General features: G+C 41.0%; 6 protein-coding genes across 15 annotated transcripts; 2 read left to right on the top strand and 4 right to left on the bottom strand.

Annotated features, from left to right (window-relative positions):
• Nucleotides 1–22,512: 22,512 nt before the first annotated feature.
• SOCS5 (suppressor of cytokine signaling 5) lies at nt 22,513–149,265 on the bottom strand. 6 transcript variants are annotated; one of them, XM_031466945.2, is made up of 4 exons: nt 149,237–149,265; nt 148,445–148,499; nt 124,974–125,097; nt 22,513–26,769 (listed from the first exon to the last, which is right to left on the bottom strand). In XM_031466945.2, the coding sequence occupies exon 4, from the start codon at nt 26,755–26,757 to the stop codon at nt 25,147–25,149; it is 1,611 nt and encodes a 536-aa protein (XP_031322805.1). In that variant the 5' UTR covers nt 26,758–26,769; nt 124,974–125,097; nt 148,445–148,499; nt 149,237–149,265; the 3' UTR covers nt 22,513–25,146. The 6 variants fall into 6 exon arrangements, with proteins under 6 accessions (XP_031322805.1, XP_064350593.1, XP_064350592.1 ...); XM_064494523.1 differs by lacking the exon at nt 124,974–125,097 and having other exon boundaries at nt 149,237–149,256; XM_064494522.1 differs by lacking the exons at nt 124,974–125,097; nt 148,445–148,499; nt 149,237–149,265 and adding exons at nt 59,389–59,553; nt 78,801–78,968.
• On the bottom strand, nt 140,224–151,397 carry CRIPT (CXXC repeat containing interactor of PDZ3 domain). The gene is made up of 5 exons (XM_010997174.3): nt 151,268–151,397; nt 149,237–149,302; nt 148,445–148,499; nt 143,446–143,549; nt 140,224–143,179 (listed from the first exon to the last, which is right to left on the bottom strand). Exons 1-5 carry the CDS (start codon nt 151,281–151,283, stop codon nt 143,115–143,117), a joined length of 306 nt encoding a protein of 101 aa, XP_010995476.1. The 5' UTR covers nt 151,284–151,397; the 3' UTR covers nt 140,224–143,114.
• A 58-nt stretch (nt 151,398–151,455) lies between these two features.
• PIGF (phosphatidylinositol glycan anchor biosynthesis class F) lies at nt 151,456–177,656 on the top strand. Its single transcript, XM_010997170.3, has 6 exons — nt 151,456–151,606; nt 153,454–153,702; nt 154,847–154,938; nt 156,192–156,308; nt 165,814–165,922; nt 177,345–177,656. The coding sequence occupies exons 2-6, from the start codon at nt 153,475–153,477 to the stop codon at nt 177,456–177,458; spliced, it is 660 nt and encodes a 219-aa protein (XP_010995472.1). The 5' UTR covers nt 151,456–151,606; nt 153,454–153,474; the 3' UTR covers nt 177,459–177,656.
• Nucleotides 174,698–210,107, bottom strand: RHOQ (ras homolog family member Q). Its single transcript, XM_031466949.2, has 5 exons — nt 209,627–210,107; nt 209,017–209,075; nt 181,832–181,996; nt 181,423–181,518; nt 174,698–178,028 (listed from the first exon to the last, which is right to left on the bottom strand). The coding sequence occupies exons 1-5, from the start codon at nt 209,766–209,768 to the stop codon at nt 177,873–177,875; spliced, it is 618 nt and encodes a 205-aa protein (XP_031322809.2). The 5' UTR covers nt 209,769–210,107; the 3' UTR covers nt 174,698–177,872.
• A 121-nt stretch (nt 210,108–210,228) lies between these two features.
• ATP6V1E2 (ATPase H+ transporting V1 subunit E2) lies at nt 210,229–229,890 on the top strand. Of its 5 annotated transcripts, none has more exons than XM_031466955.2 (4): nt 210,229–210,387; nt 211,251–211,326; nt 223,091–224,348; nt 228,931–229,890. In XM_031466955.2, exon 4 carries the CDS (start codon nt 229,034–229,036, stop codon nt 229,709–229,711), a length of 678 nt encoding a protein of 225 aa, XP_031322815.1. In that variant the 5' UTR covers nt 210,229–210,387; nt 211,251–211,326; nt 223,091–224,348; nt 228,931–229,033; the 3' UTR covers nt 229,712–229,890. The 5 variants fall into 5 exon arrangements, with proteins under 5 accessions (XP_031322815.1, XP_031322812.1, XP_031322813.1 ...); XM_031466952.2 differs by having other exon boundaries at nt 211,251–211,322; XM_031466953.2 differs by having other exon boundaries at nt 210,234–210,391; nt 211,251–211,322.
• A 23,679-nt stretch (nt 229,891–253,569) lies between these two features.
• Nucleotides 253,570–258,224, bottom strand: TMEM247 (transmembrane protein 247). The gene is made up of 3 exons (XM_031466950.2): nt 257,848–258,224; nt 256,790–257,146; nt 253,570–254,054 (listed from the first exon to the last, which is right to left on the bottom strand). Exons 1-3 carry the CDS (start codon nt 257,962–257,964, stop codon nt 253,791–253,793), a joined length of 738 nt encoding a protein of 245 aa, XP_031322810.2. The 5' UTR covers nt 257,965–258,224; the 3' UTR covers nt 253,570–253,790.
• Nucleotides 258,225–288,358: the final 30,134 nt, after the last annotated feature.

Here is a 288,358-nt window from a genome sequence, read left to right on the forward strand (position 1 = left end):
ACTCAGCTGGCTCTCATGGGAGTGGGGACTGAGATGGGAAAGCCATCCCATGCTAAGGCCACACTCCCCATCTTTTCAGGAACCCATGACCTCTAGTTGTTGCTGTTGTCAGAATGTCTCCCTCATGCCCTCATCTCGCATGTGACCACCATGCTGATCTCTTGCTGTGTCCTCTTTCTGTACCACAACCTTCTGCTTTCTGTTTCCATTTCCCAAACGTCACCTCTCGGTTTCCCACACTGACGGCCTGAAAGAGGAATCTTAGTGGCCCAGACTGTCTTTTTCACCAGGCCACAACTCAGCGGTCTTGGGAGAGGTCCCTTAGGACAGAGGCCCACCTGGTCTAGATAGTTGTACCTGGGATGGGTGAGGAGGCAGGTTCTTATGGGAGTTGGGTGTGGAGGGTGAAGCAGTTTTGGCCTCCCAGCTGACAGCTTTTTCCTTAATGGAAACAGAGGAGACAAAAGCCATTCTTTTGAGCATTCTGAGATGGGCTTCTCATAATACTCTCCAAAGAGAAGAAAAAGTCCTCTATAAAATCCAGGTTAATTCTGTGGTGATGGGAATGTTAGAGAATTCACAGAGAAAAAGCTTCTGAGAGGCAATGGCTAGACTGAGACCCCAAAGGTTTGAAAAGGAGCTGAGAGAGCATGAGTTCTTACTGTCATCTTTGCCCTCCTGGAGAATTAGGCCTAACACTGAAACATTCATTCATAATTGATTCTCTTATTAAAGATCTTTCTTTTTGTCTGATTCCAGCAGAGGAGTTTCATAATTTGCTTTGTTAAATCGTCACTTTTCTGGGAGAAAGCTGAGAAGGTTAGAGTGAAATGTTGGTCAGGACAGGTTGTGATTCCCTGAAGTTGTTGGACATGACAAGCAGGCAGGTGTTTGAGCAGAAGGGGCATTGATCCACCCTGACCCCCGGATCCTCACTGCCCCAAGGGGGAGACCTCAGGCCACCCCTGGGATTCTGAGTCTCACGTCCATAAGTCAGGCTTCACTCCACGTGGCCATGCCCGGAAGGATTTGGAGTCAGCAGGGATGGAGAAGGGCCCCTGCTTCCAGCTCCACAGCCAGTCCTGCCAGGAAGGCTTGGAGCTGTTCCTTGGCCTGGACCACCCCTGGGAAGCAACAGGCTAAGGGCTCTGAGCCAGGGCACCAGAATGGCTGGAAGGGTCACCGAATTCTGCCAGAGCTGAAGTTAACATGGCCACAGAGCAGCCACCTCACCAAGGTTAGGAGAGCAGGAAGCCCAGCCCTGTTCACACAGTATCTGAGAGACCAACCACACTTTATTATTATTGCTTTCTTCATATTAACACAAGCCTTTTCAACATCCTAAACACTTATTTGGAAGCTGCATCAGGCCATAAAAATACAAAACCTACAAAGAGTTTGCCTTTTGTCTGGGCTTTGAGAGATTCAGATGGACTTGAGACTGGTCACGCTTGATCCTGAGCTGGGCCCTGAGTCACCAGGTTGCCCACCCTTGGCACGGCCAGACAACGGCCAGGTGCCAATGTTCTGCCCAAACGCTGCCATCTCCAGAACCACTTGCAAGAATGAGGTCTTGGAAATCTGGTTGATAAAGAGAGCTTTCTGTTAGAAGGTCCAGCCAGCTGTGGTGGGGGCCTGAGAGGACAGGTGCCAAGGAATCGAGGGGGAAGCACTGGCTGGGCCTCACATGTCTGCATCCAGGTGCTGGTTTTCTGCCCCCAGGGGGCAAGCCCTGCCCACTCTTGTCTTGTGCTAACTGGCCCGAGCGGAGGAGCTGCACCCTCCAGGGTCTTGCTGCTCGGAGTGAAGCCCCGTCCCACTCTTCTAGGTGCCGCCACATATGGCTGGGTCACCTCCGGCATGGTAACCAGCAACTCAGAAATGGAAACACTAGCCCCTGCCTTTCTGCAAGAGGCTATTTTATCAGCACAAAATGAAAGAGCTATGTAGATGGCCAGGCACCGAAAAATGTGACAGCGGCTCTTGTTGAAATGACATTTAACCCAGAGGGTATATTTTATTACCCACAAAAGTCTGGTCTCCTCTAAGGAGTAAGGACAATGGACATTCCAGAGGAAAAATGTAAAACAAGTAATACTGGCCCAACAGCAAGCCAGAAAATGGCATTTCCAGTTCCAGCCCTTAAAAGCCTTGAATGAGCTGACTGGGTGACTGTGGCCTCCCTGGCGTTCACTTGGCGGCCCACTGGCACAGTCCCCTTTGCTGGCAGAGGCAGGTCTCACTCCCGATTCCTTCCCCACACACCAGGTATAGCACCACTGGATTCACCCTGAGCCCCCTTTCATCAGAGAAACGCCTAATGTTCCGCTGCCCCTCGGCTTCCCACTTCCTCACGCCTACCTTCCAGACGAGAATCATGCCAGGCCCCCGGCCTGAAATGCCATCCGCTGACTTCAAATCCCAATCCCATTCCTCCTCAAGCCACCCCCAGGGGTCTCCCGACTCCTCCAGGCAGAGGGATCCACTGGCTCAGATGCCCAGCACCTTTGGATGGGGGATTGCCGTCTGTCCCAGCGTGGATGCCCCCTAGAGCAGACTCTAGACAAGGATTTGGGTGCAAGTTGTTCATTTGGGAGATGATTCCCAGGAGCATGGAAAGGGACTGAGGGAGAGAGACAGGGGAGGGAGGAGACCACTCAGGGTGACATCGGTCAGCTCTGGGCCCTGAGCTCAGGCAACTGAGAGGCCATCCTGCCGAGAACCCACCAAGGGTCAGTGTATGATGTGCCTCAGAGTCCAAGGCGAGGAGGCTAGAGCAGTGAGGAAGCTGGGGTATTTCCACCCATTCTGGTCCCTTGTGGTTTGAGGGGTGCCTCTGAAAGGCATTAACTCCCCCAGACTTTCAATTTGACCTGCCCACAGCCAGATTGTGCTCCGGGGGCCAGACAAAGCCTGGGGATAGAGTCTCTGCTTGAGGCAGGAAGTCACCTGCATATGTTATCCTCTGAGCCCATAGGTGGCTTCCCAGTGGGCTGAGGAAATGTGCGTGGGACACAGTGTCACAGCGACCAAGGCCCCCATGCGGGCTCTCACTGAAGGTGCTGATGTCATCGCTGGTGACTCAAAAGCTGGCCCTGCCCTCAGAGCCAACCCTCAGCAGCTACCTCTACCTCTAAGCCTCGCCCTCCTTTTCCGTTGAAAATGGGGTCCTTGTACGTTCTGTTTCAAGAATGTTGTGAGCCCCGGGGGAAATGGAGGAGAACACTGGAGAGGACTCTAGAAATGCAAGTGAACAGCAAGATGTCTGCCAACCCTCCAAGTGGTACTCCTACCCTAGCTCTGAACTCCACTACACAAACCAGAAAGTATTCTGAAGTGGCGTTGCTGTGTGCTTTTTGAGATAAATGAAATGTGCCAAAACTTATATTATTATTTAATTCATTGACTACATGCTGCAGTTACTGTTATACTCTTGATCAACCATTATGGAAGTTTCAACATTAATAACTGGTGTGCCTGCAGTGGCGTATTCTTGCTGATTATCCCTGCCGATATCTTATATGCCTGATTCCAAATGTTTTCCCAGCTTCCAGCTCCTCCTGTTCCTTCCCTTTTCCCTCTTTCCTACCAGCACACGCTGCATTCTCCCAACGAGGAGACTCTCCTAGGACGTGGTTTCACCCTAGCCTTTGTGGAATGCTATCCCACTAACTCATTGTGGAATATCCCATTCAACTTTGTGGAGACTGCCTCCCACCAACTCATTGGTAAAAGCAGTTTGTCCTGATAGCTATTTGTGCAATAATGCATGGTTAATTGTTTCAGAGGTGGGTCAATTGGCTAGAAATTTAGAATAGGGACTTAGCAAGAGAGAAGTCAGACTGTCTCCAGGTGGCTGGGTATGTAACATAGACTCAAGAGCTAGAGAGAAACCAGGGGCCAGTCTTTGCCACCCCACTCTCCATTCTAAATTGGGGTGCTAGACCACCAAAGTGGAACTTGCAGAGAAGGTGGACCAAATGTGCTCCACCAATATGGTCTCCTCTTTTATTCCCCAGCAATGTTTTGTAGTAACATTTTTTGGTTAAATTTATTCCTAGGTACTTGATTTTTTTTTTTAATCCTACTGTAAATGGTATTTAGTTTTAACAGAATGATGTGGATTGTTTGGAAACCTGGCAATCTTGTCTCTGACTTTTGAGGCTAGTGGAGGGGTTTGGGCCAAAAGAGAGAAAGCAGGCTCTAATGCCACCTAGTCAGTACTTTTGCTTCATTCCTTTGTGATGATTTGTTTCATTCTGATATCATTTCCTTCTGTCTGAAAAACTTCCATTAGCATTTCTTTGTGCAGGTCTGCTGGTGTCAAATTCTCATAGTTTTCTTTTATCTGAAAATGTCCATATTTTGCCTTGACTCTTGAAGGATATTTTTGCTAGATAAAGGATTTGAGGCTGACAGATTTCCTTTTAGTACTTCAGCAATATTGTTCCACTCTCTCCTGGCCTTCATAGTTTCAGATAAGAAGTCATCCATTTATTGAATTGTTGTTTCTTGAATGTGATATGCTATTCTTTTCTTGCTACCTCAGCAAGTTTTTCTCTTTTTGTTTGGCTTTCAATACTTTGACTATAATATGCTTTAGCACAGCCTGCTTGGTGTTCTTTGAATACTTAGAATCCATAGATTTATGTTTTCAACAAATTGGAGAAATTTCCAGTCATTATTTCTTCAACTATGGTTTTTTAATCCTGCCCTATTTTCTTTCTATTCCCCTTCTGGAATTTCAATTACATATATTTTCAACTGACATTATCTAAAATATATCTGAGATGCTGTTTATTTTTTCAATCTTAAAAAAAAATCTGTTCTTCATATTGGATAGTTTCTATTGATCAACTTCAAGTTAACTTACTTTTTCCTTTGTTGTCTCCATTCTGCTGTTAAATTTATAGAGTAGATTTTCTATTTTTTTTCTTCTTTTCTTTTTAAAGCAGGCAGTTATCTCTGTTGAACTCAAACTTCAACAGACCCTGTTTTTGGGCCACCACATCCAACCTCAATTCAGATCTTTTGTCCTCAGCAGAGCTGCATTGAGTTTGTTCCACATAAGTGTGATTCAGACAGAGGTCAATAGAGACGTGGGCAGGCAGAATTTGGGGATCCCCTCTCCAGCTCCTTCTCTTCTGGGAGTCCCCCTCCAGCAGCTCTTGTTCTCCCATAGTCAGTCTTCCGGTTCCCCAGAAAGACAGCAGTTATTCCACCAGCACACCCACTGTCCCACGTGCCACACTGACTGTGCCTGGTTCTAGTCTAAAAGCTGTGGAAATGACCATTTGTTCCATATGACTCCCCTTCTCCAAGCATGGACTTCTCACCAGTATCTGCCTGCTTTCGTTCCCTCTCCAGTGCCTTCAGTGGCTGTGTTTTACTTTAATTATCGTTTGCATTCTGTACAGAGTTTATAGTTATTATCTGCAGGAGGGTTGGTCTGGTAGGGTCTTTCTCAGGCAGTATCAGAAGTGTGAGTTCTTGAGTTTAAAATTTAGCCTCACCAACCTCTAGCTTTGTGACCTCAGGCTAGCTGATTAACTTCTCCAAACCTCAGTGTACACATCTATAAACTGGGATAATAATAAGCACTTACCATATAGGATGGTTATGAGGATTAAAAGAGATGACACTTATATCTGGTGCAGAGCAGTGAAGGACAGCTATTTTTGGACTTTCCATGCTGCCACATGGTGGCAATTCAGCTTCGGCAATGTTAACATCTTCCAGTCATGTTAGATGCTCATCTACTGAGCAGCTACTATGTGCCCAGCATGAGAGAGGGAGATGATAGTAAGAACTTGTTCTCAAGGAACTCACATCCTAGTTGAAACCCATGGGGCAGAGAGCAGCCCAGGGTCTTAGGAAGCATAGATACTAAGTACTGAGGAGAAGAGGAGGCAGGGAGCACATTCCCTCCCTTAAGAGGTGCACAAACTCCTTTTTCTGCTTCAGCAGCAGTTTTACCATGATGTTTTCAACAACAGGCTTGTGCAGTAGGAATTTAACAATTTCATAGTTTGGCAGCAAATGTGTTTGTGCTGGATGAGCTTCTCAGACACATTTCCCACACCTCTTCTGTTTCCTAGTCCTAGTGAAAGGCCCCCGTTGGAACCTGCATCCCCACTTGACAATAGTCAAACATCAGTCACACCTGTGAAAGTGTAGATGCGGGAGACTCCAACTTCAGCCTCACACCAGCACCTAACCCCCGCTTCCCAGGGTTTACCAACACCTTTTACTTTGGTTTACTAAACTAATACTGATACTCTCAGGGCCAGAGCATGCCTTGTCCTGGAAAAGTGCTGAAGTAATCCCCTTTTTTAGCTTCTGGGAGTCATACTTAACCAGGTGTATGAGCAGGTGGCCCCTGTCAGTCCATTCAGGCTTCTCTAACGAGATGCCAGAGAATGGGTAGCTTTACAAACAGCACAGACACACTGCTCACTGTTCTGGAGGCTGGATGTCTGCGATCAAGGTGCCAGCACAGTCGGGTGAGGGCCCTTGTATGGGTCGCAGACTTCTTGTTTCCTCACCCGGTGGCAGGCGCTAGGGATCTGTCTGGAGTCTGTTTCTTAAGGGTATGAATCCCATTCATGAGGATTCCACTCTCAGGCCTTAAGCACTTCCTAAAGGCCCCATCTCCTAATACCCTCAACTTGTGGGTTAGATTTCAACACAGGAATTTTGGGGGGACACAAGCATTTAGACCACAGCTCCCCCATATGCCATGACTTCAGGGCATTAAGAGGCCTACTTCTCCCTGGGCCACATCTCTTCCTGCCTGAAATTGATTTACTAATGGGTTAGAAAAGAAAGGCATAAAGTCGCCTATTGATAGGGGCTCTACTCATTAATTCAGCAAAGTTTTAGTACTTGCGTATGAGATGCTGGGCGTCGTGGTGGGCACACGATTTGTTTGGAACTCACTCTTTAGACTTCTCCCATTTGTTGGAGATGCTTTGGCCGTTTGAAAAGACATTAAAATAAGGGAACAAAACAAGCCAAAACAGTTCTCTCAGCAGAGTTGGGAGAGGGGGGCAGTAGCAGGAAGCCCTTCATTCAACTTTCTACGTGCGACACTGAGTGTTGCTTGTGTGTCAGGCGCTGTGGCAGCGCCGGAGATGCAGAAGTGGATGAGATGCTGCTCTTGCTCCTCAGGCAACTACCACCAGGTGAGGTGTCTGGTGTGAAAAAACAAATGGGCTCCAGTGCAGAGATCCTGGTTATAATGGAGGTATGAGCAGAGTACAAAGGGGACCCAGAGCGGGTGGGAAGAGCAAGAGGAAACAACAGAGGGAGGTGAGGGGGTCAGGGTTTAAGCAGCGCTTTGCCAGGAAATGGGGGTGACTGGACAGAGGGAAGGGCAGTGCGAGGAGAAAGACCAGCAGGCACAAAGGCAGAGCTGAGCGGTGTGTTCGGGGACTGAGATCAGAGTGCGTGGCATGAGAGGGGTTCGAGGCAGTTGGCAGGGTGGTCAGTGGTCAGACCACAGAGGCCCTGGTGTCCGCCTATGGGATCTGTATTGCATGTTGTGGCCCTGGGGAGTCAGTGGAGCAGTGACCACACAAGTGATGTTCGGGGGCTGTGGTGAGAGGGGCAGGCCTGAGTCACCAGGCAGGGCACAGAGAGGAGACTTGGGAAGAGCCCTGACGATGCCCTCTGCTGGGCTACGCTCCAGCCCAGGGCCGTCCTCCCACCTGGGCGTCATGGAAGGAACGCCTGTTTCTCGTGATGAATTTTAGGAGGGTCACATTTGCTTGTTGTTGCTTTATATAAAAGCCTTGCCTAAAACATAAATTTAAAACCATAGTTTAATCTAGTTCTCAGGACCTGGTATCACCTATGTGGTAACACAGCCCAGAACATGGGACATGGGATGTTAGGAGAAGGGACCTTAGGGATCGCCTAGTCCGGCTCCTTCTTTGATAGAAGGTCTTTTGGAAAAGCCCAAACAGATCCAAGGCGATCAGACCACGGTCCTCTGCTTGGCACAAGAGGCTGAAGGACCGAGTGTGCTGCTAAATAGGGGGCATCAAAATGAAGATGTACACCAGGTGCTGTTGAGAATGTGCCTGTCAACTTTCCAGATACATTTTTGAAGTTACAACTGGAATGCTTACCAGGAATTACTCATACTTATGACTAACATTACTGAGGCCAAAACAATACTGCTGGGTGCAGCGGTCTGAGGCTGGGTACACGGCTGCAGGTACTGTTCTGGCTAGGCAGTATCCCGTCTCCCAGTCAGGTCTCGAGAGCCTGGTACCAATGTTCATAGCTGTGTCATTCGAAGGTTGCAGCTACTGCCTACAGTTATCAGGAAATTAGCTGATTATATCTGTTTGTATCTCACTCTGCTGTTCTGAACAAATGGTGTGTATTTGGGATCCTAGCATTTCCAAAATGGGCAAAAATTACATAAGGATTTGTGGGAAAAATAAATAAGTTTGCCATTATAAAAATTCTGGCAACCAAGATTTTCGTTTGGGGAAAATAATAGCTATATTTAGAATAAATAAGCCAACAGATTGAAGACATAATTTGCTGATAATTGGTAGACAGTGTACTATTGAATGGAGGAAAGTAATGTGAGAATATACACATATACATAAACATATGTATATATATACACATATACACATATATGCATTCAGCTCTGGATGAGAGAATGATATAGGTTTGATTCTTCAGAATCAGATATTGAGTCAGACAGAATTTGGGGTGCAGGCTATTTTGGGGGATCCTCAACTATAAAGAAAAGAAGGAGAAAGTAGGATGGGACAGGGAAGAAATGGAATTGCAGTGAGGCTTTGGCCAATCCAGCAGGGAGTTTGGAGCAAATAGTGTCGTTCAGAGTTATTTGGAATGTCTGTGCCTTTAGGTCCCTGCTCTGTGTTACTGGATGCAGATTGCCCTGGGAAGGGCATGACCTTGAGCATGGCAGCTTTATGCAGCCAGGTAGCTCTTTGCAGCTGACGCTGACCCTGAAGAAGCTGACCTACAGCTGGAGGCTGTAGATGGGGAGCAGGTCCTTTCTGGGAGAGGGATCTAGGCAGTGCATCTTGTCTACCGCAGGCGGTGGTGCCCTGATACTCTCGGTCACTTTATTTTGACAACCTCTTTTGTCTCTGACTCATTCTGGAGTTGCCTCCCCCTCTTCTCTTGGTTTACTCTCTAGCCTCCTTGCTCAGCTAAAGGCAATTTGAGGGTAGGAGGACAAAGAAAGAAAAAAGTATTCCAGCTCTTTCCCTTCACCTCTCCAGCTTTGGATGTGGCCATGCGCAAATATTTACAGTCCCGATGACCTCCAATCCCTCAGGCTTGGCTCCAGCTTCCAGCTTCAGTGCCTTTGTCCAAGTCATTAATCCCCTGGAATAGGCCTCCACCTGTTTCTGCCCATCACCTTTTCTGCAAAACCCCAAATCCCTACTGCCACTGCTCACAAACTACATCTGAGGAGACACTTAACTATCCATCCTTTGTTTCATGCAGAAAGTTTTTGCAAAAACTAATACTTGAAGAAATAGGAGTATACCCCTATTTTATTCCCCAGAGGACCTAGTAGTATTGGGTGCATGGTATGTCCTCAGGTATTTTTGTATTGAATTGAAGGACATTTCTTTTAGAAGGAATGTTCAAAATGTAAACTGATTAAATTCCTACCATATACAAACACTTCTGGCTGCTGCAGTCTCCTATTTGAAGGGAAATTAGTGATTATGAAGGGATCTGGGAGAGCAGCACGTGGGAATTTATATTCGTTCATTCATCAAACAGCAAAACAACTATTTCTAGGTTCTTAACCAGGACTGACTGGGCTTTCAGAGTCATACTGCACAGGGAGAAGGAGTTACTGCGTCCAAATTCAGATCCATGGCTCTTGGACTGATAACTTTGGGGGACACCAATTATTTCATTTGAGCCATCAGCAACTCCTGCAATCTAATCTTAGACTTTTTAAAGGTTCATCAGATAAATAAAAAGTAGAATAGTCCCCTTGACATATTTAAGATAATTTAAATGTGTTCAAAATTTATGGCTCCCTCGAGTATCGACTGGAGGGTCCGGGGGCTCTGAGATCTTTTCAGGAGGTCTGTGAGGTCAAAAGTATTTTATAACAATACTAAGACACTATATGCTTTTTTCACTTTCATTCTGTCACAAGTATAAGTGTTTTCCAGAAGGCACATGGTATAAATTTGACATTGCTCTGGCAACTAATGGAATGTGTGCTTTGTGTATTCTTGTGTTTTCTAGAACTTTCTAGGTTGGTAGGTTAAGGGTATAAATGTGTGCATTTTCAGAGATTAATTCAGTTTTTTCACAATACTTGGACTATATTCGATGTTTCCTTATATCTGTTATAATTTCTATAACTTAATTATTGCCCAGTGACTTGTTTTAAATCTCAAAGTTTTCCCTGCATCTATTTGGAAATTCAACAAGAAATAAATATATTTTGTTGTTTTCTGCAATAATATGAAATTTAAAAAAAGCTTTTCAAATTAATTTTTAATCTAAAATCGTTTCTTTAGAATTCATTATTTTATTCTAAAATCAAAAGAAGTATTTATGGGGAGGGTATAGTTCAAGTGGTAGAGCACATGCTTAGCATGCACAAGGTCTTGGGTTCAATCCCCAGTTACTCCTCTGTAAACAAACAAACAAACAAACAAATAAACAAACCTAATTACCCCCCCACCAAAAAAAGGAAAAATAAATATTTAAAGGACATTTTCACTATATTTAAGAATGGGTCATTGGCTTAAAAAAAAAAAACAGATAAGATGACACACGTTCTCAATCCACACCTGCAGTGTAGCATCTGCGTCCAAAGACACTGAAGAAGGTGAGAGTGAGACGTCAGAGTTTCCTGCCCCAGGGAGTTTCCATCAACTTCAAAGCAACTGGATAAAAACATTAATAAGAAATGAAAATCTTTCCTTGTAAGGAAAGATACCTTCCTCTCACCTTTATGGATGCTAATAATTCACCTCATTATGTCTTATACAATAAAAAATTTCAAATTGTCACTTTGAGACTAATTTGAGTTTAAAGAAAAAGGAATAGTTTACATGTAGACATGATATGCTCTTTAAAATCTAAAATTGTTTCAGGTTTTCAAACTAATGCTGGAAAAGATAATGAATCATCCTATAGGGTGAGTTATATTGCATTGGCTGCAGAAGTACACACAACAGTTGAAAGAATAATAAAGTCTTGCATAATTGACATTGCTGAATGCCTCCTGGATGAGAAGTCAGTCAGAGAAATCAGTGCCACTTCCCAGAAACACAAGGACTTGTCATATAAGATTTCACTGCAAACGTGAAGACTAAGTTAATATCTCCCCTACAGGATTGCGTTTGTGCCTTAAAAATGAGTGTATCTGCAGATGTGACTGACTCTGCTGTTTTGCTTGTATCTGTCTATATCAGCCCCCATCAGTCATTGAAGATCTCTTATGTGAATGCTGGGCAAAAACAGATGTGCTGAAATGGTCAAAGTGTTGAATAACTTTTTCAAATCTCATGGTTTATCGTACACAGCTGTGTTGAAATTTGCATTGATGGAGCAAAAGCAATGTTCTGCAAAAGGGGTGCCCCGGCATCAATCAAGTTGGCGGCACCAAACTGTAGTTGGAGTTACTGTATTCTTTCCTGCCATGCACTGGCAAAACAGAAGGAGCCAGCTTCACCTCTGGAAGCTCTGGATGAAGCAGTGAAAATAGTTAGTTTTACTCAGTTTCAACTCTTGAGTACACATCTTTTTAATATTCTGCATGACAAAATAGGAAGTGCACAGAAGCATTCTGCTGCATCTCAGAGTAAATGGTTGTCTCCAAGAAAAGCACTTGCGTGACTGAGTTTCAAGCTGAACTGGCCACTTTTTAATGGAAAACCATGTTTACCTGAAAGAATGACAAACTATGGTTATTCAGACTTGAGTATCTGGCAGACATTTTCTTGAAAATGTCACTTCAGAGAAAATAATTGGAAGTATTTGTTGCTGATGATAAAATTTGAGCCTTCAATCAAAAATTAGAATTTTGGAAAACTTGAGTTGCCCAATATTTATTTACAGATGAGATCAGGGGTGCTCTTACCAAATGTGCTTTTTTTGATATTGTATATTGAAAGGAGTAAATATTTGGAAGAACTGCCTAACTCAGTGAACTAATATTTTCCAGATGACCAATGTACAGTGCTACAAAACTCATTCAGAGTGCAAGATAGATCATTGGGTTTTAATGTAATAAATTTTAAAAGTTCATTGATATGGTTTCAGACTCTACTTTGCAACTAGCCATTAAGAAACTACCATGTGCTGAGTTTTACTCTAGTATCATTGAAGAATATCCACAATTATTTGAACAGGCTGTTAAAATACTCCTCTCCTTTTCCAACTACACATCTATGTGAGGCCAGTTTCTGTGCTTTAACCAAAGCAGCATCCTGCCACAGATTGAATGCAGAGGCACATAAGAATATCCAGTTGTCTTCTACTAAGCCAGATGTTAAAGACTTTCAAAAATTAAAACAATATGCTGCTCTTATCACTAAACTTCTACAAAATATATTATTTTTCAGAAAGTATTATTTATGTTAATATAATGGATTTATTTAAAAAATAACAAAGATCTTAATTTGTTTTAATTTCTAAAATGATAAACATTGACAGATAAATCAACAAATAAAAGTTTTTTGGGGAGTCATCAAAACTTTTATAGTGTAAACTGGAATCTTGAGACCAAATAGTTTGACGACTGCTGCCCTAAACTGATAGAACTTAGGATGTTTAGGGAAATGGGCTCAGGTGACCAGAGGTGTGCATCAGTTAGGAGGGAAGTGGTTCTAACTAATCCCAGAAAGAGACAAGAGAACAGAGACACAGGTAAAAGACCCCACAACTGCCACACCTGAGGGTCTGGTGCGGATTAAAGCAGTGCTTTTGTAAGGGTGGGGCCATATCATTTCCTGAAGGAATCATTCACTGGACATCGAGACTCCTGGTAAGCTTGGAGAGATTCTTTTTCCAAGGTGTGAGGCTGGGAGACCCAGACAATTACTGTTTTTAACTACTTAATGTATTTAACCAAAATATTCACATTAAGTATATTTTGGGTCATTCAATGTTATCCTTTCATTTAATTACAGAATAAAATATTTGATCTTGGGTCAACTACTATAAAGTCTTTAAACCTAAAAGAACTAGAATGACCCAAAGAGATTAGAACTATTCTCTCCTCAAAAATTTCCTGGTTTGATTATGTAAAAACAAACAAAAAACCCCACGGTATTATTAGCTTTCTTGAACTCAGAGAAGAATCAAATGAGTTAAGTAGAATTGAGCTTCAGCTGAGCCAAAGTGGTTTGTTTTGGAATACCTTCCCTTCACCTTGACCTTCCTTCCCACGCTGACATACCTGGAGAACAGGACCCTCTGCACTGCAGAACACACACACTGAGGCAGCAGCCAGGACCCAAGGACAGGACACGCACTAGAAGTCACAAACCATTAAAATCAAAACACCGCTTTCTTTGGCTTGATCTGTATAATGGTGGTCAGAGACATTCCTTAAAGAGTCATACAGTTTTCAGAGCATTCCATTAGAAACTGCTCCAGTGTAGGTCCCAAGATTCTAAACATTTTGCCTTAGAGAATGAAAGCACCACTCTGATGTCCACCCAGCATAAACTGGCACATTCAGGAGGGACAACTCTGTGGCTTTTATCTATGTCCCACTGTCTCTTGTCTCTCAGGAAAAATTTGATTAGGTAGAAGCACTTAATCAGGTAGAAGCACGTTCCTCCTATCCATGATTGATGTACACTGCAGGTCCTCTGAGCCTCACCTCTCAACAGATGGCAGGCACTTCAGCATCAAAGCAAAACCGACATCTAAACTGCCAGCAGTTCTAGAGTCAAACGCTGTGAATGCAGTCTCTCTATGGTTTAAAGGGGTTATATAACCAGCAAAATGATGCAATAAAACCTAAAAAGGTTAAATCTCAATTTCAAAATTAAGAGACTTTTAACTCTAAGTCAGTCAGCCAATTAAACCATAAAGTTAGAATAAAGTACGAGTATTTTATTAATGTTTTTGTCACAAGGTGAGGTAAAACAAGCAGTTACACGATGCCGCCTTGTTCTTTAACTCCTTCATATGGAAGAGATAGACGTTTTAGGGCAAAACATCACGTTTTATGCTTTTTAAATGTAGGCACAATAGATACTTCAGTTCCTTTATTTTTGAAAATTAATCTGTTCTTTGAACAATATTTACTGAGCGCTTGCCACGGGCCAAGCAGTGGGCTGGGCAGTAGAGATCCAGCTGGGAACTTAGTGGTGAGGTCTCTGCCCTCCCGAAGCAGTGATTCTGCCTGTAAAATGGGGAGGTGGCAAACAAATTTGATGAAAAGGGACACTAGTAAATTTTTCCAAAGATGTCAGTCATGAAAGGAGCCACACTTGTTTTCAAAGCCTCAGGCAGCTGTTGTTAACAGTGTGGATTTCCCACAGGATGACACAGTTGTGAGCACTCGTGCTGGTGGTACAAGAGAGCCTCTACGGGTCTGACAGCAGCCTGTAGCCAAGCCCGTGCTGTGCGTGTGTTTCCCAGGCCCACATTCAAAGCCAAGGTTGTAAAATAAAATGATGCACTTGGAGAAAAATAATTCATGAAACTTTTCTATGCTTATTGTCATGTTTCTACCCAGATGTAAAAACAGGAACTAAATTCATAATAACTATACTTCTGTTGATTCCAAAGATAAATTCTTTTGCTTTATGGAAAACTAAAACATCTTATGAGCACCGAAATGAAAATCTGAATAGAATTATGGTTCGCTTTATTCTATCTGCTTCCCAGTAATTTTCTGAGATTTAGAGATAATGTTTAACAGTTTATATCCTTCAGTAAAACTCCACAGTGGACCAGCAGTATATAGGAGGACTCCTGGCTGAATTCACATTTTAGTCAAGCCTCCCACAGAAAAAAGGGAAGGCCAGTTTTGATCAGGAGCTCGAGATTCCAGTTCTGCGTTTCTACTAATGGAATCATAGTGATGGATGTAAGGATAAAGAAAATGACACTTACTGACCACTGATGATGTGCCAGGCCCCGTGCTGTGTGGGTCTGAGGGATTATTCAGCCTACTTCCCCAGCACAGCGAGGCAGACAGGTGAGCCTGAGAAGAGCGGAGAAACTTACGTTAGCAGGTCGCGGAGCTGAGCACAACCCGAGCGGTCTGACAGCAGTCACGCAGCCGTGAAGTAAACCGGAGTTCTTCACAAGGAGAATGTGATGGGAAGGACTTCTTTCTTAGTTTAAAAATTATGTTAGGTAAATCTTCTCAGTCTTATATTAACTCACATATTACAAAATATCCATTTTTCCAAATGCCACAAAGTTCTGAAAATCAGTGATTGGTGCTTTATCTGTCATTTCTTATCTGAGATGATTTCCAAAATACGATTCCACAAAATGGGCTGATATTTTCTTCGCGATAAGAAGACACAAAAGCCAGGAGAAACTGTGATTTGACCAAGATGAGATGAGTGGTGACTTCGAAGCCCAAACCCAAATCTTCTAAACCTATCACATCTCAACTCCCTAAAATCTCACAAAACTTCGTCCAGTCTTTCTTCAAGGGTATTGTTTTCTATTTTTAAAAAAGATGACTTTCAGTACCGTATACCTCAGGGCCTGTAGTTTCACAGATACAGTTACCTCCAAGTGCATGAGATGAGTGCCTTCGTGTTTCCAGCACTCATTGCTTTGTTCTGTGTATTATCCATGGATTTCCCCATTCACCACAGGAGGGCTGTCAGACTGGTTATCTCCGTGTCTCTTTTTTAGAGCTATCTGGATGGACAGCCTGGTGCCCATACCACAGGAGAGAACAGTCTCCATACCTACACTTCATCCATTCAAACATGACCCCTTGAGTCTCTTCACCCCTGTAGTAAGACCAGCAACCTGTCCTTTAGAGGTTCTGTGAACTGACTCTGTGATCACAATCCATTTGAAAGCACCCTACCATACACGGGATATTTTGCCATTTCTACAGTGACATTCCTTCATGGGTTTACTGAAGTTCTAAATAGCTTTAAGGTGTTAGTGTAAAGGCAATTACCTTTATCTTTTGTGCTTATTATATGTGTGTGTGTGTGTGTGTGTGTGTGTATACATACACATTTTCTTCTTTGTGTTGGAACTCTCTAGAAGCTACCAAAGAATTCTGGGAAAAAATGCATGCTTCTTAAAAATCTCTTAACATAAAAAGGAGGATGATTTGGACACTATGTATGAAAACAATGTTAGGGAAACAGATAAGGGGGGCAGAAAGTAAAGATGTGTCCATTTGATTTTATCATCCACAAGGCCCTGTATTCTGGATTTTCAAGCAGAAAACACAATCTATATTATTTTTTTGGTATGAAATCTACTCTGAAACACTTTTTAGTTTCAGATATGGTATATTTCCAATTTCCTGCTTTTAGTGAAAGATCTTACTATGCATGCTTTTAAATATCTAGTTGTACTTTTAGCATATACAACAGTGTATTTTGTCTTATAGAGTCACCTGTTTTTGCTAGATAGCTGTGGAATGTTTAAAGAGGGTCCAAATATATTGAAAAAGATATCCACTCTTAATACTAGGAAAGCACTTCAATTTACACACACACACAGTTTTAGTTACATGTGAGGTAAGTGGATGACGATGCAGAAACAGTCAGTGGTATAGTGTTAGTGGATGATGGGAAATTTCCCTTTTCTGAAAAATGCTGACAAGAAGGAATCAATGGTGCAACTGGGTGAAGAGATTCTAGAAAAGACATAGCTGCTGGAAATATAGTCAAATATTCTGGCCTGGATTATTTTTTTCCAGAGAACTAAGAGTCTCCAAATAAGGTCTCTGAAGGCTGAGTCATCAGAGGTGTTGAGGAAAATGGAAAGCTTGCTGGAAGACCAGAGAGAGGTTTAGCTTTGAAAAGGGTAGGCAGGTGGTTTACAAACTGCAGATCAATGAACTTGACATAATCCTAGGCAACATTCTGGGATGGAATTATCAAAGATAGGGCCTGGGACAATGAGAAAGTAGTACTCTCCAGGAACCAGTGTGGGCTCACCAAGAACAATCCATGTCAGATTAACCTCACATTTTTTCATATAGGACAAAACAACTTAATAGGGGATTACAGAAACAGGTAGAGCAATCTAGATTTAAGGACATGCAACAAGGTTTTTGTGATATTTTTGTTAGTAAAGTGGAGAAATAAATAAAGAGGATTATTAATTCATTCACTAGTTTAACAAATATTAAGTATCTACTATATGTTAAGCCTTTGGCTGGGCACTGAGGATAAAATAGCAAACAAGACAGATGTGGGCTCTGTTCTGAGTTTCTCCAGAGGTAAAGTCAAAATCCAAAGCCAAATTAATAAAACATTTGCAAGTTTTGTAATAAATACTATGAAGAAAGCAAAAGCAGGGCAGAGATGGAGAATAAATAATATGAGGGAAGTCTCCTTTAAATGGCATGATCAGGTCTCTGAGCAGGTGATGAAGATGAAAAGATCCTTTCTGGCTATGTGGGAGTGAGAGAATTTCAGTCAGGAGGGGGCAACAGGCGCAAAAGCCCGGAGGTGGGAAAGACACTGAGGTGGTGTAGCCAGAGTAAGAAGGCCAGTGACAAGCAGAGAAGTGAGCAAGGTGGAGAACAGTGCTAGAAAAGCTGGAGAAATGAGTGGAGGACTCCCCAGATACCAAACTAGAGACTATGAATTAAGGACACTCTAGTGGCCTGTTGTTTCAACACTTTTATCAATGGCTTAGAATCTGTTTTTATCAGTTGTTGAAGAATCTATTGTCCTCTGGAAATGAAAACAGTAGGACAAAGTTTTAGAAAAAATACGAATTTGTCTGACAAAATTAGGATCCCAAAAGTGAAGTATCATGGGTAAGAGCTTAGGTTCTGGTCTCAACTCATCTTTGAAACCTTGCTCCAATATTCACTCTCTCCATGACCTTGGACAAGTACTTCACCCCTCTAAGTCAGGTATCAAAGACAAGAAGAGGATTAGATGCAGCAGCTCAGGTAAATCTTATGTATTACATAATAATCTGTCTGCTGCATCAGGTTATGTGTGGTTTGTTTGCGGAGCCAGGAAGCTATTCTGGCAGCTTTCCCTCTGGAATTATTTTAGGTACATCACTCAGACTCTGAAAGAATTTATAGATCAAATGTAGGCCCATAATGTTTATTTTGTTCACATCACCAACAGACTATACCGCCTCTCAGGTTATCTGTTTGAAGGATAAGAAATTTAGTGCACCCAAATTTTAGAAATTTTAGTTTTCTAACCCTATTATTATTATTCAGATGGAAATTGTTAAGACAGTAAAGATATGATTTACAAATTTCTATCATTCACAGTGTTGTAACTACTGGTGTATACCAATTTTTTTCTTTATTCCTATAATGTCATTAAAATCCAATACTGGTCCTTTATTACACCCAAGAGCACCTAAAAATTTTATAAAATTAGATGACAAAGCTTTAAATTATTCCAGTTCAATTTTTAAAATGTGAAAGTGTTTCTAAAAGTACTATAAACTTAAAATAATTCATCTTAAAAAATAGAAGCAAATAAAAAGTTAAGTAGGGTTAAGTGCATAATTGAATGTATTTTAAGAAAGATGAGAAAAGATTAAGCCAGTGTAATAACAGATTATATTAAGTTAAAAAAAATACCATAAAATCTTAGGTTCCCATTTAGAAAGGGATGTTTAGTAAATACTTAGGAATACCAGGCAGTAGTGCATTTCTGAATGTAATGCTGACTACTAAGTTAAAATTCAATGCAGTTTTCACTTACTAAAATTAAGAAATGAGAAAAACTACATCCATCACAATAGCACTTTGAGGGTTAAATTTAGTAATTCCTTACATCTTATTTTGCCGTCTTTTCTCAGCATTTTTGCCAGGTAAAAATTTTTTCTGATGTTGCTTTAGATTTTATGTAATTTTCCTATTTTCTCTATATAAATATACCTGGTGGCGATGAAGTTTTATTTGATCAAATGCTTATTAGTGTTTTTTTTTTTTGCATTAAAAATATGCCTTTCAAAAATACACTGTCCACATTTAGTTTTACTTAAAAACAGGATACATACTCATATTAAATGGGAGGTACTAGCTTGGCTTTCTTATAATTTGCTTGAACTTGGAGAAATTATTTAACTGAAACATATTTAACTGAAAATCTTCCATGCAAGCCAACTGCATTCTTTTCCTTACACAAAATGGTGGTGATTTTTTCCCCTTTGCAGTTTCTTTCATACTCCTCAGCGTAATTCCAGTGCTACTGATCTGATCCAGGCAAATTTCCCAGGGCTTCCTTCCTCCACTGTCTCCTGGCTGTAACCCGTCTTACAGCGGCTGGCATACTTGCTACTTCTACCTTGCTCAAGAACCTAGATAAATTTAGGGTCTTTAATCCAGCGTATTCAACTGCTACCATCACCAGGCTCTTCCACCTCAACCCTGCCCTCATCAGTTGCTACTTAGCACTACACTTCCACACCTGACTTCACCATCTGCTAAAGCCAATTTCTTGACATTTTTGTGATGAAGCAAATCTAAGACACCAAATCACATTGCTTCCAGGTGGGTCACTTTTCTGTTTTTCCTCACCAAGCAGGCAGTTTTTCCTTTTTGCTTAGTCTATGTCCACGTATTCTCATCATTATGTATTTATAAATTTGCCTGTGTCCCCATTAGTTTGACAGTTACATAAGGTGAGGGTTCTCATCTTCTACTGAAATTTAATTTTAAAAAATGATTAGTAATTGGGCCTTAGCAGTGTCAGTTCCTCTAGCTACTGAATGACATGCTTCAAAAGTCTGAAGAAACCTAGGTCCGCGCTGAATCAGTGAAGCGCAGAATTTGAAGCACATCTGAGCACACTCTCTAAGTGGTTCGAGGCCTAATACTGTCTTCTTTCTGTGTGTTATCATCCATCTGTATCTGTATTTCATAAACTTTCATCCTTCAACTGTTAAAAATATGAAAAATAGTGGAAGGGGATATAATGTTAATAGCAGTTACCTCTGATGATTACAAAACGGAAGTTAGAAGGGTCAGGGTTGGGGTTGGTGATGGTAGAGAAAATGATTATCTGGACTTTTTTGAGGCAGTGATTCTTTATAATCTTTAGTACTTTCTATATATTCCATAATGTACCTGAATTTCCCATATAAAAATCTGTACTAAAAAACATACACAAGTAAACTTGACACAGAAAGCATGACACCTAATTTGACATGGATAAAGTTTTAAAACTGAGTGCAAGGCTTCTGATTCTAGTATTTAAACAATTTTTGAAAGGCAAGTCCTCTATTGAAAGTAGATGACTTAAAAAAAAAAAAAAACTAATGATACAGAATCTTGAATTGGCACACTAGGGTAAAACTTCCCCCGAAGAAATACCTTACCTTACCCCCTGCAGAATCCCTAGCTGTTGCCTACCTGTCCTATAGTTTCAAATATTATCCATATAGCAACTCTCCACATTTTTTCCCCTTAACTCTACATTCATACATCCAACTGCCCAGTGTCTCAGCATATCCAAGGCAAGATCTGATTTACACCCTCCAATTTGCTCCTCCATTGTTTTCCTGAAGTCTCAGCTCATGGCATCATCATTCTTGCTCAAAATCGGTCATCTTTGATTTTTCTTCTTCATACCTAACCCATCACCAAATTCTCTCAGCTTCACCACCAACACTCCTCCCATGACTACCACTCCAGACCAGGCTCTCACCATCTCACCCAAATGACTGCGACAGCTGCCCTAATTTTGCCCCACTATGACTTGCTCTCCATCCACTAGAGGAATATAAAGCAGACCATGTCACTCCCCTACTTACCATCAGACTCAGAATAAAGTTCAGGTTGCTTACTTTGGGCCCATAGTCCTAAGTGGTGAGACCCTTGCCAATCTCTATAACCTTATTACCTACCATTCCTGACACTCAATGGACTCATCCTACTGGCATCCTCTTTCTCAGCATATAAGCTCGTTCCTGCTTTTAGACCTTCAGGTTTACTGTTCATCAAAATGCTCTTTTCTTTAACCTTGGTGATTTTCTTATCATTCAAGGTCACTATTCCCCAAAGACCCTATTACTTTGTCTTGTAACCCACTGTAAACCCATTATCTAAAATGGTGACTAGCAAATGGGTCTTCAATGAATATTTGTTGAATGAATGGCTGAAAAGAGTCTGAATATTCAGTCAAGCTTCCTGGGCATGAAAAAGTTACTCCAACTGATTGCTACTTTGCAAGGACAGTTTCTCCATACCCCCTTCCCCTCCAACAACCACCCCACTTCCCACAAACATTCCACTCCAAACCTCTTTAGAAATGTATTACATTCTAAAGGTCTATGTTCTGCACTGGCTGTTGCAAAACTATGAAACAAAACCTGAGCCTCATAAGATTTGTAGTTTTTATGTATACATCAAATATATGTCCCCTTTGGAAACTTACCTTTAAGTCAGCCTTTGTATGTATGTTTATCTAATTTCACTTGTAAAACTGTGTGTCGGGGTAAGAATAAGTGAAGGAACTGGGGTGATGTGCTGTGTTGTACTCCCAGAGGCAGATACAGGCTCTGAATCTTTCCTAGGAGGGTTCTGACTCACTCTAGACTCTTTGCTTCTACCAAAAAGCAACTTTATGGCTTTCTTTGCTACAAAAATAAGGGATCTAATATGAGCCTCAATAGGACTTACCAAACTAGTATTTGGTGCCACAGAGCAAAGGAAGCTTAGGATGAAAAGGAGTAACAACCAGATCACATCTCAAATAAAAATGTTCATAAACTTTAAATTTTGTCAAAATGAAGCTTAGAATTCAAGTATCAATTTTTATGGTTCAAACCACTATAAATCTTATATAAACCTTCTAATGGACCATAAGAACATATGTCAAGTTTGTGGAGTATGATTAATTGGGCTCAATTTTTATCTAGGAAATATAAATTTAATTATGACTCTTAATTACTGTATTTAAACTAAGCTGTTTCTCCTTTTAAATTTTTTTTTTTTTACTGTGTTTGGAAATACACAGTAAAGAAAATACTAATGAATGCTTTTTCTTTGTTAGGTGATTGTATTACAAACAAGATTATAGTTGCAAGACTATTTTAGGTGCAGATAATCAAATCTGAGTGGTACGAGGATAGTATATATATAGAATAAGGCCTCTAAATGATTTTGAATCAGATGTCAGTTTTACTGTCTAAAGTAATATTAACATTGTAAATGTATATATGTATACATATGTGCATATATAGAGTGTGAGTGAATGAATGAATGAGAATGGATATAAATCAGAGCAACTTTTCCTTGGGTTAATTGCTTCACTATGAAGAGGTGTCTAAACTTCTAAAGAACTTCCTGGTTTGTATTAAAATGCACTTCAAAAAGACCATGAAAACACAAATTTAGTTGACAGGCTACAATGGGATTCAGAAAAAGACACAGTGAATATAGACTTAGGTGCAATTTCATGCTGGTGATTTTTCTTTTTTAAAATGTAAGCCACTAATTTTTTAAGAAAAAAATTTAAACCAAAAGTTGCATATTAATATTACACACAAACTGAAACATAAGTGACTTTTAGCACAGTGTATACATGCTTACATAAACTCAAATATTTACACATTTAAAACAATTTCCATTTAACATATGAAATTTCTGAAATACATAAATGCATTAATACTTTCTATAAAACTACAATTAAAACATCAGTTTGCTACAAGCATATAAAACATCAAGTGCTTTCTTGGAGTTTCAAGTTACCTCTTTAAAACAAGACCTTGCTTGCATATATAGTCTTTCTCCAATAATCAGTATGGACTTTTTTTTTTTCCAAGAGGTTTATTTTCCAGGTACATTATAAGCTCAAGAAAACGGACCCAACAATTATGCAATATAATTATGTCATAACAACTTAATTGCACATAATGCTTTAAAGTAGGTTTGGATGAAGTTCTCAAACACTTTGGTATATGTTCTTCAGGGACTTCTATTAGAAATAACAGGAATTATAAGTCCCTTCAATCCCCATTTTGCTTTAAAATGGACAAGTCTTTGGTTAAATGGTTAAAGTTTTACATTTTGGGCATTTATTATTAATTAAAATGGTCCCCAAACCAATAAATAACGCTGACATATTAGTTCACAAGACTTCATTTAACTTGTTTCTGATGCAGTGGGAGGCTATTTAGATATTCATTTATTATAACATGTCAGTGATAGTTTCAATCTTTCACTTATAAACAGAGAAATCAATAGGTTTAAGTCAGTATTTCTCTGTTCATTTTCAGTTATAATCTAAACTATACAGTATTTTGTAGTGACTATAGACACTGTTCCACAGTATATGTGATTACGATTGGAAAGATGTACAGAATTAAATTTAGAGTCAGCTTACTTGGAATAAGTCAGTACTAGACTGTTCAGTAATTCTGCATTAACTATAACAGGTTGTCAGGCTGTCAGGTAATGCCTATTTAAAAACCCCAAACCGTTCCATTTATAAGAGAAATTGTTGCAAATGTATAAAACAGCAGATATACAAGGAGAACACCAAACATACTTTATTAGCACAAAAAAGCAGCCATAACAAGGCACAGCAAGCAGAAACATACATTAGCAGTCAAAGGGTTAGTGTTGCATACAAATATAGCTTTCCTTTTTTGTAGCCTTGGCGCTAGCCGTTGGGATATAAATAACTTTCTGTAGCAGCAGGTAAGGAAACTAAGGAGCACTCACCAGTGGTACAGAGCACGCTAACAAAAAAGACACAAGAATGGATTCGACTACTTTAGTGCAAAACGTCTAAGACGGAACTGTAAATTCAGTTAAATACTAAGAAGCAAACACTAGAACTTGGTATTACTTCCAAAATAGCTCACTCAAGTAGTATTGCATACTAGTCTAAGTGACAAAAAGGTGCTAAGTAAAGTTATTTACAGATACAACAGTTGTACAGTACCTTTTAAATCAGCAATTTAGGTTTCAGATTTTCCATTAAAAAATTAACTGCACTGAAATTCTATAACTCGTACTTAAGCAATTTAGCTATGAGAGTTTACAACAAAGAGATAAATACTGCCCTCCAAATTATGAATTACAGTTTAACAATAATCTCAACAACCAGCAAGCACTGTAGTTAGTATTATCTGACTTGTTTGAGTATCTTCTAGTCTCATTTTCTTCATGGTTCACAAACTCATCACGGGCATAGAAAAAGGTCCACCTTTTATGAATCAGCGATTAGACTGCATGTGTCAACTTACAAAATCACATGCAGGCCTGCCTTGCAGCAGCTATTCCCAGTATGTTTTACGTTAAAGCACTCATTAAAAAAAAATTAATACCTAAGGCCTTAAATAAAATTCTACCACCAACTTTTAAGTCTGAAATTTTAAGAACTACTATTTAGAAAACCTGGTTTACTTAACAGTACCTTTTGCAGAAGAGAAAAGGAGACTGACTATAAACGACGTCCACACTTCAGTGAGCTGCACTATGCCCTTGTGGCCAGAAAATTGCATTTTTTTTTTTCCTAAAAGGGAGGCAGTCTTTATTTTTTGGACTTCCAAAGCTTGATTTATAGTAACTACAAACATCACTACTTTTGGAAGGTTATAGAAAAATTCTTAGAAAAAATAATTTCAAACATTAGTCACACTGTTGAAATACTCATCCAATATTAATAATTTGTTCTTCAGTAAGAAATAGAATTCTTCATAGCAAATGCCCCAGAGTTGCTTCACTCAATTACTACAGCCATTGAAAACCAAACTGTCAGCTAAATCGGTAAAATGTTTCTGCAGTCTTACTGAACGCCTGTAGCTCTATCCTCCGTTGTCTCAATAGGCACCACGATTATCTGAGTAACAGCAGATCGCATCTGACAGATACTAACACTAAGCTTATATACTGTACTGAAGAAACCTAACAACCTAACACTGATATGTGTGCTTGCTATAGGTGTACTGCCTGATGCATGTAAAAGCAGATCTAGTTAATGCCCCTTGGGGACAGAGAGTTTACTTTGCCTTGACTGGTTCTCGTTCTAACCAGCGAACTCTGACTTTTTGTTTGTAATGATACTCTTTTAAAAAATCCTGTAACATTGACGGTAAAGGGAGCCCATCAATTCCATCATACGTAGTGCATCTGCAGATGACTGCCCGGCAGATATATTGCAGGCTAAAAGGGAAAGTCCTATTTAGTGATATAGTAAGCAATGGTTCAAAAAACATGCAAGAACTGGGATCTTTATAATGTTCCAAAAGTCCTGTTACAGTGGAGGAGTGAAACACACACGGGTCGTGAGCATCGAAACTGAAGTTGTGATTCCATTGTTCAATTCGGGCATGCAGGGATCTGTTGTAGCGACGGAAGCTCACAGAGAAGAGGTAGTCCTCCTGTGCAGAGTCCCTGAGCAAAAATGTACCTTCAGGTTTCCCTTCAAGAAGGGCTTCTGCTTCATAACGGTCCATCACTCCCCAGTAACAGGGATTACCTGTAATCTGGAGCAAATCTGGCACCAGGCAGTGTATGTAATCAATCTGTGTATGGACTTTCCAAGCTCCCTGTCTGCTAATGTGGGCATGGCTGTCTCCAGATACCTGACGTTGCTTCTGCCTCCGTGACTGCAAGCACAGCGTGGTGGTGTCCTCTTCTGAGTCACAGTTAGCTTGTGGAATTGCAGAACTGTCCCCATTTATTTCAGTCATTCCAGGAGCTAACTTTGGTCCCAGTTTATATAACGGGTTAACCTGTGCAGTGGCTTCAAATGTATGTATTTGTGCATTGGGAGGGGGGTCGACCCCTTCTTCAATACTAAGCCGCCTTCTCTCTCTAAGCCTATCTTCCTCATCTTCTGTAGACACCAAGGATGGATCAAATGTGTCAAAAAATGTCGAATGTGGGCTCACAGGGGCTGTATGCTGTTTAATCAAATGCCATTTTTGGGCCAAATCTGAGCCAGCAGGAAAAGGGCATTTCTCAAGCATTAATTCAGAAAGGTGTATTTTTCTTTTATTAGAAAAGAGGGGCTTTGACTGCTTGTTGTAAGTTCTCATGGGAAAACACAAGCCCACAGTATCCTGCAACCTCTGTCTCAGGGAGCGACTTCCTACGGTTCTGCTGGAAATGCTGTCCATGTCGTGCACGGAGCTCACGCCGTATCGCCTCTCTCTCCTCTGCAGTCCACTTCGAGTTCTACCAAACTTTTTATCAGTATCCAGTGAACTCTGCGTCTTTGTAGAACAGGAATGTTTCTTCTTCCCACCCCATGGAGCATGTCGAGAGTAGGAATCTCTTCTTGCAAGTCTTGTTCCTGGGGTGATACATGAGTCATTATCCTTTTCAATGCTTATTTCAACAATCTGAGGAATTTCAGTGGCACAGTTTTGGTTTCTCCTTGAAGAATTCTTTGCAGGGCTTAACCCCAGTTGTAAGGCAACATTTTCTCTTAAGGGGCTGCTTTGTTGCTGAGGAGCGGAGTCTCCCACACTGATGTTTTTCTCTTTGACAGACAAACATCTGTTGGTGTTCATGTCCATATTTTCACTACGGCTTCCTCCCTCATGACTGAAGAGATTCTGACACCTGTATTTGAAGTTATTCCACATTTTCCCCACTTTATCCATTGATTATAAGACCTAAAGACAAAAGCAGAAAAGGGACAGTACGTTAATCAAAGTGATGTGTGAAAATAGAAAAGGCAGTGTCCACCCCTCTTGTCCTCATCGGAATTGTCAGTGGTTCTGGGCAGAAATTCACCTTACGCTGCCCTGCCAAGGTGATGGATACAGTGTCTGGCAGCTGTCAGGTCATCCGGCACTTTTGTGGCACCGCGCATTATTTAAGCTAGATCTCATTGCCCGTTTCCTTTCAGATAGAAAATTCAGGACTCAGGCGAAAGGAAACAAACCCTCTTAAGTAAACTCTGGTGGCTTTATCCCATGCATCAACCTAATTTCATTATAACACTGATTTCTATCCTTACTTTGAATAATTTAGGTATTGCCTCAAGTATTACAAAGGGAAAATACGTTCTGTACTGTTGAAACATATCTGCATTCAACTTGTCAAAGCTTATAATCAGGGCCACATTTGTGTAATGTATTAATTAGTTCAAAAACCTTTAAGTACTAATCCCCCCAGTTTCACTTACCAAGAGTGCCCCACTCATTTAGCAATCTAAAGCTTATAGGCTGGGGGGAGGGTACGGCTCAGTGGGAGAGCACATGCTTACCATGCACGAGGTACTAGGTTCAATCCCCAGTACCTCTAGTAAATAAACAAAAAAACACCCCCCCCCAATCTCTCATCTGCACATTAAAAAAAAAAATTTTAAAGCTTATAGATAACCACTGGTAAAAATTCCATATCTAATCTCCTCACCCTGTAACATAACAAATTTTACCCATGATTTGAAAATGAGAGTAATAGAAAAAAATTATGATACTGTAGTAATGAAAAAATAAAAACAAAAAGTATGAAATTTGGCATCTTTATTCTTAATCCTTTAAAAAAATCTAAAGCAGCACTTTACAAATAAATTAAGACTACAACATTTACAGGCACACTGTCTCATTCAGTAACCTAAAAGTCAACATTAGATGACATGGAAAAACCTAAACTTAAAATTCAACTAGTTCTGTCACAATATGACACTGAAGTTTTATTTATTTTTTATTTTAATTTACAATTTTAACCATTTTATTATTAATTTATTTTATTTTGGGGGTGAAAGGTAATTAAGTTTGTTTTATTTTTAGAGGAGGTACTGGGGATTGAACCCAGGGCCTCATGCATGCTAAGCATGCACTCTACCACTGAACTACACCCACCCTCCTGACACAGAAATTTTAAAAAGTGTTTCTTTTTCTATTTTGCTGTCTAAGTATGGCACTTTTCCTCTAGAATTTTTTATTCATGTTTATTATCTCATTATGCACATTGTGCACAGTTTAGACTCAGTATTGGAAAACTACTTGAGTTTTTTTGTTTTTGTTTTTTACAGAGGTGAGAGCCATTAGAGCTGATCCTTGCGTAACTTTGAGTAATCCCCTTTGTCATAAATACTTGTAATTTCAAGAAGTTTACTAGGATCAAGAGAAATAAAGAATAAACTTTCTTAAATTATCTATCTTCCCTTTAGTTTCCTACAGAAAGGGCTCTCGACTAACAGTGTTCTTGGAGCAATGGCAGTGCCAACATAGAGAATTTGTCTATGAATCTCTATTACGTACACTGTTAAGTACATAGGCATTTGCATGGTAGGTGGTATATATATTCTAATAAAGTCTATTAGATGGAACTGTTAAATATTATTAAACTCTGTCAGAGCATTTTGCTTCCTTGCAAAAAAATTTTCTTGTTAAGTTCACCATTTGAACATATCTTGTTATCACTCATTCTTTTTTTTTTGCCTTAAGATTTCTGTTCTTTGTGCATGGCCCTGTTATATGCAGAACTAATTCCTGCTAAATTCTTGTTGACTCCAAAATTTGTACATGTAGTCTTCCAATATCCTAGCCTCTTCTAGCATGGCTTCCTTCTCACTTCTTTATTTTTAAGTTGCTTTTTATTTTTATCTAGTTCATACATTAATAGTTTCAACAGTCAAACACTATGATAAGGCTTATTTCAAAAAATATCACTGCCTGCCTCACCCTCTCCGTTGTTGATTCCCACTCCCAGGGAGTAAAGGAAATTTACTTTTAATTCTGTTAGCTGTTTTTGCTGGTATTTTCATCATTTCTAGGAAAGCTGTTCATATTGATACTGACTGATAAAATTTGAGGATGGAAATAATTTACCCTCAGAATTTTGAGGACATTACTCCAATGTTCTAATGGCTTCGTTGTGGCTGTTGAAAGTCTAATATCACACCAATTCCCAGTTTTCTGTATGTGAATCTGTTTTTATTTCATGAAAAACTGCAGCTTCTCTTTATCCTTAGTGTGGGCCTTTTGTGCATTCTTTGTGCTGGGCCCTTTCAATGTCCTTTTACTTCCCACCCTCCCTCCTGAAGGCCCTTTTGATTAGACACTAGATCACTTAAGTTCATCTTTTGATTATCGTATTTTTCCTTTTAAAGATTGCATTTCTTTTCATTTTCTACTGTCGGGTAGATTTCTTTGGCATCACCTTCCAACAGTCCTACTGCAGTTACAATTCTTCCTATCACAGTTTTAACTTCCAAGACCGTTTTCTTGTTCTCTGAATGCTCTTTTTAATAGCATCCTAGTCTAGCTTCTTGGATGTAATATCTGATTTCTTTAAGGATCCAAAGTTTTAAAGTGTCTTCTTTTTATTTTTCTTTTAACATTTTAAATACTTTTATCTGTTTCTTCTTAGTACCTTATTTTTTCTCCTTAAATCTTTAGGTCTCTGTTTTTTTTACTTTAGAGCCTTCCACAAGTGTCTGATGATCCCTAGCTGTCTGTCCATCAGCACTAACATGCTGATCAGAAGCTCTGTTTGCTTGGGGAGGTAGGGGGCAGGTGGGCGGTGCCTGTCAACTGGTTGGCTTTACAAGGTGATGAGAGAAAGAGAGAGAGACAGAGACAGAGACAGACAGCGCGCGCTGAATCCTAACCACTAGAACAGGGCAAGGGGAATGGAGAGGTCTTAACCTCAATATTCAGACTTGCGCTCTGTCCCTGTTTTTCAAAATTTGTCCTTACCTTCAAAAGATATCAGAACTTCAGTTATGACTAAACTTCTTAGATTAAATTTCTCCCAGCTCTAACCTCTAGTTTTATCCAGGGTAAGGGAACAATTGCTTCCGGACTGCTCAGGGTAGAGGAGGACACGTGCAAGACTGACACGCACACACTTCAAACCTTCCCTGCTTTCAGCTCCAAATTCTACCCTTATCTTCTGAGGTAACTGGTTCCTTTAATTTCTGAGCCAGCAGAAACCAGAAATAAACTGGTTTGCTTCTTTTTAACATCCTCCCTTGCAGGCACTCAGATAGCTTTCTCAGTTCTGCTGATTTCTACCTATGTGCTTCTGTCGAAAACCTGTTGACCAATCAACTCTACTTCTATCTCCTCTCATTTGCTTTCTCCTTGTGGATGTGTATGCCTTCTACCTTTTTTATTCCTTTAATTTCAGTGAGGTTCTAGGAGGGAGTAAAGCTAACATGCCAGTGTTCAACCTGACATATTTAACTGGCGACTCCCCTTTGCACTGTTAAAGGAGTGAATGGTACCACACAGAAAATCCCCCACCCAGATCAATAATTTCTTCCAAATGGAGAAACAGTAAATTATGGGGGGATGAGGGAGCCATACAATAGTGCTAGCTGTACAATATAATCACCAGAACAGAATTTGGATACAACTGGTAAAATATGCAGCTTTTTAGACTGTCCACAGGCCCCCTCACAAGAGATTCTGATTAAACTGGTCTGGAGTTGAGCCTGGACACTGCTATTTTTTAATAAGCTGAGTGATTCTAGGGTAGAGTAAGAAAACCACTGTCCTAGGGTACCCTCGTCATAGGCTCCAATGGTAGCTCTGAAAGAGACAAGTAAAAGGACCCTGCTCTGTAGTGGTTGGTGGCATGTAAATAGTATAATATAAACTACCTACCACACTCTCATCACCATTTCACTTTATTTTTGCCAGGTATACAAGAGGCCTGCAGAATCTTAGAAAATGTCTAGAACAGTGCTTCTTAAACTATCCATAATGAAGAGCCAGTTTTATTTTTAATTTCACAATTGATTCTTTTTTAAGATATAAAAATAAATTACTAGAAAAATGAAATTAAATAAAAGACATGAAATACAAGTGCCAATTTTCTTATTAGATTGAACAGATATAAAATAACTGAAATTGCTATAAAATATTTTAAGTGCTTGCTTTCAATTTCTATTCTTACTTGTCACAGGCTGGTAACAGACTGCAGACCGGCACCAGTTCCTGGTCCACGCTTGGACCAGCTAGGGTGGTGCTCGCCGGTGCACATGGTTATTGGGTTCTTGAAATGGGCAAGTGCCACATATTGAACTAATAATAATTTGAATATAAGTAAAATACATTATTGAAATTAATTTCATTTGCTTTTGACTTTTTAAATGTGGCTACTAGGAAATTTAAAATTACATAGATGGATCAAATGATATTTCTTTGGGACAGTACTGATCTGGAGCAGGGGTTTGCAAACTTAGCCCAAAGACCAAATCTGGTCTGTGGCCTGTTTCTGTACGGACTCAAGCTAAGAATGGTTTTTACATTTTTAAAGGAACAAAAACAAAAAACCTACAAAGAACATTCGACAGAGATCACATGTAGCCTGCAGAGCTTGAGGTATTGTCTAGCTGGCTCTTTACAGAAGTTTGTTGACCTTAGTCTAGAGTATGTAAGATGATAAACCACACCACCGCAGACACTAGAAGGGCAGTGTTCAAGAAGTCCAGCAGTCTCTCTTCTCCATGTTTATAAGATGAAGTTTGTAGCTATCTAAAGATACTTCTTTGACAAGCAAAAATTATACCTGAAAAATGACTGTCCATTTTTGAAAGCGGCCAAACTTAAAACCACTTATTTCCATATACAGTTCTTTGTAAGTTGTATAAACAAGTGGGACATGCAGAAAACATTTATAGTTGCCAGGTTACAGCAGGCAATTTCTAACACTGAACCTTTGTTCAGTTTTATACACAGAGCATGAAATTGAGTGTTTTTTTTTATTCCTAATCTGGAAATGGTTGCTAGATTGCATCGTGACAGAATATTCTAATTTAAAGAAAGACTATTATGGTTCCACACCCCCCGGGGACAGAAAGTGGATTTTTCTTGACATGGGGAATGCTATGTGGGCAGCTGTAGTACTGGGAAGCAAAAAATACCAATAATGATTCATAGAAGAATCCACGTAAGAATCAGGAAGGCATTTAGATAATCTTAATATTTACAAAGTCAGTGTTGAGGTTCTTTAATTTGTCTTGTTAAATTTTTGGAAATGTGTTGAGCTGAAACCCTTTGAGAACTAAATTACAACTCTATTACTTTATGGTTTTATATAAAGTTACACAGGGCTCTAAAAAAAGTGTTAAATGTCAATTGTATTGATTCTAGATTGAAAGTTCATTATCCATTACAATCTTTCACATCTCTGCATCTGCATAGCTATCCTTAAAACTATCCAAAGCAAATTTCTAAAGTCATTCCTTCCCTGAAGGACATTATGATTATAATTTAAAACTGGTTTTATAATACTGTAGTGAGTTAAATAGCATTTGTTGAAAAATGATATTTAACAGGATAAGCTATAAATCAGAATTTGGAAAAATTAGAGTTCAAATTCCATTCCTATAAAAATTTACATATATTAAAAAATTAAAGACTACAGTCAATGGCCCTCTTATTGCCATAGGTATCTATTACAAAATTTCCACAAAACAAAATAACTGAAATAGTTCCTAGGAGTTCATTTCAGTGGGACTTAATCCACACTTCATTAGAAATAAATTTAACAAGTTTTAAGACTACATGGCATGCCATAGTGGGTAAAGAGGAAGAATATGACCCAACTAAAATCCTTCCTCTACTGTTTAGTCTGTCTAGACTCCTTACTCAGTCATGGTAACACTTTTCCAACAGGAAGCCCTTCAGTTTCAGTACAAAAATTGGGACACATAGACTGATTAAAGTAAAGTATTTCTGTGCCAAACTCAGGTACAAGAGGCGGCTTAGGAGATTCAATTTTTGATGGATATTTTGGTGACATTTCAATAAGTTTTAGAAAAAATACAGTATCTACTATTGAAGATTGACCTTGAAATGCAGGGATGCATGGCTGTCAGAGCTATAGTCCCTTAAAAGAATCTGAGAACCACTTGGGTTTTTAAAAAAATTATTTTCAAATTGTTATTTATACACTTTACTGTGACATGATCTAGGTTATGTAACTGGATGCCTATTTCTTTTATACTGCTATTTAATATTATATTCAACCATATAAAATTGCTGTTTTGTGGGTAGTGGTCATATAATTCAACCTCCAAGTTACAGTATTAACACTATACATAATATGTTAACACAGCAGACCACGTACATGTGCACTCAAAAAATGTGGAGCCCCTGACCTACTACACTCAGATATTTCTTTCCTATCAGTAGAGTTATACTTTTACTGAGTTAGCTATGTTAGCTTCCAGACCTGTTCACGCCACTTGTATTTATCATTGTAATTAGGTGCTTTGTTAATTAATCTAATAAAATGTGGGGGAGTGGGGAAGACTGAGTTGAATGACTGAAATTCTCAATAAGAGTGAGATACTTATGCTGTTGAATTAGGTACAGGCAAGAAAATAGTCTTAAAAATTGGAAAAAAATATTGCAAAAATTTACAAAGATTCTAAACTCAGAATGCATCAAATGCATTAAAACCCTCAAACTGGAAATCTTAGATGGTATATTATAGGTATGGTTTCTGAAAGATAAATATGGAACTGCAACTAATGGACCTACTCACAAAGAAAAGGCCTTTGACCCTTAGTAAAAAGACTGACGAATGAACATGCAGTCATATTCTTAGAGTGAAATATTTAAGGTATGCAGCCCTTTTTATGATTTCTGGCTTTATTAGGTTTTGTAAACTAATAAAACTGGTCCTGATTGAGTCAAAGAGGCCTTCCTTAATAACCATTTAATTAAAACTTATAGTAGTGCCAAGTGGGAGTAGTACAAAGTCCTAATGATAACAGACATGATCTAGATTAAGAGATGGTGAGCAAGGAAGACTTCTCCCTGAGGAGGGGGTATTTCAAAATTTTGTCCTGAAGGATGAGTAAGGATGAATTAGGACGGTGTTCTACGGGCAGAGGGAACAGCATTGGCAAAGGTCCTGAAGCAGGAATGATCAGGGCATGAACAATGGCTGAAATGAATATGGACCAGCAAATGAGAGAAAGAGTGCCAAGATGAAGCAGAAGAGGTAGGCCTGTAATCCACGATCAGAGAACAAGGAAGGATGTCAGTACTGCACAAAGACTACTACAGAGGTCCAGTAAGAACTAGAGTAGTGATAGTGGAGATAGATTTGAAATGTTTAGAAGTCAAACCTACAGGATTAATGATTGATTTCAAATAAGGAATGAGGAAGAGGGAGGTATGAAAAATGAATGCCCCAAGATTAACATACAGAAATCAGTTGAAGGTCTTTACACTAACAATGAAATATCAGAAAAAGATAGTTTAAAAAAATCCCTTTTAAAATCGCATCCAAAACAATAAAATACTTATGAATAAATCTGACCAAGAAGGTGAAAGACTTATACGTGGAGAACTACAAAACATTAAGGAAATTAAAGATGACTTAAAGCAAAGGAGAGACAGCCTATGCTCTTGGATTGGAAGAACCAGTATCATTAAAATGGCCATACTGCCCAAGGCAATCTACAGATTTAATGTGATCCCTATCAAATTACCCAGGACATTTTTCACAGAACTAGAACAAATAATCCTAAAATTTAGATGGAGTCACAAAATATCCAGAATTGCAAAAGCAATACTGAAGAAACAGAATGCAGCTGGAGGAATAGCCCTCCCAGACTTCATACAATACTACAGAGCTACAGTAATCAAAACAGTGTGTTATTGGCACAAAAATAGACATATGGATCAATGGAACAGAACAGAGAACACAGAAATAAACCCAGACTTTTGGTCAACTAATTTTCGACAAAGGAGGCAAGAACATATAATGGAGGAAAGACAGTCTCTCCAGTAAATAGTGTTGGAAAAACTGGGCAGCAGCATGTAAACCAATGAACTGGAACACTCCCTGACACCATACACAAAAATAAACTCAAAATGGCTTAAAGACTTAAACATGAGACAAGACACTATAAACCTCCTAGAAAAAAACATAGGCAAAACATTCGCTGACATAAATCTTAGTAGTGTTCTCCTAGGGCAGTTTACCCAGGCAACAGAAATAAAAGCAAAAATAAACAAATGGAACCTAATTAAACTTACAAGCTTTTTTGCACAGTAAAGGAAACCATAAGCAAAACAAAATGACAACCTACGGAATGGGTGAAAATATTTGCAAATGATGTTACTGACAAAGGCTTAATTTTCAGAATATATGAAAGCTCATATAACTTAATAATAAAAAAAACCAATCCAAAAATGGGCAGAATACCTAAACAAGTAATTCTCTAGTGAAAACATACAGGTGGCCAACAGGCACATGAAAAGATGCTCGATATCGCTAATTATCAGAGAAATGCAAATCAAAACTACAACGAGGTATCACCTAACACCAATCAGAATGGCCATCATTAAAAAGTCCATGAATGATAAATGCTGGGGAAGGTGTGGAGAAAAGGGAACCCTCCTACACTGCTGGTGGGAATGTAGTTTGGTGCAGCCATTATGGAATACAGTATGGAGATCCCTCAAAAAATTAAAAACAGACTTATCATATAATCCAGCAATTCCACTCCTCGGCATATATCCGGAGGGAACTCTAATTTGAAAAGATACAGGCACACCAGTGTTCATAGCAGCACTATACACAATAGCCAAGACATGGAAGCAACCTAAATGTCCATCAACAGATGACTGGATAAAGAAGTTGTGGTATATTTACACAACGAAATACTACTCAGCAATGAAAAAAAGAATGAAATAATGTCATCTGCAGCAACATGGATGGACGTGGAGATTGTCATTCTAAGTGAAGTAAGCCAGAAAGAGAAAGAAAAATACCATATGATGTCACTCATATGTGGAATCTGAAAAAAAAAAAAAAAGAAAGAAAAAAGAGGACAACTCTACAAAGAAAGACACACAGACATAGTAAACAATGTTATGGTTACCAGGGAAAGGGGATGGGAAGGGATAAATTTGGGAATTTGAGATTTGCAAATGTTAACCATTATATGCAAAAATAGATAAAAAAGCAAATTTCTTCTGTATAGCACAGGGAACTATATTCAATATCTTGTAATAACCTTTAATGAAAAAGAATATGAAAACAAGTATATGTATATATATGCATGACCAGGACATTATGCTGTACACCAGAAATTGATACATTGTAACTGACTATACTTCAATTTAAAAAGAAAAAAAAAAATGAATGCCAAGTTTCTGGCTTGGGCAAATGGATGGAAAGAGATGCTATTTCAGAGATAGAAAACACAGTAGACAGAACAGTTCTGGCAAGTGAGGGGTTGAAGAGAGTTAACAAATTCAATTTAGAAAACGCTGCAGTTGAGACTGTCATTGAGACGTCCAGATGAAGCCTCATTAGTCCATTAGTGTATATTCATATAATGGATTACTATACAGCAGGGATCAATCTATACCCGTGAATCTCAAAGGCATAATGCTCAGATAAAGATATGATACAGATGACATGTAATACATTATGAATCAATTTATTTTTTAAATAGGCCAACCTCAAACTGTGCTGCTCAGATATGCATATGTATCTAATAAGAATATAAAATGCAGGTAAATGGTTACCTATTGTAGGGCAGGATAAAGAATTAGGGAGAGATATGCAGGAGGCTTCTAAAACACTTAATTTCCTATTTGTCTGCCTGCGTAATGGGTACATGGTTTTTACTTATGAAATATTCTTCAGACTGCACTTACAATGTTATGCACTCTTTCCTGTATACAATAACACTGCATAATAAAATTTAAAAAATCATACAGCCACATTTTGACCACAATGGGAAAAATCAAGTATTAATCAAAAAAGCCACAAGGAAAATAAAAAGCTCTCACAACGCTTAGGTAAAAGAGGAATTCAAAACTGAAAATTATAGGCTATTCAGAAAATAGCGTATTAATATTTGGGAGATTTTTTTTTCTGTATGGCGATTTATCAAAATGCTCTTAAAGGATGGAACTGATATTAAAGTTTGACCAAGCTAGCACATGCACACGCAGAAGAAAACTAGTGGCTTGTTCCATTTTGACTGCAATGTGTGAAACAACATTCTGACCAAAAGAACCCAGAGTGAAAGGCAGGTATCCACAGGCCCGGGAATGTTTTGGTGTCTATACTCTATGCCCACCTACTATAAAAGTCATAACCCTTTGTGGAGGCTTGTATACTACTCAGAAATGTTCTGATTTCTAGTGGGTCTATATGACTAAATTCTACTTCTTTTCTGGAATACTACTTAAACCAGTTAGTCAGTTAGGAATGTATTTGGAACCACATGTCTAATTTCAAGGAATGAAGTTTAAGGAGTTCTTGTATTTCTTTCTGCATATTAAGAGAAATACAGTAGTACATTTTAAAAAAGAAAAAAAAAGAACATAAAATCAAATTAAGTCACAGTGTTATAGAGGCTTTGCATTAACCTTACCCCCACAAAAAAGACAACTTAAGAGCGATTTCTTTTTCTAATTAAAAAAACCCCAAGTATTTAAAATTTGTATTTCCATTCTAATTTCCACTGTCATGCAGGAGGGTGCTCCAGGCCATAAAAATCCCAGACTCCTAAACGCAGATTACTGGTAATGACGCTGCCCATGCTTTGCTTAGGGCAACATAATGAAAAGGGCACTGGCCTGAGATAGTCAGTTGAGGGGGTGGGGTGAGGAGGAGGCTGAATTCCAGCTTTACTGCTTAAGAATGCTGTGAACTTCGATGTTTTCCTTCGCATTTCTGAACCTAAATTTCCCTCTTGGTAAAATGAGGATACCAATACCTACCTCACCTCTTGGGTTGGATGTGAGGATTAGAAACCATATCTTTAGACTTTCAACTCATAGGAGACACTCAAAAGACAACTGCTTTAAAAAGTTACCAGCACTATCTAGCATAAAGCTTTAGCTTTTCTTTCTTTTAAAAAATAATTCTCCCTTTCACTTCTGGTTCATGCCACAAATGTCAGTCTCTTCCTATGTACAACATCGGCCAGACTGCAAGTTCTATTAGTTCTATTAATCATTTAAACTGTATTATTTCCTAGGAAACAATATGGGAATTTCAGTGTTCCCAGCAGCCGAAGCTACAGCTCATCTGCAGCCTAAACCAAGCATAGCTGATCTGTATCATACTGGGCAAGGCCCAGGAACATAGTCCTCATTCATTTTTCTGCTTCAAAATTCCTTTCTAGTCTGTAACACTGCCACAATTTAAATTTTACCACGTAGATACTGCACACCAGGGAGGCATAAAATCCTGGTAAGTTATGCTCCATTTTCTATGGAGAAAGTATCTTACATAATATACTAACAAATATACCATTCACTGAAATGTTTCTTACCTGGCCAGCATTATTGGCACACCGTGGTGGAACACAAGGAACCTGTGCTTTCGCTTCAGAGAGCCCAAAAATCAAATTCAAATACTCCCTGTGTGAAATGTAAGTTTCAGGCTTCCCATCTTTAAAAAAGGAACAACTATCCCTCTCTTGTAAGGGTTTTTAAGAGGACAACATGACATAAAGGTAAGTATAGTGGAATGTATAAAAGGGGCTCAAAAGTGGTAGCTTCTGTCATACAACCCTTCCAAGGCAGGAAAAGGTACAGTTGGTGGTAGCAGCGAAAAGCAAAGCTGTTTTACGTCTAGAGGGAGATTATTGATAAATTAGCCTTGCCTTTATCTCCTGCCTCAGGGGAGGCTACCGCAGTCAGGCAAATCAAGCAACTTTACTAAGCACTGTAACTGTATGTGATCAGGGCTGTCTTGGCACTACCCCTACAGATAATGTTTCCTAGAGCCCAGGGCATCATCCCCCAGCACCTGCCTCCTGCCCCCCAGAAATCTCCCTTAACACCAAATGGTAAGTTAGAAACAAAAACCAACAAAGCCAAACAACTTTCAGTTGAGGAACTTAGTGGATCAAGCTACTACACTGGCTAGCCTTAATCCAGAAAAGAATCTCTGATTTGGGACTGCTTAACAATGAGCTCATTGTGATCCTGCTAATAATTTACAAAGAATATTCAGTTATCAGTGGTAAGTGAGCAATTGTAATCTGGACGATTTCCTGCTCTAGGAAGGATAACTATTTGTAACCATAGTAGTTTAGAAGAATCACAAGAAATACAAAGACTCTAAGGACTAAAATAAAATGATTTTTTAACAACAACACTTTCCTTCTACTTTTATCTAAAACTACTCAGAATACATTTATCACGCTTTTACAAACTAAAGGATACTTTAGGAGAGTACTCTTCAATGCCAAATTACAAGCTTGAAGAAAACCAAGAGGGGAAGGAGGGAAGAAAGAAGGAAGGAAAATATAATCAGGACAACTTCCTTTTTTAAGAAGGAAGGAAAATATAATCAGGACAACTTCCTTTTTTAAAAATTTAGATTCTCTACCAGCCTGAGTAAATAGAAAATTTAAATATCTCAAAATTAGTCTATACTTCAGGAAGATATCTAGGAGTAGTACTGGGAGAAGTGAAGACAAACAGGATACCTTATAACCATTTAAGAAAACTAATTTCAAGAGAAGCACATTGATGAAAATTATAGACAGAAACTCCAAGTAATACACCCCAGTTTTGTGTTATATATTACCCTGTAACACACAATTTTATTTTTAAAAAATAGGACAATCAAAAAACCTTCACCGTAACAACTGAAATAAAACAAGTAATATTAGAAGTTGAGAAACAAGTAATATGAAAAGATAATAAAATATATATTCACTTTAACATTTACTGATACTACATGCAGAAGTGCACTGGAGTTTAGAAACTGCAAATGAGAAAGGGGGCGTGGTTATAGAGATGAAAGGCAATGAGCAAGTATATTAACCAGAGCAAGAGAAGACCAAAAAGCATAGAAAGCCTAGTAGCCTGGAGTCACAAACTATATGGATGCATAATGTCAGACATAAAAAAAGGAACGAACAGAGATATAAAACAAAGATTTAAAAGAGACCATCATGACAAACCTTAAGCCAATAAATTAAAAAGCTTTTTAAAAAGAGATGGCTAGATTTTTAAAAAATATATAAATTTTCAAAACTGACTCAACAAGAAATAAGAAAGCAATAGCCCATAACTCTAAAAGACTTTGAATCAGTAATTAAAAATCTTTGCATAAGGAAAGCACTACCCCAGGCAAGTGTTCCAGGCAGAAGTCCATCTGTCCAGCAACAATGATTTCTAATCACCAGTGATCAGAGCAAGAGGTTAGGGTCAAAAGAGAAGTGACCATCCAGCACAATAATGCAAGAAAAAGAAATAAACGCATAATTAAATGGAAAGGAAGAAATAAAACTGTCCATTTTCAGATGACATTGCCCACAAAGAAAATCCTAAGGAATCTTAAACAAACTCCCCCTCCCACCACAAAAAGGAAAAGGAAACCCAGCAGGGTTACAGGATACAAGATCTATTTGCTAAAAACAAACATGTAGAAACTGAAATTAAAAGAGATGCAACAAAGAATTTGACCTTAAAGGGCAAATAAACAGACTAATAGGACATTTCCTTAAAATAATGCCTTTACCCAAAGCACTAACTTCTGTATGCTCCAGAAGGATGAGGTTGAAATTGTAGGGAGAGAAATATGCTAGGTATCCTAGTTACCACCACCTTTCTACTTCCCCTAGGGAGCGGTGAATGCGGTCTGCAGTCCACTCCAGAGCCACAGCAGGTCCATCCCTCCTCTCTATCTCCACTGCCCTTCTCCCAGGATCTATTTTCCTCATTATTTGCATGTATTACTTCTAACAGTTGCTTAAATAATACACTTTCCTCCACCTTCACTCTCCTCTAGAACATCGTGCATACTGAACCCAGGATTTCAAGCAGCTAAGAAAAAGTCAAGGGATTCTATGTCTGGCTACTTCTTCTACATTTTAAGAAGTCAACACAAAAACAGTAACAAAACAACAGTTAGTATTATAATTTAGGAATATAAAGGTAACAGCTGAAATCGTGTCACCTGGAGAAACAAGGCAACCAAATGGTTATTTTTATGTATACAGTCTTTCTCTAAAAAGAAGAATTCTGAGTGGGTCACTCTTCAATCATTCTAAAGACAAAAAACAAAGAAACCCTGAGGGAAAAAAATTAATATTTCAAATAGTTAAAAATGTAAATAAACAACCAAAAGAGATTTGTGAAGAGTCTTTCATGGGAGATGTTAAAGGGGATAAGCAACCCTCTGTCTCCAGCCAGCCCCGGTAGTCTTTCCTCTGCAAGCAACTGCATTAACTAACCTCAGGGATCTGTGACTTTTTTAAAGATATTAGAATTTAAAAAATAAGCATAGCATTCCAGAGACTCAAGTTATTTAAGGTCTACCAGTAGCACATCAGTTACAACTTGATTCCTAACCATACTACTGTCCAATTAAACTAAAGTACAATCCTCATGTCCAACATGCTGAGTTATCTACATCTTCTCATACTCTAGAACTAGTCATGTTTCAGCCAGGTGCTAATTTAATGTTCAGTTTAAACACTGCAAGTTTAGTGTCAGCTTCAAAAAAACCCAAAAAACAAAAAACCCTAATAAAAGCAATATATTCTGTCAACACAAACTTTCCTATGCAGTTTAAGATATATTTACTTCCATAAATACAGCTTAAAAAGATGGTTATTTTACAGATAACAAAAAAGCAAGTTTAAGCAGTTTTAAAGATGAATCGAACAGTTTAAAGAACAGTTAGTTAATTCTCAATATTCTTTGATAATGAAGGAAGCAGTACTTCATGACAACAAAAAATTCTTAAGATATTCAGTCAGATCTGAAATGAAGTAAGATTTCCTATTTACTTAAACTGTTCGCATTACAATTGTTTGAAGTGTAGCAAGTAAAAATAGTCTGTTATTGCTTGCAGGTAGTCCTGGGAAACACACAAGATAATTCATCTTGTCAAATAACAATAGACTAATTCTCACAATAAAATGTCAAACCTTCCAATTAAACGCTTGGATCTAATGTGAATGAACCATTCCACAACTGCTATTTCTAACTAGAAATCACAAATATACATAAATCAAAAAATCTTAAATCTCAGTTATTATGTTGAAAGAGCTAGTTTAAGGAGTATCTAACCAACCAGAGATTTTCTGTGCTCTGTTTCTTATCAGATTACTTCACCAGAAAGATACATATGTGGTTTGTATTATTTTTGACTCCCTACAGATAGAGTACTTTACCAGAATTACAACTTAACAGTATGCCCTCAACTTTCATCAAGAGTTTACAAAATAAATGGCCTTTACATTATTCCATATTCTATAAAAATAGTATCAAAGACATCATTCCTCATATAAAGACCCACACACAAAAATTCCCCTTTGACTCTAATGCCAAGATTTCTCTCTTAAGAAAACTGATAAGCTTCCTTTAAGCAGAGAATGAGAAACAGATACTGCATAGTTCCTCCTCTTTTCTGTTACTGCTAACAGGAATTTCTGACAGATTTGAAGATGCCCCTCCCACTCACTTGCGTAAGTCTAAATCAATTATTTTACTAAATGTCCATGTGTGGGTTCATTATCTTTTTCTTCTTTTTGGAAGTAGATGGGAATAAAAGTTAACAGATTTTCTGAAACTAGAAAACTCTATACACTTCTGGGTCTAAAATTTAATAATCTCAAATGTTCCTGTATAAAAGGAATGAGTGAGCATTTCAATGGATTGTAAAAACAGACTCACCATAAGTAAAGTAGTAAATATAAGAAACCATTTGACCTCTCAAAGAAGAGATGGGAAAGCTTATTTAAACAAAATGCTGAAGAAAAACAAAAGGAAATTATCAAAATGCTAAATGACTTAACATTTTAAATTTCTACATGTCAAAAACATGCCATAAACAAAATTAAAGAGCAAATGATAAACTGGATAAAAAATTTTCAACATATAACAAAGTGTTAATACATTTATAAGACGATAAAAAAACAACACCTCAATGGAAAATAGGAAAGGGCATGTCTAGAAAAAAAAAAAATCACAAAATCAGATACATACTTCGCCAATAAACATGAAAAAAAGTCATTCTTAGAATTTATCAAACATCCAAACTGAAGTGTGGTCATAGCTGAGTTTTTCAATGTCATGAAACAGAACAGAATACATATATTATGGCATATTTATATGGTGGAAGAGTATACATACAATGCATCAGAGAAATAAAAATGTTACACTCACATGGATGAGTAGCACAAAAATAAGTCAGACACAAAAGACTATGTATTGACGTATATGCATATGTCTATATATGTATACAGAAGAGGCATAAGTAAACTACATTATTTAGGGATACACACATGGGTGGTGGAGACAAGTGGGGTTGGATGGGAAGGGGCATCTAGCAGGCTTCTGGTATACTGGCAATGTTCTGTTTCTTAATCTGGGTGGTGATTATGCTTTATTTCTCATAAAAGTATACCTTTACGTTTTACTCACTATGCTATATATATATATATGTTGTATTTCACCATAAGAAGAAATAAAGAGCAAAAAAAGAAGTGTAGACAAGAGAAAGAAAGCAGAAAGCAGTACTTGTTGCAGGCACTAGGAAGGTACTACCCCCTCAGTTATCTTCAGTGAAACTCAAATCATCTCTATACTAAACTATTATTTCTCTCATTACACTACCTTTATCATTACTATATCATACTGTATCTTAAGATAATTTCTAATTATAAGAGAAACACTCTTTTGCAAAGTTTTCCTTCTACTTGACTCCATATGGTTATAAATGTTTTGCTATATACACAAAGAGCCATTCTGAGAGAAAGCCATAAATGTTTGGCACAGCAACTCCAACTAAATGTTCCACTAAAGGAAAACATGAAACATTCAATTACACACTACTAGATTACTTCAAATGTTATAAATTAAACTACAACTTAAATAGTTAATTCAATAAGTTAAGATATTTAAGAACACAATGCTCCTTGGTATGACATTATTCTGCCACAATATCTATTTGTACTAAAGATGTTGTTCTTTATGAAAGAATATAAGTTCTTGCCCCTGTTTTGCATCTTACTAGCTACGTAAGGCAATCTGGATTCTGCTTTCTTACTTAAGTATGGGAGAAGAACTTCAGTTTCCTGGATGTAATTTATGAGTTACATCTATTTAACTAACCTAGTCCCTTCAGTTGAAATGAGGCTAATGGGCAAAAACTTATTTGATTTTAAGGGTTTTTCAGGTATGTGGAAACTATGAGAACATATGTTCTTGCCTTTACAGTTATAATCAGGTATTTTCTAGGACCATTTCTCACCTTCTCAAGCACAGCTGGCTGTGTAGGAGAAGCACACATCTGACCCACGTTCCACCCACTTTTCGGTCCACTAGTACCCTACAAAGTGTCTCAACTTGGCTATTCCTCATCACACCTCACATTCACCATATCTTAAGTTAAATCAAGAATTCTCCCCAGAAAGTGAATATTTCTGTATGTGCATGTATGACTGCAGCATTATTCTGTACACCAGAAATGGACACAACACTGTAAACTGTATTTCTCTCTCTCTCCCTCTCTCTCTCTCTATATATATATACATATATATACACACATTTTTAAAAAATTCTCCTCAAATTAGGATAGCAGTACACAGTTCTATGGAATTTCTTAGAAAATTTTTATTTTACTTTTCCTCCACTTGACACCATTATATTTAATGTTACCTAGTTCAACAGTTTCTTTTTCCAGAATGGCTCTCAAATTTACCTTTTTTCCTGCACTTTCACTGTCAGTAACCTTGTCCAGATTTCTGTTGCCACATTCCTAGATTTCTGCAACACCTTAGTTTCTCCTCACTTCCTACTCGTAACACCATCAGACTCACTTCCTTTCAGGAACATTAAACAGTCACACACAGCTTCTTGTGCCTGACTTTCTATTCACTGTTATCCATAATTATGCCCCATTTCATCCAAACTTAATTCTCCTTACTCTAAAACACCTCCATTACTTTGTCCTTCACCATGCAATTCTATTTTTAATATATGCATCAAGTTCTAATTTCTCTAAAAGAGTCTACTGCTAACACCACAATGTGTTCTTTTCTCAGATCCTTTCAGGCATGTCAATTTTATCTCTACAACTATACCAAAAGATTTAAAAGACAAGGAGGTCTTATACTGCTTCCTGTAACTCGAAACACCTAGGGGAAGAAAAGAAATTTACATCCAGATTTTGAGAGAGAAGACAAAACAGTGTCAGAGCCAAGGTGCTCTATTCTATTCTGCTGCTTTGGTCTCGGCTCAGTTAATTGAGTAAATCAACAGCTGGTCTGTAAGTTGGCTAGAGAAGTATGACTCACCAAACTTCCAAACTGACCAATCAGCGGCAATGGGAAAGTATGAGATTCTATTTAAACCATGGGACATGTATTCTATTTAAGCAATTATCTGAAAACTTAATCAGAATTTTAATAAAAGAATTTAATTGCTAATCTGCACTGTGTGTTTAATGGGAGAGAGGCCAAAAGCCATAATTTTCTAGGCATCAGTCATATTACTGGCAGTCAAACATCCAGTAATAATTACTGTCACTAAAACAACTTCCATCTGATAACAAAGGAAGTCAGGTGATAGGAATGGAGCTAATTTTCCTCACTCCAACCATATATCACCTTTTTCAATGCTAAAGAAACTTCATAAAAGCAAAACCAGCAGGCCACAGCTGTAACAATGTCTTTCTCATTGTCTAGTCCTGGTACAACCTCCACATTGCACAAGGATCGGGATTCACAGCTTGTACCCTCCTGTGTCTTTAACACATCATCAAGAGACTCTTCATTACAACAAAATCTATATTTTTCTTGTGAAAAGCTACTATATTTCTTTCTAATTCCACTCTTGTAACTATTTTCTGAATTTGACACCAGGATAATGTTTTTCACATTTATTTTTCATAATTTATATTTCAGTTTATACTTCAGAAACTGGGGTTGGGAGGGGGCATTACCTCCTACGAAAATAAGTTTCCAATATAGGTGATTGTTTTTATCTTTGCACTTGTGTTAAATTTCCTTTCAAAAGGTAAGTAATTATGTGATTTGTGTCTGGGGGCAGTTGTGACGAAATTACAATACAGTAATACACTATTTGTGCTAAGAATATCTGTAGAAAACAGAAATCTCACAGAAAACCATGTAACACAGCAACTCAAGCATCCACTGATAGATAAAAGGACAAACAACGTGAGATTCTATATATATAACATTCGGCCTTAAAAGGAAAGAAATTCTGACACATGCTACAACACGGATAAACCTTAAAGACCTTAAGCTAAGCGAAGCAAGCCAGTCACAAAAGGGCAAATATTGTCTGATTCCTTTATATAAAATTCCTAGAGTAGTCAAATTCATAGAAAGTAGAATGGTGGTTGCCAGGGGCTTGGGGGAGGGAGTGACGGGGCATTAGGGTTTAGTAAGTACAGAGATTCTGTTGGGGAAGATAGAAAAGTTCTGGTAATGGATGGTGGGGAATGACTGCACAACAATGTGAATGTACTTAATGCCACACTTAAAAATGGTTAAAATGGTAACTTTTATGTATATTTGACCACAATTTTAAAATACAGCATAACACAGAGAATATACAACCTTTTAAATAACTGCATTCTATCTGGGTGGTCAGTTTTGAGGCATTACTGGAAAGAAGCCATACCCTCTACTATTGGCAGTGTTCACTTCTCTACACAAAGTGGAGAAAAAAGAAAAAAAGTTAAGTCTAAGAAGTGTTTATATAAGCAGTTTCCCTGTTCACATGCATATTTAAATAGTCACCTGCTTATGTCTGATAATTTTGCTATAATTTTCCTGAATACCTTTAGAAGTCCACGATCTGGTGGAGAGAGCAAATGAATTATAATACAACCCAAACGCTAATTAGAGTGCTGTCGAGAACACAAAGCACAAAGCAACGACCTTTCGCTAGGGAAGTGTGGCATGCTGCTGGGTGTACCTTTCTCCCTTTCTTCCATAATAATACAATTAGCTGGTACAGAGCCATCAAGAATAAAGACTATTTCCAGACCTTCCTTGGGACCAGTGACATGTAAGCAGATATGCAGTGCTGGGGCTTTAGGGAAATTTTAAAGAGACAGCTCACAAATGCTCTTAGACCCTTTTTTGTTCTTTGTACACCACACTGTGTAAAACAGTGTGGACAGGCAGGACAAGGGTTAAATCTGAGAGATTCTGAAGCTGTGAGGTAGAAATTACTTCCCTCATGACTTAATGGAGCAGAGCTGTCACTTCAGCCCTACACTGCAAATTCCACTTTTACAGGAGAGAAATAAATTCTCTCTTGTTTTTAGACCATTGTTATTTTGAAGGTTCTGTTCCTTGTCACAGTTCCTGATCCTAACAATGCGAGGGGTTAGGGAAGGCTTCACAGAAGAGGTGATTCTGAGCTAGGTTCTAAAAAATGAGTAATTTTGTGCCAAGTAGAGAAAGGCATTTCAGGCAGAGAGAGTGCAACAGACTCAGGAAAGGGTCTGGCTTTCAAAAGGTGAGGAGTAGTTCAGATGGCTAGAGTACAGGGTAGGTGGAGTGAAGTAAAAGAAAAAGCAACCTGAAAAGCTGGGAAGAAAGACTAAATGGTCTTACATGCCATGCTAAAAAAAAGTGCTTTTTATTCCTGAACTTGGTTGTATTAAATGACTATGACATCACAGATGATTCTCTGCATAGTCTAGAAGCGCCAAATGGCTCAGTCAGAAAACAAAAAAATGTAGATTAAGGTATGGTGAGGACAGGGTCAGGGAGAAAAAGGAAACCTCGTTTCTATTAAAGGCACACTATTATTTCCGTAAATGCTGAGGGCTAGAAGAAATAATACCTGGCACAAAGAAAAGACTGAGAGAGTTAAGGGAGAGGAATATAAACAACACAGAAAAAAGGGAATATTCATATAATTTGGCAATGACTGGTTGAGGTAAAGATTAGAATCTGCCTTTTAAAGTGAACTGAGGTCAGTGAATTAGACTATAATTATGACCACCTGATAATAACACATTTTTATTATATGCATATACCTATGGTTTCTTTTCACAAGTGGCTGTCAAAAGTTATTAAGTAACAACTGAACGTCATCTAGTCTATAGTCAGAACTTGGTATTTGATAATCAAATATCCTACCCTATCAAAGAAGAGTTATAAAAATGATGAGAGATGAAAACAACCAGCACTCTTTAAGGTTATTAAGAGCTTTAATTTTTATTTATGCAAGTAGTATTCTTTTATTTTTCTGCAATAATCATGTATTATTTTTGTAAATTTTTAGTTTTAGAATTAAAAAAAACCCACCAATGCCCCATCAAAAAAATAAAAAACAGCACCAAACTATTACCTCATAAAAGTATCAAAGACAAATTACTGAGAAGGAATATAGTCTGTAAATCCAGAATCCATTAATTATAGTCTCCAAAGTTTCGAAGATCAGAAAAATTTTTTAAAAGTCTCTTAATGTTTCCATTATTTTTGTCACTAGCTCTTCCTAAACGTTAAGTACTGCATTTTAGCCTTTTAACAAGTATTTACTACATGTTGATCAGGTTTATTAACTAGAAAACTGTAGGATGTGTTTTTTTATGTTTTATCCTGATATTCCTGTTTTCAATTGGTTTTAGAGTATCTTTGATATCTTCGACCAGATTATAGGGTTTATCAGTACCCTCTGGTAACAAGCATCAAATAAGCTAAGGAACCCTGTGAGAAAAGATTAAAGTTTTTAAAGGGTGAGCTAGATGGCTTTCCTAATTTAGACTTAAATTTAAACCTGTAATTCAAATCATCTGTATCTAACTTTGCTTGAAAGACTGTAGTTATATCATATTTTAACCCTTGAATTTCATATGATATCCCTTACAATAGTTATTCTTTATAAAATAATTTAGGCAAAAATAGGACTCCAACAGGCAGAGAACTTTGACCCATGTAATTCTTTCTCAGTGAATGCACATTGCAACGATAAGACTTCTCCAGTAACGATTCACCACATCATTTCTAAACACTATAAATAAAGCTAACAGTGAAACCACCTACTGTGAAAGCTGGTTATAGGTTCACCTGACGCATCACCCTATAGAAGACTGTCATGGGCCTAGCCCTTGAAACCAAGAAAGAGGATTACGGTAATTGTGACTTCTAGGAACACAGAAAGGACACAGATGCTGGCAAGCATCTACAGCTGTTAGAATATTCTCAAAGGGGTCAAGCCTACGAAAGAGCCGCGCTAGTTCCTCCTTATCCCACTAGGTTCCCAGACTCTGGCTGGATCTCTTTCCATTCACCCTCCATACTGTTACAGTGAGCGCTCTAAATATAATTCACTGTTGAAAAATCTTCAGTGTTCTCTACCCTCCGAGAGATAAAATATAAATTCTTTCAAGTGGCATAAAGCGTCATTGAGAATTTGGCCCCTGCCTGTATGTTTTATTAGCAGTGTTTTTCCTTTTCCTTCTTTCCTTCCAAGTTCTAATCCTGTAACACTGAACTACATAGGCGTTTCCCCGAACATACCAGGCTTCCATCTGCATGCTTTTTCAGGTGCTGCTGTTCCCCCTGCCTGGAATGCCCTCCTTCTATTTTGCCATAACTGGCAAAAATTTGTCAAGTCTCAGTTCAACAGTCATCTTCTCTGTCAAGTCTTCTGAGACTCTACCAGGCTCACTAAAGAGCTGCATCTCCAGAGGTGTGTTGGTAAACTAGTCTCAGAAGGAGGGAAAAGCCCTGTTACAGTCAGTGCTGCTATAATATTTGTTTGGAAAACTCAAATTTGTTTCACTGTGCTTGTTGTACTAGGGAGCAACATAAGCACTACACGAATTTCATTTGCTTCTGTGCCCTTAAACCCTAGATGAATGCGGAAACCTGCACCCAGCTGCTCTGAGCAGGAATGCGCAGCACACACAGACCTCAAACACCTCCGGGCTACCTCAGCTCACCTTCTGCCCGGAGCCACACCCAGCCACCTCTGCCGTTAACTCCTCCTCAGGTTTCAGACACCTTCCTTCCACCACTGCACAGTAACTCACAAGAGGCAGCCTCTCCCATGCCCACTTCATAAGCAACCCTTGGGTCATTTTCAAGGCAAAGCACCATACTTATTATAGTATCTATTTTTTCTTAACCATTTCCATTTTAACATGCAAAACATTTTAACTAGGTCCCCACTTTTTTTAAAAAAATGTGTTTCCGAGGAAGTTTTTAAGTGTTGGGCCCAATCCTATTTTCCGCTAGAGTTGATGATTCTCAGGAGTGTGCATGTCCTGTCCCAGCAGAACTGACTGTATGTATGCAGCAGTCACGAATTTCTGTGCTGTACTTACCATCACAGATGATTTCAGACATTAACAGGTTCTCCAGTCTAGCCTATCTCCAAAACACTATAACCACAATACTCTGTACATATCTTTTTCACAGTAATTTTTTTGGAATAACAACTGTTTCCTTGTTTATTTCAGTAGGTAGTAGGCTCCTTGAGGGTAGGGGCCTCTTCACCTTAATATTGACATTTCCTCAGCAGTACTCAGCAATCAGTATGTGTCTCACTAATGCAGATATCACAGAGTAACAGACTTAAAAGTTAATATAAATAACGATAACTATAAAGCCAAATTCCATAATGGAGAATATTTGCTCTGCCCCACCCCCAGCCACCCTATCAGTAAAAGGAGAGATGGGATTTAAACAGTCTTTTTTTTTTTTGAACAGCGTTTCTAACTCCAAAGTTTATCACAAAAGATAATACTCCAAAACTAACCTACAGATACCCACTAATCTAATGTACTAATAAACTTCATATACTTCAAGGAATGTGTGGATTATGGACTAATTAAAAAAACAGATACTGGAGATGTGTTCTAATAGATTTTTTTTTTGATTGGTAAGTTTATATAAAATGTCTTACAGGGGTATGCAAATTAAACTGAGTGATACATTTCACATTTTTATTGTGAAAAAAATAAAATTATACAAAATAGGACCTATTTGCCAAATATGGGCCATTTTATCCAACCAAACCTCAATCTAAGCCTGTATCAAAAGTTATGCTTAAGTCTAGGGCAATTAGCATTAATATCCTAAAATTTAAAATACAGAGTATTATATAAATAGTAATTACCAGAGGATAAGTGATTTATTGGCTGAAAACCACATCTAAATTGATTTCTTTGCACACACACACACTTAAACTTTTAAAATTCATAGTATTTATATTTTAACTAATGTTACCTTGAATATAGGAAAGTGTGACTTTAAAGCTAAATGTTAGTGACTTTAGTAAGAAAATTAGTTCTTACTCAGCATACTGCTATATGTCTCAATGGTGAAAAGTTTCTTACATTAAAGCTTTGCTGAGAAACTAAAACATACCTAGTTCTTGTGAAGTCCTACAGCACAGAGAAGTGGTGCTCAAATTTAGCATACATCAGGTTAACAGAGGCTCATCAAAACAAATGACTGGGCTCCATTCCCAGAATTCTGATTTAACTGATCTGAGGTGGGGCTAGAGATTTTGCATTTCTAGCAAGTGAGTCTGCTGATGCTGGTCCCAGGATCACACCTTGGGTCTCTGTTCAAATCCCAGCCTGTCACTTATTATCTGTGTTCTCTGGACCTAATTTAAGAGTTTTACTCCTCAATTTCCTCATGTCTACAAGGGGGCAATTGTCAGAGAATTAAACAAATAATATATTTAAAGTGCTCAGAACAGGGTGAGGACTCAAATGATAAGGACACAGGCTGGCTGAATAAATGAGTGCCATACTTAAAAGTACACAATACAGGGTTCCAGTGCCAGCTAAAATAAAGTAAAAACACTCCACCCTGTCTCTCCTACTGAATACAGCTATAAAACCTAAACAGAATGTATGAAGCAGCTATTTAAAGACTGACAAGTAAATGGTAGCAGGCAGACTATGGAAGAATTCAAAGCACCACAGAACTATGGGTAGGTTTACTTTTTTCCCTCTTGTATCCTGCCACCTGGACTGGGTAAACTTGGAAGTGGGCATGAATGTAGACACTGTTTTAGGAGAAGACCTTTGGCTCAGGCTTGGGCAGAAAAGGGATCTAGCAGTAACAGCAGGGGGCCTGTAGGTATAGAAAAGTCCTAGGGAGGGACTCCTTCCTCTCCAATCCCAGAGCTGCGGTTTCAAGAGGGCAGGGCAAACCTCTCTCCCAACTTTTTTTTTTTTCTCCTCTCTGTGCTCCCACCACTTGTCCCTTGATGTGGGCACAATCACAGGAAGTGAGCACAGCAGACAAAGCTTTCTGGCTGGAGGATTAAAAAGGGGGAGATCCCAGGGAAGCAGAAAGCATAGGGGAAACAGATGAGTGGGAAGAACTCAGAAAAGCGACTCCATAAAGTTGATTATGAATGCCTGGGCTCACTCCAGAGCTGAACACGGCATGGATCTTATCCTAACAGCAAACTAAAAACTTTGAGAACTGAACAAAGAGATAGTCACTTATCTCAAACTGTCAGTGGGCAGATCCAAACAGCAGAGCACTGCAGGCTTTGAAAACTGAACTAATATTGAAATCACAATGCACAGAAAGCTAGCTGCATCCTGCAGACTAAACCAACAGGGTCAACTGCTTGCTGAAACACAAAAATGAACATTCTCCATTGAATTTAAGCAAGACCTAGGGTCTCATAATACTGCAATCCAAAAATTACCTGGCATATGAAGAACCAGGAAAATCTCAACTTGCATGGGACATTAAACAGACAACAACACTGAGACAACACAGTTGTTGGAATTATCTGACAAAGGCTTTAAGCAGCCAATATAAAAATGATCCAAGAATGGCAAACACTTTTGAAATGAATAGATGGTTTTGGCAAAAAAACCAGAACCAAATGTAAATTTTAGATCTGAAAAATACAACAGCTGAAACAATTCACTGGATGGCCTCAATAAGCAAAATGGAGATGACAAAAGAAAGTCAGTACATTTGAAGACTGATTGATAGAAATGATCAAATCTGAACAATAAGAAGGAAAAAAAAAATGAACAGAGGCTCAAGGACCTTTGTGACACCAAAAGGTCTAACACTGGTGTCACTGGCATCCTAAAAGGAGAGTCAAAGAGTGCAGTGCAGAAAAGCATTTGAAGAAATAATGGCTGAAAACTTCCCAAACTTAGCAAAAGATACATGTACATATAGATTTGAGAAGCTCAGAGAACCCAAATAGAATAACCCCCTAAGAAATCCATGCCTAGACACATCATAGTCAAACTGATAAAAACTAAAAGCGAAGAAAAAATTTGAAAGCCAGGAAAAAAAAGTGATGCATTTCTTGCTTTGTTTCTTTTTGCCATATAATTCTACATGTAATTTGTGGGGTTCACATATCTCTAAAGTTTATTCTTGGGCCCAGGGGTTCAAGGATCACAGATTATAACTATTGCCTGGATGGCCTTCCTAGACCTAATGACTGCAAGTCCTCATTTCACAGCTGCCTGACATAGTACGGGAATTTTTTACTTTCACATTGTAATAGTTACATTGCTGCACAAACCTTAACTATTCCAAAAGTCAGCAGCTAAAAATACCAAAATGTAGTATCTCAGGGATGCATGTCTTCTAGGGGAACAGTGATTTGAATGAATGTGAATTTCTCACCAGAACATTAAGTCCAGAAGAAAATGGCATATTTTTAAAAGACTGAAAGAAAAGAAATGTCAACACAGAATTTCTACATCCAGGGAAAATATCCTTCAGGAATGAACGCAAAACAAAGACACTCTCAGGTGAAGGTAAAACGAAGAAAATTCAATGCCAGCAAATCAGCTCTAAAAGAACTGCTAAATGGCAGAAGGGAAATGGAACATTGGAAATGAAAAAGAACAAAGAAATAATAACCATCTAGGTAAATACAATATAGTATCTTTTTCTTCTTGCATTCTTTTAAATATGTTTGGTGGTTGAAAGCAAAAGCTGTAACATTATCTGATGGGGTTTTCTATGTATGTAGATATAACATATAAGACAATACAACAAAAGAAGAGGAGGGTAAAGAAATATATAGTGTTAAGATTTTTACCTCCCACTTAACTGGGAAAATACTTATCCTAGGTAGACTATAAAAATTTAGATATTATAATCCCTAGAGCAGCCACACATACCCACACTAATACTACAATGAGATATGTAAAAAACACAACAGATATATTTAAGTGGAATACTAAAAGTTCTTCAAATAACCCAAAAGACCAGAAGAGGGGAAAAAAAACAAACACCAAAGTGAACAAAGAGAAAGCAAATAAAATGGTGGCACTAAATCCAAACACATAAGTGATGATATTAAATGAAAAGCAACTAAACATACCAATTAAAAGACAAAGATTATGAGAATGGATTAAAAAAATATGGACCAATAATAATAATATGCCACTTACAAAAAGTTTACTTCAAATATGATGATATAAATAGGTTAGAAGTAAAAGGATGGAAAAAGAAGTATCATGGAAATACTAATTTTTAAAAAAACTACATTAGTATCAAATAAACTTCAAAACAAAGAAAATTACCTGGCATAAAAAGGGACATTTATATGATGATAAAAGGATCAATTCACCAAGAAGACACAATAATCCTACATGTGTGTACACCTAACAACAGGGCTTCAAAATACATGAAGCAGTAACTGACGGAACTGGAAGGAGAAATACATAAATCTCCAATTATAGTTGGAGACTTCAACACTCTGATTTCAGTAATCTATATAATTAGTAGACATAAAATTAACAAGGATATAGAAATGAACAACACCATCAACCAACTGGATCTAACTGACATTTACAGAACACTCCACCCAACAAGAGCAGAGTTCACTTTCTCTTCAAGTACGCAGAGAATGTTCACCAAGATAGATGTTATCCTGGGTCATAATACAAATCTCAGCAAATTTAAAAGAACTTAAGCTAACACAAAATACATCCTCTGACTATAATGAACTTAAACTAGAAATCAATAACAGAAAAATCTCTAAAAATTTGGAAATTAAATGATGCACTTACAAATAATCCACAGGTCAGAGAGGAAATCTTAAGGGAAATTAGAAGATATTTTTAATTGGAAGAAAATAAAAACACATCAGAATTTGTACAATACAGTTAAGCAATGCTTGGGGACAATTTATAGCATTAAATGCTTATATTAGCAAAGAGGAAAATTCTCAAAAGAAAAACTAAGTGTCCACCTTAAATTAGAAAAAAAGAAGACCAAAATAAACTCAAAGAAGGACACGCCTGTAGCCATCACACTTAAAGGTGGAAGACTGAATATTATCCCCCTATGACTGGGAACAAGTCAGTGATATCTACTCTCACTACTTCTATTCAACACTGTACTTGAAGTCCTAGCCAGTATGAGAAGGCAGGAGGAAAGAAAAGCATACAGATTAGAAAGAAAAAGTAAGTCCTATTTGCAGACAACATGATTATCTCCATAGGTATTTCAAAGAATGTACACAAAATCTGCTAAAACTAGTAAGTAAAATTATTAGGTCATAAGATACAAAGTCACACAAAAATCAATCACGTTTCTGTACACTAGCAATGAACAGCTAGAAACTGAAAATTTTAAATGTCATTACAATAGCCCCCCAAATTTTGAAATACTGAGGTACAAATCTAACAGAATGCATACAAGAGCTATATATGCTGAGAACTACACCCCTATTAAAGAAATCAAAGAAGACCTAAATATAGGGAAAGATGTATCATATTCATGAATTGGAAGCTCAACACAGTAAAGGTATCAATCTTCCCATTTGATCTGTAGATTAAACACAATTGTATTTCTTATATATACAAACTTATTCTAAAAACAAAAGCAAAGGAACTAAAATAGTCAATTCTTAAAAAAGAGTAAAATTGAAAGACTCTTACTAACTGATATTAAAATTTACTTTAAAGCTATAGTAATTAAGACAGTATGGTATTGGGTTAAAGAACAGACATATAAAAACACATATAAATCAATGGAATAGAGCTGAGAAACAGACTCACACAAATATGGCCAACTGTGGACAAAGTTGCAAAGGCAATTTAACGGAGAAAGGGTAGTCTTTTCCAAAAATGGTGTTGGAACAACTGGATATCCATAGGCAAAGATATAACCTACACCTCATATCTTATATAAAAATTAACTGAAACTGGATCACAGATCTTAATATAAAATGCAAAGCTGTAAAACTTTTAGAATCTACAGGATAAAACTGCTGTGACATGGGGTTAGGCAAAGAATTTTTTACACATGACACCAAAAGCATGGTCCATGAAAGGAAAAAACTGTAAACTGAACTTAAAAATTAAAAACTTTTGTTTTGTGAAAGGCATTGTCAAGAAAATGAAAAGCAAGCTACAAGACTGGGAGAAAATATTTACAAATGGCGTATCTGCCAGAGGATTTGTATTCTGAGTGTGGAAAGACTCTCAAAACTCAACAGTAAGAAAGCATAGACCCCAATTAAAATCTGGGCAAAAGCCTTGAACAGAAAGTTCACCAAAGAGCTAGATAGAGAGCAACTGACTACATTAAAATATGTTCAATATTTTTAGTTAGTAGGGAAATCCAAATTAAAGGCATAATGTAGAACAGCTAAAACTTAAAAGGAAAGGTGGTAACGCCAAATGCTGGAGAACACAGAGATCAACTACAACTCATACACTACAGGTAGGAATGCAAAATGGGACAGCCATTCTGAAAAAGTTTGTCAGCTCCTTATGGAGTTAAATATATACTTAACCATACAACCCAGCAGTCTCACTCCTTGGTACTTATCTTAGAGAAATAAAAACTTGTGCTCACACAAAAACCTGTACATAAATGTTTATAACAGTTCTATTCATAATCACCCCAAACTGGAAATAACTCAAATTTTTTCAATAGTTGAATAATCAAACTGAAGGGCAGTTTATCAATGGAATATTACTGAGCAATAAAATGGAATGAATTATTGATATATGCAATAGCTTGGATGAATTTCAAAAGCATTACTGTGAGTGAAAGCAACCAGTCTCAAAAGGTTACTCATCGTATGACTCCATCTATATGACATCAGTGGTTGTCAAGAGGTTAAGACAGGATAGCCAGGGGTTTGGGGTGTGATACAAAGGGGTAGCATGACGGAGTCTGGGGTGTGGGGCTGATGGTTTTGTATCCTGATTGTGGTGGTAGTTACATGGATCTGTAGATGAGTTAAAATTTAAATAATTATATACCAAAAAAGTAAATTTTCCTGTATGTTAATCAAAAGTATTTAAACTTTAAAAAATGCATAGCATAAATTATCTTAGAACTTTCTAATTCTTTACAAATTAAAGCTCAAAATAAATGTTTTGAGTATGAAATGGGAGCATGTGGAGACATCTGGCAGGAGACTTAAATTTTTAAAAATTATACAAAGATATGGCATAGGTATAAATTCTAGACTCAGAAACAACTATATCCCTCAACCAACCATACAGGCTGTTAATACCTAATAACAACTAAACACAAATACGTAATATCACAATGTGAAAAAGATAATGTGATACAAAACAAATAGAGCATATATCAAGTCAAAAGGAAGTCTGAATGAAGATTCCACATTCATACTAAATGTTCATTTGGTCCTTGAAATAAAAATGACATTATCCATCAGCAGTATGGTATGTGCTTTGTTTTTCTAATAGCAATTATAGATTTACAATGGTTTATCCAGATTTTTCTCATCTGAATCCCCTTTTAAGAATGCTGACTGGATAAATTTTATATAAATAAATAAATAAATAAATAAATAAATAAATAAATAAATAGAGGGTAGAATGGTGGTTGCCAGGGACTTGGGGAGTGGGGGAAATAGGTAGATGTTGGTCAAAGGGTACAAACTTTCAGTTATAAAATAATTTCTGAAGATCTGATGTATGGCATGGTGACTATGGTTAATATCACTGTATTGTATACTCGACATTTGCAAGAACAGATCTTGAATATTTTCACCTCCATTAAAAAACAGGTGACTATGTGAGGTGATGGATGTGTAAATGAGCTTGACTGCAGTAATCATTTCACAATGTATAAGTGTAGCAAGTCATCACACTGTATACCTTAAATATATACAATTTTTAACTGCTGACTGGGATCAAGTACTAAGACTCGTTTTAACTGCACTACTCTGTAAACCACTCTAAGAAGGCATGAAATATTTCTTTTTCTTCCCTCCCAAGAAATAAACCCATAGCAAATGAGTCCACCAAAGCACACAAAGGATAATAATTTAAGACAGCTATCCTCTATAACCATATGTATTTTGCAATGGCTGCCATAAAAGTTAGATCTTAGACTGTAATTTAAAAAAACAAAAACACAACCAGAAGACCACAAGTCACAAATTTAAGTAAGTGACCAATCTCACCATCCATAACTTTTCCTAGCTTTTAAAGCATTAAAAGTGCTGTGGGAGCTCTCGACTTCTTTCAAATGACAATAACACTTTTATAACTTTTCAATCTTAAATCTTCTAAGGCTATGAGCTTTAAATAGCAAATCCAGATCTTTCTAAAGTTGAAAATATGTTAAAATGTAAAGGTTGATGCATAATGAAATGTTTGTCTAATTCCTGCTCTCTGAATCTTGACAGCTGGAATAAAACATCAGTCTATTTTCTTAAAAGATGTAAAGTTTGGCCCAGTCAAAAATTTGATAACAAATATTTACCTACTGATCAACAATTTACTGAATGCTTAAAATATTCCAAGCCCTAAGGGTCATACAAAAGAGATGAAAAGGAATAGGTCCTGAAGCTGAGGACACAATACATACCCGTGAGATGCAACAGCAGAACTGTAAATAAGAAAGTACTATGGAGAACAGTTAGAGAATAACATCTAAATAGATGTCAAAACATTTTCTAACAAGTCTCCTGTAGAAGTCAAATGGTAATTCAGAAGAGAAAATAAATTCGTCTAATGTAGGGAGGCACAGGGATATGGCAAAAAGAAGAGTGCGCTAGAGTTTAGAGACCTGTCTCAGCTCTGCCAACTCTTGGGTAAGTCCCAGCTGCTCCACAGTGCCTAGTTAGTAGACATGGTACCTGACACAAAAAGGACATTTGTTCATTTACTCTGATTTGGATTTGGCTAAACCAGGAAGGAGCGGCAGGCAGAGGCTCCTTCTAGAAGGGACTCACTCAGGATGTCTGCCACTCAGGACTATGGCAAGCTTGCTGCTTGAATTCAATACCGCCTTCTCACAACCATACGAAAGAAAAGGATGCTGACACCCTGAAGGAGGAGCTGGCTGCTCTCCTTGCCTCCTCCAGAGTACAAACTCTTACATCAAGGGCCTCACTGTCCTGGGCCCAGCTGCACTGGCACCTCACAATCCCAGGGATCCCCTCTGATGCATCAGCTGTTTGGCTTAGTTTCAGTCCGGTTCTCTGGGTCTCAGTAAGCTCGTCTGAAGAAAGGAAGTGGGATCAGGTCCTTTACAACATCACAATCTATGAATATAATAAAGGGGAAATATTAACAACACAAACCTTACTAAGTTGTGAGCTATGAGCAAAAACAGCTTATTAAATTTATTATCTGGGTTTTACTTGTTTGTTTCACAAGAAATATCAAGCTACTTTAGAAATGCCAAATTGAAAAGGCAGACACTACTGAATTTCTTAAAAGAACGATTTTTACCTTAGTCTCAAAATACTAAAATGGCTAGATCTCACAGTGAAAATTTAACCTATCCAAAGGTTCATCACAGTTCTTCACTAGATTGAGAAAAATTTTATGACTCAGAACAACAATATTCTCATAAATCAAGCAGCGTTAGTACCTTAACACCAAGCCCAGTAGAGTTCCCAGCAATGCCTACAGGGAGCAAGGAAAGATCAAGAATGCCTAACTTCCAGACCTCACATCTAGAAGCAGGAGAAAATGAATCGTGAACAATTCCTGAATGCAACTATGTGCTAGGCGTTGGGCTAGTCACCTTAATTACCTTAATTTAGTTCTCACAACGAGCTTAGGAGGCAAAACATGATTTTAATGATGAGAAAATTGGGGTTCAGAGGATAAGTAATTTGCCCACAGCTACGGAATCCTTCACAAAGCCTAAAAATAAGGTGCTCAAAGAAGGATGCACTGCCTTGAACCTTCAGGAAAACACTCTGATAGTAGACCCAGCTGTTCACATCCCTTTGGAAGATGTCCTAAAATGAAGATGTGGGTTATCAAAATATCATGGCTTGATATTATTTCTTAATGTATTTTCTTCTTCTTCTTCTTTTTTTTGGTGGGGGGAGGTAATTAGGTTTACTTGTTGATTTGTTAGAGGAGGTACTGGGGATTGAACCCAGGACCTCATGCATGCTAAGCATGTGCTCTACCACTTGAGCTATACCCTCCCCCTATTTCTTAATGTAAATTAAGAAATTAACTGTGCTTCCCATATGAGTCCTCAGTAAACTTGCTCAGCACAACATCAGTTCCCCTGACCAAAATGAGTTTCTGGGTCTCCAACTGCTGAGGACAGACAACAGGCTGTTCAAGTTAAGGTCGTTCTCGGAGGTCTGGTATGAACGGCGCCTCCCTGGAGGACATATCTATTTTTTCTTTGTTCACTAACCACAACATTCCTTTGTCTCTTCTTTAGAATATTAACTTTCTCCACTGGATTTCTAACATGTTCTATATATAGAAAAAAATGTGGAGCTGAGTCACTAGAGTGAGTTCCTGAAGAGCACCAGGTCCATATGCTTAAGATGCCAGGGATGGAGACAGCAAATATAATATTTTACTGAAAAAATTAAAGACTATGACTTCTCTCTTTAGCATTAAGTACATCCACATCTGCAAGGAGGTGGGCAGTAACAGTGGCTGAGAAAGCAAGAGAAAAACTTTAAAAAAAAACAGCTCTAGAAAAAAAGGAAAAAGGAAATAAAGCAATATTAAATCTCTTCAAGTGTACAAGCCGTAGTTGACAGAAACTCATAATTTTAAACTAGGAAACATGGGAGACTGCTTAAAATTGGAAAATGTTTGGGATATATATTACACATATAGTATAAGAATAAACATCTGTTTCACTAAAATCTATACTGATAATGCTCAAGCTAAAAGTATGTGCAAAAATGGAGAAGAGGCATGATTAAGATGAGAAAAACTATGGTCACTTACATAAATGTTTCTTCACTCATCTTCTCAATCATTAATTTCAGCAGAATTTAAAAAATTAAGTTGTTTTTATATGACTATGAACATAGTACGTGCTTACTGTTGATGTGAAAAATATTAAGCAGTATACAAGATAACTGAAAAATAACCCATAATCTATTCAAAGTTAACATATTTTTAGCATGTACAGTACAATTTAATTGTTTAAAAAAAAAAGACCACATATATACATACGCAAAAATAATATACTAGGAAGTAAAACATAAAACCAAAATTTAATCATATTCTAGGGCACAAGATTATGGGTGAGTTTTAAATAGTTTTTCTATATATTTTTAATATATTTTATTTTATATCCCATCTTTTTAATAAATATTTCCTGTTTAAGAAACTCAAAAGTATTATTGTACTTTTTTCATTTACCATATTGTGAATATTTTCTTTTATTTTATACCCTTAAACATCCTAAAGCTCATGACTTTTATCACCTACTGATTTTTTACATTTTAATTAGTATACCAAACCAAAATTTAAAGAACATGATTTGTAATGATTTTACAGTGTATGGCTGTAGCATAATTTAATCATTTAAGAGGCTTCTAATTTCTAAATATTATAAACAGGATTGTCATGAATAACACACACACACACACACACACACACACATACCACTCATGAATATGTACGCATCTCTTATTTCCTTATAATAAATTCCTAAAAGTGGAATTCTGGGCAAAGGATGTGAACTTTTTTTTTTTAATTAAAATGTAGTTGATTTACAATGTTAGTTTCATGTATACAGCAAAGCAGTTCAGTTATACATATACATACATATATATATATATTTTCAGACTCTTTTCCATTATAGCTTAGGAACTAAATATAGATCCTTGTAGATCCTTGTTGTTTATCTATTTTATCTATTTTATACATAGTAATGTGTATCTGTTAATCCCAAACTTCTGATTTATCCCTCCCCCTCCTTCCCCTTTGGTAACCATAAGTTTGTTTTCTATGTCAATGAGTCTGTTTCTGTTTTGTAAATAAATTCATTAATGTCACTTTTTAAACATTCCACATATAAGTGATATATATTTTTCTTTCTTTTTCTGGCTTACTTCACTTAGTATGACAGTCTCTAGGTCCATCCATATTGCTGCAAATGGCATGGTTTTATTCTTTTTTATGGCTGAGTAGTATTCCATTGTGTGTGTATGTGTACACCACAACTTCTTTATCCAGTTGTCTGTCAAGGCACATTTAGGTTGTTTCCATGTCTTGGCTATTATAAATAGTGCTGCTATGAACACTGTAATACATGTATCTTAGAAAGGGATTTCAGATAAATATTTCTAAAGGCTGCATTTTCTGTTAAGTGATTCCACTGAAACCATGTCTGAATTGTTATCTATTTAGCAAACAGTATATTTTCCAAAAGAAAATCCAAATCATTTTTCATTATAATCAGATTAAATTCCAAACAGAAGTAATTTGAAAATTTTGGGGTTTTTTAGTTTTGATTTTTAAATAAAGAAGGCTGTTCAGTTTGCTTTAAGCAGCTTTTTAAAAAACCATTTTAAAAAACTGAACTACAGTTAATTTATAATATTGTGTTAGTTTCATGTATACAGCTAAGTGATTCAGTTATACATATATATATCTATTCTTTTCAGAGTCTCATCTATTATAGGTTATTACAAGATATTGAGTATAGTTTCCTGTGCTATATAGTATGTCCTTGTTTAGCTTTTTTATATATAGTATATAAATTAGGAGTTAATCCCAAACTCCTAATTTATCCCCCTGCCCCCACTTTCCCCTTTGGTAAATGTAAATCTGTTTTCTATGTCTGTGAGTCTGTTTCTGTTTTGTAAATAAATTCATTTGTATCATTTTTTTTAGATTCCACATGTAGGAGTTATCATATAACATTTGTCTTTCTCTGACTTCACTTAATATGATAATTTCTAGGTCCATCCATGTTGCTGCATGCATTATTTCATTTTTTTTAATGGCTGAGTAATTTTCATCGTATATATATATATATATATATATATACATATATATATATATATATATATATACACATATATATATATATATATATATATATATATATATATATACACACACACCACATCTTCTTTTTCTTTATCTGTATTGATGAACATTTAGGTTGCTTCCATGTCTTGGCTATTGTAAATAGTGCTGCTAGGAATTGGGGTGCATGTGTCTTTTCAAATTAGAGTTTTCTACAGATACATGCCCAGGAGTGGGATTGCAGCATCATATGATAAGTCTATTTTTAGTCTTTTACGGCCCATACTGTTCTCCATGGTGGCTGCACTAATTTACATTCCCACCAACAGTATAGGAGGGTTCCTTTTTCCTCTACTCCTTCTCTAGCATTTATTATTTGTAGGCTTTTTAATGATGGTCATTCTGACTGGTGTGAGGTGATACCTTATTGCAGTTTTGATTTGCATTTCTCTAATAATTAGCAATATTGACCAAGGGATGTGAACATTTTTAAGGATTCTGAATATTGCCAAACTGTCACTGTAATGGACTGAATGTCTGTGTCCCCCTAAAAATTCATGTTGAAATCTAATCCCCAAATGTGATGGTACTTAGAAGGTGGGCCTTTGGGAGATGGATGGAGCCCTCATGAATGGGATTAGTGCCCTTATAAGAAGAGGCCAGAGAGCCAGCTAGCTCTCTTTCTGCCATCCGAGGATACAAGAAGTCTGCAGTCTGCAACCCTGAGGGCCCACACCAGAATTCAGCCAGGCTGGCACCCTGATCTGAGACTTCAAGCCTTCAAAACTGTGAGAAATAAATTCTTTTGTTTATAAACCACCTGTAATACTCTCAGTTTGTGGTACTTTGTTACAGCAGCTTGAGCTAAAATAGCCATTTAGAAATTTGTACCAATTTATGCCCCTACCAACAGCAGGTATTGTGCTTGAGCAATTTTTCCAGTGTTGCTTTCACTTAAGAAATTTACCTCTGGTAATTGAACTTAAATAGTATGAATTATATAAATCAATTTTAAAATAAGTTATTCTTCTCTATGCATATTTGCAATAAGAGATATGAAGTGATAAAAATAACCAGGGTAATCTCGGTTGTGGAATACTGAGCTGGCTTGCTTTTTTTCAAACTTTTTTCTTTGTATCTCTCTGTATGGCTTGAAAATTAAAATATGAGTTGGCATTATTTTTTTTAATGAAGCTATACTCTAAATAAAGTTCAACACACCAAAAATCATAAAGAGTTTTTAAAAAGAAGAAAAATTAAAATGAAATTCTACACTTCTATTTCCAGTTATGATGGCGTAACTAACTGCTCCTAGGCTAGACCTCCTGCTGTGAACGACCATCAAACTGGGCGATATGTATGAAATATTATTTTCAGATGTTGAACAACAGGCAGTGCAGGACTGTGATTCCTGAGGCTCATGAACACACTGGCTTTCTGCTTGTGCCACAAGGCAGGGAAACCCCAAAAGAACACAGACATTTCACTGATTTGTGGAAACAGAGCTCCAAGTTTGAAGCTACAGACGGAGGTCAATGGAATTTAAGGAGAATACAAGAAAGAAGGAAGCTGTGGAAAGAAAAACTTTCAACAGTCCGGAGAGAGATTTCCTAATTCTTTGCCTGGAGACTAAGCTACAAATGTACAAAGCAAGATTCCATGAGGCCAGCCAAAGAATAAAATTTGGGGAAAGAACAACTACGGAGCATGAGCTGAACAACTACCTGGGCTTGCAAAGATCTGGGTGAGATACAGTCAAATTCCTGGCAGCCAGACTGGAGAGACCTCAATGAACACAGCAGGCATTTGACAGAGATTTCAGAAAGGTTGTGCCTCAGTATGAGGGCTAAGCTAGTCCTAGAATAGATAAAATTGCTGAAAACCAAAGATAAAGAGAAAAAGAGAAAAATCTTTAAAACAGCCAGAGAGGGTAAAAAGACATTACATCAAGTGAACAATGGTAAGAATGACCACTAACTTCTCATCAGAAACAATGTAAACTAGAGGATATTGAAATGATGACTTCAAAGTGCTACAAGAAAAAAATGAAACAAAACTATCAACTTAAAATTCTACATCCAGCATAAATATCCTTCAAAAATGAAGGCAAAAGGAAGTAACAAGGTCCAGAAGTCTTCTTGACACAAACAAGTAGAAAACCTGACAAAACATGAAGCAATTATTTTCAGACACTAGGTAACAGGCAGTATGGAAATAGGACCTCTGAAAGAAGCCTCACAAACGAAGTGAGCCCAAAGATTGCCCCAGCTTTCTGTCTGGAACTACAACAAAGGAAGGGGGAACCCAAATAGAATCAACAGCTGAGGTGACAGAGCCCGGAATTTGTGGAGTCTGAGGTAGCTAGAATTTGCAGGGCGTATTACCACAAAGGAAGTGCTCAACAACCTACAGAAGGGGTCTCCTGGAGTTTCTGGCTAAATACCAATCTACATATGTGTGTTGTGTTAAATCTATGAGGCTAGACAGAGAAAAACTTCCAAGAAAATAACAAAGACTGATGAGCTCTAAGCCAAACATCTCCCAGAGTTTACACAGGGTCAGGATCGAGCGTTCAGTTTCTACCAGCTGGGGTGAATAAACCTTGATGAACACATGGGGCAATCAAGCCAGACAGAAGGGGCATTTCTCAGTAATGCGCCCAAACCAGCCCTAAAATGAAAGCTATTCTAGAACTGTCCAAAACCAAAATCCAAAAACCCTGAAAGCAAAACTCCAAAATCAAGCTGATCTACAAATTAACTGCCTGCCAAAATAAAGCTTAATACTCAAGAAAGAAAAAAAGAAAATCAAGACAAATATTCAACACCATAGCCCCATAAGAAATGACCAGATATATGAAAAATATTAAATGGTTTCCTGTAATCAGGATCCAGAAGTGGCAGGGATAAAGAGAATTTTAACACAAGGACTTCAAAATAGTTATTAGAAAAGAATTCAAAGGCTTAAAAGAAAATATGAACATAATGAAGAAAAAAGAAAAATCTTAACAGAGAAGAAGAAATCATTTTTAAATAATCAATGGTAATTCTAGAACTGAAAAAAAGACTATCTGATATAAAAATTTAACTGGATGGGTACAACAGCATATTAGACAAAGGAGAATTTTTATAAATCAGTGTGCTTGAAGACTAGACAACACAAACTTTACTAACTGAAAGAAAAGAAAAAGGGATTGGAAGAAAAATGGAGAGCTTCAATGACCTGTGAATTAATACTAAGTGGCTGAATGAACACATGTAGGTTTGGAGTCTGAGGAGAAACGAAATAACTTGGGAATTAAAAAATCTGAAGTTAGATGGCTAAAAATTTTACAAATATGATGAGAACAATATACCCACTGATACGAGAAGCTCAATAAATCCCAAGAATAAACACAGTAAAACCACACCAAGGAGCATCATAATAAAGTTGCTGAAAACCAGTGAGAAAGAGAAAAATCTCAAAAGCAACCAAAGGGAAAACACATATTACTTATAGGGAAATAAATATAAAAATCACCCGAGTTCTTGTCAGAAATCATGCAAATGAGAAGACAGTGGAATAACATTTTTCAGGTGCTGAAAGGAGGGAAAACTCCGAAAATCTGGAATTCTGTAACAATAATTTTCAAAACTGAAAGCAAAATGAGAGAGAGAGGAAAGAGGGAAAGAGAGGGAATGCTGCACTAAAAGAAATGTAAAATAAAGTTTTTCAAACAAAAGCAATATGATATTAGATACAAACTTGAATGTACACAAAGAAATGAAATTCTAAAGAAATGATTAAAATGAGATAAATATGAAAGACATTCTTCTCATTTTTAATTGTTCTAAAAGGTAACTGACTAACAAAATCAAAAAGATCAGCAACAGGGTTAAAGCACACATAAAATTAAAATGTATGACAAATAATGCACAGAAGATGGGAGGGAGAAATTGGGAGTGTATCATTATGTAAGACTCTTGCATTACTCATAAAGTGGTATAACAGTACGTGATGGCAGACTGTTATTAATTGATTAGAAGGACCACCACAAAAAAAAGTTAAGAGAAATGTTATAAACCAATAGAAGAAATAAAATGGGATCATAAAAAATAACCATCCAAAAGTAGATATAAAACCAAGGAAAAAAGAACAAATAGTAAATAAATACTAAACTGATACATTTTAATCTATCCATATCAATAATTATATTAAGTATGCATGGTCTAAACTAGCGGTTGACAGACTTTTTCTATCAACAACCAGAAAACATTTTAGGCTTTGATTTCTGTTCCAACTACTTAACCTTGCCACCTGTAGCACAAAAGCAACCATAGACAACATGTAAATGATGGACATAACTATGTCCCAACAAAACTTTATTTACATAAACAGGTGGTAGACTGTTTAGTCTGCCAGCCACAGTTTGTCAACCCGTGCCTAAAAACACCAAGTTAGAAGAGATCTTGTCAGACTGGATAAAAAAGTAAGATGCAATTATACAATTTTTACAAGAAACTCACTTTAAATATAATGATATAGATAGATTAAAAGAGAAAGAATGGAAGAAGATACGCCATGCAAATATTAATCAAAAGGATACAGAGACTGCAGAACAAGGGAAATTACTAGAAATAAAAAGAGACATTTCGTTATGACAGAAGGGTCAATTCATCAACAAGACTTAACAATCGTAAATGTGCATGCACCTAACAGCGCTGTCACAGTGCTTGAAACATGAAACAAAATCTGACAGAACTGAAAGGAGAAACAAAGAAATCCGAAATTGTAGGTAGAAACTTCAACCCTGTTCTCTCAGTAATTGGTAGAACAAGTGGACAGAAAATTAGAAAAACTGTAAGAAGATATACAAAAACCAATCTAACTTAATTGACAGTTACAGAACACCACCCAGCAACAGGAGAATATACATTCTTCTCAAGTACACATTGAACATTCAGCGAAGAAATACCATGTGTTGGGCCATAAAACAGTCAAAAAGCTTAAATGGACTGACATTATTAAGACTGTGTTCTCTGACCACAATGGCATTAAATGAAAACACAGTAACAAATACCTGGAAAATCCCTAATATATGGAAATTATTTGGCATACTCTTTGAAACAACCCATGGGTCAAAGAAAAATTGTAAGAGAAATTGGAGACTATTTTGAATGGAATGATAATGAAAATTTATAGCTTTAAATACTGATACTTAAAAAAAATTTTAAATCAATGATCTAAGCTTTCACCTTAAAAACTAGAAAAAAATAGAGCAAGTTAAAACCAAAGTAAGGAGGAGAGAAGGAATTAGTAAATGATAAGAGCTCAAATCATGAAATAGAAAGATAAACTACAGAGAAAATCAACAAAACCGAAAGCTGATTATTCGAAAGAACTGATAAAATTGATAACCCCTAGTTAGACTAATCAAGGAGAGAAAAGGAGAAAATGAATCCAATATCCAGGAATGAAAGAGGGAAACTCAGTACAGATCCTACCTACATTAAAAGGAAATACTCTTTTATAAAATATATAATTTATTTCCAAGCTAAAAAATTTGACAAGTTAGATGAAATGGACAAATTCCTTGAAAGACACAAATTACCAAAACAAGTACAAAAAGAAATAGAAAATCTGAAGTCTTAGATTCATTCTTTTAAAAACTGAATCCTTAATTAAGAACCTTTCCACAAAGAAAACTCCATGCCCAGATGAGCACATTGGTGAATTCTATCAAACATTTAACAAAGAACACCAGTTGTACCCAAACTCTTCTCTAAAAGAAAGGAAGAGGAAACACTGCTGGTAGGAGTTTAAAATGGTAAACCCACCTTGGATATTGTTCTGCTGGTTTCTCATGTTAAACATACACCTATCCCATGACCCAGCAATCTACTTCTAGGTATTCACCCACAAGTAAAGAGTGCATGTGTCACAAAAAGCTTGTTCAAGAATGTTCATAGCAGCTTTAGTCATAACAGTTGAAAACTAGAAACAACCCTTTCCACAGTAACAATAAAGAAACTACAGTATATCCATACAATGAAACACTACCCAGCAACTGAAAGGACCTAACTACTGTTACAATCAACGGTGGATAAACCTATATTTTAAACAATAGCTTCATGTAATTTTTATGCCCAGGAAGGTTTGAGAACTACAGGTAGAAAAATGCGTAATAAAACAAAAAGAGAAAATATAGGGTTTGGGTAGTACATACATTAATATCATAAACTATATATAACAGTTGTCATCTTCCATAATTGCTTAATTGCTACTTAAATAATATGGCAATACTCCTCTGTTCGTGTTCAGTTTTGTACTTATGTGCTTCAAGGGGTACTGACTCCAAGTTTTAGTCTTCATTTAACTACCCTAATTTCTCACTAACCTCAACTCAAACTATGCATTTTAGATAAGGAATCCTGTTCATCCGTTCCTTTGCTTTTTTCTTAATGTTCTACTTCCTTAGTACATACTGTTGCCCCTACCTCTTTAACAGTGTTATTCTTACTTTTTGCTGCACAGCCTTGTCTTTCTACCGCCTTTAAAACTGAACCCAAAACTCATCTTTTCCACTAAGTGCTAAACCACCTCAGATTCTTTCCAAATTCCCTCAGCACTTGAAGACCTTACTCCCAATAGATATATTTATTTTACTGAATTTGGACAACTCTTCTTAATGACTCATCAACTCCATGCCCTGGCTTAGAGACTAGAACCTTTGGGGGGAGAACTGAAAAGATTACAGTCCTCTTCAAGGTTGTTCTCTTGTACTGTTTCTACTTTTCTTTCTTGGAGTACCATCCTATTTGCCAAAGCCTTGAGCTGAAGGAATAGGAGAGAAAGAGAGGCAAAGAGGTGGTTGACTAGGGCTGCTCTGGCCTAGATTTTAAAGGAGGTGAAAAAGACTTCAGGACTTGTTCAGACTACATGACTAGCCCAAGGATGGAAGCAGGATTCCAAAAGGGGGCTTTAAGTGAGGAATAAGGAAGTGCATCTGACTACGAATTCCCCACATTATGCTGGTTGGCCAAAAAGGATGCAGTATATTGTTTCAAGGACAGTAAAATACTTCTGGCTTTCTGGCAACAAATATTTCTATATAATCTTTGTAAGGCGGGGGGGTTGACTGGAGGTGGGTGAAATTTAAAATAAATATTAAAAAATGTCTACATTCTTGAACTTCGTGGCAGTACTAGCAGTTACTTTTTGTTCTGCTAGCATTATTATTTAGGAATTATGGCCATTACTTGTCTAATTTCAAAACTTTCAACTATAAACTTTATGCCTCCCAAATCATATCTATAAACCTGACCATGTTCCTGAGCTAGACCCATATTTCCAACTGATATCTTGTTATTACTCATCTAAAAAGCGTAATTCCTTATCTGAAAGCAAATTCAGTAGTCCCCTTCTCTCAAACTTGTGCATATTATTCTAACCTTAGACTCATCTTCAACTTCTATCACCTCCAAATACCAACCAAGTCTAGAGGACTTAAACTCCTAGATATCTCTGAAATCAGTGTCCTTGTTTCTATCCCTACTCCAAATTCCCTCATTCAGACCATCATAATCTCTTTCCTGAACTAGGGCAGAGCCTTAAATGGCATCCTTGACCATGATCTACCTACCAGAGGCCAGAAAGAATGCCTCACTCACTCACCCTGCCGTATGTAATACTTGGTGAATAAATGTCTCCAGATTGTTCTCTCTACTGTGACTATAATCACTTTCTAAAGCATTAAATTATCTGTATCACTTCCTCACCTATAAAATAAAACTCCAAACTCCTAGTATGGCATTTTGTTCCCATTCTACCTTGATTCTAGTCTGATTTCCTAGTTTTCTTTTGCACTCATTTTGACAGATCAAAACTTAGCCTTCTCCTTAAACACATTTTTATGTGCCTTTCATTTTTAATAATCTACAATAAACAATAACTCAGTCCAGCTTATTTTATTTTGATGAGCACCCTTATACAATTTAATGCCATTAACCAAACCCATACAGAAGTAATGAGTGAGGAAACAATCAGACAATCAGCCAACTCTCACTTAAGCTTATTTTCATAGCCATATTAACATGGTCAGTTAAATGGAAAAGTGAATAAAATGTTTCATCTACCTGCTGAGCTTCTTCCTTACCACAAGTTAATGTTAAAGGTCTTCAGTTACAGACTTATTACCCTCCTTTTGATTGACAGGCACACGAGAACTAGAACTCAGTTCTTCACATCTATTCTCCTTTCTTTCATCAACACCTCCCTTCTCCATTTCTGCTGTTTCTCCCTCTTGTACTTTTCTCCTCCTGCTGCCTAAGCTTTCCCAGCATCCACTTTGTCTACCCTTCACAAGAACATCAGGATTCCTCTATCACTCTTATTGGTAGAACACTTAAAAATTTACAGAACACCTTCACATTTATTTACTCACCTGGTTCTTACAGCCTCATTTTTGGGTATTCCACAATGAACAAATATAAAATACATGTGTAACAGTTTATATACAATAGATGCTACCCTTTTAAGTAAAATATAAGAATTTTCTTATATTTTAACTCAAATTGGAAGAAATTTCAGTTCAAAAAGGTTCAGTGGTTCAATCTTACTGGTATTCCCTCTGCTTACAACTCTACCACCTCTCTTCACCTGCCCCTCTCTTAAGACACAGCTCAAGCCTTCCCCTCCTCCCAGAGAAAGAATGTTATACCTGCTGCAATGCTATCCTAATGTTTTCACACCACTATCTCATACCACTAGAAGGATCCAGGTCTCTGGACTCCTACTCTGGTGTCTTTTCTACCAAAAACTATTTTCTTTGTTAATGTTACCTTTATTAACACCCATTAATGATCTAGCATTTTATAAAGTCAACAGGAGAAACATTCTATTGGCAGCCAGCACTGACGGCAGGACTGTAAAAACATCTCTAGCTTTCCTTAAAAATCAGGAATTTAAGGAATGTTTCTAAATCCTCTAAAAAAATCTAGATACTAGCTTTTGTGGTAATGACATCCAAAGCTGCCACTGCAAAAGAATAAAACAACATTTCATAAATCCTAAATTAAACTATTACAAGTTTTAAGAGATACCTCCTAATATCCTGGGAAGTGTTTAGGGTTAACAATCAAAAGAGCAGGGCCTTCGTTCCAATTCTACCACATACTGGCCAACTTGGGAAAGTCACTTAACCACCCTGAATCAAATTTCCTCTTTGATAAAATTTAATAATGCCACCCACCTTTCAGAACTATTAAGAGAAGTAAATGAAAGAATAAATGCAAATCACTTGGCCTGGAACATAATAGTTAAAAAGTAGTAACCCCTCTTAAAATTATTTTCATCATTTTTGTTTTCAGAACCATGCCCCATAACCTTCAACATGTTCTTCCTTGGACTTTGTGCAAGTAGTAACTACAATAAATGCCTTCAAGGAAGTTATCTTCATGACTTCTGGATCCCCTTCCTGGGTCACAACTCAGCCTATAAATATAATTTGGAATATCTCCTCCTAAATGCATTATCTTGTTCTCTGCCACACAAAAACTCATCAAAGGATGTTCCTGTAGCTTCTCTTTTTTGGCTTGGCTTTTAACTGCCTGGAACAGCACACAAAGTCAGCTGCAAAGCTGGCAACTTTCAATGCCAGTCTTTCTTTAAATCATTTATAAAAATGTTAAATAAAATTAGTCTCAGCACTGATCACCCGAAGGGTAATAAAGATGTTCTGTTGTCTCATGTTAATAACCAAAGACCTAATAATTAGATAAATCAGCTCCCCTTTGGCTACATGCATATTTTAACCCTTAAGAAAGTGCCTGGACTTCTCCCAAAAGATTATATTTAATCTTTATTAAGTTTGTTTTTTCGCTTTACGTATACTTCAGTTTCCCTGCTACAAAGACACACTAATCTTTAGAACTCAGCATCTATGCTAGAGCTAAACACCTACCAAATCCTGGTTTTCCTCAACATTCTTCTCTATCCAACTTCCAGTTCTTTACTCTCTTCCTCTATCAACCACATACGCAGGCTTGAAGTTCAGTTCCCAAATCACTTTCATTCCATCTTTCTCTCACATTCCGTTTTAAGTGGGTGTGGGTGTGTGGATGTGATGTGTAGGTAGGTGGGTGTGTGTATATGTACATATACACACATAAAACTTAAATAAGCTTCTGTCCTTTTCAACTGCTTGAAATACAGCATATGAATACTTGATTACCACCTCTAACTAAAGAATCTTGCTCAGAATAGAAAGACTGGATATGATTCCTGTACAGTAGTCTTCAAATAAAATAAGGAAGTTATAATTTGAAGACAATCCCAGAGCAGAGAAGCCCATTTCAAAAATAATTGTTCCAAAATTATCTTCATCACTGTTTTCTCTTACTAGCTTTGATAAAGACTACTGCATGACATCTCATCAAAGGAAAGGTAAATTTAGTTTTGGTGTTAAAGAGCATACAAGTAAAATGCCTATGGACAATTAGAGAACCTGTGGAAATATATTCTCACTCTACTCTATTTGGCAACACCGTCATTATGATCTCGCTCAAGTCATTCCTCAGAATTTTTCACCTGCATGTAGAGTAAAGGCAAGCAACTAATCATTCTGATTTAAACAATTCAGGTGTAAATTTACCCAACACTAACACGAATCAACTGTCCAGCCCAGCCACTTTGACCCTTCAAGATGACTTCTGCTCTAACCAGATTCAAAAGCCCCTTTCCCCCTTTAAAAGTAGGATAGTTGACTAACTCTGATGAAAAGTTTATTAAGTTGGGCAAGGCAAATGAGTCATATTTTCCCTCTGTCATTCTGTAACATCCACAATGAAGCTAAGATTTGCATGGTCTGTATCTACTCCATCCATGTACCCATGAATTTTAAATATGAATAACAGGCGATTTGCAATGCCATAATCATTTTTAAATATATAAAGAAAATTCAACTTAATGAAAAATTGAGCAATGGCTGTTTTCATTTTTCATTATAGCATGGTATTTCTGATATCTTCTGGAACCATATTTAGCTAAACATTTAATTCACATAATTAGATTACATAACAGATCTGAAGATCTGCATGTCTAAGTTCTACAAAATTCCTAAAAGCATGTCATGAATCCAAAAGTGGCCAATAAATTGTAATAGTTTCATAATCTTTATCACAATAATTAGCCAGAAGAAGATTAGGAGCTGGTCACTCTCAAACATTAAAATTCTGTATCAAGGAAAGAAAAATATGACCTTGGAAACTTTTGATGGTTCCATGTAACTCTCTTAGCCCTGCTGGCTAGCATTATTTCAGAATAAAGGGATTACCCATGCATGTATTTATCATCTGAAGTACCACCAACAGAATGCCCACCTGAGATCTAAAACAAAATAGCAAAAATCGACCACTAGCATAATAAAAGTGCTTCTGAACTAAAACTTGTTTCTGATTTTAATCTCTAACTGTAAATGGGCTCAATTAAATGAAACTCTAAGAATAAGGGCAATTTAAAAATATTATGTGATATCCATTGAAAAATAATTTAATGTTTAAAAAGAGGTATAAAAAATGTAAGCTCATGTGTGACAGCTATTAAGTAGCTTCATGGAGGTACAGGTGGCAAAGATTTTGTGAGAAGGAAAGATCACAAAGATGCAGGAGAATCAAAGTTAAGGGGACTATAAACGGAAGACGAGATGCTATTAAACAAAAAAACCACAAAAGGTGAAGAACCTGATAAGGAAGAACTCCAGAATATCCAGAAGACATCCACCATCGTCACCATAAAAAACATTTGCTAACACACACACACACACACATTTGCTAAACCACATGTTCATGACACTAATTAGACCTGGGCTATAGTAAATCAAAAAGGACAAAATGTTACAAAATTGGAGTTACACAAATTTTATCAGGAAAACCTAACAGTTTAATGAATGAAGTCAGAAAAATATTCACTTAATAGAAAACAAGGTTCAATGGTTTTTCTCACGGTTCCATTGGCAGAAGTGGGTTACAGTTAATAATACACCTTATAAAGTCCTGGTTTCCTCATCTAAGCTTAACCTGCAGGCCTCAAGAACTCACTGTATTTCCAGCAGAATATCTACAAATCAATCATTAAAAATTTAATTCTAGAATATGAAACTGCAACAAAGGTCTCCCAATGACATTAGGAAAACGAGCCACATTCATCCTCGTTTGATATGCACACCTAATTCAAAGTCCAAGGTGAGCAGAAGAAGGACGGAAAAAATAAATACTAAGGGCATCATTTGCACTAAGTCCCCCTAGGGCAGACTCTTATTTGATCATGTATTTATCTAGGAATTTTCTGTAGCCACAAAGTGACTTCGTTAACAACAAGGAAATAAATGAGCATAAAAGTGCCTCTATATACCTAATGAACCTTGAGAATAATGCCTAATATTTTTGCACCCATATTCTGTGCTAAAGAAACACTTTTAATACTCACTAATACCCTATAAGGTGGGTACTTTTATTGATCTCACTTTACAGATGAGAAAACCTAGGTACATAATGGTTAAATCACTTGCCAGGGATCATAATGCTATTATACAAACCAGTCTTTCTCTTTTACAGCTACAATCAAAATCATGTTTTTAAAATTGTCATGTAATTCTACTACAGCTCTTTTTAAAGGTACTAAAATCCATTTTAACATAACAAAACCCACACACTTACTTAAAATAATTTTCATATAATCTACTTTGAAAATATGAGAGCCTTTTGAATTCTGAGAATTTTTAAGCAATTAACTTTTAGCATGAAAGTTATGGTACACTAGCCTACTCTAAGAAGTTCATGTTGTATTTCATCTAGATGATGGTTTGTCTCTTTCCAATGAAAGGGAAATATCAGCACTTCCGCTAACAATACAGCATATTGTTTCAAACTTTTCAATAAAGACTCATCTAGTTTTATCTTATTTCACATATAAAAGTAGTCAATTCAAACTTCCCATCCTTAGAAAGGAACAACATCACAGATAATCCAAAAACCATTTACAGCTGGCACTAGAATGCTTTAGAAATAAACAATGTGAATGTGATCAAGTAGAAAAACCCCGGCCAAGAGTCCAGAGACCTGCCCACCAATCCTGGCTCAGTGACTAACTAGAATTTTGGTTCCTTCCACTGGTCTGGACCTCAGTCTCCTGATCTGTAAAATAATCATCTCTATGGCCTACTCGTCCGGCTCTAAAAGAAATGTGACTCATACGCATACATCTTTTTTCCAAGCTTCCCATCCTCATTCTGCTTAGTTCTTACCAATACTCTGCAGGTATTGAGAATTATTTTTCCTTAGTTCTACAATAGGAGAAAACAGCCCATTCTAAACAAAGGTGATAGGGGAAGGCCTTCCAGACCACTGGTTTGCCATGGATTACTTTCAAGGTGAATAATGTAGAAGCTATTATAATGTTAAAAGGTGTTGGGTTTCAATATTTTAGGCTACTGTTTTGTGTGCCAGTACATTCTCCGAGGACGAATAGTAAAATTCAAGGACAATGGGGAGAAAAAAAAATGTAATTATCCGTTATTTATTCAAGAACTAAGAAGGTGCCAACTGAAAAGACTAATACCTTTCTGCAGAAATGTTTTCTCTGACTGCTGAATTACATTTTACATTAAAGGGGAAATATGATCTACAAGACTTTCTCAAATATGTTTAAATACCCCCTAAAAAAGAAAAAGCTTTTGTTTTGTAAATTGTGAGTAATTAGTAAGATAACATACATGATTAAGAAAACATTAAAAAGATTAAAGATCTAGCTGTTCAAATTTTAGCTTCCTCTTCTCAGTGATATGAAGAACCTCAGTGGGCAGCCACAGAGGTGGATTCTGTGGACTGCCACTGCTTAACCCTGGTATGCATTTTTTGTGTTCTTAACCTATTCTCAAGAGTGTTATGCAAATACAAGATTATTAAAATTAAACTAAGGATCTGACATTAAGATTCCCAGTTGTTAGAAAACTCAACCTGATTTTCCTATGCTTTCTAGAGCTCCTAGCTTACCAGCATCTTCCCAGTTCAACACTTAAAGGTAAAATATTTTAAACTTCTTCAGAATTTCTGGTTCAATTTTGCATGACCTTGTAAAGAAACAATTAAAAGCAAGGGAAAGTATGGGAATTACTTATTAATCTTGTAGAATAAAAGTCAGTAGCAAACTCTAATAGTACAGTCCAGTCTAAACACTAAATTGGGAGAAGTAAGCCACTGCTATGGATGGAGAGACCCAAAGAAAGGCTCTTCAGGAGATGGAGAAGCTGCTACAAGAATTTCAAGGTGCAGTCTGAAAATTTCCAGCAAAACTAATAATTGGTAAAACACCATCGAACACACACATACATTTTAAAATAAAAGATAATTGCTAAGGTCCACCTTTTGGTTGGAATGCCGAAAAAAAAGTCAAAAATCACCTCGTGACCCCAATCCCCCAGCCTCTCAAAGTTCAGAAGCAAGCCAAGACGTGTACTTAAACTGTTTCTGAGCATCCTTTTTTAAATGCAACTCCCTCTCCAGAAAGTCACTACGCTTCACCTACTTGAATGCCCAAATCCTAGCACCGAAGAATCTTCGGACGCCAAGTAGTTGCAGAGGGGTTTTACAGAGCCGACCTGCGCATCCTTTTCCATCTCGGGTTAAACTCCGGAGGTGCTCCTGTCACTTCCCTATCCAAGCTCTCCAGTTCTTTCTCTCATCTCTCTATGGACCTCTCTTCTCATCGACCTTGAGGGCCCCGGATCGCAGTATTAGAGCCCCAAGTGACTTGGCCGGTGCCCCCTTTCCTGCAGCGCACGCAAACGCCCCACAATCTCCAGTGGCCTCCCTCCGATCCACCACGACCCGGATCATGAACGCCCTCCTGCTAGCCCGGAGCGACCCCCTTCCCCTTAGGCGCCCCACGTTCCTCCAACCAGAAAAGCAATTCCATGAAATGCATCGAGAGCCCACTAAGCGCAAGCACCCACTCTGCGCCGCACGGTCTGCACGGTGCTAGCGGCCCGGGCTCGCCACCCCCCGCCCGCCGACCTCTTCCCGGCCAGAGGACCGGAGCTGCCTCCGCCCGGGCGGAGGCGGACTGCGCCGGGCGCAAGCACCGGGGGCCGGAGAGGAGGCAGCTACCGGTGGCGCGGGGACCCGGGAGCGCGCACTGGCCGAGCCGGCCGCGGGGACACTCACCAGTCGGGGCGCGCGGGGCGGCCTCATCCAGGGGCACCTGCGGCCAAGCAGGACGGGCCCGGACGGTGCAGTCACCGAGAGGGCGAGTCCGCCCGCCTGCCCACCGGCCCCGTCCTGTTCCCTCGACTGTCCGAGCGAGCGCAGTCTCGCTTCCTCCGGACGGAGTCCGGGGACCCCCAGCTCCGCCGGATGCCCCCGCCAGGCCCCCACCCCCTTCCCCGGCCGCCTCCCCCTCTTCACCCTTTTCCCCTCCCCCCTCCCCCCAACCCCCACCGGAATGGAAAATACCTCCCGGGGCGGGGGGCGGTGGGGGCACGCCTCTCTGAAGGGCAGCCTACCGTGACCAATAGCAGGCGGGACCCTGGAGGGGCGGGATTCCTAGCGGCCAATCCGGAGGCGTGTAGGTGAAGGCCGAAGGAGGGAGGCAGGGAGCGAGAGGGGGGCGGCCCGGGAGTCAGGGAGGTCCGGCCGCTCGGCTGCGCGCTTTGCGCGGCTGCCATTTTGGAGTCGGGCAGCTGCGACGGCGGCAGGGTCCGGCCCGGGGGAAAGGGAGGAGCCAGTCAGGTGGTAGAGAGGTGGTCACGTGGGCTTTAGGGGCGGGGTGAAGCGGGCTGCGGCCCGAGGGGAGGGGTCGGCAGTGGCGAGTCACGGGGACTGAGGAGGGTCACGTGGTTGGAAAAGGGGCATCGGTGGGCTTGGGGGCGGGAGGTCAACGTCGAGGTAGGAGAAGGAGGAAAGCTTTGTCCCTGGTTTCAACTCCGTTAGAGAAAAGGAAAGGAAAAATGATGAATGGAGGGCGTGAGTGGCGGGTCGGAAAATGTGAATGAGCCTCCCTGTTAACTAAATTCCAAGATCCACCGGAACCTGGGCACTTCGTTTAGTTCAGGTATTCCCATCCCCACTCCCAGCTGTCACAAACGTGACTCACATGTGGGTCGGATGGAGAGGTGTTTGTTTTCCACTTTTTGCCTGCACTTTATATGGAAGGGCCCCCGCCCTAGATATGGCTGAAAGGGTAAAAGCGTAGATGAGGCACTGTGGCGCCGCCAGGACAGGCCATCTGGCCTTTTAGAAGCCTTGCCGTCATTCACAAACTTACCGGCCACTTCTGTGTTAGACATGCCCATGATCGTATTCCAACGCCCCCAAACTTGAAACAGCAGGCAAACCACACCAAAACAAAACCTTGACTATGAGGTCCTGTCCAGCTCCCATCCTTATTTCAATTCATGCTTCGAGTACAGGCTAAATTATACTCCTTACTAGTCTACTGAAAATGCTCCTCTTAAGGCCCCAGTAACATCCATATGATCAAGCTCAAAGGTCACTTTTTAGTTCTTACATAATCTCTTTTGTGGTAAGTAGATTCTATGGACTACATCCTTCTTGAAGCTTTTTCTTTCCTCTTACACACGCTTCACCCCAGTTTCCCTGAAACCATAAACCTCAGGTTGTTTTTCTCTCCAGTTAACTTTTCTAAATCTGTTCTCTATTGGCCGTTTAAGAGAGTCCCAGGATCTGATCCTCAGTCCTCTCCTCAATAGGTACTTAGTCATTCTACTGCCCACCGCACTCTGTACTCCTACCCTAACTAATACATCCTCAGGACACATTGGGGAATGATGTTTATAATTCTGGCAGGTCAAGGATAAAGGTGAAAAGGATTTACATAACTATTTTGATGGCCAAGTGTACCTTTAATGAGGTCCCAGTCTGCAAAAATAAGTGCTTTTAGACATCTCACACTTCCACCTAATCGTGACATATCCAAATGAGAACTCAAATGCCCTAAGAAGTCCCCAAAACCTGCTCCTTCCCATCTGCTCTTTATCTTCTTTGATAACATCACCATACATTCACTTAGCCAAAGCAGAACCTGCAAGTAATCCTCCGAGCTGTTCCTCCACTGCTGTAACACTTGCCTACTCCTTGGAAATTTGTCCTGCTGATTATATTTGCTAAATGCCCTTTCGTAGTAGTTTCTATAGCCACTACCTCACCTGGGCCATTTATTCATTAGCCCAGTATTTACTAAGCATTTTACAACAGGCCAGGCATTGTTTGAGGTGCTCAGGATTTAGTGGTGAACAAAACTGACAAGGTTTCCAAATAGGGTGAGACAAAGCGTATATGAGTAAAGTAGCAAATCAGTAAGATAATTCAGCGGCTGATATGTGCTATGAAGATCTCCTTCCACCAAAAAAAGAGAAACTTGCTTCTGGCAGTTGCCCAGCTCTGCACCTCAGTCTCCACCAACCCCTTCCCGCCCACCTCCCCATGCCCACCCAATACCTTCTCATCCTTTCTTCTTACTCTGAAAGAGAATATGGCCCTGATCCTTTCATCTGGAGTGATTTTATTTCCTTTCACCCACTAGGACTTTCCTCTATCTTTATGTTACAGCTGCCTCAATACAGATTCCCCCAAGTAGAAGATAAGCTACTTTGAGGGCAGGGATCACATCTCGTACATCATGGCACCTCCATGGTGGCTTGGCTCAGAATAGGTGCTCATAAAATGAGTGTTAAAATGAACTGGTGAATCCCCTGACCCCTAAATCAGGCTGCCACAAAAGCATCTCCAGCCCAAATCAGAATAGAAGGTCAGTGAGCTCATCTATTAGAGTGCAGTCACATTGATGCCACATGGCAGGGGGGCAGGGTAATAATGAATGAGATTACCTATGTTGGTCCCTTCCAGGTCTGGGATTCCTTGATGCTGTGCCCCATGTGGGGCAGTCGTTGCTTCCCAAACACTACTTTACTTGACAGTGCCAAGTACATGTGGGCAATTGAAAAGTACTCTTTGTTTTTGATGACGAGCTTCAAACCCAGAGCACTCTGGGTGAGTTGCCAGCAGAGGCTCTGCAGGAGAAGGATGCAGTTACCACTTCACCCTGTATTTCCAGGCCCTTGGGTATTGCGTCCTAACAGGGAACAAGATGTTGCCAGCTCCGTCATAGTCATTGTAATTAAACCCGAGTTCTGGCAAAGGGCAGTGCGTAATTATGAGGTATTATTATGGTTTTTATCATTATTAGGCACCCAGCTGCCCAGCCCAGGAAACCACAGTAGTAAAACACCAAGAAGCCAAGCTCCTTTCCCAGCTGGCATGAATCAATACCAGGTGTATTGGCACACGGTCCCACAGCTCCACTCATCAAGATGAAACTTCTGTCCCTTCTTTTTGGCAAGATAAAATTTTAAATGAATGAAAAGAGGGAATGTAATGAAAGACCTTTGCCACCAACTCTAAATGGAGTTCCTTCTCCCCCATCCCTTCGTGTTCCCAGAACAATCTCTTCTCTTCTACATATTTATTGTGTAAATCTTTTTCAGCTTTATCCTTGACCTGCCAGGTTTATAAACATCATTCCCCAATGTGTCCTGAGGATGTATTAGTTAGGGTGGGAGTACACAATGCAGGAAAGATTGCTTTTACTTTCAAGAATCTTATAATACAAACTAAATAATTCAGAAAGCAATGTCAGGCTTAACAAGGCATCTGCCTTTTATTGAGCACCTACTCAATGCCATACTTGGCATTTTCACGTGTGCTGACTGACTTAATCCCCTCCACCCTGTAAGGTCGTTTTATTATCCTCATTTTCCTCAAGGTCTCAAAGACTTAGTGACAGAACTGAGCTTCCAACATAAATATACAAATCCTGGTGATTGTATACTCATGGTAGGTGTGTCCACACTGGAAGATGAAGTTAGGTATCAGACTCCACCTCCTTCTATCAAATTAAAAATGGTTTTTTGGGGCAAAGTAGATTTTAAGCTGAGCCTTGTCAGGCAATTCAGAAGTGATGCTGAGGGAATGGAGCCAAACAAGGAGGCCAAATTGGCCACAAGCCTGAAATCAATCAATAAGGAAAGATTTCTTGTTCAGCGATGAGTCATATATTCTTCAAGTACCTTTATTATCTCAGCTCTTCCAAATGCAGAAGTCAACCCAGGTGGTACAAGGGTAGGCTGAGGGTAGAGGATGGTGGTTTGGGGAGGGAATATGTTTTTGGATGGAGAACTCCCAAATGGCCCATAAACTGGCACCTTGAGTACTGGCTTCTGGAACAGCTGAAGCTATGGCAGCTGTCCCTGCAGCCTAGCAGTTGTTTTTAACTGATTTGTACAACAATTTCTCATTCTCTTCCTTTTTTCTAAAACAATTGATTAACAATTAAAAAAAAACAATTTGTTTAGCACTATGTCGTACAAGATAGTTGACTTCTAGTATTTTTAGTAGGTTTTTTAAAAGGAATTTAAGATTCAATAAAATGCATTTAAAGTGTACAGTTTGATCTGTTTTGAGACATGTATACCTTGTAACCACTATCATAATCGTGAAATAGAACACTTATATCACCAAAAAATTTCCCTTGTGCCCTTTTTTGCAGTAGGAACTTTAATACGACATGTATTTTGATTACTCCAAAATCTAGATTTCCAGCTTCAGTCTTGCTTTCAAATTCTAGGCCCATATTTTTACTTACCTACTGGACATATCTACCTGAATATTACAAACAGGCACCTCAAATCAAACAGGACTGAAAAGTAAAGCAAGCCCTTTCTTTATCTTAGCTACAAGAAAACCCCCCCTCCCACCTCCAATCCCCTCTAAAACCAGTTTTTTGTTCTTCACTTTGATTGATGTAATCATCATCTACCAAGTCACATGAGCTAGAAAAAAATTTTTAATAATCCTTATACCTCCCTCTCTTCGACCTCCCCCAAAAGTGATTCTCCTCACACAAACATTTTGTAATCAGTCCTTTCCATTTCCACTATCCTCATTCAGGCACGTATCTCACTTGCACAATCACAAAAAGCTCCTAGCTTGTTTCTTCATGATCCAATTCATCCACCCATCTGCCAATCTCATTTTCTTTTGAAAATCCAGATCTGGCAGTTTCAAAACCTCTGTATCCAGAGACTGCCCAACTGCATACAAAGTGGCACTGAAAATCTTTCACAGTATGGCCCCAATCGTCTCTCTGGACTCCTCTGCTCCTCACCATGTAAAGCATGCTATACATTTTCATCTTTCTGTGCTTTTCATCAGATCTCTGTCTGAAAATGTGACTCCTCCTCCACCAGGAAACTCCTCTCACCTTTCACAGCCCCATTTATTTGACTTTCCTCGGTAAAGCCTTTTCAGACCTCTCCAGATAAAAATAGTCTCTCTGTTACACTTGACCTCCCGTAGCATGCTGCACATACATTTATCACACTGAACAGACAGAGTGGTGAAACAGAACAGGAGAGCTGAGTCAGAAGATCTGGGTCTAACTTTAAAATCTCATTCATCACTTGCTGTGCCATCCAAGGCAAGTCACATAACCTCTCCGAGCCTCATTTATTTAATCTATAAAATTGTGATGAGAACAGTTACAATAATACTCTATGTCATAGGACCCTTCTTGTGATTAAATGAATTAATTAAAAATGTGAATGTGATTTGCACTCTGCAGATATTTGAGATTATAACTACAAAGCTGTATCTTCTGATAGATTTTGAGCTGCTTGAGTACAAAACCAACACTGGGTCATCTTTATACCTAACATAGTGCCTGGACCTGCCTGTTGCCTAGACTGGTTTATGACATAAAGTTCCCATGTCTTGTAGAATCGTATTTTCTCCATTTACTCTCTTAACCTACTTTCTACAGTGTTTTTTCAAAAGCCAATCATGACATCCTCATGTCTTTTTATAATTGTTTATTGCCTTTATAATTAAATAGTTTCATCCAAAGGGTTCTGAGGAAATGAATGTATAGTCTATCCATGATTGATTTTCAGTGCCTTTATTTTATTCAACAGAAACTTCCTAAAGCCATTAAATGCCCAGCCTTGTTCTAGGTACTGGTCACACAGAGGTGAACAAGAGACTTCATAGAACTTACATGATAGTGGGGACAATAAGCACAAACCAACAAATGAAGATGGCATTCTGTATAGTTAAAGGTGCTACAAAGAGAACAACGTGGAGGGCAGGGCTGATTTAACTGGAGTGGTCAGAGGGAGCCACCCTGAGAAAGTGGCCCTTCCGCATCAATAAGGAGACAACCCTACAAGAAAAGGGGAAATCGTCTTCCAGGCAGAGGGAAGAGCACAGACAGAGGCCCTGTGACAGGAGGAGACAGAGTAGACGTGAGGAACTGAAAGAAGGCCTAGATGGTCTGGAGGGAGTGAGGGGCAGTGGTAGGAGGTGAAATCAAAGAAGCAGATGTGGGCCAGATCACTCGTGGAGCTTGGAAGTTCCAGGTAGAGTTTAAATTGTATTCTAATTGTAAGAGAAACCACTAGAGGATTTTAAGCAGGAGTATGATATGATTTGGTTTGTTTTTAAAAAGATTGCCCTAACTATATGTGGAGAATGCATTCTAGGGGTGGTGGCAGAGAGGATCAGAAGGCAGCCTAGTGGTTTTGGTCCAGACTAGAGATGTCAGTGGTCTGGATTAGCAGGGTAGCATTGAAGAAAGTGAAGAGTGGTGGGTTTGGGGGTATGTTTGGCAGAGAGAACTGATGGATTTAATGACAGTGAGTGAGAGAAAGACATCAAAGATGACTCTTAGGATTATGATCTAAGCAATGAAGTGGGTAAAGGTTCCGTTTACTGAGTTTACAGTGCCTTCCTTGGAGGTGCTGTGCTAGGCTCTGAGAATACAAAGCTCAGTGACCACAGGACTCCTGAATGACTTCTCTCAAGCTTTTCTCTTTCTAGTATTTTCTTAATTATTTACATTTGACCAGCTGATACATTCACATGTTTCGAAAATCAAAACACAATAAAAAGGGGTATCGTGAAAAGTCTCCCTCCCACTCTGGGTCTTCCACCCCGTTCTCCACACCCACCCACCCTCACAGGTAGAAATAACTATTTATATTGGTCTTTCTATGTGTCTTGTAATGTTTCTTCATGCAAATACAAGCATTCTTCTATTTCTTGATCTCTTCCCCTCTTCTTACACAACAGGTGGCATATTATATCTCCTGATTTGCATCTTGCTTTCCCCTCTGACAATATATCTCGGAGGTTTTTTATATCAGTACTAAGAGAGCTTCCTCATTCTTTTAAACAGCTGCATAGCACTACACTGCAGGGTATGCCACAGTTTATTTAACCATTCCCCTATTAATGAACACTTGGACGGTTTCCAGTCTTTGCTACTTACTACAAACAATGCTGTAATGGATAACGTGACACATATGTCTGCAGGTATATCCTTAGGATAAAGCCCCAGAAGTCTCCCAAGCACTTTAATAAAATCTTCCAAAGGAATATTCTAAGATGGTGTGACTGGGTTTCCAAATAGAACCTCAGCTTTCCAAGAATTGACTCTTACATTCCATTAATAATAGTTCCTCATTTTGGGCCTGTAAATTATATCTTTGTATTTTTTCCAATAAGGAAATTTTAAAATATTTAATCTGCCTCTCCTGCAACCAATAATAGTTGATATAATGTTTTAAAACAGAAGAAAAAAGAGAGTAAAATTCAGTTTGATTATGCCCCAGTTAACAAATTGCAAGCTCTAGACTTGGACTCTATGCTTAGAACATAGCCAGAATTCCTTCTAAATGAGAAAGAATACTTGATAAAATTATTTGTGCATCTGGTCCCTGAGTATTTGTAGAGAACATCAGTTCTACTGACCACACTCTCCTCTCGTTCTGGGTACTCTGGTCCTCCCTTCCTCTCAGGGCTTGAAGAGAAAAGTGATATCTCTACCCCTCTGCCTCAGGGGTGAAACATGTGACCTTGGTCTAGGTCACCTAGAATATCCTATTCCCCTGGCCACAGTGATCTGTTCTATACCTACTAGAAAAGTTGGCTCTAGATTTGAACCAAGGTAAGTGGTTCTTTGAGCAGCTTGCATCTATATTGCCTATACAAGCAGAGAGCTTGCCCAAGATTGGAGCAGAGATGCTGAATTGAGAAATGGACAGAGAGATACCAAGTCCTAGCTCATACTGTTTGAGCCCTGGATCAAGCTTCACCTGAACCAGATACTCCAAATTTTTCAGTTACATGAGCCAATAAATTTACCTTTTTGATTAAGCTAATTTGGGTTGTGTTTTTCACCTCTGGGGAGCAAAGAATTTTTAGCTGATGCAATATCTTCAAATAAAATTAGGGAAATTAAACTCATGTTGTCCCCATGGTTTGTCTAATTACATGATTTCGCCAGTTAATTCCCAGATTCCTTTCTTCTTGCACTTGGAGTGACTCTCCCCTTGCAGTGTACCTGTCTAAACACCAAGCCAGAGTTCTCTTCCCCTTCCTCCAAAGACTCCTCTAGTTCTATGCTTAAGCCCAGCCCACTGGTGAAGTTAAAGAAGGAAGGGAACAGATGGCAACCTGATTCATATTCTTCTTACAGGGAATTAAGCCAATTTACTTTGGGGGTCAGTTCCAGTTCAGTTTCAGCAGTGAATGAGAGTTGTTTGAATCCATTTCTGGTTCAAGCCTGAACTCATCTGCAGTAATCCAAAGTCCTTCACAGGGGAAAAATATTTGGGGGAGTTAAAGTTTGGTTCTAGTTTGAGAGAACTCTGTAACATGGAATCAAGTTGCACCTGTCTTATTATTAGGCCTTTTATGCCAAAAGAGGTAGCATATGGGCAGGATAGGGGGGTGATTAATGATATACTTAATACTAAAATAATCAGCCTAGACTGCATTCCTAATAAGCAGTGTCATAAAATCTACTCTTTGGATTTGTTTTTTAATATTTCTAATCCACATGAGAGCACACTTTGAAACATCATATCATAGAGTGTCCACTGAATTACTAAAAGATATGATCAAAACATATTTTGAAAATTTTGCCTCTTATAGAGAAAGAAGTGCCTTATATGTGAAACATTTATGGCCTCTGTTTAAAAATTATTTCTAATTAAAGTGATAGTCTGTCAATATCTTAAGGCACTAAGACTTAGCAATTTTAGGACATGATTATTCTCTAAAATAAAAAATAAAAATCTACGTTTGGAATATCAATTGGACCTTTTAAAAATATGTATATCATATTATATATATCATATTATATAAATAATTTCAAGACACAGAATGCTTAGCTTGTTCCAGGATATTTTTTGTTAGTGAGTGGTTACACAAAGAAGAGAGAGAATGGCAGATGCCATCTATATATTTTTACAAAAACATCCCTTGCTTGTGCAGGTGTGAGCAGGCAGTCAGATTTGATAAAATGCAGAGATGCCTTACAGATGGCCCACGTGAGCAGGACAAGGTCTTCCCAGACTGATGTGGCTGTAAAAGCAGTTGTCATTTAGTCTGAGCATATTTGTCACACCTGTTCTACAAGGAAACTCCCACTTTTAAATATGAATTTTTAGAATCAGAGCCCAAGGCTAGCTGAGTTTAGCTCCATTTTCTACCAGTTCAAGAGACTATGACCACCAAAATGGATTGCATCTCTTTTTGTGACTCTTCTGAGACTTACATTTCCCCTATCTCTGTGTTATTTGAAGTTAAAGGTTAAAATCCTCTTTCTTGATCCTCAAATAATCACAATTAATCTCATAGCATTACATTCATTGGCGATGTGCTTTGAGGGGAATAAATTACTGCAAAAATAAACTGCGAAAGGACTTGGCTATACAGAATCACAATGCTTCAGATGATGTAATTTTCTATAATATTTTGCCTGCCATTTTTAGTTGGGTATTTGTATAATAGGAGATTTCGAAGAAAAAAACTATAGAGAGGCTAATTTGCTTGGTAGCGCTTCTGTTCTTTTGTTCTTTTAGAGTCTAAAATTAACGAACATCTGCAGTGTCAACAGGGACTCCATATGGCATTCAAGTTCGTACTTTTCCTAAATAATGCATTGGAGGCAATGTAATCCGAGAGGAATTCTGAGATGATAATGAGTAGAATGCCTCATATTGTATAGCACTTTATAGTTTCAGAGTGGTTTAACAACTAGGACCTGATTTGATTCCCACAACAACATTCAGTGGCAACAAGATTAGGTATTTCTTATTCCTACTGAACAGATGAGATGACAGATCTAAAGTATGGAAGAGAGATGACAGTGGTCACCAACCTGGTAAGTAGCAGAGTGAGAATGAAGCCCAGGCCAAATGGTTCCTAATCTAATGCCCTTTCTAACATACTACTAGGATCAAGTTATTGACAATTCAAGTTAAAATAGAATGTTTTCAAAATAATAGATCCCACAAACAACTCTGCAGGGAAATGGAAAGGGCTTAATACCAGAAACTAAATAATTAACATGCATGTTTGGCTTTCCAGAGTTCAATGGATTTCATTTGTTCAATTAAGTTCACAGATGATTTCCATGAAGTTTATCTAGTTACTATTGTGATTTCCCATTATACCTACAAAAAAAGTTATCACTGAAATGCCCTTTCTCCTGTGAAATCACACCTCATGAATCTTTATTTGTCATATCTAGAAAATTCAAAAACTTTCCAGTAAGAGATGTTGCAACTGAGAGTGTTTTCCTTGCAGTAATAAATTATAATTTACATCTACCTGAATTTGGAAACGTTTTGTTTCTAGTCAAACTTCTGTAAATTTCTGCATCTCAGCAACCATTTGGGATTTCTGGGGCAAGAAAGAAAGTTTAGAGTCAAAGAATATGTTAGCTTATGACTGATACCTAGGCATAAATTTAGAAGAATCCTGTTTTTGAAAGCATAAGCAACATTATTGCCAATCCACACTTTATAGAAATGTCCAGCCATGTAATATTACCATTTCTACTTTAAAATGCAGAGAAATTCAGTTACTTTCATTTCTTGAAAGTTTGAGGCTTCAAAATTATGAATGCTGGCATTCTTGAAGAGGAACACTGTGGGTTTGTACTATCAAAAAGGTACTGGCGTTTGCAAACATCGACAGGCAGATATATTCCCCAAAAGTGGAAACACAGAACTATACTGGTGAAAGGAACAGCCAGCAAGCATTTTAATCGTAATTTGGCTCAGTCTATGCTGGTTTTGACTTCACAGAAGTGCATCTTTAGGAAGCACCTTCTACCAAGTGGAAAGCTGGCAAGAAGTGACACTTGAGATTGCTGACACCAAAGCAACCAGAGCTTATTTAAAACTGAAAAAACAAAACAAAACAAAAAAAAACCCTCCATTAGTTGTTTGGATATATCTCAAGGAACCCCAAACAGAAAAACAATATTTAAATTTGATATTGTCCAAAATATTTTTGCAACTCTGATAGCCTACCTAGTCTGTGTCCAGAATTGGTAGAAATACGCTAAGCATTTTTGCAAAGTTCATCTAACCCAAGTAGAGGAATGCTATCTTTCCACAGGAGCATTCTAGGATACAGGAGTGATTAAAAAGAAGAGAGAGAGAGAGAGAGAGAAATTAAAAGAGAAAAAGGGAATGGCATAAAATGTACTATGCTAGAAGCAAGTTATTGGGAGACAGTAGGGGGTGTTGGAGAATTTGAGTAGAAAACTTTGAGAGAGAGGAGGTTTAAATCATTTGAGTAGGCAATAACTCCATTTGGCTAGACAAGGGAGTCTGTAAGGAGGGAGCCAAGGGTGAGAGAAGGGAGTGACTACGGTGGTACCATTCAGAGGTAATCTGACTACAGAGATGGTGAATGTGCAGACAGGACAAGGGAAAGTGTGAGGGAGGGAAATGTTCAAGGCATCAAGAGAACCCAGACTGCAGCTGTTTTCTCTTTGCTTATTCAGCCAAATCTAGTTCTTCTCTCCCTCTTCCCACCATCTTTACACCTCTGCACCCCATTGCAAGAAAAATCTGTGTTCACAAGCCCAAGTTTGTTTAACTTAGCCCTTATTCACCCACTGAATGATTTGTGGACCCTGGGACTGGTAATCATTATTTAGCAAGGACTTCAGTATTCATCAATCAGAATTAGAATGATACAACTTTGTTCCTGGTCAACCCATTCACAACCACAGACCTCTTTGAGCTACAGCGCAGTAATGTGTTCTCTTGGCAATTCTGCTGCTGATTAATGGGCTGAAAAGAAAAGTGTTGGAAGGGCCCATGCAATCCCCACAATAGTCCAGTGCTTTTCTGCCAGACTGGTTTAAAGCAGCTGATCGTGTCAAACCATGTTAGCCAATACCTGTATTGTTTGCCTGGATTATAAAGCACAAGTACACCCTGTTCTCTCGCAATTCATTGTTAGAAGAAAGAATATGAAGAAGAATTAGACCATTCCTATAAGATACAAGATAGCCAGACAATCCTGTGCACTCCTATACTGCCCATTGGAATATGTCATTTGCACACTGATACAGTAACGATTACTCTCAAATTTAGCTGCAATATCACTCCCTCTTCCTCTCCCTGCCTAGATGCAGTGGCTCTGAGAGGCAGAGGGAGAAGGACATGGTCTTGTCAGCTGATGCTAAGAAGGACCGAAGACTTAACTATATACATACAGCTCATTAACCTGCCTCTCCCACCCAGTCCACCTACATCATTGCCACAGGAGGAATCCATTCCCCAAGGTCGTCCTAAGGATGATTGTGAAGGGTAACTGGACCCAGGGAACTTGGCCTTCTTTTCTCCACAGACATCCTTAGGATGGCTTTTGGGGGCCTGTGCACCCTCAGGAACCTGATCTCTCCTATGAAATATGGAGAGCCTGGAAGAAGAGAACACATTGTGATTGGTTCCTGAATCCCTCACCCTGCCGGATACGCCCCAGGATGGAGTTATTCTTCCTGTCACGAAGAATTCAGCCCTAAGTGAATCAACGTGTTTAAAAGAAATTTCCAAATGTGTCTAAACCTCTAGGTGCAGAAACTAAAGTGCCAATGAACAAGGGCAATTTAGAATAGGACAGAGTTTGGAAATTAGAAAAGTGAAGAGGCACTGTGATATAGTAAAAAAAAAAAAAAAAAAAAAAAAAAAGCCAGCTCTGACAGTAACTAGTTGTATACCTTTAGTCATTATGTCCGCACCTCAGTTTCCTCAATTCTAAAATGAAAGGAATTTGGTGAGAAAAACTTTTTGAGAAATACTGATTTCTCTTCTCTCTCTGTATTTTCCCCTTGGGTTGAGTTCACCAAAGGTTTTCTTTTGTCAGCTATCCTTGTCAGACTTTTCCCTCACCAGCCCTTTCTGGCCACCAGGTTTTATCATTTGGGATACGTTACTGAGAAAGACTGGTGGCATCTTGCAAAAACATCATATGCTCTTTCCCAAATCACTAAATATTTTCTTTCATGTTGGGAAGGAGTATCTTTCATCTCCAAGTACACACATCTGATGTCTGTGTTGCCTTAAGGACCAATTTAGAGTAATCCCACATAGCTAGGGTACGGGGTCTTTGCTTAGCTTCTCTGGGGTCATGTGCTAATAAAACAAACAAAACAAGATAACACTTAGAAAATCTTTTATGCAATTGTCGTTGTTGTTGTTGCCACTGTGGTTTGATTGGTGTAATTATTTTAGGACTGTGACACTTAGAAAGGGGTAAAATACTTAGTGCAAGTCAAAAACCATCCAGAATAGGATGCCAGCTTTTTTGATTTTGGAAAGCACTTATTTGATAGGATCTCATGTGTGTTTTCATGATAGAAGACATATACTGCCATGCTCTTCTAAGGCCATTTTCCTCATATAGCATACTTCCCTCTAAATATTTTGGAAGGAAAAGTGATGTAATTTTTTGTTTTATTATTATTATTATTATTATTATAATTTAGAGGGCCTATAACCTTTCTTTTAAACTTTTTTTATTGCGTTATAGTCATTTTACAATGTTGTGTCAAATTCCAAAGTAAAGCACAATTTTTCAGTTATACATGAACATACATATATTGTCTCATTTTTTCTTGTATATATTTCCCTGTGCTATACAGTATAATCTTGTTTATCTATTCTTTATATGCCTGTCAGTATCTACAAATTTTGAAATCCCAGTCTGTCCCTTCCCACCCCTCACCCCCTTGGCAACCACAAGTTTGTATTCTATGTCTATCAGTCTGTTTCTGTTTTGTATTTATGTTCTATTTTTTTTTTATTTCCACATATGAGCGATCTCATATGGTATTTTTCTTTCTCTTTCTGGCCTACTTCACTTAGAATGACATTCTCCAAGAACATCCATGTTGCTGCAAATGGCATTATGTTGTCAGTTTTTATGGCTGAGTAGTATTCCATTGTATAAATATACCATCTCTTCTTTATCCAGTTATCTGTTGATGGACATTTAGGCTGTTTCCATATCTTGGCTATTGTAAATAGTGCTGCTATGAACACTGGGGTGCAGGTGTCTTTCTGAAGTAGGGTTCCTTCTAGATATATGCCCAGGAGCAGGATTACTGGGTCATATGGTAAATCTATTCCTAGTCTTTTGAGGAATCTCTATACTGTTTTCCACAGTGGCTGCACTGAACTGCATTCCCACCAGCAGTGTAGGAGGGTTCCCTTTTGTCCACAGCCTCTCCAGCATTTGCCATTTGTGGACTTTTGAATAATGGCCTTTCTGGCTGGTGTGAGGTGATACCTCATTGTAGTTTTGATTTGCATTTCTCTGATAATTAGTGATATTGAGCATTTTTCCATGTGCCTATTGATCATTTGTATGTCTTCCTTGGAGAATTGCTTGTTTAGGTCTTCTGTCCATTTTTGGATTGGGTTGTTTGTTTCTTTCTTATTAAGTTGTATGAGCTGCTTATATATTCTGGAGATCAAGCCTTTGTCGGTTTCATCATTGGCAAAAATTTTCTCCCATTCTGTAGGTTGTCATTTTGTTTTACTTATGGTTTCCTTTGCTGTGCAGAAGCTTGTAAGTTTAATTAGGTCCCATTTGTTTATTCTTGCTTTTATTTCTATTGCTTGTATAGACTATCGTAGGAGAATATTTTTGAGATGTATGTGAGATAATGTTTTGCCTATATTTTCTTCTAGGAGGTTTATTGTATCTTGTCTTATGTTTAAGTCTTTGATCCATTTTGAGTTTATTTTTGTGTATGGTGTAAGGGAGTGTTCTAGTTTCATTGATTTACATGCTGCTGTCCAGTTTTCCCAACACCATTTGCTGAAGAGACTGTCTTTATTCCATTGTATATTCTTGCCTCCTTTGTCGAAGATTAGTTGACCAAAAGTTTGTGGGTTCATTTCTGGGCTCTCTATTCTGTTGCATTGGTCTATATGTCTGTTTTTGTACCAATATCATGCTGTCTTGATGACTGTAGCTCTAAAGTATTGGCTGAAGTCTGGGAGAGTTATTCCTCCAGCCTCTTTCTTTTTCTTCAGTAATGCTTTGGCAATTCTAGGTCTTTTGTGGTTCCATATAAATTTTATTCTGATTTGTTCTAGTTCTGTGAAATATGTCCTGGGTAATTTGATAGGGATTGCATTAAATCTGTAGATTTCCTTGGGCAGTATGACCATTTTAACAATATTGATTCTTCCAATCCAGGAGCATGGAATATTTTTCCATTTTTTAAAGTCTTCTTTAATTTCCTTCATCAGTGGTTTATAGTTTTCTGTGTGTAAGTCTTTCACCTCCTTGGTTAGATTTATTCCTAGGTATTTTATTACTTTGGATGCTATTTTAAAGGGGATTGTTTCTTTACTTTCTTTTTCTGTTGATTCATCGTTAGTGTAAAGAAATGCAACTGAGTTTTGAACGTTAATCTTGTAACCTGCTACCTTGCTGAATTCTTCGATTAGCTCTAGTAGTTTTTGTGTGGACCTTTTAGGGTTTTCTATATATAGTATCATGTCATTGGCATATAGTGACACTTTTACCTCTTCTTTCCCAGTTTGGATCCCTTTTATTTCTGTCTCTTGCCTGATTGCTGTGGCTAGGACTTCCAAGATTATGTTGAATAGGAGTGGTGACAAGCCTTGTCTTGTCCCAGATTTTAGTGGGAAGCTTTTGAGTTTTTCATCATTGAGTACTATGCTGGCTGTAGGTTTGTCATATATAGCTTTTATTATGTTGAGATATGTTCCCTCTATGTATGTTCCCACTTTGATGAGAGTTTTTATCATAAATGGGTGTTGAATTTTATCAAATGCTTTTTCTGCATCTATTGAGATGATCATGTGGTTTTTGTCCTTTCTTTTGATGTAATGTATTACATTGATTGATTTGCATATGTTGAACCACCCTGTGTCCCTGGGATGAACCCCACTTGATCATGATTTATAATCTTTTTTATGTGCTGTTGGATTCTATTTGCTATTTTGGTGAGGATTTTGGCATCTATGTTCATCAGTGATATTGGCCTATAATTTTCTTTTTTGGTAGTGTCTTTGCCTGGTTTTGGTATCAAGGTGATGGTGGCTTCATAGAATGAGTTTGGGGGTATTCCCTCCTTTTCAATCTTCTGGAAGAGTTTGAGAAGGACTGGTATGAGTTCTTTGTATGTTTGGTAGAATTCCCCGGTGAAGCTGTCCAGTCCTGGACTTTTATTTGTAGGGAGATTTTTCATTGCTAATTCAATTTCATTTCTAGTAATTGGTTTGTTTAAGTGATCAGTTTCTTTTTGATTCAGTCTTGGTGTACTGTATGTTTCTAGAAACTTGTCCATCTCCTCTAGGTTATCCATTTTGGTTCCATATAGTTTTTCATAATATTCTCATATGATATTTTGTATTTCTATGTTATTTGTTGTAATTTCTCCATTTTCCTTTCTTATTTTGCTTATTTGTGTTCTCTCTTTTTTCTTCTTTGTGAGTTTGGCCAGAGTTTGTCGATTTTATTTACTTTTTCAAAAAACCAGCTTTGGTTTGATTGATTTTTTCTATTATTTTTTAAATCTCTATTTTATATATTTCCTCCCTGATCTTTATTATTTCCTTCCTTCTGCTGCCTTTTGGGGTTTTTTGCTCTTCTTTTCCTATTGCTTTTAGCTGGTGGGTTAGATTGTTTATTTGAGATTGTTCTACTTTTTTGAGGAAGGCCTGTATTGCTATAAACTTTCCTCTTAGCACTGCCTTTGCTGCATCCCATAAATTTTGTGTAGTTGTGCTTTCATTTGTCTTAAGGTATTTTTTAATTTCAGCTTTGATTTCCTCATTGACCCATTGGTTTTTTTAATAGCATATTGTTTAATCTCCATGCTTTCCTTTTTTTCTCCATTGTTCATGTCTAGTTTCATGGCATTGTTGTTAGTAAAGATGCTTGAGATAATTTCTATCTTCTTAAAATTGTTGAGGCTTCTTTTGTGCCCAAGTACATGATCAATCCTAGAAAACGTTCCATGTGCCCTTGAAAAGAATGTATATCCTATTTTGGGGGGGGTGTAATGCTCTGAAAATATCCACCAAATCTAATTTTTCTATTGTATTATTTAATTTCTCTGTAGCCTTATTTATTTTCTGTCTGGAAGATTTGTCTAGTGATGTTAATGCAGTGTTGAAATCTCTGACAATGATTGTATTCCCATCAATATCCCCCTTTATCTCTGTTAGTAATTGTTTTATGTACTTAGGTGCTCCTATATTGGGTGCATATATATTAATGATTGTAATATCCTCATCTTGTATTACTCCTTTAATCATTATAAAATGTCCTTCTTTATCTTTCTTTATGGCCTTTGTTTTAAAGTCTATTTTGTCTGAAATCAGTACTGCTACACCTGCTTTTTTGGCTTTTCCATTTGCATGGAATATCCTTTTCCATCCTTTCACCCTCAATCTATATGTGTCCTCCCTAAAGTGGGTCTCTTGTATGCAGCATATTGAAGATTCTTGCTTTATTATCCAGTCTGTAGAGGGCCTATAATCCTGATTCAATCAAAATAATCCTCGGGTCCCTTCACATTTCACACCGAATAGGCTTTCTCAGAACTTGGTAAACAAAGTAAAATGGTATTCAGAAATCTTCCCTTTCCTCTTATCCTTCTAAATTCTCCCACATCGCTGAGGAATTGCCATTCTGAGAGGAAGGGAGGGAGGGAAAGAGAGGAGCCTCCCTCTAATTTTAAGCCTCCTAAATCTGAGTTACTTACATTGTTCAAAGAACAAAGTATTCTGGAAAATCTTCAAAAAATAATGTAAATATTCTTTTCCTGATAGAAACTACTAAAAGTGGTTATTGGGCTACCTTTAAAGTAGAATTTATTCCTTCTTTCCTAATTAAGGGAGAAATAAAGGGAAGTAATGTACAAGCTTTCAGAGCAATGACTATAATATAAAAAATGTAGTTCCAGCCAAAAAAAGAAAAGAAAAAAATGTTAAAATGTGGAAACAATATGAGGTCTTATTCAAGTAAATCTTATGCTCCATCCAAGAGCCAAAAGAATTAAGAAAAGCTCTAAAGAAAGGTGGAAGAATGCAGACAATGGAGAAAGACAGTAAAGGACAGAAAACAATTAATAAGTGTATAAAGTAATAAACCAGAGTCTGGGATGATTCTTGACTAAATAACTTTCAAATTGAAGTTTTCAAATAAAAGAGGAGATTGAAAAAACTCATTTCCAGAAAAGAAAACAATATGAATTTGTAAAGAAAGCCCATTTTGGACCTAATTAAACGTATAAGTTTTGCACAGCAAAGGAAACCATAGACAAAATGAAAAGACAACCTAAAAACTGGGAGAAAATATTTGCAAACAATGAGACTTACAAGAGCTTAACTTCTGGAATATACAAACAGCTCATACAACTCAATACCAAAAAAACAAACAACTCAATGAAAAAAATGGGCAGAAGACCTAAACAGACAGACCTTCATTTCTCCAGTGAAGACATGCAGATGGCCAATAGGCACATGAAAAGATGCTCAATATCGCTAATTATCAGAGAAATGCAAATCAAAACTACAGTGAGGTAGTACCTCACACCAGCCAGAATGGCCATCATTAAAAAGTCCACAAATATTAAATGTGGAGAAAAGGGAACCCTCTCACGCTGTTGGTGGGAATGTAATTTGGTGCAGCCACTATGGAAAACAGTATGGAGATTCCTTAAAAAATTAAAAATAAAGTTACCATATGATCCAGCAATCCCACTCCTGGGCATATATCCAGAGAAAACTCTAATTTGAAAAGATATATGCACCCCAATGTTCATAGCAGCACTATTTATAATAGCCAAGACATGGAAGCAACCTAAATATCCATTGACAGATGACTGGATGAAGAAGATGTATACACGCACACAGTGGAATACTACTCAGCTATAAACAGAATAAAATAATACTATTTGCAGCGACATGGATGGACCTAGAGATTATCATACTAAGTGAAGTAAGTCAGACAGAGAAAGACAAATATCATATGATATACTTAAATGTGGAATCTTAAAAAATGACACAAATGAACTTATTTACAAAACAGAAAAAGACTCACAGACACAGAAAACAAATTTATGGTTACCAAAGGGGAAAGTGGAGGTGAGGAGGAGGGATAAATTAGGAGTTTGGGATTAGCAGATACAAACTACTATATACAAAATAGATAAACACTTAGGTCCTATTGTATAGTAGAGGGAATTATATTTAATATCTTGTAGTAACCTAAAATGAAAAAGAATATATATGTATAACTGAATCACTATGCTGTACACCAGAAACTAATACAACATTGTAAAGCAACTATACTTCAGTTTTTAAAAAAGCAAGCCTATTTTGAATTAAGCCTTCAGAGATAAGGTCACCTCACTGAAAAGGAGCTGAAATACAACAAAGTGGCGCTGATGAGGACATTTTCTATAAAACAAGCCATCCACCCAAAGTGCCAGATTTACTCTCAAAGGCGTGTGTCTTGCTTTACATGGCCTACTTCCAAAAGGAATGGGATTTAGTTAATTGTTTTAATTCTGTATCGTTGTGTAAAAAATATCCCCAAACTTAGAACTTACAACAGCAACACTTATTATCTTATAGTTTCCTTCTGTCAGGAATCCAAGTACAGCTTAGCTGGTTTCTCATCCCCACACCCCCGCCCAAAGGATCCAAGCACCTCCAGGACCTCTGAACGCAGCTTCTCCGTGGGTGACAAGTGCCATGGGCATCACGCCAGAGTAGCCACAAAGTATGTTACCAACCTAGGTCCTTGGACTCTTTAATCAATAGAAATTGATAAAGAGGCCAGACGAGAAACTCAGGCAAAGCTTTATTGGGACTGTGCCAAAGCACAAGGGAGCAAGAACAAGAAACAGGTGCCCTTGCTGGCTCCATTTCTATTTTTTAAAAGTAATTTTTACTCTATCTACACTGTCAGAGTATAGAGCCATTGTATGCAATACATACACCCTTTATCTTCACTTTATCTTGAGTCTACAAGTAGCTATATATTTAATGCTGACAAGTCTTCGCATTGATATGATGCTAGTCACTCTGAAGCTTGTTTTCTAGAGGATACACAGGAAGGGTTCACAGGAACCCTAGTCCCGGAGTTCTCACATGTTGATAACACTCGGTGTCCTTTGTACCTAAAAGTCAGTTTTTCTGAATATAAAATCCTCAGCTCATATTTAATTATGAATCAATTACTCCATTTTCTTCAGACAGAAGTGTTATTGTTGAAACATCTGGTGCTAACCTCATTTCCTTTTCCTTATAGTTACTGTCTTTTTAAAACTACATGCCCAAAGGACTTTTTCTATTTCTTTAAAAATCAGTAATTTATTAGACTATGTCTTGGTTCATCATTCTGAATCAATATTCTCAGGTACGTGGTGTGCTTTTCCTATATGCAGTTCTACATGTATCTTTTCTGTTTTCTAATTTCAGGAAATTGTCTTGATTATTTTAAAAGAAATATTTGTTCTGGTCCTTTGCTTTGGGTTTCCAATACTGGGACTCCCATTACTGTATGTTAGATCTTTCTTGCATGCTATTGATATTGGTCACTGTCTCTTAAATCTTTTAATTTCTTTCTTAATTCAATATAGACTTTTAAGATTTCCTCTCCTTTTAATATTCATTTATTTTAAAGTATTAATTGTTGTATTTATTTGCTTTTGTGGTCCTTGTAATTTAGTTTTTAGTTCTGAAATAAATTTTTCTTTTATTTCTAACTGTTTCTGAGTTCTGTCTCCTCATTTCTGATTTTTTTCCCCCAGTTTTGATGTATGTTATCTTTTCAAGTGTTGTATAACTTTCCTAATGTCTTTCACTTCATTTTGAAAAGGTGAGTTACCATATTGACTCTGTTTAAGGGTTTGCTTTTCTGGAGTGATTTTATTGTCTGTAGGAATGCTATTCTGCTCCTTATTCTTTTTTTTCCTAATAATGTTTGTACAGGATTTGACCTGCATCCTTTTCTGTTGTTCATTCTGATGTAAAAGCCATTTTCCTGAACTTTTAGGAGGCATAGTTTAGTTAAAAGGCATGGTTCAGAAGTTAGAAATGCTAACTTCACCGAGGTCCCTCTTGCGCTGTTTTTAGGAAGCGTACAAAAACAAGTGACTGGCTTCCTGGGATTTCCTGGCTCTGTGCTTTCCCCCATTTTTATCTGAAATTCCTCTTCCTTTGACTTTATTGTCCTAGTCCAGCTAGATCTTGGTTCTACTTCCAGAAGTTTCTTTTCTCCTCAGTGTGGACCCTGTCCTGGAAAGAGGCCCTGGCTTGTCTGTCTCAAGCATTCAAAGGCTTTAGACGGCTTCAGCCCCTTCAGTTCTCCTCACTTTGGGCTCCATGCTCTCACCCACTGCGGAGGACAGAATCCCTCCAGATTTAGCTGTTACCAGGAGCCCACTATGCTTTCCAGTGAACACCTGCTGGCTCTAGTTGAGCTTTCCCGTCTCCAGATCGTTGGGACACATTGTTTCTCTTGGATTTTTCTGCTTCCTCCTGCATAGATGTCGATAACATGCCGGTCTTCTGGCTATCCTCTCCTGCTTGTATTTTGATGTTCACGGAGACACTTTGTCACCTAGATTTACTGTAAATATTTTCAAGGGTTTTGAGTTTTGCTGTCTAGTTACTTTGTTCTTGTGAAGGGATCTGGGAAGATTCAACGCTCTGCTACCACCTCCTCCGTCTTCCCAGAGTTCCCTCTTCACTTTAAAATTTGGTAGATACGACCAAAGTACCTGGAGAATGATGTGGTTCCTGTGGATATGCACTTTAGGTTAATAGACTTCCTGTTCCTAAATAGCAAAAGGGAAATAGGGAACATTCTAGGAAGAGGCTGTACATCCTGTGCATTTTCATTCTGAACCAGAAGTCTGTAAATAGGTATCAAAGCACTTTGTAAATAAGAGCTGGTGGGATCTTCAATTCTGTAGAATCCTTACAGAATTTTTATGGACTTCTCTGAGATGACTAATGCAGCTGGAGGACAGGGGAACATATTGCATTTCAGAGGCCCAATCAGGAGGAAGGTGCACATAGATCCTTCCATAAGCCAGAACATCTTTGAAGCAAAAACTGAAGATCTCTGTGGGGTCAAGTTTGAATATAAATACATTGGAGGAGTTTATTTGGGCATCTCTCAAACCACAGGTCATATGCCTATGTTTCTTCAGCTTTCTTCAAAAATTGAGTCAGTTGGGAAGGACATTTGGTTTTTATATTTTTCTATTTCTACAGGCTTCTCATTAACAACATGTAGCTTCTGACAGGAACTCTATTTATATTCTTTAAAAACTTAGCTTTTTTCAACCTCACATTTAGTTTATGTCTATACTGTAAAAACGAGTCCAAGGCCTCTAAAATTAGCAACTGACATAGTATTATCAAGTCAATTAGTGCAAATACCTAAGGTAGAAAAAGAAAACATTCTGCATGTGACTGTCTTTCCAGACCGATGTGTGGCAGAGTGCCTAGTCATTGACTAATTACATATTTTAGACTATTAAACTCAGTGATCTTCTCCCTTATGCTTGGGTCAATGTTTGTCCCTGTGAACTTTGTGTTCACTCCCAGTTCACTGAAATATGATGCCACCTACTCAGTGGCCTAAAGGTGAAGTTCCCACACACATGTCCATGCAGCCCTGCTGGCACTGAACTTGTCACTAGAAAACGCAGGACAAAAACTCAGTAGAGGTTTCCTTTGAGAAGTTTTGAGGCCAATAATGATTCCTTAGACTAAAAGTTCTTAGACTGGACAGTTCAGTGAAAGGTTGAAGAAACCCTGGCGCACCTATACTACCAATTTTCCAATTTAATCTGCTTAAAAAAGAAAAAAAGCTTTCCTCTAACACCACATACAAAAATAAACTCACAACGGATTAAAGACCTAAATGTAAGACTGGATACTATAAAACTCCTAGAGGAAAACATAGGCAGAACACTCTTCGACATAAATTGCAACAATATTTTTTTCGAACCAGCTCATAGAGTAACGGAAATAAAAGCAAAAATAAACAAATGAAACCTAACTAAACTTAAACGCTTTGCACAGCTAAGAATACCAACAACAGAACGAAAAGAAAACCTACAGAATGGGAGAAAATATTTGCAAATGATGCAAACGACAAGGGACTAATTTCCAAAATGTACAAACAACTCATACAGCTTAGTATCAAAAAACAAACAACACAATCAAAAATGGGCAGAAGACCCAAATAGACATCTCCTCAAAGACATCCAGATGGCCAACAGGCACGTGAAAAGATGCTCATGCAAATCAAAACTTCAGTGAGGTATCACTTCACACCAGTCAGAATTGCCATCATTAAAAAGTCTACAAATAATAAATGCTGGAGAAGGTGTGGAGATAAAGGAACCCTCCTATGTTGTTGGTGGGAATGTAAATTGATGCAGCCACTATGGAGGACAGTATGGAGATTCCTTAAAAAACTAAAAATAGACTTACCATATGATCCAACAATCCCACTCTTGGGCATATATCCAGAGAAAAAAGATCATTTGAAAAGACACATGCACCCCAATGTTCACAGTAGCAATATTTACAATAGCCAAGACATGGAAGCAACCTAATGTCCATCGACAGATGACTGGATGAAGAAGTTGTGGTATATTTATGCAATGGAATACTACTCAGTTATAAAAAGAACAAGATCATGCCATTTGCAGCAATATGGATGGACCTGAAGAGCATCATTTCAAGTGAAGTAAGCCAGAAAGAGAAAGAAAAATACCATATGGTATCACTTATATGTGAAATCTTAAAAAAAAATGACACAAATGGACTTATTTATGAAATAGAAAGAGACTCACAGACATAGAGAACAAACTTATGGTTATCAGGGGGTAAAAGGGGTGGGAAGGGATAAATTGGGAGTTTGAAATTAGCATATAGTAACTACTGTATATAAAATAGATAAACAACCAGTTTTTACTATATAGCACAGGGAACTATATTCAATATCTTGTAGTAATCTATAATGAAAAAGAATATGAAAAGGAATACATGTATGTATATGTATGACTGAAACATAGTGTACACCAGAAACTTACAAGCTTTTCCTGAGGGAACAGGTATAATGCTGACTTTCAAAGATACACAAATGAAACATTAAAAAGCATGAGTTTCTAGAACTAATTAATTTACTTAAATGTATATTGCTGTCATATTTGTGTTAATTCTACCCAGTACTAGCCCACAAAGTATCCAGATGGTCCCAAAGGGTATATTACCTCCTAAAAACTTAAAAACCATATACTCCATCCATTCCTCATCAATCCACCACATGATTTCTATCCATCCATCAAAAACACTCATAGAGCTAAGTAAACTGAAACCAGACATCTGCATTAAGAAGTATAACTTCCAGGATAGTGAGGCACTTCTCATGTAGTTATCAGAGTAAAGCCTCATCAATTATTTACCATACAGCTCTTATACACAAGGCGCCATGCTAAATCATCCTCAACATTGCGGAGTATAGTTTTAAAGTTGTTAATTATTACCTAAACACAAGTTTCACAGCTGACATATGTGAAGTATGAAATGTCAAAAGCTGAATTTTTAAGTAGCACGCACAGAAGATACTGTTAATTGCTAAAATTTATTTGGCATAAGAGACCTATTTTCTCCTCGCTGCCTTGGCTACACATTAGCTGGAGAATGAGAAGTCTTTACTTTTTGTAGTGTTTTCAACACAAACTCTGCAGGAAAAAAAAGAAAAAAAAGGTGACAAAGAACCCCTACGGGCCAGAAGAGAAGATGGAGTTTAGTGAGGCAGTAGAAATAGGTTTAAGAGAAAAATGGGGATGTGTAGGGAACAAGAGAGGGTTTGTTGTTTGATGTTTTGCAGGAGGAAATGAGGGCTGTGTTGGATATTTTTGTTGTTTGTTTTGTGTATGTGTTTATTTTAAGCACACAGGTGAGTGTTTAAGTATACACAGGAAACCAAAATCAGGGAAGGGAATGCAGCAGCAGACAAGGAATTTTGAAGGAATATTCTAGACAGGTGCTTGTTGCAGTAGAGCTGTTCTGTTTCTTTTTGTGGTAAGGAAGTTTATACAGCAAGGAAATGTCTGGGTAAGAAACACGGTTTGATGACAAATGGTGTGAAATACTAACCTGTTTACTATTAAAGAACCACGTAGACATCAGCTGGGATATAAGCAAACTCACAGTAGTCTACACTTCAAGTACTTATTGCCATCTCTCTTGGAAACAATACACATCCGTACACGCATGAAGAACTAGGAAAGTTCCAGAAAGTTCTCAGAAATGACGTGAGGACTGACGACTCACTGAGTGGGTTAAAGCACTTTGGAAAGAAGACCAAACAGGAACATGATTCGATTTTGTGAAAATACAAAGTTTACATACTGTGTAATCAGGAATGATTCACCAGATTTTTCAAAGCTAAAACTCAAAGGAAGAAAGAGACTTTGAATTTTGAAAGAAGTAATTTTAGAACATGTAAGAGGAAATTCTGCTTTTTACTCTTTGAGTTATAAATTTGTCATACCAAGAAGTGGTAACTACATGAACAAAATAAATGGTAAACTGCATGGATGAAGAACTCCTGAGGAGTTTTTAAAGGAAGCCAGAGCTACTTCGGTTATGTCTATAATTTTGTAAATATGGTGTGCTGAAGATTATTTTTATCCTTCCACAAAAGCATCCCTCTGTTTGTCTATCAGAGTAGTTTTCTGAATAAACCATCCTAGATCTCACCTACTGTGAATCCAGTGCCTAGCACAGTGCCTGGTAGGAAGTAGGCTGTTGGTCTTTGCTTGATTCGTTGAACCTCTTCTGTATTTCAGAGAGATGTGGCTTTCAGAAAACTGACGTTGTTGACCTAATATCCTAATATTTAATTTGCATGAGGAAGTCATTTGAGCAATCCAGATCACTGTCATTAATAAATAAACAAATGGAATGAATTACTGTTAGCAACGGGATGTTAATGCAAAGGATGCAAGACTCCTGAGTTCCACTGTGGTTTCTGTGACTATGCAAGGAGTGGTCCACTCCCTCTGATGAGTAAAATGACAGTGATAAACAAGCCTAGACCAAGACAGACAGTTGCCTTCATGGGTCAATTTGGTATTGCTTCTTTAAACATGTATTTAATATTTATTTAAAGACAGCCTGACAGACCCAGGGGAAAGAGGATAGAATCAGTCTCTTCTCTATTGGCTTGAACAATTCAGTTCTGACCTAAACTTGTACCCTCTGCTCAGCAGAAGAAGAGCTCTACTTTTAGCCACATCCTACCTCTCTCTGAAGGCAAGTGAGTAAACTTTTGTTGTCACTTGAGGAACTCCTTTGGGAGTTTCCCACCCAAAGCAACTTTCTGAGACATTCCGAGTAAGCATGATGATCTCTCTTTTATTCCATTTCAGTATATAGATTGATTCAGTATACAGACTGAGTATACATTTCACTTCCAGAATGATGGCTGGAGCCCCACCCTTAATTCAACTCTTAAGATAAACAAAAGGAAGAGTATGAAAAATTATCCAGTAAATGTATGATTTTTTTCTTCAACTATTTGTAGTAGCTATAGATGGTCACTAGACTGGCGTTCCATGAGGGATTTTGTATTATTTCTGGGTCCACATTATCTTGTCCACTGTGGGCAGACAGAGCATGCTTAGTCAATACTGATGGAAATAGTGCATGGATGATCAAAAGAAGATAACACTGGGTTACTCTCTCATTCTCCTCTCTGTCTGGCCCATGAAGTCACCTTAATGAGCACAATACTTTCTTCCCACATTGACTCATGGTAAGAATCAATTCGTTTATGAAAGGAAGAGGCATCTTTGGGACAGGACTACTCATTTCATTCTAGCCAACAGTCCGGGAAGTTCAGTTTTTCAAGCCCAATCATTTGAACTCTTCTCTTCTTCCAGAATAGCTCAATATGCATTGCCTTAGATTGAGCTATATGAAGTAGCCTATTTTCAACCATTCAGACCTGCAAGGAGGCTAATCAGAGTGAAAACTGCATTGTTCTCAGCATGTCTTGGTGGAAAGAACATGGAGATCTGATGCTGGAATTCTAAATTCAAGTCTCAGTATTGTGAAACTTTGGAGGAGGCACTTAACCTCCCCCATGTCTCATTCGCTCATTAGATAAAATATTGAGCTTACAGTCTATGGAAGACTCTATAGGGAACAGTAAGGTGTGTGAAGCACAGTTTCTGCCTTTTTTTGACCTCACAGTTTATTTGGGGAGATAAAATTTGCCTGCAAAACAGCCATACTCCAAGGCAGTATATGATGGTATCAAAGTTGCCCCCTTTTTATTAACTGCATACCAAGGAAGAAAAATTACTTCCTGCTGCTATAATCAGGAGAGAACATAGAAGAGAGGACAGCTGTGCCTGGGCTTAAAGGGTGGCTAGGTTTCATTAAGCAGAGAATTGGGGGAGGACAGTTCGAGCAAATGAAATGCAGGAGCAAAGGTGCAAAGGCTGAAACACAAAGCTGTTTTGGTGCGGTGGACAGATGGTTTATGTGGGAGAGCTGTGGGAGGTAAGACTAGAAACCTGTTTCTTCCATGACATGTAGTAGGGATGTTTTATTTTATTTGCTACATTTAATAAATAAAATAAGGAAGATTGGTAAAAAGAACCCCAGAATGGAAATCAAGAGACCAGGCATCAGTTTTGTCACCAATTCTCTGGACTTCCTCAAACAAGTCACAATAGAGCAGCACTGTCCTCAGCGGTCAAGTGGAAGTAATTTGACTAGTCCCTATATGGTTCTAAGACTTACAAGTATGCCATGAACAATCAGATGGAAAACTCTTGGAAAAGGAAGACTACTGTGCCCTACCTCCAAACATGAATTGCTATGGATGAAAGTAGATTTAGATATTCTTGGTAACAGCAAATATGTGTACCTTCATCCTAGAGTACTTACTGCATGGTAATCTCATCTCTCAGTTACAAGTGGAAGAAACCAGGGGAAGAAAACCCAGGTTGTGATCACCTCAGTCAGCCAAGAATATAACGAAGTCTCTCAGATGGAGACATGGATAGAGGCGGTATGGAAATAGCTGCTCAGTATTAAATGAAAGGCCACTCTATATAAAATAGATAAACAGCAAGGTCCTACTGTCTGGCACAGGGAACTATATTTAATACTTTGTAATAGCCTATGGTGAAAAAGAATATGAAAAGAAATATATATATTTATATATATATTTATATATATATAAAACTGAATCACTATGCTATACACCAGAAATCAACACAACATTGTAAAGAGACTATACTTCAATTAAAAGTCAATCAATAAATGGAAGGTCCATCATGGCACCTGGAGAGAAGGGAGGAGAGGAGCCTTCCTAGAAGTAGGAAGTTGGATGGAAGAATTCACTGAGCCCCAGGAATATCATCAGATTGTAAAAGCTTCCGGGTGTCCTTCCAAATCTCCACTGTGCCCTTGCTCCAGCAGCCTATGATCCATGCACGGGTTGCTGATGCAGAGCAGGAAGAAGTATTTTTTTCTTTGCCCATGACTTACCTGGAGCCAATCTACTTTGGCAGCCAGCCACCAGGGCAGGATGGGTGCAGCTCCATCACTGCTTCTTGGATGATTCTTGCTCTTTTCAGCCAACTTTCCTCAGCCCTTACATTCCAGGATGGACTCTATCAGGTCAGAATCTAAAAACAGCCCCACATTTCCCAAATGAGATTTCGTTTGACAGATCCTCCTCTGCTGACTCAAATCAGGTCAGAGACACACTGAGGCATTCCCCAATGCAGATCCCAGGGAATGTGGCTTCTTTTGGTGTTTACACTCTGTGGGTATGAGAAGGCTACCAGGCAGAAAGACCCATCCATGTGGCACTGCCACTGAAGCCACAGGGAGGAGCAGCAATCTTCTGGGGAGTTTTTCTTGGCACTCTTGACCAAAGTCATTGCCATCTGTCAGGTCACTGACCAGATGAGCTCATTTCCCTCAGTGGGGTGAGTTATCCTAGAAAATCTAGACCAAACTTCTACGGAGCAGAGCCTCAAGGACTCCAGTTTTCATCATGGAGTAGTTCCCTAGGCATCTTCTTTCTTAGCAAGCATTGAAGCATCTATCTCAAGTAGACCTAATGGCAGGTCCAGGAAAAGTAATGAGGACTGGCTGGCTGTGGAATTGGGGCTGGGTAGGGATGCCCTGAACCTAATGCTTCTATTCCCTAGGCAACCAGTCATAGGTTTCTCTGATTGGAAGAATCCTGGGCCCATTCATCAACCTATCATGGAGAAGCAGGAGTCACAAGGGGAGAGGTCCAACCATAGTGGGAAAGTACATAACCTCGTGCAGAAGAGCAATGTTGCCGGTTACCAGGTATGAACAAGACAAGAGCTACTGTTGCTCTGTGGAAAGAATTAGAGCAACACTTGTCTGGACCTCTTGAGAAAGTTTCTCTGAAAACTCAAGTGAGCAAGAGACATTCAGTTGAGGGAAGTTCTTCATTGTATAAGTCTCCTGGTCTGGAAAACAATATCAAAACACTCCCATTTAAATCTGGAGGTAAACATACCTATCATTTCCTTCCATGCCTGTCACTTACATCAGTATTATTTCAGAAGGATTGGCTGGTGCCCACGACAATGTTTCAGCTACCACAAAGCAGATGAGTTTCAGAAGATTATTGTTTATGGCATTTTAGAGTCTGTCAATGCTCGAGTATCATAAAAGAAGATAAAGGTTAGTCCTGAGGTATAACTCCTAGAAGAAAAACGCGGAGCCTGATGGCGAGCTCTTGACAGCACTGGCATTTCACAGCAGAGCTGCCATGAGCGAGATCAACATTAATTAATAACGCCTTGGCATACAGCATGGAGTTATTTGGCAGCCTAGAAAAGCCCTGTCAAGACAGGCGAGGGTCTGAGCCTCAGGGCTGAAGATTTGCACGCCGAGGAATCCGGGAGGACCAGAGTCAAGTGAGGTCTTGGAATAATGGGGATGACAATACCTTTGACAAATTCCTAAGGACAAAGTGTGAGTAAGAGTTCGGGGGCATGTGGATACGTCGTGTAGGGGACATCACCGCAACTTTGCAGTTTATGGATCTGAGTATTTGATTATTCATGGCTTATTTTTGTATAATGATGTATATTTACAGGAGACATTTATGTATTGAATGTCATTACTTTCTCCAACGTGGACTAGGCTGAAAATTTTAGAAAAACTGTTTTTACCATCAGAGGTAGTTCACAGAGTCGGGAGATATATAGAGAAGACGTTTCCACTCCTCAAACAAGGTGACTTTTGGTGATTAATTGGATGTGTAAGATTGTAATTCTCTGACACCTCCCCTCTGGAAATGTGTCCAAAATAGTTTCACTAAAGCTCAGATGCAAAAGCAACAGAATAGACATTGGGATGGTTGGGCAGGATCAGTCCCTGGGCTTCCTCTGTGTAAGGTTATCAGACTGGAAAGAGTTTTCCTTGTGAGCAACTCTTCTCCTTCTGAACTGTTCTGTTCACCCCTTCCCTGTGTCAATATTTATGGACTCCCTTCCCTTACAACTGTTTATCCCACGCTGCTCTGTGATTACTCTTTTCTAGGAACCCAGAAGCTCCCCAGAGCTGGGACCTGCAGCCTCACTAGCCAGGATGTCCTCAGAGCAGGGACCGGTTCTCTGCCAACCAGCCTGGGAGGCTCCTGGGTAGACGCTTACTCCTCACCTCCTGTCTCTTTCCCAGGACCCTTGGGGAGGGGACTTCTCTTAGCTGCCTGTCCTCAGGTTGCCATCCAACCACGTGGTTGCAACAGAACCACGGGCAAATAGGCCTCCTTTCCTCAGTAAAAAAAACTCAGACACGGCTAGAGCTGATTCACAGACCAGGGAGACCACGGGGAATTTCCGGGTGGTTGCTCGAGTCTGCTCCCTCTCTCCATGCTCTTGCATGCTCGCCCGTCCCTGCCCTTCTACCTGTCTCATCCTTATTCTCAGTAACCTAGTCACAAAGCCTTGAGCATGAAAGAAAATCTTCCACATCTGCCTTGTACATTTTGCACAAGCTAAAATAAAACCCCCAAAGTAAAATATACTGCAAAGGCCTGGCATTGTCCCGAGTCTTGGCAGTTGGTGGTGTCATTGCCCGTGAACTGGTGAAGTTGGGAGGTGGGAGTGGGGGTGGTGGCTGGATGCCTATTAGGGGGTTTTGGAGCCCCTTCTCGGAGCTTCGTCATCTCCCCCCAAATTATTTGGATCCATTTTGGGGCAACTGCCTGGCCTGGAATTGTCCACCAAATGCTTTTTTTAAAAAAAAGAATTGGCTGCATTTAGCAGAGTAGAGTTAGTGTTTTTAATAGCCTGAAAAATGATATCCAGATGCTCACCATAAAGGAGGGGGCCCTTCCCTCTAATTTCGAACCTGCCACAGTGATTCTGAGCCTGGTCCCTCCCATCTGGACAGTTGCCTTGTGCTCTCTGGGGGTCTACCTTGGGAGACCGCCCGGGAGCTCCAACTGGCCCCAAACCCAAGGAAGGAAGGCAAACCATCTGGAATGCATCGTCCAGATTGGCTCCACACTGCCCAGGCACCCTGACAGCTTTTTGGGACTGTTAGAGGCTTGGATTTAATTCATCATGCTCTCCAGTCAGAGGCCTCCAGACCTCTCTTTGTCTCCTTCCAGAATTTAGATTCCACAGAGGCACAATTAGACCTGCTAGTCACTTCCAAGTTTGGCTTTCTCAAGAAAATGACCAAGGTGTGCTCTGAGAGACACTTTCCAGCAGCTCTTGGACTAGGAACAGATGAAGGGAAGGGAACGGTTTCAGCAAGAACCTTTTCCTTTCCTTCCTTTTTATTCCCACTGCCACATCCTGACCATCACTCCAGCCCTGATGATTGACACTTACTTGGAGGGGAGAAAGAAAATTTGTCCCATTCCAGGATGCTTCAGGGAGCCTTTAAAAATGGCAACCTGGCTTTTCATAGCATCTTATTACCGTGCAAGGTCTGCTTGGGAGAAATAAAGGAATAAACTCCAGAGGGGAGGGAGTGGCTAGGAACTATCCTCAAATCAATTTGTAAAAAAAGGATTGAGGGTTTTAAAAAATTTTTCCTAAAACCATAAACCCTCATTAACTATCAATGCATTTATTGCAGTTTTTCCCCTAGGGTGATAAACATTTTGCTAGATTGCAAAAATTATTAAATTTACAAAGGCTAAACATATTTCCTACCATCTTGTCTGTAATTCTGATTTGTTTCTTTATAAAGAAGAAAAAGATAAATTTCACCCAAACCCTTGACCATGGGAACACAGATTCCAAGTTAATTGGATCCAAATTAAGAATCTCTAGTGTGTCTCATATCAGGCTAGTTCTCTCAAATGGTTACAGTGTCATGACAATGAATCCCAGAATAACCCAGCACAGTCATCTAAGAGTTGCCTTCAAAGCCTCCAGTATGTTTGGCAAACAGGGGGGAAATTTCACGTCCCTGCCTGAATCCACCTGGCCGTTGTTTCCATGTCAAGGACTCCTCCCTGCTTTTTCCAGCCCCACTTTTAGCTTCTCCTCACCCCTCTGGTGTTGACCACCTGGAACTAGCAGATTCCAGCCTAGAACTGAGATACAATGCTGCTAGCTAACATGAGTCTCAGCTGGGGTGACTGGAACAGGCCACGTTTCTGTATATTATCCTGCTTTCTCACTCCTCCCATGCCTGCCACAAAAGCTGTACAGGTATATCCAGATTTGGAACAGGGAGGAGGTCATACTGTCCCATAGCAGACAAATTAAAATTGAACAGCAAAAGCCGTCTGGCCATGCCAGTAGGGAATCTCTTTTTTTTAACAATGTTAGTTTCAGGTGTACAGCAAAATGATTCAGTTCTACATATACAGACATGTATACGTACATATGTACAGACATGTACATGTACATACGTACATACAAACATACATGTACATATATTTTTAGATTCTTTTCCATTATAGCTTATTACAAGAAATTGAATATATTTCCTTGTGCTATACGGTAGGTCCTTGTTGTTTATTTTGTATCTGTCAATCCCGAACTCCTAATTTCACATAGGGGATCTTACTGGCTACTTTCCCCCTAGGTCCCAGCATCCTGCTGTATCATTCAAACTAATCCAATCTTCTCCAGGATCCTTCTCTCTTTTGTATTCTCTCCTTCACCTCCAGTATCTACCAATTCGTTATGCAGAATAATCTAGCCTTTGTCTCCTTTCATACCATGCCTTTGAAGCGTCACTTCCAAATGAAAACAGGCCTCTAAGGTGCCATTGTGGGTGGGTCAGTGTATCCCTTCCCCATGCTGGGGAAACCCACTGGAAGCACTTGCCCTGTTTAGGACCTCTTTGTGCTGTATCTCACTGGGCAAACCAAGGAATGTGTCAAGGGTGAGATGGGGCTGGGGAACTGATCCAACAGAGAAGCTGGCATGTGACAGGTAGACAAACATCCCAAGGCTGGATGAAAACCTCAGCTTTGACTTAAATCACATCAAGCCTGGAGTTTCCAGTCTGGCAGGCAGAATGTAGCCCCAGGAAATTCAAGAGACAGTCAGTGCTCAGAAGACCTCTGGGTGGGCAAATACCATGTAGGAGGTTTATTCATGGGCTATAGGACCCAGCTACCAGATTTTGGTACAGGCCAACACTCCAACCCAGGAAGGGGACCATCAGAAACACAGTCCGCCAACATTGGATGGTCATTCAGAGTGGAGGTCAAGCCTCAGAAGGAGACTTAGTTGCTAAGCATGATAAAGGACTGAAATGTCAGACACCAAGGTTCAAGCTCTAGTGGATATGGAGGATGTAGGAAGAGCTATAACTCAGGGCCAATATGCATGAATAGTGGCCACTGCAAAGGCCTCAGATCTCCAGCTCATTTACCAGTGAGGACAGGAGGGAAGTGGGCACTGGGCTGTGGGAACAGGACCTGATTCTCAGTCCCACTGGATGGTGGAGTGCGTGGGCTGGGCTGGGCTGGGCTATTTATGTACTGAGCCAGCAGGGCCAGTGACATTGGGCTGGGGAAGGCAGCAGAAGGGGGAAACAACGTGAAGACTGGTAATCTTCAGCCATAAAGGATAACAGGTTTATTGTTAGAATAGCACTTCCCTGACACTCTGGCCAGGCACCAGCCTGAAGCGGTGGGGCAAGCGCCAGATTAGGAGTCAGGAGTCTGTTCTCATCCGGCTTTAGCTAGCAACCAGTTGTGGGCCCTTAAACATGTACTTTTATTAATAGTTGGGCTTTGGCTTCCTCATCTGTGACCAGGAGGTTGGGCTAAATCAGTGATTCTCAAAGTGTGACCCTCAGTCTGGTAGCATCGGCGTCACCTGGTCCTTATGAGAAATGCAAATTATCAGGACCCAACCAGAATTACTGTATCAGAAACCCTGGGGGTGGGACCTAGCAATCTGTGCTTTAACAAACCTCCAGGTGATTGTGACGCACAGCAAAGTTTGAGACGCCCTGGGCTAAATAATTTCTAAGTCCCTGCATGCTCAAATGCTTTCAGATCTGGTAGGAGAGATTAAGTCAATCTCTCTTGTCTGTTTCTCTCTCTCTCTCTCTCTCACACACACCACAAACCACATATAACTTGGCCAGTAAAATACCAGTTTTTGGATCTTATAGTTAAAAGCTCCGTGAGCAGGTCTTCACTACATGTCCCAGAAACCCAGCCTACATCCTTTTTCTCCTCAGTCTGTCTCCAAAATCAGAGCCTGCCTCTGAAATGGATACATTCATTTTCTAGTCAGCAGGTAGCAAATTGTACAATAAATTCTTGTCTCCTTCACCTCCTGCCCAATTAGCCAGAGATAAGATAGGAAGATTTACTCTTTTCCACAGGCAGGGTCACAGCCTGGAGTTGTAATAGAAGCCAGTTTCCATCCTGGCTCTGCTGAGGCTGCTGCAGCGGATTGGCTAAGAGGCAGGTGGATCTGCCTGGTAGCAGGGATTTAATAGGCAAAGCGGTGCAGGGAGGAGAACCAGAAGGGAAGAATAGCTGTGCTAAGCCTGTTGCCTTCTAGTTGAAAAAAAAAAACCAATTATAGCTCTATTTATAACCCGTCTTGCTCTACAAAGGATCTGAGGTGCTGCCTTCTTGTTGTAAAGCCCTTGACGCCAATACTTGGCATGTGATACCGCGGACTTCCTGGCCCAGAGCACAGGGCCAAGTCTTATTCACACAGCCTCTGCGGAGGGTAATGGCTGCTCCGGTAGTCTGTTCTAAAATCCCCTCTTCCTGCTCATCCCCTTCCTTCTGTCTGCCTCCACAGAGAGAGTGCGGTCGCCGGGATCCTGTTTCTGTTCTTTTTTCTCAACTGCACCACCTGATACCTGGTTTTACATCTTCCCATCTGAGTCAAACAGACAAAATCCACTAGGAAATGTTCAAAAGCCTGGTTTAAGGAGTGGCTGTGGAAGGTCTATACATAGAATTTTTTTACCTTTCTCCTCAGTGACCTATTCCTTGTGGGAACTTACCAACAGATCAGTCATCAGTTGGATTGTACGGTGAGTTGATTTGGGCTGGGGTAGGTGGGACTTAAATAAATTAATACATGGTAGGTACCTGGAAGAGAGCCAGGCCCATAGTAAATGCTCAGTAAGTATTGCCTAAACAAAAAAAATACAAACAAAAATACTAGTAAATGGACATGAATTTGTACCAGAACCATCTATATCCTCTTTAGGAGAAAACAGGCTGGTGCTGTGGGCTTAGCTAGGTTTGTCTCCATGTTATTGATTGATTCCTGTGAGTCTGATCCCAACTCGGGCCTCTTTCCCCATTTTCACATTATCTCCTAAGCCTAGAATAGTACTTAACAATTAAGTCGTTCCTAGTTTTTCTCTCTTTTTTTTTAGAATAAATAATTCCAATTTCTTAATAAACCTCTCCAAAGGAGGCTTATGATAGAGGGTCAGTACCTTTATGATGTCCCTGGGCAACTGGGTTAATAAAAATAAGCAAAGAGAGCCTCATAACACCTTTTGGCTGGGCTTACCCACACCAGGTGGTCCTGTTCTGGCCCCCAGAGGCCTTGGCTTCTGGACTTTAGATATGCTCTGGTCACTGTCACCACCTTTCCTCACCTAATCTGCCTCAAGTGGCCCTCTTTGTTCTGCATGTAGATGTTTCTCCCTGCTCCTGCTTTTACCCATGACAAGTCCTTTTAGAAACTTGACAAAGCATTTAAAAATTTTTACAAGAAGAGCCAAGAGCAAACAATAGATAGGACATTTCGAAAAAAGAAAAGAGACTCACCCTACTAGAAATTGACTTATTATTAAGCCTATAGAAATCAGAATGGTGTTATTGGTACAGGGAAATATTAATAGACCAATGGAATAGAAGAGTCCAGAAACAAACCCACACACATATAAGTATATGACTGAGAAGGCACTAAAGATAGGCAAGGGAGATGAGGGTCCATTCAATAAGTGGGACTGGAAAATTCGTTTCTATTAATAGAAGGCAAAAAAGAAACTGGATCCCTACTATATACAAAAATCAATTTCTGATAGAAGAAAAATTAAATGAAAAATGCACTCTTTTAAAAAATCTTAAAAAAAAACTCTAGAATGATTTTAGGAACTCAGGATAGGAAAGAGTATCTCAAATAAGTCACAAAAGGCATAAATCATTAAGGAAATGATAAAGAGATTTTCCTACATTAAAATTTTAAACTTCTATTCGTCAGAATCCATCTTAAAGGGAGCAAGAAGACAAGCCACAGCCTGGGGAAATATTTGCAATATGTGTAACTGGTAACGGATTAGTGTCCAGAATATATGAAGGACGCCAATGAATCAACAAGAAAGAGATACACCCCAATGGAAAAAGGGACAAAAGACATAAACAGGCATTCACAGAAAAGGAAACACAAATGGCTAATGAACAAGTGAAAAGATGCTACAATGAGACACCCATTTCACACCCACCAGATGGGAAAAATTTTGAAGTCTAACAACAAATGCTGGAAAGAATGTGGAGCAACCAGAACTCCTTATTAGTGTGAGTGAACACTGGCACAGGTACAGGAAAACAACCCGGCTTTTCCTGGTCAGGGGCAAGATAGGCACACCCTACCTCTCAGCAGTTCTACACCCAGGAATGAATCCTAGGGACGCTCTCTCTACATTTATATCTATACCTATACGTATCTCCGTATCCGTATCTAAACCCAGAGGCATGTATAAGAATGTTTCATGCCACATGTTCAGAATAACCAACCCAAATATCCATCAACACTAAATGAACATAAAAATTTTGATGTGTTCCATTCAATGCAATACTATACAGCAGTGAAAATGAACAACACACATCAGTACGGATGAATCAGTATCTCACAAACGATACTGAATGAAAATAGCAAGACTGAGAAAAATACACTGTGTTGTTTCATTTATGTAAAGGTGGAAAACCAGCAAAGCTAAAAATACACTGTTTGGATACCCAGGTATGTATTTGTCAGTGCTCTGGCAAGAAAGAGATGGGACAGACAAACCGGGTGGCTAGGAAAGCTTAGTAATGGGACTCTTTATAAGAAAACATGAGTTGGGTTAGGGAATGCATTCTCAGTGAGGCAATATTACTCCTAAAGGGGTGAGAGTTCATTCTCCAGGGCAAAAAATTATTTTTCTTTTCTTGTATAAAGCACAGAGATATGTACAGTACATAAACAGACACATAGTATGTCTGTGGTATAAAAATTTCATGGTGGGGAAGATGATTAGGAAAAAATCTGAAAAGGCTACTTGTTGGTGGGGGTGATAATGAAAGGGAAAAAAAAAACCCCAATAAGAAATACTAGGTTTGGGTAACTAGCAAAGAAGGGTGTAGTGCCCTAGGGCTAGCAAAGCAGTCAGGAGTTCTCACCGTCCCTTGACCTGGAGGAGCAAGGGGAGGGCAGGGAAGGAATAGTTGAACGGACGGCTGCCTGCCTTTGGTAGGGGAATGCAACTGACTTACTCTGGGTTACAGGGTTGCAGGGGTGGGGGGAGAAGGGGGTGAGGGCAGGGGAGGGAGGGCAGGGGAGCAAACACTTCTACCTCATTCTCCTCATCTCTGATCTCTTGAAAGTGCTTCACTTTGGCCAAACCCATCAGGAAACCAGGGATCAAGGGAGGCTCCTAGTGCAGTCCACACAGGGCAGCCTTGGGGGGGGGGGGGATAGAGAAGATTGGTCCCTGGATCTGGAGGGGCAAATGGAAACGACACAGCAAATCCATGTGGTAAAATGATAAGGGACAAGGGAATCGCTGGCACGTATTTCAGGATCATGGTTACCTCTGGGGCTGGGAAGGGAGGGGTATATGGAGCTTCGATAATATTGATAATATTCTATGACTTCAGTTGAGTGGTGGGTCCATCAGCACTTATTTTAGTTTTTTTCAACAGTACATGTGTATTATTTACATTCATGTGCACATATAATCTATTTCATACAACATTTTTAGAAAATTAACACGGTAGTAACTACGTAAGTGAGGTAAAATGAAAACAAGCAACCATTGGACCTGGAGACAGAAATGGAGGATTAGTAATGGCCTAAAGTGAAAAAGAATTTGAAAAGGAATATATATATATAATATATAATATATTTTATATGTATAAAAATCTCTATGCTGTACACCAGAAATTAACATAACATTGTATATCAACTATATGTCAATTTTTAAAAATTAAAAAAAAAAGAAATGGAGGATTAAAATCTAGGTTTTACCACTAACTAGCTGTTTGAGATTTAGCAAATAAGTTAGTTTCTCTGATGAACCCTGTTAGAGGCTGAGGAACCATCATCCGCAGCCCCACCTACTCCCTCAAATGTTAGGATTAAATGAAATTATATATAGTATGAGAAATCATGCGCTACACTAATTGGTGTATAATAAACATTTTTTCCTCTTCCCGTTCTACCTGTCCAGTTCTATTGTTTCTCTCTTACTAGTTCCTGTGCTCCAGCCAACCCCATTGCCTCTCTGACCCCCAGCACTGGCCTTGCCTCCAGCAAGGTCCATGCCCTGTGTTCTTCCCCAGCCTGGTCCTTCCTCCTGTCAATCAGCCTGACTCAAGCCCCGCCCCTCCAGCCCTTCCTCACAGTCCTTACAAATTGTAGGCGTTAATAAAAAGAAGAATTAAGGTATTATTGCAGATGCTCTCATCAAATGCAATTGAGACTCCTGCTGATCAGTTACTTGAAATAATTGGTTATGGCAAATGAAACCATGGAACGCACTAGCCTTAACCATCTCACTTTAACTTAAAACACAGATGTGGGTTTGTTTGCCAGTCTTTTGATGAGAAGTCTAGGCTTTTCATTTGAGCACGAGTCCCTCATCATCATTCTTGCATCATGCCAGTTCTCTAAGGTGGAACAAGAACTCAGTCACTTAAAAAGCCCAAGGTCACAGAGCTTGCAACAGACCCGGTACCGGAATGGCTTTGGATTCCTCAGCACAGTGCCAAGTGGAGGAGTGTCCTATAAATTTAGTTGAACTGCACAGAGCAGCTTGGATGGGTGCCTGAGGAGGGCTGTGAGGGGAACAAAGAGGCTAAACTGTGAGATGCAGGCGAGTGCCAATGACAACTCGACTTAAATGATGACACTGCCTCTGGTGGTCATCCCTGGGTCACGTACTGGGCACAGCTACACCCATGCTCACATGCAAAGCTTCAACCAGTGTCTGTCTCTCTTATAATCAGTTGCTGATTCTGGAATTTAATGCTTTTTTGGTGTGTGTGTTGGGGAGTGGGTTTGGGCAGCTGGGGAGGAGAGACGGACATGGATGGTGAGAAAGGCAGGCTTTGTCTTCCCTCCTGAACTCAGCTTCTCTGGCATCTCTTGGCCCTTCTCTGTCCAGTCTATGCTCTGAGGTCAGGATCTAGTCCACAGCTTTTTAAAAGTCTTGACTTGGCCTCGGAATGCTGGCAAGCTCCAGTGGAATTAGAGTTCATAAATACGATTTCCTGGGGCTGTTGATGCTTCATATGAGAGGCTTAGCAAATCCTAAGGATACAGTCGGTAGGCACACATGCATATATATATGAACACACGTGTGTGTGTGTGACCCTTTCCCCTACCTAGGGCAGACGAGTACACATTACACAGGGGGTCAGGGAGAGCCCTTCCAGTTCATGGCTCCTAGAATTTCAAGGTGCACGTGCTGCTGTAGATTTTATTGTTTCTCATAAATATTATCTTGTTTCCCTTACCTGGGCGGTGCTCTCCCAGGGTGCAGGGGAGGCCACGCAAGTCTGGCCTGTTTGCCTTGGCAGGGCCTGCCCTGGGATAAACCATGGTGGGCACTGGCCCTTCCCATGGTGCAGGTGGCCAGCTATGGGGGAGCCCCCAGGCTGTACAGGGAACAACGGCAGGCTGGAGGCACACTGGCTGCAGTGGCTGTGGCGGGGTGGTGAGGCAGAAACCCAGGTGATGTAGAAACCCTTCAGCATTGTGTTCTTTTTACCCTCCTACCTACTCATAGGTCCTGATTTAGGGGAGTTATGTACAACTGCCATCCAGCCAGAAAGGAGGTGAATTCCTGATGCACTCCTGATGAGTACTAATCTTTATTTCCTGTTAGTGTGATGTAGATTCTTGAGAGATTTGGGCTGGGCAGGAGGAAGTCCTTTGAGAACAAGGGTAATTCAAGACTGGTCAGAAGCTCTTAGATGGTAGATCCCTCTGGGGTAGCCTCCTGGTTTTACAGATATTCAAACCATAGCCCAGAGAGATTCACTGATTTGCCGCAGGTCACACAGCTCATTGGATGCTTCATAAAGCCTTTTTTTTTTAAGGACAGAATTATTCAGAAATATTTCATTAATTTTTACACTAAAAAAAGAGCAAATTAGCAACTGGCTTCTCTGTTTACTAGCTGTGGTACTCTGTGCCACAAAGTACCTTCTGTTTCCTCCTCTGTAAAATAGAATAAATAACACCTCCCAAGATCAGTGTGAGGAAGAATAGGTAATGTGTGCGAGACGTCTATCTCAAGCACTCTATGGGCTCGATAAATGCTAGTTACCTGTTCCTTCTCTTAGTCTTCATTTTCTCCTCCCTGCCTTTCAAAAATCACAAAAAAAAAACAAAAATAAAATAAGTTCCCACTTTATTTCACAGACAGGCTCACCTCAAACCCATATGGTAATGAAATATAAATAGAAATGTCCCAGCCAGCCCAGATGAGTCAACGGCATTGTGGAAGGGATGGTGGGAAGGACACTGGGCACAAGGCTGTAGCTGGGGTGGGCTATGGTTTTTGTTTGTTTGTTTGTTTTGATTTATTGAAAAGGCTTCCCTATGTAAGGTCAGAAGAGACTCTCTTCCCAGGTTAAAAAAAAAAAAAGAAATGTGCTAAAGTGGGAGGGGGAGGTGACAGGGATCCCGAGAGAAGAGCAACGATGCTCCCTTCCCCGTGAGCACTCAGAACGCCATCCGCAGGAGATGGATCAAGCAAGGAGGCCAGTGATGACTAAGCAGCCCACAGATGCCAGGAGGGCAACAGGCAGGGCACTCACCCCAGTCCCCAGGGCAGGAATAGGAGCATCAGAAAGGTGGGGGCTGCCTGGGGATGAGGTCCCAGGAGAGACACACTCCACCTCGACAGCCTTATGAGCAAAGGAACAACATGCTCCACCTGGCTAGTCTTTGGCTGCATGGGCAGAGAGGGTCCTGCCAGCTTCGTAGACCAAGTCAGTAATTCTATAAACTGTTTCCTGTTCATTACACCTCTTCTGACAGCTCCTGGGCCAGAGATGCTTGGCAATGGATAGCAGACTACTTGATTTGTGTAATAGGTATTTTCACATACAGCAAACTTAAAAAACAGAAACAAAAGTGTCATAAAAATTTTGACCTAGTCTTTTTGTAGCGGCAATGAGAAGTGAAAAGGTGTCACTATCAGGCTGTCTCCTATGGGATATGAAGAACAAAACAGAACATCTGTGGGAAAGAGTGTGTTACTGTTACGCAAAATTGGTCTGGGGGACCACTTGGAGCAGAGATGCAGACCTGAATTTGCCATGTGGGTGGACCACCCTGCAAGCCCAGTTGAAGCCCAATTCCAGTCTCTTCTTGGAATCTTTCCTAGAGGAACCCTAGAGGCATGTGATGACTTTAGCTATGTCTCCCCAGGTGACATAAGTTTGTGGAAGATAATTCAATTGCCTTTGACCAACTGGGTTCCCAGGTGCTTCTTTCCTCCTACAAAAAAATCATTGGAAGGGATTCTCTTCATTGCTGTGGTCCCCTCTGCCATGTGGTGGCTCCTCTCTGCAACTTCCTACCCACAACCCAAGGCCACAGAAACCACGGTTGAAGTGTCAGGCACCGAGGTTGCAACAGTCATCACCCAAATCCTCCACACAGACAAGGGGCCTCCAGGCCCTGGCCTTGGGCAGGGCATAGCAACCACACAAGGGGGAGAAAGGAAATTTGCCAATCCTGGATGCCCATGATTTAAGGAGGGCAGCATCCTGGGGAGAAACAGAAATGCAAACTGGGTCTTGTAAAATCTAGCCATCTATACAAAAGGGCTTAGGAGAGATGGAGAATCCCTTTGGAGGCGAAGCAGTACAGCCAGGAAGAATTCTCTGAGCCTGAGAGCACAGCTTCAGCCACTTTTTAAGAGAAGAAGAAAGGGACGGTGGCTTGGCTGGACAAGAAACGTCCATTCAATGCTCGCTGCTGTTGTCACTCACCCCGGAGAAGGGTTCTTGTTCTCTCCCTGCTGCTAATTACAATTCTTACCAGGTTTCCAAAATGAAGTTTAACACCCCCTCTAATGGAGAACTTGGGTGAGTTCCTAGGGCTTTGCCAGGAGCCTAGAGCTATTTGTGAGTCACACTGCCACATCTCTCATCAGAGGTATTCCTCTCGCCTCACTCATCCCTGGCCAGTCCCCTCTGCCTTCAAGTTCCCCCTGCTTGGGGCAGATGGACATGTGTCTTCCCTGGAATCAGGGAGGCAAATCAAAATTAGAGCAGGTAAAGAGGAGAGGGCTGAGTTCCATGAGCCAAAGATGAGAGTCTAAATGGATAAAGCCAGGGAGATAATGCCAAGACAACAGTGGTTTCACACCAGCAAGCAGGTCACAGTAGAAACTTGGAACCATGACCCTGCCCAGGCTTTCCACAGCAGGAGGCAAGAGAAGGCTGCGTGTCCAGGTCTCCTTGGCCATCCCAGTCCCTGGCCCTGAGAGTGGGCCCCTCCGGGTACCTCAGCTCTCCTCTCTTGGGCTTTTGAGGACTTCTTCCCAGGGGTGAGGACTTGTTTATTGTCCCCCTTAGTTCAGGAAAATAAGGCCTGGATTTTGGGGGCCAATTGTCAATCCTTAAAGTCCCCTCTGCCATTTCTCCCCAAAGAAATGGGAGAATTGTCTCTCGTGCAAATAAGATCCTTAGGCCTGGACTCCTGTTCCTAAGTTCAGGGTATATTGTGTACCTGCCCCGTCCCAGACTTTATCTACTTTACTCATCTGGCCATTTTCTCAAACTACCAGTTATATTTTTGATAAATATAGCATATAATATGTGTATTGTCACTCCTCACTCCAGTTAAGTAGTAATGTACTTTAAGTATCAAGAACTTACTATGTTCTAGACTGTTTGCTAAGTACTTTACATAGATTAACTCATCTAATCCGCATAACAACTCAATGATGTAGGTATCATAATTTATGATTCTCCCTTTTCTGGGGGAACTAGGGGAGCAGAGATGTCAACAAACCTGCCCAAGGTTCTGGCTCCTTGTGTGAGTTGAACAAGTTATGACCACTCCATGCCTCAGTCTCATCGGTAAAATGGGATGAATAATGGAACCTACCTGAGAAGATTGCTATGAGAATTAAATGAACTGATAAGTGTAAGGTGCTCAGAACAGTGCCTGGCCCATTCGTGTTTGTGCAATTACAAATGAACGTCTAAGCGGCAGAGCTGGATGTAACCCAGGCAGAGCACACATTCCTAACCACTATTCATTTCCTTGTTGATTGTGGCCTGTTCCATTTCTTCTAAAAGCTTTGGTGGACTTTTGATTTCCACTTTACACAGCTGGGGAAACTGAGCTACAGAAGTGATCAGTGCAGGGTGACACAAAAGTTTCTCTTCCTGAGAATCCCATAGTGATGAGTCATGTATTCCTACGGACCAGGCACTGCCCTGAGCATTTTACACATAGTAACTCACATAGTTCACATCAGTCTTAAGAGGTAGGTACTGCTGTTCCTCTCATTTTACAGATAAGGAAACTAAGGCACAGACTAGCCTGACTCTGCTGTCATATCTGTCCTCTACCTGTGCCCTCCCTCAGGCCTGAGGCCAACCAGTTCTGCTCTCAGGCCCTAAAGGAGGCGCTCAGGGCCAGTAACCCAGGGACTCAGCATGAAGGCATCTTCCTGAGGGATCTGCAGCACCCTTTGTCCCACCTTTTCTGCCTGGTCTATGACCGAGCCCTGCACTGGACCCCAGGTTTCAATAACTGCCCCAATCTAACTTTCATGGGTATATCAGACCCTCCTAGTCTGGTCCATTTCTAGGTTAACCAACCAACAAGGTTTGCCCAGGAATGTCCCAGTTTTAAAGCTGAAAGTCCTGTGTTACAGGAAACCTCTCAGTCTTGGGCAAACCAGAACAGTTGGTCACCCTACACACCGCACAAGCCTGTGGCTATTTTCTGACCCAGTGAAGTTCTGCTTCTTCCTGTAGATCTCCAGAGAGTAACCTCTCCTCTCCAAAGAATCCCGCAAACCATTTAAATTTAGCAGCAGCTGCATCCCATTTTAAGTCACAAGAGCATAAGGAACATTAGTGAGGAGGCTTTCTTTCATGATGGAGGAGACCACTCAGGCTTACTTTTCTAAATCACACTGACTAGCCAGGCCAGCAGTTTCCTCTCTGCTCTTCACACATGACCCACCAAGCAAGTATTTTGTTTCCCCTTCACATTTTCATTCTTCCCAAACACTTCTCCTAGTGGTTCCTTTTAGCCGAAGGCTAAATAAAGAGTAGAAGGAAGAACGTGGACTTTGGCGGCAGACAGACCAGGATGTGAGTCCTGCCTCTGACATGTCATTTTACTTCTTTGTGCAAGTGACTTCACCTCTCTGAATAGTGCCTATAAAAGGATAATATGAAAAGATTAGTGATGATGCATGCAAAGTGGGTTTTGACAGATGATGAATGACTGATGAAAGAGGCCATACTCAAGGTTGGACCTCCCAGTGGACTGGCAGGATGCTGATCCTAAATGGAGTTGAGGTATCCCGAGAGATGCTGCTGGGGAACCAATACATGCCTGATGTGGTCTCTCGGCCAACTTCTCACCTTCACTGTCACTTCCCTGGGGAAGCTTTACTACAAACTCACAGGATCCTGTCCTCTTTCTTCACACTGTTTCACAACTTGAATTCAAAATATCATTGACAATAATTTACTTTCTGTCCTCCACATCTGACCACAAACTCTCTTAAGGCAGGGGCCATGTCCATCTTGTTCACTGTTGTAGATTCAGCAGCCAAATCAATGCCTGACACAATGAATGCTGCTGAATGAGATGAATGAGTGAGGGAAATGACCACCAAAAGTCCTAGGGGAAGAAATAGTTCTGTAAGGAAGCTTAGGCGGCAGGGAGCCACTAGATGGAGCTAATACCCTGCACGTAACCACCATCGGCTTTTCTCAAACTCTAGTATGGATGGCCAAGATTTGATTTCCAGGTTGAATTGGAAGCTATCCTGCCGAGATGATAACATCTTTTATGGAAAGCCACAGCAAGCAATTTATGATGCATTATCTATAGTCCTTACAACAATCACAGGAGAAAGAGATCTATTTTGCCGATGAAGAAGTAAATTCCCAGTAATGTTAGGTAACTTTTCTAAAGACACACAACCCGCAGGTGACATAATGAGGCTCTGAACCCAGCATTGTCGGCCTCTAAACCTATGTTCTTTCCAGTGCTTTTACTTTAGTAGTTTAACGCAACCAATGAACATGCTTCCTGCTGTGACAGTTCCCATCCCCAGCCCTCCCGTCCATCTGTGCCCACCCCCAGCCCCACCTCTTTTTTCCCCTCACAGCTGGTTGCTGTTTTATGACACACCCAACCAGAACTCTTCACACAGCCATTGGTTTCTAAAAAGCCAACTTAGAGGGAGGGGAAACCAGAGGCAGAATAGACTCAGTGTCTCTTAGGCCAGACGTTTAAGTCTTGAACTCACCAATGAGCTGGCTGTAGCATTCTGAGGAAGAAGGAAATGATCTTCGATTTACTAGTCACCAGTAGTTCTTCATTCAGCATCTGTGCTGCACACACAGGGCTGAGCCAACAGATAGGCTTACAGTCTAGTAGGGGATAGAAGACACACATATACAGGACACATCACACTGTAACTGAGCAGGCTCCCATGGGGCCTTCCCAGGACAGACCCCTCCACCCATCTTCTGCTGGAGCTCCTCTCTGAAATACCTAGATAACAGTATCTGATGCACAGTTGTTTGACAGAGTCCAAAACCACCACCAAATGGAAGAAATTAACTACTTGATGACCATGAGCTCCCACATCTATGGGTGTCTAAGGATTGATAATATTAACCGTGCTGTTACCTCACCATCAACCAGTCAGAGAATTGTGCACGAGTTGATCATGTACCCTGCGACCCCTCTCCCTCACCTGGTCTTTAAAAATGCTTTGCTGAAACCCTTAGGGGAGTTTAGGGGTTTAGATCACAAGCCACCTATCTGCCTTCTATTGGCACCTTTACAATAAATGCTGCATTTTCCTTCACCACAACCTGGTGTCAGTGACTGGCTCTACCACACGTGGGCGAGTGGGCCAAGTTTGTTTTGGTAACTCAGTACTGCAGTACCTCGTGGATGGTGTATATAAGAGCCCTAGGATTCAGAGGCCAGAAAGATTCCTGTAACTGAGGTGGTCACAGATCTGAAAGTCAGGGTTGATCTTCATGGAAAATGCATTTAAGGAGATGGGCAACAAGTAAACTCATCCCTTTCTTCTAAAGGTGTGGACCAAGGACCAGCTGGTTTGATACTACCTTAAGCTTGTTAGAAGTGCAGAATCTCAGGTCTCATCTCAGACCTCCTGAACCAGAATCTGCATTTTAACAAGATATCCAGATGATTCTCACGTTAAAGACTTTTGGGCGCTATTTGTATTGACGTGTCCCTTTAAAATAAAATCATACTCTAACTAAAACCCTTTTAATTTCACTGTTTAGTTTTAACTTTGGATTTTGATTTGCTTCTAGAAGAATGGTACTAAGTACTCCAAACTTCTGCCATTTCTCTCTACAAGAACTTAATGAAAATTTTTAACACCTAAATTTTCCGTGGCCTGGTAATCCATTAACTGGAACAAAAGCTCTTATCCAAAGCACCTTTGCATGTATTTATGCAACGGAAATTGTTATTCAGGAAACGTGGCCTTGAAAAATCCCAAAGGATGTTTTTTGAATCAGTAAAGGGAATTTCCCTTATGTTCAAGATAATTTGTGTACATTCTAATTTTTTGCTAACCTACGTGTGGTATATGATAGAACCATAACACTGAATCAGGTCTCCTCAGGTCACTCTCTACCTCCCAACACTGTCCTTCCGTCCATCATTCTGGCTAAAGGAAAATTGTTGGAAGGTGAAATCTGTGATAACTCTGATGGAGAAAGTTATATACTTAGACACCAGCTATATGCTAGACACCAGCATACTGATAAGACTTGATTTGATATCTCAGTAAGAAGTGATGGTGGCCCTACGTCTAATTGTGGTCCCATTTCTCTTATCCATTCACAGAAGTTGGGTGAGTGCATTCAGAAAGGCAGCATGGCATAAAGAAACGAGCACTAGAAAATTAACGGAGGAAACATGGGTTCAGGTCTGACACATGTTAGCTGTGTAGAGTCACTTCTCTAAGTATCAGTTCCCTATCTATGGACCTGGGATGTGAACTAGATAATTGCTAAGGTCCCTTCCAGGGGGGCCTAGTTAACTAGGAGTTAGAGCATGGTAGTTATTCATTAAACCTGGATTATACACTCCCAAACAGAAATGGCCCACATTGTCCTTAATTACAGATATAAAAGTTGAGAAGGTTGGTTACCATAGCAATTCACCTTCATGGAGTCATTTGTAAATTTGATTCTGTGAAGTGACAGTATTATGTACTGGCACCCGCACAACTCCCTAATGTTTCCTTTGCTTCCATTCTTGCCCCAGGCTATGGTGCCAAGAGTTGTCCTTATCTGGAGAAGCAATCGGAGTTCTCAAGCTGCCTTTCGGTCTGCTGGAACAGAAGGTGCTGACAGGGGTGGGAGTGAAGGCAGGCTTCCTTTCAGCTTACTAATTCTGTAGCCGCCCTTCACAAACTCCAGCAAATATTTTGCGATGTTGCAAGGTGTTGCGAGAAGTGAAAAGCAAGCTGTGATTCAGCTGGTATGAAGACTTTGCAAACAAAAAAGAGTGATCTGTTTTGCAACAAACTATTATTTCTGCCAGAGTCGACAGACTGGAATACTAAAAGAGATATTTCAGCGAGAAATTGCTATCATACATAGTAGGTTTTTCAAATAAGGTCAATTTCAAATTAGTTGACCTGGCAGGTCCCAACTTGTGGACCTCAGACCCCTGGGAGCAATGGAGTTACCTCCAGTGCTCTGCAAACCCACGTGCATGTTCTGTCTGTAGACTGAATGAAAATGTGCTCATCCATATGGACTACTTCTCAAATATACATAAATGTTTTTACAATGAATGAAAGAAATTATCTTACAATGTTCCTGAATATATCTTAGCTTTTTGTTATTATTTTCTTAATACACTGATACTAAAAGTAGAGTTAATATCATGCTTAAATTTAAGCAAAAAAAATTTTTTTTCAGTACTGAAATGCAGTCTTCACACTCATCAGATCATCTGACTCCATTAGTGGGTCAGAGAATATGGACACCTTACTACTAAAAGAGAACTTTCCCGCAGTTCATGGCATATGTTGGACCTATACTCATCACTGGGTTTCTAGAACCTTAAAACCTATGAAGAAGACATTTTAGTGGCTAGTTGAGCCCTGCTCCTCTATGAAAAATGTCATCCCTGAAAATAAGATAGGAGCAGTGGGTATGTGTCTTAGTCTAAAAATTTACAGAAGAAATATATCCTAATTTTTATTTCAAGCTTCCATTTCTTTTCATTGTCAGTAACTTAAAATCAGTGGATTTGTAGGTTTCAACCTCCCCTTCCCCCCCAATAGTGTCTGGGAGGAGTTTATGATGTGCAAGGTATGCAGTGGCGGAAGGGGAGTGGAGGGAGTGAGGAATCTGGTCCTCAAGGTCATTCCACCAAATATACTGGTATTTACTGAGACATCCTTTACCCTTTTTGCATGACCCCTTCATGTTCAGGAGCACCCTCCATTTCCCTCGCATCCTCTTGGGCACAAGGCAACATGGAGACATACTTCATGTCTCATCAGGGCATTGAAAATTCTGCAAGCCTGACTAAGACCCCTTCAGCAGGATGCACCATGCACCCATTTCTTCTCTAAGGTCCTACAACCTTCCTGGGGCTGTACTGAGGATGCAAGGAACACATTTTCTCTATTCCTAGACCCCATACAAACTTCTAGGATTGTGCCACCTTCCCAGGGTGAGCCTGGAGAGTAGCACATGGGACCTAGCAATATCTCTGCCCTTGGTATTTTCCTGTGAATTCAGCCCCCCAGGGATAGGGAGCTCTTTTCTACTCTTATTATCTTCCCTCCTTATATTTTGTCTATGCTGCTAGTTTTCTTCTTCTTTCTCCTAACGGCAGCTTCTGAAACCAAAAGCCAAGAAGACATTCATTTCTCTGCCTCTTGCCATCACATCACTCCTCTGTGATAAGAAGCACAAACCAGGCTAACTGTGAGTGAGGGGAAGAAAAAGGAGGGTAAATACAGGGAAAGGGATTGGCTGATAATATTTTGCCACATATACAAATTAATACAGATTTCATGGCTCCAGGGCCTGCAAGAGAGGAAGCCAGCCCCACATGAAATCAGACACTGAGCAAAAAGTGAACTTTCATAGAATAATTAAAATAAGACCCCCAGCAGTGGTGCAGGTTTTTACAGGCTCTTCCTGTTTTCTGTAGTGTTGGCATCTGGAGCTAAATGACTTTTAGACACAATGCTCAACAAAGGGGTCTTTCCTAGGGGTTGGGTGAAGGATGAAATGTCCCTTTCTGGTACATGGAGGCTCTTCGACCAGTCAGACTGTGTGTTGGGAGAGGAAGTGGGGATGGGAAGAGAGGGGAGGCCACCGTGCACTGCCAGGGTACAACCTAGAGGTTCTCATTCGCAGGTTCTCTTTGGAACTTCCCTGCCCCTGAGGCTGTTGGAAAGACAACTGCCTCTAACCCTGATGTTTCTGCCCTAGGCAGATCTGAAGTTTCTTTGGGTCATTTTCATTCATTCATTGATAACTACTGAATTCCTATGCTGGGCCCTGTACTGGGGAACAAGCAACATTATTTTGGTCGTGGCGAATTTATTTAAGAGTCTTGTTGAACAGAAAAGACATGGTCTCTGGATTTCAAGATCTTATAATTTAGTTGGGAGAGGGTGGAGCCCATGGAAAGACAGGTGAAGGAGTGATGCCAATATTATGATGGGGAAGATCCAGGTGGCAGTGGAACACTGAGGCAGGACACCTAGCCAAGCCTTGAGGTGTCAGAGGAGGCTTCCTGGGTAGGACAAGACGAACAGGTGGAACTTGAGAGAAGAAGCCCCAGGGCTCTGGGGCCAGGGCAAACTCCGACAGGCCAGGCCACAGGCTGTGGGAGAGGGCTCAGGGATCAGCTGATCTGGCTCTGAAGCAGCCCAAATTTCTGGTAGGCATACATTTCAAACTTGGTGGTATTTTTCTCATTTAAAAGAGCTAACTGCTGCATGCCTGAGCAAGAATGTTCCATTTCCTTGTTTCTCAGCCTAGGGGAGGAACAGGTTGGGGGTTGGGGTAGGCTGGGTGGAGTGGGCTGAGTCTTTCACAGTGGAAAAGCCACAAACTCTCTCCGCCTTGCCTCCTGGAGAGAGAATGGTAGTTGACTTAAAAAGATCCTTATATTTCATGTGAAGAATTTGCTGGTAAAATCATGCAGGAGGCACCAGAGTGCTAAATTAGAGCTTTTGTAAGCAACGTCTTTTTAATCATTCTCTTGGACAAAGCTCATTTGTTCCAAATGGGCTGCCTTAGCTGAGTATGCTCACCTGAGTACAGGGTGAGCTCCTTGAAAATACAGGTTTGTTGCAAATGATCCACAAAGAAACCAAATTAACATTTATTTTATAAAAGAAGGATAGTGTAAGACGGTAGGAGGGTCTATGGCCCACTAAATCATGAAAGAGTAAGATTATGTCTCTCCATCAGTGAAGAAAATGAACATCCTGTTTGGGGAACCTCAACCACATCACCTAAATGCCAACTCCATGTCGTGGACACAAATCAAAGGACTGCCTTTGGAGAGAGGCCCCAACATTCCAGATCACACAGGAAATAATTACATACTATTACCCTTGAGTGAATGTAGCAAGAAAGTAAAATCCTTGGCTAATTAATCAAAACAGAATAAAGATATTTGTGTTAAACTGTAAACAATCATCTAGATCAAATTACTTAATAGTTTAATCCATGAATGTCGAATAACATGAGTTTTAACTTAGGCCAATAAGACAATCCTGAGAGATGTCTGAGTGGCCTCTGGCCCTAAATGTGGTCCACAAAATGACTGAGGAAGTGAGAAACCATAAAAGTAGCCTAGGCAAACACTGTACTACTACTGTGTAGCCACTGATCTTTTACATCTACCCAAGGTTTTTCCAAAAATGCTGATCACTTTTAGAGCTATCTAGAACAGGGGTCAGCAAACTTTTTTTAAAGGGTCAGGCAGTAAATATTTTAGGCTTGCAACTCTGCCATTGCTTATGAAAGCAAGCATAGACAATTTATAAATGAGTGGCCACAAACGTATGCCAGTAATACTTTATATACAAAAATAGGCAACTGGCCTGTGGATCTTAGTTTGCTCATCCTTGATCTTGAACAACTGCATAGATGTAGAAAAATTATAAGCTCATGTGGAAAAATCATGAGTTCCTTGGAGCTCCACAGCAGATCAATTTCTGTGGGGCTGTGGTGAGGGTGTACTAGTCCACTGGTCAGGAAAACGTGCCCTTTATCTATTAACATTACATAAAGAAGCCTGGATGAGGGGTGTCTGGTGCTGTCAAAGAGGCCAGATGGCAGCAGGCCTGGTGCTGGATTCACAGAGTTGTTAGTTTGAGATACAGACTACTTACATGGAAGGAATAAACACACTACGCCAATCCTACAGTCTTTTCACACTTTCATCACTCATAGTGGCTTTGTGAGGTAGCATGGGGATTCTATAGCTGACACCAACTTCAAAGGGTGAGACTGTACACTGAAAAGTCCCAGTTTCCTTTCTAATACTGATTCATCAAAACAGCTCTTTCATTCGGGCAGGTCATTATGTCTGTCATATTCATGGCTGCAGTGGAATGGACATTACCGTGTAAGCACTCCCTCCCCAACCCATCCTCTGCCACAGCTGGCCACTCAGGTGTGTGTAATGTGTGCCCTGACTTGAAAGATGGAGCTGGGCCCTAATTCTCTTTCAGTAATTTGAACTGAAAGACTAGAGGGAAGAAGCAGTCGGTGGCAGATGTAGCCAGAGATGTCAAGTGGCCTCAGGGATTGGAATAGCTTTGTGGGCCTTGTACAAGATGTGCTCACTGAAAAAGCGGAAGTAAAACAGAAGACATTTCTGCTTCTCTCCAGTTCCCGAAGGCTGGTTGTTCTTCAGGAATCTTTACATTCCAATGAGACCACTCTATGGGTTTATAACAGCCTCCCTTCCCCTTTTCTTGAGTTGTCTTGATTGGGCCTTTTCTCAGTAACTAAAGCATGTGGGCTCTACCAGGCATATTTCTTGCCACAACCACCATTTTGGTTAATGCGTTTTAGATCTGAAGTCCATGAATATGATTCTATACATTAACTTCTATACCTGCTGGAGGTAACAAATGCAATCCAATTTTCCTTGTCAATGACTTTTAAATCTGTCCTCTCCATTCCCACCCCTTCCACTATGGCCTAGTTTATCACGTCTATCTGGATTTCAGCCACAGTCTCCTGGAAAGCTCTGCTGCCTCTACTCATTCCCTATACTTGTCTATCTGTTGTCGGAACCGTTAGATTAGTATTCATAAAACCTACTTTCACCACATCACTTCTCAGAGGAAAAGTCCATCATGCTTCCTTACTGCCGCCTAGATCCATTATAATCTCTTCAAATGAGTATTTTAGGCTTCAAAACCTGGTCCCACCTTATCTATTTATTGTATTCATATTTTCCATAACCCTTCAACATGAACTTTAATTTCAACCAGTTAATCTTCCATATCCTTTGCTAACATCTTACTCTTCATTCCCACTTCCATGTCCTTGCTTATTTGTGTCCCCACTTCTCCTATTAATCAGAATAGCTCCTCCCTGAGTCAAAATCTAATTATAATATTATCTATAAGTATAGAAATCTAATATTATCTATAAGAAAGAGAAAGGGTAGGAAGGAAATAAAGGCTGTATCTGTCTCCCTCCACCTGACGGTGCACATTCCAAAGGGTCAATGTCTGGTGACAATTAGAAACAGGACAACTATCAAAAGTATATGAAAGTGAAGCTTCTGGATAAAGACTGTGGAATGAAACACATATCTAATTTTTATCCTTCTCAACCTCCCCACATAGAAATGCAATAAAGGTATTTATGGGGGTGGCATAAACCTTAAAGGTAAAGAGAGTGAAAGAGGATACCAAAGGAAGCAAATTTTGGAGGGTAGAAAGCAGACAGACAAATGGTAATGGACTCGGCAAACTTGAAAGACCAAATTGTAAACTGACATTAAAAATAAAACCAAATTCAATATGCACTCCAGAATCCTCAAAAGACTCAATGATTACGGTGCCTCTAGAAGTTGAATTAAGGAAGACTGGTTAAATGCAGGCCGTTTGAGGATCAGGTAGATACCTGGATTTCTCCCCTCCCCGCACTCCACATCACTGGTTGACTGCCTTTCCCCCATTCTGGCCAAAGCCTACAAGTTTAGGCTCGAGAAATGAGAAAACAGATGGTTTCCGGATGGAGGAACACCAGGCATGGCAGAAGGTGGGTGTGAAGTACTTAAAATAGGAAAAATAAGAGAATGCATGTATATTGAATACTAAGGCTTCCTGCTTTCTTCCTCCGCTTTATCCTTCATACAAGAGAAATTGGAGGACTATTCTCTGGAGAATATGACCATCTAAAAAGAAATACCTAAAGATACTGACTTCAAACGTCCCTTCACAAACAGCCCAGATAAATCATCCTACATCAGTGATTCTCAACTTAAGGCATATGGACATTTAGGTTGTTTCCATGTCTTAGCTAGTGTAAACAGTGCTGCTATGAACATTGGGGTGCATGTATCTTTTCAAATTAGAGTTTCCTCCAGATATATGCCCAGGAGTGGGATTGGAACCTAAATGTGCATTGACAGATGACTGGATAAAGAAGATGTGGTATATATACACAGTGGAATACTACTCAGCCATAAAAAGAATGAAATTATGCCATTTGTAGCAACATGGATGGACCTAGAGATTATCACAGTAAGTAAAGTAAGTCAGACAGAGAAAGACAAATATCAAATGATATCACTTATATGTGAAATCTAAAAAAAATGACACAAGTGAACTTATTTACAAAACAGAAACAGACTGACAGAAAAAGAAAACAAACGTATGGTTACCAAAGGGGTAAGGTGGGGGGGAGGGATAAATTAGGAGTTTGGGAAGCAGATACAAACTGCTATATATAAAATAGATAAATAACAAGGTCCTACTATAGCACACAGAACTATATTCACTATCTTGTAACAAACTATAATGAAAAAGAACATGAAAAAGCATATATATATAAATGCAAAACTGAATCATTATGCTATATACCAGAAACTAACACAACATTATAAATCAACTATACCTTAATTAAAAAAAAAAAAGAAGAAGAAAAACTAAAACAAACAAAAAAGAGGCTCATGGGAATGTCTGGAGACATTTCTGATTGTCACAAATCTTCGTGGAGTGGGGGGTTCTGACATCTAGTGGGTAGAGGCTAGAAATGCTCTTAAATATCCTACAATGCACAAGAAAACCCTCCCACAACAAAGGATTATCCAATCCAAAACGTCAGTAGTATCACTGTCGGAAAACTCTGCCTTAAGTGAAACTCATGGTCAACTTGTCCACCGACACAAGCAGCATTTCTAATAGTCTCCCCACATGATTAAGAATAAGTGGGCGGGAAAAAAAAGAAAGAAAGAAAAATGACCAGACATTTGAGGAAAACTAACAAGGTAGACAGAGACCTAAAAAACAGATAAAAGCAACCTGGACGAAACAGAGACTGTGGGAAGAGCAAAACTCTATAAAACTATACTTGACTTCCACTTACTACCATGATGGACTACCAGGAACCAGATTTACCTTACTGTTCTAAACAACTAGGAAACTGAACAAAATCTAGAAAATTGTTTTCTAATATTAAACAGGACTGCCTTTCACATCTAAGTTCTGGATCTGACTTTTGTGCACAGAAATCCAGTTTAAATTTACTGAAGAATTTCCCTACGGACTTACAATGCCACTTTTATCATGTATCACCTTTCCACGTATGTATTCATCTACTCCTGGTCTCTGTTTCTGTCTTTGTGCTGAAACAATACTGTCTTAATACCTCAGTTTTATAATAAACTTTGATACTTGGTACATCAAATCCCTCCAACTTGTTATTCAAGTGTCTTTTGGCCACTTGCTCTTCCATATAAATTTTATGATCAGCTTGTTCAGTTCTATCCTATTCAACAAATTTTACAACTTTCCCCAAAGGGACTTGGACATCTTCTTTTATGTTTATTCTTATATTCTTGGTTTCCCTTATATAAGATATATATTTAAATTACATTTTCTGTTTTTGCTGATATGCTTAAGTGCATTCTAGTTTTGTGTACTGATCACCTTTGCAGTAAATTCTATAAACTGTTTATTCATCCTAATAATTTGCTGTGGATTCTTTTGGAATCCATGAAGTACTGGAATACTGCAAATAATGACACTTTGTTCCTTCTTTCTGATCTCTATACTTTTTTTCTTGTTTGTCTTGTTCTTGACCATCCTTTCTTATATTTCATTATCTTAATTTTCAAGCTCATTCTTTCTTCCTGAAGTATGTCTTCTGGAATGTCCTCCAAGTGAGGATTGGTTGGTTGTAAACTCACTTACTTGCCTAAAAATGTCTATATTTCTTTTTTTTTTCTCATTCAATAATTTTTTAATTGAAGTATAGTTAGTTTACAATGTTGTGTCAATTTCTGTTGTACAGCATGTTTCAGTCATACATATACATATATATTTGTTTTCATACCCTTTTTCATTATAGGTTACTACAAGATATTGAATATGGTTGCCTGTGCTGTACAGTATAAACTTATTGTTTATCTATTTTATATATAGTAGTTTGTATCTGCAAATCTCGAACTTCCCCAAAATGTCTATTTCATTCTTGTTCTTAAAAAACTATTTATTAAGAAAAAAAATTAAATATATCTGTTCTGAAACTTTGGATGTATGTTAGATCTTTTTCCTCTACCTTTCATGTCTCCGTTTCTTTTTTATATTTTCTATCTCTGGATCTTTGTGCTAAAGTCTCTGGAGAGATTGTAACTTTCTCCCCTGGTCCAGATAACATACCTCCAACTGCCTTTTTGTGTATATGTGGGTTATTATAGTAAATCCACTGAAACTGTTGCAGAGCTCCATGCTTTATGTATATGTCTTTGATCTAAACTTCACACCTCGCTCGAGTCCAGGGCTTTGTCTTCCATACACGTGACACCCTTTAAAACGTATGCTTTAGATACTGACGGATTGGAAGTTATAAAGCAAGCACTGGCTTTGGTGCTAGTTTACCTTTCAAGCCTATACTCTCCCTCCCTTTCTGGCCTCTGAGTATCATCATTGCTTTCTTGCCACTTAAATCAAATCTATATTTTAAAATCACATACATACATATAAATTTGATATACTTAATATGTATATGAACTTGTGTAAATGAATACTTTCCAGGATTTTTATTGTATGGTTAAGTTTCTCTATCTTGTTGACAATGCTGTTGGAAACTTAAGTCCATTTATTTGATCTTTAAGTTGCTAAAACTGCAAATCTTTTAGCATGATGGAAAACTGAAAACCAAGAAAGAACACCATTGCCCTCTGGTGGAGAAACCTACTATTACCACATCTAAATGAGACCCACGATGACTCACTTTCTCATTTCCCCATTTAGTCAACAAGTCAAAAGTTTTATCAGGTCTTTCAAATCCGTCGCTTCATTTCCATTCTCCTAGAATAACTTTAGTCTAGTTCTTCTTCTTCTTCTTCCTTTTTTGCTAGAATTGTTGCTTTTGAACCAATCTCTTTCTTTAGTCTCTATTCTTTTAATGTATTTTCTTTGTGTCTATTGTCACCCCTTACTTTTACAATTTTACATTAATTTGATGGGTTATCAAGTTCTTGTTATAAGCAAAAACCTTGGAACCAATAACAGTCGTCTGATTAGGGATGAGAACAAAGTATAGATCCAATAAACGTTAGCCGAATTGAAACAGTTTTAGAGGAGGCACTGGGGATTGAACCCAGGACTTTATGCATGCTAAGCACACACTCTACCACTTGAGCTATACCTTTCCCCCGAAATAGATTTTAGTACCACTTACTAAACGAGTATTTTAGTATCATTTGCCAATCTTATCTTGGAGGCAGCATAAGCACAGAAATTCCCAAGCTTTGTGTGTGTGTGTGTGTGTGTGTGTCTGTGATAACAGACTAATGAAAGATATTCATATGTATAATTCTTCTGTTGGCTTAGATTTTTTTTAACTTAAAATTATTTTTAATTACAAAACACATGAACACTATTAAAAATTCAGAGTTCTGTAAATGATGATGTTGGGGGCCAGGATTCTCACTGTAGAAAAAACACACAAATACAAATACGGAACAAGGAAGGGTAAAGAACTTTGGGGTTACACTGAAATTGGAGATATTAGTAAAACTTGTGATTTCTTTTTTTATTGAATATGGTCAATTTACAATGTTGTTACTTTCTTGTGTACATCATAGTGATTCAGTTACACATTTCTTTTTGTATTCTTATTCATTATGTTATTACAAGGTATTGAATATAGTTCTATATGCTATAAAATATCTATTATATATATAGTACTTAGTATCTGCAAATCCCTCCCAATTTATCCCTCCGCTACCCCCGCCCTAGTAACCATAGGTATGTTTTCTATATCTGTGAGTCTGTCTCTGTTTTGTAAATAAGTTCATTTGTGTACTTTTTTGTTAGAGTCCACATATAAGTGATATGATATGGTATTTTTCTTTCTCTTTCTGGCTTACTTCACTTAGTATGATGATCTCTAGGTCCATTCACATTGCTGCAAATGCCATTATTTTATTATTTTTTTATGGCTGAGTAGTATCCATTGTATGTATATAAACATCTTTATCCAGTCATCTGTTGATAGACATTCATGTTGCTTCCATGTCTTGGCTATTGTAAATAGTGCTATCAACATTGGGGTGCATGTATCTTTTTGAACTAGAGTTTTCTCCAGATATATGCCCAGGAGTGGAATTGCTGGATCATGTAGTAACTTCTTCAGTTTTTAAAGGGATCTCCGTACTGTTTTCTATAGCAGCCGCACCAGATTACATTCCCACCAACAGTGTAGGAGAATTCCCTTTTCTCCACACCCTCTCCAGCATTTATTGTGGACTTTTTAATGATGGCAATTCTGACTGGTGTGAGCTGGTACCTCATTGTAGTTTTGATTTGCTTTCCTCTGATAATTAGCAATACTGAGCATCTTTTAATATGCCTATTGGACATCTGTATGTCTTCACTGGAGAAATGTCTGTTTAGGTCTTCTGCCCATTTTTTGGATTGGGTTTTTTGTTGTTGTCGTTGTTATTGTTACTGAGTTGTATGAACTGTTTGTATATTCTGGAAATTAAGCCCTTGTCAGTCGCATTGTTTGCAAATATCTTCTTCCAGTCAGTAATTTGTCTTCCTGTTTTGCTTATGGTTCCCTTTGCTGTGCAAAAGCTTGTAAGTTTAATTCCGTCCCATTTGTTTATTTTTGTTTTTATTTCTATTGCCGTGGTAGACTGACCAAGAACATTGCTGAGATTTATGTCAGAGAAATGTTTTGCCTGTGTTCTCTTCTAGGAGGTTTATGGTGTCTTATCTTGTGCTTAAGTCTTTAAGCCATTTTGAGTTTATTTTTGTGTATGGTGTAAGGGAGTGTTCTAATGTCATTGATTTACATGCAGCTGTCCAGCTTTCCCAACACCACTTATCAAAGACAATGTCTTTTCTCCATGGTATGCTCTTGCTTTCTTTGTCAAAGATTAATTGACTGTAGGTGTGTGGGCTTATTTCTGGTCTCTCTATTCTGTTCCATTGATTCATGTTTGTTTTTGTGTCAATACCATTCTGTTTTGATTATAGCAGCTTTGTAGTATTGTTTGAAGTCTGGGAGGGTTGTGCCTCCAGCTTTGTTTTTCCTTCAGTATTGCTCTGGCAATTCTGGATCTTTTGTGATTCCATATAAATTTTAGGAATTCTAGTTTTGTGAAAAATGTCATGGGTAATTTGGTAGGGATTGCATTAAATCTGTAGATTGCTGTGGGTAGTATGGCCGTTTTAATATCAATTCTTTCAATCCAAGAGCGTGGGATATCTTTCCATTTCTTTAAATCATCTTTTCTTTCCTTAATCAATGCTTTATTGTTCTCTACATATAAGACTTTCATCTCCTTGATCAGGTTTATTCCTAAGTATTTTATTTGATTTTTTGATGTGATTTTAAAAAGGATTTTGTTTTTCACTTTCCTTTTCTGATATTTCATTGTTAGTGTAAAGAAATGCAACAGATTTCTGTACGTTAATCTTGTATCCTGCTAGCTTGCTGAAAATGTTGATCAGCCCTAGTAGTTTTTGTGTGGAGTCTTTAGGGTTTTCTATATATATCGTATCATGTCATCTATATATAGTGACAATTTACCTCTTCCCTTCCAATTTGGATCGTTTTTATTTCTTTTCCTTGTCTGACTGGCATGGCTAGGACTGCCAATACTATGTTGAATAGAAGTGGTAAGAGTGGGAAAACTTGTGATTTCTAATATAGTTTCCTAGTTCTTTCTGTTAAAGGGGCCTAGAGGCAATGACAATCTGGCAGGCCCACACTTTAGTTTCTAACTACCATTATCCACTAAAAAAAAACTAAGGATCTTTGGAGAAATGGCTTATTCCAGGAATGGGGTGGAGGTTAAAAAAAAAAAAACCCACCAAGATAAACTTGGAACATTTTGTGTTGGAAAGTAAGGAATTCCTCAAAGAATGATAAGAACATATCAAAAAGACCCAAGAGCCAGCCTAAAAGGTCTCCCCACTGGCCAAATATGGGACAATTTGACATCAAAACAAATGAGAGTAACAGTCTGAATAAAATAGGTATTCATGAGTTCATACTAATAAAAGTGAGAAAAAGAGAAAGCTTTTCCTTACAGTAGAATGCCTACTAATCAATGTAGAAAGTATGACAGAAGTGGAAAAGCACCATTTGGCAGCCATTAGAGTAACAATTAATCTAGCCAAGAAACATTGCTGAATGCTAGAATTAGTGTGTGAAAGTTTGCTGAGAAAAAGAATATTTAGTCTCAAAGTATCTCCCCCCAAAATGCTTATTAATTTAGAAGGAAAAAGAGAATCTTTACAGTGAGAAATCCAGCAGATACCATCTAAAACCAGTGATCAAAATTAACACCTTGTGATGGGACAACCGACACCTTGATATGGTTCACTGAAAAGGACACAGCATCACTTCTACGACATTCCTGCCAAAATGCATAAGCTCAATCTAATTGTAAAGAAACATCAGAAAATCTCAAATTAAGGGACACTCTATAAAGCAACTGGCCTATGTTTTTCATGACCCTGACATTTTTGAAAGACAGATTGAAGAACTGTTTCAGACAGAAAGAGACTAGAGACTTGACAACTAAATATAATGTGTTATCCTTGATGGGATCCTGGACTAGTTTTTCCCCCTACAAAGGCGATTACTGGAACAACTAGTGAAATATGGAAAACATTAGATAATGTATTATGTTAATGTTAATTTCCTGATTTTGATAACTGTGCTATGGTTATGTAAGAAAATATCCTTGTTCTTAGGAAATGCACACTTAAATATTTGGGGTAGAGAGGAATAATTTGTAATGAACAATTAAGTGGTCAGAAAAAAAAGCATTTATTCTATAATCATGATAAACAGACAGATAAAGGGAAACTTTTTCCTAAGAGTAGAATGACAAACTAAATACAGAAAGAATAATGTAGTTAGAAAATCACAATTTTGTAAGCATTATAGAAAAAATTTATTCAGATAAGAATTCTCAAAGGATGCTAAATCTAAGAGGGGAAGGCTTGAAGAGGAATAGAATATCAATCAAAATTGTCTCAAGGTTTCTCCTCACAAATTATTTACATATTGCAAAAGGAAAAATAGTAACTATACAGTGGAGAAACCAGACAACATCTTACCCAACTGATAAATTAATATCACCAACAAGACATTCTGTGAGTCTGGATGTGACACTGGGAGGACAGTATTATAGCCCACACTGTGTAACCTGAATCTATCCTATAAGGAAAAACCAGAAAAACCCAAACTGAAGGATATTCTATACTTTATCTGTCCTGTATTCTTCAAGCAAATCAATACTACAAAGGACAAAGACTGAAGAACTGGTCCAGATTAGAGTCATGATAATCTAACATATGATCCTGGACTAGATCCTGTAGCTGAAAATAAAATTACCAATGGAACAACAAATGAAATTGGAAAAGGGACTACGTATCAGATGAAATTCAGATTCCTGAATTTGATAACTATACTTAGCATGCTTGTTCTTATGAAGTACATATGTCGTATTAAAGGGTATGTCTGCAACGTATTCATCACATCGTAGTCAAGAAAAAAATGTATAACAAGAGATAGAGAGAAAATGGTAAAGCAAATAGGAGAAACATTGAGAAAGAATTGAAGTGCAGAGCAATGTATATATTTCTTCTACCTGAAAGTCTCAAAAATGTATATACATATATGCGCATGTAAATACACATTTCTAAAATTATTAGTACTCTCCTGCTCCCCTAGGTAAGGAAGTAGAAGCTAAAAAGTATTAGGTAGTTGGCATGAGGCTGTAAAGGGTTAAGGCTCTCTTTTCTTAACCCTTAGTTCCACTCCACAGAGAAAAACAGTACTACGAGCTTTCAGAAGTTTTCTATCTGTACACACAAACTTCTGCACAGATATGTAATTCTTGTATCATTCTGATGGTTGCATATTCTAATGAATGAGTGTACTAAAGAAGTGTTCTGTTGGTATTTGTTTGACATTTATTAAATATAATCTGAGATTTAAAAAACCATGTTATTTCAATATTTTTACATTTACTCTGATAAAAGCTATGTTTGGTCTTAATTCTCTCATCTTAATGTTACAGTTTCTGTTTTTATGTCTTCTTTTGAAAAAAATACTTTATGTTCACATTTTGTTTTGGGACTTTCCTTCTCATTTAATAACTTCTGTTCAATTTTGGCAGTCATATTATTTCAACAATATAAAGATTTATAATATTTATACTATTCTGAGGTATAATACTAATAAATATCTTCATAGAATAACCGAGTCTGGCCACTGGATCATTTATGGAAGGCTAGTCAAGGCATGAGTACGAAATATGAGCTGTGGAAGTCCAGATCCCAGCTGATACCTGAGAAAAGTGCTTTTCCCAAAGCTGATCCACCCAACTTTTAATGACTCTGGGCGACTATCTTAACCAGGTCCCATTATGGGTCACTTGTGTTGATTTTAGTTTAAAATGCCAAATTAAAGGATAAGAAGACACTTCTTGCCCTAAGAGCTATTGTTATTTGATATATTTTATGTTATCCTTGTGCTTTTTCTGGGTAAGAATAAGAATGTATCCTATAAATACTTTCCATAGTAATTAAAAAGAATTAAAATGTGATATCTATACCATGTATATCACCACGTTATCTATTCTACACATTTTATAGTGATGTGTATTTATACTGCATGCTGCACTTGGTAGTGGGGAGTACTTTTCTGGTCTCCCACAGTAAGCTGCAGGTTTCAAAAGCAGAAGTCCAATATCTCTGAAGGCAGCGTAAGAAAAATCTTTATTTGAAATCTCAAAGTAGTCTTTCAGCTGTCTATGCTATTAAAAAAAAGTCAAAATGTCTGCTTACTCTATTTATTTTTGGAGAAGGAGGGAGAAGGAAAAGAGGTAAAAAACAGTTTGGTTTCTGCTTCAACGCACTTTCCCAAAGAGTGGTGATTCATTCATTACACATCATCATGGATGCACATGGTTCTCCTGGCTTTCATGATGGCCTGAATTCAAGGTAATGTGTGTAATCTGTGTTTTTCTGAAAGCCAGTGTATTCATTTGGATATATATGGGGTGGCCCTTGTGTTCCAATTTTTGTATGAAAGGTACTGGCACTTTGGTTTCAAGAATAAATAAAAAGTATCACAAATATATCTTGTGTTTGATTTGGGTCTGGGCTAATTACTTAAGGAACTATTTAGCAATAATGGTCTCAGATATTTAAATGCCCTATGAAAATGCAATTAATTAAGGGACTGCTGATTCTAAGAACTATGCAACCAACAGGGAATGAGGGAAGAATTGCATATCTGGATGCCAAGTTCAGAACCAAATATCAGTAATCACTTTCTTACTTTTGTAATATCTATAAATAAAGTAGAGGGAAAGGATAATAAAAATTATACGAGTAATGATAAATAAAAAGTGCATACAGAACTGGGAAGATATTTTTCTGTTAAATTTGTCACTTATTCCAGTTCAATAAGTTGTTTGTAAGGAAAATAAAACTTAAGGCAGAAAACTAGTTACACTGTTGCTGTTCAGAACTTCTTGAGAGCAAAAGAATGAATGCTAATCAACTTCTCTGCTTTAAACTTGTCTCGAGACATGTTATTTTGTAATTTGAACGTCTATGTTATGCCTTGAAAATTCAAAGCAAAAAGTAAAATCATACGGAAAGCCAGAAACTTCAATACACTTAGACAGACGTTTGCTTGTAGTTTTTGGTATCCAAAACCTTTTTTCCACACATAGCACAGATGCCTAAAACAAACAAAAAAGCATGTAAGCAATCAAATGATAATAACACTAATAATACCAATCAAATATCTAACTAATATCAACAGTTTGGTTTAAGTCGCTCCTGAAGCTTAAAACATAATTTGAAACAACTAAATGTTATTTTGCCTTAGAAATAAGAGCATTTGACTAATAAGATTTATCAAAGGCTATCCCTTTACTATGCTATCCAAATCAGCACCAAAAATAGGTTTGATATGAATACAAAAACAGTATTAAAGAAAACTTACCCTTCTTGTAGGCGCAGCCCTGGCAGTAATGAGAACCCGGTTGGTGCACAGAACTTTTACAAATTCTGCAAGTGGAGAACTTATTCTTTCCATATGGATCAAATCTAGAGTTTTTTTTTTTTAAAGAAAGAAAAATGTATAATACAATAGAAATACTCTAAAAATAATCTCACTTAAGCAACAAGTGGGATTAATGAATGCTCTCTGTTCCCTCTGTCAAGCTCTACAATTGATAGGCACAACACTCTTCTGGCCAGCTACTCTCTCTTTTTTTTTTGGAGGGGGGAGGTAATTAGGTTTATCCATTTATTTATTTATTTTTATAGGAGGTACTGGGGATTGAACCCAGGACCTTGTTCATGCTAAGCATGCACTCTACTGCATGAGCTACACCCACCCACTCCCGCCCCAGCTACTCTCTTAATATGCCTGCACACCTCTGTCCCTTCCGTGTAAGCTGTATGCTTATAGTCAGTTGTACTTAATTTCAAACCTTTCTGTATCAGTTGTATTTGTTAAACTGTGTGATATAATTAAATATTATGGAAACTGATGAAATGAGGGAACAAAAAGAGTGACTGAGTCTATTAAAAACTAAGTGAATGCTTTAGGATGACCAGATAAGTGTGAATCATTAAAACTGCTACAGAATTAGGTATAGGCAAGCCAATTTAAAAATTGAGAAAAAATCCTAAGCGGAGAGCCTTGGCATTTTGCAAGTGTCAGTTCTTGTTGTGCTTTAAAGATATGGGAAATATATATTCTGGTTATGATTTATGCAAGGAAAATGATAAAGAACTGTTATTAGTAGATTTCTATTCAAAAAGGCTTGTCTCAATTCCAAATGATTGATGAATGGAGGTACAGTTATGTGCTCTGACTTAAGATATGTATATCTTTTAATGATTGCCCACTTTCACTGACATTTTCAATTAACTGGTGCAATCCCTTTGAATAAGTTTCTACTAAATAAAAATGTCATCTTACAGTGACTGGAATGCAAAATAACTTTAGAGGAAATACTTCCTGTTAAATTGGCAATAACGTTTTGTAACTGCACTCATATACTGAATACCAACAACGTCCTAGACCTGGTTTCTTTTCTTGGGTACAAACCAACAGTTCATTTTCAAAGGTTAATTTTTCCCCACACATCTAGGGTCAATTAATCTTTGACAAAGAAGGCAACAGCATACAATGGAGAAAAGCCACTCTCTTCGACAAGCGGTATTGGGAAAGCTGGACAGCCGCATGTTAATCAGTAACGTTAGAACACTTTCTCACACCACACACAAAAATAAACTCAACATGGCTTAAAGACTTAAGCACAAGATAAGACACCATAAACCTCCCAGAAGAGAACACAGGCAAAACATCCTCTGACATAAATCAAAGCAATGTTTTCCTAGGTCAGTCTACCACGGCAATAGAAATAAAAGCAAATATAAACAAATGGGACCTAATTAAACTTACAAGCTTTTGCACAGCAAAGGAAACCATAAATAAAATGAAAAGACAACCTATGGAATGCGAGGAAATATTTGCAAATGACGCGACTGACAAGGGCTTAATTTCCAGAATATACAAACAGCTCATACAACTCAATACCAAAAAAACACACAGTCCAATCCAAAAATGGGCAGAAGACCTAAACAGACATTTCTCCAAGGAAGACATACAGATGTCCAATAGACACATTAAAAGATGCTCAGAATTGCTAATTATCAGAGAAAAGCAAATCAAAACTACAATGAAGTACCACCTCACACCAGTCAGAATGGCCATCATTAAAAAATCCACAATAAATGCTGGAGAGGGTGTGGAGAAAAGGCAACCTTCCTACACTGTTGGTGGGAATGTAATCTGGTGCAGCCACCAGATTACATTGGAGATTGCTTGAAAATTGAAAATAGACTTACCCTACGATCCAGCAATCCCACTCCTGGGCATATATCTGAGAAAACTCTAATTTGGAAAGATACATTCACCCCAATGTTCATAGCAGCACTATTTACAATAGCCAAGACATGGAAGCAAACTAAATGTCCATTGACAGACAACTGGATAAAGAAGATGTACTATATTTATACAATGTAATACTACTCAGCCATAAAAATGAATGAAATAATGGCATTTACAGCAACATGGATGGACGAAGAGATTATCATACTAAATGAGTAAGTCAGACAGAGAAAACCAAATATTATGATATCAATTACATGCGGAGCCTAAAAAATGACACAAATGCACTTATTTACAACAGAAAGAGACTCATAGACGTAGAAAACAAACTTACGATTACCAAAGGGGAAAGAGGTGGGGAGGAATAAATTAGGAGTTTGAGATTTGCAGATACTAATTATTACATACAAAATAGATAACTAGTTCCTACTGTATAGCACATGGAACTATATTCAATAGCTTCTAATAACCTAGAATGAAAAACTGTATGAAAAAGAAAATATATATGTATAACTGAATCACTATGATATATACCAGAAATTAATACACTGTAAATCAACTATACTTCAATAAAAACAAAAGAAAACAAGACAAAACAAAAAGGTTAATTTTCTCAAATCCAAAAGAATGCCACTTTACTCTCCACAGAAGAGTGGACACTATGCTTCCTTTTAATAATAAGCTCAATTTGTTTGGACCTATATGTACAGAGATTACTTTTTCTTAAAAACTAAATTCTAAGATGTACATTTTAGTATCTCAGAAATCACAATTAATTGGCAGGGAGTTTTCTTCTTTAAAGTAATGATGCACCTTGTAAATGTTGGTCTCTTGGACTCAATGCAATACAGTAGTACACTTTCCAAAGTGAGATGTTTAAAATAACCAAAAGTAACAGCTACTTATTAATGATATTGAAGAAAGTTTGGGAGCATAAAGGAACTGAAGGTACCTAAAACTGTATAATCTAAAAAATGACAACTTAGTCAATAATAACTGAATGGTCTTAGAAGACATCAATAAATCAGACAATAATATATAGTATGACACAACACTGAAGATTAAGTCTATTATGCTATTTTATACCTGTTATTTAATAAGCACCTTTAAGTGTTAGGCACTTTATAGTAACAGGTTTATTATTATTATTATTTCTAATCTTTGGGACAATGTCATGAAACAGGTATGTACTCATTCAGCAAATATATACTGAGTGTCTACTCTGTGCCTGTTACTGTTCTAAATGTTCTAAATGAATCTACTGTTCAAGGATGAACATGACAAAGCCTCTGCCCTCATCAAGCTGACATTCTAGTGAGAGGAGACACAATAAGTGAATAAGTGAGACACGCTTTTAAGATAGTAATACCCACTATAGAGAAAATTCAAAGAGGATACTGTGGCAGACATGAGGGGAAGAAAGAAAGACATTAGTTTTTATGTTGGTTAGGGACCCTCTCTGAGGAGATGACAATTCAGCTGAACCCAAGTAACAAGGAGGAGCCAGCTATGAGAGCTCTTAGGGATGAGTTCTAGGAAGAGGGACCAGAAAGCACAAACCTCTGCCAATGTGAGTGCGCTTGGCATATCTGACACAGGAGTTTGTGCAACAGTCAGAGAGGCAGAAGGGGCCAGATCACGGAGGACCTTGTAAAGGGGGCCTGGATTTTATTCAATGTAAAAAGAAAACCAATCAAGGGTTTTGAGCAAAGGAGTTACATGCCCTTTAAAGGACCGCTCTGGTTATTATGATAGTGAACTACAGGAATCACAAAGGAAGCAGGGACATAAAAAGTTATTACAGTATCCAAGTAAGAAAGAATAGTGGTTTAGAAGAGAGTAATAGCAGTAGATGGACAGAAGCAGATGGATTCAGGTTATATTTTAGTAGCAGAGCCAGAGAACTCACTGATGGATATGGGAAGTGAGGGAAATGAAGAAATCAGTGAGGAATTCCAGTTTTTAGGTTTGTACAGCTAGACTGGACCAGAGAGCAATGATGAGAAAACTATGATTGGACTGAAGGAAAAGGAGATTGCCTGTTAGACATCAAATTGGAAAATTCAAGTAGGCAACTGGATATTTGTTTGGAGTTCAGAAAAGTCGGGACTGAAGCTATACATCTGGAAGTCATTAACATACAGTTTGACTTTAAAGCCTTTGGATTAAGTCACTTGAGGAGAGATTACAGAAAAAAAGTCTAGGATTGAGTCCAGAGGCACTCAATTGAGAAGGAACAGCCAATGGGTTGGGAAGAAAGGAGAGTGAGGGATCTAAAGCCAAGAGAACAAAGGGTTGCAAAAAAGAGACAGATTGTTGAAAGGTTAAGTTAGGTAAGAACAGAGAAGTTGCCATCAGTTTTTAAGGTCACATGTGATCTTGGCAAGAGCAGGCTTAGGAGTGTGGTAGAGATGAAGGCCTGACTGGAGTGGCTGAAGGAGTGAACGGAACTTAAGGACATGGAGAAATTACTATATAGATAAGGTTTTTGAAAACTTCTGCTGTAAAAGAAAGCAAGGGAATGAGATGGCAGCTGGAAGGGTTCACAAAATTTTTAAGACTGGATATAATAAAGCATGGTGTCAAAAGCTGTTTTTAAGGTGGGAGACATCTTTATCCTCATTCCTCAATGAAAAAGTAATGTTTAGAAAAGTTAAGGAACTGGTTTAACTTGGTTAAGACCACAGAACTAGACAGTAACAAAGTCTAGATTCAAATTTAGGTATGACTCCAGAATTTATGATCTGTCCACATTTCGCTGTTGACTCTGATTGGCAGGAAAATTAAGAACTAGAAAAAAATAAGTCATGTTTTCTGGTGAAACTATAAAAAGTACTAATATCTTCATATACTGATACAGTGAAAAGGAACAGGGTGAAACCAGCAGGTTGTAACAGTTTGGTTATGCATGCTAGGAACTACCTAACTCTATTTTTTTATCACAAGAGAATAATGCAAAACAAATTCATTCTAATACACTTAATATTAAAAAGAGTGGAAATTTATACGACTGCTCTATAGATGCTCTTACACCTACCTTGCTTTTTTTGAGGTCAAAGCTTTATTTTCATTCAGCTTTCTTCCACCACTTTCTGCATTAAAATATACATTATTTTAGCAAGTTATTTCTACACATTTCATATGTAACATATACATGTAAATTTAATGATTAGTTAGAAAGTTCATTTTTGACCTCCTATCAATACACTAGCCTATATCAAAATTTTAAAAAATCCTTATATAATAGCCATGTTTTAAAGATACTACTTAAAAAGAAAACAATTATTTATTAGGAAAACAATAAAAATCTGGATAAAAGGTAATCATTTTATTTCTCAGACTCAAAGTAGGACTTTAGGAATGGGTCTATACTTAATCTATCTAATGTAAAATCTAGATACTACCACTTTGGTGCCATTGAAAATGCATACATACAGTGAAAATGTTCCTTTTTCTTCCCTTTGCAAACATCTTCACTGTATTTAATGATTATGAAGGTGAAACATTTAAATGATTTGTTCAAGAATATAAAAATCAGGTGAGGAGAGGGGGACTTAAATCCTAACTCTAATTAAGCTGAATCAAATAAATTACTATGAAATACTCATTGCTTAAAAGTCATTTAATTATTTCACTCTCTCCTACCAAATTAGGAACCAGTGAGAAAACTAGAAGATTTTAAATTGTTGGAGGATCTAGTATTCTTCAACGTTTAATACATGAAATAGGTTGTACACATAACATTTCATTTTACAAATAATATAAAAGCTAAAAACATTATTCACAGGAAGTATCTGATTCAATTTCTATGTTCTAAAAGGAAAAATACCTGTAGTATTCCTTGCACCATCTTTCCATGTATCTGGAGTGATGACAGTACCAAGTTTCTTTTCACCTGTTATAACAAAACAGTAAAGGTAAGGGGGGTTAATGTTTACTATTTAAGAAATACATTGCCTTGTGCCTAAAGTTCACAATGGTCACTACAGTCATATTACTGTTAATGCTGCAGTTGGGGCCAGTGAACTGAGACTTAAGATACTAACTGCGGGCAATGGATAACTGACTCTCAGTAAAATCTGTAGATAACGGTAATGGTTTATAATAGGCTTCCTCTGTACATGTATACTTTAAACAAATCTGATAAATCTGTTTGTTCCATAAATATTTACTAAGCATCCTGGATATATTAGCCATTATACAAAGTACAAAGAAAACAATGAATTAGATAAAGCTCTGGATTTCAAGGATTTTATAGCACTCTGATTTCTCTAACAGTAGTCCTTAACCTGAGTTTCACGGGTGGACCTTAGGAGAAATGTGAACAAGATGAACCCGTACACAAACCTTTTGTATACCCATTTCTTTAAAAAAAAAATAGACTTTGTTAAGTCTACAGCTTTCATCACATTCTCAGAGGGCTCAGAGAACCAAAAAAAAAAAAAGTTACAAATTATTCAACTAACATATAAGATGGAAAGAAAATAGTATGACAACTGAGAGCTGGAGTACTAGGAGAAATTCCATGGAGGAAGAAATAACCTTGGCTTAGGGAAATCCAGGAAAGCTCTGTGGGGAAGGCAACAGAGAGGGTTTGTGGCAATTGGACTGTGAAGAAAGAGGAGAAAAAAGGATCAAGGTAAACTAGATAAAGGACACATCCTGGGGAAACGCATGGAAACTGAGGATACCCACTGGCAGGCAAAATACTTTGGTTTGGCTGAAGTGTAATGAAGGTAGGGTTAGTGAAAATGAAGTTAAAAAAATAAGCTGAGGCCTCATCGTGGAGGGTCGTCTTGAATGCCAGGTTCCAAATATAGAAATCCCAAATTATTATCTGCATCCTGAGAATTTATTAAAATAACCATCCATGGTCATTCTTTCACTTAATATAAAAACTGTGACTCAAACTCATGAGTGTCTGTGTTCAAAGTTTTATATTACGGGGATATAAACAAAATGGACCATGTTAATTAGACAATAGTCAGGATAAGAGGAATGGAAACTTTGTCACAGAAGGGCCAGACATGTTTAGCATTTGGAAAAGGGATTTGAGGGATATGACAGCGCTTTTAAAACATACAACCAGTGTTGTTAGGTCAAAACAATCATAAGATATTTTCTGGAAATATCAAGGGTTGGCATCAGAATCACTGGATGGCAACCATAAAGAGGAAAGACTTTTCGAAGAGCCAGTGAAATCTACAAAGACAGCTTCTCAGGTGGTGAGATTCTTCTACCCCTCTGCCTCAATACTCTAGGTATTTATGCAAAGAGCTTTTAAGCCATTGGATGGGATACTGACTTAGGTTTGTTGGATAAAATAGGACACTAGACAAATTTAAATTTCATTAAATTTGAATGAATTTTTTTAGTAAAAAATGTCCTAAAAGTGCGTGCTTTGGGACAAAGTACTTACAGTAGTAAGGGGCAGCAAACAGGGTCAAGTCTCAAATACTGGGTGGGACATACTTAAACTAAAAATCACTCGCTGTTTACCTGACATTCAAATTTAACTGGGCGTCCCACTTTTATTTGCTAAATCAAGCAACTCCAGACGCTGTGGAAGTGACTTTCCAACCCTGAGGGTCTGTGACGCGAGGGTGCCAGGCAAGTTGTATGGCACGAGACCCGGGGTTGAGAGGAAGCAACAGAAATAAGCGGTGCAAAACTGAGGCCACCCTGAATGCCATAAAAGGCTATACGGTCGCTGGGGAGAGGCGGGGACGGTCAAAGGGCAGACCGGGTAGAATCAGAGACCTGTGTCGGAAGGAAAAACAAAGAAAGGGCAAAGTTCCAGCAGAACTCCAGTTAGGTTCTCCCAGCCTCCTTCTCCCACAGAAGAGTCTCCTTAACTCACATTTTTCGCACACCATCCTTCCACGACGATTCCCTCAGCGGCAGGAGGAGAGGCAGTGGTAAAACATCAACGCCGCAGCCAGGGAAGAACTCCCCTTCCGGGTTAAGAAAAATCCACTTCCGGCCTCTACGCCCCATGCCCCGCCCACCCTACACCTGGTAAGCGGCGGGAGGAATAAACGCGAGCGGGAAGGCGGGGCTGCCTTCTTGGCCCGCCTCACCTTCTGCAATTGGCTATGAGGCCTTGGGTCCTGCGCCTGCGCGAGAGCCAGGGAGGCGAGTAGCACCTGATGGTAGGAGGTGGTAACCGTTCCTTCCCTTCCGCGGGCGGGAGCTTTAGGTAAGCCCAGCCGGACGTTCCCGGCACGCGAGCCTCCCGGGGCTGCAAGCCACCCCCCTCAACTGCCCAACTTGCTGGGAATCTCTGTCCCGGTCCTTCCACTCCCGCCGGCCCCTCGAGCGCCACCCTTCGGGCGAGACCCAGGGACTGCCCTGATACCTGGCACTCTTTTGGATCCGACTTTATGTGTCTGTCCCTCCGTTTCTATTGATCTCCACGCCTGTGCTCTTTGATTATGCTTCTCAACTCGTCCCTCGTTGTTCACATCCCGGCCGACTGAGGCTTGGGAAGAGTCCCTAGCGACCCAGTTTGGGATGCCTCGGCAGATTAAGGTCCCGCGACTCCTGCGAAGGCTCCTCCAGGAGCCGCCCAGAAGGGCCTTCTCTGCCGCTGCAAGTCATGAGGACCCAGGCCAGGTCAGACTGCGGACACCGGGGTCCTGGCCATCCTCGGGGGCACCTGCCGGGAGTCCTGGGCTCGCCAGGGCCTAACACAGGGCTAATTTCTCAGGAAAGGCAACGCGGGACCCAGTCTTCGTTCGTTTGTTCGTTCATTCATTCATTCAGCAAGCATTTGAGTTTGGGTACCACTCACTGTCTTGGGTCCAAATCTGCTCCTGTCAGTTGGGATTCTGAGGGTGGCCCAGAAAAATATCTAAAGGAGTGTCTATTGAGAGAATGTATTCTGGATTCCCCGCCCCGCCCCTCAGCTGAAGTTGGGACCATTTCCTTTTTCCTTTCTTGCCACTCATTCTCTTCTGGACCCCCTAGTGTGCATCTTTATATCAAAGAGGCTAGACTTTGAAATGGCTTTAGCATTTGGGAGCTTGGGACCTTGAAGTGTTTCCTAATCTGCCCTAGCTTGTTTCCTTATCGGTAAAGTATTTGCCTTTGAAAAGGATAGAGTGAATTAAACGAGAGTGTTAAGATAAGGCTTGGATTCGCCCTTTTGCCCTAGTAGGAGCCCTGTGTGTGGCTATAAAATATTTACCTTTTTTTTCTGGAATATTCACCACAGTATAACATGTGGACTATTACTTTAATAAGGTCCTTACTTAACAGTCAATACTATGTATAAGCTCTCTGTTAGGTAATTTATAAATACATACATACATAAAATACGTGTTTTGGACAGAAAGAGATAGTAAATATTTTTCCTCCTTTTATTCATGCTCTACTTTTGGACTCTAGCATCTGTAACCTTGTCATTTTGGTGTTTGTTGTTGTTGTTGTTGTTGTTGTTGTTGTTGTTGTTGTTGTTGTTGTTTTAAGCACTGGGCTCCCTTAGTTTAGCATAATGTTCTTTAAATGATCTTGATAACACTGGCCACCATTTGAGTATTCCAGTGTGCGCCTGGCATCACTTGGTGTATGCTAGAAGATGTGAACTACTGTGATGTTAGACAAGGGACCACCATGATAAAAAGTGCCAACAATTCAGCCAAAGTGTATTCATGGGGTTTCTAGAATACATAGCTTATAGTACCAACAGGACAAATCATTAACCCATGTGGTTTTTTTTTTTTTTTTTCACCTCTGATTTTGGAAAAAAAAGAAAAAAAATGAATTACTTAATTAGACCTAGCACATGACCGTTTTGCAGAAACTAGTCACAAATATTTAAGAAATTAGTAGATTTGTCCTTTTTTTAGGCTCTGAGAGCTGTTTGTACCATGTTAGTCTACATGTGTATTTACACATATGCATCTTCCTGTATTCCAAACTAAGACATTATTGCCCATAGAAAATTGACTTTGGTTCATGGCTTCTTTTTAGACACTGGAGCATTTAGGACAATGGAAAAAGTCATTATTGCCTATCGTCTTTTCTTAATTTGTTTTTCATTAGAAAGCCACTCAAGAAAACACCATGAAAGACACTGACATCAAGAGACTACTGTATGCCCATCTTTTATGCATATTTTCAATTATCCTAAGCATCTTCATTCCATCATTCTTCTTGGAGAACTTCTCAATATTGGAAACACACTTAACATGGTTGTGCATCTGTTCTGTTTTTGTAACTGCCATCAATTTAGTATTATATTTAGTAGGGAAACCAAACACATCTTCTAAAAGAAGTTCATTATCGTACAAGGTAAGGCTAATTTCTTGATAACTGATTTTTATATGTACGTGATGTTTCTTTTACTGGAAGAATAAAGTCTTAGTCAAGTACTTATTGGGTTATTTACAGTGAATAAAGGACCTGATTTTTTTCCTCCCAAAGCAGTAGCCTATTGCTTGCTGGAAGACTGCCTACAATGTATGATAAAGTCTTGCCATGCGTTAATTGGATGGATATCATAGCATTGTGAAAGTATATAGTCATATTTTTTGTTATTGTTGAAGATAAATGTAACAATCACATCTTTAAATCTTATTTTATAAGACTTTTCAGTTTATTTTCATTTATCTTTTGCATTTCTGAAAGACACAGTGGGTTTTTCAGAAATTACGAAATAAGCCTCCTTGGTAGCTTTTGTTTCAAACGTGGCCTTCCTTGACTAAGCAGTAAAGTTTTCAGAAATTGGAATCTATTTTCTGGAATATTCACTCCAGGGTAACACTTGACTTTTACTTTAAATTAATAAAGTCCCCACTTAACATTATTCAGTACTCTTGTATTCTATTAGGTAATTTAAAACACTTTTGCTACCCTGTGATTTAAAAAGCTCAACGTGTGTTTTATAATTAGATCTTATTGAGCTCCAAATCAAGTCCCACGTAATGATTTGCAGACATGCAGGTCTTTTTTCTTATGGATCATATAGTAACATGAATATGATTTGGGAGATAATTTAACATTGTGCTTTTTTTTTGGTCCAATTTTCCTAGAAGTTTTGTTTTAAAATAAAAAAATTGCTATAGTCATTATTTTCTGTAAGTATTTCATGTATTATTACAAAATAAGAACTGTTGGGGTGGGTTTGTAGCCTAGCACTCTGTTATTGGTAAATATTTCATAAATACTGGTTAACAACATAGTTCAGTATATAGTATAGAAACAGAAACGTTTTCTGACTCTACTGTTGGTTGGATGTGTGAGATATGGGGGTTATACTTGTAGGCCTTTTTACAGGGCTGTGCAAAGAATATATGATCTGACTTCAGGAGCAAATCCCAAGAGTATTCATCTATGTTATGCATTATGGGAATAACTTTTATTTGTAGACAAAATCAAAGCATTTGCTGTTCATTAGATATTCTCTTAACTCTTTAAATTATTCATTTCTTTTTAGGTAACTAGACTTTTGAAATGCTGTATCTACTTTCTTATGTCTTGTTTCTCCTTTCATGTAATTTTTGTTCTATATGGAGCACCACTAACAGAGTAAGTCTGAAACTTTTACCTTAAGGCAATTGTATTTTAAAACAGTCATTTATTAAACCAAATGCTAATTCTGTTGGTGATTAGAGAAATAAACACTGTGTGTTTAATTAATGGATCATGGAAGGATACTGACATCATTGCCCTTCCTTGGCAGTGTTATTCTTTTAAGAGACAGTGGAATAACTTAATTCATTAAATGCTCCTAATACCTAGCCTTCTATTACTCAATTACATAAAGGAGGGAGGTAGATGAGAAACTACTATGCCGATAAGTGTGTGGCCCTTAGAACCTCTAAGGAAATTTACTATAAGTTAGTTATAAGTAGCATATCAGTTCCTAGTAAATGAGATTCTGAAGTGCTTGAAAAAAGTATGTTTTCTTAAGGAAAGGGAGTTGATTCTTGTATTTAATTATGTAATGAGCTAATGTTTCTAGTTTAAAGGTAAAATTTAAGTGAACACCTTTTCAAAACTGAACAATTTTAAATCAATGAAAGCTAAATTCATGAATATGTCTTATACCATATTCATTATAGTTTGGGAAACTTTAAGTGGTTAATAATCATGGTAAAATGAGTGATGTGATACACAGCCATGTATATAGTTTTATATATATATATATACACACATATATATATATACATGGTTACATACACACACACTAAATTAACAGGTAATTATTTTCTAGAGAGGGGGAGGACAAGACCTTTGTAATGGGAAGTGGCAGTTTCTGTCCAATCCATTTTAAAGTAGAATGAATGTCTGGAGCAGTGATTCTCAAAGTGGGTTCTAAAACTGGCAGCATCAGTGTTTTATCAAAGTGCAGATTCTTAGGACTTAGAAACTCCAGGAGTAGGGTTCCTCCAACCTTCAGTTTATCCAGCTCTCCAACTGGTTCTGATGTAACCTAAATTTGAACCACTGGTTGCAGAGAAAGTTCCAGAGAATATTGAGGAAAAAGTTAGTGATCGAGAAATGGCGTTTCTTGCAATGGACAGTCTCAGTGTAAATCATAGGGCAGTTAACACTTTTGAACTCTATTGTTAAAGCCAGATATTTGCTAGGTCATTTTTTATAGCTTGCATTTCAGTAGTAACATTTTTTATAGTTATCATTTCGGTAGAACTCATATTACCTTTCAAAGTATAAGAAAATAGTTTTATATTAAATCTAGTTAAATAAAAAGGATGATACATGCATGTGTACATGCACCTTTAACACTTAAAAAGTTAATACAGTGTCTTTTTCCCTAGGTTGGTGTTGGAAACATTTTCACTTGCAGTTCTTTTATCTACTTTTACTACTGTACCTTGTTTATGTTTGTTAGGACCAAACTTCAAAGCATGGCTAAGAGTTTTCAGTAGAAATGGGTAAGTTTTAATTTTCTATCCTAGTAATGTTTGAAATTTTTAAAAACTAGTGATGTACTTTTCTACTCATGACAGCTTGCTGATTGTTCCTTGAGTGTTTCTCAGCACTGTATGGTTCTCAGAGATGCCTAAAGGGCCCGCTGCAACTGGGGACCAGGGCCAGGAAAGGGTGGTATGCACTTGAGGGGACCCAAGCAGGCGGAATATAGGCCCCTCCCTCCACTTCAGCAAGATCAACTTTGCTTTTTTTCTGTATGATAGAATTCCGCTTAGCCTTTTGCTTGAAAAGGGTTTCTGCTACCAAAAGAAAGCTTTGAAAACCACACCTCAGGGATAATTTATCACTGTGATAAAATTGCTACAGATAAAATTGCTCCCATACATCTTAAAATGTAGAATTGGGGTTCACCATCCAAAAATGTTTACTGTAACAACCATAATTTCTTGTTTGGCGTCTTTCATGGAGAGATATCCGAGTGCAAATTTTTACAGGATTTTATTCCCTTAGCAGCTGTATATATTTTCAGCGTGGCTAAGTAAAAATACAGCATCTTGAAAGGCATTGAAATTACTTGTATCAGAAATAGTTGAGGCATAACTCAGAAAACTAGAAAGTTACTTGGTGCACATGATTTTGTCCTATTTATCACCCAGCAGCAGAAACATCTTGAGCCCTTACCTCTGTGCTTTATGTTGTGCAAGCTCCGGGTAGAGTCTGAAGTACTAGCCGTGATTCTCTCCCTGAGGAGCTTGGACATTCAAGGGACAAGGATGAAATGAGCAAACAACCTAAGACTAAAATTGTGTAAATCAGACAGTAAATGTTTCAGGAACTCAGTAGGGTCCACTGAAGAGGAGACCACTGAAGAATGAGCTGAAGGAGGGGATGACCTATGAAGGATCAGGAGTAAGAGATTTGGTGAGACTTAAGGGGAAAGAGGAGACACCTGTTCTAGGGGAATGAATGAAACCTTAGAAACGGAAATGAATGTAGTATTCTTGTGTGATTTGGAAGAGAACGGCCCAAGAGAGCAGAGGATGCTTGCCAGGTAGCTAGGCTCCATAAATTACTGTCTTTTCCCTTTTGAAATGCATACTGTTTGTTCCCCTTCAGAACCATCTTCTGGTGTTCATCAGGTCTCTTGAAAACAAAAGTATCATCGTCACTTTTTCCCACGTTGTTACAATGGCATCCCAAATGGCATTAATTTCTTTTAGAATTTAGTTTGAAAATTTTAAACAGTGAAAATCAGTTGAAACCTTATTGGTTTGGATTGGTGATTTATCCAGCTTTGAATTCTGTTTCTGCTGATAGCATTAATGGTGTATTTGGGGGAGATACTGTCATCTGATTCTATTGTCAGTTCTGCTGTAAGATGGTGTGTGCATCCCTAAAAATCCCTGCATTGTGCAAAATCAGGCAATAGAAAACACAGAGCTTATGGGAAAGATGGGATTAGGCCATGACACTCAAAACCTTCATCAGTAACACATTTAAAAAGGTAGGAACTTAATAAAAAATAGTAGGACAGCTTAATACATGTTAAATGGTTAAGAAATACATAAATATTATAATAAATATGATACTTTTCCTTGGAAAAAACCTGAAATTTGCTTTTGGAAGTAGATGTGAGAATGGTTGCCTCTTGCAAGTTATCATGAAGTGGCAAATGAGAGTTGTTGGAAAGTTAAGACAGAAGTGGAGGGTGTGGCTCATACACACCAAGGGAACTGAGATAGCTGGGGGATGGGTTTTTTAAATAGTCTTGAGATATAATTCAAATACCGTGCACGTCACCTTTGTAACATGCAATTCAGTGTGGATGTGTACCACATTTTGTTTATCCATTCATCAGTCGATGGACATCAGGGTTGTTTTCACTTTTTACTGTTTTGAATAAGTTGCCATAAGCATTTGTGTTCGGGTTTTTATGCGGACATATTTTTTTTCTCACTTGAATCTATGCCAGGGAGTGAAATTGTTGGGTCATATGGTAACTCCATGTTTACTCATTTGAAGAACTGCCAAGACTTTTCCAGTGTGACTGCACCATTTTACATGTCCACAGCAGTGTGTGAGGGCTCCAATTCCCCTACATCCTCACCAACAGTTGTTATTATCTGACTATTTGATTATTGCCATCCTAATGGGTGTAAAGTGTTCCCTCTTTGTGTTTTTATTTGCATTTCCCTGCTGACTAATGAGGTCAAGCACTTTTTCATGTTCCTATTGAGCACTGTAATGTATACATACAGATATCAAATTATAATACTGTATACCTGAAACTTAGAACTTTTTCAAGCTAAGCCTGTAGCAGGAAGCTGTTAGATTTCTCTGATGCCACCTAAACTTCAGTAGACTGCAAAAATATCCTTCTCAAATTTCTAATAACAGATTATTCCAGATTTTTTTTTAAAAGAGGGTTATTTTAAAGAAACTTGAAGGTATAAAAGTCATATAGTTTTCTAAAAAATTCTGCCAACTTCTTTTTGGTGTACTTTATTACTGAATATACTCAATTTGTACTAGTTTACTTCAATTTGTTGCTTTGATGTTATAATTATCGTGGGGTTTCTTTCTCCCATTTGTTGACTTTCTTATGAATGCAGATGATAATCTGACTACCTTAGTCCTACAGTTTTCATTGAAGTTTGCTTTTTTATTTATCAGTTATTTTATGCTATTGTTTGATGTTTAAGTGAGAACCTGATCACTTTTAGTGACATGAAAAAAACTGAATTTCTCAATAGTTTTCTGAATCTATAGTTATCTTGCCAAAGTGAAGACAGCCTGTATGACCTATTTGTGTAGCAAAGATAGCAGGCCGCTTTTTGCCATCTTTGTATTGAAATGGATTTTATATTGAAAAAAGCACTGCGGACGTTAAGAGTAGAAGGATGGTGAATGACCAAAAATTTATACGTATAAAAATTAGGTAATTTAGCCTTAATGAGAGCACAAAAATTTAGTGGCCAAGAGGCATTCGTTTTAATATTTATTCAGTGGGTAAAGGGAAAAGTTTATATAAGAATTCTGCAAAATATCTTTAGCCACTAGGAGGAGTTATTTGGTGTCTCTTTTTTAGATGAAGAGATCAACAGCTAAAAAGATCAGCTCCATCTAAATAAGCACTGCCTACCTGAGCCATAATGTTTACTGAAAACTGTCTCAGGTACCTGATACAGTGTCTGACACAGAGATAGTAGGCATTCAAAATGGTCTATTTATTTCAATTAAGATTTGACATAATGAATTTCAGTGGAGTCAAATAGTGTAGATAGTTACTTAGAACTCATTGTCATGAAGATTATCTGTAATGTTGCTTTGGTCACTTTTAAGTTTGTTCACAGAATAGTGAACTGTTTACTCTATTTTCAATCCTCTTGATTATGTGTACATTCCTTAACTATGAAGAAATTAGCCATTAACTATAGAATTCAGATGGTTTTACTATGGCAATTTATAAAATGAGAATATGTCAGTCAGTGCTGCTATAAATCAGTGAATAAAAAGGAATTTTTTTGTTTATTCCAAAAGAATATGTATTATAAAACTTCAAGTAATAGAAAAATATTGAAGAGCAGCCATTACCATCAGATTTTATATATTCTAATTTTATCTGTGCAAAAACATATGTAGTTTAAAAACAAAAATGGTTATGCTAGTCAGTCCTTTATAGCTTGCTTTTTTTTTTCACTTATTGGGAATGTATTTCATTGTATGTGTGTATAATCTACCTTTCCTTGCATAGTATCCTTATTATATCTTCATCTATAAGTAATGGAAGACTTCAGCTTATACTGGGTTGAGCAATAAGGAAATTGATGATCTCACACAATAGAGGTTGTGTGGTTCTAGATACAGACAGTCAAGTTGTGGCTGTACTTCTTACTGGTTCTCCTGGTTCTTATCCTCAGGCTGGTACCGAGATGGCAGCAGCTTCTCTTCCTTCAGTCTTCCTAAACTAGTCACTGGGAGAGAGAATGGGATCAGCATGATTTAATTAGTCTAATCATCAGAGATGAGATGAATGTTGGGCAGTTAGCCATCATTATAAGTATTCTGTGTACCAAGATTTATTAACTAATTTCCTATTGAGGGTTATTATCAGATCTTCATGATTATAAATAATGTTATGAACATCTTTGTACCTTATAATTTTGTATGCTTGTGCAGGGATTTCTGTATACCAGATTTCTGGAGTAGAATTCCTAAGTCAAAAAAAGTTGATAAACATTGCCAAACTAAAGTTCTAATTTGAAATATATGTATATTATATATATATAATATATATATATCACACACACACACACACTCAACACAGTGCCAGTTTTCCCAAATCCCCATCAGTGCTGTTTATACTTTTTATCAGCCTACCAGGGCTGCTGCCTACTGGACTCTGCCAAGGAGGCAGACTGTGCTACAGTAGTTTAATCTGATTTCTAATGGGATGCATAAGCTCTAGTCAGAAGTTTTTTTAAAGTTTAATTTATGGAACCACCATTTATTAAATTTCAGCTGAATATTACTGATTAAATCACAAAGATAGCATTTCCCTTACCCTAGCTATCTGCCTCTATTCTCTCCTTCTGCCTCATGTCACAGGAAATTTGATAGAAAATAACATCCAGTCCTCAAAATGCAGCTTCCAGACAGGAAAAATTGGTGTTGGTTAAGATGGGAAGACAGCTCCAAAGGTAATTCACTTATTTTATCTGAGCAAACAGGTAGTTTGGACAGCCTTACCATGTGAAGTGTGGGCAAGATGAAAAGAAATGGCATGGCAACCCCTAAAAACACACTATAGAAGAAGAAAAAGTCATAGAAGATAAGGAATCCAGCCTGAAAGAAAATGCTACCCAAGGAACAAAAACAAACAAAAAAGCTCCATGCAATTTATCACAGAAAAGATGTTATTAAGGAGATGAATTCAATAAGATACAAACTCAAAGATGAGATAATGAAAGAAAATGAGGTGGAGAAGGAAATTGCAGAATTAATGAAATAAATTGAGAATCCAGATCACACTATTACAGATCATAAATTAGAAACATAGATAAATTAGAAAATCAAGTTGTAGCATGGAGAAAAGTTTTCAGCTAATCAAAATGAATGAAGGCTAAGGGGGGTTGGGAAGAGTAAAGCAATTGGAAAAGAAATGATAAATATAGAGAACAGATAAAGGAGATCAACTTAAGACGAGTTAGTACCCCTAAAATACAAAACAAAAAATAATTCAAAGATATGACAGAAGACACTTTCTCCAGATGAAGGAATTATTCAGTTTGTATACAAGGGGGCTCACTGTATCAAAAAATAACTGAATGAATTGGATTCAGAACAGAATATAAATGCTATAAAAATATTATAGTAATGGAAGTTATAGTGGGGGAAGGGAAGATGGAGAAAGGGAAGATGTTCCCCCAACCACTCTGGCTACCCCCAGATCCTGAGCCTATTTGCTACAACCTCTTCAGGAAATAAGGCTTAAATGAAATTCTGCATATTGAACAATGAGTCTTCACCTTGTACCTGGTCCTTTTCACCCACTGGGCCCAGTGCACTGACAGCCAGGCTTATACCATCCAGGCAGAATATTGAAATGATTTCTTTCTGGGGAAAATGGTACAAGAATACCCTCAGATAATGACTTTCAAGATTTCTCTAAAAGGCTGGGTTCCTGCGAAATTCCTGGTACAGTTGAATCATGCTACTTGTGTGCAGTGAACACTAAACAGTCAAAATAAAAAGACCCCAACATATCTTCTATGCAGAAATAAAGTTAGATTAAAAAAAAAAAAAAAAAAAAAGAACTGGGAGCCAGAATGGCTCTGAACTTCTCAGGTGGGAATCAGAAAACAATAGAGCAATGCCTTCAACATTCTGAGACAAATTGGTTTCCAACAATTATAGTAAAGTCATCTTCACACTTTAAACATCTCTGAAATCTATTTTCCATGTACCCTTTCTCAGGAATCTATTAAAGGAGGTGCTTTAAAAAAAGAAAAAAAAAAAAAAGGAAAGGGAAAACAGAAGGAGGAAGTCTTAGAATTCAGGGAACAGGAGTTCCCAAAGCACTGAGAGAGGCAAAGGGAATTCACAAGATGGTGTAGGGAACTCACAGGACAGCAGCTGTGCCTCAGGCTTAGAGAACAAGCAGTTCAGTTTGGAGCAGGTGAGGTGTCTCCACAAAAGAAAGAGAACAGAGAGAGGCGGGGAGCACAAACAAGTATTTAGAGGTGATGTGTGTTTTCTTTGGAATATTTGAGGATGACTTAGTGACAGGAACGTAAGCAAATGGTGGGTGAAAAAGAGGCATTCTTAACATCCAAAGGAAATTTAAAATTTACTCTAAGAAAGGAATGTAATTATGGTTTGCAGTGTGCTTTCAGCTGTGATGAATATTTCCATAATCATCATAATGTAGACACTGTGCTATTGATCCAGCTGAGAAGAGGAGATATTACCGTCAAAGAGGAAGATGAGTCACAGAGAAATGTGTGTGTGGGGATGGAAGGCTTGTGGGTAAAGAGTTCTAAATCCTCTTCTTCCATGGTAGAAAGCAGAAAGTAACTAAATCTTGAAAATCTATGCATAATGAATGTTCTTTTAAATTTCAAGTACATAGAAGACACAGGAAGAGTTGAAAGTGCCTGCCTCTGGAGCCGATATCAGGAGTAGAGAGGGGTGCAGGGAGGGTTTATTATTATTAGTCTAATCATGATCTTCGACTTTAAAGGCACTTGTATATATTATTTTAATAAATATAAATTTTTAATTTTAAAAAGACAGGCTACAGAATTTTTCTAATTTTAAACTAGATCTTGGCTCCATTTGTTTCTGCACTTATTATATGTAAGATCATAAACGCTCTTAATGTACCAAACAAACAAAATAGAGGACAACCTCTTGGATATTTACACTTACTTTAACAAATATAAGATGGCCACAAGTGTGGTATAATGATGAAAGATGTGAAGACATGGATCTTGCCCCTTAGCCCAAGGAACTTGGAGCTTAGAACTTAGACAATACATACATAAATCTTATTGAAACTAAGCTCTGATCATATTGCTGCCTTGATTTGAAATCTTCAGGGACTTCTTTAAGTTTGACCTTCAAGGCTTTTCTGAAATCCTAACACTAAATCTGCCACAATGAGATACCACTTCACTACCCACTAAGATGGCTATAATCATTAATAAGTGTTAGCAGGGATGTGGAAATTGGAACCCTCGTATACTGCTGATGGGAAAATAAAATAGCTCAGCTGCCTTGGAGAACAGTGTGGCAGTTACTCAAAACTCAGAAGATTAAGCATAGAATTACTAGCAAGTCCATTCCTTAGTATATCTCCAAGAAAAATGAGAACATATGTTCACACAAAACTTGTACATGGATGTTTATAGTAGCATTATGTGTAATAGCCAAAAAGTCAAAACAAGCCAAGTGTCCATCAACTGATGTTTGGAAAAAATAAAATGTGATATATCCATATAACAAAATATTATTCGGCAATAAAAAAGAATGAAATGTTTTTACATGCTACAAAATGGATGAACCTTGGAAACATGGTAAGTGGAAGAAATGAGTCACAGAAGGCCATACATTGATTCATTTATTTGAAATGTTCAGAATAGGCAAATCCATAGAGACAGAAGGAAGACTGGTGGTTGCCTAGGTCTAGAGGGAAGGGGAAATTGGGAGTGACTACTAATGGGTAAAGGGTTTTATTGTGGGGTGATGGTTGCATAACTGTAAATACACTAAAAACATTGAATTGTGCACTTTAAGTGAATTGTATGGCTGAAAAGGGTTTTCTGTGGCAAGTTTTTACTGTCTTCGATAAAGTTATTTTTAAAAATTCTAACTCTAGCCTATTTTTCCAGTCTTATTTTCCATTCTTCCACTTGGCCTCAACCAATTTTAATTAAGTTCTTTCTACCAACAATGCAGCTCTTTCTCCAGTTCTTTGAGACCAAATACTACCCATTCTTCCAAATCCAGCTGAACTTCCTCCTCTTTCATAAAATGGAAAAAGTTAACTCTTCCTAGCAGAAAGTAAACTCTGCTCTCAGCTTCTACCAGACCTTATGTCTCCAGGCACATAACTTTATGTATTGCAACATAGACAAGTTGTGTAAGTGAAAGGCAGTCAACATTTGTCAGCCATATAAAGTCAAAAATTACCCTAGAAAATCCTTTAAGTTGCCTGAGCAGTACAGTTCTTTCTTTACATTCAACTCACCAGTTTTTTCCCTCCAAGATTAGAACAGATAAATCTCTGTTCTGTTGAACGCTAGTTGAGAAATTGATTTGCATTTTTAAGTGTTACACAAAATAAAGAACAATAAAGCCCAGCGAATAACACAAATGTGGATGTATGGTGATTGCCTCCAACTTTCTTCCAGTCCCAGTTTTCAACAGAAACAGGCTAAAGCTCTTAACTTGTGTAGGTTGTGGATGAGAAGTAATAAGATGGACAGGTCACTGGGGATTGGTTTGGGCACTGACTTGCCGTTCGGGATTGCTTTAATTCAGTGTACATTTTATGTGATTGACCTATTTCTAATGAAAGAAACTAACAAAGCAAATATTTTCCCCTTTTCCACACCAGCAGGAAGAAACTGCTTTTCATAAACTTTGTAATAACTAAATAACTAACTAAACCACTAAATATTTGGACTCCAGTTATTGCATCGTGATGGGATTTTACTCTGCTATAACTAGACTCATGGTCCACGCGGTTAAATGATCACACTATTGGGGGCAGGCTGAAACCAAGACTTACTAAGAGACTGGCAGAATTATGTCTTTCCACCCTTATACTATAAAATGTGTACTTAACAAATAAGAATGGTAGGTAGAATCACTAAATATTTTGAAATACTTTGTTCTCATTCTCTGCTCCTTCCCCACCAAATAGAGTTGATTTGCTTAAATGAAGTGTGCCATAAGGGGCTAGTTGAATAAGCGATGCTTCCTTCATACAATGGAATCCTAGTAAAACTGTTAACAAGGGAAAACAGCTAAACTGGGTTTATAAGATGGTGCATTTGAGTTTTGTTTTGAAGAATATATAATATATGTATGCATATATGCAGATGTGCATATATCATTCTAAACAAAATTGTGTTTATTTGTGTATGCATAAAATATTTCTGGAAGGATATGTAATAAGTTGGTAATAGCAGTTGCTTTTGGGGAAAGGAACCAGAGTTGATGATTAAGATGGGAGGAGGACTTAGTTTTTACTGCAAACCCTCTTTCGTATTGTTTGACTTTCACTATGTGCACATACTACCTTTCCAGGTGAAAAACAGTTATATCTTCTTACCAATTAATCGTTGATAATTCATGGCAAATATTGGTATGTCAATTTGAGACACTTATTTTAAATGAACAGAACATATATGTATGAATAGTGTTAATTTGTGCTGTTTGTTTGATTCCCCAGCAGCTAAGATATATACCACCAATGGTTTACATATTTGTGTTTTACAGGGCTACATCCATCTGGGAGAATAGTCTCCAGATCACTACAATTTCTAGTTTTGTAGGAACATGGCTTGGAGCCTTTCCTATTCCACTCGATTGGGGAAGACCATGGCAGGTTGGTTTGAGCTCCTTAAAGCAACAAAATAGATGTTTGTACAATGATGGTTAAACTGATGAAGCTAACTAGTATGTATATATAAATTGTTTTGTTGTTCAGTTTATCAGGGATGCCAATTCCCTCTGTCACTATAATCTGGGTGACTCATTGGGGCCTGTCTAATGCCACAGGTATCAAGATCAGCCTGTTTCTATCTTCCAGCACTATTTTTTCTATATGTATAGGTGAATAAACAAGCTTAGTTTGAGGATATGTATAGAATTTTTTAAAAAATAGGCTAGAAGTTACAGGAATTCCCTATTTTCAACTTTGATATTCATTGCCTTTATGGCCTTAGATTCATATTTTCTTAGCGTGATTGATAGCCAAATTGAATGTTGATATTGAGGGATTTTTTAAAAATCATATAACAAAGTAGGTTTTGAAATAGGGGTTTGTGGTATCAGAGGAAGCTCATAAGCATCAGGTTTTTCATTTCTTGTCACAATAGGATGTAGCTAATAAGCTAAGTGAAGCACTATGAGATAAGTGTTCTTTTTATCCCCATTTTACAGATGAGGAAACATACCTAGAAGATATGTACTGTTTGTAAGGTCACTAAGCTAGTAATGTTTACATCTTTCTCATAATTTTTAATGGCTTTGTAGTAAACCATTATGTAGTTATTCTAAAATTTATTTAACATATTAACTATTGATCATTTAGGTTATTGCTAATATTTTACTGTTTTTACTATTTTACTATTATAAACAGTGCTGTTATAAACATCTTTGAATCTATCTCAATGGATTTTTCCAATGATTTTCTTAAGATAATTTCTCCCAAATGGAACTGTAGTATTAAAAAATATATTTTCTTTTTCCAACATGAAGAGAATTTTTCCCTGATTACAAAGACAGTATACATTTATTTAGAAAATTTAGGTAATACTAATAACTATAAAAAGTAAGTAAAAATTATCAAACATCCAGCCCAGAGGCAACTCCCATTTGTATTTTGGTGATAAGTTTTGCAGCTCTCTGTTTATGTATTCATAATATACATGTTTATTTTAAATCTGTGTTTTTTTCCTTCAACAATATATTATGGAGCACACTCTATGTCAGTGAAAATTTACATATGTGTAATACTTTGTTATTTTGGTAAAATCATATGCCAATTTCTTACAAATGGACACTTAGATTATTTACAGTTCTTACCATTGTTAATTAATTATTATTAATTATGGCGATTATCATAAAACATACATCTTTGCAGATTTGTCCAATTTTCTCTTTAGTGTAAATGCCTACATAATGAATGGCTGGGTTAAGTCTTTGTTATGTGTCTCAATTTCCAAAGGCTCTTGAGGAATTGCATGCTTTGCATTTAACTTCTTACTTTTTAAGCCCATTCTTTGTGCTTTCTATTAGATGTTATGTCTCCCAGAAAGATGAATTGTTCTTTTACATTCAGTAAGTTTGGTAGATTTGCCCTTCCCTCTGATGAGTCTTCATCTACTATGTGTTATAGAAACCCCTGGAGGTTTGGAGTGTATGGTGTCTCTGATACCCTTCCCGAGATTATAGTATTAATAAAGGTTTCCTTTATATTTCCTTGGCCATCTCAGTGATCACTGGGAAATAAGGATTCATTTGTACCCAAGTTACCGTCTTACGGAACTTAATTTCGTTCAGTAGTGTCAGTGATTTTTAAATTGGAGGACAATCAAAGTCACTGAAAAGTATACATAGGAAATTGTGTTTTAATTCATTACTTTCAGATATATGCAATTAAATCTAAATACAGAGTATCAATATATGAAGCAGTATGGGCCATCAGCTTCTGAGGTGGTAAGGCAATGTGTAATTAACATGTCAGTTTGCATATAGATGGAATATTTTGGAATGTAAAAGATTGATATCTTACACTTGTATAAGTCTTTTGTTTATAAGACTATGTAGAAGTAGATACTGAATTATGGGGAATAGATGTGCCTTTGTAAAGTCTGGGTTTAGATTTGTGAAGAAAATATATATTTTAGTTATTTATAATCCAGTTACCCATTTTTGATTGTTGAGGCTTTTAGCCACTGACTCTCAGTTTTCTACTTCAGTACTTGTTTATAATAAGGGGTGAGCTGGATCCAAACTAATGGTATCAGACTTTTTAAATTAATGTAAAGTTTCTATTTGAATTACTGAGTTTAAAAATATTGTCTATCTAGCTAATTAATAAGTAACAAATGTTGGTCTTCATTAAGAATGTTTCACTTGACTGGAATATTACTGGTTGTTTAATAATCTTTACTGTTGGGTTGTTTTTAGAGTGTTCCAAGTTAATGACCCACTTATTCACTATAATCTTTTAAAATTATGATAGATACTGTTGGTGAAATGATAAAATTGACGTATAATTAGTCATCTTTTATTCACATAATAATCACCTGCTCCTGTCCCTTTTAGTAATTGTTTACTGGTGTACTGGAGAAATGATAAGGGTTCTTTTTTTTTCTTTCTTTCACTTTTTATTCTCAGCAAACAAGGTTTTTTGTTCTGTTTTGTTTTTTCCTTCATAAATCTAACTACCCAGAGTAAGTACTTAGTGTGGCTCATGGTGCTGACAGAATCTGCCAGAGGAACAATAAATCAGATACAAGATTGTGGCATTACCTCAGAATGGAGATTTTTCTAGAGTAAAATTTCATGAGAATTCTACACATTATTATCGAAATTGTAACATGCATTAGGAACAGATTTTAGTGCTCTATTCCTTGTGGTCCAGTACAGATTTGACATGTTTGTGGTAAAGCAAGCTTTTCTGGATTGTGATCTGGTTTTACTTGTATTCTAATTAGAAAAACAAGAGTATCTGGTTAAGCAATTATACTTTCTTTAAAAACACACACACACAGACCACCTTACAAAAACTTTAACATGTTTTAACTCCACTTTTAAGACTTTGAACTCAAATCTGACTTTGTATAAAATTTCTAGAGGCCAGACATAAGATTATAATGATGCAAGTTTCTGTATTGAGCAGTTTCAGGAATACTTATATTTTTTAAATTGTTTCATCATTAAATGACTAGAAAGTCCCACTGAAATATATAGCCTCAATGAAAGAAAGTTTTTTCATGTACCAATAGAAATTTTAAATAATTTTACATAATGACAGATGACAAAAGATACCAGGCACCTTTTTAGTTGGAGGAAGCCTTCCCTTTGTAGGAGGCAGCAAGAGAATTTGCAGAAAGAGAGTATGGTCGGGTGGCTACCCACTGTGTTGTTGGGCATCTTTGCTGTTTTCTTTCCAAATAACTGAAAGTCATCTTGCTTCTCTTCTGGGCCTTAACTATTGCATTGCAAACATTTGAATCGTCCATAACCCAGACAGACTTCTTCACTCCAAGAGAAAGCTTATAGCTGTGGTTACTGACAAAATGAATATTTTGACAATGGAAAACCTTTGTACATTATAATTTGATGCTTTATCTGCTGTAAAAATAGCTAATCAGTAAATATTTGTTGAGTTCTTACTGTGTACAAAGTATATATTCTATGTAAGTTAACAGATACTCAAATATTATCAAGACTGGAATTTGTTTGATAACAATAATTTAGATTCATATTGTGATTCAGATTTAATATGGTCTAAATTTTTTGTATAATAGGTGATTATGAACCTTTCATCTAGAAAATGTCTTAATTCTTTATCAAAATGGGCTAGTATTTCATGTTGCTAAGAAAATTAATGGGAGGTTAAGAATTGTTGTTGGTTATTCTGAGCAAAGGAAATTTACCATGAAGTTTTTAAACCCACATGTTTTAGTAATAGGTAGACAGATACCAGGATGGTCAGGGCTCTGGCATCAGATTATTGGGTTCAAATCCTGGCTCTGCCAATTGCTAGTGAAGATTAAATAATATAATCCTTCTAAAGGACTTAGTTCAGAACCTAACACGTAGTTACTGCTTAATGTTACAGGCATTTGTGACCTATAAAAGGAGTAGGTTAATAACTATTTTTTTTAGCATTACCCAATAAACTGCTAATTCCATTATTTGAGTTCTCAGAGTGTTAGAGAGTATGTTAATTGTCTCAGTTTATTTTATTCATTCTGCCCAGCGGTTCTTCAGTTGGCAGAATGGATTGTTAACTCACCCTTTTGTTTCTCTAGTATTTATGTATTCAAGGTATTTGGATTTCACATACTTTTCAATCCCGTCTGACGTTTCAGAATGTGATAGAAAGAAAACGTAATTATCTGTAGATCCCTCTGTGTGTGCATCAGGCATGGGACTTGGCACTGTCACCCAAGGAACTTAATCCTGACAGCCACAGTGCAAGGCAGGTTTCATTCCCATTTCTACACATAAGAAAGCAAAGTGTGGCGAGGGGAGTACACATCTTGCTCAGTATTACTTGGCTGGTAAGAGAAAGACTCAGGATCCAGAGCCCCAGGACACCATGATTCTCTTTGTCCCTGGAGACTCTGAAACATAACTTTTGTTTTTAGAAAATGGCCATAGCTTAGCTCTCTTTGGAAAAGGTTGAGTAGTTGACTATATTGCATTTCTTTCCCCTCATGAGGATTTCATTTAAATGCCATGACTACTCTGGTAATGTATGTATTTTAGACCATAAAATTTAATATATTTGTAGGAGAGTATATAAAACTAGTATGTGAAGCTTTTGTACCTAGAAAACCAACAAATGCCTTTAAACTCTGGACTTTATTGCTACTGTCTCCAAAATGGAATTGAACCAGATTTGAACCAAATCTCTTCTAAGCCCACTTACTTCTTATAAAGTAAAAAGGCAAAATGGATTGAAATTGTCTTTAAAACAATTTAAAATTGTTTAAAAATGTTTGTATTTACTCCTATCAGATACTAGATAAGTGAGACATTGTTATATTTAAAAATCCTTTTTTGTTTTCTCTGGTTTTATCAGGTTAAAAATTTAGTATCTGTGAAACATTTATATAAAGTCACAGATGCCACAGATAATACTTTCATAAATTGAAGCTAGAGAGCATAAGGATAATTAGATGAAATACTACAAATAATGCTAGAGTGAGGGATAAAACTAGGATTATGGATTCAATTATTGAAGGGTTGCATATTTTTAGGTTAATTGGTGTTTCTGTTACTAAAGGTATTATATAGTGTTTTAGACAGGCCAAAATAAAATATTAGTTTATATGAATGTGATTTATATATTTGAAGAATGGAAAAAACCTGTAATATTTAACTGATAGAAAATGGTTCTGGATTTAAAAGGTGGGTTCCTTGTAGGGTAATGATATTGAAAATGATCTGCTAGCAGGACTTTTATGTGAGAGAGAAGAGTGCTGGCTAAAGTAACCCTTTTGCATGGTCCTGGCAAGGACCATTTATTGTCACTTTGACAAGAAGGTCCGGCCCAGCGACTACGCACCTCTCCACAAATAGCTCTTCCTAAATCTGTGTTCTTAGTCATAGGAGAGTGGTACAGTATACGTGAAACAGGACAGATTTACAACTAGAGAAATATATCCAGCTGAACAGATTCATCTACACATGTATTTCTACATCCGACAATAGCATTTGCTTTAAGAACATCTGGAAAAACGTACCACCTAAAGCCAAATTCAGAGGAAAATAGAAATGACCATTTAAAACCACTAGAAAAAGATGAATTCTGTCAATCATGTAAATGTAAATTATTGTAAGCATAATAAACAAAACATATTAAAAAGTAGTTCTTGAGAAATTTAGAACTGCCTGGGTTTTATCTTCTTCTTCTTTTTTTTTTAATCTGAAAGAGCCAGTAATCCTAATGGTTGTGAGTTCTATGTTTCTAGGTTTTCTGATCTTCAGGTAGGTCAGTGTCCCCATGATATCTGTGATAGCACATACCTCTCCAAAAATAATACTGTAGCACATTTTAAAAAAAATTTTGTTGTTAAAATTTATCTAAAATTAAATAATCTTAGTTTGCCCCTTACCTTCTTGGTTTAGGAGTGGCTCTCAGTAGTTTTGAATGAATGGAGCCATTTAAATGGAGACTTAAAAATGACAGAAATGTCTACCAGTGGTTGGTATATAACCAGTTTCTGTGCTTATACTTCTTAAAAGTTATGAAAAACGACAGCTAGGAGCAGGAATTGCCCTTCTATTTCAGAGGTGGGGCTACATATGGTTAACATAATGCCATGTGCTGTATCCCTCTTGAGAGTTCCCTCCTGTAAGCTTTATGCATCCCATACGTATCATGTGAAGAACTGCATATGCTAAAGATGCTTATGTTACAAGGGCAAAGGAATAAATAGTTCCTATAGCACAATATAACATTGCTTATGAACTATTTTATTTGTCCCAAACTGCTGGCTCTAATTATTAACCTACTAGAATACCTAAGAGGTACTTCCACTAGTGATAATGTAAGTTTAATTTTTTCCAAGTTAAAACATGTAATATACAGAATGATACTGATGCACGGTACTTTACAGCTTTCATGATAGTTTTTTAAAATATTACTTCATTTAATACAATAGCCCCATGTTTTAAGTGCAAGAGGTGTTGTTATTCCTGTTTTGCAATTGGGAAACTGAGGCTCAATTGTTAAGTGACCTGGCGAAGGTCGTATGGCCAGTAAGGGGCTGTACACTAAGTAGTGCTGCTCTGAACACTGAGGTGCATTTATCTTTTCAAATTAGAGTTTTCTCCAGATATTTGCCCAGGAGTAGGATTGCTGGATCATATGTTAATTTTATTTTTAATTTTTTAAGGAATCTCCATACTGTTTACCATAATGGCTGCTCCAATTTATATTCTCACCAACAGTGTAGGAGGGTTCCCTTTTCTCTACACCCTCTTCAGCATTTATTTGTAGACTTTTTTGTGATGTGATACCTCATTGTAGTTTTGATTTGCATTTCTCTGATAATTAACGCTATTGAGCATCTTTTCACATACTTGTTGGTCGTCTGTATGTTGTCTTTGGACAAATGTCTGTTTAGGTTTTTTGCCCATTTGTTGACTGGGCTGTTTGGTTTTTTGATATTAAGCTGTATAAGTTCTTTGTATCTTTGGGAAATTAATCCAAGGGTCACATATTTAACAAATGGCAGAGCTGAGACTCAAATCAAGTCAAATACAAAAATCAGTGTTCTTAATCACTATTCTGTACTACTTAGAACATGTTTTGAAACATATCAAACTCTATATACCAGTACATTTTCCTTTCCTAAAATGTAAGCACTGTTTTAGAAAGCACTGATCAGAAAGCAGTGTGGTTTTCAGGTGGAAATAAGCTTGTGTAATTTTGAAATGTCTTTCAACCAGCAATAATATCGATTTTAACAAAAAAACAGTTATATATATATATTATTTAAGAATTTTTTTAGCTTATTAGGGTGAAATTGTTTAATTTCTGAGAGAAAAATTACTTATGGTTGGTAGCATGTACCAAGATCCTATAATATCAGGCCTTTGTTAATGCTGATTATTTCAAGAGAATACTGACCTTTTTGGTTTAAGTACTGAAACATACAATAGAAAAGAGTCATCTGATTTTGAGGAAGGATAACAGTGGTACTCTCAGCAAGATATTTTTTTCACATGGTGCCGCTACTCATTTTTTAAGCTTTTCTTTTTGACAGTAATCATAATAATTTTACCCACTTGCATTATATTATCTTTTGTTATGCAGCGGAAATTCTTATTTAGTGATTAAAAACACTTAAATTTATTAAAAAAACTGGATAAAACGAAGATAGTCATTTTGGTGGTAAAACACTTGTGACTTCCTTTACACGAGTGAGTTTTCTATTTTCCTTAAACAAAACAATTATATATAGCCATCTCAGATTACTATAATTTGGAGAAATGTTTATAGCAACACAGTTGAAGTGTCTGTTCAATAGATACTACGTGTGTGTGTGTGTGTGTGTGTGTTTTAAATCCTATTGGTGGCATGAGGAACGTTAAATAGAAACATCTTCATAGGCAGTAATTTTAAATGGAAAACTTCAAGATCTAATTAAGAAAATATGTGATTAAGCTAGGGTTATTTGACAAGTCAATATGAATTGTTGCCATAGGATAGTTTTAATTTTTTTTAAAGCAATTATAAGAAGGTTAGTAGGAAATTACTTGAGGAAAGGTTGTGTGTCGGCAACCTCCCCTAACTCCCTTCAGCAGCTCCTTTCGCCATTCCCTGTCTGGTCTACCAAGATCAGGAGGGTTGCCCTTATATAAAGAAATTCTCTTTAAAAAAAAAAGTGACTGTTATAATTAATAACTACTTATTTCAGAAAAGTCAAGCAGGAAAGCCTGACCTATCACTAGCATACAGTCTTCAAAGCCATTCCAACATTTTAATTTGCTGATGGCATAGATTTCTTGAGATGTTGAACAGCAAGTGTTCCAAGCTTTAAGCCCTCATTAGACAGAACTTTCTAACTAACATTGACTTCATTTTTGGCATTCCACTAGAGGTGAATGAAGTATGGCAGCTGCTTAAAGAATGTGTGTGTATGTGTATGTATGTGTCTGGAAACAAAGAGCCACACTGAAATTACAAAGTGATTAAAATAGAATTTAGTAACCCAAATTGGAATTTGGCTGGCATTCACGAGGCATGATTATTCTGCCTACACTTTGACGACGTGCTCTTTACCAAAATGCAGTTGCTCACAATAGGCCGATGAAGCACAGATTCACAGCATGAGAAGTAGAGGAAAGAGTATTATCCTGAATGTTTACATAGAGTGTTAAATAAAAACTACTAAGGTAAGAAGTTCAGTACTTTACATAGATAGTAAACTATGCATATTATTTTATTTGTAACCCCAAGTGTTAAGGTGGGACGCTATTAAAGTAACAATCACTTAAAAAGCAACAACACCAACAAACCAGTATTTAATTTGGTACTTAAAATTAATAATTAAAAATCAAATGGAAGCAATGCCTAAAGTAACTAAGATAATTCACAATAAAAACCATTAGTTCAGGCTCTACTGATTGGAAATATGATAATTCAACATAGGCTAACCTAGAATGTACCTTTAGAGATAGAGTAAGGATATAAGCAAAGTATTAAGTAAGGTTTCAGGAAGCTCCTAAAATTATTTTTAAGAACTTCAGAATTGATTATCTCTATGCAAAAAATATTAACTGTAAGTTTAAGTTCATTCATATATGACCCTATTTGAAGCAGTGTATTTTCATTCACTAGGAAAATTCATGTCAGTAAGATACTTTGAAGCATTTCATTTTCCAGATGTCACTACTTTGAACCAGGTGTTCCAGTGATTAGCCTGAATTTCTGGTGAAACCTAAGCCTTAAATGAAGACATGCTTTTGAAAATAAGGCAACTTTTCTACAATCTGTTTATGAACAGAAAACAAATCTTTGGTTTTAGATAAAGTGGCAGGAAAGATTCTGCAGAAAAGAAATACTAAAGGACCAAAGCAGTGAAAAGGCTCCTAATAAGCAGTGGGAAACTCCAAACCCTTCAAGGTCAATAGAGCACTTAAGGCACCTCAGGTTCAGATGAGACAATCGTCTTTGCTTAGAGTTCTAACAATCTATGTACAGGATTCTTACCATCTAAGAACATGATGCCGAAAAGTTCATGTCCAACAGTGATTACTGTGAGTGAGGAAGAAGAACATCAGAAGAGTAGACAAATGGGAGAGATTTTAGAGATCATCTCTTCTACCTCCCGTATTTAAAAGATAAGGAAACTGAGGCCCAGTCAAGAAACAGAGGTGACACCAAAGTTTGTGTTTCCAGATTCCTAGTCCATTTCTCTTAGGGCAGGACAAATTCTAGATTTTAACTTTATTGGCTAGGAAACCAAGTGTTTCAGAGATGTGAATTTGAGGAAGAAAAAAAAAAAAATCCCCATCAAATCCCCAAAGGCAAGTTAGAAATAAATGTATAATACTTTACTGTCTTAATTCCTTTATACCATGTGTTGGACAACTTAGCTAATATACTAATTAATGTATACAATTCTTTTCAGTTCTATCTAAAAATAGCAGACCAAAATTAAATGAGAAAGTTACATCAGATTCCATTTGAGCATACATAAGGCCATGGTACTTAACGTGAACCACCACTTCTTGGGAGAAAGAAGACATCCACTGTTCAGTTCAAAGAGAAAGCTCCGGACTAGTTATCCAGTAGATTCTGCTCTTCAATGGGGAAGAAGATGCTTATATTTTTAAAAATCTCTACAAAGCTCACACACACGACAGTACATCCTAGATTTGTGACTGATATGAGCAGTTAAGGCTGTCATTTTCAAGTATAAAAGTTTAGTGTTCCATTACCCAATCTGTGCAATAGATGTAGCTATAAGCTCAAGTCATGGAAGTCAACAGAAGTTCACCAGAGACATAAATCATAATTTAGGCAACAGCAAGTTTAAATGTAGGAAAGGCTGGGGAAAAAATGTATGGATTAGATTATGATTCTCTGAACTGCATTAGTTTGTTCACACTGAAACTTTATCTAACACTCTTGCCTGGTGCATGGCATTTGGAATAAGGTAGACTGACAGCAGACCAAACAAGGACGCTTAATTAGGTAACAGAACTAGTAATTAAGATGGTTCACCTCTGACACAGTTCTACTGCCTGTTTCCCTAGAGAAAGATTAGAAATGGCTCCAGTATACCAAACAAGCTTTACAGATGAACATGAAAAACATTTTTTTAAACTAGGGCCTTTCACCTAGGGACCAACACGCACTGCTCGTGCATGAAATAAATCAACGTTACTTACTTCTGGCTTGATATAATATTGTGAAATGTAATATGGCTGGAGAAAATGGGTATCTGGAAGCCAGGATGTCATTTAACTAACACTCTAAGTGTGTACATAAATTGTACTTCTGTAACGTCTACTATGGTTCCAATATCTGTATCTGGAAGGTGACATCAGTTTTATTATGAAAGCAGTTGCTTTGTTATAAAGTCCATGTAACATGCTTGAATTCTAGGTCTTTTCTCTTTAACACAGTTTAAAGTTTCTTGTGGTTTGGTCAGCATATACACTTTTCTTTTCATTTGATGTACAAGCCAATGTGGAAATTAAAAAACAAAATCACCAACTAGTTCAGAGAGCTAAATTGAGTCCAGGGTTATGGCAAAGTCTGACCCAAAATTTTAATTTGTAATTTTAGCATGTATCTCATGCAGTCTGGGGCACATCGAACTAAATCTGCAGTCACCAGAAGCCTTGTTACAGTTGAAAGCACGTTAACTAAAATGTCTACATTTTTAGTGTTCATGATAAATGCAGTTATGACCTTATTATACTTTTGGCATTCTTTTAAGAAAGCACATTAAGCTTTAATATAGAAATATTTAGGTTACACTTAAGTTGTGCTCAAGTAATAATAAAACATTTGTTCTTTTTGACCTCATACATTCTCTCCTCAGGAATGGCCCATCTCCTGCACGCTTGGAGCGACCTTTGGCTACATGGCTGGCCTTGTCATTTCGCCACTCTGGATATACTGGAATAGAAAGGAACTTACATACAAGAACAATTAATTGGAGCAAAGGGAGAAGATATTTCTTTGTGCAGATTCCATAAAGACTGTGCAGAAATGTACATGGTCTAAGCCAGGCAGTTCCACTTAACAGCACTGTTTTTTTATGTCATTACAACATGATGTGATTGTAGCTTTTGAAACTATGAAACCCCTGAGAGATTGTACCATCTAGTCGAAATAAAGTATTTATAATAGATTGTGGCTTCAGATGCTGTTTGCTGCTTCTTGGACCTTTAAGAAACATTCTTAATGAACTTTATAGAATTCTGAGGACAGGGTTTTTTTGTTTTTTTGTTTTTTCTTTTCAACTTTTAAACTGCTTCATTATTCAGAAGAGGTCTGGGTGTAGCTGTAGCATTTCATATGCTTTCTGAGAGAAGTGGACAGTTTCCTTGGCCACTGAAGATGTTTCTCACGTAATCAAACAACAGTTTATACATCTTGATCCTATTCTTTTTTTTACTGTGTGTTTCTTTGGAGTTAAAATGGCTATGATAGCCTCATCAAAAACAGTCTTCAATCCCTTCTGGGTTAAAGCTGAACATTCCACGTAGCAGCACGCACCTATCTGGGAGGGAGAAAAAAAAAATCACAAATATATAAAATCTTTTTTACACAACTGGTGCCACGCAAACACACCATTATAAGGAAAATTATAAAATACAGCTATGCAGAAGGAATGAAATCAGCCATATATTCATGATACCCAGAGATAGCTAACTGTTAAAATGTTAGTGTATATCCTTCCAGACTTTCTCTATGAAAAATTCTTTCATTCATCAAATATTTACTAGGTACTTACTATATGCCAGGCACTGTTTTTTGATGCTGGGGATCTTGTCAAAGAACTGAATAAAAGAGCAAAGTCCCTGCTGTGAAATGCTTACATTTGCTTAAGTTCTGCCAGGGAAGGAAGACACAAAGGAAGGAATACAGAGCAGATGGTGGCACATGCTATGGAGAAAAATGCAGAGTGAGGAGGGTGGAGGGTGCAGAGGATAGCGGTGGTGGTGGTCAGGGAAAGCTGCTCAACAAGGTGACGTTACCTAGTGAGGGACACCTAGGGGAAGCGTATCCAGGCAGATGGAGCCACAGATGTAAAGACTCTGATGCAGGAGGATGCGTGGAGCATTCAGGGGCAGGAAAGATGCTAGAGTGGCAGGAGAGAGTGAGCGGAAGGATAGCAAGAGATGAGGTCAGTGAGGTCAGTGACTGGAGTTCACTGTAAGGACTTTGGCTTCTACTCTAAGGGGACGCATCCATCCATCCATCAATTTGATTCATTTGTTCATTGAAAATTTATGGAGCACTCTGATTTGCCAAATGTGAGAATATAGCAAGGGACAAAATTAAGTCCTACCCGACTCTCATGAAGCTTACATTTTAGAGGGAGGGGACTACAGACTAATAAATACAGAGGTAGAATGTCAGAAGTAACATGTGGTCTGGAGGAAAATGGGGAAGGAGATAGGAAGTGGGGACAGGTCAGGCAAGGTCTCATTGAGAGAGTAACATTTCAGCAGGGACCTGAAAGTCAAAGAATGTATAATGTCTCCATAGGGAAGAATATCCCAGGCAGAGGGAGCACCAAAAGGACAAAGGGCCTGAGGTCAAAGACTGGGGAGACAGCAAGGAGGCCACGCGCCTGGAGCACGAGTGAGGCAGAGGGGTGGCTGGGCCTGCTGGCCATGGAGAGGACCTGGGCCTTTATTCACTCGGAGTCAGCTGGGGAGCCACTGGAGGATTCTGAGCAGAGCAATGAGTTGATGGAGCTTCTATTTTTAAAGACACTCTGGCTGCTGTGTTGAGAACAGGTTAACACGCGGCTCAGACAGTAATTCAGGCCAGAGAGGGAGGGGGCCTGAACCAGGCTGACAGAGGAGGGGACAGTGAGGAGCCTTTGGATTCTGGATATATTCTGAAGATGCAACAATACGTTTTGCTGAAGGGTTGGCTGTATGATATGCGAGAAAGAGCAAGGTCAAGTGTGACATCAATATTTTTGATCTGAGTAGCTGGGAAGACAGGCCTGGAGGATAAAATTTGGAATTCTGTTTCAGATATATTAATTTTGCGATGCTTACTACCCAGATGGACTTGTCACATGAACAGCTGGATAACCGAATCTAGAGTTTAGGGAAGAGGGCCAGGCTGCAGAGAGAAATTTGGGGGTCTCAATAGAAGACCGTTCAAATCACAAGACTGATAGAAGCTCACCAGGCCTAGAGAGTGAGTGTGGGTATAGAACGGAAGACATCCAAGAAGCTGAGTGCTGATCCCTGGGCCCTACAACATTCAGAGCCAGGAGATGAGGAGATGGAGGAGAAGCCAATAAGAGGGTTTAGAGAAAGCCCAAGAGAGGGCATTCAAGGAAGCCAAGTAAAAGTGTTTCAAGAAGGAACCAACTGTGCCAAATGCCGCCGACAGGTCTAGAAATGGGATCATATTGTTTTTTTGCAACCACTTTTTTTCTTACACTACATAATAAACATGAACATCTCAACAGGTATCTTGGTATAAACTTTTAACAGATGCAGGGTTTCTGTTTTCCTATTATAAACAATGCAGCAACTTTCTAGCCTTGTCTTTAAGCACATGTTGTATAAGTTTCTTAGGATAATCTCCTAGCTATGGAATTGTTTGATCAAAAGTGTACATGACTTTAAGGCTTTTGCATATTGTCAAGACTGCTTTTGCTCAACGACCAACAGGACAACAAGTGCCCATTTCCTTGCGCCCTTGGGACAGTGGGTATTATAATTAATGTCTTTTTTTTTTTTGCTAATTTTATAGATGGAAATTGAACTTACATTCGACTACGAATGAGTAAGAACATATTTCTTATCTCCAGTGGCAATCTGCAATTTTTGGAGACTCCCATTGATGTTCTTAGCCATTTTCTATTGGAATATATATGTCTTTTTTTGATTTATCCATATGCAAGGGGTTCCTGTACACTAAGGATATTAGCCCATTTTTCTGCCATAAATGTCAAGTTTGTTAAATGAGTTTTAATTTTATTTCTGGCATTTGATGTGGTATTACATTTTTCTGTAGTTAAATCATCACTATTTTCATTTATGACTTTTACCTTTATGACATTTAGAAATTCCTTCTCTCCACAGAATTTAACACCTGGAATTTCTAAAGAGACTTGTTCATGAAGCTATTTATCTTTTGCTTTAGGAAAAACAGTCCTCCAAAAAGTTTTCTTGTTTTCCTCTGCCTCCTGAGAGGATTTTTTAAAAATTTTATTAGATTCCGTTTTCACAAAAGTCCTATTAAAGTCATAACATTGAAAAAAATAGAATCCAATAATGTTAGGGCCAAAAGGAGAAAAAAAGGAAGCCTTGCTTTGGGGAAAGGAAGAATGTAAGTTAAAAGGTATTACGTGCATCATAGTTATATATATTTTAGAATGCTAATATTTTCTATCTTTCATAAAAAGATTGGAAGAAAATTCAAAACATTTCTTTTCCAACCTAGCCATAATTTTTTGTTTTAAACTGCAGATTTAAATGTCCACCTCTTCCACTCCACTACCTGCTCCATAAGTCCTCACTAAGGACGGGGCCTGATTTGGCACAAATGTTTATACGGTTTAGAAGCTCCTTTTTCTGATGCCTCTTTCTACACATGACTTTGTGGGAAGATGTTAGCAGCGCAGCCAGGGTGCTGGAGTCAACCCTGGACTGAAGCCCGGTTCTGCCACCTATTACCTGAGGGACCTTACAAGTTATCTGACAAGTTACCCGACATTGCCACGCCTCCGTTTTCTCTTCCATAAAACAGCAGAACTAGGCAGACCGACCTCACTGAGTCGATGCAGGGATTATATGATCTAATACATGTAAAACACTGCACAGTGCCCGGCATACAGTAAATGCACAATAAATGTTAGCTTCTGTTATTACCTTGGCTTCATTCACATTTTTTTTTTAACTCTGTAAAGGTTGTATTACCTCTTTTGCTAGTTTCTGTCCTTGTTCCACACATATAGGTTTTTCTTTCATGTCATTCAGTCGTGCTAAAGTTTTGGGGTCATCTCGGAGATCAATCTAGTTAAGAAAGGTGAATAATGTCTCATAATATCATAAGTCTTTAAAGGTAAAGCACATAGTCCTATTTAATCCCCACATATCAGAAAAAGATTACAAAAGAACTTACTAATTTTTTAAAACCAGCTAATACAGTAATTGCTTTCTTTTGATATTACTTCTTCCAAAAATGTGACAGAATTTATTATAACTAACAGCTGAGATTGAACGTGTATCTCATTTGCTAAACCTTAGGACCATTTGTCTGAGAGCAACACCACAAGGCAGGCCAGAGAGAGTATTTCATAAATGGGTAAAATCAAAGCAGGCATACCTGGGTTCCTATTAATAAAAAGGGTACATTTGGTGCGTATTCCTTAAGTTCTGGTACCCACTCCTCTTTCACATTTTGAAATGAGGCTGGATTTACCACAGAGAAGCATATAAGGAAGACATCAGTCATCGGATAAGATAAAGGCCTCAGACGATCATAGTCTTCCTAAGGGAGAAAGAAAAACTTCATTATTTCCATTTCTATAGTTTACTAATAATACGTACGTTAGCTTAGATGGTCAAAGAAGCAAAGTCAGGACTATCCCACATGTGGAACGCATGGCATTCTGCATAAAACAAGATAATCCCGCCCGTTTTTGTTGCTTTTCCCTTGCAAGTTCTGAACACCAGTGGGGTAAACATATGACAATATCATTAACAGCTACAATGAAACCTTGAGAAAATAGACTGTGATTATGAGCGTTGTCCCTGGAAGCATTTTTAACTGGAAAGTTTAAACACAGAATTGACTGTAGCTAGATGTCTAAGTACTGTCGTTTATAATAAATAATACTGTCTTCCGAATGTTTGCCAGGTTAAATAACCTGTGTGAGGAAGTATATATAGCAAGTCAAGGAGATGGGATACAAACCCGGGCATGGTGCTGCAGAACCTACGCCTTAAACCCCATATGTCTCCACTGAGACCTTAAATTTCTGCTTTCCTTGTTTGTATAGTTGTGTGTATGCGCATGCATATGTGTGAAAACTTAAAGACAGAAACATGAAGTAAATCCACAAAACCCCCCTCCTCCACAATGTCCATTCCTGTCCTGAAATGTAGATTCTTCATATGTGTCTGTCCAGTTACTTTCTGTGCATGTGTATGCCTACAACTGTATATATTTAAACATCTGTACCTAGAAGAGATCATGCACTCCACATTGCTCTGTACCCTTCAGCACATCTTGGAGATGGTTCCAGACCAGAATATGTTAGACTTCCAAGTAATTTTAAACTGCTGCTTCATATTCTGCAGAAGGGCTGTGCTATCGATGGCTGTGTTAGCATCTATCACAAAAGGCAGTGAAGCTCCTGTTTTGCTTAGACTCTTACCTATGACACAAAATTCTGCTTATTTACATTCTAGCGCACGAACAGTCAGGATTCCATTTCTGTCAGGGGTTGCCTCTCATCTGGTTTCAAGGAAACTCTATTTTTGGCCTTAAGCCGCCATCCGCTTCGCTACTACAACTGCAGGACTGTGGAGCTGAAGGCACATTAAAAACGCCCTGCACCCGGAGTTTCAGCCGTAGTATTTCTCTCCTGGAACGGTCTTCCTTTCATGTCATATTCTGACGTTTTTCTTACTATAAATTCAACTCAAGCATATTATTATCTCAAACCCTTGACTCTGGCATTAACCCTTTGGTTTTTCTGCGATGCTTCCAAAGCGCACACCTACAGTCTGTAGCCAAGGGCACTGAAAGATTTCTCAGGTGTTGGCTTGTACAGGACAAAAAGGGACATGCCATCCCCAATCTTCTGGACCGGTTATTTTTAAAAGGGTAGGCCTCTAAATGGTTTGGAATGAAGAAGTGCTAATGAAGAAATTATTAATGAAGACATCGAGTGGGCAAGAAACATGTTGAAACTCCAGTCAGTTACTACAAGAGGACTACTATCAAAAATATAGCATGTTTCAAAAATCAGTTTATGTGTTAAACAGCACAATTCGGTGCAGTAAGTATATTTTCTGTACGCCACTGCCTGTTTCACAAGCTGCCTGCTGAGAAGGGGAACGAAAAGGACTGCACTTAATCGTGGCCTTCCACTTGGCAACTACCTAGCAGTTTGCTCCTGAGCAAACTTAGGCGCAGCAAGGTTAGGGGATGGGGTGCTCTTGCCACAAATCTCTCCTCATCCACATTTCCAGATCCAATTTTCATAGAATTAGAAATGAGGATACTGTCTCACAGGATTATGAGGAATAAATGGAATAATGCAGCAACTAAGGCACTCAGCACAGTGCCAGGAGGAACTCCTTCAACGCTTTAACATAAATTCCTCATCCGACGGGAAGCTGGTTCTCCCAGTCTCTGCAAATCCACGCAGGGTCCCATCAGTCCCTCCCCAGTCCTGACTTTGCATCTCTCTCCAACCACAGAGGAGAAACTCCTTTAGCAAGAAGTTAAATTTTCTATACTGGCATCAGAACACACAAATCAAACTGGGGTCTCTTGAGGATGGTATAATTTTCAGATTAATAAAAGAGAATGTTATATTATTACTGTACTAATTAGTCATTTGGGGACTCAAGAGCCTTAAGACTATTTAAAATGTAACCAAAAAAAAGAGAATTATATATTTTTTAAGAAAATCAAATTAGATTTTTTAATGAAAATTTTATCTCATCAGGGAAAAAGAACGTGCACTCTTTCTCTAGGAAGGTATTACAAGAAATAAAAAGTATGTAAATGCAAAGTTCTCTAGGAATGCTTAATAATATTAATCCAAATATCCTATAGAACATAAGCCTATTATACGGATTCCTTTCATAACCATAGTGAATACTGACTTCAACCAGAGATGTGGCCACAAAGGAGGGAAACTAATCATTTCTAGATATTTGTTAAATTGTAGGTTTTTGTTGGAATAGTTAAAATGTGAAGAACTGGGGTTTAAAAAAAAATAAAGACAAGTATGTTTAGAACTCCTTGGAAAGAAATGTTACTCCTTAAATCTGAACTATCTAAAATGAACTCCTTCTGCCTGTAATCTCCAGCTAAATAATTGGCAGTTATTATCAGAATGAGATCTCTCTGCTTCCATCCAGCCTGAGTAATTAGAAGTCTAATAATAGATACCAAATTAAAAAAATAAATCATCCCCTGTGCATATGTACCCTGCATCATATAAAATTGTTTATATCTACTATGTAGTATCTTGAGTACATTTAATGTGAAATTTTAGGTTTAGGGATAAATAAACTGAAGCATGCAAATCTTTCATTTCCAGCTATATATTTAAAATTTGACAATACAAAGAAAGGTAAATGTGGAACTGCCCTTACTCTTAAACAGCCACTTACCAAAGTCAGAACTTCTCAAAGCCAATTCTCTAGTGTCCTCCTAATTCACAAATCAATTTTATTTTAGCTCAAAAATTTTTTTAAAAGGTAGGTATTTAAACATTTCAGCTTGGTAACTGGAATGCTGCAGTGTATTAGATGCATTAAAGTGTATTAAAGACAACTGTTTTACATCAGAACCAGGAAAAACAATGAGGAATTTGGTCAACAGGACTGTTGAACTGCTTAGTAAAATCTTTAGCTTCTTAGCAACTGGCTAAGGACCAGAGGTATCTTTTTTTTTTTTTTTTTTTTAACAGTGTGTTCTGGTAGCTTAGTGATGAGGCTCTCCATTCTCCTCAAGAGTGCTTAACCTGTGATGATGACAAGCTTCACCCTAAACACTGACAATCAGACAAGAATCCACAGACAATAAGAGACCAACGAAATGTGCTGAGAGGAAACAAAACACCTTCCGGTGTGACAGAGAACTGGAGTAAATGGCCATCAGTCGGGAGACCCCTTTCTATGTCCAGCTTAGCCAGCAGTGCCCAGGGGCGTCCCCACTTCTGCACCACCTTTGTCCCCTTCATGTGAACTTCGGTGCTCTCTCCCACTTAGTGAGTTCTGTTTAACATACATGTTTTTAGCATGTGTATGCCTATTTAAATATGTATTTTCAGTGGAACCACTCACACAGGACAGTGTCGGCCTTGCCATGCTTTCTGTGCTATACTGTCACACACTGGTCACTGAACATCAGTTAGTGAAGTTGTATTGAGATCATACTGCATGAAAGATGTTCTCAGGACAGGTGCACACAAATAAAAGCAATAATCATCCCTCTGGAGCTTAGAGTTCAACTGGGAATTCATGATGTGTACATATCAAAAGTCAAATACGACAACGGGAGAAAGGAAAGTGTAAGCTGGAGCAGGTAAATATATAAGTAATTAATCCAAGAAACATTAATAATCACCTACTATGTGCCCAGAATGTGCAACCATCAGGGAAATGAAGGAAGAGCAAGATACAGATCATTTCTGATGTGTAAAGCACTTCAGAAACATTTGCAAAGCTCTCACAAGATATCTGTAGGTTAGAAATATGGCCACAAACCCGAATGAGCAACAGTACCCACAATGTACCTGGAGGCCTCCCTAGAACTATGCAGACCTCCAAGCCACAGCCTAGAGGAGAAGAAACTGCGGTGCTAACGTTGGAACGTGCTTAAAGTTAGCACCGAGGAGGACAACTTGATAGCTGGGAAGAGACACAAACATTTATAACAGTCTGCTCTTAGGGAGTTCACAGCAAGGGAGACACGTGTATGGAAACACTACATTACAAGTCAGAACGTGGTGCATACCAAGGGCAGTAATTAGGGGACGTTAAGAAAAGACTTCTTAGAAGAGCTGACATTTGAGTTGGGCCTTACAGAATGGAGAGGGTTGGAACATATATGACCTACTAGCATGTGACCTTGGTCAAGTCACTTATTTCTTAGAGCCTTTGTTTATCAGTCTGTAAAATGGGACATTATCAGTGACAAATGCTTTGAAAACTATAAAATGCTATAAGCATGTATTATACTTCTGAATAATCCAGCATGTCATTTTGATTCAGAAAATAGCCATCTATCCATACCTATAAAAGTATGAATCTAGAATGATAAAAAGTGGGACCACAATGGAATAATTCTTTAACAGACAAGCCCAAGACTTCTAAAGTCTAAAACAGCTTCTGATTATTTTAAGAGATACATAAAATGTAAGGCAACAAAGTAAGACTGTCCCTGACAACTGGTGGCTTGTGGTGACTGGAGAAGCAGTAATCTCCATCTGAAACATCTGTTTTTGGTGAGAATCCCAAAATAGGTATCAGGCATGGCTCTTGAATCACTCCAACCCCAAAAGGATGCTATACTAAAGCCAACAGGACACATGGACTGGAGGTAGCTTCTGAAGATGAAAAGTGTTTTGTCATAATCTTATAAATTATCAACATTTCTATAATAATTCTTGGTAACAGTAGTCTATGAAACCTCATTTCCTCTGTGTAGCCCTTTTGTGGCTTTCATGTTCATTTTGTATCTAATTTTGTATAGTGAAAATATAACTTTTCACCCCCTTAAAAATAACTGTTTTTCTAGGAAGCTGGTTTGGATTCTTTTGGAGAGTATTTTGGTAACTTTGGTTCAAAATGCATCAATGATGAGTTTATTGAATTTGCCCACCACCTCCTACTACAGTTGGGCTAAAGAAAATTTGAGGAGAATTTTTTTAAGTGATACAAATTTCTAAGAGGCTACTATTTTTCAAAAACTTAAAAAATGTTTGGCTTTTTTTTTTCTCTTTCTTTCCTTTTTTTTTTTTAACCTTCTGTTTAGTCGTGAAGTGGTATTTACATATCACTGGTCTGATTAGCTCTTGGTAAAAGAATTTCTGAAATGGAGGTTTTGCTTTTAACTTTCAGCAACTGTCATCTTTATATACTTCGATTATAATGTCTGTCTCCCAATTAATTTACTAATTATTTAGGAGCTAGTGAGCCAGATCTTTGGTTTCTTTTCTATTAGCATCTTCCTTTTGGCTGCCTAACTCCTGTTTAGGTTAGCTGGAGAAAAAAAAAAAAAAGGAGAAAAATTGAAATTTGTGGGAGCAGAAAGACAGACAGCTGAACAGGCTCTGCCATTAGCTAACTGTGTCGCATGGACCTGCCTGACTTCCTCATCTCTAAAAGGAGGGGACTGAACTAGACTGCCACATCGCATGGTTAAAAATACTCCAAATAACACTTTTTACCCTTGCGAGCGGCCCTAGTAACAGATTTAATGTGGGTGGAAGTTTAAACTACTGCATAAAAATTGAGTTTTAGGATTCTGTTTTATCGAAGCTGACCCCACAAGGCAGAGGATCAAGCCTAGCTAAATATGGCCTTTAGGCAAGCTTCATTTCCCCATTTGCGAGGGGAAGATAAATATAGCATACACATGTGAAGATACAGGAGCGAGCTGGTCAAGTGCTTTTGAGCTCCTCAACAGACAAGCCTGACTTTCCAAAAAAAGACAAACCACAACTTCAAAGCCAATGCAATTTCTTTTGTACACGGTGAGACGACTTCCTTCATTGTAAAGGACTTAGAGCTGAAATTCTACATTGTCTGGAGCTATAATTACAAGTCTCTTTCACTAAAACAGAGGTCAGCATGCAGAAAGAAGGGCAATGTCAGGTCACACGTCTGTGTGGCATATTCCTTTTGTAACTTTTTTGGTATGAGTTTCATGTTGATGGAATAGCGATGCATTCATCTTTTCCAACAAATAGCTGGCCACTGGGTGCTTAACACTGTGTGTGCTCCAGTGAAAAACAGACACGGACCCCACCGCATGGAGTTCACAGTACAGCAGAGGAGAGACCAGAGCCTCTTAACCAGAGCAGGATGACTCTATGTCCTGGGGACACTGTGGAAATGTGGGAGGGGTTTTTGATTGTCCACATGAATGGGGGAACTCTACCAGCATTTAGGGGTGGGAGCCAGGTAAAGAGACACAGTCCCCGGTCCTGCATGACTGATGCGTATACTGCTAGGCACTGATGAATATGAGAAACCCTTTTATAACAACCTGAATCTAGGACCTAACCCTCCTGTATATTAAGAGAAAAGGACATTTACTTTACTTTGTTTAAAACATGACAGGAGTTCCTTACCACTGTAGAAAGCTGCACACCACTGGCAATACTGCTCTCAGTACTCAAGTTACCACAAAAACACAACCACATTAGTTAACTTTTGGAGCTGGGGCATTTGTGGTCATTCTGCCTATAGATGTAGGCATGTGACTACTTCATTATGATTTCTGGAGTACTCAGCCCTGGGAATATAGGAATTTAATACTGAAATAAATATTTTTATTATGAATTACTTTCCTTTTATTTCTCCATATTACTGCTAGGAAGTTATACTGACTTAAAATGACGTGTACAGAGAGGTCCTTCTGTTGCACCTGGGCTTCTCCTGTCATCCCGTTTTTTACATTGTAGTATCACTGCCTCCTTTCTTGTCTGTTTCCTCCACAGGACTCCCTGAGGGCAGAGGCCTATTCTCCAAAGCCTGGCTTATAGTAGCTGGTTATTAAATTCTTGCTGAATGAATGAGGGTAACAGTGGGAGGTGCAGTCAGAAGAATGGTCTGCACCTCCTTCACCAGCTACCAAGCCGGAGACCGCAGATAAAGCGTCTGAATTTTTTTAGGTTGTAAGAGGCAGTAAGAGGCAGATTTTTTTAAGGTTGCTGTCACCACTTTCAGACAAGAATCCAACTGCCTCCTGAGATCAGGGCCATTTTTCTGTAGGGCACCAATGGGTCCAACCCACCTTCCTGAATTGTAACACAAGCCCTAAGGAGCAGAGTCTCAGACTGAGCGATTCTTCCGCAGCATTTTACGTCCTCTACTGTTTTTCACCACTGCCTTTTTTCCATCGTCTTGACCTTTATTTTACCTAGGCAGGCTGTCTGCTCCGCATCCTTCTCCTACTTGTTCCTTCTAACCCAAACTGATTTAGTTCAGGACCCACCTCTCCTCTACCCAGACACATGCCCCCAGGGACTCTGACCCCATATTTAGCTAAAAGAAATCCTGGTTGGATTTAAGCCAATCATGGAGTTTCATTCCCCACTCCCTGGCCGAAGTCACTGGTTCCAGGGTGAGCCTATGGCCCAAGCAGTCCAATCAGAATGAAGCCATCCCTGGGTTATCTAAGGGAATCAATCTCTTCCTCCCCAGACAAAGCAAAGGCAGACCTCATTTTACTGCACTTCACTTTATTGCACTTTGCAGATACTGCATTTTTTATAAATTGAGGGTTTGTGGCAACCCTGCACCCAGCAAGTCTATCAGCACCAGTTTTCCAACAGCACTTGTTCACCTCACGTCTGTGTGCCACACTTTGGTCATTCTTGTAATATTTCAGACTTTTAAAATCATTATTACATTTGCTACAGTGATCTGTGATTAGTGATCTTTGATGTTAGAACTAAGAATTTGCTGAAGGCTCAGATGACGGTGAGCATTTTTAGTAATTATTTTTTAACTTAAGGTATCTACATTTTTTTAGGGATAATACTATTGCTACTTAATAGAATCTAGTGAAAACATTACTTTTCTGTGTACTGGGAAAGCAAAAAATTCATATGTTCAATTTATTGCGACATTCACTTCAATGCTTGGCCTGGAACCGAACCCACGGTATCTCCCAGGTGTGCCAGGGGTTGCTTCCTGGGTGGGCATGTGACCTAAATAGTCCACCAGAGTGAAGTATTCCCTAGATTACTGAAGATAGCTCCTTTCTCATCCTTTCTCCTTCTGCTGCTCCTCTTCTCTCTCTCCCTCCCTTCCCCCTCCCCCTCCTTCAGTACAGAAGGATTTGCCACTCACTGGCCCTCTTTGCAACTCACAGAGACTGTTCAAGGACCTCCTCTCCCCTGGCCAGAGCTGTGGTCCCTGTATCACAAGGGAGTAGATGCTACCCAGAATTAACTATTTAGAGGGAGGCATGCAGAAGTACCAGGCCTGATATGTCCAGAGGAGCAGCCCTCAAACCCCTTCAACACCTGAGCTACAGAGGACCCTGGGCGCTATGGAGGCAGGTCACCTGGGCTTCCCATGGGGAGAGGGCACCCACAGAACTGGGAGTTAAGGATGGGCCACATCCAGAGGAAATACCATTTTCCTTGACTATAGACTAACACCTACCTCCTTTGCCTTTAATGCCAAGGAAGAGGCTTACAAAGACTGAAGTCTCTCATTGGCAGCCACCGTTACACACGGACTTAAAATATACTAAGAACAAGCAGTCAAGAAGCAAGACAAGACCGGGTAACAAAGACCCTCTGATAAAGCCTGAAACGCTGTTTTTCTTCGTGCTTGTATAAGGCAGCCACGCTGCACGGAGGAGTGAGACCATGACTAACAAGCCCATTTGGAATCTGAGTACTCGCACCACACTCCTTGGGCAAACACATGGTACCAGCAGACGAGGGAGGAAGGCTTTGGGCAGGTAGGCGAAATAGGGATGATCTAACTCAGTTCTCAAATATGCTTTCACAAGAGAGACCTTTTAAAAAGTACACACCATTTCTGCTGGGGGGATGGAAGTCTTCTGGAACTCAAGAGAGATGGAGGGTGTGCAACATCGAGAATGTACTAAATGCCACCAAACTGTACATTTTTAAAATGATTAATTTTATGCTGTGTGAATTTCACCTTAATTCAAGGAAAATACACAGAGGTCCACAAGGGTGCAGAGCTGGGACCTGTGGGTACCCACACACATGCGTATGCACACACAGAGATTTCTTTGAAATTCAGCGAGGTGCTGCACATGGCAGAAATACCCTTCCCCTTCAGGGAGTCCTTGGCAGAAATACCCAAGCCATCAACTCCTCAGGACCTACAGTAATCACTGTGACACGCTTCCGTGTTGTGGAGCACAGCGTACCCTCCTCCGTGCGCGTTTCATGCCCCTCACTCTGCCTGTTCTGCATCACCCTCTTCATCTCCTCCCCTCCGGCTCCGGCTTGGCTCCGGCATTCTTGTACTACAGCAGGCTCCACAGAGCTCTCTTCCAGGCTTATTATTGAGTCCCCACGTCACGTGACCCTAGCCTTATTTCACTTCGCAGCACAGAGCCTCTTGCTCCTGCTTTCACATCAGCCCAACCATCCCACTGAATCTTCACCTTAGCCCATGAGATAGAGCAGCTCCTGCTGATGAGGAAACAGGCTCAGAGAAACTCATCACTTGTCCAAAGTCATAGGAGAGTCAGGCAGAAAGGCAGTTCTCCTAACATCTAGTTTAGGACCCTCCTGGCCCCTCTGTTTTAAGCAAGCAGTAGATCATAGGTTTTGGACACAGATCTGTTACCTCTTTGAATCACAGGCTTACTGGCTATGTAGCCTCAGACAAGTTTCTGTTCCCTTCATCTATAAAATGGACTAAACTGTTGGAAGATGAACTGAGCTAAGGTATGACAGGCACATAGCAGGTGTGGTGGCTGCGCGCTTATCACCACGCCCAGCAGTGCTCCTTCTCCATTCAGTTTCGGCAGACTCGGCACAGAGGGATAAATCGGTGGAAAATAAGGGTGGAGGGTAAAATCGACTTTGTGAAAAACATGCTGAGACGTTTGGCTGCTTCACTAAGTGCATATATTTTACATGGCAGGCAAGAACTGAAGTCAGAGATTTTATTAAAATAACTGAAAATAGCTAAACCAATATACCTCCAATATATATTTTTACAACAATGGTTAACGAGACCCGAGAAGCGAAAAAGAGTCAGGATGCACATGGACTTTGATGTGGCCACCTAGCCCTCGCCGGCTGCTGCACACATGCAGGCGCTTTTCAGTGGCTGCCTGTAAAATGTTCATTGGACCCACGTTTGCACCAGCATCCTTGTGCTCCCAGAAGCTTAGCCAATCCAGGAGCTGGATGGCCTACTAGAGAGAACCTGGCTAGGAAGACGTGACATTGACCAAAGTGAACCAAGCCAGTGGAACAAAACCAAAGAGAAGCAACACTACAGGCAGACAAGGAAACAAAAACACTTTACAAGAAAAACACCAGTCGTTTCAGTGTTTTGAATGTCCATTCTCTTTTGTGACCCTCATAAAACCCTTGGAGGCCGCGTTGGGACAGGAGCTGTCATCCCCGCATCTGGGGTAGAGGGCAGCAGCTGAGCCCTGGGCAGTGGGTGAAGTGCTGGTGAGACTGTGGCTGGAGCAGTTGGGGGGTGGGGGGTGGTGGTTAACAACCCTAGAGGTGTGGACCCTACAGTCTCATCAAACTACACAGGAACCGGCGGGGTTCCTGCTCTTAGCCCTGCCCTGTGTAACCCACTAAGCTGAGTCCTGCCCAGCCTGCAGTCCATCACATCAGCTCCTTTACAGAGTCTGGGTTGTGTGCTTCCTGGAAAATCAGACAGCATACATCTCCCTTCAGAGAGCCACTAGCTTAGTGAAGCAACCCAGTAAGGGCTGGCAGCAGAGGGAAGTCACTAACTAGAATAATGAATTACAGATCTGGAGCCAGAGGGCCTCGTCTAAGGTCTGGCGTTGCCTCTCGTGGGCCATACCTGTGGCCCATACAAGTCATTTCAGTGTCTCTGTTTTCTGAGCCACTAAAGCAAAGGCAGGGGGAGGGGTAGATAATATCATCTACCTCAGAAGGTTGTTGTTATGATTAAATGGGATAAACAGGTCCAAAGAAAGCCTCCACTGTAGGCACAAGATTAGTGACAAGAGACACACGTGCTAAATGCTGCAGAAATTCACAGGAGGGAGGATGTCCACCCCTGAGGACTGGAAAAGGCTGCACAGAATATGCTGTCCTACCTGTGCCTCTCCCCACCCCAAATCCATACAACACTCAAGCCACTTTCTCACCTAGAAAAACTGTCCCACCACCCCCTCCACAATCTCCAGAGCTGGAAGTGCCCCTTCCTGCCTCCCAATGTCATTAATACCTATAGGTGTAGTTAACAGAGGGGAACTATCGTAGGACACCCTAATAACGTGACATAAGGCTACAGGTTGAGAAGTTAATGAAAATTAAACCATAATCATTATTAGTCATCTGCAATATGGGTCATTACTAAGAGATGACCGAGATGCTTGAAAACACCCAAATCTAATCAAGGTGACTAAAACGTAACCAAAGGATGTTGTAACCTAATAAAGGATGTTTTGGCCTGCCTGAAAAAATGTTAACTGAAAGGTCACTGACTACGCAGACTCTACACAGAGTCTGGCAAAGGAGACACTGCAGAGTTAGAATATTCCTGTCCATCCAGATTTGCCCAATGGTAAGCTGCTGGACATGGTGCACACACAGATCCTGGACACTAGAAAGCCGAGCTCTCTTGTGGAAGGGATAGCTCATCACGTGGTTCCAGGATCCAGAAGAAATTCAAATCTCCTCTAAGACCTTTTGCTCCAAAGCCTGAATCCCAAGAAAGCTTCTTATGAATTCATTTTTCCACATATCTCTGCTGCTAAGGAAAGGTACACGGGATAACAGGCACTGAAAAGATATCTATCACTAGAACTCTGCTCTTCATATTTATGTTTCCTAATTATTAAAAAAAAAACAAAACTAGAGAAGAATTCAGTTAAATCCCAGCCAATTGAACACATGCATTTATCTCTGATCTCTTCAGAATCCTCTGACATGTATAGCAATTAAAAAAAAGGGGCAGGGGGCACAAAGCCACAGGACAAAGCAAACAGGAAAGGAGACAAGAGCCATACAATTTTAGAAGCTGGAAGGCAAAAGAACAAGTAGGAACTGATTTAGCAAACCCTGGGCACCAAATTCTGGGCCAGCAGTGAGGGGAAAGTTAAGAAGCACCTCGTTCTGCACAACAGAACCCCCTAAAGGTGTGGGAACTGGAACGGTGCGTTCTGAAAGTGGCTTGAAGGTGGAGCCACAAACAGGGGGGCAGATCGACAGTGGCTTATGAAGCAGTAAGCCCCAGACCCTGTTCTCTAGCATGATAAACACTCTCCCCAACCCTGACGAAAGGCAGAGGATATTTATTGCTTGGAAAGGGTAGACCAGAGAGTTCCCTGGGTAGGAGGACACCAGGCTCAGTTTAACACGCTGAACACACAGGCCAGGGTACAACTGAAAACTGAGACCCCTACCCTGCTTCCTCCACTCATCCCCCCAACCCCAGAACCACCAGGCAGCCCAGCAGCAACCACTCAGACAGAAGAGTGGGAGATTCTCTTCTGGGGAATATGACCAGCCCAAGTGGAAGGACCAAAATGTGACATTACCGGTTCTCCAAGGAAAAGGTCCAGACAGATCACCCTATAGCAGCGGTTCTCAAACTGGAGTAAGGGGAACAAGGGGTGATGTTGCCCCAAGGTAACATCTGGAAATGTCTGGGGACATTTTTGATCATCACAACTGGGGTAGGGTGCTACTGGAATCTAATGGGAAGACAATAAGGGTGCTGCTAGGCATCCTACAACACGTAGGACAGCACCCACAACAAATTATCCAGCCCAAAATATCAATGGTGCTGAGGCTAAGAAACCGAGACCATCAGTCAAGGCCAGAGTCATCCAGACCCATGGATACACAGAGCTTCCCACGTTCCCCAGGGCCACTCTCACAAACAGGAGCAGATACCTGAGGAACTGCCACAAAAGACAAAGATCAAAATGAGCCTCTACAGGGAGACAAAAAACTTCAAAAACCTATCATTAATATCCTCAGAGAAATTACAGAAGATATTCAAACCAAAAGCAAGCCAAACCAAACTTAGAAGATGCTAAAGGAAAAAAAAAAAAAAAGAACATCCAAGAACAGGAAAAGATTCTTGAAAATTAAAAACAGAATCACATTTAAAGAAAAAAATAATAGAAGGGGGATGGATGATAAAATTGAAGAGCTTTCCCCAAAATAAAGCAAAAAGACACAGAAAGGGCAAATGTAAGACAATCAGAGAACCACCTCAAGAGCTCCAACAGCCAAATACTGAGAGTTCTAGTGTAACAGAAGAGATTAACTGGAAGTGAAGCAATCAAAGAAATGAGCCAAGAGAAGTTCTCAGAACTGAAGGACCCGAGTTTCCAGAGTGAAAGAGCCTACAATAGCCAGCTAGATTCTACCCCGAAGACCATGAGTGTGAAATTCCAGGGAGGAAAACCAGGTTCCTGACAACATTTCCAGGGTCACACTGGCATCAGACTTTTTAACAGCATAAATTGAAGCTAGATGGCAATGGAGCAATGCCTTCAAAATTCTGAAGGAAAAATGATTTCCAATCTATTTTCAAACTGTCAATCAGGTATGAAGGAAATCCAAACATACCAGGTATCCAAAGTTCTCCCTACAATGCCTTTTCTCAAGAAACTAATAAGATACATGCTCCACCAAAATGAGCAAATAAACCACGAAGACATGAAAAATAAAAATAGGGATCTAATACAAGAGATAGAGCCAGAGGGAATCCCCAAAATGATGAAGGAAAATCCCAGGATGACAGCTGTGCAGCAGGCTAGAGGCAATTAGCCCAGCCCGGAGCAGGTCAGCATGCTCATAAGGGACATCTCCAAGAAGAAACTGGCAGCGTACCTGATTATGTTGGAATGCATGGAAAGGCGAGTTTGGGATAAAACAGACATGCAGTGAAGACTAAGCAAGGGAAGAAACAAGATACTTAGTAACTCCAGCAAAACCAATAGTCACACAAAGGGGTAAAAGTAATTATAGTACACTACATGGGTCAACTGTGCTAACAGCGATAAAAATAAAACCATGAACCAGTAATTAAACAGAAATTACAATATAGCTACTGGGAATGGGTGGATGGGAAGTGGAAGGTATGTCCGAAAGAGAACTAGAGCTTCATCATTCATGATGCAAAGTCAAAAGAGGACTTTTTTTTTTTTTTTTTTTTTTTACCGAAATAAACAGCTAAAAATTGAGAGCAGGAAAAGACTTTTCTGTAGGGAAGTGGAAAGGGATCTTTGGTTTCTCCTTAACAGGCTCTTATAGAACTGTTGACTCTTTAAATCATCTGCATATATAATTTTAATAAAAAATAAAGTGACTTTTTTAAAAAATTGGTGTAAAACAGAATAAAGTATAAAGAAGTAAATTTCTAAAAGTATTCAGTATCACTACTAGAGCCAACCACTTTAACATTTTGACAATTTTGTTCTAATTTTTCCTTACACATTATACATATGCATATTTTTCAAAGTTGTAATCATGCCATATATAGTTTTGATTCCTGTTTTTTCACACTTAACACACCATCAGCCTTTTCATACATCTTTAAATATTTGTTGAAAGCAGTTTTTAATGACTATGATTATTCTAATACATACAATCATTTAACAAATCTCTTTTTACTATGCATTAACGTGTTTACAACTTATCACTATTATAAACGTCTCTGGGAAGAATGTCGTTTTAGAAAAATCTTTGTGTACACTGAATGAATGTTTCCTTGGCATAAATTCATAGGAATGGATCATCGAAAATTTAAGTGTCTTTGCCAAATTAATCTCCAAATGGATCATGTCAGTTTTTACTGATCGGCACATGAAGCATTCACTTCCCTGACTCTTGAATATCAATTTTTCCAATGTTGTCCAATTTGATAAGTGAAAAAAAAGGCTTTATTTGCATATCTTTGCATATTGTGTGTTCACTGGCTATTAGTTTTTCTTCTTTGTGAGCTCCTGGTTTATGGCTTGTGTCCATTTTTCCACCGAGATCACATGGTAAATTAATCCTTCCACAACCTTACTTATATCTGGATCTCTCACAAGTTAACACAAATCAGACCCGTGAAACTGATGCTGCATGAGTGCCTCCCTAAAATCAAGTTCCTGAGTCATGATGGCCCCACGGAGGCCCTGGCTCTCTGGGAAGCTCCAGGCAAGCAGCCTGGCACCTTTATGACACTCCTCACACTTTACCTGTTCTTTGCATGTCCCATTTCCTGCTTGCATTTTGGTCAACTGTATACATCTCTTGCCAATGGACACTAAGCTCCTACAGAGGAAGAACCCTAAATGATGGATCTTTATGTTCCTCACCTCACTTGGATTTAACACTCATATATATGATGAATAAAAGATACAAGGGTGTGAATGGGGGGGGTGCTATGAAGAGAGGCAGAGAGAGAACTAGAACACTGAAAGAGCAGAGAGACCAGAACCCACCCCTACCAGAGGTCGTGGCAAAGACAGCACTAGAAGTGCGTGACCAGCAGAACTTCACTTTCTGCCTCGCAACCCAGACAATGGTTCCCAGGGCCTCAGGCAGGATGTCCATGAAAGGACGACTGACAAAAAGGAAGAAAAAGGACAGACAAGGATTATTCAGCCACAAAAAGAAATGAAGTAGTGATATCATCTACAACATGGATGAACCTTGAAAACATGATGCTGAATGAAAGAAACCAGACCCAAAGACCATATGTTGTATGATTCCATGCATATGAAATGTCCAGAATAGTCAAATCCAGAGACAGAAAGTAGATTAGTGGTTGCTAAGAGCTGGGGGGAGGGGAGAATGGAGAGTGACTGTTAATGGATGCTGGGTTTCTTTTGGGGATGATGAGAATCTTCTGGAATTAAATAGTGGTGATGATTGCACAACGTTGTGAATGTATAAAATCCACTGAATATGAATTACAGATCAATTATTAAAAAGGAAAGAGGAGTAAATATATCAAGCAGTCTGGCCCACCAGGGATTTCTGAAGAATTGCTGTGTTTGTAACACTAACTTGCCTAGACTCCAGTGCTTCCATCGCTGCCCTGTTAGGTCCAGCAGCAGGAGGTCATGGTCCCCCCAGGGCAGCAGGCAGCAGGCAGCAGGCAGCAGGCAGCAGGCAGCATCCACTCACAATGAGCAAGTCAGCCCATTCACTGCTCCCTCTCAGCCCCTGCTTTTCTTTTTTTTCCTGAACAACTTTATTGTGGTATAATTTCTGTAAACTACACATATTTCAGAGGTACAACTTGATTAATTTTGATAGATGTAAACATCTATGAAACCACCTCCAAAATCGAGATACCTAACATTTCCATCGCTCCCCAAGAAGTGCAAATTCCAAACTCCTAATTTATCCTTTCCCATCCCCTTTGTCCCCTGATAACCATAGTTTGTTCTCACCCCCTACTTTTAACAGAGGGTCAGAGGACACTCCAGAGGGACACCTGACATAAAACACACTGAAGGAATCCTATAGATCCAGGCTTGCTGGAGAACCACACACATCCTGGCCAATATTTTATCCAAGTAGACCTGGCAGCCTTCCTGCTAATGGGCTCCATGAGTGAAGACATGAGTTCTACTGTGCTCAGATGGGCAATATATTACAGCGACTACCTATAACCTTAAAGATCTTCAATAATGTCCAGATGGATCAGAACTCCCTTTAAAATGAGCTGATAAGAAAGCCAATATGGCAGTGTTATAAAGTCATGGGAAAGTTTCTTTCCAGGATCATCTTTCTGCCAGATTCCCCTAAATTCAGCACACATGTTGTGTGAGTTGTGTTACGTGCTATGTGCCACATGCAGTCCCCTCTCGGGGAGCTTACAATCTGGGGGCTGAGTAAAGATTTACCCATGAATAAAACAAAATGCTAGCCTGTAGCCTCTAGACAATTTTCTCCGTTGAAATTCAAAGAAGGGGTTCAACCTTAAGAGGGCTGGAGTCACAGAGGAGGCGTTCATGGGATGCCTCAGCCTCAGAAGGACCTTCTCACTTTCTGCAGGCTGAATGAAGACCAGAAGTGCCCTCCTGCTGGACAAAGCCCCTGTCTGAAGAAAGCAGGGACCCCTCTCCCATCCAGCCCCTTCCCTGTCCCTCCAGAGCCCAGGACGCCACGAGAAACACCTTTATTGTGAGCCCTGAACCAGCTCGCTGGGAAGGACAGCCCTTTGAAAATTAAGCTGGGGTAAACAGAATCTTAATTGGTCTGGACAACAAGAATGAAATGTTCTCCCTCAGTGGCAGCTCTTAGAGGGGGTGTGCTTTGAGCCAACTCATTTATAATCCCAACCATTAGGCCATTTGAAAGAGGATGGTTTTTCTCCTCTAGCATAAGTTTTGAAAAAAAAAGAAGAGAGAGAAAGAAAGAAAGAAAGAAGGAAGGAAGGAAGGAGGACTTTAAGAGTGAGGGGGAGGGCAGGAGAATGGAGGACAGGACGCGTACAAGGAAAGCTGTGGTCAGCCAGAGAAGTAATCACTGCCCAGAGGGTGTCTGAGTAACAGCCCTTCCTCCAACAGTCCCAGTGACCTGCCTGGGGAGTTTTAATGCAAAAGGATGTCACTGCCCATCTGTTGCTTTGGAATTAATTTAGCACAAACCAAACCAGCATCGTCTTCAGGGGTAGGCCTGTCACCTTTCAGAGTGTTAACCTCAGCTATGGGGAACAGAGCAGCCTGCATCTCAAATCTGTCTGGCTGCTTAATTTATGGGGGAGAGTATGGCTTGGCACTTAGGCCTCATCAAGGAATAAATACCCATGGAACCTACTGTGTGCACAGCCCTGGGCATACCTGTGGAGCCAAGGGCAGATTAAGAAGTTCTGCTTCCATTTTCTCCTGGTAGTGCCTTGGCCCCATGTCCACCAGGCAAGCCAAGAAGGCAGCACCAGTGGCTGAATGATTCAAATCATTCCAGCAACTATGATGTGTTCCAACTGTGTGTAAAGAATTAGAGATAAGGGTATGTGGAGGCATGTTTGATTGGGCGGGAGTTAACAGATGAATAAGTTGCACTCTGGAGACAGTGTATGAGTAGAGCATGTATATATAAGTGTGTGTGGGGGGGAGTGTGTGTGTGTATACACGTGTGTTGGGGGAGGGGAGGAGGGAAGGTGGCTTGCTAAGAGGAGATACATTAAGTTCACAATTACTCATTAACTTGGTGGCTCTGACATTTAAGCCAGTATCAGAAGCACCTGTAGGGCTTCTGCTTCAGGAGGTCTAGGGTGAAGCCTAAGAGTTAGGATTTCTAACAAGTTCCCAGGAGATGCGTGTTGGTTCGAGGACTACATCTGAGAACCAGTGCAGTAATTCAAACCCTTGCTGAGCATCTAGTACACTTGAGAATCCAATCTGAGCACTTTTTCCACCTAAAATCGACCCGGAGAAACTTAGGCAGCTTAGCTCTTAGGAACAGTTCATCTCCTGGGAAGGACAGAATCCAGTCTCCTCTGAGCTCCCCATGAACAGGCACCCGCTCCCCTCCTCACTTCACCCAATTGTGAGTTCCCTGGGGGCAGGGCCTGTTCCCGACCTGACTTGTAAGCTCTGTCCCTGGCATAGGTCCCAGCCCAGATCTGGTGCTTGGGGAATGTTTGCTGACTGACTGAATGAATGTTTTCATCTAGTCCTGACAGCCAGGGCAGACGCCCGTGCAGAGGTGGTGTCAACGGGATGCTCAGGAAAGCAGACAACACTAGGAGCTGGTGGCAGAGGAAGTCTTTGGGTACATATCCAGGGCATCCAATGGAAGAGGGATAAACAGGTTGAAAATGGCAGTTTTTACTTAAACAAGAAAACTCATCAAGAGAGAAAAGAAAAGCCTGGAGCAGCCTCTATGGGATGGAAAAGATACCAATCATTTGCAAGCTGCAGCAGCCCTGCCCAGCAGCCCCCCAGCACAACAAGCTCATGTCAAGTCAAGGCTGGCAGCAGGAACAGGGGTGAGAAACTCGAGGGGGTAGAGAGGGAGTCCTGCCTCTGCCTCCTGAGGACAGTCAGCAAACATCCACCGGGCACATCTGGGTCCTCCTTCCCGGGAAGAGGCGACACCTGCATGAGCACCAAGCCCCTTCCGCAGCCTCGCCGGCAGGGCAGCCACCTGTGCCACCCAGGGGAGCCCTCTTTTTCAGCAAGAGTGGAGGTGAATGAACAAGTGGACAAAACACCCTTAACTTCCCAGGGTAGGGGTGGGGTGGCAGGTTATTTTTTAGGAGCCATTTCAGCAGCAGCCCCTAGTGTCCCATCTAGAGACACCATTCCACCAACTCTTCTGTCTAGAAGAATGATGTGCCCAGAATGCACTTTTTACATGAAATAGGCAACAACAGAAGATATGTGAGGTAAAGGAGACACAACACCGTCAAGCTGATTCACATGAGTAATTTAACATAAAGAACCCAGGCCTTGGGGATGGGTGGTGTGGCCTTCAGTCTTGGTGTTGCCTTTTACCAGCCGTGTGGTCTCACAAGTCGAAGTGATGCAACCACCACCTGCTTCCTTTACTCACGGGGCAGGTGAGAGGCCTCACAGCAACACCAAATGCAACACGATTGGCACCCTGCAATAATGCCACTCAGTGACGAGAGTGTCATGATGAAACCCCAGATTCTACCCTGAGTCTGGGCAGGGCTGGCAAGCTTGGGGATCAGGAGGGGGCGGCTGCTCTACCGCCCCCATCAGTCACTTGAAAAGAAACAGCAACCATAATAAAGGCCCCTTCCCCCACAGTCTGTTCTTTCTATTAAAATCAACAAGCAACACAGCACCAGATTAGTATCTCTCTAATTACTAAGCTGTCAGTTTCTGGGTGAAAAACTCCGTAATGTAGTTATCATCCTCACTCCACATGCTGACACTGAAAGCAGCGATCCAAGGTACCCCAAAGAGACACATTTGGGACAGTCCATACGTGCAAGCCCCATGCTGTTCCTCTCCACCCAGAATATCTGCTCTCCATGACCCTCTGCCTGCGTGACTTCATTTAGTCCAATGCATCCCAAGCTTTCACTTCATGGTTCAGAGAGAAGAGCACAGTGGAAGGGGTAGAAGGGCCACAGGGTAAATGACTGAGGTTAGACTGCTCAAGCTGAAAGGGACAACCTGAGCCCAGGGCTGTCCATCCCAGGCCCCAACCAGCTGCCTGGAGGTCAAGAAAATTCCTTATCTGGGAACTGGGAAGCTCTGACTTGATTTTATAATCCCCATTTTACAGATAAGGAAACAGAGGTTTTGAGAGGTCAAGCTCCTTGCTGGGAAGTGGACCCCAGCAGTCAGTCCAGTGTGGGAGCCCACACTGGTAACTAGTCTACTGTACCACCTCCCATCTCTCCCTGCAAGCCGAAATCTTCCCAAAGCTTGTCCCTACCACCTCCTCTCAACGGGACTCAGTTTCACAGGAGGAGCATTCCCCGCTGCATAGGTGGACTTTTCTGCCATCTGATACCCACATGCTTCCCCCACAGAAGATGGGAACACAGAGCAGGCACTGAATCAGCACCAGCTGAACTGAACTGGTGTGGAGCCCCCAAAGACGGCCTGGGCCATACCACCAACCAGGTGCCAGGCCACAGAGGACGACAGCACACATCATCTTTAACGCTCACAGCAACCCTGCCAGGTGGCTGTTATCTCCCCAGTTCACAGGGAGGGAAGAAGCCGGTTGGCTGATGGGCTTAACAGCAGAGAGAAGGAGCTGGGATTCAAAGTTGGTCTGGAGAATCCAAAACCGACACTTTTGCTGCCAAGCTGCCTCCTCCTCAAGGGATCTGAGAGTGAGAGGTCTCAAGAAAGACACAGAGGTCTGCGCCTGAGAGAGTACTGGGGGATGGCCCACTGGTGACCACTAAAAAAGGTTCCGGGTGGGGATAAAACCAGTGGCCTGCTATGTACCCCCATGCCTGTTACTCCTTTGAAACTTGGAGACTTCTACTAAATTAACAAAGCTTTTTTCCGAGAAAGGGTTTGTGCCAGAAGCTATTATTTAACAGCTATAACCTGAGTCTTTGGTTAACCTTTTAGCAGAAATGTGCTGACAGCCAAATGGGAATCAACTCAATTTAAGAAATATTCATTGTAGGCCTACCATGCACCAGGCACTGGGCTACGTGCTGGAAATGTGCTGGAGAAAAAAGACACCGCTCTCTGTGCTCAGAGAGAACAGGGCCAGGCCAGCAGGCAGTGATCTGGAGAACGGTGCTCAGGGAGCCAAAGGGCTCTGACGACCTGCGTGGCCATCCTGCCGCCCCGAGCAGCCTCCCTGGCTGGGTCTCCCCTCGCTTCCTCGTGCAAAGCAGCTGCCTGCCAGAAACTAAAAGAGGAACAGCAAACTGCTGAGGGCAAGGAAAGCTGCTCCTTGACCCAAGCATGCCAAATTAGGGCAAAACCAAGCCCTCTGAGTGAAAGGAAATTCAGCTGAGGCGCACAAATTTTAAAAACATGTGTGGTCTTGGTCTTTGTCTCTTTGTAACGGCTTCTTTCTACTCCTCCTGGCAGTATAGCCATTCTGTATCTGAAGCCTCTCTGTAGTAGCAGCTGCTACCAACACATGTGTCATTGCTAGAAACCGATAGCCCCATGGAGAGCTGCTATGTTTTGTTTTGCTTTAATACCATTATTAAGACTCATCTCCCGAAACCCCAAATTCCACAACAAAACCACAAACACCCAGCTCTCCCTAAGGCCTCTGACCCATGAGCTTTAAAGCGATGCTTCCCACCTTTTCCACATCCCGCCACACATAGAGGTGACAACATATGCCCCCCACCCTGCCCTCAAGCTGAGAGGATGGTATCCGAACACACCTGTGACATGGTTCCTGCTACACCTGCTGGGATATTTTAGTTCCCAGAGTTTAAATGTCACCAAACCTCAGAAGAATCATGACAGAAGTGGAGAAGCCAGATGGATCAGAGGGCCACATCCCAAACCCACATCAGAGTGCTGAGAGTGGGCACACAAGGCACTCGGTCACCACAAAGGCTTTGGAGACAACAAAGGACGGCCACATTCCCCACGCAGAGGAGGAAGCCAGTATTCCGTATGACGTGGTGCAGGCTGGAGATATAAATAGCTTCTAAAAAGGTTAGCAAAATGCACACATGACAAATCTACAGTAGGTTACTAAGGGAAACCAGGATGCTCAGTGCCAGCATTTCACCTGTTACGGCTGACGTCTGGAAGGAACCCTGCGGCTCCTCCCAAACTCTGTTCCCTGGGCCTCTCAGGGATGGGGCAGTAGGGACCTGGAGCCTGGGTCATGTGAGCAGGCACTTCCTAAGCCCTACTGATGTTCCCTGCAGGCCCTTCCAAAGTAAGGAAAACCTTTTTGCCTCATCACATCTAGGTCTGGTTTCCATAAGCCCACTGACTGTCAATTTCCTTATCTGGGAAAAAGTCTACTTTGGAGGGTTTTGTGAGGAGTCTGCCTGAAGGTGGGAGGCATCTGTGAGTGGCCAAACCCTGGGCTTTCCCCTCCCCCTTTCTGTTATCCTGGGCCCTTGGGTGCTGCCCAAGGAAACACTGAAGGCGGGGCATTCCAGAAGCCCGGGCGTTCCCAGACTGCCCCCCGGGGAGATTCCCTTCGGGAGGAGAAGTGCTTGCCTGGGCACCCAAAGGGCTCGCGAGGCAGTCCCAGCTGCTGGGCTGTGTCAAGTAATAGAACAGACCTCACTTGTCACTGAACCAGCCCCAGGGGACACCTGAGTTAAGGATATTTTTAGCTTTCCTGTACGCATCCTTGAACTTGTGTGTGTTTAAGTTAACAGATATAGCAACAGCACACCCAAAAGCACACATATGGACTTCCACACACAGGCAGTGGCTAAATCTGGAACTCTAGGGAACCCAAACTCACCCCCGACACACACCCTCCTGAGTGCGGGCATTACAGGACCTGGGATAAACTGGGCATCAGTCCTTCCCTTTTCAGGGTATCAAGTTCTGCCTTCCTGCCAAGGATGAACAGAGCAGCCTGGAGCCCGTAGCTTGAGAGCAGTTTGCCAGCCAGCTCCCCTTGGCTCATCCGCCAGAGCCAGAGCTCTTCCCACTTCCCCAGAGCTCCATGCAGTGCAAAGGATGGAGGGGAAATCTCACCTCTTCCGCCCCTCTCTGAGCAGATGACCGCTGCAGAGCCTACTCTGGAGCCCTGAAAGCTGAGCCAAAAAGGAGAAGCACCAAAAGGCCAGAGAGGCCCTGGGCGGAAGCCAGACCCTCCACCAGGCCTGCGGAGGAGGAAGGCAGCACCCTCAATTTCCACTCTGAAATGCTTGGCAGCAAAATGTAGGGGATGCTCCTGGGCCACCCAGGGGCTTGGCCAGAGAGGGGGCTTCCCTTTGGCCTAATGGTAGTGTGTTGCGGGTGTTGACGGACGTGCCCCAGGCAGAGCACGTGATGGGGACTAACACTGCCCAGCACACTCACATTCATATATCTTCCCCTTGTGTCTCTGCCAATAGCAGCAGAGGTTAAGGGGGAAGTAGCCTGCTCTGGAAGGCAAAATGTCATCTACTACAGTCATCTCTTGAAGTTCCCCAATATGTTCTTTTATCTCTGAGTTTGGCCATTGTTATCTATGGCTTTGAACTTGACTGGAGTCCAAGAGGGGACCCAAGAAAAGAGCACAGGCTAGACGTTCCAATCTGGGGGAGGTAGTGCTGTTGCTGTGAGCACCAAGTGAACGTTTTAAAGAGAAAGCAACCACCCTCCAGTGCTGTGAGCTTCCCCCTCACCCCATTTTACCTCCCAAGGTAGAAGCAGCTGAAAGCTGCATCCCTACATGGTTCTCAAATGGTACACTGAACTCTTTTATTTTTCTAGGAGTTTCTCGTACATCACTGGGGATTCACGTTCTGGTCAAGAAAGGAAACCATCTGGCAAAACAGAGCATTTAGAGCAGGAAACACTCGACTGTGTCCATGGGTCCACTGATGGTGACCATAGGAATTAAGAAGTACAAACCTGGCTCCACACCTCCACTGAAAAGGTTCTAGGATCTGGCATCTTACTGGAATTTTTATCAACTTCAGGTATAATGCACTGTCCTCTTCCACCTGTGACACCTTCCCCCACAAAACTGCCCACAATGGAGCACAATAATTTCTCATAATATTTCTTACACATCTACTGTGAATGAAGAATGGTATCAGCTCCTTTTACATACATTAAACACTTTGAGCCAACCTACAACATCACAGTATAAATTCTAATTATCCACATTTTTACCTGACCACAAAGGTGACTAGCTTAGCTAGAGTCTATGACTGGTACAGCAAAGTGGAGATCCGGGCCCAAGCTTGTTTGGTTTCAAAGCCCAGGCCTTCCTCTGCTGCCCAGCAGGCTTAAAATTTTCTCTCTGATACGGAAATGCATGTGTATGTGTTTCTTTATCATTATTATTACTGTAAGATTAATCTGCTACCATTTAATAGAAGCATGAGGTCTTAATGACCAAGTACAACACAGGAATCTCCTATATAACACACGAGAAGGCATCTAATTCAGCCACTTCCACCTATGCCATCATCAGCTATGGCAGATCCCTACCTTAAATTTATTCTTTTGTCTCCCCCAGGTATTTAACACAGTGCTAGGTACAAAGTGGGTACTCATTTAATCTCATTGGTGATAATGTTGCTAAGATTGCCTGTTAGTAATAAAACTTAAATGCTGAAAGATGTATTATCACTAACTTTGATCCAAAAGTAGAAATCTTAGACACTGGAGAAACACCAAGGGGACCTAACACATCTCTTAGCCAACAGAGTAGGTGTCTTAAGCATTGGGTTAAAAACAGTAATATTTGAACCTTACTAGTAGGTTGATCCTACTTGGTATATAGCTTACACTCTCCACTGGAAACAGTAGCTGACTCTTTGGACCTGTGTTCTCTCCTTTCTAGGGGTGGCAGGTAACTGCCACTCAGAGAATGGCTGTGAGGATTCCACGTACCATGTCTACAAACAACCCAATCAACCCAGGTAGCATCTCAGCACCTCCTATGACTTCCTGTGTATATAACCACCTCAAACTGAGGGCAGATTCAGACCCATGTCCTAATCCCAGCAACAACCCTCAATAGCTGTGTGACTTTAGATCAGCAACCTAGCTTCTGTGAGTGTCAGTTTCATCATCTGCAAAGATGGAGTATCACCTATCTCAAGGGGTTGTTTAGTGAAGAAAATGATATTTGCATGTGGCTACCCCAGGCCTGATATGGATAAGGAACTCAGTAAATATTAGTCAGATGTGAGGATGCACAGAACAGCTCTGACATACACACATCCTGTTGAATAGGGCCCATGGTCAAAAAATGGTCATGGTGACAAGAAAAGGGAAGAGGCAGTAGCAAGAGAAGTTAAAATTAGAGACAACTCTTAAAAAACCTCTCTTCTTTCAACCAGTAATTTCAACCTGGTGTTTATCAACTGTACTGCTTAAAAGTTGGTTTTATTTGATTGAATGAGTTCTGCCTCTTGCCCTCCATACTTTCTGGTAATGACAGAAGGAGGAACAACTACAAGGCAGGCAATGAAAAGGAAAGCTAGGAACTGGATGTACTGACCTGGGTCAGTTTGGTGAAAGGGGGCATCCTCAGGCACCTCGCACGGCCGACAGTTTCTCTACCCTCCAACTCCTCTAATTCACGGTACAGAAACCAGAGGCCACATCAAGGCACCCCCACAACAAGATATATTTCAGACTCTAACTTGGTTCTACAATTCTGAAACCTAAATCTAGAAGAGCTACAAAGAAACCTCCTCTTTAGTGACCTACCTAGTGTGTGCCAGGCTCAGTGCTAAGCATCTAGCATATAATATGTGCACAGGGGAATGGTCTGAATTTTTTCAGCCTCATTTTATAGATAAGGAAACTGAACTACTGGACATCCCCTGAAGACACTCTCTAAGGCCCTGAGCTGCTCCCGTGTCCTCAAGGACTCAAGTCTGGATGACACATGGAAACTTCTGCCCGAATTTTCAGGTCTAATCACAGGGCTGGATTCTGCAAAACTTCATCACACACATCATCTTAGGCCCACCGCAAAAGTGGGTCTGGGAAGAGGGTGCAACTGTGACAGAGACAGAGAGGAGATCTTCATCCTTTAGAAGCCACCTGTAATTTGCAAATAACGGTCAGAGACCGAAAGGACGAGGGTGCATTTTCTTTCTGAACAATAATCTCTACCAAAGAAAACCCAGACAAAGTCACCTGGCCTTCCTAGGGGACAACAACAACAAAAGCTCTTCCTCCAAGATTCACACTGAACTCCTAACCCTTCCTTCCCCTCCCTGCCCCAGGGAGTGGCTGGATGGTTGTTGTTTCTTTTCTCTTTTCCCTGTGGTCCTCTGGTAACACCACAAATTACGTTTTCAGGGACTCAAGTCCCAGAGTGCAATGATGTTGTAATAAACATAACCAGGACCAAATGCCTTCCCATCATATTAGATGATGCCATTTCCCACCAATCAGGCTCCTCGGGCAGGCAGACCACTCACCAATGAGAGACCAGACAAAGGCTGTGAGGGGAGACCTGGTCATCTGCAACTAAAAATAAGGGCGCTTCAGGATTGGCCGCTGCCACTTTGCAACAGGAGTTGGGACCCACACACCAGGCACCAGACCAAAAGCACATACAGGCAAAAACTTTCAGCCCAGGGGTTCACATGCGGTGGGCTGGTCTGGGTTTGTTGCTGAGGTTTTTTCCTCCCTTTCCCTAATTTACTGACTTGAAAAAATAACTACTTGATCCAGAGGGGCCCCTCGCAGACACACCCACCCTCCTAGACACCTCAGTTTTCAAAGGCCCTTCGCAGTCACCCTAAATTGGGGAAAGGAAGGGGGGGGTGTCGGTCAGGGGCCAAGACACTCACCTGTCCGGCTGTGTCATAGAGTCCCAGGAGGTACTGCTTGCCCCCTACGGTGACGCTGACTGCAAGGGCAGAAGTGGGGGCGGGAAAAGAAGCTCACAATTATCCAGGCTCTGAGGTAATTTCAGTCCCCACCAGGACCCTCCTCTCCCAACCCAGCTGGAGGCAGGCGGGCGCTCCCCAGGAGATGCCACCCCTTCTCCCTTGTGCCTGGCTCACTGTGAAGTGGCGTGAGGCCTGGGTGCGACGTGGCCCCCAGCTGCCCATTCCCTTTTCCCAAATCCCATAGCCACGTCTTACCCCCCGGGGCTTGGGGGAGTAGGGAAGGTGGCTGTAAGAAGGTCAAGGAGGTCGGCCCCGGGCGCCGAGGGGGTTGGGAAGAGCGGGGCGCGGGACCCGGCAGCCGGGTAGGGGCTGGTAAGAGGGGTCGGTGGGGCTGGCGAAGGGGCTGCCAGAGCCGAAGCCTGGGGGTGGGGCCGGGCGCCCGGCGGAGGGCGCGGCGGGGGAGGGGTGGGGAGCGCGCGTAGGGAAGGCGGCGAGGGGGCTCAGCCAAAGTTCCTCCAAAGTTCCCGGCCCGGGGAGCAGCCCCTTAGTCAGCACTTCCGAGGCTTACCTGCGTAGTGGTCGAAGACGGTGGGCACGTACTCCTCCGGGAAGGCGTCGTTGGCATAGCTCATGAGTAGGCACGTCTTGCCCACCGCCCCGTCGCCGACCACCACGCACTTGAGCATCAGCGCGCCGGGCCCGTGAGCCATGCTGCGGCCGGCCGGCCTCCGGGCATGGTCCCCCCGGAGCCCCCGCCCCGGCCCCGGGCTCAGCCCCAGCCCGCCTGGGGGGTCCGACGCCGCCGCCGCCGCCGCTCCGCGCAGCAGGGCCGCCCCCCCGGCCCCATGCAGCGTCTCCCCCCGCCCGAGGGGAGGGGGCGGCGGGCGCGGGGAGCTGCCGCCGCCTCTGTCGCTGCCCGGATCCCCGCCCGGGCCCCGGTCGCCTCGCCTGCCCGCTGCCCCCGCCGCTCGGCGCCCGCGCCCTCTCCCCAGCCGGGCCTCCCCAGGAGGATCCGCTGGATCATAAGACTGGCCGGCCCCGGGGGAGACGGCAACTTTGGGGAGGGCGGCGGAGGGGAGGGGCCAGACGGCTCTCTCCGCCCCGCGCGGGCCCGGGCCCCCTCCCGGCTCGGCCCCGGAGGAGGGCGGGCCGAGGCACCTCCCCCGAATGCGGGCTGCCCGCCCCGCGCCTCCGTTCGTGCGCCGGCTCCCGCGCCCCGCGCCCCGCCCGCGGCCGCCGCTCGGCCCTGCCTGCTCACCCTAGCTTGACTCCCGGCTAGGGCTGCGGGAAGGGGGCGAAGAGGAGGAGTCGAGGAAGAGGGAGGGGGAGGTAGGTGAGTCTGGGGGAGGGGGCCGAGAGCCGAGCGCTCGGCAGGAGCCAAGGGCTCCTCGCGAAAGTACCCGCAGCACCCAGAAACGTCCAAAGGCCCCGATGATGGGAGAAGACGTGGAGGCCTCTTGGGGAACCACGACGACTCCAGCGATGACGCAATAGTCATGCAAAATTATACATATATATTTAAACTCCACCCGGAAGGCAGGATCCATCCTATCGGCCTCTAAGTGCGCAATATAACTAGAGATAGGGAAGGAAGAAAGGCCCAGAGAGTTCAAAAAAAATTTTTTTTGAGGCGCGCCGGGTGATGGGGGAGGAGTGGTGATGGGTCCCTGAGCTGGAAAGTAGGGGCTCCTGGCTTATTGCTTGGTCTCCCCTCCCACCACCACCAACCCATACCGTTCACAGCAGAGCTTGACTCATTTACTGTGAAACTGGTGACTAAGGGAGTTAGTTACAGCTTCATGAACTACTGCCGCACCCCCCAACCAGCCAGAAAAGGGAGACTGTCTCTTCTGGATGCGGCAGGTGTACCTATGCTCCCCCTAGAGGCGACATTCCCTGAGGCCCCCTTGCAGTCCCAGTGTCCCTCGAAGGTGTTAGGTTGTGATCTCTGAGGAGTGACTGGCCTGAAATCCAGGCGACAACCCCTGCCCTCCTGCCTGGGCAAAGCTTGGAAACACCCGTCTGGCCAGGTCCCAATCACTGGCCAACAGTGCTGCTTCTAAGGTTAGGCACTGGGGAAGGGGGCGCGAGGGAGGGGCGTAAGATATCTACGACGCACTCTCCATGTTAACACCACACCTTCCCTCCCCTTGCTGACAGGAGATAAATTGCTTCCTTTCATCGATTCACAGGAGCAGAAGATGCTGTGTTGAGAGGCACCACAGAGGTCAACCGGACCATCTCCCTGAGATCTCCCTGAGGTTGTAAGTAAGCAAAATAAGACCCAGAGATGTGAAATGGTTATTTCAAAGGCTTCCAGCAATCCCGGCATTCAAAGACTTGGAACAGACTTTGGAAAATGCTCAGTTATGTCTTCATGCCACACTTTCCAGGCCTCAGCTCTCAAACCCCAAATCTGATTTCTATTGTCCTGGAAGACTTCCTGGATTCTTGGAAGTTCCTTGTACAGTCCCACTGAATGTCTCAGCAGACACGTCCATTTGCATCTGAGCCTGGGTATTTACACTGTTGGCTGCTTTAGATTGGGCAATGAATCGGGAGGGTACTGAATGACAGGTTAAGGAAGGCAGTTCAGTGCCTGAAGTCAGATCTTGGTTCAAGGCCAGTCTCTGCCACTTCCTTCTAGAGAGGAAGAAAGGAGGACTTGCCCCCTTTGCCTACATGAGCACTTCTTCAGGCAGCATTTGTTGGGACTCGAATTCTTGAAGGAGGGCCTGTCAGGAGAGGTTAAGGAGCTTCTGGAGTGCACTCAGCCAGAAGACACTAGTTAGCAGTGTGAACTTGAGCATGCCACCTCTCTTCTCCCGGCCTCAGCTTTCTTATCTATAAAGGTGAATTCATCCACAAGGGTGAGATTAGGGCTCACCCTTGAGAACTCTAGGACCCTTCAGAATGTGTCCTGAGAGATCCTGGTAAAAGCTTTGGAACAGGAGAGAAGCAGTAGCTGGAGATATGGGGAAGGCCTCTATGGGGGATCACAAGGTCTTTCCAGGGACTGGAGGATGGGGGCCTCCCCCATTCAGGACTCTGGCCTCCCCGTTCGTATGCTACTTTTCAGAGGAGCGAACATTTACTAGGGATCCAGGGAAGCTAGAGAATCAGCTCCAGAACCTTGAAATACAGAAGGGACTCCAGATTCTGCATGCTTTGGGAGAAGCTCTGGGAATATCAGAACACTCCAAGTGGGGAACTGATGTCAGATGAATCATGCCATGGTGACTTCACTGGTGATGGTGACCTCATCCTTTTGGCCCACAGAAAAGCCAAAACTGACTGCCTGGAGCGCTTCAAGCTCTGAGCTGATTCAGTCAGTTATATGTGGAGTAGGAGGGAGGAGGGGGGTTATCCTGGATGTCCAGGTTAGCCCACTGATGGGTTAGCCAGAAAGACCGAAGAGATCTCAACAGAAACATAACTTTCCAATGAGCAAAGGAGATAATGCCTCAAGTGGTAAAAAGCAATTCTCAACTTTCAGGGATTTGAAAGACAGAAAGCAACTTTCTTTCTAAGCAAACCATAGGCTCTGGGCTTGCTCTCCTACTTTTGTGTCACCTGCAAATGCCCAAACACACACAGATCTGTGGGAGAACAGTGGAGTCTCTACTCAGCCTTCTCCTCTACTTCCTCATCTTCCTTGATTCATCCTGTATTTCATTTAACAAGCATTTATAGAGCTTTATTCCTGGGCAGGGGACCAGGAGCTGGGGAACCACAAACACTGGCAGGACAGACAGAAAGGAACTGACAAGCAAACAGATAATTACCATAGAACGTGATCAGTGGCGTGATAGAGGATAAAGAACAGTCTTCTGGAAGAGCAGGAAGGCTGTAAGTACCGAGCTCTGGGTGTGCCGAGGAAGAAAGGATTTGCAGAAGGGTGTCATTGGTCTGGGGTTTAAGAGGCTAATAGGAGTAAGATAAGACTGCCTGGGAAAGACAGCCCTTGCCCCCCCAGTAAGAAGTAACAGCGCACAATCTCTTGGGAATAATGAGCCATGTAGGGCAGACAGAGTGCAGGATTAGTGGTGCTGGGGAACTAATGCGTATTTAATTGGGAACCATGGAATGCAGCCAGTCCAAGGCCCCTGAAAGCCATGTCAAGGGGCCTGCAGGGCCCCCCGTGGGCTGGGCAATCTGTGTACTGCACAACGGCAAAGGGAGAAATATGGCCCATGTGATACCCATAAAGCCATGACCCTGGCCCAAGGTTGTATTCTTTGAAAGAAGGGGCAATTTTTTCTTATCACAGATTCGATTTCTGCTTGTCAGACCTGTGCCATGGGGCTGCATCTACCCACAGAGGGGCATCTTTTTCTACTTAGCAAAAGACAAAGGCGCTAGCTAGGGAAAGAGTGGCTCTGGGAGTGAGGATGTGATGGAGGGAGGAAAGGAGGATTTGCAGAGCATCTGCTGTGCTTTGCCCGACACTGTCCTGGGTACTTGATGTTCATGTATGTAGATTATCCTATTTCACTCCCAAAACACCAAGCAAGATAAAATTTATAGAGTATTTATAGCCTTGTCTATTCAGAACAGCACCCTTTGCTTCTGCTAAATGTTCTTTCTGATTTAATCTCTGTGATCATCTGATTAAAACGGAAGCTACCTTCTTCTTATGCGTCCTGCCCCTGCCCCCATGGATTAGTCCTGGTGGGGCACCTGATCCCAGATGGGATGATCAGAACCCTTCCTGAGAGGTTTGAATTCTGGATTTGGAACAGGAGTCTCCCCTCTTTTACTAACTAAACTGGAAGATGTGAGCCTGGAGGCTGTGGATCATTCACGTTTCATGTTTCAGACCTTCACAAAATAGCCAATTCCAGGAAATGAAGCAAAAATGCAGAGAGAAACAAAAATGGAGAGGTAACCCCCTTCCCCAGCCCTGCAAAAAAGGCAGAGACCACACAGGGTATTGGTGAGTTCCTGCTTCTGGTTGTCCCTGAGACCCTGTTGTACTGCTCTTCTTCAGTTGGTCAATAAGTCCCCCTCCCTTTTTGCCTAGTGACTATGGGTTGGTTTTCCAGCCCTGGTAACCAAAGGAGTCCTGACTGTGATAGTATCATCACTATAGTTGAGATAGGTGATGTGTGGAGAAATTCAGAAGTTTGCCCAAAGTCACACAGCTGCTAAGCAGCATAGCTAGCTTTCCAGGTGACCTGTCTTTGGAGCTCATGCTGTTTCTTTCCCATGTTCCCCATGAAGGAGGCATCAAAATTTTTTCAGTAGGAAAATGACAAGTTTTGAGGCGCTTTTTGAGAAGATCACTCTGGGAGTGGTGCAGAAAATGGATTTAGAGGGGATGAGAGTGAAGGCAGAGAAAGTGAGAAAGAGAGAGGTCATGAAGTTCTGAACCAGACATGGTAGTAAAAATGAAGAGAAGGCCATGAGTAGCAGGGATGTGTTGATGACAAACTCCATAGGGCTTCGTAACTCATCCTGGGGAAGGGCTAGGCTAACCCTGGGCCTCTACATTATGATCCCATTGACATACTCCTTCTCTCTTTTCCTTTTTAATCATCTCTGTTTTTAGCCTCCCTACTTCTTTGGTTTGCTTCCTCACTTTTAAAAACTTTCCCATCTCCTGTTCGTGCTTAACCATATGACCAACTGCCTGAATAACACCAAGAGTAGAACCCCAGAAAGACAGTAGTTTTCTAAAATGTGCTTCCTTTCTGTCATTTTGTTTGTGGCCCCTCATATCTACCCCAGAAATGAAAAAATGTATTCCAATAGATCATTTGATTTCGTGGACGGGATTCTTTGGGTTGCAAGTAATAGGAAATGCAACCCAAACTGGCTTCATTAGCAATGGAAGTATGTAGATTTCTTTAATTGAAACATGCAGTAGTAGCTCAAGCTTTAGGCATGGCCTGATCAAAACTCTGGTTCTATTTCTTCTGTACTTCTTTCAATTTCCCCCTTCTCTTTGGGTCAACTTCCTACATAGATGTCCTTCTCTCCTGAAAGCAAAATGTACCAAGTCCAGGCATTACCACCCCTAACCACACTACCCAGGAGGAGGGAGAGCTTGCACAAAAGTCTTGGCCTTCCTCTGATCAGATCAGCTGAGATCATCCATGAACCAGTGTCAGATGCTTGTTGCCTTAGGCCTGGGCTGCTTGCTGCCCATCCCTGAAACCACTGTGACAAGGGGTTGGGACTGTCCTGATTGGGCCCATCAGGGCCCACCCTGAGGCCAGGATTTTACTCCCACTCAGATTCTATGGTTCCTGCACAGTGGGTGGCAGGGATGGGGAGGAATGTATACTGGGGAGGCAACCAGCAACATCTATAACATCTGGGTTGTTGCTCACCAGTCAAAATTCCTAGGCCTCCCCCAGGCTATCCTAGAAATAAAGAACTTGAGGAAAAGCAACTTTCAAAGGAAGATGGAGGTGAGAAGGATCCAAGTCAAACCTATGATTTGCTCCAAATATCAGTCAACTGGTTTGTCAATACATGAGTCCAGGCTTTCTCTGAATCCCTAATTCTTGACCCATTGGTAGGTACTCTTCTCACACTCCCAAGTTCCTTCTTGGAGTTACTGGTAAGGAGGCAAGATGGTTACCATCCTTTTACCTTGTCCACTCTGCTTGTCTGTGATGCTTCTTTCCCCCACACATGCCCAGTATCTTCAGGCTACAGCCTCTTCACTCCCCAGGGCTCTCCTGCTTCGCAGACGCCACCTGACTGACCTTCATAGCAACAAGCCTCATGCCCCACCAGTCCCTCTTTTCCTTCCCATCATTAAACTTCCCACCTGTTTTCTTTTCTCTTAGGGCTCAGAGGTAATATACACTACACATTTTTTTTTAACCTAAGATGTTAATGGCTTAAACACTGCAGGAATTTCTTAAAGGTCAATGGTCCTTAATGAGCAGAATGATAAATATATCCAATAAATCTGGCTCACATGCTTTTCATTTCTAGTTATATTTCTAGACTGCATTTAGATGGCTTTTTCCACTTCATTACATCTCCAAAACTCAGAAGTAAGCCTCAGCCTCTGAGAATTTTGGCTTGAGCACCCTTAATAATGTTTTCCCGTCTTCATTTCTAACTATCTTCTGTCACCACCTAGGTCAGGAGACCAATCACTATAACTGATGGCTTTACCACCATTGCTGAACCATAGAGCACTTCCTTGGAGGTTGCTGATAAGGAATACTTATGTGATCTGGAGGTGACCCCCTCTCATGAGCTCCAAAGGAGGCTAGATCACACATCCCTCCGCCAGAAGTGAAATTAATGATTTTATTCCCTGCTTCAGTACTAAGAGTGCCAGAAAACCAACCAAGACTCACTTATGATTGTTCTTCCATAGTGGTTGTTTTGGTCACTGAGTGTCACAACCACATTTTGAATTTGGGGAATCTTCCCCTTTGTGAGTCTTGGTGGGAAAAAAAAAAGATCATCTCTTGTAGAAGCTGAAAATGACAGATTCTAGCTCTCCTTGTCAGATTCAAGATCTAGAATGACTAGAGTTAAATACAGGGCACACTTTCTCTGGAGGCTGCAGCTTTAGCATTGGGTACACAATTCAGGACTGAACACAGGAAGTGGCACATAAGGATGGGCGGTGGTGTTAGTTGTGGTGTAACTGAGTTCCTGGTGCAGAAGTGACTGCTGTACACACTGATTGTCTAGAGTGTGCTGTCGGCAATGATACCAGCAGTGGTTTTCTCATCAGAGCAGGTCCTGAGGCCTGTATTGGGCATGGTTCTTTTTAAGACAGTCTTGAGCAGCTTCTCTAGCCCACCTGTGATTCTGTGAGCTATGCATGATTCTTGGAGGTTCCGCCTCTGTTCAGTCGGCCGCCGATATCTTCTCCTGCTTGCAGCTTAGCCTTGTGAGAAGAGGTTGGAAGGATGCATTGCTATATTGAATGTGCTGCATGCAGAGGGAATAGTGATTCCCACTGCTGCCGTACCCAAGTAACTGATACTAGACTGGCCTCTAAATTAGTCCATTCAGGCTGCTGTAACAAAATGCCATACACTGGCTGGCTTATAAACACCAGAAATTATTTTTCATAGTTCTGGGTGATGGAAGTCCAGGATCAGGGTACCAGCACGGTTGGGTAAGGGCCCTCTTCTGGGTTGCAGACATCTTGTAGGGATGGGCAGAAGGGATGAAGGGGCTATGTTGGGCCTCTTTTATAAGGGCACTAATCCCACTCTTGAGGGCTCTGCCCTCATGACCTAATCACCTTCCAGACCATCACATGGGGAATTAGGTTTCAACGTAGGAATCTGGGGGGACACATTCAACCTATAAACCTTTCTAATGTAAGCAACTAAAAAAACTGCGCAAAATATAGGAAACCACTGTTTTTAGATATTGAACATAGCAAACGGCTGGGATTCCTGAAAGAAAGGAACAAACGAGTCCAGCTCTACTGTCACTCTAACTTTCTGCTGGAAGTACCTTCTGAATTGCAGAACAGTGTGGGGGAACTGAAGCTGACCACAGTGGTCTTGCCTAGTGAAGAAGGAGATGGTTGAGAAGATTTTTCAAGGTTGAGTACCAGAGAGGAGGAAGTATCACAGTAGAAAAGGCTCCAGCACCATCCTCTTGATTCTATTGCTAATACCAAGTTGCACATGCATAGAGTGAAACTCCACAATGTTAGGCAAAGAACTGCCAAAGAGCAGAGTTGATTGGTTTGGAGGGCTCACACAGGGCTGGGAGAAGTTTGAATTTCAACCAGCCAATGTGAAGAGACCTTGTTGAATTTCCAGAGAAGTCAGTAGAGACTCCAGAAGGGTTTGCATTCATAGAAGGGCTAAATTAGCTCTTGAGTGAAAGCAACTCTAGAACCCCAGCCTCATATAGAACAAGTTCACCCGCTATTACAATCACTGGTAGCCAAAACAAATTTCATCATTTTTTTTAAAGGACAATAACAAAATATAGACATGCAGCACTATAAAATTCAGAATGTCAAGAATTACTAGATATGCATAAGAATACGGAAATGTAATCAGGACAAAAATCAGGCAATAGAAACAAATCCAGAAATGACGGAGATAATGAAATTAGCAGGTGAGGACTTGAAAAGGAATTATAAATATACCCAAGGATTTAAAGGAAAATGTGAACATGGGGAGGAAGGAAATGGAAGATATTTAAAAAAAAAAAAAAAAGAACCAAGTCAAACTTCTCGAGTTTAAGAATACAATACCTGAAATGAAAAACTCAGTGCTAAGCTTAACAGACAATTAAACATTATAGAAGAAAATATCTGTGACAGCGAAGATATAGCAATAGAAACTGTCCAAACTAAAGCAGCATTTGGCATCTGAATGCATCCCCCAAGCTGAGCACTGGTAGCAAACATTACTCCTGGTGTCCCTGAGCAAGCAGAGCATCTGAGATCTCTCGGGGCTGTCCCTGACCATGGCTCTCAGGCTGGTAGCTTGGCCAACTGGCCCCCTGGGGGATTTCTGGGGCTCTGACTGCTGACCTGCTCCTACCTCCCCACAGGCAGCTTGAGGAATGTTGTTCTAGGAAGGGCAGGGTGACTGGCATGGTGTTTTGTAAATGACGACACCTGATGTTCACCTAGCACTTTGCAAAGCCTTTTCACACCTCATGTCATGAGGCTTTGTGTCTTTATCCAGATGGAATTCAGGCAGATTTTGAGCCTTTATCCAGATCACTCAGCCTGTAAGTGAGAGACATCAGGACGGAAACCTTTACCATTGAGGCTCTGTCTCTAGCGCATTTCTCATGACACCGGGCTATGGCTTGTGCAGACATCGGAGGCAGAGATGCCTCCTGGTTCCTACTCTCAGTTACCATCCTGTGACGTTCTGTGACCACCCGGCATGTGGGGCACACTCAATAAATGTTAGCTATGTAAACTGCTCATTCATCATGTAGCCAGAATCTCAAACCACTCCCACCCCACCCCCCCCCACCTTAGAAGAGGCCTGTTTGAGGGGTGAATACTTTGATAAATGGATTGAGGAAGACCTTCTGAGGGTCTGCTCAAGTAACAATTGATGGGTGCTTAACTGCTTTCTAAGGTGGGTGGATTCAGTTGGAGGTCAGTGGGGTTGAGCGTTCAGGACCACAATGTGATTAGAACTTCTAAGCTAAACCACAAAAAAAAACCCTAATTTTAAAAACGGACAAAGGGCCTGAATAGACAGTTATCCAAAGAAGATATGCAAATGACCAGTAGGCACATGAAAAGATGTTCAACGTCCTGATCACTAGGAAAATGCAAATCAAAACTATAATGGTATCACCTCACACCCATTAAGGAGGCTATGATTAAAACAAACAAACAAACCCAGAAAATAAAAAATTTTGGTGAGGATGTGGAGAAATTGTAGCCCTTGTTGCGTTCCTGGTGGGATTATAAAATGGTGCAGCCACTGTGGAAAATAGTCTAGCAGTTTCCTCACAAAAGTAAACAGCATTGCCACATTATCCAGGAATTCCACGTCTAGGTATATACCCAGAAGAATTGAAAGCCGGGACTTGAACAGATATTTGTATACCCACATTCATAGCAACACTGTTCACATTAACCAAAATGTGGAAGCAGTCCAAGTGTCACTTGATAGCGGAACAAAATGTGATATATCCATACAATGGAATGTTATTCAGCCTCAGAAAGGAAGGAAATTCTACTCCATGCTACAACATGGATGAACCTTGAAGACAAGTGAGACAAGTCAGTCACAAAAGACAAATATTAAATGATCCCTCATACATGAGTTTCCTAGAATAGTCAAATTCATAGTGACACAAAGTAGAATGGTGGTTGCCGGGGACTGCAGGGAAGAGGAAATGGGGAGTTAGTGTTTAATGGGTACAGAGTTCTGGAGATGGATGGCGTGTCCGTTGCACAGTGTGAAGGTATTTAATGCTACTGAGCATTACTTAGTGGTTAAAATGATAAAATTTATGTTATGCATATTTTACCACAATAAAAGAAAAAGGACAAATGGGATTTTACTTTTAAAATGGGATTTCCAGCTTCTCTAAAATATCAGGTCTTACGCTCCCAAGTCCCCATTTCCTAAGGCAGCAGATGCCTGGACCCTTTAAACAGGGATGAAATGGAAGGGCTTTTTTGTGGGGGTAAGGGGAAACCACCACTGAAAACCTTTGGCTATGCAACTTTGTGGCAAATTGCTCTTGGGGAGAACTTGACTTCTTTGAAATAAGTAACCTTGCTGCAGATGTTTGAAAAGGAGAAATTAAGTTGTGAGTTCACATAAATTATTTTGGGAGAAATGTTTCTGACCCTGCCTGGTTCTCTTGTTTATATTACCTGTGGGTATTAGCTTTCTCCAGCCCCTACTAAAGGCCGCTTTGCCACTGGGATGGAGTTCTTAGATTAAAACTGGACGTGGCCCATTAGTCATCACGAATTGAGGCAGAGATACAGCTTTGTGGGCACTTTTGATTTCTGCTCTGGGTGTCTTCTTTTACTTCCAGGCCAGATGAACTCTCTGGCTGTTGCCTTCTCTCCCCACAGCTTGCTCTGTCAGGAGCAGGGTGCACTGGCCTCCTTTCCCACACCTTCACCCTGAGCAGAGCTGCTCCGCCGCCGTATGAGGAGGGCGCTGCAGCAGGGGTGTTGCCAGGTGCCCTGAGTCATCAAACCTGCCGGCTCTTGTACCACATTTCCTTGTACCACATCCCAGGCCTCTGTTCTCGCATTCTTGTCCAAGTCCTCATCCATGCAGCCTGGACCTGGCATTCGCTTATGCCAGACTCTCTTGCCTACACCAGCATCAGGCTAATGTTCCTAAACCCAGGTTTGGCCAAGTTACATCCCTGCTGAGTAGACTTTGACGGATCTCCTTAGCCTAATGCCTCAGCTTTCAGTCTGATATTTCAAACTTTCCCCAGTTGAACTCCAACCGTCTTTCTAGACATCGCTCACTCCCACTGCCCCTGCAGGCCTGTCTGCTGCTGCCAAACCAATCTGTTCTCTGCACTCAGACCTCCTACACATTCCCACAGCATTCTCCCCATCTAGATGGTCTCACTCCTCCTGCTTCTCAGAGTTGTCCATCCCTCAATGCCCGTCTGTACTTCTCCCTCCCAGGGTTGATTGACACCTTGCCCATAGGACCACTCTTTCAGCTCAAGCTGGCAGCTGCTCAGCCTGTGTCCTCTCCTGGCTCTAATCCTGTCCCATGTTGGGTGCCAGGTACCTTTCCACATTTTTGAACCAAGGAAACCCCAAGGCCTTGCTTCGAGTCAGGTAATCTGTAACAACTTGATCGATTCTTATCTATTTGGATAAATCCTCCTCAGTGAATGCTGCCAACTTGCTACTTGTTGTCGGTGACCTGCCTCCAATGAAAGCATCTATTGTCACTGATGGTGTGTCTCAAACCACCCCCTACAGGCTTTACCTGGCAGCAGAGCAATACATTATGAAAGAGCCTACGGTGAGCTTGGGAGGGGGTTTCAGGGACTGGATTCCTTCATTCACGTAGTTTTCTTGAAATGGCTGATTTCTAACAGACCACACTATGGTGTGATTACCTGTTTACCTGTTCATCTCCCCCTTGACATTGTGGTTGTGGGAGGCAGGGCTGGTATCTGCCTTGTTCTCTGCTCTATCTCCAGTGCCTATGCAGTGCCTGGCATATAGTAGATGTTCAACAAATATTTGTTGAAGGACAGAAAAGGGGCTGCCCCCTTCCCATGTGTTTAGTATTTAAAATCCCCCAAAGGAGTCATAGTTCTTCTAAACTTCCTCACCCACTTCCTGGGCCCTCCAGGCTCTGGAAAGCCCCTTCCCTCCCTTACCCTGCAACCTCAAAGTGTCCAGTGGCCCAAGTTTGGTGCTGCTTCTCTTTTGGCTACGGGTAGGGAGCCCCCACCCAGACACGCCTGCCCTCAGACTCAGTTACAAATCCCAGCTGGAAGGAAGAACAGTTGTTTCAGGGTCTGGGCAGGGCTCCGGGCTGACAGACACATTTTGCCCACCAAGCACGTCTGCCTCCCCCTCCTCCCTCTCATGGTGATGTGGATCCCCCAGGGTGCACACAGGGTCACATAAGTGAGGACTCTGGAAGAGAGATCTCCAAGCTCACACTTCCTCTAAGGACCCCTCCTATGCCCACGGATATAAAATCATCAGTTTTGAAATTTCTTCTTCCCCAAGATCATAAGCAGGGGCTTCTAGGGATGTTAGCAGTGTCCAGTGTCCTATTGCTTGACCTGGGTGCTGATTACAGGATATTTGCCTCATCATAATCCATTCAGCCATTCACTTTCCTCAATGAGTATTATATTTCACGATAAAAAAAAAAAAGCCCCCTCTGCGGTTCCCACCCTGTACCCAGGACAAGCCCTTAATTCAATGAATTCATGTTTAACTTGCGCCTGTCTGCATCTAACCCCTGCTGAAAAAGGAGATTCTTGTCCTCAAGGAATTTCCTGGAGGGAGCAAAGTAATGGGAGCATCAAAAGACACAGAATCCAGCTCTGAATTATATCTGGAAAATAGGCCACACTGTCATTATGTTGAGGGGGAGTCCAGAGGTCAAGGAGGTGGTTGGGCTCCAAGTGGGCTGAAGACGCGGGTGGGCTTTAGATTGGCAGAGAGACACAGAGGAAGGCATCATAGCGGGGAGAACTGTAGGATCAAGGGCTGTTAGGGGTGCTGAGCCTGATGTGTCAATGTAGGGGGATTGTGTTGCAATGAAGAGACCCTGGTAGTGAATAGTTTATGGGAGTGAGACTGTCTTGGAGAGTTTTAGATACTGCCCCCAGCCCCAAACATTGGCAAGGTGGATGCCACTCCCAGGGCAACCCTGCCTCATTGGAATGGAGGGTCCTGGGCCCTCAGGCAAGAGCAGATGCATGTGTGTTTCACATTTCTTTGTTTTGTTGTTTTGTTCAAGCCACAGACCCATGTGGGCTCCTAATCCCCATCCCAGACAGACAGGAAGTTACATCTGCCAGACACATTACGTGGGCACCCGCATTCCTACAGGGACAATTGCTTAATCCCTGACTTTTATCCCAGCCCCACCCTGCAGCTGCCTTCCAGCCTCAGCACCGATAAACTGATTGGAAGTGGAAGTGCACCAAAGAAGCAGGAGAACTCAGGACTGCAGATTCTGGGACGGTGTGCCAGGCTGCGAGATGACTCCATCCCACTCCCCAGCTCAAGAGCCCTGGAATCCCCAGACTTCACCCACCATCACCAAGGATGTGGCTGGCCACCTGAGACCATGGGTGAATGCGCCAGGAAGTGTTGGGAGGTTCCCAAACTCCATGCAGGGCCACTAAGTTTAACACGAGGCAGCAAGACTAGGATGTGTTTCTACTTACTTTAGGGAGTGGAAATCAAATCAGTCGAAGTACTCTGTACACACAAAGAGTGACTGTGATGAAGAATGAGGCTTAAAGCGGAGGAGAGGAGCTGTAATAGGAGGAAGAGGAGGAGGAGGAGGAATGCTGCTGCTGCATGAAGACTGACTTTGTGCTTAGCATTATGCTAACCATTCACTTCTGTCATTTAAGCCTCACAATAATCCTATGATGTGGATGCTATTGTTTCCATTATACAGATGAAGAAACTGAGGCCTTGAGGAGTGAACTGCTTTCCTAACGTTATACAAATGCTAAGTGCAGAACTGGGATCTGAATTCCAGCAGTCTTACTCTAGAACCGAGACTGTGGAAGCTGGAGAGGCCTACCTAAGCCTTATCTGGGCTTGGATAGGATGTCGTCCGTCACCGACTGGAGCACGCCAGCCCAGGTGGCCGATGTCACACTCATAAAGACCACCTGGCAAATTTTCCTTGCTCTGGTTTCTCATGAAACAACCTTTGGATTTGGCTTCCCATGTGATTCACATACAAGGAAAGAAGGCCGTGACCTGCCAACATGACAGCTGTATTTTTCATCAGTAAGTTAATAAACTGGCTGCCTGGGTTCACACACGTATTTGTGTCTGATGGCTTGGTTAATGTGAGCCCACCCCAGAGCTGAAGCCCACTGTGTGCCAACTGAATTGAGATTCTGGACATGCAAGAGTAGCCCCCAGCCGAGGCCTGTGTGCCAAGGAAATTCCTCTTGGCCTCCTCTGGGTCAGCTTGGCTTGCCTTCCTCAGTGACAGCCTGGCTCTTTGGATTCAAGCTGCCTGGTCAGACTGCGAGGGTCGTCTGCAGAAAGAAGGAAGCCACAGTGCCAGGTTCCAGTGCGCGTTCCAAGTTCCACATTCTGTGTACAGACGCCTGGCGCCAGAGCAGAGAGGCTGGCTCTTGGCAGGGGACTGGTAAGGATTCGTCTGGTACATTTTTTTCCTCTACACACTTAACCTGGGGCTTCCTGGATCTCCCAGTCTCTCGGCTTTCATTCACAGTGGCTCCCAACTGCTGACCAGCAGGGTTACTCAGGGAGCCCTTTTTTAAAAAAAGATACTTAATGGACTTGTGTTATTTAGGAGCAGAGCATGTTTTGCTCTGTTTACAAAAGTGCAGTTTAAGAAAAACTACATCCTAAAATGATGGGGAAGGGGTGGGCAAAATCATTTTCTTTTTAACTTATGGTGTAAGATTTGTAAGGTTGAACACAAAGTCTTGGTCTTTGTCACAAACACTGAGTTGTTTTTCCGTCAGGCTTGGTGAGTGGTGCATCTTTTGGGGAGAGCATTCTATCTCTGCCCCCTCCCTTAACGAGGTACTGGGGATTGAACCCAGGACCTCATGCACACCAAGCACGTGCTCCAGCACTGAGCTGTACCCCCTACCCTTCCTTTATTCTTTAATTGTAAAAAATATGTAGCATGAAATCTATCCTCTTAAGCTTTTAAGTCTACAGTACAGTATTAGCTCTGTGTACACTGTTGTACAACAAATCTCTAGGACTTTTTCATCTTGCGTGATTGAAACTCTATACCCATTAAGCAGCAACTTCCTAGTTTCCCTCCACCTAGCCCTTGGCAACCATCATTCTACTTTATGCTCCTATGAATTTGACTACTTTAGGTACCTCGTTTAAGTATAATCATGCAATATTTGTGCTGTGACTAGCTTATTTCACGTAGCATAATGTCCTCAGAGTTCATCCAGGATGTAGCACATGACAGAATTTCCTTGTTGTATTTAAGGCAAAATATTTCGTTGTATGTATATGCAACACTTTCTTTATCCATTCAATCGTCAGTAGGCCCTTAGATTGTTTACACCTCTTGGCTATTGTGAATAGTGCTGCAATACATATGAGAATGCAAATATACTGAGATCCTGTTTTCAGTTCTTTTGGATAAATATGTAGAAGTGGACTGTTGGATCATATGATAGTGTTTAATCCATTTTGAGTTGATTTCTGTGTACGATGCAAGATAAGGGTCCAATTTTATTTTTTTGCATGTGGATATTTAGTTTTCCTAGTACCATTTGTTGAAGAGACTATCCTTTCTCTATTGTGTAGTCTTGGCACCTTTGTTGAAGATCATTTTACTGCATTTGTGTGGGTTTATTTCTAGGCTCTCTAGTCTGCTATGTTGATTATCTGTCTGCCAGTACCACACTGTTCTGATTTCTGTAGGTTTGTAATATATTTTGAAGGTAGGAGTGTGAGGCCTACAGTTTTTTTTTTTTTAACATTTTTTATTGATTTATAATCATTTTACAATGTTGTGTCAAATTCCAATGTAGAGCACAATTTTTCAGTTATGCATGAACATATATATATTCATTGCCACATTTTTCCTCTGTGAGCTACCATAAGATCTTGTGTATATCTCCCTGTGCTGTGAAGTATAATCTTGTTTGTCTGTTCTACAATTCTGAAATCCCATCTATCCCTTCCCACCCTCCGCCCCCTTGGCAACCACAAGTTTGTATTCTCTGTCTATGAGTCTGTTTCTGTTTTGTATTTATGCTTTGTTTGTTTGTTTGTTTGTTTGTTTGTTTAGATTCCATGTATGAGCGATCTCATATAGTATTTTTCTTTCTCTTTCTGGCTTACTTCACTTAGAATGACATGCTCCAGGAGCATCCATGTTGCTGCAAATGGCATTATCTTGTCGGTTTTTATGGCTGAGTGGTATTCCATTGTATAAATATACCACATCTTCTTTATCCAGTCATCCATTGATGGACATTTAGGCTGTCTCCATGTCTTGGCTATTGTAAATAGTGCTGCTATGAACATTGGGGTGCAGGTGTCATCCTGAAGTAGGGTTCCTTCTTGCTATATGCCCAGGAATGGGATTCCTGGGTCATACAGTAAGTCTATTCCTAGTCTTTTGAGGAATCTCCATACTGTTTTCCACAGTGGCTGCACCAAACTGCATTCCCACCAGCTGTAGAGGAGGGTTCCCCTTTCTCCACAGCCTCTCCAGCATTTGTCATTTGTGGATTTTTGAATAATGGCCATTCTGACTGGTGTGAGGTGATACTTCATTGTAGTTTTGATTTGCATTTCTCTGATAATTGGTGATATTGAGCATTTTTTCATGTGCCTATTGGTCATTTGTATGTCTTCCTTGGAGAATTGCTTGTTTAGGTCTTTTGCCCATTTTTGGATTGGGTTGTTTGGTTGTTTCTTATTAAGTCGTATGAGCTGCTTATATATTCTGGAGATCAAGCCTTTGTCAGTTTCATTTGCAAAAATTTTCTCCCATTCCGTAGGTTGTCTTTTCATTTTACTTATGGTTTCCTTTGCTGTGCGGAAGCTTGTAAGTTTCATTAGGTCCCATTTGTTTATTCTTGCTTTTATTTCTATTGCTTGGGTAGACCGCCCTAGGAGAGCATTTTTGAGATGTATGTGAGATAATGTTTTGCCTGTATTTTCTTCTAGGAGGTTTATTGTATCTTGTCTTATGTTTACGTCTTTGATCCATTTTGAGTTGATTTTTGTGTATGGTGTAAGGGAGTGTTCTAGCTTCATTGATTTACATGCTGCTGTCCAGTTTTCCCAACACCATTTGCTGAAGAGACTGTCTTGTGAGGCCTCCAGTTTTGTTCTCTCTCAGAATTGTTTTGACTATTCGGGGTCCTTTGTGGTTCTGTATGAATTTTAGGATTGTTTTTTCTGTTTCTTCAAAAATGCCATTGGGACATTGAGAGAGATAGCATTCTATTTGTAGATCACTTTGGGTAGTATGAACAGTATTTATTTTTGTAATCCATGAACACAGGATGTCTTTCTATTTGTTTGCATCTTTAATTTCTTTCAGGAGTGATTTGTAGTTTTTAGTGTACAATTGTTTAGCTTCCATGGTTAAATTTATTCCTAGTATTTGTTCTTTTTGATGATATTGTAAATGAATTGTCTTCTTAATTTTCCTTTTGGATTATTTATTTTTTAGTGTATAGAAACACAACTAGTTTACAGAAACCATTGTTAGTTTTGTATCTTGCAACTTTGCTGAATTTAAGTTCTAACATTTTTTTTGTGTGTGTGGAATTGTTAGGGTTTTCTAGATATAAGATCATGTCACTTGGGAATAAGGATAATTTTATTTCTTTCCAATTTTGATATCTTTTATGTTTTTCTCTTGTCTAATTGCTATAGCGAGGACTTCCAATACTCTCTTGAATAGAAGTGGGAGGAGTAAGTATCCTTGCCTTATTCCTGGTGTTAGAAGAAAAACCTTCAGATTTTCACTGTTGACTATGAATGATTTTAGCTGTGGGCTTTTCATATGTGACCTCCATTATATTGAGGTAATTTCCTTCTATTCCTAATTTGTTAAGTGTTTTTATCCTGAAAGGATATTTTGTCAAATGCTTTTTCTGCATTATTGAGATGATCATGTGATCTTATCTTTCATTCTGTTAATGTGGTGTATTGCATTGATTGATTTTTGTATGTTTGACCATCCTTGTATCCCAGGGATAAATCCCACTTGGTCACAGTGTATGATTCTTTTAATGTGCTATTGAGTTCAGTTTGCTAGTATTTTGTTGAGGATTTCTGTATCTATGATCATTAGGGATATTGGCCTCCAGTTTTCTTTTCCCGTAGTGTCTTTTTCTGGCTTTGGTATCTGAATAATGCTGACCTCTTAAGATGAGCTTGGAAGTGTTTTTCTCCTCTTTAATTTTTTGGAAGCATTTGTGAGGAGCTGGCATTAATTTAAGCTTTTTGTTTTTGTTTTTAGAATTGTCCAGTGAAGCTATCTGGTCCTGGGCTTTTTTGTTGTCATCGTTGGGAGGTTTTGATTACTGATTCAGTCTCCTTGCTAGTTACAGATATGTTCATATTTTCTGTTTCTTTATGAGTTGGTCTTGGTAGGTTGTATGTTTCTAGGAATTTATCCATTTTTTAGGATTTCAAATTTGTCGGTGTCTGATTGTTCATAGCCTTAGAATCCTTTTTATTTCTGTGGCATCAGTAATAATGTCTCCTCTTTCATTTCTGATTTTATCTATTTGAATCTTCTCTTTTTTTCTTAGTTTAGCTAAAAGTTGTCAGTTTTGTTTATCTTTTCAAAAACCAACTCTTAGTTTTATTATTTCTTTGCATTTCTCTATTTCATTTATTTCTCCTCTAGTCTTTATTATTTCCTGCCTTCTCCTAATTTGGGGCCTAGTTCTTCTCTTCCTAGTTCCATTCTCTCAGCGTGCTGTCTGTGTACTGAGCCATCGCTGACTAGATATCTTCTGGAGGTATGCCCTAATTGTCTCATTATTATTGATGACAAAGTGGTGGTGAGTGTAGTAGAGATGGATCTCTGGAAACACAGGTTTGAGTCTCTGTTCTTTTACGGTTGGACCTTGGACAGGTTGCTTTTCCTCTCTGGGCATCAGTTTCCTTTTCTGTGAAATGAGTCATGAATAGATGGTCTCTATAATCCTTCCCTTTGGATTCTGACTGTCTCCTTCCTCCTCTCATGCACGCCACAGCTCAGAAAGTGGAACTGTGGAGACACTCCTGAAACTCTGCCCTAAGTCAAAGGAACCAGAGGGTCCACCAGTTCTCCCCCCGCCTCCCTTTCCAAGGGCAGCCATGGCCCTGAGTGATGTCGATGTGCAGAAGCAGATTAAGCACATGATGGCTTTCATTGAGCAGGAAGCCAATGAGAAGGCAGAAGAAATAGATGCCAAGGCTGAGGAAGAATTCAACATCGAGAAAGGACGCCTTGTGCAAACCCAGCGACTCAAGATTATGGAGTATTATGAGAAGAAAGAGAAGCAGATAGAGCAGCAGAAGAAAATCCAGATGTCTACCATGAGGAACCAGGCAAGGCTGAAAGTCCTAAGAGCCCGAGATGACCTTATCTCAGAGTTGCTGAATGATGCAAAGCTGAGACTCAGCAGGATTGTGGCAGATCCAAAAGTCTACCAGGGGCTGCTGGATAAACTGGTGCTCCAAGGTCTGCTCCGACTGCTGGAGCCCGTGGTGATTGTGCGCTGCAGGCCACAGGACCTCCTCTTGGTGGAGGCTGCAGTGCAAAAAGCCATCCCCCAATACACGGCAGTTTCCCACAAATGTGTGGAAGTCCAAGTTGACCAAGTGCAACTGGCCACAAATGCAGCTGGAGGTGTGGAGATCTACAGTGGCGATCAGAGAATAAAGGTCTCTAATACTCTAGAAAGTCGCCTGGATCTTTTATCCCAACAAAAGATGCCAGAAATACGAAAGGCCTTGTTTGGAGCCAATGCTAACAGGAAGTTTTTTATATAAAGCTCTGAGAAATAATGTTTATGTTGAACTGCTAAACCATAAAAGCATAAGTTATTAAGGCAAAGGAAACTAGTAATATTTCTAACTCTTTTTTGCTCTGGTATTAGTGTGTCCTCATGAAATACCCTTTGACTAGCTAAAGGCACTATACTTTGGAATAAAGCCTGGCTTATTACTTAGAAACCTAATTCCAGTTTATCTATACCTACCAGCACTTCTGGTCAGATCTGCGGTCTGGGTTGAAGGCAGTAGAGACATCAGCTCTTTAGCTCGTCCTCCGGGTGAGATGTGAATGGTATTCTTGACCTGAGTCTGAATGTTCTGAATTTTGTTAATATGTATGTGAAGTGTTTTTTATTCTTTTTTCTCAGCTTCTTGTACTTATGTGATTTAGTGAGGTTTAGCATTCTTCTTTGCGTGTACTGGGCCAACTTCATGGGCATATGATGATCACAGTCATACAGGGCTCCATGATCGGAAGAGCCTGGCACTTGGGATTAACACTCTGTAGCCACTGCCTTAAAGTTCTTAATTTTAGTTTTGAATGTGTGCTCTGTAATTGAAGCTCAGTGGGACTTTGGAGCCTGTGCCAGGGACTTGGGCCTTGGCTCATGTGTAGAACCAACTCCTGAAGCCTACACATCTCCCTGGGATGGGTTCTTGGCCACCCATTTCCCAGCTCCCTGGTGCCCCAAGACCCAGCCTTTCCCTCCCTCACCCAGTGAACATTGCTGCCCTCTGCCCGTGGTGAGGGCCTGATGTGCATGCTGGGAGGGTCAGGGTGGGGCGTGTGTGCTCTGCAGGGTCTTAGGGCTGGGCATGATGGTGGCCGTCTCTGCCTCACTTGGGCAGCTCCATGGCACTTTCAGCTGGTTATTCGGTGAGGGCGGGTCTTTCACCCACCAGACACTGAGCACTTCTCTGGAGGTTTAAAGACCCTGCGATTCACCTGTCTTGCTGTGGGTTGGGTCAGCCAGCCTACTGGAGTGGGAGATATCCGGCTTGACTTCCCTGACCCCAGCCTGGGCACGGCATACAGATCTGGGGGCGGGTGGGACAGAAGGCCCAGCAGTAGTCAAGGTTGCTGGGCCTGAGTTTCAGGGCAGGACCTTCAGGAGCTTATGAGGGTCTGCACTTGCCGTGTAAAGTATCCCGTGCCCGATGGAGTTCTCCACTAGGCAACTCAGTGCCCGGGTGGGGGGCTCAGGCTCATCTCGTGTGGCCTGCTTGATGCATCTTCCAGGAGAAGCCAAGAAATACAGGCATTTTTACAGTCTCCATGTGGGCAGTGCACAAAAGAGAAATAAATGATAAAATTCATGCTAAGGATTTTAAATTATAATTTTTGTCTACTTAGACATTAAATAGTGAAAAAATACCATGACAAGCCAGAAGAGAGACTGCCGAAGAAAAGAGAAAGCGTTCAAAGTATTTTAGTACCTTTACCTGTACTTTTTGAACAGAAGATTCCACATTTTCATTTTACATTGGGTGCCATAAATTATATAGCTGGTTCTGCATGTGTATGGTAATTTGAGGTCTAATTTATGTCTGAGTGTGATTTATGTATTAAAATAGAAGTTTTTTTTTTTTTTGAAGAAAAGAGCCCCCAAGCAACTCTCCCAAGGCAGAGGTTGTCTTACGTGCTCAGGACTGTATAAGGAACAGAAATCCCATGAAGATCAAACACAGAGTAGGAGGCAGGTTATAGTAAACAGAAGCTCAGGACCAGAATCTGTCACAGTCTCAGGGATGGGCTGAAACTGGGAATCAGAAAGCTGTCTGAAATCCTCTAGATGGCTACTTCATTTTCTTTTTTAAGAAGTAACTTTCTCTATTGTCCAGTTTAAATGGTGGAGTTTGTATACCCCATAAACTTTACATCCCAGTTTACATGTTGTAGTACCAGAAACAAATTTGCTTTTCTTAGAGTCAATTCCTCTTCTCTGAGAGGGAATCCATGTGGCCCAGCTCAGATCAGATGTCCACCTATAGTCCTGCTGGTGTCTGGGGGCAGTTCAAGGAGCAAAGGGGATCTTTGTCAGTAGGACAGAATCCTCAAAGGGTGTCTTCTATATGGACCCCTTTTGAGTTGTGAATTCAGTCATTCATCGAACATTTTCTGAATGCCAGCAATGAGCTAAGCCCTGTGCTAGCTGCTGGGCTGCAAAGAATACCATTTGATCCTGTCCTTTCACTAAGGTCATGAACAGATGATAGCATGGTGGTGATACAATGTGGAAGTGCCATCCTAGTGCTGGATACAAGTTATGGTGGGAATACAGTGACAGGTAGAGAGAGAGAGAGACACAGAGGCTTCTGGGGGTGTTGGCAATTGAGCTGGGGAAAGAACTTCAGGCAAAGTGTTGTGGGGGGAGCGGAGAGCATATGCAAAGGTCCTGAGGTGTGAACAAGCAAGTTGTGTTAGAGGACCCGTGTGTAGTTCAGTGTGATGGTGTGTGATGGGCGAGGGGAAGTGATGCAGATGGGGCTGGAAAGATAGACAGAACCTGATAACATGGTGCTGTGTGCCCTGCTCAGGAATTAGACTATTTCTGCTGGTGGTGGGAGGAGGGGAGGTGATAAGGGCTCATTGAAAGACTTTAAATACAAGTGAAACCAGAAGAGCAAGGTTTTTAAAACATTATTCTAGTGCCACTGTCTGGAGGACACACTGGAGGCAAGGAGACTGGAGGTAGGAGCCCACTTGGGGAACTGTTCATCAGCCCCAGTGGGAGATGGCAAATAATCTACCCAGCTCTTTGGTGAGGCAGGTCAAATTCATTGATGCACAGGCTGAGATGAGAACCAGTGACCTCTATCCTATCCACTCCTGCCTCCACTCCTTCCACCCCAGTAAATCCTCTCACTCATCCAGGGCTTGAGGCCATCCACTGCAGTTTCACACCATCTTACAAGTCCCCCTGGACTCCCCCTAAGAGCCCCTTGGACTCCCCCTTCTCCCCTAGCCATCATTCTAGGCTCAGCCAAGCATTCCCTGCCCAGCTGCCCAAGCCCCCACCTCCCCCAGCTTCCCCTTCTAGGAACTTGAACCCCACTTCCAGCTGTAACCAGGAGTATCTGTTCACCCTGGATGACCCCCAGCTCTGGCCCTCTGAGCTGGGCTCAATCTGTTATTGGGCCCCCCAACATTAATTCATGCCCCCCAAAGTTGACATTAATTCCTCTCCCCCTCAAAGTAGTTTTAGTGAAAGGTTTTGTGGGAGATTGAGGAGAGCTTTGTACAGTACCTGTGGGGCAAAATTTCCCCCAGTCCCACTTAAACATCTGTTTTCCCAACCTTTTCTGTCTCCCAGAGCTGCTGGATACTGTCTCTTTCTCTCCAACCTCCTTCTCCTTGGTCTCTTAACACATGGGTTCCAGTTTCCACCCCCATAATGTCCCCTCAGCAAAACAAAAACTGGTGGCGAACCCAGCCTGCCCTCCCAGCCCTGCTGCCAGGAGCGCAGCCCCATGGGTGAGGACTTGCCATGCGTTGCCTTTATTTCCCATCAGCTGCTTTGCCCATCTTTTAGACACAGCGCCTTGCAGGCAGGGACTGAGTCTTTATCCTCTGCAGTCCCTGCTGCCTTGTTCTTTTAGTACTGACACTGGGTGTGCACGTAATAGTATCTGAATAGACATTTATGTTCGTTATGTTCTTCTTTCCCAGACTGGCTCTGGTTTCTGGACAGGCTTCCAGAGTCTCTCTCCTCTTCGCCCATAGATTGTGCGGTAGGAAGAGGCAGTTATGTGAGCTGGGGCCCCGGGGAAGGGTGTCCGGACTGTAACCCAGGGATGGTGCTTGATGAGAAAATCTTTCTCTACGGTTTCTGGGGAGAGGGTAGGGGGAAGGCCGCAGTGATCGGAGCCTGAACTCAAGCAGGACTCACTTCAGTGTTTGCTTACCTCCTGGACAAACCTAGGGTGTATTGCATCCCTTCCCTCCCTGGGAAACAAATGGGAAGGGCTCTACTTTGGGCCTGGGTGCAAAGGTAGGAGGCTGTGGACAGGCCAGGTACTCCCTAGGGGCCTCGGCAATGGAGAGGGAAATCTTAGCCCTCACCTTTCTGTAGCCCCCAGTGCTACTCTTGACCTGTCCGGTAGGCTGCTGGTCGCCATCCTCACCCTTCTGACGGCTGCACTCCTGTCGGGATCTTTGCTTTAGAAATGTCTGCACTGGGCACTTGGTGTTAGTTGCCTGGTGCAAACTCGCACACATTCTTTTTATTAGCGTTAACCGTCCTATCCTCAAGAAGGCAGGTTCCTTGTGTAAGCTCCTCAGTCCCCGTGAGCCAAAAGGAGCAAACTGTTACAACCGCAGGCAGGCACAGCCCTTCCCCACCGCTCTCCTCATTAACACTTCCTCCCGAGGTGCAAGGGAAGCTGTTTGCTGCTGACGCAGACTCAGGCTGTGCTGATAGTGAGGCTGCTTCTATAGGCTCACTCCCTGCTCAGGGAGGGCTGGGGGAATTCGAACATGGTGCAGGAATCCTGTTGGCTGGGGTCTCCTGATGGAGGGAGAGTATAGATTTAGTTCTGATCCTGAGCTGCCTAGAGAGCCAGAAATGGAGAAGATGCTTTGAGCATGTCGTAGAATTTCAGAGAAGGCAGGGAATAGACCAGCCGAACAGGAAATCCTGCAGGGCTTCCTCTCTGTCCTGGGGTCCCAACATCCCCGAAAGGGGGTCAACAGATCTACACTGAGCCAACCCCAAACCCCATGCCTCTGGGGAGCTAGTGCGGCCCCTCGCTGAACTCCACCTGGAGATGGCTCAAGTGTCAGCCCCCGTCCTCTGCTTCTGCATCCTTTCCTGCACCCTCCCGGTTTATTACCTCATCTCTGATATCATGCCTGCTTTTGACAACACTGGGGAAAAAATTTAGTCTCTCCTCTCACCCCTGCCTTCCTAAGCGCTCTTCTAAGGCGTGATAAACCCTGGCTCTCTCACAGCACCCAGCTCTCCCACACAGCCTCACAGCTCACCCAAGGCCTCTTCCTGCAGGACAGCATCCCTTCCACCAGGAGGCAGGCTACTTCATTCTCTCGTGCAGATGCAGCAAAAGGTCTCCCCGGCTCTGAGAGACAGTCTTGGCAGACCCTTGGCCCGGCTCACTACCTCCCTCCTGCTTACGCATAGAGTGATGGAGTTGAGCACTTTTTTTTCCCTTTTGTCCCTGGGAGATGAGTCCATAGAGGGTAATGTTTGACTCATCCTGGCTGCTACCAAGCCTGAGCGGATTCACATCCTGAAGATCCCACAAGGTTAAGAACTTGAAGGGATCTTGAAAGCCAAATGCTCATTTGAATCTGAGGCTCAGAGGAGGCAAGGAAGCAGTCCTGGGTTATAGTCAGCTACTAAGACTCTTGGGACTGCAAACAAAAAAACCTGAAAAGACCAGGTTGTTGTCATTCATTTACGAAAAACTTACTGTATAGAAGCTCCAAAACTTTGGCTCCCGGTGGGACAAATATGTTAGCAAATCCATGGCCAGAGCTGGCTCCTTGGAGAATCCTTCCTTTCTCTTTCCCAGAGTGTTCTGGCCTCAGGCTCAGTCACAATGGAAGTCTACAGAGAAGAAGTACCAGTGGGTGACTGCATAAGGGATGTGACTTGAGGGGGCCCAGGGATAGACTGTGGTCCTGGATGAGGTCAGGGCACAGGGGCATGTTGGGGAGCAGAGAGGGTGCCAAGGTGGCCCATCACACAGCACTGAGCTAGAACACGTGCTCATGGACCTCTGTGAAAGCAAGAAGAGAGTGAGGGAGGGAGGGAGGAGGGGAGGCAAGTCACCCTGGAGCTCAGTTGGAAGAAAGGAAGCAGTAGGGAGTGTGTGAAGATTCTTTTCTTGTTTTGGAATTTGAGCTCTGGGATTTCACTCAGTTACAGTCAAATCAGCAGGCCTCTTATTCATTCATTCATTCATTCATTCATCCCACATATATATTTTTTTTAATTTCAAAAATCTTTTATTAGCATAAAAATGAGAATGTTGTAAATAAATCGGCACCAAATAGTTCATGTAAGTGTATATTGCAGTACTATCCCTCTTTGCTGTTTCTCCCTCTTCTGCCCACTTTCCTGGGTGTTGGGGGAGCTCGCTGACAACAGTCACAAATCCAGCCACCTGATGGAATAGCACCAAGGCCCACACAAAAATTATGATAATCTCTGTCACACACATTACAGAACATCATTTCATCCCACATATATTTCTTGAATGATTACCAAATGTCAGACACTCTGCCAGGCACCCCATCCCTTTCAGTTACCAGGACAGTTAAGACCCCAGCTTTCACAAAGGAATCTGCTGATGTGGATGGTGGGGTGCTGGGCAGGGCACAAGTGGGAGGGCTCAGGGCTCAGGAGGGGACACTTGCTACACTAAGCAAGTGGACGACTGGTGACTTGGGTTGATCTATGTGCCATGGAGAAGTAAAGGGTTATGGGCAGTGAGTCGTTTTGTGACCCTTGCTCAGGTGGGGCCCATGCACCTAAAGCCGGAGAAGTAGCCAGCTGTGCAGACAGCAGGGTAGGGGGAGCAGGGCAGATGGGAAGGCTGTTCTGAGCAGAGGGAACCACGGTGTGAGGCACCAGGCAGAGAAAGCTCCACTGGGCTGAGGAGCAGAGAAGTCAGTGGGGCTTGAATAAGTGAGTGAAGGTGAGAGAGAAGGGACTGAGCCAGATCTTGTGAGGCTTGTGGGCAGCATTTAAGGAATCTGAATTTATTCTGCCTACAGTGGGAAGCCATTGAGGGCTTGTTAGCATGGAAGGGATGTGACCTCATTTTACCATGTCCTTACTTCTCTGTTAGGTCCCCAGCACAGCACTTGTCCCTCTCCTTTGCTCAAAAGAAACCACACAGACCCCATGGAAATAGGAAAGCAAACACCCAGCCTTCATTAGCTCAGACCAATGGACAGGTCCCTTTAGAGGCAAGACTCATTTTTTCCTGAAAAGCCCCTTGTAAATAGCATTTGGGGCCACTGGCATCCCCTTTCCTTACAGAAAGTACCATTAACTCCACCTTTGTCTTCAGTATCGGAACTGCTAACATTCAGTTATTCCACTTTCCACCCTAAGTTGGGGACAAACACACACACACTGTTTATGGAAATCACCAGATCTAAGCACTCCCACTGGCTGGTCTCCTTACCAGAGACCCTCCCCTGCCATCAGAATTGGTAAACCTGGGCTTACCTCCCCCTGCCAACTTTTTGTGCCATTACCATATGTACAGAATCTTTTGGTTTTCTCTTAGCTTCTTAGAGCACGCCCATCTTTCTGGACCACTCAAGTCACACCTCTTCCTGACTCCTGCCTTCTGGAAGCTTTCCCCACTGGGCTGTAGAATCCTTGGACTTGTCACACCCCTGGACTCAGCCCATTGGTTTGTTTTCCATGCTTTGGAGTTTGGATTTGCATCTCTGGAGGGGTAGCTGCCCCCTTGCCTGTGACTTCCCAGACTTTTCTCACCTTGCGTCATGGGGGTTACCTGATTCCCAAAGGGCAGAAGGACTGGGGACAGGGTACTGGCTCTGGACCCATAACCCTGGGAAGATCTGGTAAGCAGGAATGGCACTGGGTTTATCTTGAATGAATGAATGAATCCTGGCTCTGTGGAGTTGTGGTCTGGCCTTTGTCTGATTCCTTTGGCTGTTGTGAGACCCTGCAAGTCACCTCTCCTTCTGTTGTATGCCCGGGAGTACCTTGATTTTTCACGTAATGGTATCACTTGGTCTTTGTAACCTTCATTTTTAATGCCTGCAAATTATTGCACCCCATATGTTTTATAATGTATTTAACTATTCAAACAGTAATTAGCAGAACATCTGGTGCATAGTAAGTGTTAAGCAAAATACTCCCCGTGGTCATTTTTTCATACATTTTCCATGTCACAAAAAATTCTTGGAAGTCACCATTTTAAACAACTGGACAGTATGATATTGCTCTTTTATACCCTAATCTATTCAACTTCATTATATATTTCATTAGTTTCAATAACAAGACAGCAAATTGTGTACCTCAACCTTTGCCCAGTTTGGATTACTCCCCTAGGCAAGCATTCTAGAACTGGAATTAATGGGTTAAAGAGTATGTGGATTTTTAAAAGACTCTTTAATACACATGTCAGATTGCTTTGACAGAAAAGATTTAAAGGAAGCTTAAACATAGTTTTCAGACTGCAGTGAGGCTGTGCAATCTTGGACTGTTTTTTCATTCTCCCTTCCTTTCTTTCTTTACCAAGCCCTTAAATTGTAGCATTTGGAGTCATACCCTTTAGGGTTCTAGACTTTTGAGACGGTCCCTTGGTGTGAAAGGGACCAGCTCCGGGAGAAGGAGGAGAGAGAGAGAACTGGTTTGAATGTCGCACGCCCTGACTGTCTTAGTAATTGTACCACGGTTGGCAGATGCGGCAGCGGTCACGTGACCTGAGCATGACCTCATAGCTCCGGGCTCCCACTCCCATCCCCACCCCCTTAGCCTGGGCTCGGGCACCTGGAGCGGATTTGGCGGCGGTGGCAGGACGGGAAGGGCATTTCCATCACCTCTACTTGACAAGCTACTTAAAGGAGACCTAGGGATTTAGGAAATTTCCTTGGCTCCGTGGGCAAAGAAGGGACACGCTAGGAAGCCCAGACTTCTGTAATCACCGGCCAGCGAGAAAATTCAACTGCGCGACCAGCTAGTATTTGCTGAATGCAGCTGGGTGCCCAGTTCTGGCTGCAGGCCAGGCTCGGTGCCAGACGCTGTACAAATTTAATCTTGCTTAATTCTTTTTACCCATCTCTTACTGCTGAGGAAAGAGATTTGGAGACACAGATGAGAAAACTTATGGCTTCGCTGGGGAGTGAAGACTAGCCCAAAGCAACAGAAAAGTGGAGGAAGCAGTGGGCACCCTGCGTGTACACGGGGTATTAGATCGCGGCCTGCCAGGCTGGGGCTGGGTGGGCAGGGGCACTGCCGGCCTAAAAGCTTCTAGAAAGTAATAGTTGAGGTGGGATGCAAAAAAAAAAAAAAAAAAAAAAAAAGCAGAACATTTCTCATACGGGCCTGACAGGGCATGTGTAGTGGAGAGAATGGGGTTTTGGAGGAAAGCTGAAAATAAGACAAGCAAGAAAAGAAAAAAGATGAGAAAAGTATTGATAGGATGAAGGGGGAGCTCCCTGGCCCAGTTTCCCACCAATCCAGCAGCAGTGAGAGTTAACCGCCCCCACCCTCCTTCCCAGGCTTTGAGGATGCCCTTAGGACCCTCCAGACTTCGGGAATCTTCAAAGCTGCTGATTTTGCATTCATTCTAGGCCTCTCCCCTTGCAGGCAAGAGCCAGTCTCCATGACCCTGGTGCTCTAAATGTTTTTCTTGTAGACTCCAAAAATGTTTTTTGAAAGTCTGTGTACCCCTTTGCACATTTTTAGGAGCAAATATTCAAAAATTTTCCATAGCTTAAATAGTTCCATAGGGTGTACTTTCTGATGTATGCAAATATTGACATTTAAAGATAAAACTGTTAGAACACTCTGAAAAATGTTTCTAAATGAAATACTATAGTGATTGGATACCCACTGTCATCCTTTTTAAAAATACATGGAGTTCTCCCTGAACAGTTGGAAAAATTTTGTTTCTTTTTTTTCTCCTTGAATTTATATTTCCTTCTATTTCCCCTACAGAATTTTATCCTAATACATTTTTATGATTGAATATCTTATATGCATTACCCTATCATAATTCCCTCCAACAAAGTTATGTGTATAAAATGAATTTATTTTTAAGATTTCTTGTGACCATAGATTCTAAATGTTAGAGAATATTTTGTCTGGATTTGTACCATGACAACGAATACACAATCAATCAAAACAAATACTGTTAGAAAATTTAATAGCTACTAAGGAAGCATAAAAACTAAAGCTTAATTGGAAATGCATCTCTTAATGAGATAAAGCTTTTTTTCCACTCCAATTAGTTTATATATCCATGGATGAATATTACACATTGCTAGAAGGGGTCAGGGTTCAGAATTAATTCTATCTGTTTTTCTTTTTTTTTTGAATAGATGCAAGAGCTGAGCTCAGAAACCTTTTCACATACTTAAGTACAAAGGAATGTAAGGAGTTTTGATAGAGCAATATCACTCAATTTTATAAACTCCTTTTGAGTTATATGCCAAGGGTCATATGGGTAGATTATTAAAAAATCTATCAGCTGACAACTAGAATAGATTCTCCTTCACTTTGAATGAAAGCGGAGAATTGGAAGTTAGTTGATTTGCCCAGTCATTACTCACTCCTTTTCCCAACATGGATACTGGGATTTAGACTATCCCTTCATTACATCATTCCTTTTCCCCCAAGCCAATGTACCATGGGAAGATTTGGGATGGGTAAGAAGTGTGTCTTTCTTTTGGAAAGTGGGAGATGGGTGATCATGCAAGGGAAGCAGGAGGGAGAACCAGCAACATCCTTTGTCCGTGTGCTCAGATAGGACACCTGTATGACGGAGAGCTTGTGGAAGTCGAGGACTTGCCCTGTGAGGCTCTTAAAATGATGCATGCCAAAATATGTACCCTTTGGAGGGTCTTCTTGTATCGTCACGAGCACCTGTACCTTAGTTTGTGCTGGTCTGTTCCTGGATGGATGAACAAACAATGGGAAGGTGATGGGGCGAGGCAGTCCTGTCCCTGCAGGTTCTGACGTGCTCTTTGTAGGGGGAGAGGTACACTGAGCAGAAGTAACCTCCCCAAGGAGTGACCACCTCTCTGTAGGGTCTTTCCATGGAGTGGGGCGGAAGTAACAGTGACCTGAGTCCCAGCACACTGGCTGCTGCCTGTCTCAGATCCAGACTCTTCTCTCAGAGTTTTCCTTCTCCTTTTGGTTCCACCTACTTTGAGCTCTTGAAAGACCTCCCTTGTCATTCTTCCATGGGGCCCCTGCAGAGCAGGGGGTGTCCCCCACAGACAAGTCAGAGCAGAGAGGAGCAGAGTCTGGCCCGAGAAAGCTGGAGTCCCCATCAGACCCTGATAGAGGGTCAGCTACTTCCCAGGGGTGCTCATTCGTGGGGTCTTGGCTGGCCCAGGTGGCCCCTTTGTCATTAGCAAAAAGCCCCCTTTGGGCAGATACAGCACCATGAGCCCATGAGGCGTGGAGCAGAGGATCCCTTTGTACTTAGAGAAATTCTCCCCTTCCTTCAGGCTGACACAGCATCCCAGAGCTAAGGGGTGTGGCTTGGCCAGGGGAGGGTGGGCTGCATTTCAGCCCCTACTTGTTCCCTGGGCTGGGCACTTTTGGCATTGCACAAGCGCACAACCACGTGGGGCAAGCTGCTTTTTCTAGCCTCTGTCTCTGAGCACACTGTCTCCCCTATCTGGAATGCTGTCCTTCTAGCTAGGTCAGCCAAACCCTACCCATCCTTTGAGGCCCAGTACAGGTGCCACCTTCTCCTCCAGAACTGGGTCCACGATCATCTCCCCCTCATCGGGATTCCTGCAGTCTATAGATATTAATTACACTGGAAATGATGAGGGAAGGACGTATTTATACTAGAGCAGCGGTTTTCAACTGGGGGCAATTTTGACCCCCACGGGACATTTGGCGATGTTTGGAGATTTTGTTGTTGTTGTCACAAGTGGGACAGGAAGCCTGTTACTGGCATCTAAGTGGGCAGAGGCCAGTGATGCTGTTAAATATCCTACGATGCACAGGACAGTTTCCCCTCCACCCACCCAAGCAAAGAATAATGTGGCCCAAAGTGTCAAGGGTGCCAAGGAGAAACTCCGGACGAGATGATCTCTAGTCTTGAAAATGCTTTGTGTCACACACCAAGTTATATTGTGGAGTTTTTATATTGTGCTTTAATGACTTCAGTGTCAGTGTTATTTTGCAACCAGATGGTGATTTCCTAGAAGACAGAGACCATGTGTCTTGCAGGTCTCTACCCCAAGGGCGCTAGCACAGGACTCCCAGAGTTTTTGGCCATCAGGAATATAACAAGGAAGGATGAAGAGATACTCTCTGGCCTGCCCCAGCCCTGCTCACAGACATTTCTCATGAGCTTCTGCTAGAATTCCTTGCCAATTGAACTCTATTACATTATATCCAAAATCAATAATAACAACAAAACTAGAAGACAAGAGAGCCAGACACGGACTTCCTTAGGATGGCTCAGAGAAGCACCCAGTCTCCAGCCTGCACCCCACTGCATGCCTAAGCCGTGGGCTCAGCTGAGATGTTGAGAGAAATCATTAAACTTCAAGGTTGTGGGCAGCCATGTTTCTCTTTAGCCTGGAGCGAGGAATCTAGGAACTGTGTTTTGCAAATCCCCAAATGCAGCCTGGGCAAACGCCACACCAGCACTCATTAGAAAGAAAACCTCTGATTGATTTTTCTCTTAAAAGCATCTCCCAGCAGGTCACATCTTTATATCTGTGGGGCTCCAGAGCAAGAGGACACATGGAGGTCCACAAACCACATGTTTACATATCTTACAACTATAAAGCAAGCTAACAAATTGTTAAATGTTCTAGCTTCCTATCTTGAAAAAAATATCTTCATGATGACCTAGAAGGTCAAGTTTGAATTGAGAATTCTCAGATTACTTGGGTCACCATGCTGGGACATGGTGGTTGTGGGGAGAGCTGGTCCCAGGCCCCCCTTGACCCTGCACTCACCACCCATGACCTATCCCCTTCTCCATCACTTCTAGCTCTGCCTCACCCTTTGAGGGGCCTGATGTGGGCATCGAGCCAAGTTCCAGTTGCACCTCTGTGTGCTCCCCTCCAATGTAGTCTACTGTGCAGAGGATGGACCTGGGGATGAGGCCTGCAGGCTCTAGAAACAGTTTTGGGACTTTCTGGGCAAGGAGTTCCTGGGCCTGGGTATCCCTGGGGTTATGGTCTGGGAAGGCGGCGTGAGTGTGGTGGGCACGTCCACTTGACCCAAGAGACTTCCTCCTCCTTGTGGGGAGGGGTGAGACCAAATGAGAAAGTAGACCCTCTCAAAGTGCTGGCCCAGAGCGAGGTCCCTCTTGTTGGGTCTAAGGGCGGACTGCCTCCCAGAGTCACAGCAGCTACACCGTGTGCCCTGGGCCTCCTGGTGGTCAACCCCTGTGCTTGTCCCTGCCATATGCAGTCTAGGCAGGAACCTCAAGAGACATTGTTTTTGGTAACAGCTTTATTGAGATATAATCCATATACCATTACCCATTTACCCAATTAGATGGCTTTTAGTATTTTCAGGTTGTGCAACCATCACCACAGTTAATTTTAGAACATTTCATCACCCGAAAGAAAACTACACCCTTAGCTGTCACCCCCAATCCTTCTGTTCCTCCAGCCCTAAGCAACCACTTATCTACTTTTTGTCTTTATAGATTTGCATATTCTGGGCAGTTCAAACAAATGGAATTATAAAAGATGTTATCCTTTGTGATTGGCTTCTTTCACTGAGCAGGTTTTCGAGGTTCATCCACGTGGTAGCATGTATGAGTACTTCATTTCTTTTTATTGCCAAATAATATTCCATTGTATGGCTATCCTGTGTGGTAGTCATCCACCCACCAGTGGGACACTTGGGTTGCTTCCAGACCTTTCCTGGTCTTTTCATGGAGCCTCTTGTGGGTCCAGCGCTCTGTATGTTGGTGGTGCACAGACCAGGCTTCCCACTGGGCATCCCCTCTCAGCGCAGCCCCGCCACCATTTCCCTTGGCACTGACATCAGTATCGCAACCCCTCACGATACCAGAGCAGGGCTGTTTTCCCTCAGAAAGTGGAGAAATGGCTCCCTTTCCACATGTGTGCCCCTAATAGCGCCACTTGCCCTCATGTCTCCAACCTCCCTTGTCTAGGTTTACCCCCATGGCTTCTCCACAGGACAGGCAGGCAACAGATGCCAAACCTCCTCCATTAGCTATTGTTGAGTCCACGTTCCAGTTCATACAGTCCTCTTCTCCTTAGCCAAATGGGAAAGCCCTTGCATGATTCAAAACTCTTGGTTCCAAGTGACAGGAACCCAATTTAAATCAAGGTTAATAGCAGCTAAAAAGCTTAGGGATGTCTCTTATTTCAGGTGGATCCAGAGGCTCCAATCACACCAACAAGGACTCTCTCTCGCCTTCTCCTCCCTCCCTCTCCTTCCCTATTTGTCTCTTCTCATCTTTTCTTGGTTCTGCTTTTCTCCATATCAACTTTATTCTCAGGTTGGCCTTACCCTAGTGAAAAAAGATGGCAACCAGCAGCTCTGGACCCTATTCTGTCTGCTTAGTACCCAGTAGAAAGAGAGTTCATCTTTCCCAGGAGTTCCAGCAGAAGTCCTAGGTCTGAGACACAGTGGTCAGGCTTGGGTCATGGGTCCACACAAGAACCAATCACTTTGGCCAGGAGATGGAATGCTCTGATTGGCTAGGTCTGGGTCTTGGGCCCACCCTTGATTGGAAGTCAGCCCTCTTGAACCACCCGGACAAAAACTAATGAAGAGGGACTTCCCCCAAAGAAAACCAAGGGGAAACGAATGCTGGACACACAGAGCAGATGTCCCTGGAATCATCCTATGAACTGGCCTGTCTGGGGTCTGCCCTACACATTCAGTTATGCCTGAATCCTAGTAGTGGACATTCCTGAAGCATAGATCCCTGCTACATGTGATCAATTAATTTCTTATGAGATTCTAGAAGTTCATATCCAAGATATTACTGTTTCTAGGGAGGGTTTATAACTGAACATAAACAAATCCTTAGTCCAAGTAATTTTGCCCTAACAGTAGTAGTATAGGCTTTATAGCAGGACAGTGAAGAAAATATTTTTTGAACTCAGGAGGCCTTTTGGAGAACCAGATGCACAGCAAGCAGGTGCCCATCCAGACCACCCACGTATAGATCCTTGGTGTAATTTCATACTATTTTATCCACACTAGGGATGAGTGGGGACAGGAGGGCAGGTGTCAGAGGGCCCAAGGAGTCATAGACAAAGTGCCTGGGTGGAGAGGAGAGAGCTGGTTGTAGGCAGCAGCACAACACAGCTCTTCTCCGAGATCCCCCCTCACTCTTTCTCCCCCTTTGCTTATTCCTTTGTCGCCATGGCAACTGATGATGCTTCCTCATCCTCTCCCCCTCTCTAGTTGGCTCTGGTCCCTAGGCCCCATCACTCTGTCTGACCAACTTCACAGAGCTATTGTCAGCCTCTCTTCTCATCACTCAGTGGGGGCACCCAGCTTTAACCCCACCCTCAACACATTCTCTTGCCTCACTTCCCCTACTTCTAGTCCCCGACCTCGTCCCTTCTTTAGTCCTAATCAAGCTCAAGCCAAATTCCCATCTTCCTTCAAGAAGTTGTATGGAAATTAGATTTTTACCACTCTAACATGATTTGAAATGCATTAAAAGATCTGTCTTGAAACACCTCAAGGTGAGGCAATTTGTGAAGGGAAGAAGCATCCTTTACTGCTGCTTCTGTGCTTAAATGCGGTGCTAGAGTGAATCACCTTCTATTTTTGTAACTAGCAGTGTTTTCTGTTTAAAGATATCCCCCAGCATGTCACTGAGTGAAATGGAGACTTAATCATAAGGGAAAATCACATCTCAAGTTCAAAGATTGTGAGCTAGTGGGTCCACAGACTTTTGTTGGGTCCACAGACTTTTGTTAGGTCCACAGACCTAACTGTAACCAACAGTCACAGATCAGCAGGTATCACATAAAAAGACTGGACTCCTGGCTGCCCTTGAACAACTAGACATGGGGCCTCACATGGTGAAAATGGGAGGGAGGGAGGGAGTGGGGGCTGCCTCTTTCACACTGGCTCTTCCTTTCCTGTTAGCTACGGTTGACTGAAGAAAAATGCACAACCTAAAAGTTGAGAATTATGTTTTATTGGGTGGATTTTTCTCAGGACTTCAAGCCCAGGAGACAGCCTCTCAGATACCTCTAAGAGACTGCTCCAAAGAGGTAAGGGAGGAGCCAAGATATATAGGAAATTTTGCAAGAAAAACCAGGTAGTCGAAACATCCAAAGATTGCTGTTAATTAAAGTAAACCAGGTATTGCAAGTGAAGGAATTTAGTGCTTTTCTAAGTATCGGAAGATGCAAGAGTCTGGGCTCATTGAAATCATTCCTTTGATGTGCGCCTAGCTATCTAGGGCCGGTATTCTGTTCTGTCCCATCCTGAGTCCCCTCCAGGTGCACTGTTGGGGGTGGCTGCAGCGGCTGAGGGCCTGGCAGCAGCAGCTTTTGTCTTCATCCCGAGTTCCCTTAGGGCTCGTCGTAGTTGGGGTGGGGGCTGTAGCGGTTTGATGGCTGCAACATCCTTTGTTTACTGATACAGCAGGCAACATTTTTCATTCACACTACCCCTAGCCAGCTCTCCTCTTTTACCTGCCCCACCTGGGTCCTCCCAGCATCCCAGTTTTCAACTCCCACCCTAGCTGATCTGTTCCGAGACTCAGGATGGTCCAGTAGTGTGTGGTTTGCTTAGGGAAGCCATCTGGAGTTCCACCGCAGTTAACCTGACATCTGCGAGCACGTAGGTTCTCTACCCTTCTCTGTGCTTCCAGAGCCTTCCACTCAAAACCCATTGTTTTCTAGGATCCCATTCCAGCTTGGATACCAGGGGGGCTTTGTGTATGTGAGGATACAGAAGTTGTCCAGAAGTGAAAGTCAGTGAGAGTGAACTGTAAGATTTCTCCCTGGGTCCCACCACCTCCCTCTTCTTTCATAGACTTGCCATGGTATCCTTTTCTTCAGGGCGAAAGCCAAGCATGGCTGATTCAAGAGGGAAGACTCCCCACCGCAACTCCAGGCAAGTTGCAGACCCACTCACATGACTTGATGGACCCTGTAGAAGATGCTGGGTATGGTCCAGAAGAAGCTCTCCAGGGCTTTGAGTATGGATCTCCCGCTTGCCAAGAAAATGGCCGATGTGTGGATTGTCTGGGCCAGTGAGTGAGGACTTACATCCTTGTCCACCTCAGAGACATTTCTGTCCACAGCCTTTGGTGGGAGGAAATGAGAGAACGTGTGGAATATAAAGGTAGGTTTTTAAATCGAACCCCTTTGAACCTGCTACCCCTAGGTGTACACCTGCAGACACAGCGGGCCACACAGTACTATTTGAAATAGAGTTAACACTTCTCTTCACATTTATCAGAGCAGCTCTGAATCTTCATTCACAAATCCAAATAAATGAGATGTATATTTCTTTGCTTTCCTTAAATCTACTTTCAGCTCCATGCTACAGCTGGTCTCAGCCACCTTCTAGATGAGTAAGCTCAGACAACTCCTGAACCTCTGAGTCTCTTTTTTCTCATCTGCAAAGTGAGGGTGGTTAGAGCAGTCCCCCAGGTGGCCCTGGGACGAGGGGATGACGTGCAGTGTGTTGGACAGGGGCAGAAAGTACCGCAGGTACTGGGTCAGTGTGCACTATCTTCTCCCCTCGCCAGGAAGCCAAGAAGGCTTGAGAGCAGAAACCTTTCTCCAGTCTGTCTGCTGCGTCCTTTTGTTCATTGGCTTGTTCATTCATTTGTTCCTCAAGTACTGATTAAACGCCATTGGTAGGTGGTCCCTGCAGCTGCCCAATAGCTGCTCCGATATCTCGGGGCTAAAGCTAGAGCTGGGTACTGGGAGGAGAGCGGCTCATTGGTAGAGAATGGCTGGCACCAGCCCTGCCTGGGGAGGAGAGAAGCTCCCCCCCTACGTTGGCCCCTAACCAAGGGTTGCCTTGCTCAGTGCTTCCGCCCCCGTGGCTGTCTTCCAAGGCCCACTTTCTGCCCCAGGACCCTACAAAGACTCCTTTGATGAAAAGTTTGAGGCAAAGTGACTGTGTCATTTGATACAAATGAGGCTCATGGGGGTAAAAAGTGTAGCTTTATTCTCCTATTTGGGGATTTTCTGGCACAAAGGAAAATGATCAGCTGAATGGGGCTAGGGGCGGAAGCCAGGAGGGTGGGGAAAGGCCAAGAGTTGGAGAACTTGAGACTTCTGTTAGCTCTGGGATGAGCAGCTGCAAGTCCGGGGCGTGACCCGCACACTAAAAGGTGCTTCCCACCCAGCCCGACTCTGCTCCCAGAGCAGGTGGGTGTGCGAGGGGCCCTGTCCTGCCACGGAGGGGGCCTTCCTTCCTGCCAGACCGCCAGACACATGGTGGGCCTGCTTCCATGGTCCCCACCCCCTTTCAACATGCACAGCACCTGCTCCCCTTCTCCCACTGATGGGGTGCCAAGGACCTCCAGGGAGAGATTTGAGAGGACCCACAAAAGCCCCTCACCCCAGAGGGTCTCCTGAATCCACCTCTAGGGCTGGCTCCATGGGTGCACCGCTGCGGGACTGGCACTGGGCCCCACGCTCCGGGGACCCTGCACTCAGAGGGACCCCGCACTTTGTTTCAGGCTCTGCCATCACCACCTTAAAATTCTCAATAGTTCTTGGGCAAGGGACCCTTGCATTGTCCTTTTGCACTAAGCCCCATGTTCTCCAGCGGACCCTCTCCCCTCCCCCAAGGTTCTTCAGGTCAGGCCTGCGATCTGTGCACATTCTTTGCTCCTCTCTTACTAACACCTCTCATTTGTAGGGCCCTGTGTTTCCCGTGGGCCTGCATATCACACTCACCTGTCTCCACGGGCCCCCAACTCATTGACTTGTGGGGGATTTGTGTGGGGATTTGTCTCATGACCCCAGGTCCTTTGATGCCACCCCTTTGTTCTTTTTAAGAAAATTTTTTGTTTATTTTTTATTGAAGTGTAGTTGATTTACAATGTTAGTTTCAGGTGTACAGCAAAGCAATTCAGTTATACATATACAGACATATGCCACCCTTTGTTCTTAGGAACAAAAATGCCCACCTCCTGACACCACCTGGGATCCCCTCCTTAAGTGTAGGCAATTTGCAAGTCCAAAGCGGATCCTCTTTTTTGCTCTTAAGAGCCGGCCAAGCCCTCTGAGGGTGCTTAATAAATACTGAGTAATGAACCTGCAGCTGCTGCTCCTTTGGCTAATTAAATCTAAATAACTTACAGACTTTAAATTATGCAACAAGGCTTGGCCAAAACGGCTTAAAAATGCGGGATCCCTAGCTTTTCTGCTGTGCCCTGTGGAAAAAAAATCCTATCTTTTAATCATGCTTAACCTTCCTGAAAGAACAGTGGCAACCTTTGAATAATGAATGAATGTATATTAGCAAGATTTTTGCCCCAAGCTACACACATTGGAGCCAGATTATAAAAGGGACAGAGGCAGAGCCTGGCCTGGGGGGATTCCGGAAGTTTCTGGTGAGTCACAGAGCGCTGGGAGAAATCATTTGGTAGCTCAGAAGCCCAGAGCAAGGACTACTGAAGAGCACAGAGGGAGGGGGGCGGCCGGATGCGCTGTCTCCCGGCCACATCAGCTGTGATGGCGGCTCCCACAGCACGGGTAGGGGGCACACGCTCAGTTATCCTTTCTCCGCTCCTTCCTCTCTCCCCTCCAAGTACCCTCCCCCACCTCCACGACTGCCCAGGCCGAGAGCCCTGTCTTCACAGAAGGTAGGTAAGATGGAGTCATGAAGCCTAGAACAGCACTTCGCATACTCACAGGTGCACTCGAGTCACTGGGGTTACTGTCAAAAGTGCATCTAATGGGTGGGTCTTGGGTGGGGCCTGGGATGCTGCGCTTCTAAGATGCCTGGTGCTGCTGGTTTTCAGATCACATGTAGAGAAGCAAGGAGTTAGGTTTTGTATTAAAGCTGAACATTTCAATCAACTGGGACACTTTTCAGGCTCCCAAACTTCCCTGGACACCATCTCAGATCAATTAAATTGAAATTTCTGAAATCAGGCCCTAGGCTTTGGTCTCATTCCCCACTCACTTTTTTTTTTTTCTCTGTTAGTTTAGATAATTTGCAGGTCACCCAAGCAAAGCTTAGAAAGCTTAACTGACTTGCTTGCAATCACCTGCTAAAGTGGGATTAGAAACACCTGGCAGGGAAGTGGCGTTTAGCACCAAGATTGCTCCCTGTCCCTCTTGCAGATTTTAGCATCTCTGGGGCTCTAGCCGTGTCCCTGGGCTCAGGGTTGCAACCTATGTGATTCCATTTGAGGAGCAGGAAGGATTCGTCTATCTTTCTCTTCCTAAGTCTGCCTGAAATTTCACTCTTAGTGCATGTTTCACTAAGTGAAACATTTCACTCTTGGGCTACAGCTGAGTGTAATGTGGAGGCTCTGTTACCCTCCCTGTCTTCAGCATCATGGTGTGAGTGGGCTGACAGGAGAGACTTCCAGGGACACTGGGCTGTGTTCTGTCGGATCTGGGACTCAGGAGGGGAAGGGACTCTCGAGGCAGGCTTGCCTCCTCTCGCAGCTCTGCAGAGGGTGCCCAGCACAGATGGGTGTGCCCTTCTAAGTCCCCAGACAGGGCTGCTGCCCAAGTTGTGCAAGATCTTGGGGCCTCAGGGAGAGGCCAGGAGGAGGAAGGCCGAGCTGTTTCAGTCGTGTGTCCGGAGAAAACCATGCCCTTCCTGCTATGGTACGTGAGTGAGGCCTTCAGGCAGAGGTGCAGCCAGGGGCCAGACCCAGATTGGCCACAGCTGTGCTCCACCCAGTTGTCTCAAGCCGGAGCATGATCCTGGCTCAGTGCTGGGGCAGGCTGTGGGAGCTGGGCCTAAGAAAGCAGGGTAGGACAGACACAGTTATTTGCTTATTCAATATCCATCATTCCCTCTCCCCACACCCATATTATCAGAATTTTAATTTTGTTCACCCAGGCAAAAAACTTGCCACACCTCAGATGTCCTGAATCTAGGAGCAGCAACATGACCAATGAGATTTAAGCAGAAATCTTAAAGTGGGTCTTTCTGGAAAGCTTTTTAAAGATGGCCCCTTCCTTTCTCCCCCTCTGCTGACTTGGAGTTGATACCTGGAGCTGCAGCAGCCATCTTGAGATTATGAAGCTAGAAGCCATGGGGTGAGGAGGATAAATGCCATATGCTAAGGATGGTAGAACAGAAAGAAGCCTGGGTCCTCTATGGCTTCCTAGAGAAGTTTCACCAGTCATGGACTGCCTTACCTGGGGCGTCTCAGTATGTGCGAAACAGAAACCCCTGTTTGGTTAAGTCACTGTGGCTACATTTCTTTTATAGCTAAATGCAGTCTTCACACTAGGACCTCAGAGTGTTCCTGAATTGGACATGGGAAGATGAGGTCAAGGCAAGAATATGGTCCCCAGGAGGGGGTTGGGGGAAGGTCACTATCTCATTCTACAGTCTTCAGGGATTCCTTATTTCCCAAGGGATGAAGTTCATATTCCTCAGACCAACATTCAAGACTATAAAATTTGGTCCCAAATCAGTTTTCCAGGCCTGTTACCATTCACTGGAGCACTGATGAGCCTGCTCCTTCTGAATACAGATTATACACTACCACCTTGAGCTTAACTCAGGTGCATTCTCCCTCCTCCTTTCTACCTGTCCCAGGCTCACCTGCCCTTGTGGACTGCTCTTTGAAAAAGACTTCCTATCATCCTGGGCTCCAAGGACCTCTCCTTCTTTGATCTCAGTCATCACTGAGGTCTGTGTGCCTGATGGCTTCTTTATATTGTAATGCATATTAACCTCACCTCCCTAGCAGGCCTGTGAGAACCTCCAAGGCAGGATTTGGAAGCACAGAGAATTTGGGAGTGTAGAAGAATCGTGTGCTTTGGAGTCAGGCTTGAGATCTCACATGGTCTTGAATACGTCACTTAACCTCTCTGAGCCTCAGTATCCTTGTCTGTGAAATGGGAGTGATGCCCATGTCTACCTCCCGGGCCTCCATAAAGCATGTAGCACAGTGCCTGGCCCACTGGAGGTTCTCTAGAAGAGCTTGCATGTCTCCTTGCTGCCCTCCTGGTAACACTGGACTGTGCCTTTTCACTATCCTTTGCATCTCTATCCACTTTTGTTTCTCCTTTCCATCTGATTTTCTGCTTAGTATTTGAACCAGGAGACCTGTACCAAGTTTGGGGAGTGATCAGGAATCTTTCTCATTTTTGCCAAGGGCAGATCTTAGGCTACTAACTTCAGTCTTCCATCAGAGTAGGTAGGAGGGCTAGAGGGGAGATACCATGTCCACTGCTAAGGAGGCGAGATGAGATGCTAACTTAACTGCTCAAGGGAGTTTACTAGGTGTTTCTCTGAAGACATGTAAGGAAAATGGGTGTATTTAAGTTCAGTTGTACCTGGCAACAGACAATGAAGTAAATGGCCTTATAGTACCTTTTTTTTTTTTTAAACAAACCCACAATTCTGCTTGCTCTAACAAATTAAACGTCTGGGCCTTGATCTTTTTGATATCTTGATTGCCTCCGTCTTTGGCTTCAATCCCCACCTCAGACAGACCCAGATCCAGTAAGATGATTGTGAGAAGTGACCCATAGCAAAAAAAAAAAAAAAAAAAAAATTCTACCCTTGAAAGTTTAATGAGAAATGACAGTTTTATTACTTTCAAGTAAATACCTGTCACACAGCTCTAAATGCGGATGGATGCATTGAACTGGGTGGCGAATGAGAAGCCACCATGGACTGAAATGGCATAATAACATGCACTGACGCAGAGTCCCAGGGCGGTCCTTTCATGTGTTCCTCTTAGCATCACTCAGCCGGCCCAACAAGACAGAAACGACTCTTTTGTCCTTCTTAAAGCAGAGACTTATGTCTGGGAAGAGGAGGGGGCCATAAAGACTTGACTGATTGCACAGCTGTGTCCAGCCTCATTCAGTTTGCTGCTTAATCACTAAAGTCTCCCGCGCCAGCCATCATTCCTGGGTGGGGCTGGCGGGGTCAGGGCAGCCCGCCACCTGCTGGGGGTGGGGGCGCAGTGTGAGAGAAACCGTCAAGGGTAGCTGGCCCTGGGGGAGTTGAACCCCTTTCCCTGGTTACACACACTGGGCAGCTTCATTTTGTGCCTCCTGTGAGCCCTCTAGTGGCCAAAGGCTGTTCCTTTTGGTTGTTGCCTGTTTACCTGGAGGGTTGTGTATATTTCTACTGTAGACAACTGTTTATTTGCTCTCTCTCTCTGTGTGTGTGTGTGTGTGTGTGTGTGAGTGATCTGAGGGTTGGGCTGTGTGGTCTGTTGGGGTTTTTCTTCCCTCTTCCTACTTTTCCATTAGAACAGCAGGCCCAGATTTTGCCCTGCCCCGCCTCAACCAAGCATGCACTGCTCAGTGTTAAGGCTATCTGACAGGCCTGTCCCAGGCTCCTTGAAACTTCAGCATCTCTCTCCTTGAATTGCTGAGGGCAGGCTCAAAGTCTGCATGGTAGACTGTGTACAGTCCTCAGACCCAGGGCTAAATGGGCCCCTGCCAAGGGCCTGGGGATGCCATCCTGACATGTCTGCAGAGCTGGAAAGAGCTCGAGGAGTCTTGGCTCCTGTATTAATTCCTTGTTACTGTTGCTGCTGTAATAAATTATTACAAACATAGTGGCTTAAAGCAACTCAAATTTATTCTTTTACAGTTCTGGAGGTCAGAAGTTTAAAATGGGTTTGGCAGGGCTGCATTCTTCCTGGTGGCTCTGGGGAAGAACCCCCTTTCTTGGCTTTTCTAGTTTCTACAGGCTGCCTGCCTCCCTTGGCTCATGGCCCTGGACCTCTCCACCCTCTGCTTCCACGGCCGCATATCTCCTCCCCTGCCTCTCACCCTCCTGCCTCCATCTTAGAAGACCCTTGTGATTACACCGTGCTCATCTGGATAAACCAGGATTCTCTCTTCATGTCAAGGCCCTTAGTTTAATCACACCTCAAAGTCTCTTTCACCATGGAAGATAACATATTCACAGGCTCTGGGGACTGGGACGTGGACATCTGTGGGGGGCCTTCCCCCAAGCCTACCACAGCTCCCTACATCTCAGAAAGATCTATGCAAGTGAGTAGATGTGGTGTATCCCAAGCCAGCCCAGTCATGGTGTGACTTCCATGATTCTGGAAGCGCTTTCTAAATCCCTTCTCCCCACAGATACCTCCCTAACTTGCTACCATCTAAAGCCCTCCTCTCGGGGAGTAGAGCATCTTGATCCATAGAAAGAACTCAGGCTCAGTTCAAGGCTTGAACATGTTTCTTCACACTGAGGTGTAAGTGGTTGACATCAAAACTTTTCTAACAGCAAGCCCTGATGGGAAGGATGCATATGTGGGGGGAGGAGGGTCCCAGTGACAGAGAGAGCAGAGGCACTTGGAAGTATGACCATAAAGTTTTAATCAAACAGAGCAAAATGGCCGCGATGCAGAACAGGTAGTGCTTGGAGAAGAGGAAGAAGACCATCTCCTTGGTGACATAGATGATGTGTATGAAGATGAAGCAGTACAGGAACATGGCGAACTGGTTCTTGGGGAGCAGGAGGTCCTGGAAGCCTCCCGAGAACTGTGGGGGAGAGAAAAGAGTGCAAATGGCGAAACCGGGGCTTGGGTGCTAGGCTGGCCTGGGCTTCCATCCTGCTCCTGTCCCTTCCTGAATGTGACCTTGGACAGGCTGTCTTCCCCACCTAAGGAGAGGGTAATTGTGCCCCCTCACAAGATGACCAGGAGGAAGTGCCAGACAGGAAAGGAAAAATTCCCAAGCAGGGTCACTGGCACATAGCGGGAACTCATGAGTTTCACTTCTTGAGCCAGGTCCCATCCCTCCTGAGTCAGGCTGGCAGCGTCTTCTCTGTACACTCCATGCAGCCTCTGAGTCCCGCATGGGGGCAGCCTCCCTCTGACTCTGAGATCCCCAGATCTGGGTGCCGGCTCTTAGGAGTGTTCTCTGGACAGTCTCCCCTAACACTCGATCTTGTTTTCTGGATGGTGGCACAATGAGTGAGGGCGATTCCTTGGGCATAAATGACTGTGTCTGTCTGTCTCTCTGTGTCCTTCCTGGCACACGTCAAACAGAGTCAGGCTGTGGTCTTTCAGCCCAGGGTTTGGTGTCTCCTGCGGGCAAGTAGTCAGAGACGGGTGATGGGGCCTCCCTAAACCCTCAGGGTCTTGGGCTTGGGGGAAGGCAGTTTGAACTGTCCGGCCAATTCTGTCTGTGTGTGGCTCTTTACCAGAATCTCTATAAAGCAGGTCGAACAGACCTCCATTTTAACTGTAGAAAGCATCATCCCTAAGCCAGGGAAAAGCTGATAGCACTATTCTAACCTGTAGTTAAGAAGGCATTACCCCACGGTTCATTTTTTAAAATATCTTTAAAACTCATGCCACATTTTTGCAAGCAGGCAGATGGCAGGGACTGCGATGCCCTAACCTGGCTAGAAACTCACAGTGGTATTTTTCAGTACAATGCCAGCTCTCTTCCCACCCGCCCAGAAAACAGAGGGTGGCGGGGAGCTTAAAATTCAAGTCAACTCTCCACTTTTCAGTAAATGCACAGGAAGTAAAACACTTCTGTAAACTATTTTTAAAGGCTGAGATTGGGAAACACTGTTGTTGAACCAAATATATAAAATGTGAGGACAACTAAATAAAGCTGAGTGGGGCAGAAAATGACTCCAGTGATGCCACCTCTAAAATGAAGAGCAAGGAATGTTGAAGACCAGAGGGAAGAAACCCAGTGTTCTGGTCCGAGAGGAGGGCTGGACAGATCTTGTGTTTCTCCGCACACCTGCTCTGGCTCTAGATCCCCTGACTTCCTGCCACCATTTGCGGTCTGCTTGCTAATGGATATTTATGGTTTTGATAACAAAATGTGCATTTGTGAAAACTTTTAGACTTTTCGAAACACTTTCGATGGTCTATTTTTTAACTTAATCAGAAGACAGAGAGCAGATAGGACTATATACCAAGGATTTCCATCTCCTCCAGCAAGGAGAAGGATTTTCAAACTAAAAAGCAGGTATTTTGTGAGCAAGAAAAAAAAATTGTTGAGAAGCCAGCTTGTGTTCATTGAGAACATACCATGCAAAACTAACCTGATTTTCTTTAGGAAAAAAAATGGCCCAGTCAGTTGGGGAAATGCTATAGTGCAATATCTTAATTCTGGGAAACCATCTGACAGTGTGTCTCAGGACATTTTTCTGGACAAGGTAGAGAAATGTGAGCTGGAGAAAATGTAACTCAAGGGTGCTGATTAATGGAACATTGCTAACCTGTGGGGAGATCTTTTAGTGGTATTTACTTTAGGTCATATCCTCCTCAACAATTATAGCAATGACTTGGATAAAGACAGAAGGCAAGTTTCTCAGAACTGAGGATGACTCAGAGCTGGGAAGCATAGCTAATACATTACATCCTGATAAAACTGAAAAGTGATGAACGTAAGTTGTTGCATTTGGGTCAAGAAGTGAATTGCATGAGTACATAAAAATGGGAATATTTACTGAGTGCTTACCTAATGTGCCAGGCTCACTGCAAAGTGCCTTACGTGCATTCTTTCATTTAATCCTCACAACAACCCTATGAGGTAGGTACAGCCTTCTAGATGAGCAAACCGAGGCTCAGAGGATCAGTAATTTGCCCAACGTCACACAGTTTATACATGGTAGAGGCAGGATTTCAACCTAGGACTGTCTGATTTTAAAGCCCGGACAGTGCTGCTTTAAACAATAACATCTTTCATTATTTAGTACTTCTGATGGCCCAGCCACAGTGCTAAGCACTTCACATCCCATTTAATCACAAGCAGGCTTTCTTATGCCCATTTAGATCAGGGGAGAGTGGTCCATTTCTTGCCAAAAGAGGTCTGTTTTAGTTGACGGCAAGGCAGTGCGAGCCAACAGAGCAAATGCAGCCCTGATGAGGGGAGGAGGTGATGGGTCTATCAAAATCCCCAGCCAGACTGCCATGGGGGTTCTGGGGCTAGCCCTCAGTGTCCCAGTTTAAGAGATGCAGATGGAGTGTGGTGGAAATCGAGTTAAAGAGGAAACGTTAAAAGAGTTTTCCCTGAGAAGGAAAGTCATGGGCAGGTGAGTGGACAAAGTAGTCTGGGACCCCTCCTGGCGTCAACTCTCCTTAAAGAGTTAGATCTCAGCTTCACATGGAAGCTCTAAAGCAGTGAGCAGACCCTCCCACCGAGTCTCTGGACGTAGGGTGGGATGCAGCCGCGAAGCAGGTAAGGTCGGCTCCCCATGCAGGTCAGGGGTGGGCCCCTTCACCTCCAGGGCGGGACCTGCCACCTACCAGGCGGGGCGCCCCCTGCTGCTGCAGCTGCTCCATCACCTCCTCGTGCTGCCGCTGGCGCTCGTTCTCCTCGTGCACGTACTTGAGCCGCGTGAGCTCGAACTCCATGCGCATCTTCTCCAGCTCCATTTCAGCGTTGCTCTCGGGCCCTGGGGTCCCTGGGGCCGCCGCCGTGCCTGGGGCCGGGAGCAGCTCCGCGAGTTCAGGTCCATCTCCTGCCTGTCCCTTGGTGGTGGCGGGGCCGGCCTTGGAGGACAGTGACTTAGGCGGCCCTGGGCAGCCTCCGTCCTCACAAGTTTCTAGCTCCTCCAGGTAGTCGTAGGAGGAGTCGGGCTTCGGGGACTCTGCCTCCTGAGGGAAGAGGGTGGGAGGATGGGGGAAGTCAGCCAGGGGCTGCCTGTACCCCACCCCACCGCGCTCTGGTGGCTCCGGACACCACACATTGGGGTACTTGAAAGAGTGTTGTGAATTGTGAGCATTGGGACTTGAGTTCTTGTTAGAAATGCACTTATGTGGAGTGATCAGGACCTGAGAATTAAGAAGGAGAGGGCGAAGGACACAGAGGAATGGTGCCCTAAAGATGCAGGGGGATGTGTTGGGGAGTTGAGTAGAAGTCATCTTCCTGGTGATTTTCAAATCATCACTGGAGGTAACTTCCTACCCCCCATTCTACTTTGAGACCAGAGACACCCAGTCCTCTGGGGCATACAGAGGGAGGATGAAACCCAGGGTCTGCACTGAGAGGCCTAAATACCTGGGGACCAACATTAGGGCCATGGGGGGGCCCAGGCCCATCTGCAGGAGGAGGAAAGGGCCCCACATGGAGAGGTAGATGGGCGAGACCAAAGCCACCTTTAAGTGACTTTACAATCTTACAGAGGGCTACCTGGTCACTGGTTATAGCTGGGTGCCAGGGTGGGGATGGGGTGCATGTCACCTGCTCTTCTTAGCAGCTCTCTAGAATCTCAGAGCACTCAGCTCCTATCCTGTGTCCCCAGAGTCCTCTTCCTCCCCCTGCTGGGACAGGCTAGGGCAGTGAGATGAGGCATCCTCCTTACCAAAGAGACCCTTGCCTTCCCTTCCGACATGGGATCATCAGGCACCATCTTGGGGAAGTTTGGGCAGCTTTCTCCTGCCCCCCAACCTTCCATCATCTCCCTGTCCTCCGACGCCATCCAGAAAACCACAGTGCTGCCAGTTGGGGCCAAAGGATATCTTTTGAGGCACTAACATTTGGCCTCATCAGATTCCACAGCCCAGCCACCATCACAATCCCCTGTCCTCATAATAACCCACATTCTACCAGTTGCTAGGGCCCCTCTGGCAGAGGGTGTGACACCTCTCAGGTGCCATTATTCAGAACTACAGGATGGGCCTTTGCACCCACCCCTTCCCCACCAAGGACTGCTTTGAAAACTAGAATTCCACCACTTGAAATCTACTCTCTTGGATTCCTCTTTTAAATGCATCCTGGCTTGAGATGAGTCATAATTAGCTCCAAAAACCCTGTTATGGGCTGAATTATGTGCCCCCCAAATTTGTATCTTAGAATGTGACTTTTATTTAGAGATAGGTTCTTACAGAGATGACATGAGGTAGCATAAGATGTTCCCATGGCCAAACTCAAAGCCAAAGTATGGGGAAATGTACTCCATCCCTTTAGTGGGAAGAACTGCAAAGACACAGGGTAAAAAGTGTGGATATGGGGCAATATAAACAGGGCCCATAAAGCAAATCATTGTCAAGAGTGTTGGTGTTGCTGCGGTCGGAGCCACTGGGGAAGGTTCTGTGGAAGAGGTAACATGAAGGATGGCTGGGATTTGGGCAAGAGGGAAGGATCAGCATAAGCGAAGTCGACTAAAAATTATTGTCCATTTGTCTCTCCATTTGTGCTCTCTGTCCTTCTCCACCCCTGCCCTTTCCCTAGGAGCTGACCACAACAAAGCTGCATTATTTCATTAAGCAAAGCAGTATATTCCAAAGCAAAATATAGTCTAGGACTCTCATTTCCCCTGTCCCAAGGGAAGATCCTCACGCACCTGTCCTGACTCTGCAGGAGGCTGGGGAGATAGCTCTCATGAGCCTGGGGTTGGTTTGGCACTCCTGGCAACACAAAGAGTCACTCCCTCCACTGAGCCCAGGGAAAGGAGGTTACAGTAAGGCCATCTGAGGGAGCGAGGGAGACAGGATCACGTGGGAGCCCAATGGGGATTTGGGTGACTGGGCCCCGTGGGGACTGTGCTGCGTTCAGACCTGGTGTACCTTCACACGCTTTGCCATTCTTGTAACTTGGCTGGTTCTGGGGTTTCTGCTGCTCTGTGTCCTCTCACTTTTAGCCAACATCCTTTCTCACCTCATGATTTTCCCTATCTCGTAGCTTTAGCCTGTGCAAGGTTTCTGCTTCCTCCCAGTTTCAGCTTATTCATGTCTTGAGCTTCTAACAGCCCTTCACAGCCCTGACTGCACTGCCCGTCTGTGTGCATTCAGTCTGTGTTCGTCCTAACTGTCTTAGTCACTCGTGATGTCCTAGTTGACTTTTCCAAGGATGGGAATCAGAATGACCTACTTTGTCTCTATTTGGGCAGAGCTTTTCATTCTAGCCACTGGGCAGCCCATGGACTGGTAAGGTGCCCAGCCCAGCTCAGTCGACAGTGGAGAAATGGAAGGATGGGGAGGTAGGGACATACAGGACAGTGGACAGCAGCCTTGGGCTGTTCCTAGGCAGAAGCTGTTGGGGGGGGGGCCGTGGGGGTGGTCAGTTCCCTTTAGAAGGGGCATTGAGCACAAAGGGCACTGTATATTCATAGAGCAACATGTCAAGCGTCAGTTTGGCAAATAACTGGAGACACTTGCGTATTAGTACAGCACTCACAGACTTTCATTTACATGATCTCATTTGATTCTCAGAATACCCTATGAGGCAATTTAAAGCAGGTATAATTGTTGCTTCCTGACAAGCAGGGACCTGAGTCATACAGAGAGATGAAGTGGTTGGTATCTAAGGGCAAAAGACATTAGTGGTTGAGCTAGGACTCCCATCCCATCCTTGAGATTTCCCACCTCCTTCCCTGACATTTCTACATTAGACCATCAAGATGGTCTTTGGGGCTCCAAATCTCAGATGCAAGATGATATTTTTTTAGCTATCTTGTTAGCATTTTCTTAGCTTTTTAAACAATTATTTATTTATTTATTTATTTATTTATTTATTTATTTATTTATTTATTTTTATTGGAGTATAGTCGGTTTACAATGTTGCATCAATTTCTGCTGTACAGCATACTGTTTCGGTCATATATATATATATACGACATAAAATGATTTTTCCACCTCAAAAAAAAAAGAAAGAAGTATGTACTTAGATGTTTATTACAACATTGTTTATAATAGCAAAAGACTGGGAAAAAGTTAAATTTCCACCAGAAGGGAGCTGGATAGTGCCATATTTATGTCAAGAATACTATGCAAATTTTTGAAAGAATAAGAGTAAAGGAAAACCAAGTAAGGTAGATGTGTCAGCACAAGTATGGAATGCCTTCCAAGCTATATTCAGTGGGAAAGCAAAAGCAGTGCTCTCATCTGTATTAAAATATGAAAGTATCTTTATTATCCTGGTGTATGCCTAGAGTTTGCCTGGAAGGACACATAAGAAACTGGTTTGTGATGGTTGCCTTTGAATTGGGAGAGTGGGGGGATTGGGGATTTGGGGGTAGGAGGGAGACATTCTTAACTGTATTGCATTTTTACACTTCGACTTTTCAAAAAACAATGTGCATATATTACATTTTCAATTAAATTTTTGGAAGAGAGGGTTTGCGCTGCATAGCTGAAGGAAGTTTAGGCTGTGTGACTTGTTCTGGTTGAGGACAGGCAAGCATCTTTAAGGCCCTGGGTCATACCCAACCTCCACATCGCCCCCCACCTCTGTGACCCCTCTCCAGTCTGCGGTTGTCTTTACGTCAACTAGGGACGGATATCTTACTGCTGAAATGCCCTCCTACCTTTCTGGCTGCCTCAGTGACAGACTGTTGTGACTCTGAGACACTTCAGCCTAGGTGTGCTGGAGCAGTTAGAGGATTATAATAGTAACAACAATGATAGCTTACAATTATTGGGCGCTAACCATGTACTGGTTATTAGGAATTTTTCAAGCATGATTTTATGTAATTTTTGAGAGCAATCGTATGAGTTATTATTATCTTTGTCTTCATAGAAGTGGTAACTGAGTCTCCAAAAGGCTGTCACCTGTCCATAGTGACAAAGTTAGGATCAAGTGAAGCCAGGACTTAAGCACCAAAGCCCCTGTATGAAATCACTTCCTGCTGGGAACATTAAGAGCAGTTTCTGTTTTCCCGATGGAACTCTGGCGGAGATGGGGTATTCAGGAGGAAGAGGTGACACAAATGCTCAGAGGATTTTTCCAGACCAATCTGACTGAGGAGGGAGCAAGGGGCCGCTTGAGGACAGCCCCTCCAGGTCGTATGCAGGTCCGTGAAGGCATGTAAATGAGCCTCGTATCAGTCAGGGCCTAATCAGGAGACAGAAACCACACAGAGATTCCAACAGGGAAGATAGACTATAAAGAATTACTAACTAGTGACAGGGGATTGGCTACTTAGGGATAAAGAGAACTATAAATAATACAGGAATGCATTGGTTTTCTATATATAGCATCTTGTCATCTGCATCACAGTTTTACCTCTTCCCTTCCAATTTGTGTCCCTTTTATTTCTTTTCCTTGTCTCATTGCTGTGGCCAGGACTTCCAATACTATCTTGAACAGAAGTGGTGAGAATAGGCATCCTTGTTCCTAATTTTAGCAGCAAGTACAGGAATGCGTTTGAGAGAGGAGCCCCTTAGAGGCTGAGATTCATATTCCATTGGAGGGGGTGTGGCTGGAGCCACTGAACCATGTAAAAGTTCACTGAAGTCAAGGTCAAGCAGGTCAAGGCTGGCAAGCAGGAAACTGTCTCCTTGAGTGCCAAAAAAACCCACTGGGAAGCTGCCTAGAATTTGATGTTGAACTTGTCAGGAAGTCACTAGAGAAAACCTCAGCTGGAAAATGTGTTGGGACAAGCTGTGCCCCAAAGTGCCCCTGAAACCCTCTGGAGGTGAGGACCACTACATGTGCCAGCCTAGCATTGTGGGTGGAAGGAAAAAGGAAAGTGCACCAGAACCAGGAAGAAAACCCCCTTCTTACCTGGATGTCTCTCCATCATGAGCTGGGCAGAGAAATGCTTACAGAGCTTTGCTTCAGCATCAGGAGCCAGGCAGCTAAGGGTGGATTTGCAGCTAAGAGGCAATATACATTGATAACAACACAGAACTGTTCGTTCCTACTAGGAATTCAGTTCCCTTTCAACACACCTGCCTCAGTGCCCTGGAGGTAGGTCTTGCCTTTTGAGGAGTTCACCCAAAACAACATTTCACAAGCCCCTTCCAGATTCATGACCATGTGCTGGATACTGAGGGGAATACCAGGGATCATCGTGCAGGTCTCACCTCCACGGAGTATATCGTCGAGCTGGAGAGAGGATGCTTCTTGATGTTCCCTCGGTACATCTGAGCTCTCCTGCCTTCCTGACTTTTTGCTGATAGTTTTCTCAGCCTACAAAACCCTCTCTCCTTTATCTCCACTCCGAAAGTCCCTCCAGCCTTCAGGGCCCATCCCAGCTACTACAATCTGTGAGACTGTGTGCTTTGTGCCTCCCTGGCTGCTTTGTGTTAAATGATCTGGTGCTTGCTTCATCCTCCTGGATCAGCAGCTGCACGAGGGCGGGGCACACGGCCTTGCTCACAGCGGGCGCCAGTGAAGGTCAGGTTAGCCGATGGCTCTGGTCAAACTGTGGCTCCCTTCTGGCTAGTGAGTGTGACATAGGCAGGCAGACCAGAGGGTCAAGGAGCTACACCTTCTGCTTTTTGTCCTGACCCCCTCCAAGCAGAAGCAGAGGCCTCACTTCCTAACCACTTTCCTGTTGGATCCTCTACTTTGGTGCAGGTGAATTAGCAGCAAATGAATTCCCACAGAGTTGGGTGTAAATCAAAGTCTTGTAAGTTTAAATCTATTTTAAATGGTTGGGAAGTCGGGTGATGGGTATGGGAACCTTGCTATTGAAAGGAATTTTGTGCATAATTTCATAAAGCTGCTTTCTCCCAATCTGTAAATCCAATGGCCATTCATACACTGGGCTTGTTAAAGCAAAGCCTGCCTGGGATGAAGCCTGAATACTGGTGCTGGTACACCCTAGCCGGTCGGAGCTCCTGATGGGAGGAATACTCCAATGAAGAGCTGGCTTAAGGATGAAATTCTGGACTGTCATCGGTGGGAGCTGGAAGGGGGCGTGGAGACCCTCCCGCCTGGGCCTCAGGGGCTCTCAGTAACAACTTCTGATTAACTCCTTTTGGGCCACCCAGCAGAGTGCAGTGGAAAATGTTCTGCACCAAGTATAGGGGTCCTGGGGTCCTGGCCCAGGCTTTGCCATTAGCTAAGCCAAGACCTTGGCAAGTCATTGGAACCCTTTAGGGGTGCAGACTCTGCATGTAAAAACGGAGGGGGGCAGTGAAGCCCTGCTTCATACAGACGTGTTGCCTTTGCTCCCACCTTACAACAGGTGGATGTGGAGCCAGGTGGTGCACCTGCTATTAGAGCTGCCTCCAGCTGGCCTTCTAGAATATTCTAAATGAAGTAATGGGACAGTGCTGAAATCGCCCTCAAAAAAGCCTCCTTGAACGTCTCATCCGACGCTTTTTTCATTTCATGTAAGTTAACATAAAAGAAACTTATTCCCATAAAGAACTTTACTCTCCATCGTCCCCTCCACAGATATAAAGGGGAGGGTGAAGCAGTTTTGGTGGACACTGCCCCCTTGTGGTCCAGCTTGTCCTCACCGGGAGGCTGTCAGCCTAGGGATTTTTCCTGAGGTTCCTGCCCCTGATCATTGGCAAAATAATCAAGTCACCCCGGAAAAGCTAAATCCATAAGACCTCTGGGAAGAGTTCCAGCTCCAGAGCATGCCTAGTGGCATCCCAAATCTGCAGAGCTGGCTTTGTGGAGTCTTGTGTGCCAGCAAGAGGTTAAGGTGGGGAGGAATGTCATAAACAGAAATACCCAGCAGCTGAGCCCAGACAGACCCACAGGAATGAGACCAGCAGTGGAAGGAGCGATAAGGGCCCTAGCCTTCGGGACCTCCAGTGGGAAGCCATCCATCGGCAGCCGACCCAGCAGGCAGAGGGAGGGGGGCCCCTGGAGGCTCCTCTGGCAGGAGAACTGTGACAGCAAGCATCTGGCTTTGTCCTGGGCCCTGGGGTACAGCGTCCAGTCCTTGAAGGTGTGAAGGCTACAGGGCTGCGGGCTCCGAAGTGGAATGACAGAATTCTAAGTCGGTAGGAAGGGCATATCCGCCAGGGAATTAACTTTGGGCTTAGAGATTCAGGTGATGGGGAAAGGCTAAGCACTCCGGTCTTGGAACTGGCTTAGTTTCCAGAACGGGGGGCTGGGTTAGAGCAGGCCTGGGCCTGAGTCTGACCTGTGCCTGCAAATGCTATGTAATCCCACAGTGATTAGAGGCCGCCAGGTAGATGGAAGTCTCTGGAGGGAGACGAACCAATGGGAAAGGATGAAGGGCATCTAGCTCTCGTGAGGGGCTGTTGCTTCAGGCCAATGTTCAGATTTTCACAGGATTCCAGGAAAGACCTGGGCTTGGCAGATTCTGAGTGAGCTTACCTGGTATTTCTTCTCTGTTGGTCCCGACAGGGCCCCTGCCTCCCACGTCAGCTCATGCACCTGCTCCAAGCCTCAGAGTAACTTCCCAGCCAAGAAAACGAAGGTGCTACCAGAACTGCCACCTGAGAGGGGTCCCATCTACTGACCCCCACAATGTGGTAGTGGCTGATTTTGCATCTAAATATACAGGAGGACCAGCTAAATACGTGTTCAGATAAACAATAAATCATGTTTTAGTATCAGTATGTCTCATGAGGTATGCCAGCCCTCTTGGGAAGATGCCTGAGAGGTGTGGGGTGCCTCTAGGAACAGGCGAACACAGAACTCTACCGAAGAACTACCCTAGGGCCTTGGCATCATGCCCCGAGGCCAACACAGCCAGTTACCTGGGCCAGGGCTCCACCGGCACTGCCCTATTTAACTCCCCTCAGCAGGGATTGTTATTATCATCCCTGTTCATGTGTGAAGAACCTGTGGCTCAGAGAAGTTAAGCCATTTGCCCACGTCACACAGCTGTTAAGTAGCAAAGTTGAGATTCAAACCCAGGTTTCTTTTATTCTGAAATCTGGTGTTTTCCTTCCTTTTGGCCATTCTTACTGTCAGTCCCACACCTGTGGGCTGAACCAATGGCCCTGCAGCACCCTATAAGTCGTCTTCAAAAAGAACCAATAACCCTTCACCCCTCCCCCTTCTCTAGACTCTCCAAGGTTCCCACCAGGTTCAACACCCTCCAAGGTTCCCAGTGACCCGTGTTCTGCTAACAATGTTGCTGGCCACTACGGAGAGGGAAGGAAGTGGTGGGAGTTTTTGATTGGACAAGATTTATCTGACCCTTCCCTGCCTCCTTTTTTGCTGCTCACCAGCAGTCAAATGTCACCTTCTCTGTTCCCCTTGGACCATTTCCCCTTTTTGCCCCAAGCAGAATTCCTCTTTTGGGGCCTTATGACACATGGTATACCCTCTCATGGCACTGTGACATGGAAATGTTACCACTGGCTCACATGTTTCGGGACATCTGGACTTACCAGACTTTTAACTTAATTTTTTAGAGAAATTTTAGATTCATACAAAAAGGCTTTCTTTTAGATCAGGACTGTGTGATTCATCTGTCCCCCAATACCTAGCATGGCATCCAGTTCATATCTGGTGCCCAACTACATACTTGTGGAAGACACACTGGAAATGATTGAGAAACAACAACTACAAAGAAATATATCATTAAATGCATCTTTGCTGTAGAAGATGAAACCAATGACTGGTCTCTTGGCATTCAAGAGCAGTGTTTTTTAGAATATGAAAATAAATATATGTATGTATATGCATGACTGGGACATTGTGCTGTACAGCAGAAATCGACACATTGTAACTGACTATACTTCAATAACAAGAGTAGTTTTTTTTTTTTTATGGCTCCCCCCTTGTTGATTTTCTTTTTCTTTCTTTCTTTTTTAACCTTTACTTTTTTTTTAAACTGAAGTTTAGTTGGTTTACAATATTGTATTAATTCCTTGTGTTAAAAAAAACATAATGCCATTTTCAGCAACATGGATGAACCTGGAGATTGTCATACTAAGTGAAGTAAGCCAGAAAGAGAAAGAAAAATACCGTATGATATCCCCTGGTTTATTTTCAGGTTTGCCCCAGAATCCTCTGCCCAAGGAGAATCCTCTCCCGGCAGCAGTACCACCTCCGTCCAGAAGATGGCGGGCGAGGCCAGCAGGAGAGCGTCGCGCAGCCGGAGCCAGGCCTGCGCAGGTGACCCCTTGGTGCGAAAGATGAGGGCACCTGAAGCCTATTTGCAGACCCTATAAATGCGCATGGGCGATAAGAACTGGTTTTCCGGTAGGTTCTCGGGTTGATTCCTGTGGAAAGGAGCCTCTTAGAGAGAATGTTTTTGGGGGAGATGTGGCAGCAGGTGGTGCAGGGGCTGCTCCTCAACTCCCCACCTCTTTGAGTAGTGTGTCTAGAAAGCACTGTGGAAAATGAACTTCATATAAAGCAGACACAACCCTCAAACTCTCCATGACTCGGGCCGGCATCCTTTTTGCCTCTTGAAACTCGTTTGCTGTGGAAATCGCCCCCAGCTCCGTGGCCACCGCCCCAGCTGAGTGGAAGCGTCTCTGGGGTCACATCCCCCTTCTCACAGGTCTGCACACTCCGGACAGGTAAGGAAAGAGCTCCTGACTTGAGCTGACTGGAAAGTGGTGAGGGCTGAACAAAACGGCCTGGGGAATTTCCAGCACAATGGGAACTTGCCAGATAGCTCTTTTGCAGGGGTAATGAGAGCTGCCCACGTTTTCTCCTCAGAGTCAGCCATGATGGCTAAAGTAAGGCCAGCCACCCCTGGCCCTGGCCCTGGCCCTGCCCCAGGGGGCACAGGTGTGACTGTGGGAAGAAGGGAAACCTCTCCCTAATCGTGGGCTAGAACAGATTTTAAGGCTGCGGTCACCCCCACCCCCATTTTCCTTCTGACCTAAATCTTCCCCGAAGCTGAGCCGGGCTGCGGGCCAGGGTGTCAGCTGTGGACAAAAGCGCCCTGTTCGAAAGGCCTGGCTACTGTGTTTTCCTCCACAGTCCAACAAACCGTGTGTCGAACCCCCACCAAGTCAATGTGATAACACAGAAATATGCCGAAGTGGCAGTTGCCTCAGGCCTGCCTCTCAGGAAACCAGAAACGCTGCCCTCTCGTGTTTTCACCCCAAGGCAGCGGGGTTGTTAATGTGAAGTGTCCGCACCTCTGAGCCCAGGCCTGGCCCATCACGTGTGCTGGAAGCTTCCCCAAGCCAAGCTTGCCCTATTTTTTTCTGGCTGACGGGGGGGGGGGGGGGGGGCGACCATTAGTCCCTGCTTCTCCCCTACCCCCACCCCCTACAACCCTGGCTGTTTCTTCTCCCCTCCCCCACCACGCCTCCTCCTTCCAGCCCCCTGGCTCCTCTGCCTCTGGGGCTGCAGGGATCAAGGGAGAGGGCTGGGCTGGGCTGGGCTGGAGACCAAGGTGAGCTCTGCTGAAACTCCCCATTGCTGTGCAAGCTGGGGAAAATGGAGATCTGCTCCTGCAAAACAGGGGTAATGCCGCATGCCCTGTCTCCCTTGCCATGGGTCTGCAGGCTGTGTTCACGTAATGGTGCAGATGACCAACTGGATGCTCCGTCAAGCTGGGCAGGGCTCTCAGGGGCCTTGGGAGGTGGAAGGAGGAGAGTTGAAAGGATGAGAGGGATTTAGACGTGTTCACATTATGGGGGAGGGAGTGCCAGGTTGGGGAAGTGCTGGGAACAATGGCACAATGACAGGAACCCATGGAACATTTCCTAGGAACAGGGGGGACGTCATTCTGGCTCAATCAAAAGCCGTGTGTGTGTGTGTGTGTGTATGTGTATGTGTGTGTATGTGTGTGTGTGTGTACACATACATGCGAATGTGCCCACAGTGGGGAAACAATTCTGGAAACTTGGTGTGCAGCCCCATTATGTGCAGCCTTGGAGTCCCCGCTCACTGCTTTGGGGAGCGTTGCAAGTTGATGAGCGAGGATCACGTGCAGAGGAGCCTGAGGAAGGTGCATGCGGTTTGGGTGTGAGAGGGGTTGGAGAGACCAAGGTGGGGGGCCATTTAGGAGAGCCCTGTGAATTCTGGGCCAGAGAGGATGGTATGGGAGATCCAGGTGGCCTCTGGGGAGGTGGGGGAAGATGCAAAAGCCATGATGCAGGAAGGAGCGACAGGGCTTGACCGAGTTCGGGCCTCAGAGATGGGGAGGATGGCGGGACCGTGGGGGAAATGGGCAAGGCCATAGAGGAAAGCCAGGTGATGGGCGAGCACGCAGCTTTGAAGGTGTTCCACCTGATTTCACTTGACTGACTAATTTGGTTTGGCCAAATACCAGCAGTCGCAGCTGAGAAGGAAGGAGACCGCCCACAGTGGACGGGGCTCCTCCTTACTCTGGGTCTTTCAGAATACACTCTCCCCCTGGACCCTGAATCCTGACTCAGCCTCTAGCCCCCGTCAGTGTAAGGAACAGGGCCTGTGGGCCTGGCTCTCTGCCTCCATCAGACCTCAGCCTGGGTAGAAAGACCCCTGGGCTTCACTTCACCAGAGTCTGGTGTCCCTCTCCCTGCAGAACCAGGATTCGGCTGTTTTTGCTGCATAGGTAGACAGCTTTGCCACATTTGGCGGGCTCTCTTTTGGGAGCAGAGACCAGGACTTCTGCTTAAGAAACGGGGAAAGAAACCACAAAAGAGGTCACTCCCTTTCTGGAAGGGCAAAAGGCAGCAGGAGGCATTTTGTTCTCAGCTCAGGCTCTTTCAGACAGCTGCTCGTACGATGGATGGAGACGTTTATTTGCCACAGTTTTCTTGGAATCACTAATCTCTAGTAAGTGCTCAGCACCCTGCGGGAGAACACTGCTAGCATTGTGAGGTGTGCATTTTAATTCTAAGGGAGTTGCAGATGCAGGCAAGACATTGATTGAATATAGACCTGGCAGGAGAAGTCAGGTGTAAGAACCCACACGAAGGAGCTGGGTGGGGGAGGGAGGGCCCAGCTCTGCAGCTAATGAGTCCTTTCCTTCCTCCAAACCTCAGTCTTCTCACCTGTCAAGTGAGGGTGCTGGCCTGGAGGACCTCCAAATTCCTTTTGTACCCTGACATTCTGCTATTTATTTTGTGTCATGGTCCCAGCCTGGACCTGGGTTCTGTGGGCAGTGGTGGAGAAAAATGCACAGACTTTGCCATCTGGAAAAGGCCACCTCAAAATTGGCCAGCCCAGGCCTCTGAATAGCTCTTGAATCCGTCTTGATCAGCCAAACACAATTCTGGTCTTGTGGGCCAGTGTCAGACTTCACTTTGTCCACAGTTTGGCTCCTCCCAAAAGCCAGTTATAAGAAGATCTTTTATGACAGATGGTCAAAGACTACTTTTCAAACATTTTTAAAAGAATTAAACCCTCTTCTTCAAAGTGAATTTTATGTGGACTTGAGATAAGACAGATGAAACTCTGGTTGTTCTGGTAGAGGGGACTGAGAGTCCCCAGGCTCCTCCTGGGACCCAAAGGCTCCAAGGAACACAGGTTTTTGTTGTTGTTTTTGTATGTTTGTTTGTTTTTATATATTTTTATTGAAGTATTATTGAAGTCAGTTTACAATGTGCCAATTTCTGGTGTATAGCACAATGCTTTGGTCATATTGGAAGGTGCATATATTTGCTTTCATATTCTTTTTCACCATAAATTACTACAAGATATTGAATATAGTTCCCTGTGCTATACAGTATAAACTTGTTTATCTATTTTATGTATATTAATATCTGCAAATCTCGAACTCTGAATTTATCCCTTCCCAGCCCCTTCCCCCACACCCTGTAACCATAAGTTTGTTTTCTATGTCTGTGAGTTTATTTCTGTTTTGTAAAAAAGTTCATTTGTCTTTTTTATATTCCACACATAAGTGGTATCATATGGTATTTTTTTCTCTTTCTGGTTTACTTCACTTAGAATGATGATCTCTGGGTCCATCCATGTTGCTGCAAATGACATTATTTTAGTCTTTTTTATGGCGGAGTAGTATTCCATTGTGTAAATATACCACAGCTTCTTTATCCAGTCGTCTGTTGATGGGTGTTTAGGTTGCTTCCATGTCTTGGCTATTGTAAATTGTGCTGCTATGAAGGTGCAGGTATCTTTCTGAATTAACATTCCCTCCAGGTATATGCCCAGGAGTGGGATGGCTGGATCATATGGTGAGTCTATTTTTAGTCTTTTGAGGAATGTCCATACTGTTTTCCATAATGGCTGCACCAAACTACATTCCCACCAGCAGTGTAGGGGGGCTCCCTTTTCTCCACACCCCTTCCAGCATTTATTGTTTGTGGACTTTTGAATGATGGCCATCCTGACTGGTGTTAGGTGATACCTCATTGTAGTTTTGATCTGTATTTCTTTGCTAATTAGTGATACTGAGCATTTTTTCATGTACTTATTGGCCATTTGTATGTCTTCACTGGAGAATTGCTTGTTTAGGTCCTCTGCCCATTTTTGGATTGGGTTGTTTGCTTTTTTCTTATTAAGTTGTATGAGCTGTTTGTATATTCTGGAAAATAAGCCTTTGTCAGTTGCATCATTTGCAAATATTTTCTCCCATTCTGTAGATTGTCTTTTTGTTTTGCTTATGGTTTCCTTTGCTGTGCAAAACCTTGTAAGTTTAATTAGATCCCATTTGTTTATTTTTGCTTTTATTTCTATTGCCTTGGTAGACTGCCCTAGGAGAACATTGCTGAGATTTATGTCAGAGAATGTTTTGCCTATGTTTTCTTCTAGGAGATTTGTAGTGTCTTGTTTTATGTTTAAGTCTTTAAAACATTTTAAGTTTATTTTTGTGTATGGTGTGAAAGAGTATTCCAACTTCATCGATTTACATGCAACTGTCCAGTTTTCCCAACACCATTTGCTGAAAAGACTGTCTTTACTCCATTGTATGTTTTTACCTCCTTTGTCAAAGATTAATTGACCAACAAGGAGCACAGTTTGAAAGTGACCAACCTAAGGGTCAGACAGTCTAATGACAGCTCTGGGGACAAGTGAGTTCCCTGCTTCCATGTCCATATTTTGCCTTTGCGTTTTAGCAAAAGTGACTTAAGAATCAGTGCATGAATGCCTCTTGTGTATCTGCTGTGAAACGTTCGTTAAAGACACTGTACGTCACATCACAGCATCCTCAATGGAATGCCCCCATGTAAGAAATTTATTTCAGCAGTTCATTTTAGGAAAAACTTTCCCTAGGAACCAAGATGTCCTTCAGCTTTTGTTCTAAAACAAGCAACCAACCAACAAGCAAACACTGTGTCTCCCTGAGAGGAACTTTTCCGTAATAAGATGTGTGTGTCCCTCAGTGCAACCCCTCCTTGTGTGGGGTGTGGGGTGCCATGGGTTGGCACATGGTATCCGTTTCAGACTCCTATGTGTTTTCCTGTGCCTCACAGTCTGGAAAGCTAAAAGCATCATTTCCCAGAGTCCCTTGTTCCTTGGATTCTGGATTTAAATTAACTTCCACCACTAGACGCACTAACACAGTATCTGGAGGTGGAAGTGAGGGAGATCATCTTCATGCTGTACTAAGTCTTGAGACCAGCACGATTCTGGGTGTGGATGTTTCTGCAGTGTTGACTCCATGTCTAGTTGCTAGCTCCTTGGGTGTCGTGGCACAGCGGTGGGGTGGCAGTGCCTCCCACATTTTGAATCTGGAGTCGTGGCAGTGTGCTCTTGATTTCAGTGATTCTGTGTGTTGAGATTTCTTCTCTGCTGTCCTGATGATGGCAGAAGTGGTAACTCCCCTGGTGAGCAAGTTAGGTGGCAGGTTCTGATTGCCATTTTTGATGGCCCAACCTAGGGCCGCCTTCTCCTACTCTTTCCACAACCCATTCTGTAAGCACTGAATTCCATTTGTTATAGCGCTTTTGCTTAATAAGCAACAGTGGATTCTATTTCTCGTACTTGAACCCTGACTAATGCTCCGCAGTTACCAGGATGCTTAGATCCAAGTCATGTTGCTTTTTGTTACAGCATGAAGAATCTTTGAGCCTCAATTTCCATATCTGTAGCTCCATGGTAGTAGTAATCTCATTATATTGTATTGTAATCGTTGCCTTGTATCTCTCACTGTTGGTTCCTGTCTCCCTCTATGGCTAACATCTGTCTGAGGTTTTACAGGGAGGTCAACAGGGAGCATTTAGTATAATTACAAGACCACAGGGTCATTGCTATGGTTGAGGCATGTACAAAATGTGGCCAGAGAATAGGGGGAGTGCTCTGGGTTGCTTGGGGAATTGGACAAGGCTTTAGAAGAATGTGGCACCTAAACTTTGAAGAACAAGATATCTAAAGGGAGAGAGGCAGGGGCAGGACTTCACCAGCAGAGGGAAACACATGTGCAAAGGCTTGGAGGCATGAGCAGGCATGCACGTTCAGGGCAGACTGCAAGTGTGAGTTCAGGACAGAGTGGCCCGTGGGAGGGCAGGGCAGTAGCTGGAGAGGAGGCAGACATGTTAGGACCCAGGATCCCTACCTGTAGGGAGTTGAGATTTTCCCACATAGATGGCTGAGGGGCAAGGAAGCAACCTGAGTAACCACACTGACCACCTGGAGGAAGGGCTGGGGAGACTGGAAGGCGAGATTAGACATAGATGGTGAGCAGCCTGTGATGGCAGTTCAAATAAGATGATTAGAGGTGGGGTTGGAAACAAGGGTACTGGAGATTGAGCAGATGTGGAAGGTGAGAGAGAGTTGGAGTGATTTAGGATGGCCCCCAGGTTTCTGGTTTGGACAATTGGATGAGTGGTATTCACAGAGGAAGGGAACTTGGGAAAAGTTTTGGACACATTGAATTTCATGTTATTTGCTAACCAGCCAATTACACTGGCCAGAAGCATGAGAGAGGTCTGTCTGAAGGTGTATATTTTAGATCAGTCAGTGTTCAGGTGGCCATTGAAACCTTGAGTGGATACCTTGCTTAGGGACTACATGAAGACTAGGGAGGAGGGAAGACTGAGGATAGAGCTGGGAGGACCATAGCTATTTAAAGGAAGAGAAACCTGTAAACAGGCTGGTAGGAGCAGCAAGAGATGCAGAAGAAAAATTAGAGGAGAGAGGTTCAAGGGAGAGGCACTGGTCCACGGTGTCAGAATTGCAGAAATGTCCAAAAGGCTGAGGACTGGAAAGTTTCCTTTGGGTCACTGGTGACCTTGGTAATTTGATTCACTTTCAACAAATATATATTTAATGCTACTATATGCCAGGCACTGTAATTAGAATTTGGAATATATCAGTAGATAATTCCATCTTAGTGAGGAGAGACAGCTAATAAAGAACAAACATAACAAGTGTAGTTACAGCATGCTAGAAGGTGCTAAGTGCTATAAATAAAACAGTCAAACGTATTAAGTGGAAAATCAGAAATGCTGGGCAGGGGTTGCAATTTTAAATATGGTGGTCAGAAAGTTACATGTGAGAAGGGACTTGAATGTGGTGAGAAGCTGACCCTGTGACTATCTGGGGAAAAGCATTTCAGGCAAAAGGGATGGCCAGTGAAAGGGCCTCAAGGTGGAATGTGCCAGGCATGTTCCAGGAATAGCAAGGAAGCCAGTGTGGCTAGAGGCGAGGGAGGGAAGGAGAATAGTAGGGGATAACATCAAGGAGGTAAGGAGGGGAGCGGAAGCACTGGAAGGGCTTTAACTTTGGGTAGCAACTCGACTGTTTTGAGCCAAGGAATGGCATGATATAACGTATGCTTTAAAAAGATTATTCTGGCTACTGCATTGGTGGTAGACTGTAGGAGGGGAGGGGAGCAGTAGAGACACCTGCTTAGTAGTAATCCAGGCAAGAGGTGATGATATTTTGAGTCAGGATGGTGGTGCTGGAGGTGGTCAAACAACAGAATTCCTGATGGATTGGGCTATGGAGTATGAGAGAAAGAAAAGGATTGTTTTGAATTTCCATCCATTCCGTGGAATTCATGGATTCCATGAATCTAGTTGCACGAGAAACTGGAAGGATGGCATTACCTTCAACTAAGTTGGTCAGGATTGTGGGTGAAGAAGGTTTGGGTTCAGAGATCAGAAGTTTAGTTTTGGACACACTGAGTTTGAGCTGTCTGTGAGACATCTGAATGTAGAGGTTGATTAGGCATTTTCAGTGGCATGCCAGATTGTCCATTTTGGGGAGTGGACTGGAGGTAGACTAAACTATAGATACATGTCCTAGAAGCTTGGCTTTAGAGGAAAGCTTGTACTATATGGTGGAAGTGAGGGGATGGATGGGTTGAAAGAGAATATTTTTAAAAAGAAGACGCATAAGCTTGTTTACAGGAAGAAGTAAAGAATCCAGTAGGAATCCTTAGTTGATGATTGACAGAAGAGGAGAAACTGTTACTGATGGAGCTAAGTCCTTTAGGAAGCCAGTGGCAATGGATACAGCTGAACATCCAGAATGTCTTTTCTTCTGAGGAAGGGTAATGCTAAAGGCAGATGTAGGTAGATTTCTAGGTAGTGGCGATGGAGGGGCAGGAAGTTGAGAGATTTTAATTTGCATTTCTCTAAAATAAGAGTTAGGGTCAACTAAGAGAAGAAGGAGTTGCGCTGGGAACTTGAGGAAAAACATGGAAGTTAGAAACTTGAGAGGAGTGGGAGAGCCGTGGAGGACCTACTGAAAGTGATGAGGCTGTAGTGGATGCTGCGAATTTGTGGGGTGCCATTCTTCATCGTAGTGAGATTTTTTCTCCAGCAGTCCTAAAAGTAACCCTGGTACAGAAGGTGGATATTTCAATTAATCCAGGTTTAGGAGTGTATGGGGGGATGTGATAGAAAGACAAGCAGAGCTGAGGTGGTTGACAAGAGAACAATGGAAGTGAAACTCTGTAGGGTCTTGGCTAGATGGGGAAGGAAGTGACGTTGGGAGATGCTGACAGATACGGAGAACCAGGTAGAGTCAGGATGAGGTCAGAGTAGGTGTACTGGGAGGACTGAGTGAGAGCTGGAGGGATCGGAGGTTGTGATCTGAGAGTGGGGTATTAAGACTGTAAGGATGAAGCGGTTCTGGGTGGTTGTAGTATAGGAGATGGGACCAAGGGGATGTGCAGCTCAATAGGGAAAGGAGGTGAAGGTCCCTGAAGCTCAAAAGGTTAAGGACCTGGAGACTGGGATGTTAGATATCATTTACGTGGATGCGAAATTCCCCTGAGGTGATGCGGGGAGTTGGGGTAAAAAGGAAGTCTGCATCTGGGTGATAAACTCCTCAATCTAAGCTGGGGAGAATTCACGCAGTTTCTAATGAATCATGATAATGAGGAGTCAGGGACAATGTGATGGTTGGTTTAGCCACCAAGGAGGGAGGAGATTTTGCCCAAAAGCTGAAGAGGAATGGCCTGATAAGTTCCTTCCTCATTCTGAGATTCCTCTGCATATTTTTTGCACCTCTGTGACTACCTGTACTTCATTTGGCTTCCTTCTATGACTGACCTTTTTCAGTTTCTTTCTTTTAAAATAGTGTTAGGTTGTTGAGGACAGGGATCATGTATTCTCATATTGGAGGTACTTAGTAAATGTTGATTTAAAAATGGAAAATTGGCCAGATTGTGACTTGGGTGGGGTATGTTACCTGAAACAAAATGTGTGAGAGCTTCATCTTTCCTCCATCAATGTGTGTTTTCAACGTGAACATCCCACCCTCTAAATTCAAGGTCAGGGTGGCTGGCCTGAATGAAAGATAAAAGACATGTGAGATTCCCATATGTGTCACCTCCCAGGACCTCAGGTCTGGAAGTGTCTCTGAAACCTGAGTGTGCCCAGGCTCCTGGTGACCTGACAACTGATGGGGAAACACAAGGAACTGGAAAATATGCCAAGCCCAGAAGTGGCTGCTGGAAACCAAAGACTCTTCCAGAAGATCAGTTGTACAATGAACAGCAAACTGTACTCAAAGGCAAATATTTGATTTGAGGTGGAGTTTTATTTTCCTTATATCAGAATAATACAGACTTTGGATCAAAACCTCTGGGACTAATGACAAAAAAATTAAATTAAGTGTAATTATATGCCACTCAAAGACTCCTGGGAAACCATTCAAATATGCAAGTGTCCTTTGTGAAAGGTGGTGTGAGTTCTTCCTGATTGAGAAAGGCAAGCAGAAGAGGGGGTGGGTTGAGTGGAGGTAATCTCATTTGATAAACTCAATTACCACTTCTCGGCAACTGTAATGGGTTCTGCTCAAACAATGGAAAAATGATTATGTGTTCTTCCCCTTTGATCCAAGTGAATAAAAGAAGAAATAACAAAGTTTTTAGAACCTGGCAACTTCAAGGTAAGACCAGATCCTAAATTATGAAAGATACTTTGAGATGCATTAATACACATGGTACTGACCCATTTAGCTCACTGGTGGTTAGCAGATATTTGAATGCCATGGACAGAGGGAAGTTGGTAGACACCTGAAGGCAGGTACCATGTTTAACACTCTTTAATACTCTTCTGCACACAGCACACAGCACAGGCATTGGCCATAGTCCATTTAGGGAATGCTTTGTCTTGCTGATTTTTTGATGTAGTTGGCTACCTCGTTTTCTCTTCGGGGTGAATGTAAAAGGTAGCTTTATTTAACACCATGATTCTGTGTTAGCCCTTAGAGACTTTGATCTGTAAGAATTAGCAAACAAAACCATAGTTTTAGCCAAAAACTAGTTGTGAGTTGAATTGGATTAACAATATTCTTCACATAGCACTCTGTCTGCTAACAAATGCTTTGCCTCCCCAGTTTTTCACCCCTATCTTTGTCCTAACCTTCAGACCTACATGGCCAGCAGTTTACTGACTGTTCATTCCACTTCAGGCTCAGTCCTTCCCTTCTCTCCATCTTGGCCCTCTGTCATCCTCCCCAGTTCCCCTGCCCAAATCTTTGCAGTAACCTAGGGTCACCTCTCTTTCTCATCTAGTGCAATGGTTACCTCCCAAGTATCCCTCTCCCAGCTTTCCTCTAAATCTCTCCTCTTTACTCCAACTCCAGCAATACAGTTCTAGCTCATGTACGTGTTACCCATCACTTGGATGGGGGCAGCCATTTCCCCTCTGGTCTGCCTGACTCTGTCTTCTCGCTGACCCATCCTCTGTGTTGTTGCTGGAATACCCTTTGAAACAAAGGCAAACAAAAAACCTAAGGGATCATATTGCACATGGCATAGTGGTTGAAGGCACAGACTCTGGATTAAGGGGCCTGAATTTTAACCCCAGCTCTACCGAATCCTGGCTGTGGACCTTAGTTGCTTCACTGGTGAAATTAGAACTAAAAATAAGCCATGCATCAGAGGGTTATTGTGACAATTCAGTGAGCAAATCAGTAAAGAACAGTGCCTGGTACAAAGTTAGCTTTCGATAAGGGTTAGCTATCTTTAGCCTTATGAAAACCCTTCAGTGACTGCCCACAGCTCACAGCAGTAGTTTTCACATTGTGCTTTAGGAGGGCTAGGGTTTATGGTATCAGTGTGAGTTTTTTGGTATTCTGGGGGAAGAAGGGAGCATTGAAACACACAACATTATTCAGGGTCTACTTTTGTTTTACAATTTATATTTACATTTTAGATAGAAAGCTTTAGTTTTCCTTTGGGCTTTTAAGTTTAAGCTGTAAATTTCATAATTATATTTGTCAGTCTAGTAAATACTTAGAATCATGTAGAAGGGGGCCCATTATAATTTCTTCTAATATATTCAAACTGACTTTAAAATACAAATTCTGTTTTTAAGTGCTACAACTGTCCAATTAATCAACACTATCTTCTGAAGTCATTATGTAATTTTTATTTATTTTTTATGTATATATATTTATTGAAATACAGTCAGTTTACAATGTTGTGTCAATTTCTGGTATACAGCATAATGCTTCAGTCATACATGAACATACATATGAACATACATATATTCATTTTCATATTCTTTTTCACCATAAGTTACTGTAAGATATTGAATATAGTTCCCTGTGCTATACAGTATAAACTCATTGTTTATTTTATATATATTAGTATCTGCAAATCTAGAACTCCCAGTTTATCCCTTCCCAATCCTCCCCTCTGCCCCTATAATCATAAGTTTGTTTTCTATGTCTGTGAGCCTATTTCTGTTATGTAAATTAGTTCATTTGTCTTTTTTTTTCTTTTTAGATTCCACATATAAGTGATATCACATGGTATTTTTCTTTCTCTTTCTGGCTTCACTTAGAATGACATTCTCCAAGTCCATCCATGTTGCTGCAAATGACATTATTTTATTCTTTTTTATGGCTGAGTAGTATTCCATTGTATAAATATACCACAGCTTCTTTATCCAGTCATCTGTTGATGGATATTTAGGTTCTTTCCATGTCTTGGCTATTGTAAATAGTGCTGCTGTGAACATTGGGGTGCATGTATCTTTTTGAATTAAGATTCCCTTTGGATATATACCCAGGAGTGGGACTGCTAGATTATATGGTAAATCTATTTTTAGTCTTTTGAGGAATCTCCATACTGTTTTCCATAATGACTGCACCAAACTACATTCCCACCAGCAGTGTAGGAGGGTTCCCTTTTCTCCACACTCTCTCCAGCATTTATCATTTGTGGACTTTTGATAATCCCTGGAATTCTTTATAAACCTAATGCATCTTAGGATTTTCAACTTAAAATCATAAGTCTAAAAGTGATACACATTATCAATTAGAATCATAAGTCTACTTTGTTAGATACTCTAACATGTAAATTCTCTTAAACATCATATGGACTTGAACACTCGACTTACCCAGATTGTTCCTAAATTTAACATCTTTTAGTGTAGAGTTGACCTATCTAATCATTTCTGTACTTAATTTTAAATCTCCTACTCTTAGAAAGTCACTTATCCAGTAGGATAACAACTGTGTTATTTCAGTTTGAGTGACTTGGTGCTGCTGACACAAGTTTCTCATTGATCAGAGAAAGCCCTGGCAAGGCTACAGGGCTTGATTCTTGCTCATGACACTGGACTGGGGCTCCGGTCCCTGACCTTCAAATAGGCACTGCAAGTCCATCGCTTTATATTCAGTATCAAGTTACACGTTGCCTAATTTTTGTGACAGTTTATTACTTTGCCAAGATTACAACCGACTCTGCCACTACTTCAGTTAAAGTTTGCATTTCTTTGAGTTAAGGTGTTTGGATGTATTTTTCTTCTGGCTCTTTACATCCTTACAAAATAATTTTATCATTTCTTTGAATTTTACCATCTGATTTAGGAGCAGATAAACCTCCTTATCCCCTGTATTTTTCACTCTGGAGTGTACCGCTGTAGCAGATATTAAAATGGCATCCACAGTCCTGGCTTCCACTTCTGCCCAAAGTAGGAAAACAGGAGCTAGATTGACCCCCTGCCTGAAACACCTGAACACACACACACACACACACACACACACACACACACACACACACACACACACCTCAAAACCCAGACAAAACACATGAAACTGTAGCTTTCAAAACTTTGGATATCAAGCAACAAAGAACAGTAACTCCTAAAAAGACAAAAAATAAGTGAGCCCTACAATTTCCCCAGCTTACTGCCTGGAGGAAAACATTTCAGGCTGTGCATTAGGGAAGGGGAACCCGGAAACTGTCCACCAGGCTTCTTGAGTTAAGGAAATGGAACTGGAGTCTGGGGGAAACCAAGATGGCTAGACTTCACAAAGTTAAAAATAGGAGAGGCGATAACTACATACAGAGTGAATTCTGGAGCTCTACAGAGGGCCCTCCTCAAGTGTTCTGTTGAGTACTGATCAGTGCATGCATGTGAGGAAACTACCAGAGGCCTGGGCAAGAAACACCCAGAAGGATTAGAGGGCACAGTCACCAGAGATCACAAGTAGTTGAGAATGGTGCTTAGGCCCACCCAATAGCCAGACGAGAAACCTCACAACTTCCAGTGTAGTGCTTACAGTAATTAAGAAGGGTTTTTCCTTGGTCATAGGGAAAATGAACCCTAGACAAAATGCTGTTCTAGTGCATGAAAGAAAGGCCTGAATGAATCATTGTTTCCAGATAACTGCATCTCAGAACAAAGCTTGAAAATATTCATAGGAATACAAAAGTATTCACCCAACAAGATAAAAATCACAATATCTGTCATCCAAACAAAAATTCCCCAGCATGGAAAGAAACAAAGATATAACTCAGGAGAAAGAGCAATCAATTGAAACTGACCAAAAAATGACATAGATGATAGAATTAGTAAACAAAAATTAAGACAATTATTGTAACTACATCCCATACATTAAAAAGCTAGAGAAAAGACTGAACATATTAAGTGGAGATATGGAAGATATATTAAAAAGACATAGAACTACTAGAGGTAAAAACTATGTCTAAGATGAAAAATATACTAGACGGAATTAAAGCAGGTTATAAATTGCAGAAGAAAAGAGTAATGAACTTGAGACAATAATGGAAACTATTCAAAATGAAACAAAGGGTAAGAAGACTGGGGAAAAAAGGGTAGCATCAGTGAACTGTGGGACAACTTCCAAGTTGTCAATTGTACATGCATTTGGTATCCCAAAGGAGAGAAGAAAAAAATCTTTAAAGAAATTATGGCTTAAAAATTTCCTAATTTGATAACTGCATCTACAGAAACCCAATGAACACAAGTGCAAGAAATGTAAAGAAAAAAAAGCTAAACCAATGAACATCATAATCAAATTGCTTAATACCTACGACAAAGAGAAAACCAACTGGGCAACCAGGGGAAAAGGACAAAGGAACAAAGGTAAGAATGAGAATAGAATTTTCATTGGAAACAATGTAAGAAAGAAGACAGTGGAGTAACATTTTTAAAGTACTGAACTTTTTTAAAATGTTGACAGCAAATTCTTTACCCAGTGACAGTACGCTTCACTGTGATATGAGGACTTGATCAGACCTGAAAAAGCTGAAAAAATTCATCACCAGCAGACCTGCACTACAAAAAGTGTTAAAGGAAATTCTTCAAGTAGAATGAAAATGATATCAGATGTAATTCTGGATCAACGCAAGAAATAAAGAACATCAAAAATAGTGACTATCTAGGTAAATGTATATAGGCTTTTTCCCCTTATTATTTAAATATCTTTAAAAGATAGCCGAATTTTAAAGCAAAAATAATAATGTAGGAGTTTTATAACATGTAGAAGTAAAGTGTATGACAACAATAACACAGAGCAGGAGGGGAGAAATGAAAGTGCAATCGCAGGGCTCTCATACTCTGTGTAAAGGAGTAAATACTCTAAAGGAAAGATGCTTGGTGGAAACTCTAAAGCGACCACTATGAAATCTCGTGAATGAACCATCAAAGGAGATAACATGAATCATAAGGAATACTAAATCCAAAAGTAGGCAGGAAAAAATGAAAGAGAACAAAAACAGATGGGACAAATAGAAAACAAATATCAAGATGGGAAGTTGAAACTCCACTTTATCAGTCATCACATTAAATGGAAGTGGTATAAGCACCCAAATTAAATTGTCAGAGTGGATGAAAAAGCAAGGTCCAATTATGTACTGCCAATAAGAAGCTCATTTTAAATACAATGATTTAACAGGGAGAGGTTGATAAAAAGCTGTAAGATGAATAAGGTCTGAACATCTAATGTAAAACACAGTGACTGTAGTTGACATTATACTATATAATGAAAATTTGCTAGGAGAATGGAACTTGGGTGTTCTCATTAAAAAAAAAATTATGTGAGGTGATGGATGTGTTAATTAACTAGATGGTAAGAAACTTTTCACAATAAATAATATAAAGATACAAATAGGTTTATAATAAAAAAAATGAAATAGATATACTAACTATAGTAGCTACATTAATGCCAGAGTTTCAGAACAATAAATATTACCAGGAATTAGAGAGTCATTTCATAATGACTTCAATTCATCAAGAAGACAGCAATCCTAAACATTTATGTATCTGAAAACAGAGCTTCAAAATATATGGAGGGAAAATTGATAGGACTTCAAGGAGCAATAGAAAAATTCACAATTATAGGTGATGACTTCAACACTCACCTCCCTCAACAACTGATAGAACAAAGCAGACAGAAATCAGTTAAGGATATAGAAGACCTGAACAACATTTTCTTTGTGTGTGTGTATATATATATATATATTTTTTTTTAAATAGTTCACAATGTGTCAATTTCTGGTGTACAGCATAATGCTCAGTCATACATGAACATACATATATTTATTTTCATATTCCTTTTCACCATAAGTAACTACAAGATACTGAATACAGTTCCCTGTGCTATACAGTATGTATTTGTTGTTTATCTATTTTATATATATATTAATATCTGCAAATTTCAAACTCCCAAATTTAGCCCTTCCCACTTCCTTATACTACAGTAACCATAAAATTGTTTTCTATGTCCGTTAGTCTGTTTCTGTTTTGTAAATAAGTTTGTTTGCCTTTTTTTTTTTTCTTTGAAGATTCCACATATAAGTGATATCATATGGTATGTTTCTTTCTCTTTCTGGCTTACTTAGAATGACATTCTCCAGGCCCATCCAAGTTGCTGCAAATGGCATTATTTATTCTTTTTTTATGGGTGAGTAGTATTCCATTGTATAAATATACTACAACTTCTTTTTTTAAATTGAAGTACAGACAATTACAATGTGTCAATTTCTGGTGTACAGCACAATGTTCCAGTCATACATATACATACGTATATTTGTTTTCATATTCTTTTTCTTTTTTTTTTAAATTATGTTCTGTATACTTTTTATTTTAACATTTTTTATTGATTTATAATCATTTTACAATGTGTCAAATTCTAGTGTTCAGCACAATGTTTCATTCATGGACATATACACACTCATTGTCACATTTTTTTCTCTGTGAGTTATCATAACATTTTGTGTATATTTCCCTGTGCTATACAGTGTAATCTTGTTTATCTATTCTACAATTTTGAAATCCCAGTATATCCCTTCCCACCCCATATTCTTTTTCATTAAAGGTTATTACAAGATATTGAACATAGTTCCCTGTGCTATATTGAAGAAACTTTTTTTTAAATCTATTTTTACATATAGTGGCTAACATTTGTAAATCTCAAACTCCCAAATTTATCCCTTCCCACCCCTTTTCCCCGTAACCATAAGATTGTTTACTATGTCTGCGAGTCTGTTTCTGTTTTGTAGATGAGCTCATAGTGTCCTTTTTTTTTTTTTTTTTTTTGATTCCACGTATGAGTGCTATCATGTGGTATTTTTCTCTTTCTGGCTTACTTCACTTACAATGACAATCTCCACATCCGTCCATGTTGCTGCAAATGGTATTATTTTGTTATTTTTCATGGCTGAGTTGTATTCCACTGTGTGTGTGTGTGTGTGTGTGTGTGTGTGTGTGTGTGTGTGTGTGTGTGTATATATATACCACAACTTCTTTATCCAGTCATGTGTCAGTGGACATTTAGGTGTTTCCATGTCTTGGCCATTGCATATAGTGCTGTTACGAACATTGGGGTGCATGTATCTTTTTGAATTAGAGTTCCCTCTGGATATATACCCAGAAGTGGGATTGCTGCATCATATAGGTCTATTTTCAGTTTTTTGAGGAATCTCCATACTGTTTTCCACAATGGCTGCACCAAACTACATTTCCACCAGCAGTGTAGGAGGGTTCCCTTTTCTCCACACCCTCTGCAGCATTTATTGTTTGTGGACTTTTGAATGATGGCCATTCTGACTGGTGTGAGGTGATACCTCATTGTAGTTTTGATTTGCATTTCTTTGATAATTAGCTATACTGAGCATCTTTTTTAATGTGTCTATTGGCCATTTGTATGTCTTCACTGGAGAATTGTTTGTTTAGGTCCTCTGCTCGTTTTTTGACTGGGTTGTTTGCTTTTTTCTTATTAAGTTGTGTGAGCTGTTTATATATTCTGGAAAATAAGCCTTTGTCAGTTGCATAATTTGCAAATATTTTCTCCCAGTCCATAGCTTGTCTTTTTGTTTTGCTTATTGTTTCCTTTACTGTGCAAAAGCTTATAAGTTTAATTAGGTCCCACTTGTTTATTTTTGTTTTTATTTCTATTGCTTGGGTGGATTGCCCTGGGAGAACATTGCTGAGATTTATGTCAGAGAATGTTCTGCCTATGTTTACTTCAAGGAGATTTATTGTGTCTTGCCCTATATTCAAGTCTTTAAGCCATTTTGAATTTATTTTTGTATATGGAGTGAGGGAGTGTTCTAACTTCATCGATTCACATGCTGCTATTCAGGTTTCCCAATACCACTTGCTGAAGAGATTGTCTTTTCTCCATTGTATATTCCCATTTTATATTCTTGCCTCCTTTGTCAAGGATTAATTGATCAAAATTTGTGGGTTTATTTTTGGGCTCGCTATTCTTTTCCACTGATCTATATATCTGTTTTTGTACCAGTACCATGCTGTTTCGATTACTGTGGTTCTGTAGTATTGTCTGAAGTCTGGGAGGGTTATTCCTCCAGCTCCATTCTTTTTCTTCATTATAGTTTTGGCAATTCTGAGTCTTTTGTGATTCTATATAATTTTTAGGATTATTTGTTCTAGTTCTGTGAAAAATGTCATGGGTAATTTGATATGGATCTCATTAAATCTGTAAATTGCTTTGGGTAGTATGGCCATTTTAACAATAAAAATTCTTCCAATGCTAGAACATGGGATATCTTTCCATGTCTTTAAGTCATCTTTAATTTCCTTAGTCAATGTTTTGTATTTCTTTACGTATAAGTCTTTCACTTCCTTGGTCAGATTTATTCCTAAGTATTTTATTTTTTGGATGCAATTTTAAAAGGGATTGTTTCCTTACTTTCCTTTTCAGATGTTTCATTGTTAATGTAAAGAAATGGCAGCTGATTTCTGTATGTTAATCTTGTATCCTGCTGCCTTGCCAAATTCTTTTATCAGCTCTAGTAGTTTTTGTGTGGAATCTTTAGGGTTTTCATATATAGTGTCATGTCATACACATATTGTGATAGTTTTCCCTTTTATCTCCCAATTTGGGTCCCTTTTATATCTTTTTCTCATCTGATTGGTATGGCTAAGACTTCCAATACTGTGTTGAATAGAAGTGGTGAGAGTGGGCATCCTTGTCTTGTTCCAGATTTCAGCGGGAAGGCTTTCAACTTTTCACTGTTGAGTGTTATGCTGGATGTAGGTTTGTCATAAATAGCTTTCATTATGTTGAAATATGTTCCCTTTATACTCACTGTGGTTAGAGTTTTTATCATAAATGGATGCTGAATTTTACTGAATGCTTTTTCTGCATCTATTGAGATGATCATGTGATTTTTGTCTTTTCTCTTGTTGATGTGGTGTATCGTGTTGATTGATTTGCATGTGTTGAGCCATCCTTGTCTCCCTGGGATGAACCCAACTTGGTCATGGTGTATAATCTTTTTTATGTGTTGTTGGATTCTGTTCGCTAGTATTTTGTTGAGGATTTTTACATCTATGTTCATCAACGATATTGGCCTATAGTTTTCTTTTTTGGTAGTGTCTTTGTCTGGCTTTGGTATCAGGGTGATAGTGGCTTCATAGAATGAGTTTGGGAGTATTCCCCCCTCTTCAATCTTTTGGAAGAGTTTGAGAAGGATTGGTATGAGCTCTTTTTATGTTTGATAGAATTTCCCAGTGAAGCCATCTGGTCCTGGACTTTTGTTTGCAGGGAGGTTTTTTTATTGCTGATACTATTTCACTTCTAGTGATCGGTTCAGATTACCTCTTTCTTCTTGATTAAGTTTTGGTGGACTATATGTTTCTAGAAACTTGTCGATTTCTTCTAAGTTGTCTGATTTATTGCCATATTATATTGAATGACATTTTCAATCAACACGACCATTGATACTTTATAGAATACCCAGTAACTGCAGAATACACATTTTTGTCAAATGTACACAGAAAATATACCAAGATAGAACAAATTCTGGGCTATAGAGCAAGTCTCAATACATTTAAAAGGAATTAAGTCATATAAAATATGTTCTCTGACCACAGTGGAATTAGACTAGAGATAAATAAATGAATGATACCTGGAAAATTCCCAAATGTTTAGAAACTCTGTAACACACTTCTAAATAACACATGGGTTGAAGAAATAGACATTAGAAAGTACTTTAAACTGAATGAAAATGAAAACACAGAATTTCAAAACTTGTGCAATACAACTGAAGCAGTACCTGTGGGGGAAATCATAGCACTGAAATGCCTACATTAGGGAAGAAGAAGGTCTCCAAATAATGACCTCAGCTTTCACCTTAAGAAAGAATAAGAAGAACAAATAAAACCCAAAATGTAAGCAGAAAAGGGAAATTATAGAGACCAGAGAGGAAATCAGTGAAAAAGTAAGTATATTCAAACATCATAGAGAAAAATAAAAAGCTGGTTTTGTGAGAAGATCAAGAAAAATGACAAGCCCCCTTGTCAGACTTACCAGGAAAAACAGAAAGCACAGATGACCTGTGTCAGGAAGGAGAAGTCATGTCACTTTGAAGAGGGTAATAAGGAAATATTGTGAACAACTTTGTCAGTAAGTTTGACAACTTAGATGAAATGGAAAAATTCCTTAAAAGACACACACTTTTCTTTTTTCACTCAAAAGAAATGAGTAGTTTGAATGTTAAATAAATTGAATTTGAATGTGCCTGGACTACAGGAGAATTATATTTTTGACAATATGCTGATTTTCACTAATCTGGCTTTCTTTCAAGCAAGAGTGCATACTTCTGTGTTCATGTGCATTCACATGTGCACCTGAGAGATTTTGCACATCTTTTCTGTAATTAAAATAATTTTCAAGTTTTATGAAATGAAAATGAGTGCCAAGTGGTTGAGGGAAAATCTCTGTCCTTCTGAGCTGAGCTGCAGACAGAAAATTTCCAAGGACTGAATACATGGAGATACAAGAAACTCCATGCTTCTCAGCGTTTGCAGGGATTAAGAACGTGTGCTGTCAGGAGCTGTCAGCCGTGGAAAACCACGAGTGCTTATGTTGTGAGGGATCCTCCAAGACATGGGAGAGGGGCAGGGGCAGCACTCCAAGTCAGCTCAGTGCCTGGGAGCTGCCGTGTTTCCCGGGCTCTGCTTCTGCTCTGAGAAAGGGCTTTCCAAGCTGAGGATGAGGTGCCAGTGTAAGACACGTGGGGCCGTTTTCCCCAGAATCTTGGACAATCTTGATGTCCTTGAATTTAGGACATCGCCATCTGTCCCACTTTTGTTTGTGGGTACTAAGCTTCTGGCCCTCATCTCTGGAGGGTCACCGGCCGGAAGCTGGGAGACTGGGAAGAATTCTCACCCCTATTCCCTGAGAAATGTGTAAACAGGAAAATAGGGCCATGTTGAAGGGAGACTCAAAAAGGACACTGGCAGTGAGAGAAGCGGGAGAACTGGGGACACTGGAGTGAGATGGGGAGACAGCATGGGCTTCAGGAGGCTGTGCCTCTGGGATTGTGTGCGGTCAGGTGACAGCAGGTGTCTGGGGGCCATGTGCCCAGGAGGCAGGGAGGGAAGAGGCGGGGCCAGCAGTGCTTTAGTGCTTTCAGATACACCTGCTCTATAATGTTCTGTTACTTAAACTTTTAAAATTCCTCTGAGGTTAGAAGGCTTGTTCTGTATTTCAGATATTTGTAGATGATCTGGCGAAGGGGACCGTGGCTGCCAGCCACATTCCAGAAGCTAATACCTGGGAGGATTTGTATGACAGATTACTCGATTCGTGTGTTACAGATAAGCGTATGGATGGCATTCCTGTGGATTATTAAGGGCTACTTAGGGCACTTGGGAATGCCTCTGTTTCGAGTTTAATTCCACAAATCCCTAGTGAGTACACACTCTGGGCCCCCAGCCTGGGCTGGATTTTCTGGGCCTGGGTTCCGGGCGCTGCCAGCAGGAACTTTCAGGCCAGTGAAGGAAATGGGGCAAATTAGACAAGAATCAGAGAGAGTTTGATGTTCAGAGTAGGAGGGACAGAGGAGGCACCTGGGCAAGTGCAGAGGCAGGGCCACTGTGGACTAGAGTTTGGGAAAGGACTGGTCTTAAGCTGAGAGGACTTAGGACAGGTATCAGATGGCCAACGTAGGGTGACTTTTCCAATGTTATGAAATGTTGAACAGCTCGAGTACAACGCATCAATCAGGTGACTAAAAATTTGTCTAGAGGTTTAGGATTTAAGGGACTAGCAATGGCTGTGTGGCTCCATCTAGAAAGATCCCTTAGGATCACTGTATGGAGGAGACACCAGGCCCTGGGAAGGATGTGAGCAGCCCAGGGCCCCTGCACATGTTTGTAGGCACCGTT

Source organism: Camelus dromedarius, chromosome 15 (genome assembly GCF_036321535.1).
Source record: "Camelus dromedarius isolate mCamDro1 chromosome 15, mCamDro1.pat, whole genome shotgun sequence".
Lineage (NCBI taxonomy): Eukaryota > Metazoa > Chordata > Mammalia > Artiodactyla > Camelidae > Camelus > Camelus dromedarius.

Bases quoted from the DNA above. Each gene is read 5' to 3' on its own strand.
- SOCS5 (XM_031466945.2), bottom strand. From the start codon at position 26,757: ATGGATAAAGTGGGGAAAATGTGGAATAACTTCAAATACAGGTGTCAG.
- CRIPT (XM_010997174.3), bottom strand. The intron at 148,500-149,236 runs GTATTTTTCCTT...ATTTTAATGCAG, and splicing joins TGGTGCAAGGAATACTACAG to AAAGTGGTGGAAGAAAGCTG. The intron at 143,550-148,444 runs GTAGGTGTAAGA...AAAAAACTCTAG, and splicing joins TTGACCTCAAAAAAAGCAAG to ATTTGATCCATATGGAAAGA.
- PIGF (XM_010997170.3), top strand. From the start codon at position 153,475: ATGAAAGACACTGACATCAAGAGACTACTGTATGCCCATCTTTTATGC. The intron at 153,703-154,846 runs GTAAGGCTAATT...ATTTCTTTTTAG, and splicing joins GAAGTTCATTATCGTACAAG to GTAACTAGACTTTTGAAATG. The intron at 156,309-165,813 runs GTAAGTTTTAAT...TGTGTTTTACAG, and splicing joins AGAGTTTTCAGTAGAAATGG to GGCTACATCCATCTGGGAGA.
- RHOQ (XM_031466949.2), bottom strand. From the start codon at position 209,768: ATGGCTCACGGGCCCGGCGCGCTGATGCTCAAGTGCGTGGTGGTCGGC. The intron at 181,997-209,016 runs GTGAGTGTCTTG...TTTCTCCCTTAG, and splicing joins TCTATGACACAGCCGGACAG to GAAGACTATGATCGTCTGAG. The intron at 178,029-181,422 runs GTAATACAACCT...TCTCCCTCCCAG, and splicing joins GACAGAAACTAGCAAAAGAG to ATAGGTGCGTGCTGCTACGT.
- ATP6V1E2 (XM_031466955.2), top strand. From the start codon at position 229,034: ATGGCCCTGAGTGATGTCGATGTGCAGAAGCAGATTAAGCACATGATG.
- TMEM247 (XM_031466950.2), bottom strand. From the start codon at position 257,964: ATGGCGTCGGAGGACAGGGAGATGATGGAAGGTTGGGGGGCAGGAGAA. The intron at 257,147-257,847 runs GTAAGGAGGATG...CCCACCCTCTTC, and splicing joins GGAAGGCAAGGGTCTCTTTG to CCTCAGGAGGCAGAGTCCCC. The intron at 254,055-256,789 runs GTAGGTGGCAGG...TCTCCCCCACAG, and splicing joins AGCAGGGGGCGCCCCGCCTG to TTCTCGGGAGGCTTCCAGGA.